Consider the following 288,358-nt stretch of genomic DNA (forward strand, 5'->3'; position numbering starts at 1 on the left):
GGAGGGTTAGAGAAAGGCCCAATGCTGTGCCACTGCTGCTCAGCAGTAGACACAACACTGGTGTGATAACACTGCTGTTCCAGCTACAACTGCAGAGTACGGCACTGTATGGGCTGCTGCTGGGAAAGTTAACATTCCAGCCAGACCCAGCACACCACCAGAGGTGGATTGTTACGATATGGAGATGGTAGGTTATCCAACGGCTCCCGTTTATTATCTTTTTATTTTTCCTGTTCTTCTTCTTCTTCAAAATTTCTTACCTGCTTTTAGTGTAAATATTAAGGCTGTAAAAGGACATGAAGTCCTCCTGATCCATAATCCTGCATCATCACTTTCTTCCCGGCAGAAAGGTTCCTTCGAATTAACATGTGTATTTAAGGCCTGACAAATACAGTCTTCAAAGGATCCAAAAACGGGCCGAAAGACATGCGGTCTTAAAGGCTCCTTTGGCCATTCTATCACACAAGACTGAACCATTTTTTATTTACTTTTTGCGTTACTGGGGCCTCTCTCGTTCCAGTTTCTAACTGTTATTCCTAATGGACTTTCTGGTGGTATGTCTGGTAATTTGCTCCCTTTCTTCTGGTCCCTGGTCTTCGGTTTTGTCTCACCCATCTAGGAATGTTACTCTGGCAATTCCCACAGCCCTTGGTTACCTTAATAAGAGTGTCTTAAAGAGGATTTAAGATCTATCACCCACCCACAAATCCTTTGGGAATCCCTTCGGTCCTTCACCGGCCAAGTCCCTCGCGGGAGATTGGAACCGTGGTAAAGAAGACCTCCACAATCGCTTCGGAACTAAATTCCGTCTCAGTCACACTCTTACACACACAGGCAACCAAAACCCATCCAACAGAACAGTATACGCTTTAAACACTTACGACTCCGTTGTCTTCATTCAGATCTTCACACGCAGAATTACGGGCAAAATATACTGCTGCAGCCAGCAAGGGAGCTGAAAAAAAATCAAAACCTTAGCTTACCTGTATTCAGGTTCGAGATGCCATTAGTCCCGACCAGACTCGAACAGCAACCACCAAATGCTGGGGCACCTCTCCTACATCAAATAAGATTCCAAGAACCAAAGCCCTCCTGGACAAGCCCCCTGGTGTCATACATGACTGGGTCCCAAACTGGATTGCAATTAAATTTTACAGTTTTTTAAATAAATAGAGGTAAACGAGAAGTTGCTCGCAAACAGATATACTGTGCCAGATGACTTCAGCAAGTGCCCAGAGGCAGACCGGATGTCTTTGCCAACACAGTCCCATCAATGTATTAGTACACCCATGCACTGCCACGTTAACTGCCATCACTAACTGCCAGGCAGGACAGCTCCAGACCAAACACATACACACACAGGCACGCCACAAACACTACAAACAAAACACACAACACAAGGCACAAGAAAAAGTGACCCCCAAAAAGAAAGCCCTACAGCAACAGCAAGTCAGAACAGGTGCTCTGCACCAGACCCTACGAGAGACTAAAATGTCACGACACGTGACTGGAAGCAACTGCCAGAACTGGGATGATGGAGGCCTAAAAAGCCTGCCTTCAAGACAAGAGACCAGAAGGATGGGGACTGAAAACCCCCTAAGACAACGCTCAGGAAATCAATTCCCAAGCAAGAACTCCTGATGCGGCCCAGATGACTTCTGCAAGAGTGAGGATGGAAACAGACGCGATCTCAAACCGAGTATGATACACGAAACCTGAAACAGATCTGTATTTCAAGCAGCGACTGCAAGACAAGAAGTGCTCGGATCAGAGTCATGATGACAAAACAAGCATTGAGGCCCTTCAGCACAGCTACCGAGTCGCCTGCCTGGTCAGTCCAGCGTCAAAAGCCAGGAGGATATCAAGACCCGAGAAGCACAGAACAGACACTGCAGAAGCAACACTACAGGACAGACAAACTGAAGGAAACTGTCCTGCCTGGCACACGCACTCACGCTACAAAATAATCCCGCTGCTCCTATTAGCCTGGTGACCCAGCCACAAGCAGCCTGAACGTGACTCAGCCTCAACCACCCTCACAGTGGCACCAAGTCTATTCAGCCAGCAGGCACCACGCTGCTCTGGCTCACAGCTCCCATTAGCCACCCCAGATATGCAAATACCAGGTGCCCCCCAACTTAGCTCTCAGGTTGCTGCATGGTAAAGTCCCTCTGCCTCAAGAAATACACAGGCACTGATTGTCATCTTAGTCAACTGAAGGCTCATCATCAGCTGCAAAAACAGAGTACCAGCATTCACTAGCACGCCGGCCACGATGCCCACCTGCTCCACGATGCTGACTACTGCTGATGCAACATACAGTTCTGCTCACCTCTTCCTCTCCGAATCCAAGCTCCAACAGTGCAGCCAGTATCATCCACACCACCTGGGAAAACAAAGGGATTAAATGTTCGTTGCATTCACAACAAGTCTACCAATGGTGTTTTATTTTGTTCTTCATTTGTGTGTGTGTGTTTGTTTTTTTTTTTTGTTTACCTGTTTGTTTTTTTTGGGGGGATCTGCTTTAGCTCAACAGAATGCAGAGTGCAGATGAGACCTGAGGTGTTTCTAAAAGCAACAATCCCCATGCTTTCGCTGAAGCTTTGAATATTAAAAGGACAATACAACCCAGCAAGTAACTGAAACTTTCTTAACTGGAATTAGCTCAAATTTTATTATTTTTTTTAAACTTAGAAAGAAAAATCCAAGAGCAGAACAGATTATACACCAACAAAATCAATTCCATTCCATCCCCAGAAAAAAATCACATACTCTCATCCCCTCCTGTACCTCAGCCGCTTGCCTGCCCCACGTGGCTCATGCTTCCATCTCTTCTCCTTACCCACTTATAGCACCTCTAAAAGGCAAACTGGAGTTTTACTCTATTGGATGTAGGAAAATGATGCAGTGACAACCACACCCCAAAAACAACAGTTACCTCTGCTCATCACACACCAGAGTCACTGCAGAGGCAGCTTGGGTCGAGACGTCCTGCACTGCGAACTGCACGCTGCATTTCAGCCTGAACAAGGGAAAGACACAGGCAGAAGATAAACATTCAGCTGCCAGCAGTAGCACCCATCCCTCAACAACATAAGCAACCCCAGCTTTACTTTTATCCTTTCAAAACAGCACTCCACTTGCCTCTGGACCTGCAAATTAGGTCCAAGCTTGAAAGGAGCGGCCAGCATCACCCACGCCACCTGGGAACACAAAAGGATACAATGACCGCGGTGCTTGCAAGAACCCACCTGCCACACTGCTCCTCTATCCCAATCAGCCTCACCTCGGACCCTCACAGGGAAACACCTGAGCGTCTTCCCTTTGCTTCGGATAAGGCATGACCAGGCTGACACCACTCACCTTCCCTCAGAGCTTCCTGACATGAAGATTTCCCTTCCCTCTCCACAACTGCACAAAGCACCTGCAGAGACAAGAGAAATGCACACTCTGAGGCACCTCACAGCCACAGCGTACCTGCTGCAAGACCTCTCTCTTCCCAGCTCCGGTACTTCAGCTGCTCACCAGCTCTGAGATTGTTCACTCACAACACCACAGCAAGCTGCACCCGGGCCACACAACACACACTACACAAGCTACATTGCTTAAGACATATGAGCTGGAACGTTCCCACCCAACAATCAGTCGCATCACACAGGAAGGATGCCGCACACTCCTAGAAACCAAACCTACCAGTCCTGAGCAGCTCCCCACCTCCTCATTCTAACCACACTCAGCAAACACACTGTTTGACCCTCAAAAAAAAAAAAAAAAAAGAACATGCACACACACAAAGAAAAACAATTGAGCTCCACAAATGCCAAAAAGACATGCACACACACGAGCCTCGGCAGGGGTAGTCGCAGACTTACCCTTTGCAGATGAAAGAGGTGACTCTGATACAACTCTGCTCAGTGTCTTGGTAATGCTGCATCTACGCTGCCAAGCCATACGTAGCATTCAATCAAGCTGGTTTTAGTCCTCTGGAGAGTTACACAAGTGGGTTTATACATCTAGAGATTAAAACATAGCTCAAAAACAGAAGAGTATCCCACCATCCCAAAAAAAACAGTGAGCCAGCAGCCCCTACTAAACATCCCGCTACTGAGTGAATTCCAAGCACTTAAAATCCAGAAATCCATAGGCTCCAGTCTGCCTAGAGAACCCTGCAACTGACTGAAGGAAAACCAAAGCACTTACCCCAAAGAGCAGCCCAAGCACAAGGAGCTCTCTGATAGCATGCCTGGGGCTCATATAGCATTCAGCCCCGCCCAGCACCCAAACCCAATCACCTGGGAAAGGGGAGGGGCAAAGCACAAGAAAGTAGGAAGAGAGCAAAAGAAGCAGCTGGTTTTTTTTTTTTTTCCTTTGTTTTTTAAAATCTGGTTTATCTCAAAAACATTCCGAGAGCAGACAAGAGACCTGTGGTGTTTCTAGAAGCAAAACTCCCCTTTTGCTTTTGCTGCAGCTTTTAATGTTGAACTGATAACGTCACCAAGCAAGTAACTGAAACTTCTTCAACTGGAATTAGTTTACACACGCTCACCGTCATCTGCAAACACAGAGAACCAGCATTCACTAGCCCTAACCCTAACCCCAACCCTCACCCTAAGCTCTAACCCTAGCCCCAGCCCTAGTCCCCGAGAACTGCATTTCCCGGTGTGCTCTGGGCACCCAACATGGCCTCCAGGAAGTTCGGAGTCCCAGAACTACATTTCCCGGTATGCTCTGGGCACCCAACATGGCCTCCCGGAAGTTCAGAGTCCCAGAACTACATTTCCCGGTGTGCTCTGGGCACCCAACATGGCCTCCCGGAAGTCCGGAGTCCCAGAACTACATTTCCCGGCACGCTCTGGGCACTCAACGCAGCCTACTGGAAGCCTTGTGCCGGAAAACTACACCTACCAGCATTCCCTGGGCAGCCGGCACGGCCAATCAGAGGCCGAGTTGTCGAGAACTCCATTTAACAGCACTCCCTGTAACCCTAGCCCTTACCGCCCTTACACAAAAAAGCCGCAAGCCCTAACCCTAAAAATCCTCGAAACCCCTACAGACCTAACCCAAACTATCCACCACACTAAACCCCTGAAGTCCTATGCCTAAAAGCCCTAACCCAAACACTTAAGACGCTCAAATCCCACACCCACAAAATTAAGATGCTCAAATCCCAAACCCCAAAAAATAGGACGCTCAAATCCCAAACCCCCTTCCGAAAAAGAAAATAAGAAAAATAAATCAAACAAAACAAAAACAACAAAAGGGGTAGACCTGGTGGCATCTGCCCTATAACCCTGCAAAAATCATGAGGGACATAGAACAACAAAGCAAACACACAAAATAACATTGACATCCTAGCCATAAAAGTGCTATAACAATTAATCACCTCCAAAGAGCTTCATGCAATAAATGCACGTACTACTAGATTGGTTTCCTCTAAAATATCGTACAAGACTCTGACCCACGAAAAGAACCCTGCATGTAGCTAACAGAAGAATAAACAAAGCACCGACCCCAAAGAGCAGCCCACGCAGAAGGAGCTCTCTGATAGAACGCCTAGGGCTCATATAACATTTGGCCCCGCCCAGCACCCAAACCCAATCACCTGGGAAAGAGGAGGGGGCAAAGCACAAGAAAGAGAGCAGGAGCAGCAGCTGTGTTCATTTATTTATTTTTTTATTTATTTGTCACCTATCCCTAGTTTACAGCATGCGGAGTGCAGACAAAAGAACTGCGGTGTTTCTAGAAGCAAAATTTACCCTATTTTTGCCTCAGCTTTGAACATAGAAAGGACAATACAACCAAGAAAGTAAATGAAATATTTTCAACGGGAATTAGCACGAACCTTTCATTTACATATGAAGAAAAATCTAGGAGCGTAGGAAATTACACATCAAAAAAAAAAAAAAGACGTAATAAGCAACGCGCGTGCACGGCCCCTGGCCGCCTGCAGTACTCGTTTTCCACCAGCAGGTGGCGGCAGAGGGGCGCCCTCGGGCGTCACCGGGCATGAGCTCCCCTCGGCCGCCTGCAGTACCCCTTTTCCACCAGCAGGAGGCGGCAGAGGTCGCATGCGGGGAAAGCACAAAAAAGCAAAAAGAGGAGCAGCAGCAGCTCTGGTTTATTTACTTATTTATAAGGCTTAGCTCAACAGCATGCAGAGTGCAGACAGGAGAACTGGGGTGTTTCTAGAAGCAAAACTCCCCTTTTGCTTTTGCTGCAGCTTTTAATGTTGAACTGATAATGTCACCAAGCAAGTAACTGAAACTTCTTCAACTGGAATTAGTTTACACACGCTCACCGTCATCTGCAAACACAGAGAACCAGCATTCACTAGCCCTAACCCTAACCCCAACCCTCACCCTAAGCTCTAACCCTAGCCCCAGCCCTAGTCCCCGAAAACTGCATTTCCCGGTGTGCTCTGGGCACCCAACATGGCCTCCCGGAAGTCCGGAGTCCCAGAACTACATTTCCCGGTATGCTCTGGGCACCCAACATGGCCTCCCGGAAGTCCGGAGTCCCAGAACTACATTTCCCGGCATGCTCTGGGCACTCAACGCAGCCTACTGGAAGCCTTGTGCCGGAAAACTACACCTACCAGAATTCCCTGGGCAGCCGGCACGGCCAATCAGAGGCCGAGTTGTCGAGAACTCCATTTAACAGCACGCCCTGTAACCCTAGCCCTTACCGCCCTTCCACAAAAAAGCCGCAAGCCCTAACCCTAAAAATCCTCGAAACCCCTACAGACCTAACCCAAACTATCTACCACACTAAACCCCTGAAGACCTATGCCTAAAAGCCCTAACCCAAACACTTAAGACGCTCACAACGCCCAAGCCCACAAAATTAAGACGCTCAAATCCCAAACCCCCCAAAAATAGGACGCTCAAATCCCAAACCCAAACCCAAAATATTAAGACGCTCAAAACCCTAACCCAGGAGATCCTAACCTGAAAAAAAAATAAGATCTTAAAACCCTAACCGTAAATAACTGACCAAAAATAAAACCCAAAGAACCTAACCCTAAAAAAACTATCAACACTACAACCCAAAAAACTCTAAAACCCTAACACGCTAACCCTGAAACCCTTAAAACCCTAACCCTCAAATCCCTAAAATCCTAACCGTTAAAACTCCAACCCTAAAACTAAAAACCTTAAAATCCTAAACTTAAACCCTGAGAACGCTTACCCTGAAACCTTAAAACCGTGAATCAATCTTTGGGAAATAACATAGGCTCAGGAGAGGATCTCAGTACAGTAGCATTTTTATTTGAGATTACAATGGCGGGTGTCCCGCGAGCAGGAGGGCACCTACCGATTCCATACACAGTTTATATACCTTTATTTTTTTTTCCCCTCCCAAGGACCAGGACCCTCCCGTTTCCCCATTAACTGTGCAATCCAGGTTCATACTCTACCTGGTGCTTCACCGAAAACACACAGCTGCTGGCCTGTTACAAGTCACATTTCTTTTGAGGCTTTTACTCTTTGAGGTGGTAATGTTTCTTACACCGTGATTTCCACTTAATTGTTGTAAGGATTCTGGTTGTCTGCATTTTACAAGGTTGTCTGTTGTAATAAATGACTAAGTCCCAAATAGGATTACAATCAAAGTTTATAATTTATTAAATGAATAGAGGTAAGCAAACAGCACTGGGTGCGCCGGGAGTCTCTGCTCCACCGAGACGCACACAAGTCACAGCAGGCAGCTGGTTTTTATGCTCCTAGGCTAATACATATTCATTACTACTTCTAGAAAAGGCAGGGTTATTATAACTAGTTCCTGGAATCCGAACCCGCCCACTGGCGCATGTGTTATCAGTCTCTGGTGGTCCCTCTGCGGGTCTCTCGTACCGAAGGCTCACAGTCTTCCTCCCAGGCTTTTCCCTTGTCCTTCTCCTTTGTCCATCTTGGCTGGATGTCAGAGACTTGCATAGTGCCCCATGCAATAGTCATAACAGTTAGCAGTTATTCTGAAACCCCTTTGTTCTCTTGTCCCCTATTAACCCGAATTGCTGGACCATTCCTCTGCAAGATGAGAAGAGGTAAAGAGAGCAGGAGGAACAGCAGCCCTGTTTTTGGTCTGGCTTAGTTCAACAGGGTGCAGCACAAGCAACCAGGCTGTTTCTCTTTAAAGACTTGCCTTAGCATTGGTGAAGGAAACTGACCCGGCTGACAACCCTCTTACCTTTTTGCACCACTCCACACCATGGGGACTTCATCTCTCCAAGGCTGCACGAGGGAAGGGCGGAAACAAGAAAAAAAGCACATCCTGAGGCACCTCATAACCACAGCCTACCTACTGCAATACTTGTGTCTCTCTTCCCAGCTGCTTTACCTCTGCCGCTCTCCATCTCCAAACCACATTCTTTTTAACTGCCATGCAGAGTGGCAGTCCTCCGGGCGCAATAGAGCAGCACCATATTTTTTTTTTTTTTATTAGTATTTTTTAATTTCAAAACAGCAGTCCGCTTCCCTCTGGAGATGGACAGTAGGTCCAGCCAGTCACCGAGTTGCCAACACAGAGCGTCACAGTTCCAGAAGGCGCTCTTTCCTTTGACCGATTCCTTATAAATGTTATCTACCACTGGCAAAAGCAATAAACAGACTGCAAACATGCACTGCCATGTTTGACAAACTTTATGTTTTTAATTTTATTATTTCAAAAGAGCAGTCCACTTGCCTCTACATCTGTGAAGTAGATCAAACCAGTCACTAAGTTGCCGAACAAGAACTTGACGGTTCCAGAAAGCGCTGTTACCTTTGACTGGTTCCTCCTAATGTTTACCTACTGCTGGTTTATACATTTAGATGTAGAGGAATGGCTTGAGGGTAGAGGTCACCTAAACATTGAGCAATTAGATGAGGACGATCTTGCCAAATACCGCACACCGCTAGTATAAGATTAGGCTAACCGTAAAACATAAGGCTTGCAGCTGACAGCTGTAAAAGGGATAGAAGAACAGTGTCCTTGGAGCAAGGAATACAGTGTCCTTGGGGCTATAGTTAGCTCTAAAAAGAGAACTTGTGGTTATAGCTGTCTGCACTAACAGGATATAGCAATAATCAATCATGAGCACTTCCTTTCGGTCTGTCATGCGCTTCGTTCGTCCCCGGCCGCTCCCCTCACGGAGGATACGGGACCGCGGATCGGAACGCCGCACTCGCTTCGCGGCGATGCTGCGTCTCGCTCACCCAGCACAATCACGCCGTCACGCAAAGAGGCCCCCTGCACTCCTCGCTCATACCACAAGAATATATCACTTAAAACAACAACCAAACGTGTTCGTAAGTCACTTCACAACAGCACTTTGTCTCAAACACACACACGCCAATGCTTTCAACGTGACATACCCAGACACCTACAAATAAGACACGCAATTATTACCGCTCCAGTTATCATCCCCCCAGCAGCTGCTGCTATTACCCGGGTAACCTTGTCACAATTTCGAGAGGCCCGCTTACCCTTCTCCTGCTTCTTATGTGGTCATTAGCAGGTCCATCCTGGCTCCCAAAACTGGGACGAAGCGGTAACCTCGCATTTGCTCCATCTACTCCCAAGATCTCTAGTGGCCGCTCTATCGGCCAGCGACCCCCTCGCCCCCCCCCGACATCTCTGTCGGCCAGCGACCCCCCCCTCGACATCTCTATCGGTCAGCCTGTAGCGTACCCTCCTCCCATACGGGGACTCTGCTGCACGCCAGACGTCTCTGCGTGACTTACCAGCCGCCCCGGCCACCCGTACGACTTACAGGCCCTTCCCGTACTGTAAAGCCTACCGTTTGTCCGCGGCCTCAGGAGGTCTTTGTCTGCCCCTTTCGGTGAGCGGCTCAGAGCGGAGGCTCCCCCGAGTAAAATGCTTGGGGTGCACCTAGGGGCGTCCGCTCCGCAGCCCATCCCGCAGCCGAGCGAGCAGAACGTCTCTCCCGGCCGGCTCGCCAAACTGACTTGCGGCAAACAGAGTCCACAATCAGTAAGACTGCAAAAGTAGGTCTGTTTATTCAGCGCTGGGCAGCACGGAGGGGTAGTCCCGCCAAAGTCGTGTGCACCGGACGCGGCAACTTGCCGCGATTATACGCAGCAGAGTTACATTTGCACGAAGTTTCACAGTGCGCCTACACGTATTCACAGCCCGTCCCCGCCTCACGTTAAAAGCAGCTCGAGAAGTCATTTCCACAAGCACCCCCCCACCCGCGCTCGCGCAGTGTCTCCTGGTGGCGGTCATCGGGGGTCATGGGGATGAAGGTTGGTGGCTCTTCCTCATCCCCGCTAGCTGCCCTCTTGTCTTTGCGCAGAGTCGGTTGCTCCTTGGCTCCTGTCCATGCGCAGGACCAGTTTCTGTCCGTTTCTTAACACAGGCTCCCACTCTTATGAAGAGACTGACCTCGGCAAGGGGCCCGAGGCTTCTTGCTTTAGTTATTTTGCACAAGGCAGCATAGTCGGCAGAGACAGCAGGGAGCATCCTAGTTGCGTGCTGCCAGCGCTCTCTCTCTACCCGATCAGATTCTCCTAACTCCCTCTCTCGCCAGCCCCAGCTGCAAGCCACAGAAAACCTTCCGAGCCACGCTGCCCCCGCCGCGCCCCGGCCGCAGTAGGCGACCTGCCGCCCCGGCCGCTTCCCCGGTGCAAAGGGGCGGCAGGCGCTGGCGGGAGCGCGAGGGGGCAGGGAGCCGTTCCGGCCCGCGGAAGGGGCAGCGAGGCGGGAAGCGAGCGCACGCGCGGGGCCGCGCCGTGCCCTCCGCCGAGCCGGGAAGCCTGCGGCGGCCGGGCGGCAGCTGCTCAGGGGCCGCTGCCCCGTCCCGCGCCGCGGAAGCGCCGCGCGCCCCCCCGCCCCCCAGCGGCCAGCTCTGTCTTTGCACTCGCACAGCAACCTCCCGAGGGAGGTGCACCGTTCCCGGAGGTACTGCAATACCGGGACGATGCGCGGAGCGGAGGGAGCAAGCTCCGGATCCAACTCCCGAGCCCAAAAATCCGTTTAATATAAAGTCCTCTCATCGAGGACGTATCAGATATTAAACTGATAAGAACAGATACTACACTTGATCTTAGCCAAAAGGCCGAGAAGCGATGCCCACCAGGCCGGCCCCGCGCCACCCGCTCCCGCGCCCACCACCCCGACCTCACGGCCACTGCTCCACCGCCCGCCCCCGCCCTCCCGGGCCTCAACCCGCCGCTCTCGCCCGCCCTCGCCCGCGCTCCGCTCGCAGCCGCGACCCCCAAGCGCCCCGCCGCCTCGTCGCTGGGGCCTCCCAGCGGCCCGTTCGGGCCCCCGCGCGCCCGATTGGCTGGGCCCCGCCACAAATTTGCATGCCCCGCCCCGCCCCGCGCCCCGCCTCTCCCTCCCCGCGCCTCGCCGGCCGCGTGCCCCGCCCACGAAGCCTCTGCGCCCGCCCTTCGCTCCGCGCTCATTGGCGCAGCTCCGCCCCCTCCTCGCATTCGCCCCGTGTCTTTACAGGGAGGGTGTCCTCAGAGCACCACCCTCATTATCTACACCTGAGTCTCCAACTGAAACAAAGAGTAACCCTGCGGAGACTCAAATGTCACGACACGCGACTGGAAGCAACTGCCAGACCTGGGATGATGGAGGCCTAAAAAGCCTGCCTTCAAGACAAGAGACCGGAAGGATGGGGAGTGAAAACCCCCTAAGAACACACTTAGGAATTCGATTCCCAAGCAAGAGCTCCTGATGTGGCCCAGATGACTTCTGCAAGAGTGAGGATGGAAACAGACGCGATCTCAAACCGAATATGATGCACAAGACCTGAAACAGATCTGCAGTTCAAGCAGCAACTGCAAGACAAGAAGTGCTCGAATCAGAATCACGATGACAAAACAAGCATTGAGGCCCTTCAGCACAGCTACCAAGTCCCCTGTCTAGTCAGTCCGGTGTAAAAAGCCAGGAGGATATCAAGACCCGAGAAGCACAGAACAGACACTGCAGAAGCAACACTACAAGACAGACGAACAGAAGGAAACTGTCCTGCCTGGCACACGCACTCACACTACAAAATAATCCCGCTGCTTCTATTAGCCTGGTGACCCAGCCACAAGCAGCCTGAACGTGACCCAGCCTCAACCACCCTCACAGTGGCACCAAGTATATTCAGCCAGCTGCCTCCATGCTGCTCTGGCTCCCAGCTCCCATTAGCCACCCCAGATATGCAAATACCAGGCGCCCCCCAACTTAGCTCTCAGGTTGCTGCATGGTAAAGTCCCTCTGCCTCAAGAAATGCACAGGCACCGATTGTCATCTTAGTCAACTGAAGGCTCATCATCAGCTGCAAAAACAGAGAAAGAGCATTCACTAGCACGCCAGCCCCATTGCTCACCTTCTCCACAATGCTGACTACTGCTGATGCAACATACGGTTCTGCTCACCTCTTCCTCTCCGAGTCCAAGCTCCAACAGTGCAGCCAGTATCATCCACACCACCTAGGAAAACAAAGGGATTAAGTGATCGTTGCGTTCACAACAAGTCAGCCAATGGAGTATCTGTTATTGGTGTTTTTTGTGTGCGTGTTTCCTGTATTTATTTATTTTTTAATCTGCTTTAGCTCAACAGCATGCAGAGTGCAGACAAGAGAACTGGGGTGTTTCTAGAAGCAACAATCCCCATGCTTTTGCTGCAGCTTTTAATATTAAAAGGACAATACGACCCAGCAAGTAACTGGAACTTTCTTAACTGGAATTAGCTCAAACTTTTATTTAGAGCAGAACAGATTATACACCAACAAAATTAATTCAATTTCATCCCCAGAAAAAAAAAATCCCTAAAAATACCCAAAAACCTCTAACCCTAACAACCCTAACCCATAGCCCTAACCCCCTAACCCTTACACTAACCCCTACCCCAACCTCTAACCCTAACCCTAGTTCCCGAGAACTACACTTCCCGACATGCTCTGGGCACTCAACATGGCCTTCCGGAAGCCTGGTGCCGGAAAACTACACCTACCAGAATTCCCTGGGCAGCCGGCACGGCCAATCAGAGGCCGAGTTGTCGAGAACTCCATTTAACAGCACTCACTGTAACCCTAGCCCTTACCGCCCTTACACAAAAAAGCCGCAAGCCCTAACCCTAAAAATCCTCGAAACCCCTACTGACCTAACTCAAACTATCTACCACACTAAACCCCTGAAGACCTATGCCTAAAACCCCTAACACAATAAATTAAGACGCTCAAATCCCAAACCCACAAAATTAAGACGCTCAAATCCCAAACCCCAAAAAATAGGATGCTCAAAACCCAAACCCAACTCAAAACATTAAGACACTCAAAACCCTAACCCTGGAGAACCTAACATGAAAAAAAAAATAAGATCTTAAAACTCTAACCCTAAATAACTGACCAAAAATAAAACCCTAAGACCGTAACCCTAAAAAACCTATCAACGCTACAACCCAAAAAACTCTAAAACCCTAACATACTAACCCTGAAACCCTTAAAACCCTAACCCCCGAATCCCTAAAATCCTAACTGTTAAAACTCCAACTGTAAAAACTTTAAAATCCTAAACATAAACCCTGAGAACGCTTACCCTGAAACCCAACCCTAGTGCCCTATCCCTGAAACCTTAAAATCGTGAATCAATCTTTGGGAAATAACATAGGCTCAAGGGAGGATCTCAGTACAGTAGCATTTTTATTTGAGATTACAATGGCGGGTGTCCCGCAAGCAGGAGGGTGCCTACTAATTCCATACACAGTTTATATACCTTTTTTTTCCCCTCCCAAGGACCAGGACCCTCCCCTGTTTCCCCATTAACTGTGCAATCCAGGTTCATACTCTATCTGGTGCTTTCCAGAAAATACACAGCTGCTGGTCTGTCACAAGTCACATTTCTTTTGAGGCTTTTACTCTTTGAGGTGGTAATGTTTCTTACACCATGATTTCTGCCTAATGGCGGTAAGGATTCTGGTTGTCTGCATTTTACAAGGTTGTTGTAATAAATGACTAAGTCCCAAACAGGATTACAATCAAAGTTTACAATTTATTAAATGAATAGAGGTAAGCAAACAGCACTGGGTGCGCCGGGAGTCTCTGCTCCACCAAGATGCACACAAGTTACATCTGGCAGCTGTTTTTATGCTCCTAGGCTAATACATGTTCATTACTACTTATAGAAAAGGCAGGGTTATTATAACTAGTTCCTGGAATCCGAACCCGCCCACTGGCGCATGTGTTATCAGTCTCTGGTGGTCCCTCTGGGGGTCTCTCGTACTGAAGGCTCACAGTCTTCCTCCCAGGCTTTTCCCTTGTCCTTCTCCTTTGTCCATCTTAGCTGGATGTCAGAGACTTGCATAGTGCCCCATGCAATAGTCATAACAGTTAGCAGTTATTCTGAAACCCCTTTGTTCTCCTATCCCCTATTGACCCGAACTGCTGGACCATTCCTTTGCAAGATGAGAAGAGGTAAAGAGAGCAGGAGGAACAGCAGCCCTGTTTTTGGTCTGGCTTAGTTCAACAGGGTGCAGCACAAGCAACCAGGCTGTTTCTCTTCAAAGACTTGCCTTAGCATTGGTGAAGAAAACTGACCGGGCTGACAACCCTCTCACCTTTTTGCACCACTCTACAACATGGGGACTTCATCTCTCCAAGGCTGCACGAGGGAAGGGCGGAAACAAGACAAAAAGCACATCCTGAGGCACCTCATAACCATAGCCTACCTACTGCAATACTTGTGTCTCTCTTCCCAGCTGCTTTACCTCTGCCGCTCTCCATCTCCAAACCACATTCTTTTTAACTGCCATGCAGAGTGGCAGTCCTCCGGGCGCCATAGAGCAGCACCATATTTTTATTTTTTTTATTAGTATTTTTTAATTTCAAAACAGCAGTCCGCTTCCCTCTGGAGATGGACAGTAGGTCCAGCCAGTCACCGAGTTGCCAACACAGAGCTTCACAGTTCCAGAAGGCGCTCTTTCCTTTGACCGATTCCTTATAAATGTTATCTACCACTGGCAAAAGCAATAAACAGACTGCAAACATGCACTGCCATGTTTGACAAACTTTATGTTTTTAATTTTATTATTTCAAAAGAGCAGTCCACTTGCCTCTACATCTGTGAAGTAGATCAAACCAGTCACTAAGTTGCCGAACAAGAACTTGACGGTTCCAGAAAGCGCTGTTTCCTTTGACTGGTTCCTCCTAATGTTTACCTACTGCTGGAAAAAAAGCAAAAAGACTCTGTGCCAGCTGCCCTTGAGTACTCGCCCAGAGCTTGAGTATTCGCCCAGAGACAGACCAGATGTCTTTTCCAAAACAGTCAGGACAATGTATTATTGCACTGATGGAACTCCACTTTAGCTACCATCACTAACTGCCAGGCAGGACAGCTCCAGGCCAAACACACACATAAAGAGACACGCTACAAACATCATGAATGAAACATGGGAAAAGAATTACTTATGCTATAAGAATTACTCACCTGAAGAAGAGCTGCATGCAATAAAGGTACGTACTACTATATAGATTAATTTACTTTAAATGATCCTACTAATTGTCACCTTAAATAGACATACTTATTTCTTTTAACTTGGAAACACATCAACCCGTAGACTTTGACCCACCACCAGGCAGGGACTAGCAATACTAAGTAGAGGAGAAAACAAGTGTTGTGAGCCTGAAGTGTGTACAACCATAGTAAAGACGGCTCCTGAGAGGATGGGGAAACAAAGGGAAAGCTGCTTACCTCTGAGAAGTCGTCCTTGATCTTTGTGCCACGGACATTTGTCTTGAATGTTCAGCGCACAAGTTTAGGGGTCCCCATCCGTTGAAGGCTTACCTCGGGGAAGTCCTACATGGCTCCACCTGCATTACTGATTTTTTCTGCCAGCAGGCAGTGGCAGAAAATCCTGAGAAACGGCAGACATCTTCCCAAATCATTTTCTCAATAACGGAAGCAGTGCGCACCACACTGAAAAACAGCAGAAAAACACACCCCACGTTGTCTCAGGTAGGAAATAACTGCCCTGAGCAACATGCCCTTCCCAGGGTGAACCCAATGTACCCAAGGCCTTAGGGGGAAGGCAGAAAAGGAACCCAAGACTCTTAGTGCGTCTCCTGAGAATTGCAATTTCCATTTACTCCATGTCTTCTGGTCTCACAGGATAAGGCAGAGGTATAATTAATTCCTTATCCATCTCTGAAAAGAGCTTTTCTCATATCTGTGATAAAGAAGAAAAATGTTATAATTGTGGGAGTCATTCCACAAAGCCACATGCGGTGATTTAACTATTACAGATAAGATCATTTTTAATCAAAAACACCTCGGCCACAACGTTACCACTGCAAACATAGCACTGCACAAAAATTCAACTCAAGATATAGGAAAAGGCGAGCTAAGAAGACGAATGAGGTTGACCAAAAGCATCTGCAACAACCATCTGGTAGATGGTTGTCCACAGCCATCGGATTTCATGGTCGTCTTTCCTGACGAATGAATCCTGGAAGAAGAGAAAAGATGCACAACATGTCCACAACAACTTCTGAGGAGACTATTGAACAGAAAAAAAAAAAAAAATAGAAACAGTAAGTGGCTAGTACGTCAGTTTTGTTAACAGAGTAACATTAACATACTAGAAATTTCCACGTTCTATGTAGCCCCAAGGCGGTGCTGGGTACATCCACTTACATTATTGAGGTGGCACAATGTCAGAGACAGTTAATAGACAAGGTACACCCGAGGTGCACCCAGTTTGGATCAGCTTGCATATGAGTCTGCTGATACATCAGTACTGTTCTTCCAGAAGCAGACAGACTGTTGTTATTCATTCCTCAGTGGAGATGAGGCTCTGTAAGGCTTTGCTTTTTATCCTTCCCTCACTCCCCCTCTATTTCCAAGCTTAAACTTACACACAATATAATAACAAGATCCCACAGTGAAACCAAAGCAGAAGCTTAAGGGAACAGATTGGTCACAAACCATTCTCTGTGACAGTAATGTCCGTGTGAGAACTTCCGTACTTGTGGATATGTTCAACAGCCTCTTGTACACTGTCCACAACCTCAATGCAGCACTCCAGATCCCCATATTCAGTGCGGAGAGATTTCACTTCTGAGGGGTTGAGCGTCGAGTAAGCAGCAAACTTTGGGCCAGCATGAATCTTCACCTGCAATACCAGAAGTATTTTGTGCTGTAGATTTTACCAATGCTTAACTAACAGGTGAAAAGTGCAGCTTGTTGTTCTGGGCATAGCTAGGACGGAGTGTATTTCTTTCATAGCAGTCCCTACACTGCCACCTTTTGGATTTGTGCCTTAAACAAACCACTGCTTTGGCCATTGCTAAACAGTGCTCACGCAGTTTCAAGGCTCTCTCTTTTCCCCCCACAGTGAGAAGGCCGAGGGTCTGCTAAAGTTAGGAGAGGACATAACCACAACTGATTCAAACTTAACCAAAGGGATTGTCTATGCCATAAAAAAATATAGCCTGTTTTCAGAGGCAGCGGATCGGTGAACTAGCAATACGGCACAATAGCTGAAATGCAATAGCATTGGCTATCCATCATGACATGCTCCTAGTTCAGGGTTCATTTTAAATTATTTAAAGCAATTACATCATTTCAAGAAAGACATCTGGCTAGGAAACAGTACAACACTAGTAGTGGGAAAACAGCTACACACTGCACCTAGCCCTTGTACCTATGCTTTTAGAAAGTATGTGGTCTGCAAGTAGTTGTAGCAAGCAACTTGTTTCTGGGTTTGCACGTCTCCCCTGCAGAAGACTTTACCTGTTTTTACCCTTTTGTTTTGTAAACTGACACCAGCCCTCTCCAAAGCGTATGTTTCAGACACAAAAGAGTTACTGGGCCCAAAGCAAGGCAAGGACTCACAGTTATTCTACGATCCTGATAAAGAAGCTCTAATGCATCACCAATCTCTGAGTTTGATTGTAGCAGCAAAGACACCCAAGCAATGAGAGGGAGGAGTAGAGGGGCAGGTGCTGATCTCTTCTCTCAAGTGACAGCGACAGGACCCGAGGGAATGGCACAGAGCTGACAGGGGAGGGTCAGGCTGGATGTTAGCGAAAGGTTCTGCACCAAGAGGTGGCTGGGCGCTGGAACAGGCTCCTGGGACAGCGGTCACAGCACTGAGCCTGCTGGAGTTCACAGAGTGTTTGGGCAACGCTCCAAGATGTACGGTCTGATTTCTGGGTGGTCCTGTGTGGAGCAAGGGGTTGAACTTGGTAATCCTCGTGGGTCCCCTGCAACTCAGGGTAATCTACGATACTTTAGTTGCTGATTAGAATCCCTACCTTTGAAGGCTTTCAGGAAAGGTGCCTGTAAGATGGCATTTTCTTCTGCAACTATACATTTTGTTGATAATGAAACCCTGACCGGTATTTGCATGTTTCCTGTTCTCAAATCAGATTAGACAGCAATGAGTCCTCCCCACTGTATTAAGAGGCTGGTGGGTGCTTGTGAAGTCCAGCAGTCCAAAAAACAAAATCCATAAATTTATCCTCCCACCCCTCAAAAAAAAAAAAAAAAAAAAAAAAAAAAAAAGCAGCTAATAAGCTCTTCCCATGAAGAACATTTTAGTTGTGCTGCCTTAGACAGAAGCCTTTTATTTTATCGCACTGATTTCACGTTTATAACCAGAAGGTGTCCTTGCCCATGGCGGGGGTTAAGTAGATTGCCCCCTTGCCATACCCAGACACCGCGTGTCTCTAACATATAAAACTAGAGATTGAAATGCAATTTGGTTGTATCTTGTTAAGAATCTGCCTCTCCGAAGATCAGCACCACAAAGCAAAGCTGCAGACAAGCTTCTTTCAATTAAAAAATCCAATGAATTCCATCTGTCTGCAAAGAGCTTTCCTCATGCCTGTGACAAAGGAGAAAAACGTTCTGATCGTGGGAGCCATTCCGCAAAGCCACATGCGGTGAATTCACGATTACAGTTAAGATCGTGTTCAGTCAAAAACACCTCAGCGAGCTACAAGGACGAACGCCCTTCCCCAGCTCTTCTCTGTTTCCAAGCTCACACCCGCGGCCAGCCCCAACCCGCCCAGCCCCAACCCGCCCCTCCCGGCCCGCACGGCCCAGCCCCAGCCTGGGGAAAGCCCTGCCGCGCAGCCCGGAGCCCGCCCCTGGATTTCCAGCCAATCAGGGAGTGTTTCCGCCCTTATTGAAGGCATGCCCTGACGTCATGTCCGCCCCGGATTTCCAGCCAGTCATGGAGTGTTTCCGCCCTCGCATAAGACACTTTGTGATGCAACTTCCGCCCTGGATTCCCAGCCAATCAGGGAATGTTCCCTCCCTCAGTGGAGGCCCGGGCTGACGTCACTTCTGCCCATAATTCCCAGCCAATCAGGGACCGTTTCCACCCTCAGTGAAGGCACGCGCTGACACGTGCGGTTCTTTGGCAGGAAGAACAACGGAGGCAAAAGTGACCGGGACAGAGCAGCGGAGAGAAAAGGCTGGAGAAGGGTAAAATGTAACTGACCGCAGGGCAGAGACGGAAGAACTGAAATACAGGGAAGAGGCCTCTGCCAGCCTCAGCCAGGTGCAATCGGCTGCAATGTCCGCAGGGGACAAAGGGACCGCTTGGCCCTCAGCACCAGCCCTTAGAGGAAAGGAGCGAGCTGCTGGCAGCAACGCCTCATTCTGAAGCTTGCAAACAGCCTGGCAGCCCTCCTGTGGAAGCTTCTGGAGGCACCGAGCCTTTCCCAAACTGACTCTCCTGGGCACTGGGGGCTGCCTTCTTGTTCTACTCTCTGCTACCACTCTGCTGGTTGCCTGGCGCGGCCCTGACTCTGGCTCAGTGGGAAGCTGTCTGAGCACTCACTTGGAAACTTCCCTAGGCAGGCTGGAGTTGTTTAGCCCGGAGGAGAGGAGATGCCAGTGAGACTGTATTGCAGCCTTCCAATATTTAAAGGGGGGACTACAAGATGGGGAAAGACTTCACCAAGGTCTGTAGCGATTGGACAAGGGGTAATGGTTTTAAATTAAAATAAGGTAGAATCAGGTGTTAGGAAGAAATTCTTTACAATGAGGGGGTTAGAACTAGATGATCTTTATAGGTCACTTCCATCCTAAACCGTTCTGTAACTCTAAGTGAGCATAAAAGTGTATTATCTTTTTGTGTTCTGGTCCTGTCTCTTGGTATCCAGACATCAGTAGGGGAAGAAAGGGAAAAGGGACGAATTTACAATTTATTTCAAGAGAATGGTATGAGCAGTACATAAACACAGTCCTCACAGACCAAATGGAAGCAACCCAATGGCTCTGAAATGACCGGTACAGAAGAGGGGAACAGTTCTGATATTATCCATCTACCCAAGGCAGCTGAGAAACAACCCTCAGAACTGTTATTTCTGGTGATGTGGTGGCTTACACAAATGGGAATGTACACCTCAGAGTCTGAAGCAAATACCCCTTGCACTCTGGTTCCTTTTGTTAAAAGCAGTGAACACAAACTACTTACTTTTGTCAAGACTCTCACTGGAAGACAACAAATATGGTTATTACTGATGGGTACGAGTGATAAAATCAACAACACTTGAGGCATGAAGACAATGGAACTGTGATTAATAAGTCAATAAAAACACTTTTTAAATATGAAAAGAGTGCAACTAGTAGAAATGTAATTCTGCTTACATTGGTATGTTTGCAAAGGAAATATGAAACTATATATAAGAATGTATTTTTTGTTATGAATCAAATTTTGCACTCCTGTGTATACATTAATGTATATATTACATATATACATATATTACATACATACATTTTATGCATATATGTAAAATAAACTATATATAAAGGAAATATATATGAATTCCTGGACAAAGTAGGTTGGAAGGCAGTGAGGAAAAGACAAATTCCTTCAAGCTGGAATACAAAGTTGCAATTGCAATCATTTGATCAATTCTTATTAAAAAAAAAAAAGGAAAAAGAATAGCATTTTTAAAAATTTATTTCCCGTTATTTTCCACTCAAAACCCAATCAACAATGTTAAAAAGCCCTCGGTGCTGAGTTCTGGAGAAGCAGCAGTCCTGGACTGGTTACTTGATGTTGCATTAAACAATAATTTAGAGAGTTAGAACCCTCTATGAGCAGGGAGCAACAGTATTTGCACATGCACATCCAACAGTGCAAACAGAACTTGTCTGTGAAAGATGAGCGGACAGTCTGTTTCAAGGACTACTTTTTGTTAGGTAATATCTTTGGAATCAGATATAAGAGCTGTAATACCACATATATAATGTAGAAATGGCTAATTAAATAACTTTTTGTCTCTAAAACAGTGAAAGGAATATAATTACAATCAAAAAAGAACTGTTTCACATACAAAGTAAATGCTTTTATTTGTGACAAAAAAAAAAAAAAAACAAACACAAAGAATATGGTCTTTGGTAGTGAGTATAATTTAGACTAAAAATTAAGAAGTTATAGACATACAAGAAGCTGTGTTTCTAATACTGTGGAAAAAAAGCAGAATCTCCTTGCAGTCAAAAATTATTAAAACAGCCTGCGTTGTACGTTACTGTTGTTCATCGTTTCGTTCAGCTGCAGGACAACTGGCTTTATACTTTTTCTTCAAACCTTTCAAATATATTCGCAAACTGTCTGAATCTAATCGTGAATTTCTGGCAGTCTGAACCAATCTCATTGCTAAATGATATACAGCTCTGTGTTTCATCATCTCAGGAGTGCTTTCCTGCTGGTGCTGTTCTTAAAAACATACACATGCATTAAAACAGGAAATTAATTACGTTCTGTCATTACAATACCAATAGTGTATTTTCCAGCCTATTTCTGATCAGGTGTTTCTTGGTTTGAACTCCAACATTACATCTAATGCTCCTTTAACAATAAGGAATGATTTGTGTTGTCACCTAACAGTGATCTGAGTATAACCTCTTATAATTAGTTCAGAAATAAAAGGTTTACTTTCTTGATGCCATCTATCATCATAAAACCTGATGTAGCATTTATTCTGTAGCCTTTTAGAAACATTGAAAATATACAGTTTTATAAAAACTATCGATTAAAGTATAACTAACCACTACGTACCAAAATTTGTTTTGCAATGTGATTTGTGATTTCCTTTGCATCCAAAATTATGGATGGTGGTAGAGAGGAAACTTCTGCAGCTTTTAATCCTAAACATAGAAAATACAAATAAGGATTTTAGATAAAAATCTTTCCCCATCCTTCACAGTATGTGTGCTAGAATCAGCTGAGTTCATTTTTAAAGGGTGAAAGTTTCATTAAAAATATTTTAATATAAATTTTCTATTTTGGTCTCTTTTTCAAAACAATACTGTTTTGAGAGGTGCCAAATGCATACTTTGTTGTAATGGTGTCTCTAAAATACACTTCCACATAAAGTTGCTGCTGTCAGTAAGTGGGCAGGATTTGATACATCAGATGCTAAAGGAAAAAAATGGGACAGTGGTGGTAATAGCTTTCTCTGTTTAGTTTTTCAGTTTGGCAGGCTGGCAAAATGCTGAGATTGTGCTAAACGTGCTCTCCACTGAATCTGGGCACCTAGTGGATATGGATGTCACATTCCAACTTCTACGCTCTTGCCAGCAGTCAAGGTGTCAGGTACTCAGGTTAAAAAAAATGTGTGTTTTTTTCTGCCCTAATATGATTTCACTTTTCATTTTGCCTGTTACCCTGGCTGTTGAGAGGAAATTCTGTGCTTCGTCAGGTCTACACTAATCCTACATCTAATACTGTAGGGTTAAAAATGGAAAGGGGCAAGAATAGATCTTGCACTTTTTTTTTTTTTAATGTAACTTTGCTCGAGTATGACAATAAAGCAATACTGAGTTACTACAGGTCTCCTGTTCTCTAAGAACGCTGTCTAAACATACATGTTTTTTTTTGTTCTGAGTTAGGCCTGTAGCATCCAAAACGGACCTTGTATTGCCAAAGGTAAATAAATTTACAGCTGAAATACTGATAAAGAAGCAGTTTAGGTCTAGTTAATTCAAACCTGATTGGAATAATCTGGAGTCTTCAGTCACCACTGGCTTGCAATAATCATGTGTAGCTAGTTTCCTATTGATTAAATGTCACCTAAATCACAGATCCAACTACAGAATCTAGCATTTGAAAACATACGGATTTCCGTAACTCTTTAAAACATAGTTACACCTTATTGTCACTCATTCATTTATTGACTCACAATCCTTCAATTTGTCCAGTCTTCTATTAAGAGTCAAAGTGGAATCCATTACCATAGTTCTTTTCCTCTGTATATCCTTTAGAGAGCATGTAAGTGTACGCGATTTTCTCCTTCTTTATAGCACTGCTTCTCACATGTTGCACTTCAAAATGGTAATTTTCCACATTGGGATATAAAGCATCTATATGACACAGTTCCAGGAAATGTGTAGCAAACAATGTAAATGCCTAAATAAGAAGGGAAAAAAAAAAAAGAAAGTATTTATTTTTGAAACGATCCTTTAATAAATAAACCCCACCTAGAGTACTGTGCTCAGCTCAGGGGACCCCAGCACAAGAGAGACATGGACCTGTTAGAGTGAGCCCAGAGGAGGGCCACAAAGATGATCAAGGGGCTGGAGCATCTATCCTACAAAGACAGGCTGAGGGAGTTGGGCTTGTTGAGAATGGAGAAGAGAAGGCTCCAGGGAGACCTTATAGCAGCCTTTCAATCTTTCAATACTTAAAGGGGCCTACAGGAAAGCAGGAGAGGGACTCTGTCAGGGAGTACAGTGATAGGACAAGGAGTAATGGCTTTAAACTAAAACAGGGTAGCTTAAATTAGATATTCAGAAGAAATTCTCCCCTTAGAAGGCGGTGAGACACTGGAACAGGTCACCCGCAGAAACTGGGGATGCACCATTCCTGAAAGTGGTTAAGGCCAGGCTGGACAGGGCTTGGAGCAACCTGGTCTAGTGGGAGGTGTCCCTGCCCACAGCAGGGGGGTTGGAACTAGATGATCTTTAAGCTCCCTTCCAATCCAAACCATTCTATGATTCTACATTACAGTGAATAACAAAAATGATCTCTCAGATGTCCAGTTTTCCCTCCACAATTCTGAAAAGCCATCTTTAAATTACTAAAATAATAAACAAATGAAAAAAATAAGCCATGAGTTCTATCATTGGCAAGGATATCTTTTCCCATTCAGGATTCCCCCACTCCTTTCTCAATAGAAGGAAAAGAACATCAGAAGTAACACAAAATCCATGATGCTTTTAAAATCTGACTTGGGTTATTTTGAATGACTGTCAAATGGTTGCCTTAATATTTTCAGGGAATGCTATTCCAGCAGTACAAGCTACAGAAAATGTGTGTGTTTTTAGACCAAATCACAGAAGTACTCTGAATAAAACTCTGACAAGAAACTGAATCTATGCGTGTCAAAAAGCTGACAACAAACTGAGGTTGATTACAAAACTAGTAACAGAGGTTACTAGTAATAAAAGAAACTTCCAACCCATCTAAAATCATCTTCCACTTTTATAAACAAACCTCTAACCTCCGTAATCAACTCTTGAGTTGTATGGAAGATCCACTGGTAAGATAACAGACACGTAAAGAGGTTCAACTTTAATGTTCAAGCATACAAAGTTATACATATACTAACTAAGCAAAACTAAAGAGACTGGGTTAGCCTTTTTCTAGATAAGAAAGCAAGCTTCCAAGCAAGTTGTAAAGAGACGAGACCAGTGAACAGAAGTGCAGATTACATCAGCATTTTTTGTCTATCACCGTATCTCTTTGCATTCATTGGTTACAAAAAAATGTTTTATGTAGTCAAGAAATACCTAAAAAAAAATTAAGTACAGTTATGAGAGATTACTGATTTGCTTCCAGTATGATAAAATAATTACAAGGCTTAAACCTTTTTTTTTTTTTTTTTCAGAATTACCTTCAAATTCAACAGATATTCACAGGCAGCATAACAAATGCCAATACCTTCTTCAGCACTGGTACCTCTGCCAAGTTCATCAATTATGATGAGTGATTTGTCATTAGCGTTTTGTATGATGTATGTTATCTAGGAAAATATTAAATTTGTTATCATTCCTAGAAATGCATCTTTTTTAAAACTCTGCTACTAATAGGAATAGTTTGTATTATTCAGATAAAACTTAAATGTAAAAGGAACTCATCAGATCCTTTTTTTTTCACAGCTTTCAAATAGCTGTGAATTCTAAACAAGCAAAGATTTGTCCTACAGCACTCTTTCTTTTTTCCATTGACCATATCAGTTTTCCTCAAAATATCCCAAAAGTTTGGGAGAGAAAGCGAGAAGGCTTAGGCTTAGAAAAATAATTCTGTAAGGCTCAAGAAATAACAAGAAAACTTTGGAACTATTGTCCAAAGGAACATCGATTTTTACCCAAATTGGAGTATCTTTATTTAAGATATGCATGTTTTCTGTAGTTTATCATTTAGGTAAGAGATTAAAGATGAATTTTTGTACTGTTTCTAAAATACACTCTATCAGGAGAAATATACTAGTACAATTTCAATCAGATTAACAGTAAAAATGGGCCCTGGCCCCTGAATTAGCTATGTTTAATACCTCTTTCATTTCCTTCATGAATGTTGAGGCATTTGTTTCTATATCATCATCCATACCTATTCTGGTAAAAATTTGCTCTGCAATTCGAAAAGAACAATACTCTGCTGGGACGTAAGAACCTACAAAACAAGGTAAGAGTTTTCTCATATCAGCGTGACAAATGCCAGCTTGCCTGAATACATCAGTGTGTTACATTTAGTTCTTATGCACTGTAGAGAATGTATCTTGTTCTGCAAAGTTTTGTAGGATTATATTCTACCACTACTTCATAAGAAAAAATACTACAAAGATACCATAACTGAAGAATCTGATCAGCAAAACCTTAAGAAATCATATGCCTGAAGCTGTGTGTCAGTCTAAATGAATGCAAAAGTGCGAATGAACTGTAGAATTAATTTACATTTCTGCAGACATTGTGATACTAACCCCACGAAATCTTAGTTTGATAAACCAAGATTTATATTGCTTTACCAGACTTAGAGACTTACTAGTTTTATAGAATAGAAAAGAACAGGAAGCTTGCCAGAAGACTTTGCAGATTTTATTCATATTAAACTCATGTTTCTGAGAGTAATTCCTGAAGAACATGCTGTTTGAGATTACACCTATAAACACACACTGAACAAATTTTATTCTGCACTGTGAAGTAAATTCAATCTAGTAGTTAGGATCAGCCTATTAAGGTCTTTCTCCTGTGCTACTGGCCTTACCTTTCTTCACCTTCAAGGTAAGAATCACGAAAAAGTCCAAAGTACAGGGAGGAGGCTTTGATAGTGAGACTTTACAGGTATTTTACTTTCATAATTTTAGAGATAGAACTTTGCAATATTTATTACTTCTTTTATTTGAAGAAATAGTTTATCATTTATCTATTAATTCTGCTTGCCTGCAAGAATGTTTCCCCACATAACTGAGGTATCCTTGGGTTCATCTATTCTTCCTGGATGACTTAACACATACACAGCCTACTTCCAGGACATATGCTATTAATCTAGCATAAGGTGGCTAGACAGGGTTAGGATGCTCGAACAAATGAAAGCACGTAACTGTGCTCCTCCTAAAGACAAACCAGGCACAATTCCATATATAGGTGACCATGTAAGCTTCCACAAGCAGACACAAAACTCTGCAGTGCTCTCTGTCAGCAAAACAAGAGCTGGCAGGAACAAACAACAGAATGCCTTGAGTTGGAAGGGACCTTAAAGATCATCTAGTTCCAATCCCCCAGCCATGGGCAAGGATGCCACCCGCTCGATCAGTTTGCCTAGGGCCTCATCCAACCTGGTCTTTAACACCTCCAGGGATGGGGCATCCGTAACTTCTCTGGGCAACCTGTTCCAGTGTCTCACCACCCTCGGAAGGAAGAAGTTTACTCTTAACCTCTAATCTAAATCTCCCTTCTTTTAGTTTAAAATCATTCCCCCTTGTCCTGTCATCTGATTGAGCAAGAAGTTGCTCTTTTGTCCAGAAGAATCCAAAAAGTCCATCTTTTTTTAATAGTCCCCTTTAAGTACTGAAAAGCTGCAAAAAGGTCCACTTTGGAGCCTTCTCTTCTCTAGCCCCAGCTCTCTCAGCCTTTTTTCATAGGAAAGGGGTTCCAAGCCCTCTGGATCAACTTCGTAGACCTCCTCTGGACCTGTGCTAATAGATCAACATCCTTCTTGTGCCAGGGGCCCCAGACCTGGACGCAGTACTCCTGTTGGGGCCTCACAAGGGCCACCTAGATAGAAGGGGACAGTCCTCTCCCTCAACCTGCTGCCCACTCCTCTTTCGGCACAGCCCAGGATGCACACTTGGCCTTCTGGGCTGCAAGCACACACTGCTGGCTTATGTCAAGCTTTTCACCCAACAGAACTTCCAAGTCCTTCCCTGTAGGGCTGCTCTCACTGAGTTCTTCTCCCAGTCTGTAGTAATGTCTGAGATTGCTCAGACCCAGCTGCAGCACCATGAACTTAGACTTGTTGAACCTCATTAGGTTCACGTGGGCACACCAAGCTTTTGTCCAGGTCCCTTTGGATGGCATCCCTTCCTTACGTTGTATTGACTGTACCACTCGTCTTAGTGTCATCTGCAACCTTGCTGAGGGTGCACTCCCATTGTCTGTGTCATTGATAAAGATACTAAACAGTCAGTACCAGCCCAAGGATGGACCCCTGAGGTACGCCACTCATCACTGGCCTCCACCTGGACAGACACAGAACCACTGACCACTACTCTCTGGGTGCAACCTTCAAGCCAATTCCTTATTTACTGAATGGCCCACCCATCAAGAGAACTAAACATTATATTTTACTATTTAGATAGAATCTTATTCTTGAAACTGAAATATTAAGCTTCAAAAATAATTCTATTTTTAACAAGAAACCAATAAAAGTGGTGCAAAAGATTAGAAATATGGTGTAGTTTTACTCACCGATCTGGGCCATAATTTGACAGAGCGCAATCTGTTTTAGATAGGTTGATTTTCCACTCATATTTGGTCCTGTAATAATGAGAAAGTTGCTACCCTCTGTCAGGTATGTGTTGTTAGATACAGGTTTTTCCATAGCTATCTTTTCAAGAATGGGATGCCATCCCTGTTTGATCGCTAAAGTATCCGTAAATTCTGGACGAACTAAAAGAGAAAAAGGATATAAAGCTTTATAGAGTTAGTATGGAAACCTTTAAGTTACTAAACTAGTGTGTTCTGAAATAAATTCATTCTTACAGAAGTCAAACTCTGTGGTCCTGATTCCCTATTTTTTACTTTCCTGTAGTCAGCAAGACTAAGATAGAGCACTTGAAAGAATTACCAGCTATTTTCAGATATAGATTCTGATCGTCTTTCAAGCCTTCAAGATTTATTACAACAAAAAGAATCCCATAACTAACACTTTATTTCTAAATTAAGATAGAGTTTGTGTTGCATGGTAAGTAGTACAGAATTCCAGTAATAAAGAAAAATACAAACAGTGAAACTTCAAATGGAGAATGTGGAACCCAGTTTCATTTTTATATCTACTATATAGCAGTATAAAAATAAATTATAAAAATGAACATAAAAAATACAGGGAAGTCATGAACTCTACCTGTTACTAATACATATATACTATTAGATAATCATAGGAAACAAGGAAGTTGCCTTTAATTTTTGTTCATATAGTATATTGATAATCCATGTATATACCATGCCCATGTAGATCCATTTGATACTGGGACTATCTGTATGTATTTCTGTCCAAACAGTCTTTTTCGCAACCTATTAATTTCTCATGTCTCCTCTCCGTCTACTTCTATGGCAGTACTGCAGGCTAACAAGGAAGTATTGTTAAAATAGCTTATCTGTTTAAATGGAACAACCTTCAAGGAAGAAATGCCAAAGCAGGTTTTCAAGTGTCAGCGTTGAGGAACTCAACTACCATGTGTGGCTTTTAGCCATTTAATGATTTAGAAGAGAGAGAGTCAAGTGGCACAGGAGATTGAAAGCTACAAATGACAGTCTGTTTCTCTGGGCAGATATGCATTCAAGCCTGGCAGTGCAAACTGCAGGTACAGATTTACAGGAGAAGCAAAGCAGCTTTATACATGTATTCATTATTAACTGCTGAAGTTCAGTTGTGCTCTGATTCCTTTGGTGTGAAAAAGGCTATAATGACTCAAGTGTACCAGTTACTGAATGGAATCATCTGCACATAAAGAATCACTGCGATACTGCAAAGTAAACAAATTCTGCTCCTGTACCGGAAATTTCAGAGCAGCATCAGTAATGATGAGCTAATACACTTACTGAGATGGCTTTCCAGACCTGATGTGATTTAGCATCTACACAGCATTGTACTCTAGATAACTACCTCAGGTTTGGATTGGTTGTACAGATAGGTATCTCAGGTCAGCACTAATTGAAGACCATGAGTTCATTTGTACATTGCAAAAACGGGGTGGGAAGCAGAATGACACAGTGATGCAATATGACCAAACTTTTGACCCAAGAGGTGAATAATATGCAAGTAAGCACACAATCTTGGATTCCTTAGAAGACTCCCCAAAAATATGTAAAAGTGTTACAAAAGTTGAAGCAAATAAAGAAGTTAACCCCCTATTTTGTCTAAAGGTATAAGAAGGCTGACCTCGTTAATATAATCTTGTGTCCTTTTGGAACAGAAGGGTCAACTCAGCACATTCACAGACGACATACTTTTGAAAAGAATACACTTAAACTGGCTAATTTGAAAAGACTGGCTATGAAGGCTTACAGCATCTAAATGGCAGAATGCATTTCCAGTGGATGGAAATAGGAAGAGTATCAGCACAAAACTGGCAAGGATAGACCAAGATACTTAGAGCCTACTGAGTCCTATATAAATAGAGTAAGTGACATGGGCCTAGCAATTGGAGAACCAGACAAACAACATGGACATCCTGCAGCAGGGGAGTCTTTAATTAGCCTATGACAGAATCAAACAAGAAACTTACCATAGTCGGAAACAGTGCAGACATGGGCAAATGAAAGCAGCATGTCCAGCATTGACACAATATCAGACAGCTTGTATAGGCAATGAATATGTTCATAGATCTCGTTCAGTAGCTTACACACGATTCTAAAATAAGACACTGATTTAGCTGTTGTACAGTACCTAGTGTCACTTTATACACCTTATGGAAATAAAGCAACAGTTGATAATGTTCATACTCCATATGTTAGGATGTGAGGTTATCAAATGCAGGCAAATATGTGAATTTCTTTGAAGTATATTAAGATCTTATACAATAACATCAGATTAACTACTGCTATCAGACACAAGACACATAGCTCAAATACCAACAGCTTGTAAGAAAGCTTCATGAAGAATTAACTAAAAATATAGCCGTAGAGTCAAGTATATTCTATTAACATCTCAAGTATGACTCTAATTCCCTTATGCCTTCATGCAAACAAACGTGGTTTCTAAAAAGAATTTTCATAAACTTCATGTGAAATGTTACATCTAGTAAGTCTTTTGAAACAACAGAGCAACACAGCGTGCAGCAAGGACAAAAATACAGATATAGGTAATTCTACTGTAAATACAACAGTGAGTAAAATTAATGATTCACCATTAAAAAATTAATACATTTACTGTGCCATTTTATGCAGATAATTCATCCATAAAAGTAATTACAAAGGTTACATTTCTAAATAAATGCATATGTATTTGTAATCATCTTAATACAATTAACACCATGTTCCTTCCTTTCTCTCAGGTACTACACTTGATCAGTGTCACTTTGGATTATTTCTGTAAGTAACCATAATTTAACAAAAAGGTAGCATTAAGAAAACATGTAATTAGCTGTTAATGGGATAAAATAAATGCTGTTAGCACAAAAATTTACTAATTTTAAATGGTCTTACAAGTATGTCATGTGATATATTTCTCTCAGGGACTCCTGACATCTCTCATTCATTTTTATTAAGTCTGCTGAAGTGAAGCTATATGTGTTTTTCATTTTAGTGATCTGTGGGGAATTCAAACCAACAGTAAGAACTTGCCACATAATCAGAAGCCAAAAACATTTTCTAAAAAGCAAACTGGGAAAAATATGGGGGAAAAAAAGGGGGGAAAAAAATAACGCCTTGTTTCGTTTCATAGAAGCCTACTTAGGAAAAAAATCCTCGCAAAAGAATGCAGTTTTCAGCAAGATACAAAACTTTGTAATTGCAAACAAGATAACTGCATGTAATTGCATATTTCTTACTATATTAAGTATAGCTGAAAATAGCATGGTTATAAAAAATGTATCAATTACACCTTCATTTATTTCTAGGTATATTCACTTAAATTATTTTAATTATTTAAATTACTGTACAATACGTGTTGTGTTAGTGTATTATACATTTTATATAAGTTACTCATTCAAAACTATTTTGAAGAAAACACTTCTAGTGCAGATACCTTTGTAAATTCTGAAGGAAGTTGGCCACTGGGCAGTGTTGAACAATCAGCATTCATCTGGATAAAAAATCCACGAGCAGAACTGAAACTTGTTTTCATTGGTAGGTTGTACTTTTCTGCAAGTTGTGTTATCATACCTACGTATCACAAATAAAGATTTGAACCAAATTACATACACGCATGCATACACACTTATATGCACAAACTGTGGAAGTGATTTACACAGGTCGAACATGTCAGGTAAGTAACATGACTAAAGGCCTTAAAAATGGATCTACAGGATCTAATTACCGTATTAATGTAAAAAAAAAAATTGTCTGCATAAATGGATTGGAAAAAAAACAAACGTGGGGAATCAGATTTATTTGCGTGTTCTTTAAATGACTCTAAGCAGTCTGTCACCCCTCACTAATAATCCCACCCTTAAATCAATCTTTTTTCTAGCTGAATTGAGGAAACTGTTACATGATTGAATAAGATGTACTACAAAGTTATGGGACTTCTGAACAATGCAAATAGTGGCATTCCTTTGAGAAGAAAGGCTGGATTTATTTAGTGTGTTTCCTGATGCTTGTTGCTCTAAGCTTGTTCACTTTTGTGTTCCAAGCACCCATGCTGTAGACCAACAAAGTTATAAGCCATTCTGGATATTTCAGTCTTGGAGTTGCTTAGAATATAATGTGGTAAAGAACAAAAGAGAGAAAAACTCCTTCTCCAAGCACACAGATTACAGTAAAAACAGGCAAGGGGAACACAGATGTCGACACACTCTTTAGTCCTAGCAGCTACCAAATTTTGGAAAGTTTAGGAAAGAAAAAGCAGTAACATCTGTATTTTTCACCATGTACTATATAGAATATAATCCTGGAAGGAAACAGGAGGTTCACAACATATTATGGATGCTAAAGTTTCTGATACTTTGTATTTTTTCTAATTATACAGAAAACTAAAAAGCTGGTCCTCTAGCTAGGAATAAAACTAAAACTTTTTTTGACTAAAATTTTGAACTAAAAAAAAAAATAAATCCATTCCAGGGGATATTTTTTCATCTATTTTAAATTAAGGATAAACACAAACGTTAATAAAGCACAGTAATAAATAATATGCTAAAATTTCTTCAATTTGTACTTTCCAACTCCTAATAAGTTCGCTAGAATAGCCCACAGATAGGTCAAAGCTGGTCAAAATATAAAGAAGAAAGTACTGAGGTATTTTAGGTTAATAAAAATAATTTGATTTTTTATACAGAATTGTTTTAGTTGGAATAATTATTATACTTTAACTTGTCTGTATTTTTAGAGAATAAAGAGGAGAAAATAAAGGAATCAGAATTGTTCACCCTCATTTAAATGAAATTGAGTTTTTACCTACAAACGGAGAATCTGAATGTACGTATCTAAAGTCTTTAGTTACTCATCAATGATGACCAGTTTATAACAATACTAAATACATTTTCTGCATAAGGTCATAAAACACGATTATGTGGCTTCTGTATGCCAGATACAACGTTTTTTGAATTGCAAGTAAATAAAAGTTTTGGTTTGGAAATACCTGCTATGTCATCAACAATTTCTGTGTATGTTCTACGAGCTATGTCAAGGAATTCATTGATGTTTGGCTTAACAGCATAGCATTTTTGTGTCCTCATACTCAGGCATCCTTTTGTGTACCTTGTATCATCATTAATTACAGTTGTAATCTTTTCAAGTATAATTCCAAACCTGCAATATTAGTAGTGTTACTTATTAGCAATGTAATATTTTAGTTTTTATTTGCATAATCAATCTGAAATTAAAAATAACTAAAGCAAATTTTCTACTGTTGAAAACAAACACTAAATTTCATGGGTATTTCCACCTCAGAATGAAGTACAAATATACCCAAGTCTGATTGATAACAGAATTCAAATCTTCGGGAGATATAAATTCTCAATTATAGAAGCAACATTTTTTTTTGCATTAGTATAAGGACTGCAGGGAACTACTACTTTTGTCTTTTCATAGTAATTTCTAACAGAGTATAGCTCATCAGTAACTGCAGTATCACTGGTTAGTTTTCCATTTTGCTTTTTTCTCCTGCATTTGTTTGTTGAAAAAAAAAAGTTTTTAAGTTGATGTCAGCTTTTAGTCAAAACAATAGAGCTATGCCTGTAACTAGAAATAAGCAAAGATAAAAAATTATCATCATAATACCTTCTATCTTCAAGAGAACTGTAATATGCCTTTAGCAGTGGTGTGTTACAGCTTCTTAAAGCAGCCTGTACAATGTGAACACAAACAGTTAATTCTTTTCATAGCACTTTTAAAGGGTGGACAGCGGTTGGATAAACAGCTTACAGAACCTGAGCAGGTAAATCTATGCTATAAAATCATATTCAGGTAACAACAGGAATCTATTTGTTAGTAGTATTGAGCTCGAGTACTTTCTTTCAGTTGGCTTAAGAGTTGACAGACTACATTGGCAGTACTGTGTTCTGCAAGATATAAAGTAAATCTAACCAGTGTAACATGTATAAAGAAGGGCAAACTGGTTTGTACATTACACAGAAAAAGAAATTACAGACAGAGCTTACTTTTAGGGGCTCCACAAGTTCTAGAGTATGCTTCAGGTAAATTAAGTTAGTTATTTTTGATTCAGCAGTTTTAACCTGTTAAATATTTTACAAATATTAGAGGTTTGTATGTCTGTTTAAAGAAAATACTTAAGATAAAGCAAAATTCACATTGTGACTATTAACAAGTTTGTATTTTTAATCTCCAAGTAACATTGCTAAAATACTTTATAAGGTCATTTTGTCAGCTTGGTGTATAACTGCATAAAAAACATTTACAGAATTTTTACACTGCCTGCTATTGTAAATTGCCCAGCAGTAACTGATATTTTTCTTACATCTCCACTGATAATGATCAACTCTGAGAACATTTCACTAACCCAAGCTGCAAAGGCTTCTTTGAATCTCCTACATCATAAGTACAGACTCTTTCAAAGCCACTACGTGCATAATTAAGAAGCATGGTCCTTTTCATCAATGTTAAAAAAAACATATAACCCAATTTGCTTGCCATAGTTTTGGTTGACATATTTCACACAGAATTGTAGGGGTTGGAAGGGACCTCAAAAGGTCATCGGGTCCAACACCCCTGCCAAAGCAGGTTCCCTAGAGCAGGTTGCCCAGGTGGGCATCCAGACGGGCCTTGAGTATCTCCAGAGAAGGAGACTCAACAACCTCCCTGGGCTGCCTGTTCCAATGCTCTGTCACTCTCACCGTGAAGAAGTTCTTTTGCATGTTGGTGCAGAATTTCCTGTGCTCCATTTTTTGGCCATTGCCCCTTGTCCTATGCCCACAAACCACTGAAAAGAGGTTGGCCAAATCCCACTGTCTCCCATACTCGAGATACGTTGATAAGATCCCCTCTCAGTCTTCTCAAGGCTGAACAGACCCAAGTCTCTCAGTCTTTCCTCAGAGAGAAGATGCTCCAAGGCCCTGTATCATCTTTGTTGCCCTCCATTGGACATTTAAATCCTTATGCATAATCAAAAAAATAAATCAATGAATATTAAGTATTTTTGCTTGCAGAAAGTACTGCTCGAGATTTTTTTCCCTACATATATATTCTACCCTATTTTGTATGTCCCGTTAACACATCTGGAAAATAATTTTGCTGTTGTCATTATCACATAGCATATGTACTGCATTGTATGCTCTTGTACTTTCAGATAAGAGACTTAAAGGAAATTATAATCCTGCTATTTTATGAAAGGGAATAAAAAAGTGTATACGCACATATATACATTGTGTACGTGTATTCTACATGTATGTTATATACACACATGCATGAAAAAAATCTTACACCCATTCAGAAACTTTTAGGGTAATAGAGACAAGGGGGAAGGAATCTCATACACACACAGTTTAACTTGAATAGCTACCTGAATAACAGCAGTTACCTTGACAATAACATTTTTCCTTCATCTGAATGCGTACTTGCTTATTCCCCTATTGTTACTGTTAAACAGTATGTGAAACTGCATACAAAAGCTGAGGAGCCATGCATTTTTATGTATTTCATCCTATCAATATGAGAAGATAGTGCTTTGAAAAGAAGAAAAAAAAAAAAGCATCTCTTCGCCAGAGAGGAATTTTAGAAACTGATAAGCACATTGTTTGGTTCCAAAGTAAATACAGTGTCAGTTTTTAGCATGAATCTCTGAGTAAGGCTCTCATTACAATTTTGTCACATCTGAGTATAATATAAACTTTACTCCTGTGGTAGGGAGCATATCCTGCTTTATCTTACCTTCTATACAAACTAGTTTTACATGGAAGATAGAAGAAGATTAAACAATGTTAATGTACTAACGGAGGAATCGTAATCCACGGAACACATGGGGTCTAAGTCCCATGACAAAATTTGACATCAAAAGGAGATGGATGGTCATACATGAAAAGCCAGTATATCAAAATGAAATGTATCTTTACCAAAAGAGTTCTTACAGGAACTTTAATAGAACCAGCCTTAAAAGCGTGGCTTTATACATGGTACACTTCAGCATCAAAGGCAGGAAATGAATATAATCATCACAACTAACTCTCCTATATAATATTCTCTCTAATTCAATATTAGTGACTGAAGTGCAAGCCTATCTTTTACAGTCTCACATTATTTTTTGAACATCATACTCTGGTAAGTAAAACACAAAGATTCAGAGAAGCACTTGTCTTTTTTTTTTTTTTTTTTTTTTGCCACTAGGGATTTATGTCCTATCGATCTAAGTGCTATGGCAGTATATCAGCCCTAGTTTAACTTTATTTCCTGGAAATTCACCAAAACCAAAAATACTGCTTATCTTCACCCTGAGACAGAAGGAACTAATCTCTCATGGGCCTGAAACTTCAGCAGGCATAACATCTACTGAATTTGTTCTTCAGACGGGTGATCAGGTAATCCAGAGAAAGCAGTCCTCACTTCTACCAGAAGCTGGATGTTGATCCGATTTCCATGGATCTGTGATTGAGACTAAACATTCTTTTAAGGAAATTTGCCTTCCCCCCCTCCTCAGGTAGCACATTTCAGCAAGATTGTCAATGGATGGTCCTTCTTAGAATGAGAGAATGCTCATGCTGAACACACTACTCACATTTCTAATGACTGAAACTGTAGGTTTCTCAGATAAGCACTTCACCTGTTGACTGGTGGAGCATCTGTGATGGAAATTTTTATAGAGAGTGGGAGTGGAACATACTGAATTGGTTAATTTACCATTTCATAAAAGCAACTGAGCTAGCTCTTGATTGAATGTGCCTGCTGGATGAATAGTAAGCTCTGCTATACTGGAGCCAGTCAAGACTGAAAACATCACACTTAAAAGTTTTGTGTACGTGGTCCTACATAAACATAAATGCATTCAGTCTGACAGTTGTAGCCATATAGCTGATTCTGCGTTCAAGTTACAGATTTCCACAAGGAAAGCTGTGAGCAATACATTTTCTCTTTTTGGAATATGTCATTAAAAAGACTTACCTGCATTTACTACAGTCCTGCTGAAGTCTTTAGCTGGCATTAGACAAGTCATTTATCTAAGTAGGTAAGGCAGTATGTGAAAAGAAACTGAGAGGTAAAAAAAACCATAAGGCTCCATGATGCTTGCATACTGGCATAAACACAGGCAAGTATAAACCTCAACAGCACAGACAGAAATCTCCTACTTAAGTGCAACAGGCCAACGTAACTTACAATGGTAGGATCACAATATGCTTAGCAGACAGAAGTGGAAATTCAGTTATCTCAAGCCCACTGTAGTTGACTGTTGTGTCTGGCCTTAACCAAGAGCTACATGTAAGCCATATGTATCTATCCTACTTTGATGATTCTACTGCATGTGGTAACATATGGATTGATAGAGGTGAGATCTGATGAAAAAAAATACATTTCACTGAAAAATGCCAATACTTGCTAGGAAAACACTTATAACCCTGCTTCAGTAATTTTTGTTTATGAAGTAGTTAAGAACAGGAGCTGACCCAAGTCTGAAAAAGTCTGAAAAAGACACACTGGCATACTGAAGGTAAAGAAACCTTACTGCAGTTAACCACAACAGTCTCCTAGTTAAAAACATTACAGCATGACCTTCAAGGTGGAAGATTAAATCTGTCTCAAGCTCCTAAAAGACTTAAAAGGGGAAATCGAATCGGAAGGTATATTCATTAATTCTCCCAGTGGTGATTTGTGATGGAAGCCTTCTGTGAGTTAAGTTCTTTAATGTACTCTAATGGATACAGCACGCATAAAGAACTCACACAGACTGAAACATGCCTACCATTGTCAAGTGGATAAGGGATAAGGTACCTTCCCTCTGAAGTCTTAACGTAATCAAAGCATTGCTCTTCTTTCAATTAAACACTGTTGCTGTAAGCATTTATGGCTTTGTTGCCTTGTTATTCTGTTACAAATAAATGCTTTTATCTGCATCTCATTTTAGTCTCCCTTGTGCAATGTGTGAACTGTGGCAACACGTAAGAGCAGAGTATTCCTTGAATCTATAAGCCAGGAAACTGAGAAAACTGCGTACTCAGTTCTCCAAAACATTTATTATGCCTTGTTAACAGAAAAGCATAGGTCAAGCTGAGAACCGGAGGCAGAAAGAACTTCAAGACACTATTTGTAACCTGGGTATCTCTCTTTATGTCTGAGCCGTAAGGTTCTCTGCATATTAGAGAAGTCAGTTCAAAGGAAACTTCTTTTTTGGTACTGCTGTACAACTGAACATGCTACTTTCTGTCAGCTGGTTGCTGTTCAAAGGAAAACACTGAACTCCACAGTGAAAAAGCTGTGCTTAACTCATACAACATCTGTAGCTTGGAAACTAACAGGTAAGTCTGGCTTTATAGATTTACACAATTCATTTATTAACTGAATGCAGATTTACATTTGTCTGTATCTCTGTATTATAAGCACAGTTGAGCAAAGTCAAAGTGCTTCTCAAGAATCTTTTTCAAGTTTTTTTTTTTAGGTTATAAGTAGTAATTTCTATTGAGTTATATTACATGAAAACTCACTATTTTTTGAATTTCCTGTAAGAAAAATGCATTGTTTTCTTTAGGCTATCAAAAACTGTATTAACCTCCAAAAATAAAAGACCGTATTTCCGCTATACAGTTTTTTCTTTCATGCTGATGTGAAAATTCCTTCTTATCTTAGCACTATTAGGTAGTATGTACATTTATGAAGAATAAATGTGGGGAGTGATGAATGATTGAAAACTTCTGAAGTTTAATTTGCATGAAGTAAGATGAAACATTGCAGCAAACCTGAATTTTCCTAACATTCTCCTTTGAGAACCTTCAACTGCTATAAAATAAGATACAATCTAAATCTATGTTAACATTAGTCGATTTTTAAGGTGCAGCCTTTTTTCATATCTATATATATCACATTTGTATATTGCATGTTATATCCAGATAACTGATCATCTAACATATATTTTGAAACATACTGTATCCTGCTTTGGAATTTGTACCAAAGCTGAAAGCAGTTGTTCTGTATCCAGAAATTTTGAGATAACTGCAAAACAAAAGTAAACAGATCAGAAACTTAAATGTCATTGTAATAAGATCATATTAAAAATCTGTTTCTTTAAAAAATGCAAGTAACTGCTTAGTAATATTTACACTAATGTTTTCCTTTTGTCCTATTTTCATAAATTATTTACCAAAAGAAAAAAAAAAATTAGCTAAATTATTTTGTCATAACTACACTTACCACACCTCACTGGCTTACTGACTTTTATGCACTTTATCAGATAAGTTCACATTTCTTAGAAAAATAGTCAAGAAAAATGTCAGTGTATTTCAATAAATATAACTTAAAAAAAAAAGTCCATTATAAAAATATTACCTCACAAACCAGAATAATATACTTTTCAAACAGATTAAGTCATATCATATACTTTCACAGATTAGAAAAAGTATTTTAAAAGAAAAATATTGTTATGTATTAAAAAATAAACTACTACCTGCTTGAAGACCAAAAAACAGCTCCTCATCCTGGAGTAATTCCTGAACACAATCCAGTCTTGTGTTAATTGTTTCCACATCAACTAGTGGCTCCAGGATATTGGATCTGAGTCTTCGACTTCCACCTGGAGTTTTAGTATAATTTAGGACACCAAAAAGTGTGTGACCATTCCTTTCGAAACAAAATACATGAGAATAATACACTCACAAAAGTAAAGATGGTAAACATCAAATGACATTTCTAGTTAAAAGTATCCTACAAATTTGAGGCTTAGTTTTGGGGTACTTAGCGCCTCCCTACTCACTATGTTTATTTTATGAACAACAGCAGATCAGGAATTAAGATGGAATATAATATAACATTAGCCATCATTACATCATTTCCCAAAGCACAAAAATACATTTGTATACAGTATTTCTTAATTTTTTTGTAGTAGTATACCATTACTACTTCAGTTCACACTTTTCCTCTCAATGGAACTACTTGAATTTAGGACAAAACAAAACCTCCAAAAGGAGAATATTACCAGAGATAAGATGATTTTCGTTAAAATACATATATGAGAATGATTAAATATACTTAGAGGTATAAGAGTTAAAAAAGACACGATTTTGTTTTCTTTTAAAAGTAACTGACTTCCAGTCAATATAGGAGCCAAATAACATGCTTAAATTTTATAAAAGTTATTTTCAAGTTCTTGACTTCTACATGCTACACATCCAACTCATGACGAAACTTGAATGAATTCAAAGAGGAGCTCCACATTTGGGATACTATCAACATTACATACTTTTAAACAATTATAATTCTGAGGACTCATTTCCCTATATGATACAAATAATGAGATAAGCCCCTACTGAATTAACATTGGCATAAGAACTTGATTTAGGTCTTTCCGGTGTGTGTCTTTACTAGTAACTTTTACCTGTTAATATCTCATACAATGATGTCTAACTTCAGGCATTAATATCTGATACAATGATATCTAACCTCAGGCTTTAGAAGTAAGATCTGTGTAACGAAAATAGTTGCCCATGGCCCAATTCAAACTTGCCAGTGGATCAGCAAAAATGGCTGCAAAAATACTGCTAAAGAAAGAGTAGCCGACAGCAGTTTACTGCTGCTCAGTTCCTCCTTGGGCTTTCTTTGTCTCAAAACCACCTGTGGACTTAGGAGCTGCTTTCAGAGAATACTGCTCTAAGGTACCCATCTCAGAGCAGCTGGCTCCTGCAATTACAAATGAAGTAACCGAGCAGAAAAAGAGGGGATGAGTGATGAAAAGAAAGAAACTTTACCTCCCATTTCTTCTCAACAATACAACCACCAGTGTAATTTGTGATCCCCACAAGAAGGGGAAAAAAAAGGAGCAGCAGCAGTAGAGCAAGGACAACATCTCTTCAAGTGGAAAGCTCTTATGAGTGACACCTGTAGAGCGAGAAATCTCCAGGCTCCCCTTTTTCTGTCAGGGTGGTAACTAAACAGAAGTGGATCCCTTGACAGGCTACAATGTGCAATTTGAGTTTTTCCTCTTTCTGACTAGAAGTGTAACAGTATGGAGAAGGGAAGCCTTGCAGCTTCTTCTGACTAACACAAGTAACTGCCAGCAAAGTAAAGTGCTATAAATATGGTTCTCATTGTGGAAGAACTACTGCACAACCAAGTGCGCACATGTACCACACATGTCCACCATTATAGAACTTACTCCGTTTGCCTCTATTCCTTATAGCTAAAGGAAAACAAATCAACCTTTCCAGTCTAGGTTATTTGCCTTGTGTAAAATGAGTAAAATCTAGACATTTTAATCCAACATATTCAACTTATTGCAGAAATGATGCTTTTACATTGCTACAATCTGTGATTTGCATCAACATCACTTATAATTCTGAATAAAATATAGACTTTGATGTAAGGATCCAACAGAGAAAATACCTTCTCCTCCAATTCACTTGTAGAATTGTCTGTGCTGTATGTTCTTAAAAACTCTGAATGGTAAGTTCTGTCATAAAGAAATAAATGTAATGGATAGCTCTTTGACAGACACATCAAGGACATCTGGTGAAATACAACGTTATAAAATTGTAATTTGAAAACTTAAATATTCTTACCGAGAATCTCTATTATTAGTTACTAGTTCAAGATTTTGAGCTGATGATGAATCTATCATAGCTGTTTTCTCACTCCCTTGGAAATGCACCTTGAGTGATTTAGGAGCATAAACAGAATTTTGAATAAACTCAACATATTTTAGCAAAGCTGCAGCAGCTGCAAGACAGTAGTACCTTGGAAAGAAATAATCTTTAATGAATTTTGAATAGTACTATTTAACCAGCAGAAAAAAGAAAACAAAACAAGTTGTGCACTATAGAAATCACATTTACACTTCTGCTGTTTTACAACTACTGGCATTGCGAGCACTGAAAAAGCAATATATTTTAAGTTTGTACTTATCCATATAAAGTGCACATACAAGCATGTAAATCAAGTATTCATGAATGTTTGAGTCACTGTACACTTAATAATCCATATTATATAACTAGCATTGTGCACATACATAGTTTAGCGGTTACACATGACTTCAAATGAAGACTCAGGACAAAGTATCATTACTGAAAATGGCTGCTACAAGGAAAATACTTGCTGAGGTCAAAAAGAAATGCAATCATAGCTGTTAAGGTGTATCGTTAAGGACAGAGTGAAAAGGGAAAAGCAGAAGGTTGTGAAAGCTCAAAGAAGTCTTTTTATTTAAGTTTCTGGATACATCAGAAATACTGGAAGGTAAAATAAAAAAACTCTTAATACCTTCTAACTTTCAAGAATGCAACAAGCTACAGATTTGTAAAAAGCTGTTAAAAACTTATCTGGACACTGTGTTTTTTCCTTATCTATACATACTTTGACTGAACCTCCATGAAAATGGTGCTGAATTCAGATGCACACAACTGTTCTATATATTCCAATCCCTTTGTTTCATTGAAGTATTTTCTTTGGACAGTTGTGAAAGTCACATTCTGTAAAGATGGGGGGGGTTGAAAAGCTAAAGTGAATATTTCATCAGATAGGCTTCTCTATTTGTCTAGAGGTATGTGTTTCCATGAAAATATATCAACTGATTTCAGCAATCTGTCTTTACAGAAGTATTCAGTGCAGTTTATTAGCAGAAGGCAAGTCACAAAAGTCTTGTCATGACTGCTTACATGTTCCCTATGCAAGTCATACTATTGTCAGTCATCTATCTTTCTCTTTTATTTAGTACAGTTAAAAAGGCTCATACACCAGATTCTGAAAAAAATTAAGAGGGTTTCTCTTGGATACAACTTTTCCTCTCAAGAACTAGCTACTCAAACTTCTGAGTTTAACCCTGGATTGAATTAATGACTTATAGGGAAGAATTATTTGAATACTTGCATTGATGCTGACAATGAAATTGTAGTTTTCGCTTTCTAAGGTTTAAGCTCAAGGGATCGTTATCAAGCCTTCACTGGTTAAAAGGAAATAAAAATGTACAGGCTAATATAAATGCATGTGTGTAACTTGTGAATGATTTACGCAAGAAAAAGAGGAGGGAAGCCAGTAAGCAGGTCTTACGTGAGGAAACCATCAACAGTGCAGACATGGAAATAAGTCAAGTAGAAACACAGTAAAGCTTTTACAGTTCTGAGGTTTTAATACTCATAAAATACATATACTAATTCATCTCACCCTGTGAGTACTCTTCCTCCTATTCAGTGATGTATTTGCCCATCTATTTATCAAGTAAAAAATAACGAAATAGGAGGAAAGGAAAATACTTGATTTTTTCATCTCTGAATCCTTCCTAGGTTTGGTATTGTTAAAATTACTTCAATGATGCAACTTCAAAATTTTCTGCTTTAATCAGTAATACTGCTTTAATCAGTAATAATCTCTGTAATTCTAAGGATTAGAACAAGCAGTGCTGGAGCTGTGTTTGGGTAATTCTTTACCATGGTAAAAAAAATAGCATAGAAAAGGTCAGAAATCATAGAAAACATGCAAAATATGACTGCATTTAAGGCTTCAGAAGTTGTGGAAGACAGAACTCAACAATCATATAAAAGAGATTAACAAGAGCTCTAAAACATGGAATAAAATTTACCAGCTACCTTGAAATGTTCTGTTATCAAACCAAACAATTTTGTGTTCCCTGCATCACAAGCAGTGTTTGGCATTATTATTTCCAGTGGTGTTAAAATCTTGAGTTTAGTAATAACCTGAAAAAGAAAAAATCCAAATAGTTCAATAAAAATCCATATATAATCTGAAACAGTTCTACACTTTAATGTATCAGCAATAAAGTACTATAGAATTTTTATATTTTAAAATCACAGTTCCAGGCTTGTAAGTAATTACTTAACTTTCTACTAACTTCTACATTAATAAACTAAATCTATCTGTATTTGTAGATATACAAAAATATACATAAAACTATATTTAAAAAAATTAGAGGTTCTCTCTCCCCTGTTATTTGAACACAAAAATATACTTGTGTTCGAAGCAAGAGATAAATATCCAAAACTCTGTTCCATGGCTCTGATGGGAAAAGGACCTTATTTTCAACAGCTGTTGGCTTTCTGCCTTTACAGATAAAAAGTTAATGGAGCTCTGGAAGTCAAAGAAATGCAATGGGTCTGAACATTAATCTTTTGATTAAGAATTGTTTTCAGCTTTGTTCTAACCTCCTCGTATACTTTCTCTCAGTCTCGCTTTTTTTTCTCTTTCAATATAGCTCAAAATGCCCATATTTAAATAAAATTTCATTTTAATTTGTGATACATACCTGCTGTAGGGATTTAAAGAATACTACATGCTCTTCTATTTGTTAGCAAATAAATAAAGAAAAAACATCATTAAGCATGTCTGTCAGATTCATTTATGTAATTATCCACAAACTGTCAAGAGAGAAATGTGGAAAAAAAAAAAAGCCTGTATTTTACATGCTTCAAAATTAAGATATGAAAGAGGGGACACATAACAATGGAAAGGTGAACAAGCATAAAAATTACACAAAAAATTACTCTTCAACAAAAGGCAACTCACTCTCACACAGTTTGAACACACTACTCTTTATGGAAGGATTTTTTTTTCTTTTGTAAAATGTTCTCTCCTGATCTAAAATCTGAGGCATATTAAAGAAAACAGTAGCCCTTGAGACATGTTAAATATTGCAAATTTTCTAAAACCTGTTACTTTCGCTTTTGAGAAATTTATTCTAAAGACTACGTTTCATTTCTGATCGTTCAGCTTTTTTAAGCAAGCAATCCACAGTAGTCAGCTTGTAAGATATACAAAAATTAAGTATGCAACAATACCTTGGCATAAGTTGTATTGTCTGCAAACTGTGATAATATCACCTCAGGATTTTTTAAGTCAATACTGGCCATTCCTACTTCACCTCTGGCAAGGCCTCTTCCCTCTACTACAGCTACAATAACTGATGCAGTGGTATGAGCAGAGACTGCAGATGAGGATGTAACTGTAAAACAGTTGCATATATTCAGTTATAACCCACCTCTTTATACTCGTAGAATCATATTTCAACATTCCAAGCTTGAGCAAGCTGTGACTGAACCGGAACACTGAAACAAGGTTGCGAAGCTAATTTGTGATCAACTACAGTTTAATGAAGTATAGTTGACTGGAGCCAAACTTCCCAGAATCATAGAATCATTTAGCTTGGAATAGACCTCTAAGATCAAATCCAACCGTTAACCTAGCACTGTCAAGTCTACCACTAAACCATGTCCTTAAGCACCACATAGTATCTATACATCTTTTGAATACCTCCAGGGATAGTGACAACTACTTCACTTGGCAGCCTGCTTCAATGTCACACAACCCTTTCAGTTAAGGAAATTTTCTTAATAGTCAACCTAAACCTCCCCTGGCGCAACGTGAGGCCACTTCCTCTTGTCCTGTTGCTTATTTCAACACATTCTTTCATCTCACTACTCCCACAACTCCTCATACTGTACTGAACTTTAAATAGTACTGATTAAAAACATTAATGCAACTCTTATCTTCTAGCACTAATATTTCTGTGCCTAAAGCCCAAAAAGTGAGGCAGTTAGTTTCAGAGATGAGGTATTATCTGCAGTAAGGATTGGGAGGTAAGTAGTCAGGCAAAATGAGTTGATGCTACCACTTAATCCCTGATTTCCCTTTGTGCAACAATATGTCTTATCTGATAGTGAGTCTCCCAGTACCACATTAAGCTCCATTACTTGAGAAGCACTGCTGTTAAGTGCTAAGTTACAGCACTCCCTAAGTAAGAGATTTAACTAACAAGGGTTATGCCCTTTTTCTCTGGTACACTGCATTTCTTTTAATCTATGAAAGATCAAAAATACAAATACAGTACTTCTCTTAGCATCTCCACTAATTTTGTTCCCCATTTGCAAAGTGGTTTTACATCCTTTCAGATCTGACTGGAGAAGCTACTAACATTTTCACACACAGAATCACACACAGAATCTCTAGGTTGGAAGAGACCTCAAGATCATCGAGTCCAACCTCTGACCTAACACTAACAGTCCCCACTAAACCATATCCCTAAGCTCTACATCTAAACGTCTTTTGAAGACTTCCAGGGATGGTGACTCCACCACCTCCCTGGGCAGCCTGTTCCAATGCCTCACAACCCTTTCAGTAAATAAATTCTTCCTAACATCTAACCTAAAACTCCCCTGGCGTAACTTGAGCCCATTCCCCCTCGTCCTGTCACCAGGCACATGGGAGAACAGGCCAACCCCAACCTCGCTACAGCCTCCTATAATGTACTTATACAGAGCGATAAGGTCGCCCCTGAGCCTCCTCTTCTCCAGGCTGAACAAGCCCAGCTCCTTCAGCCGCTCCTCATTGGACTTGTTCTCCAGGCCCCTCACCAGCTTCGTCGCCCTTCTTTGGACCCGCTCAAGCACCTCGATGTCCTTCTTGTAGCGAGGGGCCCAAAACTGAACACAGTACTCGAGGTGTGGCCTCACCAGAGCCGAGTACAGGGGGATGATCACCTCCCTAGCCCTGCTGGTCACAGTGTTTCTGATACAAGCCAGGATGCCGTTGGCCTTCTTGGCCACCTGAGCACACTGCTGGCTCATATTCAGCCAACTGTCCACCATCACTCCCAGGTCCTTCTCTGCCTGGCAGCTCTCCAACCATTCCTCTCCCAGCCTGTAGCTCTGAAACTTATTATTATTATTATTATTTTTTTTTTTTGTTCCAATATTTTCAACCATTGTGAGACTACGCTGTTCATACTCGAAAATGCTGTAGAGATAAGGTAGCTATACCTTTTTTTTTAACGTGAAATTCTTTTAAGACCAGATGCAAAGAACAATTATTAATTTCACCAAAGCAGTTAATAAGAAACTGAAACAAATTTTTAAATGCTAAAGTGTAACTTGCAATCAATGCTGAAATAATTACCACTCCATAAAAAGCAGATGCTTCATGATCTCAAGCTTCTTAACTTTCAGATAGGTGACAAACTAAACCTTACCACAGCTGAGTAGAACAGATTATTTACATACTAATTCCTCATGAATTCATTTAAATGTTCAGAAGAGATGCAATTATTAATTAACTACTAAGTCTAACATATGCAAAATAAGAAAGATACTTGCATATACAAGGAATTATATAAAAACACCTAAACAGTCTTGGATTTTGATACCATATACATATTGATTGATCTGAAACACTAATAATCTGTATCTGTTTCATGGTAATCATTTACATTCTTTTCCACAATTACCTTCCTCTGTTCTTCACAGAATTAGCTCTCAAAAACCAATGGAATGTAAGTATTCTCAGAACAGAACAGTCCTGCTCAGAAGGCGTAATATACCAAACCTGCCATTTTCTTCTAGGTGCACCCAGTTTATACCCCAACAACCAAAACTAATCCTACATGGAATCTCAAAAAGCAAGCAGAATCAGAGTTTATCTAGAAACTGACGATTAAAAGGCTGATCTGCAACTAGCTGTCACCTGAGCATTAGTAATAAAATTAAAAATCTTTTATGCTGCACACAGCTGAGTCTTCATCCTTCATTTACTCTACCTATGTTCTGTAGACCACAAGACGTCAGCAACAGCATTCTTGCAAAGTTTCACCTGAGGCCTACCAAAAATGTAACTGTTATTCTGAATGTCCTACCCAGGACAATTCGTGACTTCCCCCATCACAGTTATTACTCTTCTTTTAATGGCAACTAAAGGTGATGATGATGACAGTTTCTAAATTAAGTACGGTAATTACAAAAATTTTATTTGGAAGATGGTTAGCTTGTGACACTTAAAAAAAAAAAAATGCAGTGACCAATGTTCTTCCTAATGTGCTATTTTAGATACACTTTCTCCAATACAGATTAATGAAAGATTTGTCAAGAGTTTCACATACAACACAGCAAATATAAACAATTGTATAGACACACACATGCAAACATATACGCACGCACGCTTGCACAGTAAAATGAGACTGAAGATACAGTTTTGTTTAATTGTTAAGCTGCATAAAGATGAAAGAGAAATCTGCTCTATGGGTTTCAAAGTCACAGGCACTCTGGTCTCCAATTCCTGAAGTAGTCACCAAAAAAAAAATGGATTCACAACAGCTGAAGGAAATGACAAACTTCATGTTACTTCAGTTGTCCAATGAAGTAATTCAATTCAGTTGCGAGTGAAGACCCAATTTGTAATCTTACCAGGAATAGATGGATGTTTGAAAAATCACTCTTTAAAAAAATCAGTCTTTTTTTTAACTAGTTTTCAGAGTTACCATTAAATAACCATCAATAATCATTAGTAATTGAACTGACAAAGGTTAGACTGAAAGGACTAACTTTGAATACCATTACTTCAGCACTACGAGATAAATACACCATGACACAAGGCACCGTTACCCTGTAAGATGACTGTTCGTAAGCACTTAAAAACATCCACCCAATGAACTACTGTGTAAAGTGTTCTTTTAAAGATCTAATGTTCTATACTCTTGGAGATGTCCACGTAAAATGCACAAAACTTGCATGAAGAAACTCAAGAATTACTTCATGGTATCTTGTACAATGCATTACAAGCCTAAAAAGAACCCTGGAAAAAAAACACTCTTTAGTTCAGTCACAACAGAAACCAACACGTCCACAAGACTAACTGAATGTTGTACAGCTTGAAAAAAAATCTTGATTTTAACTACATTGGTAACTTATACATGAATGCAAACTACGTGACAGGAGTTTGCAATGCCAAGACATCTTAAGTATCTAAAATAGTATTTTGCACTTTCTGTAATACAAGAAACATTATGTTTTGTGTTTTAAAAATCTTCACGTATCTCACCATAATCACATTAAAAAATAAAGCGTGTTTAATGAAATGTTAGAGATACACGTTAAACTACTTCCTTTAAGAACTGTCAGTTTTACCTGAATATCCCATATGAGGGGTACGGCTTCTGCAAACAGATCTACTAGCAGAAAGGGGTAATTTTCCTATACATGTGCTATTCAGGCCTTGCGCAGAAGAACTTGTGAAATTCAACATGCTACCATTTTCTGCACAAGAACTTCTGTCACCAAGATAAGATTCTGAGGGGAAAGAAAAAAAAAACCTTTTGAGAGCAGACACATTACGTTGCCTATCAGTTAAATTAAAAGAACATTTGTGTCACTTCTTATTCAGAATACATGTACACTTCAGAAAACTTCGTTTTTCTTACTATAAGATAACCAAATAATACACATGAATATCTTTCTATAAAAGTTCTATACAGTAGTAGAAGTATGCAATTAAATAAAAATTAGTTTGTTTTGAAACCAGCTGGTATTGACGCAATTATTTTCCACAATGACTGTAGCTGCAGTAGCAACAAAAATCCTTGTTTACATTGCTGAACTGAAACTATAAGTCATTTTACAATGCATAATTTCAAATTCTGAGTTCTAGATTTATGAAAGAATGCTGTAATATTCAACACTATCTCACATTTGCCCATCAGTTTTAAAATCTGTATTTGAAACTACACAGTTGCATTTATGAAAATTCCAATGTTCAAAAAGGTCAAAATACATATATTTAAAAAAAAAAAAAAAAAAAAAGCTAAATATTCCTTTTAAGAGAGGACAGTAAAAGAAAATAAATAACCAAGCTCAAAATTTCCTCCCTTTGAATTTACCTCCCTTCGAATTCATGGAGTTCAACTCATATAGTAACCTAGGTTATACATGTATTTGTCGTCTGGTTTCTTTTACAGATGTATCTTAAGATTGACTTATATTTTTTAAAATCCTGCAATATATCTTTTTCTCAAATCACTCCTTAATTTCAGTAAATTAGTACAGGTATCTTACTTATCTCCAGTTCTCTTGATATGAGTAAATACAACATTACATTGGTAATCTAACACACGCAATTTCTACTTAAGATTTAATATATATATTTATCTTACTTTATATATATTTATATATAGAGTAAGAGTTTTTCCACTTAGAAATTCCAGGTATTAAGAGGCATACAAACCCAAATATTTCTGTTCTATTACATTAAAATTGATTTAAAAGACAAAGTACTTACCGATTTTTGTTAAATGAACCATAAACTATGTGATATTTTATCACGATTGGTATAAAAATATTTACATTACCATATTTATTTGCAAGAAATCTTACAAAGTTGTCACTGTGATACACCTGAAAGCAGACAGTATTAAATCAGACTGTAATTTTATTTTTTAAAAAGTAGACAAATCTGCATCACAATGCATACAGATGATTTTTAAAATTATCACACGCTCAGATCTTGGCAGAACTTCACTCAGACGTTCAGCAGAAGAGCTACTGATGTTGAATATACTGAACCTAGCATAACGTGGTGAAAAAGGTAGTTCTAAAGACCAGAGGATCCAAACCACCCACAAATATTTAACAAAAATATATTCAATAAATAAGTTTTGCTCTACTCAAATTAGCATCACAAGTTTTTGTTGGTTTTTTTTTTGTTTATTTGTTTTGGATTCACCACCCATCATGTACCAATTACTAAAAACCCATGTGCTACCTTCATCCCTATTTACAGGTAACAGAGACATATGTACTTCAAAATGCATTTCAGTAAATGCCCCGTTCTTTTTGAGTAGTTCTACTGAAGGAAAACGACACTTTTTCCAGCCTGCCATGACAGAGACTCTGCTAGTAGGATCAAGTCTTATGAAGTGTTTGATGCATATATGTACAGTATGCAGCAGCTGTTCAGGGGTGTTGTCCCTAGAGAGAGGCAGCAAAAGGGTGTAAAAGCAGCTTTATCTAAAGGAAAACAAACACCAGCATAATATTGCAGGACCACAACATTCTTAGGGCACGCGAAGGATAGCAGCACTTCTACCAATTCCAAAGACTAGGCAAAAAAAACAAAAAAACTGTAACCGACTAGTTCAGGTAGGCCTCTAGTAAAAGCAACCACTGTGGTGACATTCAAACCACTGAAATTGGCCCAGAAAAGACTTCAGGAGCTATATCCAAAAAGTTAGGCAAAAAATAACGTCTATTTAAAGAAGAGTGATGAACACCTCTGTTCTTCTGACGCTCAACACAGAAGAGCCTGGCTAAGATGAAGTGACAGTGCTACACCTTCTTACCTACCGATCGTACAGGATCTTCCGAAGCTCGACTCAAGAAGGCAAACAGAAGACACAGAAATAAACGGAATAGGGATAAAGACCCGGATAAAGATAGTAACACCGCACCGCACCCCACCTCCTCTCCCGGGAACCGGCAGCTTCACCCTGCTACTACTGGCAGGAAGGCCCGCGCCGCTGGAGCTACCCGGCTTCGCCCCGCCGCTGGACAAGTCGCCGGTGCTGTCCGCCGCGCTCCGCGGCGTCTGCAGCAGGCCCAGGGTATAGCGGGGCGGCTCTTCCACTCGCCCGCCCAGCCCTGACGTGGAAGAGCAGCGGCCCGTATAGGACCCTGAGGCTGCCGAGACGACGGCCCGCCCATACGCGTTCGTCTCGCTGCCTCCTCTCGACATCGCCGCGCCGCCTGGATCGGGCACCGCGGGAGGAGGCTCCGTGCCGAAGACCAACCCGCGGCCACCACACTCTCCCAAAATGGCGTCGAAGGCTGGCGTCAAAGGCGGCCCACCTGCGCATGCGCACATCCCCCAACCCCCGAGGCCACTTGCGCCAGGGCGACGGCGGGACGTGGATGATCCCCGGCGCGTGCCGCACACGGGGCTCCTCCGTTCAAGACAAAGCGTCAGTTTTAAGTTTAGTTGCAGCCATACAACAGCTTTCATTAAACATACACAAATACAGCCAATAAAAGGATGGCAAAGGCATGGGGGGGGGGAAATGGAGGAAAGTTTCTACACTTTTTACAACAGCAGCAGAGCATTTAAGCATTGTTTCTCCCTCTTTCTTCATCAGACTATACATTTTGAGGCCATTTTAGCAGGAATTTCAAAAATAGCGCCCCTTCGGAGTTCAGATATCAAAAGATCCAAACTAAAACAAAAAAATATAAATAAAAGTTGGTTATATCTACATATCCTACAGTGACTGCAAGCAGTGGCTGCTCCTCTGCTTACACCTGAAAAGCACTGCCCCAGACAGGTGTGTGCTCTCAGCATCTATCAGCCACAGCTTAAAAAATTCAAGCATCAGAAATTTAAGTTTCATTGCAAATGATAAACAGCATCATCCACAGTTCCAGCTGCTGCCCATCTTAAGTCCTACACTTAACTTCCCATTCACGTTCAGGCTCCAGAAGCAAGCATTTGACAGACCGTCTCCTCTCAGACAGAATTCCAAGTGCATAGCAAGAAAAGCAGAAACAAAAGCAATGTGCAGTGCATGCCCCCCCCGCCTCCCCCACCTGGTCACAAATCAATGCTGACTTCGCCTAACCAAAAAGTGGCACCTGATTCAAAGATCGAAGCCGAAATTCCTTTAAGTGGTATATTCTTTATTGCAGCGCTGGATGCACGGGGGATCTCTCCACCTATCGTGCATACCCAAAGCGGAAAGCAGTCTTGAATTTATACAATCAATCTATCAATATTCTACAAGCGCCTATACATATGCATTACCTATCCCCGCCTTCCCTCGCTTCTCATGCTAATTAGCCTTTTGGCACCTTGGCACCTTGCGCCTGTGTAGAGCCTCCCAAGAATTGTGGGCAGGGGTCTTTGGGAGGAAGACCCCGAGTCTTCCTCACAGTGTACTTTTCACCTTTGGTCAGGAATCTGCTGAATTGGCACGTTTCTTAATTGCGAGAGCTGGTTGTTGCCAATTCTTCCGTTTGTTGTATCTTTATAATGAATTCCAGTGTCCAGTTTTGAGATTTATAGTCCTTACATTTGTTTCTCTGTCCGTCTGCCGCTTCCTTATCATGAGTTCCAGTGTCTTGTTTCGAGATATACAGTCCATGTCTGGGGATTGTCCTTGCCTCCCCAATGCCTCCCCAATACCTCCTTAATCAATCCCCCCTTTTCTTTTCCCATGCAAATTCTTTTGCATCAGATACTTTCATTATTTACAGTAACACAACAAAGCAGGCATCTAAACAACATGCACACAAATATTCCTAACACTACTAATGTGATTAGAGCAATGAACACTTGTTTCAACCATTGGAAATTGGGCAACCAGGAGGTTAACTTATTCCATATTTCACTAAAACTCCATGAAAGATCATCTTTACTGATCTCATGTAGGACCCTTGTCTGCTTCCATATTTCTTCCAGGTCGGTAGAGATCCTTCCACTCTGATCCACATACATACAACAACTTGTATTTATTACTGTACAGACTCCCCCTTGAGCGGCCAGTAACAAGTCTAGGGCCATCCTATTTTGTAATACTACCTGTGATAATCTAGATATCTCTTCTTGTTGAGCCTTTATAGCATCCAGAGTTTTGTTTTCTAACTTCTCTATAATTGCAGAAATATTAACTATCGCCTTTTCCAATTCATTCACTCCTAACCATGGGATAAACCATCGAACAAAACTATGAAAAGCGGTGTGTCTCTCTATCAATGGATTGTTAATTTTTCGTCTAATTCTCCAGATATGATTTCTCAAGTAACCTCGAGGCACTACATCATGTACTGTCATACTGGGGACTACTGCTCCAAGAGTGCAAGTTCCCTTCCAGTTCTCGGGCAAGACCTTACGGGCTGTATCATTGCATAGCCAATACCACCCTTTTCCTTCTGGAACTGGCCAGCTGGTTGAATTTGCCCAACTGCTAGTTGTACTAATATCAATTGTTTGATTACAAGATGTCTGATTTCCCACATAAGTAGTACCCGTATTTATACAATCCTGTTTTCCCATACCCTTAGGCGGGTTACACCTTTGTACACATACATAGTAAGATTCCAATGGCACGAGGCTACTAACTTCTAGTTCCAAAATTTCTTCATATTTTTTGACCCCAAGATGTGTTTTCCCACAAATTAGTCCAAGGTAAGTTTGCAGGCAAGGGAATCCTGATTAACGATACACCCTTATTCCAATGCTGTGGCAGATGGGTGCATACCCAACAGTTTGTCTTATTAATTACTTGAGAAATTGTTTGTATCAGGGACAGGTGTAAGTTCTCATCCCAAACTGCCCACCCCGAATCTGAGAACCACACCCCTGCAATCATTAGGATCTGGAAAACCATAATTTTGTTGGTCCAATTGGAGTGGTGGTCCATATCCTTGCCAGGGCCTTCTTCACCCTTGAATCGTGGATCCAAGCTGCTTGCTCCTTAATCTTAATGGCGGTGTGTGTTGTCAGTAATACCTGGTATGGTCCCGTCCACTTTCCTTCCGTTTTTCCTCTAGGGGTTGTCCTGAAAAAGTCTTTATATATAATCCCTGAGTTTAAAAGGGTGGATTGGTTGATCCAACCATCTAGCCCAGGTCCTGAGAACAAATTTATGTACTTTATTTAAGTTCAGTTATATATGCATATACATATTCTAAACCTAACTGCGTTCGATACTATGAGCCACGTCAAATTAGAGGGTATTATTATGTGGTTATCTTTTAAATATACTCGTCCATCTGGTTTCATTTTACCTTTCAAATCTTCAATTAATTTTAAGTCTTCTTTTGTATAATTTGGATATAGTTTGGATTTTACCGTCTGGTATCAAAGACAATGCCTTCACCTCAGTTATTTCAGCTGCCCGCTTAGCCTTTGCCAATCGATTTCCAATTTCAAAATCGGTGTTCCCCTTTTGGTGTCCCTGACAATGCATGATAGCTACCTTTTCTGGTTGTTTTACAGCCTCTAACAATTTTAAAATTTCTTCTTTCCAAATTGCTCCATGAGCATGTACCATGCCGAATGTATATTTAGAATCTGTCCAAATATTTATTTTCCTTCCTGCTGCTAGTTCCAGTGCTCGCATAAGAGCAATTGTCTCTGCTTTCTGGGTGGACGTCCCAGGGGTAATGGTTTGGACTTGATTACCTGTTGAGTGGTTGTAATGGCATACCCTGCCTTACGTTGTCCTTGTTTCACAAAGCTGCTTCCATCAGTATACCAAGATTCGTCAGCATCTTCTAAAAGTTCTTCCTTAAGATCGGGTCGATTAGAATACACAGTCTCCATTGTTTCTAAACAATCGTGAATCACAGGTTCCGCCGGAGCATCACTAAGAAAAGAGGCTGTTATTCCTAGGAAAGTTCGTAATTCTTTAACAGTCTGTGGTTCTGGGGTACGACAGATTGCTTCCTTGCGTTCCGTCCCCAATTCACGTTGTCCTCCTGAGATCTCAAATCCTAGGTACGTCACGTGGGTTTGAACCAATTGTGCCTTCTGTTGTGAAACCCGGTATCCATTCATTCCTAGGAAATTAAGGAGGCTCACCGTCCACTGTATGCAGCTTCCCCTGTCTTTGGTAGCAATCAAGAGATCATCAACATATTGCAGCAGGACCCCTGCAGAATTGGGGGCTTCCCAGGATTCAAGTTCCTTTGCAAGTTGATTACCAAAAATCGTAGGGCTATTTTTAAACCCCTGAGGAAGCACTGTCCATGTCAACTGGACTTTTCGTCCTGAGTCAGGATTTTCCCATTCAAAGGCAAAGAGGTTTCGGCTTTCTGGGGCCAAGGTTAAACAAAAGAAGGCATCCTTTAAATCCAGAACGGTAAACCAGACCAACTTGTCCCTTAACTTGGTCAATAGCGTATAAGGGTTTGCTACCACAGGGTGTATGTCTTCAGTGATCCTGTTTATTGCTCTCAAGTCCTGTACTAACCTATAACTCTTCCCATCCGGTTTCTTAATTGGTAAGATGGGAGTATTATATTCTGATTCACACTCGACCAGTAACCCATATTTCAAAAACTTATCTATTGTATCTTTTATTCCTCTTCTATCTTCTATTCTAAGGGGGTACTGCTTAACCTTTACTGGCTTCTCTCCTGGTTTTAATTTTACCATTATTGGTGCAGCATTCTTTGCTTTCCCAGGGACATCAGATTCCCACACCCCTGGATAAACCTGATCCTGGATTTCCGGAAGGGTTTCATTAAAAGAATCAGTTTGGATCAATACCAAACTTAGTGCACTTATAAGTCGGTCTTCTTTTACTCTTAACTCTACCCTTCCCTTTTCAAAAACAATTTCAGCTTCTAATTGCTCTAATAAATCCCGTCCCAATAAAGATCTAGGAGATCCCGGCAAATACAAAAACCTATGTATTCCCATTTGCTTCCCCAATTCATATTCTAATGGCTTTAAAAAGAAAGCTTTTTCGTGCCTACCCGTTGCCCCCACCACTGTCACAAAATCTTTATCTTCTGGCATCAACTTCTGATTTAACACTGAATATGTAGCTCCTGTATCTACTAAAAATTCTACTTCCCGACCCAATTTCCCTAGCTTAATTTTAACCAGTGGATCTGCTAGGGTAGAGTCCCCCGGTCTCCTTCATTGTTTTGTAGCCATTAATAGCTTATTTTCCTCTTGCCGCTTCGGGCATTCCCTTTTCCAGTGTCCTATCTCTTTACAATAGGCACACTGTTCAGCCCGCAAGGGGAGTCGAATTACCTTCCCCCCCCTTCTCCTGCCTCGAAAAGATTCTTCCTGCTTTCGCAGGGCTGCCACAGTGGCTGCTGCAATCGTCTCACCTAACTTTTGCCTTTCATTCCCCTCACGATTTCTAAACACTCTCCAGGCTTCTTCTATTAATCGTTCCAAATCCCTTACGTCTGGTTCTTTCATTTTCTGTAGTTTTCGTCTAATATCTTCCGCCGATTGACCCAAAAATAGAGATACTAATTGAAGTCTACCCCCCTCAGAGGAAGGGTCTATAGTGGTAAACTTCTGCATTGCTGCCCTCAGCCTTTCAAGAAATTCGGATGGGGTTTCTTTTAGACCTTGTTGGAAGCATATTCTCAATTCCCAATTCATCCAGATTTTAGTATTTACTTAGCCGTTCATAATTTTAGGGATGATTAGGGTCTCAGTGGGGTCGGTCAGGGGAATGCAGTTGTCCACAGTTCCCTGAGCGGTCCCATCGGTAATCTGAGCTCGCACATGAACTCAGGTTGTTTTAAGAGTTAACTGTTTTTCTGTTTCCATAACCACTCTCTCTCGGACCCATCATGATCCATTTGCCCCAAAGGGCTAACACCCATGATTTTAAGATCTCTGCCCAGAGCAGAGGCAGAACTATTAACATTCCTACATCCTCCTTCCCTGCTCATTCAACTTCAAACACCTTTAACACTTTCAACAACCCTTTTAACACTTCCTTTATCTTTCTCCAGCCTGTACTTCTCTAATGCCAACATCAAAGGCTCAGTCAGGGGCCAACTTAATTCCGTACCTTTTCCCACCAAGATGCTGAAACAACATCGGTATACAACATTTCATCCTATTCTCCTTCTCAAAACCAACATTAACTGTAGCAAAACATTAGAGTTTAAAGTTCCATTTAGGGGCCACTTTTCTCCACATTCCAGCTTATAAAGCGGCCACCATTGATTACAATATTTTATCAATGTTTTCCTGTTCACACTTCCACCGGCAGATCCTCCAATATCCTTCCAGTGTCTCAAAACACATCCTAACGCACTTTTCTTTAAAATTTCACTGCTTGTGCGCCCCCCCATTTTCCAGTTCACACTTTCAGAATACACATATCACTTACAAAAATGTGGGCATGCAGGTATCTTTCAATAACGATGTCACGAAACTATTACTATTACCAGGAATATTGCCAAAATCACAATAACAATAATCAGAGTCAAATTCCACATGCAATAAGTCAGAAAACCGAACTGTGTAACACCATAACGATATCTTTCTTATAACAATGCCACGAACCTACTATTACCACCAGAAAAATAGCCAAAATCACAGTAACAATAACCAGAGTTAAATATCATACTCCATGGGTCAGAAAACCGAAATAGACAACACAATTCCAGATGGACCTTAAAGCGAGCTCCTTCCTTAAGGTCCCCAAACATATACTTATGGTGCTAACCACAAAGTATATACCAAACACTGCCTCGCAGAAGATCACCTTCTGACTTACAGACAGTTCCAGATACAGATGGACCTCAAGGTCCCCAGATATACTTGTGGTACTAACCACAAAGTATATACCAAATACTGTCCTGCAGAAGATCACCTTCCGACTTACTGGACAGTCCCAGACGACCGGTCTACCAGAAAACCAAACCAGAATAAAGAATATACTCACTTACAATGATGGGGTCCTTGTCTGCCTCCGCAGTGATCCGGTGAGTCGAGGAGTCCCTCCGGGAAATCCCGGGGGTACCCTAGGGAGTCCTGTCCCCAGCGGGTCCTGCGGACCGGCAGAGAGGTAGTCCCATCTGGGGTGCCAGATTGATTCAAAGATCGAAGCCGAAATTCCTTTAAGTGGTATATTCTTTATTGCAGCGCTGGATGCACGGGGGATCTCTCCACCTATCGTGCATACCCAAAGCGGAAAGCAGTCTTGAATTTATACAATCAATCTATCAATATTCTACAAGCGCCTATACATATGCATTACCTATCCCCGCCTTCCCTCGCTTCTCATGCTAATTAGCCTTTTGGCACCTTGGCACCTTGCGCCTGCGTAGAGCCTCCCAAGAATTGTGGGCAGGGGTCTTTGGGAGGAAGACCCCGAGTCTTCCTCACAGTGTACTTTTCACCTTTGGTCAGGAATCTGCTGAATTGGCACGTTTCTTAATTGCGAGAGCTGGTTGTTGCCAATTCTTCCGTTTGTTGTATCTTTATAATGAATTCCAGTGTCCAGTTTTGAGATTTATAGTCCTTACGTTTGTTTCTCTGTCCGTCTGCCGCTTCCTTATCATGAGTTCCAGTGTCTTGTTTCGAGATATACAGTCCATGTCTGGGGATTGTCCTTGCCTCCCCAATACCTCCTTAATCACACCTTTAGAATAAAGCATCATCTCTGGATTTGACCATGGCTGACTTTTATTCCCCAGATACTCTTTTAATAAACAGATATAGAGACATTTTTTGTAGCTAAGTTATTCACTATTCTTTTGGAAATTCTCATGCAGCCACTCAAAAAATAATTATTGCTAGGATTAGCAGCTACACCACAGTACTAAAGACTAAATATGAAGATATGTCAGGACATTCCCACAAAGAAATACACAGAAAAAAATGTTATGAAAGTGCAAATTTCTGAAAGCCTTTAATAAAGGACCTGCAACTGAAGACTGAGAATAGCAAATTAATTATTGCAGTGTTTGCAAGTACATAAGCTCAGACAAGAAATACATTTAACAAAACAGAGGTAGACTTGTAACAATGTACTCTATACCAAAATTACATATTTAAGTCTTTTTAAGATTGCACACTGGGCAAGGTATTTTTCCACAGTACATTTAGCAAAAAAAGTGATTGTTTGCACAAAAAAAGTGATGACACTTTCTGCATACTGAATATTTATAAAGAAGTAAAAAATGGAAGAAAATTCTTAAGTTTTTAGTTTGTGTACATGTGATCTTCTTTAATCTGTAATCTGTTTAAGGAGATCTTCAAGAATTACAGTTCATTTAACAACTGAAGTTGACCACATCTCCTTCAGAGAAAAATTCCAACATTAATAGGATTTCAACCTAGTGTTCTACACTGTCATGCAGTATCACCCACACACTAATTCCCAGGGTGTCTCAGTCTACACTACACTAGAAATTCTGAAGACAATTCTATTATATTTATATATCATGGGAGAAAAATTAGCAAATTCCTATCTACTGAAGAGTGACCACTTTGATGAACAAGTGGTACTTGCAAAGGTAACCTGGAATGTGACTTAAGTTTCTATTTGACTTTACAAATAAAGATCAGTGCTCTTATTCCCTTGCACTCAACAAAAAGCCTACCATGACTTTTTTTTTTCTCCAAAGTCTGAATAAATTCCAGCCTTTGACCAAATAATTCATCAGGAAACTGGACGGCTAAAAGTAAAGAGCTTCTGTTTTGTTTTTAAACCTCATCTAAAAGATTTTGGAGAAATAAAGGTTTAGAAAAAAAACATGTGAACATTCTCTTCATATGTGAACTCATTCTCTTTGAATTGCCGTACAAGTAGAAGTCTACCAAAAAGTTAGTGTCTATTTCTGTTCTTACTCTCTGCTAACGTGAATAGGCTAGATAAAACTAATCACTTGGTTTTAAAACTGTTGAACCAGCTTTAGACCTCCCTTAAGCATACATGTATAGACAGAGACTATCAAAGACTTCTACACAACTACCTTTTACTGTGTACCAGAATACCGTTCAGTCTCAGCCAATGTGTGGTAGATGTAAAGTAACAGGTTTCTGCAAAGACAAAAAGGACTTCATCCTTCAGAGAAATATTTCCCATGGCTAATTTTATTCTCAATTACACCATAATGAAGTGTTGTTTCAAAATCTACAAAAGCAGAATTTCAATCCAACAGCAACAAATTTAGGAACAATATTATATTCAGCTGCAAGTCACTGTCCTCTAAAGACTTTCTCTAGAATGATTAATGTTAGTGATTTTCAATATATGTACACTCAAGGTATCTTCCATTTAAAGTAGCGGTGAAATTTTGCCTAAAGGGATTTCATCTATCAATAACTGAAAATGTTTTTATTTAATAGAACTTGTTGTTGTTGTTGTTTTCACTGGTATCAATTACTATCAGAAGTAAAAGCTTGCATCTCAGTATATAAAAGTGATAGCAAGCATTAACAGGCAGAATTAAATACAGCATGTGTGACATTACATACATGGCTTAAGGGGTTTTCCCCATATTCATTTAAAGTGCTTTGTGTGATCCACCATCAAAATATGCTTATGTAAAGACAGATACTACCATGGTTGATATTGCAGGAACAGAAGAAATTAAACCAAACTATTGCTTTGACTTGATTATTCAAATAAAAACTCCCAAGGTCCATATATTTAAATAAAGGTTAGAAATGTTTCTACACCTCTATATATACAACTGAAGAACACGTTACACTCAGGTTATTAGAACAAGCTTGTTCTCATACAGTTTACAAAGTGACAAAGCTAACAGCAAAGCTACTGCTTTACTATAGTAAACACATCTCAAAGAATAATATGCTAACAAGCTTCAGAGATGACTTCCACTCAGTAAAACCAAAACAGAGCATCATCAACCTGTCTCTATGAGGCTCAGCTCACAAGCTCAGGCTGTACATTTATTCTTCGTAGGACATCTTCTGGCATACAGAATACAGGATTGACAGCTTTAATTTGTTCTTCTCCTAGTAAGGATAGTCCAGCAATTCCAAATAAAGTATGAAATGGATCCACCTGGGAGAAGAAAGAAAGTTTGTGTCCATTTCCAAAAGATCATTATTTTCTTCATTTGTATGGGATGAAGCTTCTGTTTGTTAGCAAGAGAACTGTAAGCCTGTATGGTGGAAGACAACACTACACAGCTGCAAACTGTCACTTGTATTGCCCACCAACATACAACAGCACAACTCCCACAGTATGCAGAGTTAAGATAGTATGATCTACCCAGAGAGGCAGACATGTCTCCGTTAACAACCGGACAGCAGAAGCAAATACAAAAAAAATTAATAGGCAAATACAATCATCTACAAGTATTGCTTCCATAAATTCCCCATTTGGTCTTCAGCAACAGTATAATGCTGTTTAATGGTCTCTGAATAAGAGCTGTGCTGTAAAAATCGAGAGCAGCAACCTACTATGCTATAAAAGTGAAAAGAAAAAACACGAAGAAGGAGAAAGAAAAGTGCACCAGTTATTTGATATCAAAGTATTCCTTCACTTTATGAAGTTTCCCCAAAAGCATGCATCATCACCTAACCGCAGCAGACTACTCAGTCTCATTGCATAAGCATCCTGCCAGTGGAGTTAACTAGCCATTCTATGAGATCAAATCCAAAATTACCTGTGATACATGGTGCATCATACATTCTGTTTGTATTAATGGAACTTCTAGATCTTCTTGCAAAGGTTCTATGCTGCAGTAAACTGAGCTAGTTGCCATGTTACAGCCATATACACGAGCCCCAACTGCATGACAGCCTAAAAGGTTGAAACTATACTAGCATAACAAGCCTTGTTCCTCAGTAGTTTTGCAACCACGTTACAGCCAAAGCATACAGACATATATGCTTATGTTTCTTTCCAACATTATAGAAGGGGTTAAGAAAAAAGTGCACAAAATAATAATCAAGTACACTTGAGGACATGTGAGAGACTTTCCTTGTACAGATGGGCAGGCCTAGAAAGGCACTTATTTCCAACCAATACGTTTGCAAATTAAATGACAAATTCTACCTATTTATGAACAGACTATTCTTAGGAAGTATAGCTACTGCTGTCATCCTCCGCTGCTTTCTGCATTTTTTTCAAGCAAAAATACAAACAGGATAACCTGCTGAATTATAATAAGAGCTAGTTAAGTACTACCGCTAAATTAAGTTACCAAGAACTGGTTGCTTGGAACTTAAGATGACAAGTGGTTCAAAATCTGAAATACAATCAATGTTAAACGCTACGATCTAGATTTATTTTTTTTTAAAAAGGATCTGTCAGGAATTAAATCCTACAGGGGCAGTGCCAAAATCTGTACGCATTGACATTTTTATGGAAGTGCCCATATTTCAACAAGATATGGTAAAAAGACTGGTAAAAATAATAAAAAAGACTAATAATATGCAAAAAAACACAAAGGTGACAGCACTAGATACTGAAGACTCTGCAAATTTGTTCTTCTAGCACATCAGAAATAACTTAAGTTTAATCTCAAAGCCACAAAAGCATTAAGGTAAGTACCAAGCTTTTCTTGGAGCATTCTGAAGAGTCTTTCTGCGAGTTCCTTAGACGTATGAAGACCCTAGCAATTACAGGCCTGCCAGTCTCACGTCAGTGCCTGGTAAAATCATGGAGAAGATGGTTCTCGAACTTATTGAGGCGCACCTGGGGGACAAAGCAGTCATTGGTCCCAGCCAGCATGGGTTTGTGAAGGGTAGGTCCTGCCTAACTAACCTGATTTCCTTTTATGATAAGATCACCCGTATGGTGGACCAAGGGAAACCAGCTGATGTGATTTTTTTGGACTTCAGCAAGGCTTTTGACACGGTTTCCCATAGGATCCTACTGGACAAAATGTCCACCACACAGCTAAATAAAAACATCATACGATGGGTGAGCAATTGGCTAACGGGCAGGGCCCAAAGGGTTATGGTGAATGGGGCTGCGTCAGGCTGGCGGGCGGTCACCAGTGGGGTCCCTCAAGGCTCCATTTTAGGGCCGGTACTTTTCAATATTTTTATAAACGATCTGGATGTAGGAATAGAAGGCATTTTGAGCAAGTTTGCTGATGACACCAAACTTGGAGGAGTTGTGGACTCGAATGACGGTGGAAAGGCCTTGCAGAGGGATCTGGATAGGTTGGAGAGCTGGGCGATCGCCAACCGCATGAAGTTCAATAAGAGCAAGTGCCGGGTCCTGCACCTGGGACGGGGAAACCCTGGCTGCACGTACAGACTGGGCGATGAGACGCTGGAGAGCAGCCTAGAAGAGATGGATCTGGAGGGTCGTGGTAGACAGCAAGTTGAATATGAGCCAGCAGTGTGCCCTGGCAGCCAGGAGGGCCAACCGTGTCCTGGGGTGCATCAAGCACGGCATCGCTAGTAGGTCAAGGGAGGTGATTGTCCCGCTCTACTCTGCGCTGGTGCGGCCTCACCTCGAGTACTGTGTGCAGTTCTGGGCACCACAGTATCAAAAGGACATGAAACTGTTGGAGAGTGTCCAGAGGAGGGCTACGAAGATGGTGAAAGGCCTGGAGGGGAAGACGTACGAGGAACGGCTGAGGGCACTGGGCCTGTTCAGCCTGGAAAGAGGAGGCTGAGGGGAGACCTCATCGCAGTCTACAACTTCCTCGTAAGGGGGTGTCAAGAGGCAGGAGACCTTTTCTCCATTAACACCAGCGACAGGACCCGCAGGAACGGGGTTAAACTGAGGCAGGGGAAATTTAGGCTTGACATAAGGAGGGGGTTCTTCACAGAGAGAGTGGTTGCACACTGGAACAGGCTCCCCAGGGAAGTGGTCACTGCACCGAGCCTGTCTGAATTTAAGAAGAGATTGGACTGTGCACTTAGTCACATGGTCTGAACTTTTGGGTAGACCTGTGCGGTGTCAAGAGTTGGACTTGATGATCCTTAAGGGTCCCTTCCAACTCAGGATAGTCTATGATTCTATGATTAACAATACCAAAATATTTTCCAAATGACAGACCAGAGTTAAAGAGGTTTCTCTCTCCTCCAAGTGGGAAGGGTGTACCAGCTCACAAAGAAACAGAAAGCTACTCCAGTTCTTAGAGTCAGAATCATTTAGGTTGAAAAAGACCTCTAAGATCATTAACTATTAACCATGTTAATGCATTTGTGGAGAAAAGACATTGACAGCTGTAATAAAAATAGCCAAGATTTTCCCCAACCTTTTACAAATAAGCAGCCAAGTGTTCTAGAGTAGTTGCACTACAATCTCATAATAAATTTTATTTATCTTGATTACTTGAAACCACAGAAAACAGACTAGCTAAAACATAATCGCTCTTTCAGGAGAGAGTACTGGGTCAGAGAAAAGGAGAAAATCCATACCAGCAGCATCTTCATAATGGTATCAAAGTTTCTTCCTCCCTCACTTAGGGCAATGACAGTGAGAAGATTTATTTGGTGGCATTTAGGGATTCTGAGCACTGACTTACATGGATCAGGCAAAAGCACCACGAGATTTGAAGACAACTTGTGGTCTCTAGATGCTTGCAAATTGTTTAAAAAAAAATCAAGCCAGTATTTTTAGCAAGATCTTCTAAGTGGTCTTGTGAGACAGCATGGTATACGCTATGGGAACAGCAGCTGCCTTCAGTGAGTGATACTCCAGAGCAAGTGCAATATAAAAATTGCATGCGCTCCCCATGGAAGCCTTCTAAAGCAATGCTACCTTATCCTTTCCCAACTGCAGCATTTGCTGCAGCTCTGCAAAATGCTCAAACCTGGATCACAAGTTACATTCAAACATGAAACATGATTTTTAAGTTTAAAAATTCTTTGAAGTAAACTTTATTTAATTGAGGATTATTTACCATATCTCCTGGTCTGTCAGCAAATCCTCCCGTCTCCTCATCCTGGCAAGCCAAAATAAAGCAGCGCAGTTTGTCTCTGTCAATCCAATGTAGCCTACCAATCATCTTCAGAGATGCTAGAACCCACCATGAATAGCATACATCAGGTAACTGACAAACAGAGAAACAGTATTATTCAATTTTGTTTTAAACTTGATGTTGCCTTTTTTTTTTTGGTGATTCTGTGAACTCCTAGTTGTGCTATCATAACAACATTGTATAGAAACAAGACTTAAGAATTTCTCTGGGTGTATAAGAAGCAAGCTACTCAATGCAGTCTCTTTTTACATAATCTCTTTGCCTTTCCAAGAAAGCACAAGAATGTGTGGAAGTCTTCACCTTGTGTGGGAAAGGCTAAAAATCTACAGCATCTTTTTTGTAAGTAAGAACAATCTTCCTATCAACCATTGTTTTTTTTTGTGTGTGTGTTTTTTTTTTTTTTTTTGGGGGGGGGGGGGAGGAAGTTGTCTCTTTGCCAGTGGAGATTATTCCAGGTTACACCAATTCCTTACTGTGACAGGAAACACAATTATACCCAGGACTAACATCCAGTAAAGCACTGTTTTTTGTACAAATCCTATGGAAGGCATCACTCCCAGTGTCATAAAATACCCAAACACTGATTTAATATGACACTGGTTGCAGTGGTCAGCAAGACATAATTTAGTGCATACTTTCCTAAACTATAAATAACAAAGGAGCACGCAAGCGCTACTGACAAAATGGAGAATCAAATCCTTTGAGGAATTTACAAAACATTTCATAAAAAGTCATGACATTTCCCAGAAAGCCATCAGCTTTAGAAAAATAGTCCCGATTAAGCCTTGAACAAACAGAAGAAGCCACCTAATACCTTCTCTGGTCGTCCGTTGAGACCTCCAGAAGGTAACTGACGTTCACAAAGCCACCAACCCAACAAGTCAGCGTTTATTTGATGCAACTGGTCCGTAATAGCCAGAAATCCTGTGCAACAATAGATCTAAAATTACAGACATAAGTGTTTTGTATATTTAAAAACTGAACACTTTAAAAGACTAAATGCAGGAAGATCTCGAAGAATATAGTCCTGCAAACATGATACAAACATGACATAAAATAAGCACATTTCACTTTTTAGAAAAGTTCTACTTTTCCATTAAAGTAAACCTAGCTTCTCATATCTACCTATTTGTTCATTTAATTTAACCAAGGGACTAGAAATGAACACTTGAGAAACAATACAGGTTCATCAACTGGCATCAATAAAAAATGATAGATGTCAAAAACCAAGCACTTACAGGTACTACATGATGCTCACTAATTTAAAACACTGCCATGTAAAATAAAACTTACCTGTCCCGCATGTGACTCAGAACCCGGTCTACAGCCAAATCCTCCATCAAAGTTCATACAGGACAAAACAAATTCTACTGCTTTCCCCACGTCAATAGTATCCAGTTTTCCCTGCAAGTCACAAAGGCGACTAATACATTGTATGTTCAGCCAGGCTGATCAACAGAAACTTCAGCTATACACCAATAATAAAGCATTGTACTTGTTCATGTGATGATTTAGGACTTACCAGAAGTGCAAGAGTTGCTGCAGCACAGAAGGAGAACCTTGTATCTATTTCTCCTAAAATACAGAAGTTCAGAATGACATTTTTATGACTAACAACAGTACTTTCAAGATCACCATGGAAAATATGGAACAAATATGCAAACAGAAACACAGATCAACCAAAATGTCCCCATACTCTTTCCTTTTACAACCCATGATTATTTCCTCAATTTACAAAGTGCATGTTACAAGTCAAATGATCTGTTTACTGCACAGAACAGCAAACAAATTCTCTGCTGCCCTACTGGATAATGACAGAGCAATGAACTCAAAAAGAAAAAGACAATTCTTGATTTGCCTTCAACATTTCATGCTCTCTGATCCTTATGTGTAAGTAGGCATCATTTTTGTTATTAGATCAGAAGTGACTAGAACTTCAGATTTTTCTTTAACATACTTTCACCTGGAAGTAAAACCAAAAAGTCACACCTATTGCTGAGAAAGTCTGTAATAATATATCTCTCCTAAAACGCACAGTGGAAAATTAGTATTTTAAGTCAATACTTAAAACGTAATCCAGGCACAAATGTTTAACAAATGCCCTTTTTTTGTTGTTGTCAAACTGATACGGGAGTTTCTTAAGAAATCTACAAACTAGTAAACTGAATCCATACTGTTCTGTACTACATCAGGTATCACACTTCTTCAGTTGTAACTGCATTTTCTGAACAAACCCACTGTGCATTCCACAAATTTGATTCAGTACTTTAACCAAAAGGAGGCAGCAAACTACAATAGGTTTTAACACAGAGCCTAACAGCTAACTTTACAGTAGCACAGATATACTACTGTGATATTAACTGATGAATTTTACTAGAACAGTAACAAATGATATGCAACCTATTATTACAACTTAAGCTTTCCACGGGAATAAGTATTTTTAAAGCGACTAAATGATTATGCTACAGCTTAAAAGTTACCAGCTTTGTTCATAAGTAACTTATGTGCAGAAACAAAAAAAGCAGGCTTTTTTCCTCATTCTCATGTGGTGAAAAATGGACGACAGATAAAGGTCATAAGTGAGTTATGAAATAGCAAGCATAAAATATTCCTTAGGGAACAGTGTATCCGATGTATGAAAGTACTGTCAGTTAGAAGTGCCCAAAGGTTTTCTACTTTAACAGCTGGAAAAAAAATAATTTTATTTATTTTTTTTTAAATATGAATGAAACTCAAGTATAGAATCCTTCAGAAATGAATAAAACAAGACTTCATTCTTCACAAAACCTCCTCTTTCATAACTCAGGAAATAAGTGTTCAAGCAAAAACATCATCCAAGGTCACTTAAGTTCGTAGACTTACACGTGTCAACCTATCTGCTTAATTTTAAAGATCTAAAAATTACCCCATTTATCTCCAGCAAATGATCCATCTTCTTTTTGCAGGTTCTGTATATATTCAACAATTTTATTTACATCAATGACATGGAGACTATCATACAAGATAAGAATCTGGAAAGAAAGCCACAGTAAAAATCAAAGAGAAGCAAAGGTTTCTCAAACTTGTTTATTAAAAACAGTTTTTGGACTTGTAAGAGACTTTAACTGATTATAAGCAGTATTTGCTAAGATTTATTAAAATTAGATTTGATGCTCTGCAGTTCATCTATCACTAGCAAAAAACTTCTGAAATTAAAATATAGACAATTCAAGCTGAACTCCATGCTTTGTAACTTTTCTAACTTCCAGCTCACCCTTTTAAAGCATAACCAGGTTTGTTTATTTTTGTTAGCGTTATGTAAGAGAACAGATTTATTTGATTATAGGTGAAATCTGTGATGGGATAACACCCTAGACTTCTAAGCATGCAGTTTGTGCAACGCTGCTATTCGTATATATGCAATTTAAACAGCCAGTAATATCACTTACTGCCAAAGCCTGCTAGCAGAGATTAATTTCTAATAGTTAGCTTGGTTTTGTTGTCTTTTTTTTTTTTTTTTAAAAAAAAAGTCCTACATTCAAATTTTAAATGTAATAGCAAGTTGTAACAAATCAATAAAAAATATGAACAATATGAAGACATAAACTGCACAATTAATATATTCTGGAGGAAAAATGAAGTTCATACTAGGGACTACAAAGATCTCAGTGCTAGCATTGATTTGAGCCAGTAAACCACACCATTTTGAGCAGAAAAAAACACAAAACACTATGTAACTCCATCAGAAAATCTAATACCCTAGCATGCTCCCTGAAAAGGAAATCTGAACACATTACCATTCATTGTGATCAAAGGAAGACATGGTGTGACCCTTTAAATATTCTGGATGTGTAGATAGCACTAAACAGTGTTTATGAACTGAGAATATGCATGCTCATTGCAACATGCTGGTTATGTGTAAAAATTTCAAACCAGGCATTTGTAATTTTCAACTCTTCATGTCTAGAGGTGCATTATTATCAAAATACCTCCTAGTAATATCAGGTATTAATTTAAGAACTATACTTCTCTAACACAAACATAAACAACCTCAAAATGTACCCCCTTCTCCATGTATCTTCACAGAACCATAAAATATCCTGAGTTGGAAGGGACCCATAAGGATCATCAAGTCCAACTCCTGGCACCACACAGGTCTACCCAAAAATTCAGACCATATGACTGAGCACAGTACAAACACTTCTTAAACTCCGACGGGCTTGGTGCCATGACTACATCCCTTGGTAGGCTGTTCCAGTGTACAACAACCCTCAGTGAAGAGCCTCTTCCTGATACCCAGCCTGAACCTCCTCTGTCACAGCTTGACACCATTCCCTTGGGTCCTATCACTGGTGACTAGAGAATAGATTAGCACCTGCCCCTCCACTCCCCCTCATGACGAAGTTGCAGACCTCAATGAGGTCTCCCCTCAGCCTCCTCTTTTCCAGAAGGAACAGGCCAAGTGACCTCAGCCACTCCTCATACATCTTCCCCTCCAGGCCCTTCACCATCTTAGTAGCAGCCCTATTAGCCCTACCTTATTAGGCTCTGTGAAAGGAATTTGATCGGAGAGTTTGGAAAAGCTCAAAGGCTGCAGCCTAAAGAAACTCTAGTTTCCTGGGTCTCAGAGTAATTCTAGAGCTAAAGTGGTGATAAACATCAACTTTAGATCAGATAATACATGCCAACAATCATCACTGACCCAAGAACACATTTTTCTGTCCTACCTCTGGGTTTCAAATCAAACACCATAGAACCCAAAACATTTTCTTCTTAAAACAGGATGTTTTAATAACGTAAACCAGGTAAATAGTGTTAACTTACTTGTAACACTATATAAATATCTCTTCCCTGAGACTAGACTAGAAGTATACTGCACAAGCAAACCAGCAATTGTTTACAAGCATTTGAACCTCTACATACTATTTCTGCTGCCGCTTACATAAGAAGGAAAAAAGACTAGATGGTGAGAAATTAAATCTACAATGGAGACTGCTATGGTGAAAAAAGATTGACAATATTTTTTTTCCTCAAGGAAGGGGCACGCATCAGGTAAAACGTGTAGCAGACTGCTATGACGTTTTAGCTATACAGAAAAAAAGCAGATTTGAAGAACACAGTGAGAACTAGCTACTATAACATGTCATTTGCATAGTACTAAAATGTAAACATGCTAGTTAGACACCTTTATGTAAAACACATTTGTGTAATATTACCTAATTATGTTGTAATACGTAGGAACTGTACGTATTATACATGTATATATATGTATACACGCAACAGTAAGAGACACGCTTTTGAGCATATATATATATATATATATATAAATAATTACTCTGGCCATACACATCTTTCACATCTCAATATACTCTATTGAGAGCTTATAAAATCCAAAATTAATTATATTCAGAATTACAGCAAAACTTATGGCTAAGAAATATTTCAAGATGACTTACTTAATTTTTCAAGAATGCAAAGTCACCAGTAAATGAACATTACCATCACAACTTCATCAAATCTGACAATTTTTAAAGAAGTGACACAGCTAAATCCTAATATTTTGTTCATTATACTTTTTTAAAATAAGGTACTGAAATAGTTTTTGCCATTAATATCAAATAGCACCTGGCTCCTAAATCTGCCATCATTAAAATTATTAATTACAAATAGTTGTTTCTACAGTTACCCTGTTACTTTTACCTGGACAGCACTCAGGGTATACAGAAGATGAGGATCATGACCTATGCTGGCACTTATTCCACCACATTCATGTTGACAAGATTTGATGAAATCCAGAATTTCTTCTTTGTTCATTCGGTGCAGCTGTCCCATGAGATCCATGGCTGTCAGCCCCCAGTAAACACCACTCATCCTCAAATACTCCGACATACAGTACTCCTAAGAAGTGCTTTATTTTAGTTCTTAATCAGATAAGTACATCATTAAAATAGGAAATGAAATGAAAGTACATTTAACATTTACAGTTTTTAATATGCTAAATATTTTCCATCCCATAAAAAACTTCGTATGTAGCAAGCCCCCATACTCCATATGTTAGGTATGTTTGTGCATATACTTAATTCGCCTCCTTCCCTAGATTTTCTAGTTTATGGCCATCAAGCTAAATGCCAAGTTAAACATATTCAAGTAGTAAGCCACCAGTTCACTTCAGATCATGCATTATTATCTTGGCATCCATGCTACCACTCAAGTCACCACCCAACAAGTCTCAAAATTAATAAATCTATCATTTAATGAAACTCCCCGACAAGTGCCACTACCTGAACTTTCACTAGAAATTGACTTTTTACCTAAACATTGGTTACATCACCTATACTACCTGTAAGCATTACTCTTTTCGTGCAGTTTTTTTAGGTGGCATGTATAACTACAGGAACAATGTTAAGGTATTCTGTGGACAATAAAGATAGCTGTAACTTTTCTTTCTCCCAAACATAAGCAGTTATTGACATTTTTCACCAAATGGAATCCAACTCCCGTGGGTTGCATCCAATGACTGACGCCTACAGAATTGATGCTAGTTGAAGTGTTCATCAAGCCCAGTCAGCATAAAGCCATGCTGTGCTAAGACTCAGTACACTGTCCTATGAAGCAGACACATGCAAACATACATATACTCCTTGTGCATTCTAAAGGAAGAAGGAGCAACAAGTAGTACGCTTCCAAGGTCTCAGAGTAATTCTAGAGCTAAATCAATAATCTTCAGATTTATGCTCAGATAATACATGCCGAAACTCATCACAGACCTGGGAAAATCAATAAAGCATTTTTCCTTACACTTTGGATTGCAGGGCAATGAACAACTGGCACGTGAATACACATTTAATCCATACTCAAAATGAATAAATAAGGCTGATTACTACTGTTAATAAAACCACAACTGTGCTAAAACAAATTGGTACCTACATAATCATCTTTCTTTGTCCCATACGAAGCTATGTAGTCTGCATGTTTCTCCCAAAGTAACGTGCTCGGGGCATCAGGTTTTATTACAACATCCTTCTGCGGTGTCCCCTTTAGAAAGTACCAACAAAGGGTCAGTTGTATGGCCAGTTCAAGACATTATAGCATCTCTTGGCGTTTAGGTATAGCTTTGTCAACTCGTAGCAGAAAGAAATACTTCCTGGTGTACTTTGAGCATGGGGTCGATCCCATCTCGCTCCTGGCACTTCTCCGTCCGGCTAAATCCTTCCTAGAGGAAGGGGGCTAACAGTTTTTTTTCAATAACGCCAAGGAAGGCCGTCAGTTTACCAGCGATAAACTCAACGCGCAAAACGAGCCCTTCACCACGCGCCGGAAGGCCGCCGCGCCCCTAAGGCGATTCCCAGGCCCGACACAGGCCCCCCGAGAGCCCGCAGCGCCGGGCCGCCGCCCGGGGCAGCCCTGCCGCGCTCGGCGCCGGGCCATCACCGGGTCCGCCTCGGGCGGGCGCCAGGCGCGCTCCCGGCCCGCGACACCCCCGGACTCGGAGCGGCGAGCGCCAACGGCGCCGGCCCCGAAGCCCGCAAGGCCGCTCGCCCGCCCCGGCCCCGCGGTAACGCCGAGCAGAGGCGCTGCCAGGAAGCCGCGCGCGCCACCCCAAGGGCACCGCCGCCTTCGACGCGGGCTCGCTCGCCGCCGCGCCGCGCCCGACACCCACCATGCTCGCTGCCCGCGCCGGAAAGGGCACTGCGGCGCGGGGCGGGGCATCAAGTAGGGCCCGGCGAGGCCCCCCTGTAGCTGCCCGCGCGCTGCCGCCCGGGCCGCGCGCCAACGGCCCCGCGCGCCCGGGCCGAGGCCACGCCAGGGGTGCGGCAGGGCAACGCCGCCTCGGGGCCGGGCGCGCGGAGACCCTCAGCTGCCCGAGCCTAGCGCGGCCGCTCCCGGCGGGGCGGCGGCCGTTCCGGTCCCCGTGGAGGGCGGGCAGGGCCGCGGCGAGGACCCGCGGGCGGGGCGGGGCGGGGCGGGGCGGGGCGGTCGCCTGGTGCCGAGGCCGAGGCCGGCTCTCGCTACGGTCGGCTGAGGCAGCCGGGTTTGGCGTCTGGGCGGTGGCGTTCGGGCTCGCCGCAGCCAAAGGTTATCTTGAAGCAACGCTGGGCGTAAATCTGCAGCGTGGTCATTCCAACCGCGCACTTTCTTGCGTCGAGGTAAACACAGCAAGTATTTAGAAATAACTTCGGTTTCCGTCTGGCACCTCGGTTCTACGGAAAAGCAAATGCGAGTATTGGGTTACCACAGGACAGGTATAGGAAACGTTCATTCATTCAAAAAACAAATGAACAAACAAACCTTTGCTTCATACTTAAAACCGATATGACCATGCTGTTAATTACAACTGCACCAAAAGAGGAGTGGGCAGCAGTCTGAGGGAGGTGATTGTCCCCTCTACTCTTATGTTGCGAGGCCTCGCTTGGAGTGCTGCATCCAGGTCTGGGGCCTCCAGCACAAGAAAGATGTGGAGCTGCTAGAATGGGGCCGGAGGAGGGCCACAAAGACGATCAGAGGGCTGGAGCCCCTCTCCTATGAAGAAGGGCTGAGAGAGCTGGGGCTGTTCAGTCTGGGGAAGAGAAGGCCCTGGGCAAGAAGAGAAGGCATGTTATTGCAACTTTTCATTCCCTGAAGGGGTCTTATAAAAAATATGGAGAGCAACTTCTTAGTCAGTCAGATAGTGACAGGACAAGAGGGAATGGTTTTAAACTAAAAGAGGGGAGATTTAGATTACAGGTTAGGAGGAAATTCTTCCCTTAGAGGGTGGTGAGGCACTGGCACAGGTTGCCCAGAGAGGTTGTGGATACCCCATCCCTGGAGGTGTTCAAGACCAAATTGGATGAGGCCCTGATCAACCTGATCTAGTAGGTGGCATCCCTTCCTATGGCAGGGGGGTTGGAATTACATGGTCTTTAAGGTTCCTTCCCACCTGAGCCATTCTATGTTTGATTTGAAGGCACATGTGGGAGACAGAACCATATCGGGCTGCAACAGCATTTTGAGACCATCCAAGAAAAATTATGTATAATGCTTAACCAGGATGCTACATTGTTAATCTTCCTGTGGTAAATAGGATGATTTATAATGCTTAAAAATTATTTAAGGAACTAATTTCCCAGAAGGCCTACCTGCGAAATAAGCAATGCAAAACTCATACCTGTGGACAACAATTGTATCATGTAGCACTAAATTCAGGTAACAGATGAATTCAGGTAACGGATGAAAGACCACACTGAAGCAAGAACATTTTGGTGAGAAATTGCAAATGAATTGACCCCTGTTGGGGTTTGAAGGCACTTCTGGAGATCATCTAGTGCAGCCCTTATGCTTGCTTAAGCAGGGTCACCTAGAGCAGGACCACATCCAGTTGAGTTTTGAGTATTTCCGCAGGTGGAGATTCCACAACACTTCTGCGCAACTTTCTGCCAGTGTTTAACCATCCTCACTGTTTAATAATGTTTTCTTCTGTAACATTTACAAATACGGTTTAATTCCCATTTGAGTTGAAGTTCTGCTTATACAAACCTTGTATTTCTCTTAAACTCCTACATCTCCGCTTGAAAGGGAAATAAAAAGTATTAATTTTTGGTGAGTGAATTAGGATGGTTTTCCAGGTACTATTTACTATTTGCTTACTGAATGTGTCTGATTAAATATTCCTTGACTTTCTACAAATGTTACTGTTTCTTTACAAACCAAAATGGGCTAAGCTGTGAGTAGACGTTAAAAAAAAAAAAAAAAGTTTAAGAACATTCTACAACGTAGCTGTTATACTTGCATGTGTTATTGGTTCCTCTGTCATTCTTCATAAGTGTTTTTTCTGCTGCTGCTCATTTCCTGCAGTGCTTACTTGTATTTGCTGAAATAAAATATTTAGACCATTAATTAATCTTTTTTTTTTAAGTGCACAGACTGTAGCTTAAAGGAGGTAAGAAAAAGTTGAACTTTCTCCTAGGGAATTTGCTTCAATAGCAGTTTGAACCCTTGTTCATCCATAAGCTAACTCTTCCCATAATAAGGCACACTTCAAATCTGCTACAGCCAAGACCACCTACAGTGGGAATATTTCATTTACTAAAATGGATTTAAAGTGAAACATATCAGCGATTTACTCAGAGTAATTATGAAAAACACATTGCCCCATAACCTTTTGATTGTGCACTTTGTTTAATAAGACATTCCCATGCAAACTTTTTAAATACAGTTTTCTGACAATAGTAACAGATAGTTTCAAGATTCCACAGTTCCACGGCTACTGTGAGATTAATATGGGACAAGTTGCACAAAATGGTAAAAATGTACAACTTTAATTTTTTTGACTACTTGTAAGAATTTTCCTAAGAGTCCTTTGGAAGAAATAGTTACAAAGTCTCCTTCTGCAGTTCTTTGCACCAGCCTCATTTTTCCTACACTGAATAACTTTGTATTATCAGTAAATACTATCACTTCACTGTTGACCTCCTTTTCCAGATTATTTGTAGATATTCCAAATAGCAAAGACCAAAAAGAAAAGCCATGCTGCTTACTTTTCCCTACAAAACCTGATGATTTTTCAAATTCACTTTGGAAGTTCAAGCATTTTCTATCAACCAAGCATCCCTTGTTCACACATTCATTCGCTGCCTCAGCAAACTCCAATTATTTTATGAGATATGACTTCCTTTGACAGAAACCCTTCTCTAGCACATCACATTTATCTGTGTCCAATATTTCTGTATTTCATACTTGCACTTAATTTGCGTGGTTTATCAGGCTTACTAGTACATATTTTTTCCAGATCTCTCTTGGAGGCCCTTTAAAGCAATGGTGTCCAACTTGCCCCTTGTAAGTTTTCATTTAATAACCAAATGATTCTGCACTGCAGTAGTCCAGCTATTTCACCCTTAAGTTTCCCTAGAATTTGTGGCTGAATAAATGTGATCTTCACAATTGCTCTTTTTGTCTCTTTGTTCCTTAACCTTGTTAATTTAATTTTCAATAGAAGATAAAAGACTGATGAGTCTTGAAAAAAAGACTCCTACAGACAGTTCCCCATTTTCTTTTTCAGATAATATAAATGCAAAATAGAGAATCATTTAACATTTTTTCATGGTTACTCATACATTTAAGCACTGCCAAAGTACTGCTATAGTGTGCCTAATCTAAACAGGAAAACTGTCCTTGAATAAACTCTTAAATTGCTCCAGTCTGTGTCAGAGACTAGATCAAAATATGACCTACAATTTCTCTGCCTAATCAGTTGAAGCAGCACATGACGGGAACATTAGGCAGCTGTAATCATGGTAGAAAATCTGCTTATGAATTGGTAAATCACAATGATTTAGCAATCATCCTGATTACATCCACACCTACTAATACTCATACGTGTTAACTTTCCTAATGATTAAATTTGGATTATTAATGTGCAACCATTTTATGTAGAATCCATAATTACCCATGTAAATCTAATCTAATGCCTTTTATTTGTTTTATTTTACAGATTAAAGAGAATGTTTACTTACCACAGATTTCTGGTGTGTATGAATTCATAAGACCAAGTTCACAAGCCCATTTTGTGAGTGGGAGAGGATACTGAAGTAGGAAAAATTACCTTCCAGTTCAGCACAGTTAACATTTTAAATTTTATTCAGATTAAGATAAAAATGTATTTTCCCTGTACTGTATGATAGATTCATCTCTCCAGTTTTGTCGCATTGTGCAGCAACAGGAATAGTGTCCTCCACAACAATTTTATTATGAGCAGCAGCTTGAAACTCTTTCTGCTCGTAAGTTCTATTAAAAAAAACAAAAACAAACAAACAAAAAAAAACAGTCAAGAATTCCATATTATCTTTAATTTTGCCAGTTGTCAGACGATGAGAAAAGAGAAAAGCCTCAGTTCCTTCCAGGGCAATTCCAGGGCAATCCAAACCACCACTTCTGGGACCAAAAAACAAACAAACAAACAAAAAATCCAAGTTGGTTACAAAGTCAAGAAGAACACAGGCTATAATGCGTCTCAACATAGTGAAAAAAAGTATTTTCAGAAAATCCTAAAAACATCTGTAAAGTTAAAAGAAGAAATGCAGGAAGACCACTGCTAGGCATAGAAGGAGAAGCTATGGCATAACTGAACGCTGAACTGCTAAGTGATTTTGTTAATAGTTCAGGACTGCGTTTTCCAGTAGGCAACACGTTATTCATTTGGAGTTTTCACGAACCACAGCCATTGAAAAATGGTATCTTGCTTTCTTACTCGAGTTGTGTCACTACTATCACTGTTACAGAGAAGAAGACAAAACAAGAAACAAGAGAGACCTTGTTGCTTCAGAATTTTATACCTTATATAGAAAAAGACAAGATGATGTTGAAAAAAACAGACAGATGATTGTATTCGCTTTTTTTTTTTTTTTTAAGGAACAGCCCTTGATACAGTCAAACATAGCTTTGCCATCAGATATTTTTGTCTAAACTAGAAAAAGTACCGATTTCAAAATAGTGCTAAAGGTGATATGTCTATGTGAAAGATGCTGTCAACTTTACAATAGAGAACATACATCTGTTGTTTTTTCCTGCCAGAGTCGTATGCAAGGTTAACACTGAAGGTTACTCTGAAAAAAATCATCACTCCCCCCACAAATAGAAATATGAATTGGACAGGTGGGATTCATACTTGGAGTGGCACAAGTGACCAAGTGACAAAGGATCAGTTTTTAACATGTAAGATTTGGGTGACAATCTATTATTCTGTCAACTTTCCCATTGTTTGACTCAGTGGGACATTTAGATTCAATGACAAGTTTACTAGTGACACTCAAATGCAACTACCACAGCATTTCCTTGGTTTAGTACATAAGCTCTGTCACAATCAGAAATGTGACCATTAAAGTGACAAGATCACCACTGGAATAACCTCCTGTCAGGAAAAAGGGTATGACAGGACATGCAAGTGAAGCAGTCTTTATTACCTTAATGTCAAAAGAACTACTGAAGTTGTTCACAAAGCTGTACATCACAGAAAAAGATAGGACAACAAAGTAAGGTCACTAACCTTGATTCTCCATCACATAACTCAGGACAAAAAAATAGGAGTTGTCAAAAACAGTTTGTTGCTGGGGTAATATGTCAGGAAGCTGGACTTGAAATACCAATCTCCTATGGTACGCATTAACTGTCTGTGGGCTTCCCCTTCCTAAAGCATTTTGTTTGATCTGTGAAACACTCAACTGTCTTGAGACGGAGCTTTATTCCATAAATGACACTGTCATGGAAACACTTTTGACATTTAGGCTGTGTCACCCTGGGGCTAGGCCACACTTGTTGATGGTGAGCTCTGGGTGAGGACCCTTCAACTTTTACCTAATTCACAAATTACTCTGGAAATGAGGAAACCAGAAAAAAAAGGCCAGCGTAGAAACTAAACAAGGTACTACCTGAGTTTTGAATCATTTTTACTTTCTGGTTTTAAACTAGGAGGTTACTGGTGGTTCAGTAACTTCTCTGTATAAGCAGTATTTTTACTCTATAGGGGAATGTCAGTACTTCAGAAAAGCAACTTTTATATACCGCACATATAAAAGAATAGCATAGGTAGAACAGCTAAGCACGTTTAAAGAAATGCGTTGTATAAAATGTTCTAACTGTAAACCCTGACAATTTGAAGCTGTCTCCGCCATGTAAGTGGGAAGCAGAGGGTACCAGACCTACACATCTTTTTCTAAACACTTCACAGCATGCCTTTTGGTGCACGGAGAGTCCCAGGGCTGTGCAACAACTCAGCTAAAGAATAAAGCCTGGGAGACCATGAAGGTTGTAAACGGATCAAAATGCAGAGGCAGGAAAAACAACTGAGCGCGGATTTCCTCACGGCCAGGAGTGGGCAGTGACTGCCGGCAGCGAGACGGTCGAGGAGGGAGCGTGGCTCTGCCCTTGGCCCCGCCGAAGGCGCTCCTGTCCCGCGGCCCCTCGCCCTCCAGCGCCGCCGCGGCGTGCGGCCCTTCCCAGCCAGCAGCGCCCGGTCCCTTCTCGTCCTCCCTGGGACCCGCATCCCGTCGCCGCCCGGCCCGGCCCGGCCCGGCCCGGCCCGGCCCGGCCCGGCCCGACCGCCCTCCCGAGCGGCTCTGAACGCCGGCATCCCGGGAAGAGTGGCCGAGCGGCCGGGGAAGCTCCCGGCGATGCCTGGCGGGGCGGGACTCTCGGAGAGCGGGTGCCAGCGCCGCGCCGGCCGAGACCCGGGTGCGGAAGGTCCGCGGGCTCGGGGCCGGGGCCGGGGCCGGGGCCGGGGCCGGGGCCGGGGCCGGGGCCGGGGCCGGGGCCGGGGCCGGGGCCGGGGCCGGGGCCGGGGCCGCCTCGCCGCGGTGCTCCCCTCGGCAAGCCCGCAGTGCCCCCGCCTGGAGCGTCGGGTGGGGGCTGGCAGGCTGCTGGCGGTCCGGGCCGCGGCGGGGGGCGGCGGGGAGAGGGAGGCGAGGGTGCCGCGGTGTGTACGCGCCCGGCCGTGGTCGCTGAGGCCCTCCTGCCAGCTGTGGCGTTTACCTACGGTATGGCGTGTTCCGTCGCCTTCCAACGCCTGCGAAGTGCGGCGGCCTGATGGCGAGAGAGAGCCCATTTGCTCTCTGTATACCGAGTCTCCTGGGCTGTTTCCAGCCACCTACATCTTAGCCCTGTTACCAGAAAAGTCCTTGTGGCCGATTTATAGGGACCCATAACTTTATATTTTAGATATGTACCAGGCTCTTGGGCATGACTGGGACTGGGGCATGGGTTTTGCTCAGCCTCAGCTCCTGTCTGTCACAATTTTCCATTCTGTGCACAAACCACAGCATGTACCTGGGACTGGTCTCATTCCAATAACTTACCAACTCCTTATTAAAGAAGAACAAAGTCTACTGGCTTAGCTAGGCTTTTAAAACTTGAGTTTAGGACAAACATGAACTTTAACACATTTGAGATGTTGTAGTGATGTGTATATCATGTTGATAGCCATGTAAAATGTGTTTATGAATGCTGTCAGTTCTGGCTGTATGTTGAAACAAAAGCACTGATTTTGTAAATTAACTGCAATGTATAAAATACAGTCTTTTGAACATTATTGCTTCACTGCAATAAAGCAATGTTACCTAGGGTTTTATTAAAATAATGCTTTCAAGAGAGAAATAGCTTCTTTGATGTCTCTGTGAATGACCTTGTTTGGAATATATATATATAAATTTAATTACTCTAATATAAGACACTTCTCTGGGAGCTGTATTTTGGATAATGCTTTATTTTGCAAAACAGCTCAAAGTAAGGTGACCCAAATATTTTTAGCACTGTTATTGTCTTGGTATGTTTGATTCTTGACGTCTTGTTTTGTTACTGACAGTTACAACTCTTGAATTGGTACTTATTACAGCAAAATCACTTCAGTAGGAAGCAAGCCGTGTAAGAGTGTTTTTTTTTTTGTTTTTTTTTTTTTTTTTGTTTGTTTGTTTTCATAGATATCAACTAATGAAACAGGGGATGGTTGCAATGTTGCATAGCATTTATCCTGGCACAATTCCAGGTCTTTACTGAATGGAGTCGTGTCAGTAGCGTCAACTTAGTGCACAAACTACTGATTTTTCATTCCAATATCAGTGGATTTTTTCCCTGTACTTCAAGGGTAATTGAGGAAATGTCATAGGCATAATTTTTAACTTTTTGCTACCTGGGTGCTTCATAAATATTTTTTATGTACTTCCTGTTTTAAATCTAGTTTAAAGTACACTGTACCATTGGATTGTGTGGCTATGGGGCTTTTAAATACCAGCACTCAAGCCTGTGTTCTGTGCTCCTTTTTGTATATAGGGTTCTGTTCCATAGGTCATGTTTCTGACTGTGGTGTGGAGAATTAAATACCAAACAATACACTTTCTATTAATATATTGCATATCTGTTATTTATATGGTTTCTGTATTCCATTAACTTGGTATGCCTTAGATGGTTTATCATTACAACAGCCCCGTGGTATAAGGAAACATATTCAACCTATTTTAAAAAATAATAATTTTGGTAAACAGCATGTCTTTTACTATGGGCATTCTAAATAAAATTACACACAAAACAAAATTCTAAAGGTGGGTAGATGGCTTCAGAATCTATATTAAAAGCTAATGTCATAGGAAATATATACTGTCATAGGTGTTAAGCAACTCTGGCTGCCTGAGTCAGGTACCTGAACACCTGTAAGGATGTTACACACTAAATGTATTTACTAGCTGCAGGACGGTATTTAAATTCTATAGTGCTCAGAATTGAGACATTATTTCTAGGTGCCTTCTAGATTAGGATCCACAACCCTTCATTAAGTAAATAATGTTGTCTGCACTGAGGTTAAAAGAGAGCTTGGAATGGGGTTGAAGACATTCCTAAGTCTGAGAGACTGACTAAATCAGTACACTGAAGGAATGTTCACATTAGGATCATAGAATAGCAGAACGGTTTGTGTTGGGAGGGACCTTAAAGACCATCTGGTTCTAACCCCCCTGCCATGGAACCTCCCACTAGATCAGGTTGGATGGGGTTTTTGCACAGCCTGGTCTCGAATACTTCTAGGGATGGGGCATCCACAGCTTCTCTGGGTGACCTCTTCCAGTGCCTCACCACCTTCATGGTGAGGAATTTCTTTTTATATTTAACTGAACCTACCTTTTTTTTTTTTTTAAAGTTGAAAACCATTACCCCTTGTCCTGTCACTACCATCCCTGATAAAGTCTCTCCTCATCATTTCTGTAGGCCCCCTTTAAATGCTGAACGGCTGCTATAAGGTCTACTTGGAGCTTTCTCTTCTTTAGGCTAAATAACCCCAACATTCTCAGCCTTTCTTCACAGGGGATTCGTTCTGCATTAGGAGTCTCCTTTGTTAGGAAATAATGCGGACTAATGCTATTGGATTTATAGGGTAAAATAGTGAGATTCAAGTACTACTAAGCATTTGGGAGGGTTTTTGCTTTGGGCTGCACTGAATACCCCCTAGGGAGGGTCTGGAGCTCATCAGATGCACTCCTAGAGCATGTCCAGCTAGTTTAATCCAAAGTTCAGTTAATGTGCTTTGATATGTCTTTGTGAACTGCGAACTCGGGGAGCTCGCCCGGCCGCTCAGCACGGGCCGCCCGGACAGCTCCGCCGGGGGCCGCGGGCGGGAGGCGCTTCCCGCGGCCGCTCCGGGGCCGGCGAGGCCAAGGCCGAGGCAGGAGCGGCTTCAGGACGGCCCAGTTCCTACCAGCGGCAAAACCTCCAGGCTACGGGCACGGGCCAGGAAAGGGGGGAGCCTTCTCCGCCTTGACTGCGGCACGGGCGCCTGCCGCGCCCGCCGCAGCCGAGCGGAGCCGATCCTGCTGCTGCTGCCCGTCACGTTCCGCGGGGCAGAGCGCTCCTCCCGGCAGCGCCAGGCGGCGGGGGAGAGCCCGCGGGCCTCGGCAGGGACAGCGGCCGCTGCCACCGGCTGCCCGAGTCGCCGCCGGGGCCGGGCGCAGGCGGGGCCGGCGAGGGGCGGCGGGCAGGCGGCCGGCTGCGGGCCGTCCTGCGGCCCCCACGCCTGCCCTCGGCGCCCCCCCTCCGCCCGCCGCCCCCACCACGGCTCGGGCACCGCCCCCGCGGGCTCGGCGCAGGCGTCGGCCGTGGAGCCGGCGGGACGGGTGGGCCGGCGCGGGGCGCGGGCGGAGCGGGAGGCTGCCCGGCCGCTGCCTCCTCTCATGCCTTCACGGCAACAAAGAGCGCGCTGAGCGGCGGACGCAGGCGCCGGGCTGCCGGTTGCGCTGCCAGCGCGGAGGGCGCCGGGAGACGATGGCGAGGAAGGGGGAAGCCTCCGCGCCTCCCTACGGTAAGCGCCCGTGCTCGGGGGAGAGACGGAGCGGGCGCCCGCGCGAAGAGAGCTGGATCCCGTGCCACCCTCCGGCCTATTTACGGAGCGGATCCGTCGTGCAGCCAGCGGCGAGAGTTGGTTTCCCTGGGCAGATGCTGGGGACGTGCGTGGGGGTCATGCGGGCCCCGGGCAGCCGGAGCCCCCGAAGGCGCCGGTGCAGCTCTCTGCCGGCGCTGCGGCTCGCCCGGCTGGAAGAAGGCGGGACGGCTGGGCTCGGGGAGGGGAGCCGGCGGGCGCAGAGATGGGGGCGGGCAGGGCGAGAACCTCCTCCTCCCCTTCCTGCAGCAGAGCAGGTGCTGTGCGGCCGCTTTGTCCGCGCCCGCCGGAGAAGCCCGTCCTGGGAAGGAGGAGGCTGCAGCTCACGCCCTGCCGAGGGCCCGCGGGCAGGCCGGCGGGCGGCAGGTGCCGCGCTCTCGGAAGGGCCCGGCCGGTGGGCGCGCGGCGCCCGGCTCGTGGGAGCAGGGGCCGCGGGCCCTGGTGGGCCGTGGTACCGGGACCTGGCGGCGGGAGCCCGTTGCGCTGGTGGCCCCGGTAGGGAGGGTTCCGGTGTTTTGGGCTGGGGACTGGGAGCGCTGCGGCCGTAGCAGAGGTACCCGGACTAAGCAAGATCCGTGCCCTCAGTGGATCCTGCCTGCCCGCGCGTAGGAGAAGGTCACCGGGGGCAGAACTTCATCGCAGTGCTTGAGCCGTGCTCTAATTGCTCTTTGGAAGCTAATGCGTTTGCCACAGAGGAGGCTGGTTTTGCAAAGCTTCTTAGCCTGTTTGAAAGCATTGCTACAAAACCGGTTTCCTTTTCCAAATATACATGAGATTTTGATAGCCCAAAAAAAAAAAATCTGCAGAATGTGCAAACCCCCTTAGAAACAAGGCTTGTTTTCTGTGAGTCCCAAAGGCTGACTGAAATTGCGGTATAAAAGTGGGCAATAATGGTTTGATAAAACAGTCTTTGCCTTGATATCACCGGCATGTTGTGTGGCATGTGTACTACTTGGAAAACTCAATTTTATAGTTCATCTCTGTGGTCTGAACTGCGATCTAGCTAAAAAAAGAATATTCATAGTTTGGCTTCCTCATTCTTTGGACCTGATGGACAAAGCTGGTTAGTTTTATATATTTAGTTAAATATGTTGTATGCAAAATAAAAATCTCGATCCCTCTCAATAGTAGACTACTATAATGGTGGTGGTTTTGTTGATTATCAAACTGTCCAAAATAGGGAAAAAAAAAAAAGAAAGAAAAGAAAAGAAATCTTTATGTAATTAAAGCGACCCAGAAAGAAATTAGAATATTTCTAACCAATCTGGTGGTCTTCTGTGATGGAATTGAGTGCATCAGTTGACAAGGGAAGACTGACTGATGTCACCTGCACAGAATTCTGTAAGGCCTTTGACATGGTCCCACATGACATCCTGGTCTCACATGACATCCTGGTCTACAAATTGGAGAGAGATGGATTTGATGGGTGGACCATTCAGTGGATAAGGAATTGGCTTGAAGGTCATACCCAGAGGGTGGTGGTCAATGATGCTATGTCCAGGTGGAAGCTGGTGATGAGTGATGCCCTCAGGGGTCCATCCTGGGACCAGTACTGGCTAATATCCTTACCAACAACACAGGCAATGGGGTTGAGTGCACCCTCAGCAAGTTTGCAGATAACACTAGACTAATTGGTACAGTCAATATAACAGAAGGAAGGGAAGCCATCCAAAGGGACCTGGATGAGCTTGGGAAGTGGGCCTAAGTGAGCCTAGTGAGGTTCAACAAGGCTAAGTGCAGGGTGCTGCACCCGGATCAGGGCAATCCCAGACATGAGTACAGACTGGGAGTAGAACTCATTGAGAGCAGCCCTGAAGAGAAAGACTTGGGGGTTCTGGTGGACGATAAGCTTGACATGAGCCAGCAGTGCATGCTTGCAGCCCAGAAGGCCAACTGCATCCTGGGCTTCAGCACCAGAGGAGTGGGCAGCAGTCTGAGGGAGGTGATTGTCCCCTCTACTCTTATGTTGCGAGGCCTCGCTTGGAGTGCTGCATCCAGGTCTGAGGCCTCCAGCACAAGAAAGATGTGGAGCTGCTAGAATGGGGCCGGAGGAGGGCCACAAAGACGATCAGAGGGCTGGAGCCCCTCTCTTATGAAGAAGGGCTGAGAGAGCTGGGGCTGTTCAGTCTGGGGAAGAGAAGGCCCTGGGCAAGAAGAGAAGGCATGTTATTGCAACTTTTCATTCCCTGAAGGGGTCTTATAAAAAATACGGAGAGCAACTTCTTAGTCAGTCAGATAGTGACAGGACAAGAGGGAATGGTTTTAAACTAAAAGAGGGGAGATTTAGATTACAGGTTAGGAGGAAATTCTTCCCTTAGAGGGTGATGAGGCACTGGCACAGGTTGCCCAGAGAGGTTGTGGATACCCCATCCCTGGAGGTGTTCAAGACCAAATTGGATGAGGCCCTGAGCAACCTGATCTAGTAGGTGGCATCCCTTCCTATGGCAGGGGGGTTGGAATTACATGGTCTTTTAAGGTCCCTTTTAACCCGAGCTGTTCTATGATTTAGCTAATGTACTTCTTAAATATCTGCACACTTAGAGCCTCCCTATGAGGAACTACTTTCCTATAATTTCTCTTACCAGTGCAACCAATACTTGAGTCTATAATTGGAATTCCTAGTTGCTGCTGTGAAGTGATCATGTCAAGTTGTTTTTTTTTTGTTTGTTTGTTTTGTTTTTGTTTTCTTTACCTAAAAAAAATATTTAATTTCCCTATTGAGGAAGGTCCTTCTGTTTCTCTTGGAAGACCTTTTCATGACCTAAGAAAATTTCTATCAAGATACGTTATTTCTGGTGGGTTGGCCTGCATTTTTAATTTCTTAATTTTATCCAACTACACATATATAGTTTGTGGGTAGGAGAACATCTTCAGTCTAAGGAGAATGGGCTATATTGTGGGACCTTTCGGCTGTGATACTGCTACAGACAGTCTCCTTATCCCCTTCTGGTAAATTGTCATGTATCGTTATATGCAATTCATTTCACCTTCTTGTGTTCAAGTATCATATTAATGGGTGATGTTCATATTAAAGCTGAAAACTGATTCAAAGCTTTATTCAGATTTCAACTTGATCCAGTGGGAGGTGTTCCTGCCCATGGCAGAAGGTTGGAATTTGATAAGCTTTATTGTCCCTTTCAATCCAAAACATTCTGTGATTCTATGTCTCTAAGATTTTTATATACCCAGCAGTGTTAGAAGTAGGTGAAACTCAGATCCAGATGATTCAAACCTTTAATTCTCTGATATAAATTTGGACCACTTCATCTAGGCTTTGCAGTGCGTGTTTTAGGTCCTTTTTCTGTAGTTATGGGGTCTCCAGTGCTAAGCCTTTGTCCCATCTCTTGTCATGCCATGCCAAAATTCTGTATTACTGTACTGTCTTGTGTCTCTACTTCTCAAGGCCTCTGCTGTCATACCAGGCCTTTATTTCTTTGCACTACATCATTACGTATTGGGGGCCTACAAGAAAGCTGGAGAGGGACTCTTTTATCAGGGAGTGTATTGATAGGACGAGAAGTAACATTTTTAAACTAAAAGAGGGTAGATATAGATTAGATATGAGGAAGACATTATTTCCTATGGGGGTGGTGAGACACTGGAACAAGCTATCCAGAGAAGCTGTGGAAGCCCTATCACTGGAAGTGCTCAGGGCCAGGTTGGATGGGGCTTTGAGCATCCTGGTCTGGTGGGAGGTGTCCTTGCCCATGACAGGGGGGTTGGAACTAGATGATCTTTTAGGTCCCTTCCAACACAAACCATTCTGTGCTTGTTAGTCATAAATATCTCATTCTGCACAGAGGAGTTAGTTTTTATTATTATCTGTATAAAACCCTGGCTGTCTCATACAACGATAAGAAAAAATAAAACAAATTAGCCATCAGAAGAAAAAATGCTGTTGCAGTTAAATCAAGTGAAAGCAAACCAGAAGGTGATTAAGTTCTAGCAAAACAAGCCACACATTCATTCTTCTGTCTCAAGCCTTGCAAACTAGCAATGCCAGTGCTGTATTACATGACTATAATCTGTGATTTGATATGAAAGTAGAACCTTCTTTTCATCCACTTACATGTAAATTGAAAAGATAGTGCGATAGCGCTTTTACTCTTGTCACTGGATTTGCCTACGTGGGAAAGTGGAGGGGAAAGAGAAAGTAAGGCACCTGTGGAAAAATTAATAGTAAACTTTAACATCCTGTATGGATACACTCATTCTGATGTAAGATGTTACTCCAAACCAGTATAACAGTATGTAGAATAAGAGCACACTCAAGTGGCCAGTCTGAAATAGTTATTACATTTCAATTCATATCCTGTGTTAGTCTGAATTAATTTACCTAATTAGACTAGGGTTGTGAGATACTGTATGAAATGTTTCAATTTTGTAGAATACAATAAAACATGACAGAGCAACGAATGACAGGTTCATCCTGTTACTAGTGTTAGAGTAGCAAAAAGTACCTTCAGTATAACTAAAATAGCAAAAGGTTACCTATCTTCAATGTAATATGAACAAACCTCCAAGATTAGGAGGGTTTAGTAGGGAAAACTGCTTGTTGTGAAACTACAGGTGACAGTAAAAATTGAGTAGTCTGAAAGTAAGGAGAGATCTTTTGCAATGAACTTCCAGTTTTAATACAGCTATTCTGTAGAGGGAAACTTGTGTCAGCTTATACTAGAGATCTCCTAAATACTCACTTTTTTGCGTGTGTTTTCAAGAAATTTAAGGACATTTAGAAACAATATTTATCACTAGCTTTGAAAAATAAAAATAAACCTATTTTCAAGATTTGGCTAAGGGCTACCTTTGATATATTTTCCTGAGAATTTACCATTTTCTGTCGTCCTTGTTTTAATTTTTGGGTTGTCAATTTTTTGGGATAGGAAAGCTCGTGTTACACGAGTGTTCTGTTGCATAAGAACTATTGGAAACAAAATGATAAACAATGTTGCCAAAATAAATGATAAAATCAACTGACAACTCCTAAAAAAGGGTCACTGTGCTGTTGTATGCACAGTCATCTAATATCCAGATGTCAGCATTTAGTAATAACTCTGAATTTGTATAGAACTACATTGTTCTTACAGTATTATCTGGGAAAGGTTAGACTTGGAGGAAGTCTTGTTCTAGCTTCCAAAAGATAAAAACAATCTTACTGCTTAAAATGTAACTTTTGTGTGTGTGTGTATCAAAAAGCAAGCCTATATTTTAGTGAGGGAAAAAATGAAACTTCTACATGTATAAACTACGTGCTCATGAAATATTCCAGTGAGTGATAGTTAATATGACAGTTTTTTACGTGCTCTTACTTCTTAGGAGCAGTTAGAAGGAAAGACCCTTTTCTTGTCTGCTTATCTACATAACTTAGTCCAGGAAAAGAATGATAGCTGCAACAAGTTTATTTTCAGATATGAATCTGAATTTGTACAAATTTAATGTGCATAATCTTTTGAAGTTCTTCTTTACTAGTCCACTTCTCAGGGTTTTCCTGTTATTTCCAGTTTCCATTAGTTAATTGATCTGATTTCATTCATGTCAGACAACTGGATATGTTCTGTGTCATTGGAAGACATACCTGGTGGTAGGCACTGGATTTTTGCAGCTGAATGTCATGGGTTATTCTGTAGACCCTGCAGTGAATCCCTACTAGGTAAATGATTATCACTTGGATGTGAAAATGTTTTTTTTACTGTGTATTTGCTTCTGAAGTGCAAAAGTACATAACATTCGTGGTTGCTTAACTGTATTTACTATTGTTTTTCCTGTTGCTCTAGTGCCTGACTCAGAGGCAGCCAGATTTACAAAATCTGCCTGTGTGAGTATATAATGACGTTTTTCCGTAGCATCTGGAGGTTGTGACAAGGATAGACTATGTTTGTATCAGCTTAATGCATTAATACAGAGCCATCTAGCAGGATAACATAAATTGGCTTAGAACTATTAAAGCACTTAAACATAAGATCCTGTGTATGACATTAGGAACAAGGTGTATGATGACAAACATCTCTGCTTTGTTTAATACAATGAAGATAAACACGTGCCCAAATTTGGTAACTGTTTCTTTTACAGTGACAGTTAAGCAAGACATAATGGCTGTGCATTGTACAAGTACATTGCACTTAAGCTTAGACAACAAGGTTTTTGCATTTACTCTTTTCCTGCTGAACTTATGCTGGTTCATTAGGGACTTTGAAGATGTTTCAGTCACAGGTAGAGAAAACAGATGACAATTACAATAGCCCTTCAAAGTTCCTTACAACTTTATTTTCTCTGATCACTTACCTGGGAGGTGGTCCAGTCTCAGCAAATTTGAGAGCCAGAACCTCTGATGAAAGACAGCATTTATGTGGGATGCTTATATCCATGCTACCTTTTTCAGTGTCTGTAGAAGCTCCTGGTCAGGACACAGAAGACTGCATTTAGCACTGCTGCAATATTCATTGCTTAAAAATTCATCCCTTATTGCCTCTTGGATGGAGAAGATTAGTAGACAAGACGGGCGATCTAGTCCACAGTACTAGATGGACTATGCTAACGTTAATGAACAAATGGGATATCATTCAGGGTGGTATCATATAGAGTGCATAAACTCTATGAGGATAGCGGGAAAGCAGTAACAAGCATAATAAATAATTACTGGGAAAAAAAAATGTTTATTATAAAACAATGATTTACTTTTGTTAGGATGATAGGAAATAAGTGCCTGGCAGCCATTAGAGTTACATGCATGTCTTAGATACTTAAGTCATCTTAGGCAACAAATCCTCAAATTAACTGAGTGTAATTTCAAACCAAAGACCTCTGCAACTTAAACTTTCTTAATGTTTTTGCTTTATTTTTTTTTCCATATGGTTCAGTCTGAATTTGTTCATACCAAGCTTTTATGATCTTGGAATTTCATAAAGGTACAAATACATATATAAATAAATAAGGTATAAAAATAGAAATATGGTTATAAATGTATGTCTTTATGCCTGTTATTCTGAATAATAGAACTGCAATCCTTACAAAACATCAGATATGTTTTTTTCATACCACATTAAGCTGCTATGGCACTCTACAGCAGCTGGACTGCTGCAAGCATCCACAAATAAAGGCAGCCAGGAGAAATTCTCCCTGGATACTCCAATACAGCCTGCTGCTGATGTAGAAATTCACTTCTGTTCCCATACAAATTCTAAGGAGTTCTTGTGGGCAAGGATGGGATGCTACTGACTGTCATTAGCAACTCAGGGGAGGCCACACTGTAATATTTGGTCATCTCCAACCTTGATCCACATAAGTGAAGTCATCCTTTCTGTACTAGATTGTGCTGAAGAAAGCTACAAGTAACTGTACTCTTTGAGTATACTCTGAGCAGTTACTGTAAAGTCAGAGCTGTTTTGAATGTACTAAAACCTGAAACCATGCCTTTGAAAACCTCAGGCAGTTGCCAGGACATGGAAGTTTGGCCTGAAGAAGTCATCTCCCTGAAAATGACCGATGACTAAAGCTCTCGAAAGATGTTCAGTGGGTTACTTCTCTAGCAGAAGGTACCAAGCTTGTGTCTATTTCTTAAACCAGGAGCTAGATAATACTGTTAAAGTATATGGTTTGGTATGTGACTCTGACATAGTAAAGGTGGAAATGTGTTTATACCTTAGGAGCATGTGTCTCCAGAAAGAGGAGCTCTAGCAGATGAGCTGGCCAAAATTCTCCTTGTCTCTTCTGCATAGCATGTAATATATAGAAGAAAGCAAGTATCTTTTTCAGGTTAATACCTTCCTTCTGGGCCAATTGCACATAGAGCATCTAGACTTGTACAAGCTGATGTGCCATGAAATCTGGTAGCTGAATTAGTGTTCTTCATAATCATTATACTTTGACATAAGTGAATATGCTAAATAATAGCTCTGGTACTTATTATTTAATATGTTTTGTACTGGGTGTTACAGTAAAATTATTATTTTTTTATCACTTGTATTTTTCTATGAGAGAATTTCTTGGATGTGATCTGAATGTTAAAAAGCAGCTGACTAACAGTGTAGAAAAATACACTGTTTATTTTTAGACTTTTTTTCCCCAGCAGAATGATAAATAGTTTCATTGCCATTGCTTTGCTGTAGCATACAAAAGGCAACGAGCTGTGTCTGTGAATACCCCTCTCTGTTGGTTTCAGTACAATGCAATATCTGTGCTAGCATCTAAACAACTGCTATAAACAGTAAAATGATAAAAGTGCTATCTCCCTGTGAGCAATACTCTTGAACGGTAGTAATATTTATCCCCCATTAGCAATTTGAAGGTTTGATGGGAATTTGTGAGATAATAAAATGTTTAGATATATACATTTATATATATGTATTCAGGAAAATATGTAGGTAATATATACATGTATATTGTATAATATATGTATATTTCCTTGCTAACATTTTTCTGGCATCTATCCAGGTTCATGGGAGTTGAGAACTAAACTGAGACAAAACATCAATACAGAATTAATAAAGCCACAAATACAGTGTGATTTGGAAAACAAGTAATGTAATATGCACATACATTGCATTTCTGTTTATGAAGTTCAGGCCAAGTAGATGCTTGCTAATTTATTCTGATAGGCTCTTCACAAATGACAACAGGAATGTAAGACTAGTCTAACATCTTTCCACAAGCTTGAGGCTAGCCACCGTACTAGAACGCCAAACTGAGGGAGAACGTCCATCTCAGCATCTGTCCTGGAGCTTATTTGTAGAGAGTAAAAAAAAAAAAAAACAGCTACTGAAAACTGTTGGCTTTTTCTTCTTATCCCCTTGCAATGAAAGATTTCCTTTTCAACAAGTGGAATCAAAAAATATGTAGGTAGTGAAGTGGTGCTTTGGGACACTGAAAAACAAAACAGAAAGCTAAATCAATGAAAGTTACTTAAGAACAAACACAATTCTGCAACAAGTGAATCTCTAACTGGGCATTGCAAACAAACAAATAAAACCGGTAGAATTCTGGACCAGGAATTATCACTGAAGCTGTGTAGTATACCTGGAAACGTGCCTTTGCATGTAGAAGGAAATAAACCATGCAGCTGCCAAGAGGCCCAAACTTCCAATTCACTACAGTTTTTAGGGCTTTAGGGCTCAACACAGATTTACCAACACTGTAAAAACTCTGTTCCCATATAGATTGAAAAAGATAAGTAGTTTAGAAAATAGGTGCTTCATCTTACGATTCTGATTCTGATAAAGAGACTGGCAAAATGTAAGCTAACACCTTATTCTCATAGCTATTTTTGCCTCCAAAAACAATTGTCAAGCTTTTTCTAATCTGTACATTACCATCTGGACTTCGGCTATTTTCTTGTGGTTTAGGAAAATAATAATATATATTTATTCTAATAAATATTAATGATTTAATACTATTTAATAATAGATTATTTGATTACTAATGGTTAATACTAATACTAATGGTTAATACAACTCATTGATAATAAATATTACTACATAAGTGCTAATAAATATTAACATTAAATAATAGATGATAGTATATATCTATTTAACAATCAGATTATCTTTCCCAACTAGATATTTTACACTTTCAGATACTTCTCACGTTTTAGAAAAAACAGAACTTAAAACTGAATCAACCAGTTTTTGCTATCATCTAGGAAATTGAGAAATTCAAAAGAGAAGAATTTGAATTGAAGATAATAGTAAAATAAAAAAGTAAAGATCATACAGTAACTCAATAATACAACATTGTTGTAAAAAGGAGAGGGTACCCTTCTGTTCCTAAAAATGAAGAACTCAGGAAAGTTACTCCACAAAGCCTGGTAATATAAATTGTGAAAACAGTGTATTCTTCCAAAAAATAAGAATAACTTCCCACAAAAAATTCCCGTTTCTTCAACAGAAACTTTCATTTTCCTTTAAAAAGATTTAAAATGTTCTGCTGCAGAATTAGAGATAGCAATACATATATATGTCAGTGCATCAAATGTTTCTTCTTTAGGTGATGCATCTGTGAAGAAAGAGTTTGACTAAAGACAGATATTTATTTTTTTTTTCCAAATTATGAGTGAGCTGTTAGTAATGATCTGTAACCTGATCATAATTGTTCTTTGTTTATATGGGATGCTGTCTCTATAAATATTATATACTCATTATACAACTGTGTTGCAAATAGGAATGAAATTAAAGCTGTAGACTCAAACCATTGAAACATTTTCATGTGTGAATATAGTGGTTTATATATGTTTGTGTGGCAGAACTGAGACCATTGCTGTTACTGTACTAATATTATGCATATAGTAATGTTAGATTATCATAATAACATCTAGCACTATATCAGATTTTCTTTACACTAGGACAAGATTCCAGTGAATTTAGATTTGTCTTTGGTCAGTGCTTCAAACTGTGTATGTGCTGCTTAAAAGTTTGCACAATTAAAAGTAGCACTTTTAAAATTTGGCACTTCTGAAAAGAATATTATTTCAGGCAAAATTAAGAATGCAGACTTGTGTTAATGTACAATATGCTGTAGATAAATTACTTCTCTGTGCTTCTCATTATAGATTTAACAAATAGAGCTCATGGTATTGTTGTATTGCATTACACAGTAATATGACATTTTCTTTTGCAAATAATGATGAATAAGGATTAAATATATTTTATCATAGATAATCATTAAATACCACCAAATTATCATTACTTCGCGTAACTTCTCTTGGAGGAAGAACTGTTTCTTGGTTTTGTTGTTGCCACTTCCCAGGTGCAGGACCCAGCACTTGCTCTTGTTAAACTTCATGCCCAGCTCTCCAATCTGTCCAGATCTTTCGGCAATGCCTTTCCACCCTCAACAGAGTCAACAGCTCCTCCCAGTTTAATATCATCAGCAAATTTGTGCAAAACACCTTCTAGTCCTACATCCAAATAATTTATAAAAACAACAGTACAGTACAATTTCAACAGTACACATCTGACCTAGAGCAAAATAAACATGAGTGCAAGACTGGGAATTCGATGTTTCCTTTTGTGTTACATTTGCATTGTATGTAACCATCAGAACTCTAATTTTTTAAAAGGTAACTGTTGGTGACCTCACCATAATCATATTTAGAATACAAGATTTCTACCAGTATGAATTTGTACTTGACATCCAGCTGTGAATTCTCTGTAATGTACAATTTTCCCTGCAGTGAAAACTGCCATTTACTTTTAGCAGAACTTCGCTAGTGATAAACGTTATCAGCAAGTTGTTGGAGGTGATATTATTCATTTGCAGGTAGAAAGCACATTGCAGCAGATTTTCTATAGAGCTGAAACCTATTTGCACATCTTTTCCAAATCTTCTGTTGAATTTTAAATCTATAAACATGTTGGCTGGGAGAAAATCTTCCTGTAAAAACACTAAGTATGACTAATGTTGCCATGGACTATCATGTTGGTTAGCATGTTAGGTTGACCTTGGCTAGCCATCAGGTGCCCTCCACACAGATCTCTCACTCTCCCTCCTCCACAGGACAGGGAGAAAATACCATGAAACATCTTGTGGGTTGAGATAAGGACGAGGAGATCACTCACCAAATACAAACACAGACAAAACAGACTCAGTGTGGAAAAGATTAGTTAATTGACAATAAATAACAGTAAAGCAGTGAGAACTGAAAGAAAACTAAAACCTCCTTTCTCTCTATCCTCATCCTTCTGTTTCCTCTCCCTGAGCTGTGCAGGGGAATGGGAGGTGCAGTCAGTCCATAACACTTTGTCATCTGCTGCACCTTCATTGTCAGTCTCTGCCCCTGCTTCACATGGGGTCCCTCCCATGAGATGCCATCCTCCGCAAACTGATCTTGCGTGGGCTTCCAACAGGCAGCAATTCTTCAAGAATTCTTCAAGAATTCTTCAGAATTCTTCAAGAAATTCTTCAAGAATTGCTCCAATATGGATACGTACCATGGGGTCCATCCATCAGGAGCAAACTGCTCCAACCCAGATCCCCCATGGGTGGCAGCTTCCCCCAGATCCCTTGCTCCTGTGTGAGCTCCTCTCTGTGGGCTGCAGTGTGGAAATCTGTTCCACTGTGGTGCCCATGGGCTGCAGGGGGACAGCCTGCTCCACCATAGGCCTCTCCATAGGCTGCAGGGAAACTTCAGCTTGGGAGCACCTGGAGCACCTCCTGCCCTCCTTCTGCAGTGACCTTGGTGTCGATGACCCTGCAGACACAAGGCTGTTTCTCAGTCCTCTCTTCCAGCTCCTGTTATGCAGCAGTTTTTCCCCATTCTTAAATCTTCTGTCCCAGAGGCACAACCAGCATTGCTCATTTGCTTGGCTTTGGTCAGCAGTGGGTCCCTCTGGGACTTCTCTAACATGGGGCACCTTCTGGACTTCTCACAGAGGCCACCGTTGCATCCCCCCCTTGCTGCCAAAACTTTGCCACATAAACCCAATACAGTTATAGAAAATATCAGGAACCATTTAATAGACAAGGGAAGCCTCTTGTTTTCATTCAGTTTGCTTTTAATAAGTTGTATGTTGCTCAAGACATAAAACTTGTAGACTGTATAAGGAGAAGCTCATACTTCAGGAAATATAATAAGACCATTTTTCCAGTCACTTTCTTAAACAACTAATGCACTCATAATAATTGTAAATGCAACTGTATGGATACAGCCAGTATCTCCTGACAAAGTATCAGAGGTATCAAATGTCTCAATACCTAACGTTCAGAACTCTTTTTGGTTCAATTTGTTTATTTCTGGTGATGGACTGTGAAAAACAATTGCACTAGTTCAAACACTGGACATATGAGTAGGGTGGAATGTGAACTATGGGTTTTGCTTGAATTCTGTAGTGAGTAGGAAGTTTTCAAAGGGAAAAAAATCCAGACAAAGAGGTGAAGAAAGTATCTTTTTTTTTTTTTTCCCTCTTGAATCTGAATACTGGCTTTTATTCTTAATGTGAAAACACAGAATTGTTTTGCTGTTCCAGCAGAAACTGGGTAATGACTAAAGTAGGGATTAGCAGGGTAGGGAACAAAATCATAGTGAGAGAGACAGAGACTATATCTTGATGTAAAATAATTGACAAACAGGACTGATAAGTATTGACTTCCATACTTGATAACCATTGTTATCAAACAATATCAGACAATTCATTTTGTCTGTTAGTAAGAAGAAATTGTTGTGGTTTAGGTAACATTTTTTTTCTTCAAACAAGTTCATTATTACATTTTTTAAAGCATTCATGGTATATGTATTATCATCTTAAACTTCATTTTGCTGATACCTGCTCATTATCTACATGGTTCTGTCAAGAAATCAAGTGGGGCTTATTCTATTTCTTTGTAGGCATTCAGGAATTATTTAATTAGTCTTTTCTCTGAAAATCAAAGCCAAGTAATAATGCATTATAACTACCAAGTACTCATTTGTACTATTTTCTAGGGTTATAGTTTTATTCATTTGGGTTCAGTTGATGGGAATGTACTCTTCAGTTAGAGAGTACTTGAGTGCGTCTATTTTCTTTAGCCGGAATTAATAGTTAAGATTAAGTCATGTTATAGCTTGTCAAGAATTTACAGAATTGCTATGCTTTAGATTCAGTATTTTAGTCCATAGATGGATTTTGGAATAGCTTGTTCCATTGCTCAGCTGTCAAAATGAAGACAGTCATTGAAGACAGTCATTGACAAATTAAGACAGTCATTGACAGTCAATGAAGACAGTCAACCAACAGATTGGTTGCCAGGAAGCAGGGTGGGAGTGTTATGTTCTCAGTATTAAGATACAGATTGTATAGCAACTGATTATTGAGTCTGGTCATCTGTAAATGGGTCCTGAAATGTTCATTGTTGAAGAGAAACACATTTACACAAAAACTGAAGTGAAAGACTACCACATTACTACTACATTAACACCAGTGAAATCAAATATTCAAAAGATAGAAAGTACTGGAATTAAGGTTTCCTTCGTATTCCAAAAGTATCACCCTAATGCATATGCACAGTTATATAGTCTTTCATTACATGATTGCATGCTGTCTGTTGAGCATGTGAAATACAGTATTTTCCTTCTAAAGGCTTGGGGATGTTCTGGGATACAAACAGATGTATCCTTGACATAATACATATTTCCTGGAAATTTTAAACTTCAATGATGATGAGTGCTACAGATTTACAAAGAAAATACATTTCAATGTGATTAAAATGATATTTTTTTCAGATCTTTTTTGGAAATGTTTGGATAGTTTAGCTAGAGATTTTCCTGAAAGTCTTGGTGGGAGGAACCAAACTGGCATACCAAATTCTAACTGGTCAAGCTGAAAATGTTTAAAATATGTTTAAAATGGTAAGTAACTGGAAGCCAGAGCCTATAGCGAGAACTAGGGAATGACAAGGTCGAGTCCCTTTAGGTTAGGATCGGCAGGGCCAACAAGGCTAGTGTCCTGGTCGGGGTCTGTTATAGACCGCTGAACCAGGATGAGGAGACAGATGAGGAGTTCTACAGGCAGCTGACAGAAGTTGCAAAATCTTCAGCACTTGTTCTCATGGGGGATTTCAACTTCCCTGACATATCCTGGAAACACAACACAGCCCAGAGAAAGCAGTTTAGGAGGTTTCTGAAGGGTGTGGAAGATAGCTTCCTGACGCAGCTGGTTAGTGAACCTACCAGGGGTGGCACCCCGCTAGACCTTCTCTTCACAAACATAGAAGGACTGGTGGAGGATGTGATTGTTGGGAGCTGTCTTGGGCAGAGTGACCATGAAATGGTGGAGTTCTCTATTCTTGGCGAGGCCAGGAAGGAGACCAGTAAAACCGCTGTATTGGACTTCCGGAGGGCTGACTTTGTGCTGCTGAGGACACTGTTTAGAGTCCCTTGGGAGGCGGTTCTGAAGGGCAGAGGAGTCCAGGAAGGCTGGGCGCTCTTCAAGAGGGAAATCTTAATGGCACAGGAACGGTCTGTCCCCACGTGCCCAAAGACGAGCTGGTGGGGAAGAAGACCAGCCCGGCTGAACAGAGAATTGTGGCTTGAGCTTAGGAGAAAAAGAGGGTTTATAATCTTTGGAAAAGTGGGCAGGCCACTAGGGAGGACTATAAGGATGTTGCAAGGCTGTGCAGGGACAAAATTAGAAAGGCCAAAGCTCATCTGGAGCTCAATCTGGCTACTGCTGTTAAAGATAACAAAAAATGTTTTTATAAATACATCAACACAAAAAGGAGGACTAAGGAGAATCTCCATCCTTTACTGGATGCGGGGGGAAACTTAGTTACAAAAGACGAGGAAAAGGTGGAGGTGCTTAATGCCTTCTTCGCCTCAGTCTTTAGCGGCAATACTGGTTGTTCTCTGGATACCCAGTACCCTGAGCTGGTGGAAGGGGATGGGGAGCAGGATGTGGCCCTCACTATCCACGAAGAACTGGTTGGTGACCTGGTACGGCACTTGGATGTGCACAAGTCGATGGGGCCGGATGGGATCCACCCAAGGGTACTGAGAGGACTGGCAAAGGAGCTGGCCAAGCCGCTTACCATCATTTATCAACAGTCCTGGCTCTCGGGGGAGGTCCCAGTTGACTGGCGGCTAGCAAATGTGACGCCCATCTACAAGAAGGGCCGGAGGACTGACCTGGGAAACTACAGGCCTGTCAGTTTGACCTCAGTGCCAGGGAAGTTCATGGAGCAGATTATCTTGAGAGTCATCACGCAGCACTTGCAGGACAAGCAGGTGATCAGGCCCAGTCAGCATGGGTTTATGAAAGGCAGGTCCTGCTTGATGAACCTGATCTCCTTCTATGACAAAGTGACGCGCTGGGTGGATGAGGGAAAGGCTGTGGATGTGGTCTAACTTGACTTCATCAGGGCTTTTGACACCGTCTCCCACAGCATTCTCCTCAAGAAACTGGCTGCTCTTGCCTTGGACTGGCGCACGCTTCATTGGGTTAGAAACTGGCTGGATAGCCGGGCCCAAAGGGTCGTGGTAAATGGAGTCAAATCCAGTTGGAGGCCAGTCACTAGTGGTGTTCCCCAGGGCTTGGTGCTGGGGCCGGTCCTCTTTAATATCTTCATCGATGATCTGGACGAGGGCATTGAGTGCACCCTCAGTAAGTTCGCAGATGACACCAAGTTAGGTGCGTGTGTCGATCTGCTCGAGGGTAGGAAGGCTCTGCAGGAGGATCTGGATAGGCTGCACCGATGGGCTGAGGTCAACTGCATGAAGTTCAACAAGGCCAAGTGCTGGGTCCTCCACCTGGGGTACAATAACCCCAAGCAGAGCTACAAGCTGGGAGATGAGTGGTTGGAGAGCTGCCAGACAGAGAAGGACCTGGGAGTGATGGTGGACAGTCGGCTGAATATGAGCCAGCAGTGTGCTCAGGTGGCCAAGAAGGCCAACAGCATCCTGGCTTGCATAAGAAACAGTGTGACCAGCAGGGCTAGGGAGGTGATCGTCCCCCTGTACTCGGCCCTGGTGAGGCCGTACCTCGAGTACTGTGTTCAGTTTTGGGCCCCTCGCTACAAGAAGGACATCGAGGTGCTTGAGCGGGTCCAGAGAAGGGCGACGAAGCTGGTGAGGGGCCTGGAGAACAAGTCCTATGAGGAGTGGCTGAGGGAGCTGGGCTTGTTCAGCCTGGAGAAGGGGAGCCTCAGGGGCGACCTTATCGCTCTCTACAGATACCTCAAATGAGGCTGTAGCGAGGTGGGGGTTGGCCTGTTCTCCCACGTGCCTGGTGACAGGACGAGGGGGAATGGGCTCAAGTTGCGCCAGGGGAGTTTTAGGTTAGATCTTAGGAAGAACTTCTTTACTGAAAGGGTTGTTAGACATTGGAATGGGCTGCCCAGGGAAGTGGTGGAGTCACCATCCCTGGAAACCTTTAAAAGACATTTAGATGTAGAGCTTAGTGATATGGTTTAGTGGGGACTGTTAGTGTTAGGTCAGAGGTTGGACTCGATGATCTTGAGGTCTCTTCCAACCTAGAAATTCTGTGATTCTGTGATTCTGTAATTATATTAACCATATTTTTGTCTTTTCACAATGTGTAATGGCACATAAATGACCTCTAAGTCATCAAACACAGTGGTTTGAAATTAGGGAATTTATAATGGTGAGAGTGTTCTGATGCTAATTAGCTCTAGTGTGAACACTTACACTGGAGGTCAGCTGTTGTGAGTTTTGTCATCTGTTAATGGAAAACACTACAGATTGTGAAATGGCTGATGAATCTACCAACTTTCCATTGTCTCACAACAGATGAATGTGTATTACTTGAGTAATCTTCTGTGTAGATAATGCTCTTCTGATTCAGACTTGTAGAATCCCATGTGACCAATCAACAGACCCCAACAGATGAAGATATTTCAGAAAAGATGGGCAAGAGTGAATTCAGGGAAGAACAAAAAGAATGAGCATAACTTGTCACTAGAAAAGCTGATCTTGCCTCAACAAAGAGGACTCTGGGGTAACCTTTGTTTTTGATATACAGTGGGTCACAGAGTTGTTTAAGTGGCCTTTTCTGAGATAAATCATAGACAGTAATATCTTTCTGAGCTAGCCAGACCAGCATGCAACATGGGAAAATGTATATGTGTCTCAGCCCATTATCAAGTATAAAAACTGACCACCCAACAAAAGAGATTTGAAGAAACCATCATGCTTGAGCTGGCTTTGACCCACATATTCTTTCCTAGTGACTGGGGATGCTTGGCATCCTGTTGGTGGAATGTATGGACACTGGTAATAGGAATCATATTTGTAACATTATTCCAACTGTATATTGAAATATACAATAAATATACAAAATTCTACCCTTCTTTAAAAAGGGTGGAAAGGAGGACCCAGGGAACTACAGACCAGTGAGCCTTACCTCTGTACTTGGCAAGATCATGGAAAAGATCCTCCTGGAAGCAATGTTGAGGCACATTCAAGACAAAGAGGTGATCCTAAAGTTCTACTATTGGGGAATATCTAGAATATTTTGATCAGGGAGTATTAAACTCTGACACTAATGGACTCTGACACGCTGTGCTGGGTCTGTGTGGGATGGAGTTAACTTTCCCTGCAACAGCCCATACGGTGCTGTGGTCTGCACTTGTAGCTGGAACAGCACTGGTATCACACCAGCGTTGTGTCTATTGCTGCGTAGCACTGGCATCGCATCAGGACTCCCTTCCAAGCCAAGAGCCAGCAGGCTGGGGGTGGGCAAGTGATGGGGAGGAGACATCACCAGGGCAGCTGACCTAAACTGAACAAATGGATATTCCATGCCAAATGATGTCATATTCAGCAATAAAAGGTGGGAAAGGGGGGAGGGGGGGGGCTCTTGTTGTGGAAGTGTCTGTCCTCCTAAACAACCACTATGCGTATTGAGGCCCTGCTTCCCAGGATGTGGCCTAACATTGCTCATTGATGAGAATCTTTTACGTTAATCAGCAAATTTGTCCTCAAAAATTGGTAACACAGACAAGGATTAAGCTTAAGTAAGCAAACCTGTCTTGCTCCTCACTCTCCTTTGTGACTGTCTGTCCTGTTTATGTGAATGAAGAGACCAACCTTAGTAACAGGGACATTTTTACCAGCAAACTTTGACTCAAAATATTGTGAACAGATAAGGAGAGTGTGGAAAGGAAAAAGCAATTTCACATGAGATTGAACAGAGAGCATTAAAAGGCAAGAGGAAATTGTTCAAAGATAATGTATTATTGCCAAAGACAATGGCACTAGTCATGATATTAAAGGTACAATGATGAACCAAACAATGAAAATAAAGTAATAATACAGTGTAAGAAATAACCAAATATATGGAAGACCTTAAGGGACTTCAGGTAAGGAGGAAAAAAAGGAAGAGGAAGCAAGAAAAACTGAGGGAAAGAGCAAAGGGAAAGATATGCAGAAAAGATCTGTTAAAAAGTCACAAAATCCCAGACCGGTTGATGTTAGCAGGGACCTCTGAGGATCATCGGGTCTGATCCCCCTGCTCGGGCAGGGCCACCCAGACAGAGCAGGCTGCCCTGGACCAGATGGCTTTTGATTATTTCCAAGGCCTGGCTTTTCGGCCTGTTTTCAGTCCACCTCACTGTCTGCTTATCCATCCCATACTTAACAGTTTGTCTATGAGGATCTTATGGGAGACAGTGCTCTACACTCATCTATCAGGCCAGTCATTGCATCATAAAAGGTTAGGAAACTGGTTGAATATGACTTTCCCTTGGTGAATCCATGCTGACTGCTCCTGATGATTTTCTTGTTCTTCATGTGTCTGGAAATGTTTTCCAAGATTAGCTACTCCAGCCACTTTTTTTTTTTTTATACATGAACTATCAGTTTCATCCTTAGTTTTCTTCCTAAATTCGACACATGAATTCTCACACAGTTCTTACTGAATTCAATAAGATACAAAGTTAGAATTATCCCTTTTAATATTATGGTACCTCTGCTGTAGTACTTTTTCATATTGCTTTTAAAAAGTCTGTATTATTGTATTTTTCTTATCAGTTTATTAGATTACAGAGAATATTGTAAATAATTTTGCTGAGTTTCTGTTCTACCATGGTTATGGTTCTTAACACAGCTTCATGGAGGAACAAAATGATGGCATGTAGAATCATTTTTTCTTTTAAGCTCTTCAGGGCATGGATTCTGCTTGCATATCTATTTTTGCAATCATAGAATGGTTTGGGTTGGAAAGGACCTAAAAGATCATCTAGTTCCAACTTACCTGCCATGGGCAGGGACACTTTCCACTAGACCAGATTGCTCAAAGCCTCATCCAACCTGGCCTTGAACACTTCCAGGGATGGGGCACCCACAGCTTCTCTGGGCAACCTGTCCCAGTGCCTCAAGCACCTCCAGTGTGATCTCTATCAAATGTCGAACACTGCTTTTGAAATGATCCTTTTAGCTATTAAAAATCTTTATTAGTTTTCTCATGTTGAATTATGCATAGATATATGAATAACCATCATTTAGTTTATTCTAATTTGTGTTCCCATGAAGGCTTTTCTTGGTTCTATATCTGTCTTTCTGACTGCATCAGCTGATGCTCAGTGGTGGGTTCTCCAAACTAGTTTTTAGGCCACTGTTTTTCTCCTTGAAGTCTTTTTCCCTAAGATCACTGACATCATGAACCATTTTTACTCAGTGGACTCCAAAATACGGAACACAACTTTTTAGACCCAGATTAACTTTTGAGTAGAGTTTCACTTATGCTATGAAAAAACTGTCATTGATATCAGTAAACTTCAGACTTCTTTTCTTCCCATTTTCTCCTCTGTAGTGCAAATTAAAATTGCAGTAATAAATAATAAAAACCTGAATATCTCAAGTAGTCCAGTTTGCCACTATGATGTTCAAAAAAAGGTAGATCAACCAGAAATCTGTAAGTATCTGCTTCGTATCAGTAAAATAGTGACAGGACCACTGTACTCTTGTAGGTAGTTGATAAATTTGGAATCGTTTGTCAAGCACTCAAAGAGTCAAATAAAGGTTATAGAAATTTCATATGAAAATTATAAGGTCAGTGTGAATTTAAGATATCATGGTAAACCAGGTTTGAGACTCTGACAAATGTCATGAATTTGGAATAACAGGTAATTGTATGCTAAAAGGAAAGCGTATACTTAAAATTAAACCCATTTCTAAATACTTTCTTGAGTTAGGCTATAATTAAGAGGATAGAAGAAATATTTCCTCAGATGGAATATGAATATCACAGTATAACTATTATGAGTTGCACTTACATTTACACTGAGAGGCCTGATCAAGTTTAAGTAGGTACCATTAATTCTAACATTTATTAACCTTTTAGATCTTTTAGCATTAACTGTGTGTATTTTCAGGGGCTGCTGTAGTCTTTAGCTTACATGGTTTGTGCTATTGATGCATGTCTACCCATGTAATGTATAAATATTAACCGAAAAAATATATATTTTTTTGTTAGTAGTAATTCTTATTTTATTTGTCACTCCAGATACAACCAGATGGACATATTGGAGTCAGCCATTTCTTAGAACCTGAGGCATCTGACTGAGGCAACAAGTGACAAGTGACTATTATTTAACATGTCTTTTACTTTGATAAATGACTGACCTTCTTAAAGGAGAGTTGTGTTTTACAATAAAGTTTCTATCAGGAATGTGCCTAGGGACTTCAGATCTAGACTAGAGATCACTGGCATTGTAAGTTCACATAAAGGAGATTTTGCTAAATTCTAAGTTTAATACCTGTAAAAAGAAACTAAGCTATATTAAAGCAAATATACAATTTCAGCATTATTTTATGTGTCTTTATTAACTGGATGTGAATGAACATAAATGATAGAGAAAAAAAAAAGAGAAAAAGAAATCAGGTACAAATACAATAGTAAAGGATTATAGTTGCCATAGAATATGTGCTATCTTGAGCTACTTTACAGTATTACAACATATTTTTTTCTTTGTTTCTCTTTATTTGTTGTAGTTGTAACTGAAATAGTGTTTGACTACATGTGGGTTTTGGAAATAGAAACCGAATTCTGCAATACCATAGTCCCGGTGGGAAAAAAAAAAAAAGGAAAAAAAAAGAGAATTTTGGGGAGTATGTATTCACTTTCTTTAAAAACAAGCCAAACCCCTAGAATATATTTTGGGGGCAGTAATTTACCTGGGAACTGGATAGAAGTATGAACTTCTTCCAGTTACCTTCAGAGTTACTTTCCTGATCAAATGGTTCCAGAATCAGGCCCCAGATACTGTATATTTCCCCTAACACAATGGCAATGAGAAGTTTGCATCATAATGATTTCTGAAGCAAATCTGTTCAGTGAAACACAAAGGATGTAGGAGTATGTCTATGTATTTCTGTCGTCATCAGCCCATAAAGTGTATCCATTAATCTCCAGACTTGCTTACATGGCTGCCATACATCACCTGAGGTGCTATTATTCATGCTTGCATGCACCTGTTTCCTCATGTCCTGGAACAGCTCTGTGAGGCCTTGCGGTGAAAGTTGAGCCAGCTGCTAACCAAACCTGTTTGTTTTGAGGTATTTCTCACTCTGATCAAACCTGGCTGTTACTTCCCATGGACCTGCAAGAACACTACCATTAGCACAAGGAAAGAGATCTGGAGCGGGGTGGCTAGGGTGCAAGACCCTTGAGTCCTACTTCTTAAGTCAATCATCTCTCAACCTGTTCTTAAGTCAGTTATGTCTCAGATCAGAAACAGCCTCTCCCAGCAAACATATGTATATGATTGCTGTCTTAACAGAACAGTCCTTTCTGGTAGAAAGGAAGTGTTTTGTCTGCTAGCTAAGTATAGGTGGTGCAAGTGTTGCCATGTATCATGCAATGATACATGGATACATGTCACCTTGGAGTGTTAAAATCTTGCATATCAGAATCACAGTGAAGAAAATCTCTCCAATTACATTATTTAATTGTTAATAATTAACAAAAATTACTTAACTATACATATGTGTATGCACACAGACACATGGAAACAAATAAAATAGGTAAAATACAATCATTATAAAATTGCTAGTAGTAGTTTTTGTTTTTCTTTGCAGATTTGGAATATTTAGTGAGAGTTAAGAATAAATTTTAATTAACGTATTTCACATATATAGTATAGATATAGTAGTATCTTTCTCTTTGATTACTTTTTTTTTTTTTTAAGAGATTAGTGGATAAATAGAATACTAATGAAAAAAGTTTGCTATAATTACATACTGTAAAATCTTCCCTTCACACACTGACGTTTTAGAGTTGCAATACCTTTTGTTACTCTCAACCAGAGGATTATCAAAATTAATGCTACAGTGTGGTGGTCAGCATCGAAGGCAAATTCAGATTGCAGGCTATGAAATTTATGTTGGTGTGCAGTTCCCTCAAGATCTCAAGAGGTTAGGTTCATGTACAAAGCTATTCTGTAAGCTCAATTCTAATTTAATCATGGTAGTTAGAGGCCATGGAAAGAGTGCTAGGACCTGCCCTTTCTGTAAGTAAATATGTCCTCACAGCACTTTGTAAGTGTACCAGTGGGAAAGACAAAGTATAATTCTTCATTGCACCAGTAATAGAGGTACTGGCCACAGAAGCCTGCCTTACTTCTATAAACTTTAATGTAGTGAAGTGTGTTAGAAGCATCTTCATTGCTGACTATTAGCTGTGTGATGATCTGAACCAGCATTTGTGTTTGACATACTGCCCAGCTTTTGGATCCTTCTCTTCTTAAGATATTACTAAAGGCCATGCTACCATTCCTGTAACAGAAATGGACCTTGGGTTGGGTTAGCATTGAGGAACCTTTCTTTTGAACAGCATGTTGTTTAGATGGTACAACGTATTGTAGAAATGGTACTGCATGACTTATCTTGTCTAATTACATTTTCACTAATTCTACATACCTTATGGTTGATCCACATGTAATAAATAATTCTTAATACTGGATTTTACTTCTTTAATCATTCCAGTCTAGACTGAGCATTCAGGACTGATTTATTTATGCCACTGTGTCCATGAATTTACATTCAGATGTTTTCATTCTAAACTGGTATGCCAATAGTATGAGAAAACAGAATCATAGAATCATTTAGGCTGGAAAAGACCCTTAAAATCATAAAATCCAGCCATCACCTATCATTACCAAATCCACCACTAAACTCTATCCCTAAGTGCTACATCTACACGTCTTTTAAATACCTTTAGGGATGGCAACTCCACCACTGCCCTGGGTGGCCCATTCCAATGCCCAACCACCCTTTCTGTGAAGAAATTCTTCCTGACATCCAATCTAAACCTCCCCTGGGGCAAGTTGAGGCCGTTTTCTTGTGTCCTATCCTTTGTCATCTGAGAAAAGACTGACACCCACCTCACTACAACCTTCTACCAAGTTGAAGATAGCGATGTGGTCCCCCCTCAGCCTTCTTTTCTCAAGACTAAACAATCCTAGTTGCCTCAGCTGATCCTAATATGTCTTGTTTTCTAGTCCATTCATCAGCTTCATTGTACCTAATATACCTAATACCTACATGTACTTAATTGCCTCATTAAATCCATTAAAACCAGTTATAATAAATTGAGTTTTGTGTATTTTGCTGTTGAAACTGAAGGTGGAATGTGAGCTAGCTCTAGGTGCTTTATAAAGTAACTTGACACCTGCATCTGGAAAGGGAGATTATTTTTATAAGGACTTCTATCAAAATGCACAGCACTCTGTGTAGAGGGTTGGGTGTACATCTCTGCAGCATGTGACTGCAAGTCAGCCTATGTACAGGTTAAAGACTCACCAATTGGTACTTCAGTAGACTAGCTAACATGCAGTTTTTCAGACTTTATCCTCTTACATTCAAAATCATTCAAATACTATTCCGCTCATTATTCAAATCATAATTATTATTTATTGTAGCACCTAATAATTAGTTGTATGGAGACATTATTTTCTGCTTCATTGTAACTATCTCATTAATCATGTATATTGGAAATACTGAGAAATTACGTTTAAGAAAGAAAACCTTTAACTAATATTGTTTTACTTTAATAATTTTTAGTCTTATTACCTAGGAATAGAACCTGGCTCAATGGATGCAGACCAACTTGGCATAATTTATGCATTTAAGGGTCTACAGGGACAGAAAAATCAGTAGTTACAATTGCTGCCTTTTGTCTAAGAACACATTTGGCTTTGTTTAAACTCAAGCTTTTGATTCCAGAGGAATTTTTATAAAGACAAAATAGAGAAAATAGTGGAAGTCTGTTCTTTATTAATAAGCATAAAAAACTTGGAACAAAGGGTCACTTTTGACCATTTCTGAGCAACTGCAAGTGATTATTTGCTCAAATAAATTCTTAAAGTGAATCTGCCTGTGTTATCATTTTGTGAATGCCTTCACTGTTCCATATACATAGAGCCATTGTTAGCACTGTTAAGACTGCAGAACACATCCTACAGTAAATGGCAGTAGTGTCAGAGATGAAGGCAAAAACAATGAAAATGTGGCTTTCCATTAAAATACTGGATCTAATTAACATAATCTTAAAAACTCCACTTGTAACTACATATCTAATGGTTCGAAAACAACTATGGAGAGCTGGTGTTCTGTTCATTATACCAGACATTGTGCTGTCTGTAGATTTTGTTCAGAAAGGCAGACATTCATGATCATCTTATGTACAGCGTTATACAAATTTCAACAAAAGCAACAATAGCCATGAGACACCAAATCTCTATTCGAATATTTTTGTATATAATTATTTATTATTAAAAAAAAAAAAAAGAGAAAAGAGTACTGCTACAAGGTGTGTATATCTGTATAGAGAATAGAAAGGGAATTAGCACATGTCTAATGATAAGACTTTTTAATCTTATCAGCGAGTCATTCATTTTCTGGACAAATCTATTTTTGACTAACATGGTAATTGGTCTAAAGCATAACCAGTTATTTTTGTGAACAGGAAATTATAGTCATTATCAAAGGTCAAAATGCACCGAAGTGCTAATTATTAAGTGGATTAGATTTTGTTAGTCCTAAAAGTGTATTGTGGAGGAGTATTACAAGTCTAATCTCTCCTTAACAATAAATTACAACTTGCTATAGAGCTGAGGGTTGTTTTGGGGTCTTGGTTGTAATTGTGAACTCATCAGTAACTAAACATGCTCAACAGACACATTCCCAGAGGACTGCTGAAATGAAAGAGCAGTACATGTTTGTGTAAGGCCAGGAATAGAGTCACAAAGACACAAGGAGCAAGAAAAGGAAAAAAAAAGAAAAAAAGAAAAAAAGAAAAAAAAGAGAGGTTAGCTGGCTTGAAAATCGGGACTTCTGAAAACTTTCTTTCAAGACACACTTAAAATCTAAAACGTTAGAACCTTATCTACAGCTTTTGTCTTCTGAGAGCTGGATATGTAATTATGACTGAGAAATGAAACAATAGTTACATTTCTGAATTATGGAACAGAATGAGAAATGAATGATTTTTTTATATATTTTTTTTAATGTGTTGAGCATTTTAACAACATTCATGACGTCTAATTTTCACAAAATATTAGTTCACTGGACAAATACAGCTAGCCAAAAACAGGCAAGTGTTGGCTATTAGTTTATATCACTGCTATTAGAAATGGCTGGTTATACAGAGGAGGACAGATCATCAAAACTATGCATTACTGTTTAGGCTCTGATTAGTGCAATTTCAGAATGGCTTTTGTGAATTAGACACTGGTTTATTCAGAAGGTTGTAGGTCTGACTGTTCTTGCAAATTTAGTGAATGTGTTTCATACAAATGAAATAGTGGCAGATAGACGATGTACACAAGGTCCAGAATAATCTAGCTTTTGTTTCCTTCATCTGACATTTTTCTATCTGAAAAATGTGTATAATTGTATTTCATTTCCCAGTAGAAACAGTAAAGTGGTGTAATTATTAATGTAAGATACATAATGTAGATAGTAATGTAATGTAATTATTATTAAGTAAAGACTGTTGTAATATCCTCCTTCTGAGGTTATGAAACCTATTTTCATGTAATTAAAGCGTTATTTTAAAGATGAATAGAAAAAGCCTCAGCTGGTATAGCGTTTTACATCATAAGGCAAACTAGAAAAGGTTGTAATGATGTGTAATGTTATAGTGCATTTAGGGCTAGAGAATCAGCTATGAGAAAAAAATCAGTCTGTCAACCCGGATCAACTGGAATGAAGTAGCCTGGAAGCTGAAACCTCTGTTGTTTTCTGATCCTTGGTAGAAAGCATTTGATTCTTATTTCTAAACTTTTTTTTTTTTTTTTTCAGTTAAAGCATCATCAAAGGCTTTATGTTTTAGATGCAGTTTTACTAAAGCACGAGAGAGCATTTCAAGGCCAAATACCCTTCCTAGCTTGCTTAATTAATAAACATGTTGATAAAAGGAGATATTTACCAAAACAGTAACATAAAAAAAAAAAAAAACGGTATGATATCAGCTTGCATTTTTCTACAGTTAAACCAGTCTTCTGTGCCCAATCTCATTTGGACAAAATGTCTTACAGAGTCATGGAATAGTTGAGGTTGGAAGGGACCTCTGGAGATTGTCTAGCTCAACTCCACTGCTTAAAGCTTGAACAGGTTACTCAGGGCTTTCCACAGCCAGCTTTTGAGCATCCACAAATTTCACAACTTCTCTGAGCAACCTGTTCCAGTGTTCAGTCACTGTAACAATAAAAACGTTTTTCTTATGATTCTTGTGTCTATGTTTGTGTTCATTGTCTCTTGTCCTTTTATTGGAACCACTGAGAAGAGTTTGTCTCTGTTTTCCTTACTCCTTCCCATCAAGCAATAAGATACCCTCTGAGCTTTTCCTTTTCAAGGCTAAACAGTATGACTTCTCTCAGCCCTTGCAACTGCTCTATCCTGTTTTGTGATGTAGTTAAATTTTGACTTCAGCGAGAACTTTGTTCACATACAGATTATGAAGTTTGGTCTGAGGTGAGCATGGAATGTGCTGAAGTACTCTTCACACACACTTGACTCCATTTTGGGAGCATAATAGCTGTCTTTGCTTGGAAATTCCATGGAACTTGTAGCTGCAGTAGTTCCAGGACAAGAATGAAGAATGGAAGTTAGGAGGCAAAAGAACAAAGTTTCATCTCTACAGAAGAATTTGGGGGAACAGCTAAAAAGCACATTGAAATACAAACATTAATTAAGTCCTGGAGGTGATCCAAACTGCCTGCAAACACTTCCGATGTTTAGAGATATATTGTAAACCCCCCACCTGCTATCACTGTTCTCGATGGCCTGGCAGTATTGCAGATGAGTGATCGATTAAGTAATAGTACATTAAACGCCTAAATTTTCAAGCCTACTTTCTGTGGGTAGTAACATGACAACTGGCATATTTCAAAACCTGCCCAGTATCCCATGGTGTCATTCGTATCAGAAGAATGTGAGATATGGACCTTTGAAATGTGATCACATCAGGCTAGTCAAATGGGCAACATGTCAATTGTACAAGTGCTACCTCAGGGAAAATGTTGTCATATTCATGGATGAACTGATGTACTAGGTATACGATGTGTTGTCATTCAGTCTGTCTTGTGGCTATGAACTGGAGAACATCATACTTCTTTAGATATTTGACTAATTAGGACAATGCTATAACATTGTTTGAAGTTTTGCATTTTTTATGCCTAACATATTTCTTGATTTTGTTACTATACTGGAAAAACTACACTGTCTGCATTCCCCATTGGGCTGTCACTGACCTTAGGACTCCCAGGTGATTCTGTCCATGGTATGTATGCATATAGTGCTTAGGGCCTGGGCTGCTTGGGAAGTAAAGGAGACTGACTGTATGATGGGTAAAACTGGCACAGTAGTTTGGCCCTTAAACAATTGTCTTTCATTCCCTCACCACCCCTCCAACTTCCCTCTTTTCCTCTCTTTTATCATGGCCTTCAGTAGGTGATACTTGTTTTGTGAGCAGTGCTGAATGCCCTCAGCTCCACTGTAGTCAGTGGCAGTCACTTTTTGAAACTTAGACTGAGTCTGGGTGGAGAACTGTTACTTCTGGTGTTTGCATGTGAAGACTTGCATCCTTGCAACTGTATAAAGAAAAGGACAACTAGGTGATGAGGTGGCCTGTTTGTCTCCCCATCCACCTCCTCTTCCCTCTGCACCCCTCAATTTTTCATAAGTCATGAACTGGTATCTGCAAGATCTTACAAAGTAGTACTGGATTCAAGTATCATTTGGCTTTCAACACAGCCTAGTTAATGAATACACCCTGAATGATTCTTGCCTCCCTAAGCAGTCCCTAAAACACGCAGTGGTGGCTGTCCATGGACAAATGGCTGGGGTGTAGTGGTCAGGCAGTGATAAAAATGAAATTCCAAAATTCAAAAAAAAAAAAAAAAAAAAAAAAAAAAGATGTAGTGGAAAGCTGATGGACAACTATAGGAGGAAAGGAGCATGGGAATCTGGAAATGAAGTGCAAGAACTGTGTGGGAGTGGTTAGAAAATGTAGGAGACATTTCAACTAATGTCATTTGTTCTGCTGTTGAACCACAACTTTTTTTTTTCCTTATGTGTTAATCTTTCTGAAAATTCCAGAGAGGGAATGAATTTATGCTAGTCTAATGCAGTAGCAAATGTATAGCACCATGAAGAGTCATTCCCTTGGCTGTAGCTTATTTAAGAATGTATTGGACTGTACATTAATAAAAATTTGCCTGTTCTGGTTTTTATTGCTCATTTCTGCAGTTCTGATTTTGTAAGTTGAAAAAAAAAAAAAAAGTTAAAAATATTTTGCTTAGAAATCTGGATGAGTTACTGTTGTCATATGGTAGAGGAAATGTTTTTTCATTACTGTTAATAGTTTTCCCCTTACATTATTACTATCAGTGCAAGCCAAGCCACCAGTTAGATCTTTTTGAAGCTTTGTATTTTGAGAATTTCTAGTAAGAAGAATTATGAGTACTTTTGGCATCTACCATGAAAAAAATTACTGCTGTGTAATGGCTTTATAAGATTTTTTGTTTTTGTTGATGCTAAAACATTAAAAGGAAGGAAGGGGAAATATTTTTTTCTCTCTGAAAGAAATAACTTACTGTTTTGACTGTGTGTTAAGTGTCAGGTATTGGAGTAGGGGAAGGATTCTTGGGTTCTCATAGCACTATGAGCTACCTGAATGTATACATAATTGCATTTTCTGACACAGTGACACTTGCAGCTGTGTAGAGTGCTTTTCCCACTTAAGGGAATGTCTTCCATCCCACTGTTCTGCAGAGTGGGGCTCAAGTTAGAACTCTTGCATCCTGAGTGGGAGGAGTGCGTTTGTACAGTAGGAGACAGACACCATCATCTCTTTTGGCATTTGCGTACTTAGGGAAAGAATGCCTTGTTTGTCTATGATAGAAACTCCAGCAAAGAGTCGCTGTGGATTTTGCCCAGAAATACCCAATACCCCTATGGAGGATTGAGCCGAAAATGTGCTTATTTATTCAGGGTTTTTCTGTTAGCTAGTTGGTCATTGTGTGCTTCAGTATGCTGGATACCTCTGCCTTGTTCTCAGACCTCTGTTTCAAATTAGATGGCCTAAGTGACACTGAGCTGTGGATTCCACTGCTAGAGCCCGGAGTCCCTTTTTAGCCCTGAATTTAATGACCTAATATTGGCATTTCTTATTATTTTACACCCTCCCCAACCCCTTCAGCTTCTCCTTGTACCATTTTGTTCAACCTAAATAAATGTTTCATATGTGAAGGCAATTTTTTAACTTATTTTCAGATTCCTACTACATTGATTTATAATACTCAAGCTACTAGTGTTCATATGCATCTGTGGCTATATGAAGAAATGAGCAAGGGGTCTCTCCTGCTGTTCAGGGTCTCCAACAAACAAGACAGATGCATAATCTACCCTACCATGTAAGACAGGATCAAGACATTAAAACTCTAGTACAATTATTTAATGCAGTGATATTGCTAACTCACATTTCATTGTGTGGCATCATTTCACCAGGACTTTTTACGTGATTTTTAATTACTTGAACATATCTATTTACTCCACTAGGGGGAAGCAACACGCACAAGTAGAGCCCAACAGCTTTCTAAAAAAATACTCTTAAAAAGCCATGCTTATTCTAGCCACATGCACATGTAATTGTTGACCAACGCCAAGGAAGAAACCTGAAGATACTAATAGTTATTTAAACAGGAGTAGCATTTTATCAGAGTTGAGTAATATATTACTGGCAAACTGACATGTTAGTATTTAGCAGTGTCTGTTGTCTGTTCAGGGCCTTCTGTTACTGTATTACAATGTTATAATGAGATTAACTGAAGTAGCCTTTGACAGAGGTGCAAATGAGTAGGAGAACAGTAGAACCACAGAGCTGTAGTCATTTGCATTTTTTTGCTCCCTGCTCTCTCTCCCCCTTGTTTTTTTTTTTTTTTGTTTTTTTTTTTTTTTTTTTTTTGTTTTTTGTTTTTTGTTTTTTGTTTTGGCATTTCCCTAACAGCAAAGTAGCAGGAAGCCTAGCCTTGGGAGGTAGTTCAGCATGAGAATACAACCAATGGTTAATATTTTAGAAAAGATCAATTACATCCTTACCATACTCTGTTACTAATACTGGTTATGCTAAATATCTCATTCGGTAAACATTAGAACATTGCTGTGATGTTTTATAACAGCAAAATTGGCTGTCTGCATATCACAGCATATTTTGTGAACTAGATTTTGTGAATTAGATTTTGTCAATGTGTAGTATGTGGTTGAAAAAATTTATGTTTGCTATTTCAGCATGTAGTCCATTCCTGATTTGTAAAATTAATATAGGAATGAGTATATAACAGAATGCATTTCACTTTATAGAATTTACAATTGGTGTTTTAATCATATTTCACAGAAAGTGGAAATTTCACACTGGTCAGGATCACCACATTGGGATTCTGCTTGCTTGTAACTAAAAGAAGAGCTGGCTAGCTCATTAAGAAAAAATGTTTTGGTTTTACATAGTGAATACAATGCCTTGTATTTCATTTTAGTATATACGCATTACAGTATCTAATACAACAATGCTAAGACTTTCTAGCTCTAACTCATCTGTTCTATACTCCTGTGCTATGCAGAAATATGAAATGTATATTCCATTAAGAAAATAATTCAGTGAATGATGACACCTTCTACAGATACGGTTGACAACAATGAATATGCAGCAAACAGTTTATATTTTAGACTAAGATGTGGCAGAGTAAATCTTTTTTTTTAAATCTCCTTGCATGACTTGTACTTTGGGGGAGCTAGTCACGTGTATAGAGGAGGAAAGATTGGGTCAGCTGTGAAATTTAAGGAGTATTTTCTGTTACAACAGCACAGGCTCCAAAAGCACAATAATTGATGACAGTGTGATACCTTATCCTCGGTTAGTGAATCATCAGCATATTGCACAGAAAGCTGAATATGGTGCTTGCAGAAGTAACATTCAGACATTTTATTCCATGCCACGTTTCAGTTCTCTCTGAGATCTACCAATGTAACAGTTTGAAAACACTGATTTAAAACATGCAGTTTAATTATAGCTGCCTAGCCAAAAGTTAAAGTGTACCGTTAAGAGCATTATCCAAATGCCTGTTGAACACTGATAGGCATGGAATATCAACCACATCTCTAGGAAGCCTGTTCCGGTGTCTGACCACCCTCATGGTAAAGAAATTTTCCTAATGCCCAGTCTGAACCTCCGCATTGCATTTTGTGCTGTTCCCATGCATCCTGCCATCAGTTTCCAGAGAACAGAGTTCAGCACCTCCCTCTCCACTCCCCTCAGGGAGTTGCAGAGAGTAGTGAAGCTGCCTTTTGGCCTTCTTTTCTCCAGAGTAGACAAGGCAAGTGTCCTCAAGGCAAGTCTGTCATCATAGGACATGCTTTTCTGCCCTGTGACCAGCTCCGTTGCCCTCTGCTGGATGGTTTCAAGGACCTTGGCATCCTTTTTATGTTGCTGAGCCCAGAACTGCATGCAGTATTCAAGGTGAGGCCACGCTAATGCTAAATGTAGCAGGAGAATCACTTCTTGACCAGCTGGCAGTGCTGTGTTTAATGCACCACAAAATGCAGTTTGCACTTCTGGCTGCCAGTGCACACTGCTGGCTCATGTTGTTGAACCAGTATTGGTTCACAACCAAAATGTTGCTAGAAGAGGTAGCTGCAAAATGCCCTAATGCTAATAGATGTAGACTAAGGTAGAATTAGTTTCTGTGAAATTTCTGAAGTTTCATCAGTGAAAAAGAAATGTATTAATATGAATTATCTTTGTTATGAGATGCATAGGGCTGCAATCTATACACAAATGCCTGATGTCTACCCATAAAGGCAAAAATACAGCAGAGACACCTAATCACTCTCTCTATTTCTCATTTGCATTTGCTGTGGTATTAATTACCATAGCTAGTATACTTCTCAAACTGATAGAAATAGAAACCTTGTCCATTGATGGCTGAAATTGACATTCACTATAGAAATACTTGCAGTCAAATAATGGGCTATGATTATCTGACAGACAAAAAATGTTCTAGCAGAAAAAAAAGAAAAAAAAAAAAAGAAAAAAGAAAAAAAAGAGATTTTAGCTGTTACAAAAAGTCAAAATCCGAAAATTTATTTATGTGACATTTTATAAGTGGTTTCCAAGTGCAGACACTTCCCTTTCTATGTACATAGTGTAGGTTAATAAGAGCTAGTAAGAGTCATTCCTCTTTAATCACACTATCAGACTGGCTTGAAGTAGGTGGGCAAGGCACTGAGTCATATCTTTCTACTTAAGGAAATGCCTGCCTCCTTTGTGAATTTCCATTGTGATCGGAGAACTCTGTGACAATCAGCTTTACTTTAAATTGTATTTAAATAGTAATTTTGTGTATTTGTGCTTGCTGGGCAGAACGTGCCACCAACACAGGAGAACACAGTTAATATCTCACACAGACAACCTGCTAAAGTGATCATGAATGGGGATGAAGAAAACTACTATGGAAAACATGGTAATTTATGTGCTTTCTTAGAAAACAATTCATAAGGGCCTGATCTAAATCTCATTTAATTCAACTGGGTTATTTCTATAAACTTTAATAGACTGGGATACAGCCCCAAATGTGTGTTTTTATAACTTCCTCAATTATTAGCAATATCCTTATTTTTTCCAGCATAACATTTGAAAGTTTATTTAAATTGCAGATCAAAGGTAGACGGTATATGTTTGCCAATTTTTATTTAAGACAGGTAATTATTAGTCTTTTTTTAATTATCAAATTAATGCAGTAATAAAGTGCAATGTTTAATTTAATTTGCTGTTTGGAGTCAGAATTGGTAGATCAAATATCCTGTGAAATATTTATATTAATGGCATTATAATTCAAAATACAAAAGTATCCTATTAAGCAGCCCATGAAATAGATCTGCCTCGTCTGCAAAGGCTGTAATCTCAGTTTTTAATACTAGCAAAAAAATTACAGTAGTTATGCCACATCACTGCTTTCTTTCCTTACACCTTCCAAACTCCTGAAGCTTGGAATTTGCTTTCTAAATGTGATCTTTGGGCTTTTATAGTTAAGGAAGTGATTTACTTTTAACAGGAGATAACTATTAATAACATAAAATAAATGTTATTTTATTATTTTATGTTATTATTATTACATTATGTTATGTCATTTTAAAATAACATAAAATAATTTATCCCAACCCCTGAAGAATCTTCTCCATTTTTAAAAGAACGATATTAATTAAAAACAAAAAAAGTATGGGATTTTATTCCTAATTTAGAAAAAATGAGAATGAAGCAAACAACATATTGATTTATTTATTATTATTGTTTTGCATGAAAGTATATTCCCAGTTTCTATGTTTAAATCCAAGATTTAAAGTTCCTGCATTTAAATCCCAGTTTCTGCACCAGGGGCACAACAACCCCAAGCAGTGCTACAGAATGGGAGATAAGTGGTTAGAAAGCTGCCTGGGAGAGAAGAACCTGGGAGTACTGGTTGATAGTCAGCTGAATATGAGCCAGCAGTGTGCTCAGGTGGCCAAGAAGGCCAACAGCATCCTGGCTTGTATCAGAAACACTGTGACCAGCAGGGCTAGGGAGGTGATCGTCCCCCTGTACTCGGCTCGGGTGAGGCCGCACCTCGAGTACTGTGTTCAGTTTTGGGCCCCTCGCTACAAGAAGGACATTGAGGTGCTTGAGAGAGTCCAGAGAAGGGCAACGAAGCTGGTGAGGGGTCTGGAGAACAACTCTTATGAGGAGCAGCTGAGGGAGCTGGGGTTGTTCAGCCTGGAAGAGGCTCAGGGGTGACCTTATGACTCTATGTATTTACCTTAAAGGAGGCCGTAGCGAGGTGGGGGTTGGTCTATTCTTCCATGTGCCTGCTGACAGGTCGAGTGGGAATGGGTGAAAGTTGTGCCAGGGCAGGTTTAGAGGGCAGGTTTAGGTTGGATATTAGAAAGAACTTCTTTACTGAAAGGGTTGTTAGACATTGGAACGGGCTGCCCAGGGAAGTGGTTGAGTCACCATCCCTGGAGGTCTTTAAAAGACATTTAGATGTAGAGCTTAGGGATATGGTTTAGTGGAGGACTGGTTAGTGTTAGGTCAGAGGTTGGACTCGGTGATTTTGAAGGTCTCTTCCAACCTAGATGATTTTGTGGTTCTGTGATTCTGCTTATGTTTTGGTAAGGAATATTCCAGTGATGTTACAGACTACTTTGGTCAGTGAATTTTAATGTACTTTAGAATTTGTGTATAGTTACTCTTTCCTGTGTAAACTGCCACATTCTTTAATGGATTAATGTCAAGAGTTGCATTACAGAGGGGCACAGTTTAAGTATCATTGCACAGCAATGTGCCATGATAAACATATTGACTTCTGACAATGAAGAACAGTTCTTGGAAGAAGTTTGCCTTGCTGCAATAATTATACTGCTGTTAGTGAATAATACTATGTTACAGCATCCCTCTGCTTTCTTGATGGACAAGAAAGTTTCCATTTGAATCACAGCTCATTATCAGGAATGCTTTGTCTGTTTTTATTTTCTTGCCTATGAATTAGAGATACTAGTTTTTATTGTATCAGTATTATGAAGTTCACCTACACTTGTATATGTTCCACAAATATATACATCTTTTGACATGGATTTTCTTGTTTCCATTTCAGAATCAGGTATGATATAAATAACAAAACTTGAACTAGTTACAATGTTAGACACTCTGTTAGTAATGATTTTATTACAGTGAGAAGGACACTGCAATAAACATGTATCTTGCCCAACTTGTTATGTTATAAAACCATTCTATTTAATGGAGACATTCTGGAAACTCAGGAGATTGATTTGTCAACAGGCTTTCAACAGCACCGACTGACTGGAGAAACATCTATAAGCAAAATAAAAGTATGGGTTTCCCTGCTGAAAGCCTATCATATTTTTAAAAATCTAGCTTGTTCCAATGCCAAGAGGATCAGGTATCTATCTGAAAAGTAAATAATATGTAACACATTAGAAAAGATAAAGATGAAGAAGTATGTTCAAATAGGTTTGTGATGTGCTAGGTCTTGGCTGGCTGTAATCATAATTAGAGCAATGTGGGGCTGTATGTATCTCAAGAGATCCATTTGGCCATCTCCGTGCTGACACATGGTACATTTTGCTATTCTGTTCCCAATGGGTGTTTGTCTAATCTGTTCTTAAAGCTTATGGTGAGGAAAATCAGAAGTATGCTTGAAAACTTATTCCAGTATTTAACTGCCTGTGTGCTCTGAAAGGTTTCTTAATGCCTAATCTAAACCATCTTTGCTATAAATGAAGTTGTTTCCTCCTCTTTCTCTGATAGAGGAAGCTGAAAATAAATGATCACTGTAATTTTTATACAGTATTTGAGGACCATTGTTTTGTCCTCTCTCCCTTAATCACAGTCATTGAAATTTACATTCATTTACTTCTTTTTGTAAACTTCTTAGTATCTTGCTTTTCAGTCAGTCCTTCTACTCTTTCCAGTTTGTTCGTATCTTTTGAAATTCTAGTGCCGTGTTCTAGATACAGTTTTTCAGCTGAGGTCTTACATGTCCCGAGCAGAAGGAACAATGACCTCACCAGTCACGATCACCCTTCTTGAATCAGTTGTGCAATTTTTTTTTACAAAGGCATTGTTTTACTGACTCATTCTCTCTTTGTAGTCTGCCATAATTGTTCAGGGTTGTTCTTATTGATGTTGTTAAAGGCAATTATTCTATATGGATTTGTAACCTGAGTTTGTCTTTATAACTTCCTTCAGTTTATGAAAATCACACTGAATTGTTAAAATGTTTATCAAAATAATTTTGATTCTGTCTCCAGAAGCATATTAACACTTATCACCTGCACGATTTCTAAGTGTTCATTCTAATTTTTTGTTGTTGTTGTTCAAATTGTTACGGAAAATATAATAGCCCTGGAAAACAGGTTGCTCCAGTAGTGAGGTTGTGCTAGCTACTGACACTCAAGAGTGAGATTTTGGAGTCAGTGAATGGTTTGGTAAGTGTTTGTCCTCAAAAGCAAACAGATTGTAAGAAAGAATTATTGGGAGTGAACTGAGATCAAATAGGAAAACTCATTATATATTTTATAAATAACAGCCAATATGTACTGTGAATATCCTGTGAAGTTCTGGTCCTTCCTTTTCCAGTGATATACAGTAGCACTGAAAAAGGTCCAGAAAAAGAATATCAGCATGACCAAAAGTGTGGAACAACTTATGTATGAGAAACAGCTAAACAGACTAGGACTCTTGACTCTGGAGGACAGATTAATAAAGAGGAATATAGTAAGAACCTGTAAAATTATCAGTAGCATACTATGCTACAGGTATGAGCTGACTGGTGGCAAGCTTAAAACAAACAAAAGGAGATAGTACTTCAATATTTCATTAATCTGTAATAGGGCATTGCAGATTCTGAAAGTGTGTGTGAGTTAAAGAGATTTATGAGATAAAAAGAAATTCACCAACAACTACTAAATACAAAGTCTGTTCAGAGTCTTTGGTTCAGAAAAGTGCTGAGTTGCAAATCTCTATAATCTTAGAGAGAATTTTAGGGAAATACCACTGTTAGTCTTGATTTTGCATTTCTCCTCAGGTGTTCACTATGGCCCCTTGATAAATACAGGTCACAGGTTCGATGGAACTTGTGATCTGGTGTTGGTGTTCTTACAGGTTAAACTTGGGTCCTATATGAGCTATGTACAAAGGCTCACTTCAGTATGCCTTATGCCTAGAATTTATCAGTAGGAAGTATTATAACAGATTCTGAATTGTTCTGTAGAGAAGTTATTTTTTACATGCTTAATTTGTAGAAAATGTTATATGAATAGATTCTTGAAAATACAGGCTTTGGCCCAGCATAAGCTATTGTGTGGAACATTTGTTTTCTGGAGCGTGGTGGATTTCCATTGTCCCTGAGTAACAGAATAACTTAAATCATCCACTCTCCAGCATTTCTGTCATACTTGGCTCCTCCAAAGTTTTAGCTTTCCCAACCTCTTTGTTAAAATGTATTTGTTTTAGAAGCTTAGTGAGGTGGAGCTGAACAGCTCAGATAAAGAGCAAATAGAATTGCAAGATCTGCTTTGTTTGTTGTGCTGGTCTGCCAGTATTTTGATAAGGTTTTCTGATATAAACCAAGAACAAAGTCTAGAGTTAGTAAGTAAATTTTGCTTCTAATAAGTTTCTGAATTCTTCTCTAATTGAACAAAACCAAGTATTTTGTTGGTAGACTAGGAAAAGCTTAGGCTGGTAACAACACCCTTTAACACTAATTGTATTCTGAAGAAGAGATCCTTAAGTAGGCAGCGAGACAGTACTCAGCCATTTGTATTGTAGCAATGATATCCTAACGAAGAAGTGATTTTTCACTGCACATAATTTGGTTTGGTAAATCCTTATAATTATTGAATTTCAAAATACCCTGGAAGTCTGAATAGCTTTAAAATCATGGTCTTTTAAATGAAGTAGAATCATAGAATCATTAAGTTTGGAAAAGACCTCCAAGGTCATCTAGCCTAGCTGTCCCCCTACTACCAATGTCACCCACTAGACCATGTCCCTAAGCACCACGTCCAACCTTTCCTTGAACACCCGCAGGGACAGCAACTCCACCACCTCCCTGGGCAACCTCTTCCAATGCCTAACCACTCTTTCTGAGAAGAAATTTCTCTTAATTTCTAACCTGAACCTCCCCTAGAGTGATTTGAGGCCATACCCTCTTATCCTATCGCTAGTTATCTGCAAGAAGAGGATGACCCCCAGGTCCCCACAACTTCCTTTCAGTAGCCAATGTACAGCAAATATTTTTGAAACTAGAACATTGCTAGTAATTAAAAACTAAAACGGAAGATGGTGTTACTCCATGCAGGGCAATTTTTTCATCTCTCAGGATCTGTGAGTAAAGACAACCAAGTAATCTGCTTAAACTCCAACCCACAACAAAAGAAGGAACTTGAAAAGGAAAATTTAAACTCTGCCATAATTTTTTGTTACTATTTCCGAAGTGAAATCACACTGTAAGCCTTTGTATTCAAGTCCACATTTGAAACACAGATTGGAGCTAGTATTTCGTAGTTTCTCAGTAAGGTTTGCTTATTTGTAGAGAGGATCAATTGGAACTATGCTAACTGGGATAGCCATCCATAGAAATGTATCACAGTTGATTCCTTTCACCTGTAAACTCAGGCTAGATGTTACCACCTGTTTCTAGGAAGGTCCTGACTTGACCGTCTTGTCAAATATGACCTTCTGAGGTTCATACAAAGCAACAAACATATTCAGGAACGTATGCATTTCTTCCCCAGGATGTTCAACACCAAGAGCTTGTAGCAAACAAATGTTATTTGTTGAAGCTACTGAATGTAATATTTCTTGATCAAAATAGCAGTAGAGAATACAATACGTTATAGTAATGTTGGCAAGTGTCCTGTTTTCAGCTAGGATAGAGTTAATTTTCCTCCTACTAGCTGGTAGGGTGCTGTGTTTTGGCGTAGGATGAGAAGAGTGCTGATAACACGCTGATATTTTAATTGTTGCAGAGCAGTGCTTACACCAAGCCAAGGACATTTCAGCTTCTCACTCTGTCCTGCCAGTGGGCAGGCTGGGGGTGCAGCAGGAGCTGGGAGGGGACAGACCCAGGACAGCTGACCCAAACTGACCAAAGGGGTATTCCATCCCATCTGATGTCATGCTAAAAAATATATAGGGGTGGCTAGCCAGGATGGGGGGCCGGCTGCTCAGGAATAGGCTGGGCATTGGTCGGCAGGCGGTGAGCAATTACATTGTGCATCGCTTGTTTCGTACACATTATTATTAGTAGTACTGTTATCATTATTATTATTTTTCTATCTTAATAAACTGTCCCTATCTCAACCCACAGGCTTCATTTTCCTGTTTCTCTCCCCCATCCCAGAGAGGGAGGAGGGAGGGTGAGCGAATGGCTGTGTAGTGCTTAGTTGCCGGCTGGGTTAAACCACAACAGCAAGATGCTGGACAACAAAAAATCTGATCCATCTTCCTGTATTACTTATAACCACAGAATCATTGAGGTAATTGGGAGGTCTCTGGTCTGACATCCTGCTTGGAGCAGAGTCAGCACTGAATTTCTGCAATCTCCAGCGTGATTCTTGTCATCTGGTGAGCCCAATGCAACAAGGGCAAACCTGTGATGCTGGTATCTAAAATAAAGTCCTGTAACCAAAGAAGTAGGAAATAAGAATAACTGCAAAAGTGGAAGTATAATGCAGAATCATAGAAGAGACATTTAAGATCATCTAGTTCTTAAGTACAGAAGTGACTCCAGACTGTCATTAGATTTTTAGAGAAAAATCAGAAGGGCGTAGCCTGCAGCTCCAGAGAGGTAGGTTCATTTACTTGCTGCCAAACACACTTTGTGTGCAGCTGTGAGATACAACTGTTGTCTCTCAAATATCAGCAACTTTATATTGTGAACTCTATGCATAGGTGTAGTGATAGGATGTACATTGGAAATAACTTATCATATGGTAAATGAAAGGCCCTCATTTTTTTATGCTAGAAGAAAATAAGCTTTGATCTTCTCTACCAAAATTAGGTAATCATATTGGTGTATTACTGATAATGCTGACATGAAATTATTTTAATAGAATTGAGTAAATAGGAATACATAGAAGACGTTCTTCAAAGACTGCTATTAACTCCCCCCTCTATGTAAGTTTTATTTTTAATAAGGACATGCTTTTATGTTGTTTTATTTTAAATGCAGGTGAACCAAGGAAATTTGACCCAAAGTTCAGAGGACCTATTCATAACAGGTAAATATCTTAAGTCATTCTTTTTTCATTTAGTTGGGTTTGTGGTGAACAGAGCATAAACATTTAATTTACAAAACTTGTGAATTTGATTCTGCAGTTCTTTTTAATCCAGAAGACTATCCTTACCACACTTAAGGAATATTATATGTATGCTTTTAGTTCTTTAAACCTAAATGCCAATTCTCTATGCTTTGTGTTGTCTAGTACCTGCTGTCTTAACTTGAGCTGATGTAAGCAGAACTGTTAGTTATCAAATACTACTAAGCCTGCAGGAACTGGTGGCACAGTCTGTATCTGTGCAGTCTGCAGTGTTGTTATATTCTGTGGTCCCTTGGCTGGATAATGCAGTCTGTCTTGTTTCCATATAGTATGGGACTGGAAACCAGACATACTCTATTCTTCAGTTTGCAGCTGGTTTTCCTGCACAGAGGGATGAACCTCTGTGATCATAGGCCTGGACAGCTTAACATTTTTACTGTTACTATATTCTGATCTAGTGAAAGGTGTCCCTGCCAATGTCACAGGGGTTGGAACTAGATGATTTTTAGAGGTCCCAAACCATTCAATGGTTCTCTACTGCATGATACAGCTAGTAAAAATTATATTTTTTTCCTTGCTATTATGAATGTGCAGTTGCCATGACATTTTCTGCAATTTTAGAGATATATATGTGCTATTCTACCATTTCATCACTTTCTACCATTCCAAAGCAGTTTTTAAAAAACAAAATCACATAAAACCATCCCATAACTGATATGCCACATTTATTCAGTGCCTATCATAAATTCCCTGGTGAGATGATATTACTGGAAACGCTACAAAATAGGTCAGTTCCCTATACAGTGAGGGTATGACCTCATTGTACAGTAGGCCATAAGGCAGTGATTCCTAAATTGGTACATACTTAGCTTACTTTGCAATGAGGTGCATCTGGGTTTAGATTCAACATATTGCTTTTGCAAGACACCCAAAAGACTTGACTGACTGTGTAGGGTCATCAGTGCAGAACTGTGCAGTAGACATGTAGCATTGTAGACATACCCTTTAAGTAGTTTGTTTTTTTAAGACAATGAATGTTTATGGTTTTTTTTTAATTTCATTTTTTTTCCAGTTACTGAGATGAAGTGATTAACAAATGACAATCTTTTGAGCAAATAAGGATTAGCTAATTCCTGTGAAGAAAATGCCTTCTCAGAATATATTCCTGAGTTCAATAGGAGGAAAGTAGGATTTTGCCCTGAATTTGCTCCTGACTTTGGGACTTCCCACTTTTCTGTAGGAGAGAAACTGATGTCATTTAATCCTGGCAGGCAGATAAACACAGCTGCTCAGTCACTCCTCCAGTGGTATGGGGGAGAGCAGTGGAAAGGTATGAATGCAAGAACTCATAGTTTAAGATAAAGACAGTTTACTAAGTAATGCAGAAGTCGTGCACACAAGCAAAGCAAAACAAGGAATTCAATCACTACTTATCAGCAGACAAGTGTTCAGCCAATTCCAGGAAGGCAGGGCTCATCATCTGTAGCGGTTTCTTGGAAAGACAAATGCAACCACTATGAACGTCCCCTCCTTCTCTTTCTTTCTCGCCAGCTTCTATTGCTGAGCACAACGTCATATAGTATAGGATATCCCTCTGGTCACTTGGGATTGCCAATCACAGATTCATAGAATCATTAATGTTGGAAAAGACCTTCAAGATCATCTGGTTCAACCGTGACCTTACTACCAATGTCACCCACTAAACCATGTCCCTAACTGCCACGTCCAACCTTTCCTTGAACACCTCCAGGGATCGTTATGCCGCTACTTCCCTGGGCAACCCGTTCCAATGCCTGACTACTCTTTCTGAAAATGTCTCATATTTTCTAACCTAAACCTTCCCTGGCACAACTTGAGGCCATTCCTTGTAGTCCTATCACGAGTTACCTGTGAGAAGAGGCTGACCCCCAGCTGGAGATGTATTCCTTCCTCACACCAGATCTATGATAAGTTTAACTGAAATCATATGAAACAGAAAAGATTTGTGAAAGCAATAGCTGGCATCACAAAAATACTTTCTTATTTGCAGTCTTCAGCTCTCATCCACTTGGCTCCTTACATAGACTCTCAAGCAGAACTAAATATTGCTCAGTTTATGAAGACACTCTTTAACATGAAGAACACATTAGACTTCCTGGAGTGATTATTGCTCACTCTTATATCAAGAAAAAAACAAAAAAAAACAGGATACAGCTTTGATCAGGTCAGAACAGAAGCAGCTTATTGCTACAGCTGTAGGAGAGAGTAGAGAGCAACACTGAAGTCTTCTGCCTATGCAAACTCTGCCCAGGCAAGGCAGCTACAGATTTTACGTACCTTTAGGTTATACAACCTGCTCTTGACCAAAACTGTGTCAGGTAAACAGAATATGGTAAGTAACAGTGATTGAAATACTTCAGATGAGTAAGGTCAAGACAGTACATCCTTCTACAAATAATTTACTCCTTTGTTAATGAAATTGTGCTGACTGGTGAGACCATTAGTTGCAAATATTTCTTAGCTAGTGAGGCCTGCTGCCACACATCTTCAGAAGTAAAAACTTGTGAAGTTAGCTTGTGAAAGAGAAAATTGGTCACTGTAACTGGAGACCTCAGAATTTGTTGTCTCTGTAAGTGCATACTTGCCCTTCTCCTACCTGCTTAAGTGTTCATGTGTCATATAAATTACATCTCTAGAATGACTCTGATCAGGGTCAGATGCTGGAAAAAAATGATTGTAGTGATCCATATCTCCACTCCTCTGCCTGAATGAGCTTGATATGTAGACCAAAAAATTAAAAACAGCAATTGAATTGAATACTGACTTCTTAGTTTTCAGACTGGAGAATGTGTTTTTTAGCTTGTCTGTAAATAGAGGTATGGCGCTCCAAAAGATTTTATCTATTTATTTATCTATTTATTTATCTATTTATTTTTTGTAGAGAATGTTTTGGTTGCACTAAATGAGGTCAAACAAACAAGTCAGAAAAGTCAGAAATTTGTGCAGAGATCAGGGTAGGTAGTTAGATATCGGTTTTTTTTTTTTTCCACTGTTATTTTCCCAATCATAACCTATTTATAATGCAGGTAAGCTGTGCTGGATCATCATCTCAACATATTGTTTATAATACCTGATACCAGAAGTGATCTCACGTTTTCAGTGTTTTAACATACCATTTGTTTTAAGAATGTTTAAGCCTGTTCTTCCATATGTTTTTATTTCTGTCTACAATTCAAAAGACGTATATATTTATTTGATGGTCTTGCAGTGAAAGCAGGACCTTACACCTCACATGTGATTTTGTGAGTAAGACTTCAGAAAATAGTAAGTGCAGATGCAAACATGCTTGTGTAGTATATTACGATGTGAGAATACCCTATGGCACTCATTGTTTTCAAAGGGTCATATTAGACACCTTATTTTTTAAAAAGTGTTCCTTTCTGTCCCTAGGCATTGTACAGACATTATTTGCTGTGTAATCTTCATAGTCGTCATTCTGGGTTACATTGCATTAGGAATTGTGGGTAAGTAAAAACAGGTATAGTATGTAGTAGTGCTTTCTCATACCCAGGAGAAGCAGCTTTGTGAACATCAGTGCTTTTAACTGACATGTCCCTTTTGCTTATATCTACATAAAGCATTCAGTTCAATAAGTAATACCTTGCTTAGAAGCAAATCGTGAATTTACATTAGAAGCAAATCATGAATTAACATTAACATTCAGTGTCTGTTAGGGAGACACTCAAATCCACGTATTTATGATAAAAAATTAAAAATGAAGTATATTCAAGAAAAATGACATTGTTTGATAATTTTGGTAACATAAAGTAACTGTGGTGGAAAAAGCCTTTCATTTGTCATTAAGCTGAAAGCAAAAGATAGAGATAAACACTTTAGTTTTCAGAGGCTTTTTGTTCTGTAGATTACCAAAAGAACCTATATGAGCAGTGAATGGGGAAGTAAAAGAGGTAACTTCATTTACTATGAGATCCAGAGTTGTTTGCATATTAGGATATTCATTAGTAATACCCATTTTATTTTGTGTGAGAGAATTGTATAAATACCTGTATGTGAAAACACAAATAATATTGTGAAAGTGTACTTGACGTGTGTCTGTATGTTTTGCTGAACTCTAATTTATTTCAAAATAAGAGGTCATCTTCAGTACAACTCATTAGTCATGAATTGTGCCTTATGTGTTATTACAGAAACAATAAAAAGTACATTTCTGTATTTTCTTGTGTGAATACCCTTCTGGATTCCTATTAAATTTACCTTGAGGAATAAGCAATAAATAAATGTAGCTTTATCACACAGCTGCTGTGACTGAAAATCTGAGTCCAGTTTTGCTCTCAACGTTGTATACAGCACATAGGTTTTAGCTGTATGCACATCTGTGCAACAATGGAGTAGAATTTGTTTAGGTATATGTTTCAAGAAGAGTTAAATGTAGTCTAAGTAAAAGGTAGTTAAATCTCCTTGAAAGATGAAACATGATAATTTTTGATACTGGTCTTTCTTGGTCCTGCTTCAATGATGGCTGCTGTTAAATGACTTTACTGAATAGAAATATTTATTCCATGATTTACTCTTTGTATCATTCTGTTAACTTCACAGATGAGCTAATAGTGCCAATTTAACAATGTAATTTTATTTCCTATGGAACTGGCTTAACACTACATACATATTTCTGAGACCATGGGTTTATCTGGGTGATATTTTACAGAAGTTAGCCTCTTAATTGATGATGATTTTGATTCAGAAAGATATACATAAAAGGCAACAAATAAGTTCTATTGGAAACGAGCCTCATGTTCCAAAGGACAGATTAATTTGAAGTAATTGCTTTTGTTGTATTGCTCAAAAGGATGTTTATACAACTTCAGTGTATTCAGCATGGATTTACAAATTCTGCATCATGTGTGCCATTACCTGCTTCAAAGCATTACTAAATTGCTTGTGTTAAAAATCTGTAAGAACAATTTCTCAATTTTCAGGTTAGGTTCTGCACACATTAAAACATTAAAAAATACATTTAAGAGAAGCAAATTAATAATATGAAAGACTGCCCTTTTGAAAGTACATAGTAGAGGAAATGAAGCAGATAGTATAAACAGATTTGTGGTTATTTTTTAAGTATCAAAAGATGCCACTGTTCTAATCACATTTTTTCCTTGACAGGGAGCTTTCCATCCTTTAGAACCAACAACATAGCCCTAGAGCACAGAAAAAGAGGAGTACACCTGATAGACATTCAGATTGACAGGCAATAGGTATTTTTGATACTGTCCATGTGTGTTGGCTGCACATCAGTAAAAGTGCTGACATAACTGCAAACCTCCTGACAATGAAATGGTGCTATCATAGAATGTCATGCTGCTGCTCTGGGGGTTGGCTCAACTGTGTAATATGGTTCAGCTGTTCTTTAATTTTCTTTTTTCATCTTATTTTTGTTTGTGCCAGCACTCAGACCACAGCCTTATGACTATTAGAATGTGCTCGGAAAAAAAATCTGAATGACTGGATTCTGTTTCATTTAGTGCTTGATAGTGGGTCACCAATAGTACGGCAAAACACACAAAACATGCTGCTCTGTCAAACTAGTTCTTATAATAGCCTTCTTCCCTCAGTCAGAATTGTTGAATTAGATACTTATTCTGCACTGCTTACGCCAGAAAAAAAATGGTGTATTTATGACATGGATTTTTTCACTGTCATTGTTCTCAGTTTGCAAAAAAAAGTGACAGAGAAATAAGTTTATTAATCTTGATGTTTAAGGCCTGGCACAGCCAGTGAAAGAAGCACATATTTTCGCTTCTGGTCATTTCTCTTCTCCTTCTGCTGCTGAGTTAATCAAATGCTAAATGTTTATGTTGTAAAGCAGACTAATTCTTTTTTGTTTCACTTTGGAATTTAGCTGAGAAGCGTCTTCCTCTGTTGACCCAGCAGCTGATTCCAGTGGTGGAATTTCATAAAGAAAAGTGTGCTAAATCTATCTTTTAAATCAAATTAGTTTAGATATTGTTTTATTAAAAACATGACTGAATCCTCAGGCATACAGGACAGCTACTGCCAAGTAAGAGAAGTTTTAGAAAATTTGGTGGTGGCAAAGCAGGAACAGTCTGTACAGAAATTCTATTGAAGTGAGTAGTATGCTCCATCATTTATATTCTACTATTTTCTATTAGTAATCGAGAATACACTGAAAACAATGAGTGATGAAACCTGAGACCAAGGATTGACACAAACCCTGTGAAAAAGAGACTTTTGAAAGATTTCAGCAGAGCTTCTGTTACAACTGAAGAGTGAGAGGATGATACACTGCCCTGCTAATTTAATGAGCAGTTTTATTCCTGCTGGCTATATTAGTCCATTGAAACAGACTGAAGGAAGTAAGCCTGAATCACATTGACCCTTCTAATGGAAAGATCCTTAGGAAAAGATTGCTGTGTATATAAGCAATACACTGAGACAGCAAACAATTATTTTACATTGCTTATCTCCTTTTTCCCAAGTTTGTCTGAGGGATGAAAAATAATTCCAGGTTTAAAATGCTACCTTAGTAAGGGGTATTATTGGCTGTAGCAGCTACTTCCAAATTATATGTACAAAGGATCTTTAAGTCTTGCTACTAAATTCTCATCAGTACTTTGGAACTGGCATGGTGGAGTTTATCTCCACTGGTTCCTGTTTCATAAAATGTCAAATAAAATAATAATTTAAAACACTAATTTTTAGCCTAGGAAAACACTGATGTAGAAGAGTCATTTAACATCATACAAATAAGGTCTGAAAGGCTTTTCAGATCTGTATAGGAGCTTGATTCATTTGAGCCCAGATTTTTAAGTTTCTGAAAAGTAAGGTCTTACTAAAGTATAAGGAAACACTACTTATTGTCTGAGTCACAATGGAAGAAAGTATACATGGCATAACCAACAGACAACAGTGCAATCACCAGAGAGCTGTGTGATGTCATGCATACATATGTGTAATTGAGTTTTCAGTTGCCTACAGGTGAGAGCTGATAGTTCATGTCTCCTGAATGTTCCCATTAGCTAGTGTTAATGAAATAAGTAAGTGGGGTTTAACAAAGAAAAAAATAAATGGGGTTTAACACCAGTGAAGCACTTCAGCTTTCTGTGAGCATCAGAATACCACAGTTAATCTGAAATGCGATCAGTCTGGAAGTTCAGAAGTTGGTTGTTACCAGGCAACAAGTTTACAAATTCTGGAACACAAGCAAAATGAGATATGTTAAAATAAACTAGGGGATTTATTTTGGTAATTTAAAACCATTCAAGGTGAAAAGTAACATTACAGATTCTCTTTTGGTGGACGTTATTATAACTATTTGCAAAAGTCAACAAAACTATGTTGCGTATCTGTTCCAAACATTCCATTAGATTTGTAATTTGCTGCTCTGAGATCTTGTATAGGTTCTGTCTCTACTGCATATATAATAATTGTTATAATAAGCACTATTATTCTCACCAAAGTGACCTTGAGGAAAATGACAGTTTCACAGTTGGCTAAATTTAATGCCACAAAGTGGAGAGAAAATGGTGTAATTACAGAGAAGCAAATTCAAGGTAGTATACATAGGTCAAAACATAAAGTTTGGCTTCTGGCATTCAGTAATGTATTGCACAAGAGAGGGAAAGCTGGGACTGAAAACTTCGTAATAACTGCAATCTTTTACAAATAATACAGACACAAGGAAATTGTTGTTAAGAGGATTTTTTTAGTGTTCTCTAGCAACCTGATTCTAGTGTGTTAGCTCAGGGTACTGATAAGGAATTATATTCTGGAACTATAGTTTACTTTCAGATGATGCTTTAGAAAAATGAAATTTCTGTGACTTAAAGGCAGATCAGCAATTGGTAGTCAGTAGTTCAAAGACTAGTCATTGGCTAGCCATTAAGGAAGCTTTTTTTTGTTTTGTTCTGTTTTTATTTATTTATTTATTTTTGCTAGGAAATCTACAAATCAATACTCTTCAGAGGCAATCATCAAAAATTAAAATGATACATGAGAGGTGACGTTTTCATGCTAGTAAATTTCAACTACTATCAAGTTATTGCTATACACTTTACTGTAATGTTAAAAGATATATGTGTATTTGCAGCTTGGGTGCACGGTGATCCTAGGAAAGTGATTTATCCAACTGACAGCTATGGGCAGTTCTGTGGTCAAAAAGACACCTTCAATGAGTGAGTACTAAATCCAAATACCTATCTTTATGACTTACGCACTACAAACAAAAAGTGAGGTTTCAAATCCTCTCTGTGCAATTGGTTCTTGTGCAAAGCTGAAGAGACAACTGCACTTGATTTCCTCTTATTGTATTTATTCCAAATAAAATTCATAAATAGATTAATCCTTCGGTGCAAATCTAGACAAGAGTTATTACTGCAGTGCTGTTGTTCTCATTCAAAGAATATTTTTGGTGAAGTATAAATATAGCTGATTGCATCACTGATTGCATTGAAAGTGACTAGCTGGCTCAGCTTCTGGCTGTGAAGTTTAGGATATTTAATAACCATATGAGAAATTCTTCTGTCCACATTTGGATAAGAGTAGTCCTTAAAGCATTGTAGCCAGGTTCTCAGTTTCTCTCAATAAGCTCCAAATACCATAAAAGAGCATATGGTAAAGGTCTTGTTTTCTGCTACTGCTTATCTGGGGATAGTGGAGAGCAGAATGTATGGTCAGGCAGCTGTAGCCATACCTTTCTCGGATATACCAGCCAAACAGCTCTGTTTAATTGTCTCAATTTCCTAATCTCTTAGATTTGAAATTACAAGAATTAAATTTATTAGTTAATATCAACAGAGTGTTTCTGCATGAAAATAGCTGCTCGGGAAAGAAGGATATCACATTATTGTTTCCTCTGAAAATCTAAAACTTTTTTATGAAACAAAATTTAAGAGTTTTGTTTTTTTTTTTTTTAAAAAAAAAAAAGAGGCTGATGAAGGCACTGCCCAAAGGCAAATGCAAAAGGGGGGGAGCAGTAGAGAGGAAGTGCAAGCAGGAGAGAGGAAGAGCTAGTACTTTGTATCCTCTCAAGCTCTTTTTAGAGAGGAAACACAAATGCTAGGGACTGTAAGAGGACAAGACCTGTTGCACTCTCTGACTAAGATTCTTTCTAACAGCTGTTGGCGAGTGGCCAGAAGAGTCCTCTTCCTCTATGAAGAGAAAGAAGTAGGAGTAAAAGTGTTCCCCTTCTTCTGTTCTTTGCTCTGTCTTTGCCCCCTCTCTGGTCTATGGGAAGCAGCAGCAGCTAAATAGGTTTGGTGGTCTGGGGCATACAGCATCCATGCACTGTGTGTGATATGTAGCCAGATTTAATTCTGATTACCCATTCTCATTGCCTCTTTCTTTTTTGTTATTCAAGTCTTCATTTATTTCTTACACCATGATTTCCAGTCTGTATTTTATTTGCCACATGGAGGAGTTCTTTATAAAAAATTAAGCCAAAAGTTACACAATATAATTTACTAGAAAAGGAGGAGCGTTATGACAATATTAGCATTAGGGCCTGCCAGGAGGCTCCTCTGAACAAGTCCCTCTGGTTCCCAAAAGTGGAGGTGTGGGATGTGCTTGTCAGTCCTTTATGGATACCATAAGAAGTGAGAAAGGCTAACCCATAACTATGGTTTTCCAAAGTCCCTGAAGGCTTAATCTGAGATCTCTGAATTGTGAAGTGATGACAGTCTCTGTGATTTGAATTTTTTGCTTGGAACAGGCATCCCCAGCAATCTCACTGAGCAGTAGAAAAGAGGAGCCGATAAGCCAACACTCACAGTTTGTGAAAAAAGAAAAAAAAAAAAAGGAAAAAAAAAGAAAAACAGAGCTGAACTCTAATGAATTCCATGTATTCAAGTTAATTCTACTTTGTATAGAATCTTTGTGTGGAACTTTATCATGAGAGTATCTTTTAGGCCTCTTCATACTCCACTGTAAACCATCCATTAATCTTCATGGAATCTGTAAGCTTGTTTTGCCTTCTACAGAGCATAGTGTAAACATGGAATACAATAGTGTTTCACTGCAATGGACACAGACCTAGTTTTCAGTGGCTGTTTCCTTTTGTTACCTATATGCTTAATCTTTGTTTTCTGCTGGTAATATCAGCAAGTGGGCTAACACATCTGGAAAAAAAAAAAAAAAGATTTCATTAATGGCTTAGAGAATTTTACAGACTGTAAATACTCACAAGAAACTATCAGAGAAAAATGACATTTCAGTCCAAAATTTTATTATTTTGATTTGAAGAAATAAAAACTAGTGAATTGTATTTGCTAACGTACATGTTTTGTTAAACAGTACATAATAGAACATACTGCACTAAAAACAAATTAAGCATCTAAAATGTCAGGCAGTTGACCTAATCTCAGTTTTAAAAGGAGCTTGAATGTATGATTGCTATATATACAAAACTTGCTATATAATGGCTTTGTAGACATAACCATATTCAGCAGCTCACTGTATATGTCCTAGAATGGGGATTACCCCAAAAGCACTTCATTATTAATATATCCATCCTATTCCCAAGGCAGAGCTCTTTCTGTGTTGCATTGCCTCGGTTTGCATCAGTGGTGGCTCAGACAGTGTTGTATTGTGTTTTCTTGCACATCACAGGCTACAGGGGAGTATATGCATTACTAGCCAGACTACTTATCCTCAGGGTACTCATCCTCCCGACCTGGAAGTCTGGGAGCATAAGAAGCAGAAGCCCCCTGCACAGTTCAGGTGGAAACAGTTAGAGACCTGGACTGTCACAAGTCCATGGGACCAGATGGGATCCACCCAAGGGAGATGAGGAAGTTGGTGGATATGATTGCTGGGCTGCTTTACATCATCTATCAGTGATCTTGGTCAACCGGAGAGGTCCTGGATGACTGGAGACTTTCTAATGTGATGCCCATCTATAAGAAGGGTCATCAGGAGGACCCAGGGAACTACAGGCCTGTCAGCCTGACCCTGGAGCCAGAAAAGGTGACAGAACAGGTCATCTTGAATGCAATCATGCAATGTATGCGAGAACACCGAGGGATCAGGCCCAGCCAGGATGGGTTCATGAAAGGCAAGTCCTTTGAGTATTGTGTTCAGTTTTGGGCCTCTCACTACAAGAAAGAAATCGAGGCCCTGGAGTCACCAGTTTTCAATAAATCCAAACTGAGGTGACAGCTACCTCAAGGCCCCAGTTTCCAGAAATTGTCAAGTGTGGGGACTGTGGGGTGCAAAACCCTCAGGCTGTCCTTTATTTATATCAAAAAAAAGGTTTATGAGCATTGTTTTGAGATTCTACAATCATTCCGTTTCCTGGCTATCTGCTTTCAGTATCCAACCATAAAAGCTTTTGATTGATTTTGGTGCCACCTTCTGCTCAGCAAAGTAATCAACTTTCACAATGTAATGTTTTTAATATGCAGTTTCATTGATCTTGGTGCCACCTTCTGCTCAGCAATATAATCAGCTTTTACAATTTAACATTTCTAATATGCAGTACATACACAATATATTCAGCACAAGCAAAGGAACCACAGAGTTTTGCAGAGGTGTTTTACCAAACAGTCTTTCCCTTTTTAGATGCAGAACTGCAGACACCTTCTAACTCTTGTAGTACCTAGGGTTGTTTCAGCTTAAACTCCTGCCGTGGAAAAACTGTTCAAAATTAAAATTCTTTATTAAAAAAAGATTCTGGTTTAAAAGAACATTCAGTATCTGTTTGTGATTTGTTTTTTGTCTTGTGTTTGCAATATGTGCATTCTGAATAAAGGAATTAAAATACTAATTTATGCTATGAATTTTGGTATGGTAGGATTTGTAAGCACCCATATTTATAAAATTAATTATCTTGTATCCTCTTCATAGGAACAAGACCATTCTGTTTTACTTTAACATTCTGAAATGTGCCAGCCCAGTAGTGTTAATAAATCTACAGTGCCCTACAACACAGGTGAGTGAAATACAGAGCTAAGATATTTTCCCTGCCTCTTAGTTGTGGTGCTTAGGAACTAGACATACATTTGTATGGATTTTAAAATTGCTTTTCATGTCCTGTGAAACATTATATGATTGTTTTACAGATGACATGTATAGCATACAGTATCTGTCACCTGTGATGGTCAGAAGAAAATAAATAGGAATGTACAAGATTGGCTATTTTGGATCAGCATTGAATAAAAGTCTGTCTAGCTGGATAAAGTAACTTGTTATTCATAAATTTATCACAGGCAGCTGTTCAGTAGTAGTAAGTGTATGCAAAAAATAATTTTGATTAACATCAAGGATTTTCCAAACTGGATGTGTACAAGAAAATGTACATATCCCCAGTGAGAGCAGTTTCTGGGTCTAGTTAGATCTTATGGTGCTTTCAAAATTGAAAAAAGATTATTTTTGGCTAATGCCACAGTTTGTACTCTGTTAACTGTGCTGCAAATTACTGTGAAGCTGTGAAATAATCCCTGTCACTGACCTCATGTGGGTTAAAATTGTTCTTCTGATCTTTTTAAAATTAGACCATTTTATTGACCTATTTTGCTGAGCAATTGAAGGGTCCGGAGGGCAAGATGTATGAGGAACGGCAGAAATCACTTGGATTGTTCATCCTGGAGAAGAAAAGACTTAGGGGAGGCCTCATGGCAGCCTGCAGCTCCCTCACAAGGCGAGCAGAGAGACGGGCATTGATCTCTGCTCTCTAGTGACGTGCGATAGGACCCGAGGGGACAGCCTGGAGCTGGGACATGGGAGGGTCAGGCTGGGTGTTAGGAGACGGTTCTTCACTGAGAAGGTGGTCAGGTACTGGAACAGGCTTGCTGGGGAAGTGGTCATGGCACTGAGCCTGCCAGAGTTCAAGAAGCGTTTGGTCAGCGCTCTCAGAAATGTGCTCTGATTTTTTGGGTGGTTCTTTGGGGACTCAGGATTTGGCCTGGGTGATCCTTGTGGGTGCCTTCCAACTTGGGATATTCTGTGATTCTATGTTTCAATAATTCAATTGTACAAACAGTTATATTGGTTCATTTTGGAAAGCAACAAATTATGTCGTGGGATTAAGTTGGGAGTTAGGAGCAGGACTGTTCTGATCCACCCTCGCTGCCAAAGTAATTTTAGTATATAAATGAACTAGGTGATAGAATTTGGTCTCAGTCAGCTTGACAACATTCAGTGAAATCCAGTGCTACTTTGGATGAGGGCTGTTAGATAGTAACCAATTTACATATGTTAATTATCTTTTTATTTCACTGTCATTTTGAAGTGGTTAAATTCCAGCTTGTCCTTACTCCTGATCCTAGTCCTTGCTAGATCTTTCTGGCCCATCAGTTAGTGTGACTGTATGGACTATTTAATACAGCTGAAGAGATGGATATCTCCAGGAAGGGAGAGCAAGAACCCTCTTAACACTATTCAGGTGCTGACAGAGTGGAAATTTTATCATCATCAGATTTGTTTCGGGATTCCCCACCTACCCACAATCAGACACCAGCACTATTACCCTGCAGCCTTTGGACTCTTCTGTTACTGGAATAATTCAGGCTGTCTAGAAATACTGAGTCATTGTGTGGGAATTGGCTAGTACTGTGGTCAAGTTGGTGGTGGGTGTGAGTTAAGAAAGGTGGAATACTTCTTGAAACAGAGTTTGAGGGAGGGAAAATAGTTACTATGTTTATTTTCAGACATATATCTCCAAAGCTGAGAATGTTCTTGAATGCTGTTTGGTGCTGCAGAGGTTTAATACCCTGGTCTTTTGCGAAAATGCTGAAGAAACTTTTCTTTGATAATACCTCTTTTGAACTGCAGAGATCTTTCATTCCTGTCCCTTTCTCATCAAATAGTTCAGGACAAAAACAAACAAACAGACAAAACAAACAAGAACTGACATGGGAAGAGCTTCAGTTCTAGAGTAAGACTGGATTTACAAACTGTTATTACAGTTCACTGGACCCACAAACAACACATTTCATAGCCTGTTTCATAGGTGGGAAACTGAGGTTATGGTAAAGTGTATACTCATAGTCACCTGTTGGTCCAACAAGGAAAAAGCTCTTCTTTCTTTGTTCCTTGCCTTCTGGGTAGTCCACAGGACCATAGTACTCATCAAGAAAGATCCTCTTACAGCATCTAGCCTCTAGCCTTTTCCAAGGATTAGCCTGTTAATATAAGGATTAACCCAAGATATTTTCCCAATGTTCCTTTAGATGAACTGTATGTGGCAGAATGCCCTTGAGGTGAAATATAACTGCAAATGGCGTCTCTCTGGTTCTTGGGTAGCAAAGCTTTGCAAAGGGTGTTTGGACAGCACAGCTTTGGAAACAGAGAACAGCCTTCTGGAAAAGGCTGAAATTTCCTAAGAAGATGGACTTCAAACTGACTTACGGCAATAAGCAACACTGAAGAGGTCAGCATAGCTGTACACTTGCATGATTCTAGTGACCAGGAAAGCCTTTAGAGCCTGTGTTCTAGGGCAGCTGCTTCTCCATTACCTAATCAGAATCTCTTGAGTGGATACATTCATCAAACCCCAGTCTTCCCTAAGTTTCACATATGAATCCTATTTATACTGGCTGTACCTGCTGCACTGTGAATTTCATTCCTGGAATGTTAACCTCACTTGCTTTGTAATTAGAGATTTGTCATTAGTCAGTCATAAAATGTTACCTTTATTTGAGTGATACACACCTAATTGAACGTTATTTGTGGAGATGTATTAGACTGAAGAAATTGTGTAGAAGGGTAGTTTAGTTTCAGCTGCATTAGACTTTTTTTTTAAAAAAAAAAAAAAAAAAAAGTGAAGTTCTCCTTATAAATGTAATGGAAAGAAATGCCATATATCCTGTGAAAATAGCTGCTGCTCCACCTGGCTCATATAACCACTTATTATAGAAGGTCTAAAAAAGGTTATGAAGATGCTGAGGGGCCTAGAGAACAAGACAGATGAGGAGCAGCTGTGGTCCCTTGGTTGGCTCAGCGTAGAGAGGAGGAGGCTGATGGGAGGCCTCATGCAGAGGGGCAGGTACTGATCTTTGTTCTCTGGTTACAGTGACAGGAGCCAAGGGAACAGCATGGAACTGTGACAGGGGAGGGTCAGGCTAGGTGTTAGGAAAAGGTTCTTTACTGAGGGGGTGGTTTGGGTGCTGGAACAGGCTCCCCAGGGCAGTGGTCACAACACTGAGCCTGGTGAAGTTCAAGAAGCATTTGGACAATGCTCTCACACAGGGTCTGATTTTGGGGTGCTTCTGTATGGAGCCAGGAGTTGGATTCAGTGATCCTTGTGGGTCCCTTCCAACTCAGAATACTCTGATTCAATTATTCTATATATGCTACTACTGATGGCAGCAGAGGAGGGCCCCCAATTTTTTCCTTGTGCTCAAACAGAAATTTTGTTTTGATTAGACTTAAAGCTCTGTGTATATACCAGAATGTGTAGAACCTAAGAAGATATGGAGAGCAGCTTGATATGCCAGATATGAGGAGAGACTTTGAAATGTATTCTATCAAACAGTTTTAGAATTATTCATCTGGGGATTCAAAAGCAAAACTCGTGTCCCTTCCTATATGCTACAGTATTGCTTCAGACAATTGCATAAAACCGTGCACTTTTATAGGTGACCTTTTTCTTTCTTTTTAATTACATTGACTTTTATTACCTTTCTCTGCTCCCAGTGCATCTTTACTCATTTTTTTTTCTTTTCTTGTAGCTTTGTGTCTCAAAGTGCCCAGACAGGTTTGCAACCTATATTGATGTTCAGGCTTCCTACAGATATAAACCAGATCAGTGGAATTATTTCAAGCAGTTCTGCAAACCTGGTTTTAACAATCCTCGCAAGGTGTGTATGTATACAAAGGTGATGGAATACATTTTTTTCTTCAAGCAATATGTAATATGCATGATTTTACTGGGCTACATCAGAGCTTTGAATTATTTCTGTTTCACCATATAAGGAGTTGTCCTGTATATATGGTTTGATACTGATTTAATCAAGGCTTAGGTATTGTATGCATACCAAATTCCCCACTCTTTCAGTGGATACTGTTTGCTTGCAAGAATATTTGCAGCTACCCATGTAGGTGCAGTACTGTGGCAAGGAAGTCTCCAGTAGTTAGGTACTCCACGGCAGTAGAGAATATGTCTCAGCTGAGTTCTTAAGGCTGCTACATCATCTACAGCTGCATAGTCAATGTTTTTTAGCTAGGAAAATTTAATCTATCCTTGATATAACTGATTTTGCACTGAAGCATACTGCCGTATTTCTTCCGTCTTTAAAAAACCTTGTGAATCAACAAAATTGTATTAGCTTTTTACTCTAAGAGAAAAAGTGAAGAGGAGGCAAGGAACAACTGCCCAGTCACCTTGGACCTAGATAAAGATACAAAATTAGCAGGTCTTTTCTTTTTTTTGTCACCAGAAAAGGCAAGGAAAATAGTCTTTTGCCAAATCACACTGACAGTTTAGATTCTCACATCATGAATGTGTATTGCAGCTCCACCAGTCAAGTTCAGGGAGGAAGCTACAAAACCCAGTTTGGGACATTTTCTCAGACTGGGTGAGAAATGAAAAGCATTTAGTTATTCTGTTATGTATTCAGCATTCCTATTTTTCCTCTTTTAGTCTGTTGCTCAAGTTCTACGTGATGAAGATTGTCCTTCGATGATCATTCCAAGCAGGCCTTGTGAGTGGTTCTATTTCTTACACACATCTTAGCAGAGTATTAGCGTTCACATTAAAGCACAACTCTGATCTGAAAAGTAGTCTGTGGCAAGCTCCCTAAGAGCTGTCTGTTATCTGATAGTGACTACATGTATTATTCAATTTTAAACAGCTTGAAAGTATAAAGATGTTTTTTTTTTTCTTACTGCTGTCTGTGAACATTCAGCATGTGATCAGGTCAAGATGAGCTCTTTTTTGTTCATGAATCATCACTAATAGAAAAAGATCTACACTTCAAATTGTGTCTTTTAAAATGTGTGAGCAAGCAACCCCACTGGCATCAAGAAAGTATCATGAATGTAAGAAGGATCATATGGCCAGCTATTAAAGTTCAAATGATACTTGAGCACAATTACAATGCAGCACAATTATTTGTTATGATGCTGGCTCTGCATGGCATACAGATCAGTAACGGAGGAGCCAAAAGATGTTTTGGTCACTCTGGTCAGCAGGTATTTCTGAGTAGATAACCACAGATCTCAGAGTAGATCTCAGCTACAGAAGTGTAATATCAAGAGTATCTGCCACTGACCCAGAAACTCATGCAAATAAGAAATTGCTGTTTATTTTTCCATGCTTTAAAGTAGACATCATGTAAATTGGGGGCAGGTTATCAACAAGAGGAAACATGGATTCTCTTTAATAAAAATAAGAATTTTTATTGAAACTGATGTGCTCACCCAAAAGGCAGAAAATTAATTTGCAAAGCTATTAGCTTCTTTTAGATGACAATAGGGGGCAAAGATTACAGGAGAGGCATGTTACTTAATTATATCCTCACAGTAATTGGTAGAATAGATAGTCTAGACTGAATATTGAACTCTGACATCAGTTTATATTAGAACTAAATAAAGAAAGCACAGAATTCTTATATAAAGTTTAAGTTCAGCTGTGTAGAAGGAGTGACCTGCTCTTCCTTTCAAAAATGAAAACCAGGACTTCTTACACCAAAGACCAAGGCAACATAAAGAAAGTATGTAACCATCTCTCCTTTTCTCTCTTTTACAATCACCACCTAGTTTGCCTTTTCCATTTTCTCCTCTCCAAGGATGTCTAGTGATAATATTTGGTACGGCAGGTCATCTGGCATATGAAGCACTGACGCTTGCTGCTATGTCTTGGTTTGGGTGCTAGTACCATTTTTGACCAGTTATGCTGAGTCTGTCCCCAGGGGCTGGTTTGATTATTGCTGTGTAAATGACATATTTGAGAAGCAGCAGTTTTTGTAAGCTGCCTAGATACCGGCAGAGAGTAAGTTCTGTATTTATTACAAATTCTTAAAGTGCTACAGATATTGTTACTGTTATTTAGTAGCACATAGAATTGCCAGTTGAAAGCTATGCTCCCATCATACCTGAACTTATACAAACATAGGACAAAAAGCCCCAGAGCATTAAAACATTATCTTGAATATAATGGTTCTTCCAATATTTGTCAAATGCAATGCGTCAATAGATCATGAAGTGTAAAACAATTGACTATGAATCTGAAATTATTTAAATATGTTAGAATTTGTTGCAAAAAACAGGTGATGAAAGTGGAGCTCATCATGAAATGTAATATGCATCCTTTGCTTTGATATTTTGAATAGTTCTTAAGAGATGCTTCCCAGACTTTTCAACAAAGAATGGCGTGCTAACTGTGGCAAATCAGACTACGTTCAGAGATGGAAGAGGGAAAACAAGAAATGTAACTGATCTCAGGGAAGCTGCAAAGTAGGTTTTACTGTTCTTTACCTCTAATTTGCTGCATTATAAGGTTGTAAAATAATTTAGGAATTGAAAAAATAATTGGAATCTGTTGTAGCAAATGGCTGAAGGTAACCTGGCAAGATTTACTAGTAAATGGTCTCTATGCCTGGGCAGCTGCATAGTTCTAGTAAGGGAAACCATCATTGTGTTATAAAAAATGAGCAGGGAGCTAAAAGTTTTAGTTTGATTGTCTCAAAGTGATTGGTTTTCAGTTTTTAAGTCACTTTTCTTGTTTTTCCTAACAAAAATTAGTGTTAAAGAAAGCTAAAGAAGGCATAAAGCTAAACCCTCTTGGTCTTGGCTATTCCTTCCAATGATGGTTTTTACTATGGGCATTTCACCTCTTAAGGGTGCCCCCAGTTTTTAATAATATGTCTAATGGTCAAAAAGTGATGTACTGGGCTCTGATGCATGGTAACACCTCCCTTGCAGATGGAAAGCTAGCACTTCCAATCCTGGGTATTAACCAGGATGAGAAAAAAATACTGAACAGCTGAACTTTTCCAGCTTCTGTGAGTCCTCATCTTGTCTGAAGAACAGGGGTACCTCTTCATGCCTCTCAATCCAAAACTGCCAAACTCCAGCACCTTACCAACCCTGATAACACCCACACCTGTAAAGTTCCCTTCTTCTGGCATGTACAACCACATTGTCTAGTCTTACCAAATCTTTAATTTCCTTTTAGGAAAACATGAATGTGGCTAAGCACTTTGTGAGATAGGAAAACAATTCCATAAATTCAACCTTTATCTTCACTGCACTCTCTTCTGCTTCTCTGCTATTAGCAGTCCTGGAGTCACAACTGTGTGGCTTGTAGCACACTGCAGATCTTAGTAATACATGATTTTCTTGTGACATAATAAGCAATTATGGTGATAAAGGTGGTGATAATCAGCACTCATAGAGCTTTTCTAGTAAAGCTCTATCAGGAACAGTATTGAGGATTCTTAACTTCAGAAGAATTTTCTTTGGCATGATTCTGATTGATGTTGGTATAGTTAGAGAAATGAAGCAGGAGAATAGTAATATGATCTTACTAGCAATATTTCAAATTCTTTCACTGGGCCTATTTGTTGTTAAAATAAATTCTGCTATTTTACCCAAAGCAACCTTTTTTTTTGGTTTATCTTTTCTCAGCGGCATCAATAATGTCTTGGATGCACGATCAGTTGGAATGAAAATTTTTGAAGACTATGCCATTTCTTGGTATTGGATACTAATGTAAGTTTTTAATGGGAATTTGTAATTCTTCCAAACACCCTTTGGACTGTACAGGAAATGAAAAAATATGGATCATGTATGTGTTTGTTACCAATCCTACTTTTAAACTCAAGGAGCAACTGTAACTTCCTGTCATCACATGATGGTAATGTTATGATTTCATACATGAGGTAAGGATAGCACAGCATATATACATAGAATGTCAATTGATGTGGAGTAGGTTTTAATATCCTATGAGGAAAAGTGGGAGGTGGTATGTTACAGGACCCATCTGTGTGGTAACTCCAAAACTGAAACTCTTACAGACTTTCAAACCAATTTGAAGTGTCAAGTGTCATTGGTATTTATATAAAACACAATTTCTAAATTCATACTGCCAATTCAATGTATAGTTAAATCTATTATAAATCTGCTAGTGCCAATTAAGTGGGCAAAGCAACGTCAAGAACAAAAAGTATGGAATAACATTAACTTTGTCTTGCAATTAATATTCACTAATCACCAGTCAATAAAAATACAGCACTGAAACAGAAGTAGTGGTGAGCTACTTCTACTACTTCAAGCTTCAGTTTAAGGCAAACTGTCTGTTGAGGAGAGTTGTTACCATGCTCTCAGTTTTGGTGTTACTAGGACTCATGTATTTCTAAAGAGATTTAAGCAGGGTACTGTCAGTACTTGCACAGGTAGCCTACTGCTTTCAAGAATAGAACCATAAGCTCCAAAACTACAACTTGTTTTGAGGAACATGTTCTGAGTTTTAAACAAGCCATTCACCACAAGCCATTTCACACTAGGGAGACTTTAGGGGCAAGGATGTAACACTAGCTTACAAAGACTTAAAATATAAAGTGATTTCTTGTCCCTCTGCCCATCTGGCTTAGTTGGCCCAAAACATCTCAGCGTTTTTGACTCTGTATTATCATGCTGTCCCACATCCTGTCTTTGGTAACTGGCTAATAATACTGGGAATATTCAGAAGGGAAGTTATCAAACACAGGCAAGATGTTTTAAATTTTTATGAGTATGTACTCAATACAAAATTCTGATACAACACCTACAAAAATTCTGAAAAATTAAATGTTCTCTAAATCATCTAAGCTGGATTTTTGTTGAAGGGGAATTACTATTCACATTGCTTTAGAATGCCTCACCTAAAAGTAAAAAGACTTTTTACAGTTGTTTTTTCCTTTTTGACTTGCCTTCTGGGAGTGTAATGAGAATAAATATTTCCCTAGTGCAGACTTGGGAAAAAGAAAACAGTCTGTAGATATGTTTCATAGGGGATCCATTAATAGGTCATATAAGTCAGCTCTTACAAGTTTCTTTTTATGCATCACAATATCCTGATCGTTCCCTGTTCTGATGGGTAAATAGTCACTGTTTTTCTTCCTAACCTTAATTATCTTTGTTTAGGAAAGCTCCTAGAATGTCACTTTATTAAAAGTGTTCCTTTCCAAGTAGGGATTTTTAATGGAAGACAAAAAACAGTAACGTCCTCCCACACAGGTAGTCCTCTACTTCAACTTTCTATGCTGTAGACTACACCATGTCCTGAGAAAGGCAGTGAGTTGTTCAGCTGGTGTAAATGACTAAAAAGTCATTTTTGGTGCTAGTCCCATTCAGCTGAGCTGAGAACCTAGTGTATACAAACATTTTTGGCTGTGCCCTGTGAGATCATCATATCTAAGCTACCGGTTTCTAATAGCAGATGATATCCAAGAGGATGTATTTCATAACAAAGATTTTGAAATACAGTTTTAAAAGTCATTCTCATGTGACACAAAGTGACCTTCACTTGGAGTAACGGGCATGGAAGAAAGGGAAGATTCTAACACTTTTTTTCCCCCATGTTTCTGTCTCCTATCTCTCCAGTGGGTTGTTCATTGCAATGATTGTGAGTCTGCTCTTCCTTGTGCTGTTGAGGTTCACAGCTGGGGTTCTCTTCTGGATTTTCATCTTTGGTGTGATTGGAATTATAGGTTATGGTAGGTATAATCTTCTAGTTTCTGAGGCTATTTTTCCTTATTGCTTAAATCTGAGCAAGGAAAATCAGTAATTATATCAATTAAACGGTACAACTGAGATAAGTAATGCTCAGTTTTGGACACAGTTTAGTGAGAAATGCTTAAATGACAGTGAAACGTAGTAAGAATTCAGCTGTGCTGACACTTAGCACCAGATATAGTAACCTGAATTATTTACCTACGGTAAGCTTAATGTATATTCATTTGCACTGATATTTCTTTTTGTACATGTGATTTTATAATTCACTAATTTCTCGGTAATGCATTTTTGATTTTTGTTTACTGACATGTTGAGGACATAACACTTGGCTTGTAAAAATATTTTTAAAATTAATTTTAAATATTAAATATATGTATATATATTTAAAAACTTGTCTTTGCGCTCTTCAGAAGCACACTTTTTGTGTTAATTGCTTCTTAAAAGGCATCTGGCATTGTTACTGGGAGTATGATCATCTCAAAGGCATACCTGGATCTGACCTCACTGTTTACGATATTGGATTCCAGACAGACTTCAGAGTGTACCTACAATTGAGGCAAACATGGCTAGCATTTAGTAAGTGCCCTTTAAAACCTGTATCAATTAATGGATATTCAGGAGAATCAATCACTGTCTTTTTGCAGTGTTTGCCTTGTTAAAGCTCCTTCAAACATGTCATTCAGACAGGTAAGAATTCTTTTTCTTTGTATTGTGCAAAATACCTGGTTTTAGAAAGGATAGTAGTGTATTTGGAAAGGGAAATACTGCAATCACACTGGTGATGGCAGTGAATAATGATTCTGGGAGAGACACAGAAATTAGATTAGTAACTATGCACATCTTTGTGGAACTCCTTATGATCAGATCACTGCTTTTTTTTGGAGGCTGCACTTAGACTGTGGAACGACCCTTCACAAATTTCATCATCTTTATTTTCAAGAGTGCTTCATTGCCTTCTCTTACAGGGTCATACACATCTCTTTTTAAAATAAAATTCTACTGGAAGAAGAAAGCGTGCACATTCCTCCCCAGGAAAAGAGGGGCAGAAGAGAGAACAAATATGTGGCAAATATTAATTGCACTGCAGTTACAACTCTATTAGAAGGCACATGGACAGTGTAACTGGGATGGTGAATGGGACATAGCCTAGATAAAAACTGTTATCTGAATTAATAGAACCGTATATTGCTTAAATCTCCTTTCTTTGCTTTGTGTTTTTGTTGGATCATTGAGCTTGTGAGGCATTTTCCTATGTACTGTTGAGGCAAATCTTTTTAGTATTCTATCTCTAGAGGGCCTTTTGACTGTATTATGTTTTTTCCTTGTAAGTCTCCAGTCTCTTCTGCTGCCTGATTCTTAGCAGCCAATGTGTAGTTTATCTAGAGGTCAGTGTCACTTTCAGACATACAAAATGAGTTACTCAGGAACTGTCCAAATGATTTGTCCAAAATCACCCAGCAAACCAGTTAAATATCCTTGATGAAAATATAGGTCCTCTCAGTCCTAGTCTAGAACTCATCATGTTTCATTTTTTCACTAGGGGAGAAATCATACTAACTTAATTGAAATGAAATGAGACCAACTTTAAAGAAAACTCATTGTGTTTTCCTTCATGAGGAACTTCATCAAAATAGGTGCTAAAGTGCATGTTATAAAAACTTCGTTCAGAACAAAATCTGTGGCTCTGAGCATCACAGTGGTTACTTGCCACCTGCAGTTCTGATGGCCAGGAATGCTGATAATATATGTAATCATGTTTTAAGAGTATCTGTGTATATCTCTGTCTGGGAGATATAAAATTTTTCAGGGAGATAAAAAAAAAAAGCATGAGAGAAACACACTCTTCATGAGAGTTAACTCATCGTCTCCTTTTTATTTTATTTACTGTATTTAGACACTACAAATTAGCTGCAGTCAAGTATTAACATGGAAAATGTTTGTTTATGAAAAATATGGTTTGTTATGGGTAAGCTGTATTTAAGGGCAAATGGTATGGTCATATTACAGTGCATGATTATCTTTGCCTGAGAATGCTATCTTCCATTTTCATCTAAAATTACAAATGCTGATGTCAGGGTCTTATACATTTTAATTCCCTGCATGTAGAATTGCCCTACACTGGCACTTACAAAATTGTGAAATAGAATTGAAGATTTGCAGCTGCAGTGAATGATAGGGAGAACTGCTGTAGCAGAGCATCTAGTGGAGTTCATGAGCAGTAGCGTAAAATGCAAGGCAGGAAAAAAAGCAATTTACAATTCTTGATAAATTATTATTTTTTTTTATTTACAGTGATAATACTTTGTGTTGTTGAGGTCATAATAATACTGATGCTGATCTTCCTAAGGAATAGGATTCGGATTGCTATTGCACTGTTGAAGGAAGGTAGTAGGTATGTTTGTCTGATCTTAAAATACTTTTAACTTTATTAAACGATCTCTAGGGTATATTCTTCTCGAGTTTCATCTTGCACTACAAAGAGCAGAAAGCTGAGAGTAAAAGCGCAACACTGGGTATGTTGAGAACATTAGGCAGTATATGGAATGCTGGTTCTCTCTTAAAAGAGGTTGTGTTTGTAAGAGCTTTCTGTTTTGCAGTAAGACATTTCTTAGCTCTCAGTTTCATGCTGTAAGAGCACATATACAGCGAGTGGTACCATGTATCCTGAGTGCAAACAGGTGTATCAGCTGAAATGTTAAATGCAGTACATTATAATAGGAGGAGCCTGGGGACCTATTGCTGCCAACTTCGCTCTGTAACTGGACTGTCTCCAAAATGACATACAGGTGGTGGAGTTTTGGTGCTTTTTTTTTTTTTTTTTACAGTGATTTTTATTTAGAAAAGACTGTCTTCTTCTGTCTCCAATCCATAGAACCAGAGAACCACAGAATATCCTGAGTTAGAAGGGACCCACAAGGATCACTGAGTCCAGATCCTGGCTTTCACACAGTGCAGACATGCATAAATCTGCAGAGGGAAAAGGAGACTTCCATTACCAGACATTGCAAAACAGCTCAGTCCAAGATACTTCTTTTCAGCTCTGAGCAAATAGGAAATCAGAGCATTTATTTATTTATTTATTTTTAACCTGAAGGCTTAGGAGACCCCTTCATTTTATTTTTCCTGAAATCATTACAGACTTTGCAGTAGTTCCTATGTTATTCAGTGCCAATCATAGAATTGAGTTGGGAGGGACCCTCAAGGATCATCAAGTCCAATTCCTGGGTCCCCAAAGGACCTCCCTAAATAAATAAATCAATACATACATAAATAAATAAATCAGTTCAGATCATGTGTCTGAGAGCATTGTCCAAACTCTTTTTGAACTCCATCAGGCTTGGCACTGTGACCATTTCCCTGGGGATATGCTTAGTTATTTTTAAAACTGTTTGTAACAAAGGGAAAAGGACTTGAAAGATCAGGCCCTTGAATTTCATTTCAAATAGGCAAAGGTCTGATTGGCAACTACTGAAAGCATCTTCCTTAGCAGTAGAGCTCTGTCGTTAGAGTACATTGACTTAACTCTGAGTTTATCTATGTGCACTTGCTTACAGTTTTCTGCCATCTCCATTGGCACTGTGGTCTTCAGGAATCAGGATCTGGGATTTTTATGACAGGATTAACAAATACTGAATTTCTGTATGCAGTCAGATATTGATTTCTTATGCTACTATGCAATTAGGGCATAGCAGTTAAACTGGACAGCACTAAACTATGTACTTTAATTCTTGTTCATTAAAACCTGGGAACACTTTCAATACCCTGCAACATTTTTTGTTTGTAGTCTTGACAGGTAGGAGGATTTCAGAAATTTTATAAACTTCCTGCTGAGAAGTAGTAACATTCTATAGTTTTTCAGCAGCATAGAACGGTCACTTGAAGATGATATTTTTATACTCGTGAATACAGATGAGGTGAAACAGGCCTTACAGAGGGATCTTGACTAATTAGAGGGCTGAACAATCACCATCAGTATGAAGTTTAACAAGAGCAAGTGCTGGATTCTGCACCTGAGAGGGGGCAACCCTGGCTGTATGTACAGACTGAGGGACAAGAGGTTGGATAACAGCCCCAAGGAAGGGGATCTGGGGGTTCTGGTTGATGTCAAGTTGAATATGAGTCAGCAGTGCACACTGGCATCCAAAAGAGTCGAGTGTATCCTGGACTGCATTATGCACAGTTGAGCTAGCTGGTTAAGGGGAGTGCTTGTCCTGCTCTACTCAGCATTGGTGCAGCCCTCACCTTGAATACTGTATACAGTTTTGTGCACCACAATTTAAGAAGGACATAAGACATTATGAGAGAACATCCCAAGGAGGGCTACAAAGATGGTGAAGGGTCTAGGGGGCAAGGTGTGAGGAGCAGCTGAGGCCCCTGGTGTGTTCATCCCAGAGCAGAGCAGGCTGAGCAGAGGCCTCGTGACCTGCTGTTCCCCCATGAGGGGAGTGGAAAGACGGGCACTGAGCTCTGCTCACTGGGGACGGTGACAGGACCTGAGGGAACAGCATGGAGCTTGGACAGGGGAGGGTCAGGGTAGGTGTTAGGAAAAGATTCTTCACTGAGAGGGCGGTTAGGCACTGGAACAGGCTCCCCAGGGACCCCTTGGTCATGGCAGTGAGCCTGGTGGAGTTCAAGAAGTGTTTGGACAATGCTCTCAGACACAGGGTCTGATTTTTGGGTGTTACTGTATGGAGCCAGGAGTTGGACTCAATGATCCTTGTGGGTCTCTTCAACTCAGGATATTCTGTGATTCTAAGAAAAACTATTTAATTACTGTAAGCCTAAGAAACCATGCTCTGTATTCAGGAAGATGAAAAATAAGTTGCTAATGACTGGAAATCAAATTATGTTTCTCAATACTGTTTAACTATTCTTTTAAAAATGTTGCAATTATAATACAAATAATTGACTTGAAATCCAAAGTTAGAAACAATTAACAGTCAGTTTGCTGAAGTAACAGCCTGTGGTTTTAGTAGCAACAAACAGGCCTATTAAATGCTGAACACTGCTAATATGTTGTGATTATTTCTCAGAAAGCATAAAAGCTATGTCTTCCTTTGTGACTCTTGATGTACTTTTACATGCATAGACTAGGATGGAATTTGACATGTTCAGGATCTTAACATCTTGATTGCATGTGACAGTTCCCTTGTATTCCCCACGTTCACTCACCCCCTGCATTTACTTACTAGTTTAGCAGCAGAAGCTGAGTAAGTTTGTCTCCTCTTGTATTTTTGTATTTTTGTATTTTGTATGTATAAAGCAAATGGCATCAGAAGTACCACAAGTTATAAGAGGAAAAACCGTGAGCAATAATAAGAGATGAAAAAGCTTGTTATAAGCTTATGGGGTCACTGGAAAGAAAACTTAGACAAGTGGGAAGAGGTACATGAGTGTAAAGGGAACCAACCTGTAAGCTTCAGTGAACAAAAAACATGCACTCCACCATCACATCCAGTGAGATACCAAGGTAAAGGCATTAGCCTGTGAGACACCATGGTACCCAGAGGAACAGTCCCTGGTGGAGTAGCAATTAGTATGCTTAAGTTCCTGCTCACTATTTACATTCTAGCCACAAAAAGTACTAGTAGACTGACGATGACTCAGTCTACCTTTGTACATCGTCTGACATCACTCCACCACCTCCCTGGGCAGCCTGTTCCAGTGTCTAATAATCCTTTCAGTAAAGAAGTTCTTCCTAAGATCTAACCTAAAACTCCCCTGGCGCAACTTAAGCCCATTCCCCCTCGTCCTGTCACCAGGCATGTGGGAGAACAGGCCAACCCCCACCTCGCTACAGCCTCATTTGAGGTATCTGTAGAGAGCGATAAGGTCGCCCCTGAGCCTCCTTTTCTCCAGGCTGAACAAGCCCAGCTCCTTCAGCCGCTCCTCGTAGGTCTTGTTCTCCAGGCCCCTCACCAGCTTCGTCGCCCTTCTCTGGACCTGCTCAAGCACCTCGATGTCCTTCTTGTAGCGAGGGGCCCAAAACTGAACACAGTACTCGAGGTGTGGCCTCACCAGAGCCAAGTACAGGGGGACGATCACCTCCCTAGCCCTGCTGGTCACACTGTTAAACTCCACCACATCCACTTCCTCACTCCCTCTCCTCAAAGAAAAAAGGGGAGAAAATGTGATGGGAAGGGCTCAAGGGTTGAGATAAGGACAGGGAGATCACTCACCAATTATTTTCACAGGAAAAAGATTCAGCATAGGGAGATTAATATAATTTTTTGCCTATCACTACTGGACTAGAACAGTAAGAAACTAAAAGCAAACTAAAAACACCTTCCCCTCCATCCACCTTCTTCTACCTCTTTCCCCTGAACAACACAGGGGAACAGGGACTGCAGTCAATCCCTAATGCTTCATCTCTGCCACTCCTTCACAGTCACTCTCTGCCCCAGCTCCAGCATAGGGTCCCTCCCATGGGATGCCATCCTTCCCAAACTGATCCTGCATGGCTTTTCACAGATAGCAGCTCTTCAAGAACTGCGCCAATATGGGTCTGTACCACAGGGTTCATCCATCAAGAACTAACTGTTTCAACATGGGTGGCAGCTCCTGTCAGAGTATGGGCTCATACATGGGCTCCTCTGCACAGGCTGCAGCTCCAGCCCAGAGCCTGCTCCTGCAGGGGCTCTCCATGGGCTGCAACCTTCTTAAGGCCACATCCACCTGCTCCGCCATGGGCTCCTCCACGGACTGCTGCGTGGAGATCTGCTCCATGTGGGACCCATGGGCTGCAGGTGAACAGCTTGCTCCACCAAGGGCCTCTCCACAGGCCACAGGGGAACTTCTGCTCAGGTGCCTGGAGCTCTTCCTTCCTCTCCTTCTTCACTGACCTTGGTGTCTGCAGGGCTGTTGCTCACTCCTTGCTTTCCCAGCTGCTGTTGCTCAGCAGTTTTTTCCTTTCTTAAATATGCTCTCACAGAGGTGCAATCAACGTTGCTTATTGGCTCAACTCTGGTCAGCGGCAGGTCCCTTTTGGTGCATAACATCGGGCAGCTTCTGGACTCTTCTCACAGAGGCCATGCCTGCAGCCCTCCTGCTACCAAGCCCTTACCACGTAAACTCAGCATGAGGAAAGTCACAGTCATGGGAAGGTGTCGGAATGTCCTGGAATTCTGAAGAGAAGTTCAGTGCCTTTACCCAAACTAAATAATACTTAAGACAGGAAAGGAACAATGGGACCAATATCCCGAAATACGAAGCAGTAAGGGGTAATTTCAGGCTATGTAGGGGCTGAAGGGAGAGCATAGGATCTGATCAGAGTGGGACATGGAAATAAAGGATAATGTCTGCAGCAGTCAGCAAGGAGATGTGATTGAAATGGGTTTATGACCAGGAAAGAGCAGGATCTGTGAAGCAGTAATGGAGGAGGAGAAAGTAGAAGACAGGCTCAAACATGGCAAATAAGTGAAGTCATCTGTACTGCTGCCAATAGAGTGGTAGAAATATCGAAGTGAAGATATATGAAGGCAGTACCTGCAGTGTTTTGAGATCCCAGCACTAGATTATGCTACCATTATCAACAAGTAGCTCAAAGTAAAAAGGATGATGTTAGAAGCTGATAAAAAGCTTTTTTTTGCTTATCTTGTTATAGCTTACGTGACGTTTTCTTTCTTTCATAGGGCTATTGGCTATATAATGTCTACATTGTTCTACCCAATTGTCACCTTCATACTCATTGCAATTTGCATTTCCTACTGGGCTGTGACAGCTGTGTATCCTTCTGTCTGTATACATCTCTGGAGAACAGTCTTCTGCTCTGCAAGAAAAAAATCATTCTCTGTGATATCACCTTAACCAAACCCATGTCAATAGGGCTATTTGGTCACTTAGCACTTGCTCCACTGATGCAGGATTGTTCCTCACTGCACATTTGGGATTGATGTACAAATCAGACAGTAGACTTAATTTCATTAAAAAGAACTGGACTAAAATTCTTGCCAAGTCATAGAGGATCATGCAAGGCCTTAGTACACTACATAAGGTGTATGTAGTGTATTACAGGTGAAAAAAAGGTGAAAAAAAGCCCTCAGCAAAGAGGAAATATGGCCATTAATGTGCTGCATGCTCTACAGGCCCAATGTTAATGGTCTCTTAGCTGGGGAGGCTGCTGGTGTTTTTTGTTCAGAAAAGTATAGGAAAGGAATGAGAATATATCATGCATTTAGTCCTCTCTAAACTGCAGAACAGCAATAACTGTTTGTTCCTGGAACAGCAAGGGTTTGGCAAGAAATCAGAGAGGGAGAAAATTGCTTTTTTAAAACATTTTTTTTCTTCTTTCACATGCTAAGAATGCCAGATTTTGCTGTTCAGGACAATGTTAATTTATTCTTCTGCTCTGTGTCTACTTCCACCAAAGTATGAACCATCAAATACACACTGTATAATCTGCCTTACCATAAGTAGGTGTGCAAGAGAGACTAACACAACCTTCAAGGTTATTCTCCTTGCCCATTCTGGCCAGGAATTATCATAGTTCAGGATTGGAGTTTGCCTTAGTTCTCTGAGTAATCAGAATATTGCATCATACCTTTCAGCCCTTCATGTACATATCTGCACAGCAAAAGCAATTTTTCTGTTATCTGCACATATTCTTTAGAGCTAGTGGTTCCCCACTTCAGAGTCTTAAGTTGCTCAAAGCCTACAGTTGTGTGATTCCTCCTTAAAACATTTAATTAAGTTTTTTAGCTACATCAGGAGAACCTGTGTATAAAGTAATGGCTAATCAAACACTGTGCAAGTATGCAAACATGACTTGTGACCCAGAGGTAAGTGTAACTAATATTTACTTTTATTTATTTATTTATTATTTATAATAAATGTTATACTAATTGCATTTCTTAATTCCTATTAGATGCAATGCTAGTAGAAAACATGCTTATTTTAAATAATGTTTCCTCATGTTAAATCTGCAAATAGTTCTTCAGGTTAACACTTCTTTGTTCAAAGCAATTTACAGATATAAACTATTTTTTCTTCTAAACTGTCTCATGAGACAGGGAGGTATTAATAGTTTACAGGGTGAGGGAGGGAGACACAGAAATACAGATTTTTTTGATAGGTGTTCTCAAATTTGCGAGGCTTCTATTTCATTGTCCTTTGCTCATTTTAATTCAAATGTGGTAATTTATCAAGATGTAGATTTGGCCTCTAGTTTTCAAATGAATAATATATATATATTTTTTAAGCTGAGCAGGTTTTCCTTAATGAAACTGAAGCATATTAGGGCCACGAAGATGATCAGAGGGCTGGAGCACCTCTTCTATGTAGAAAGACTGAGAGAGCTGGGTGTGTTCAGCATGGAGAAGTGAAGGGTCCAGGCACACCTTTTTGTGACCGTTCAGTACTTAAAGGGGTCTTAGGAAGAGGGTGGAGAAGAACTCTTTACTTGGGTAGATAATGATCGGACAAGGGGGAATGGTCTTAAACTAAAAGAGAATAGATATAGATTAGACATTTGGAGGAAATTCTTCACTGTAAGGGTAGTGAGGCACTGGCACAGGTTGCCAAGAGAAGTTGTGGATGCCCCATCCTTGGAGGTATTCAAGGCCAGGTTGGACGAGGCCTTGGCCAACCCAATATAGTGGGAGGCATACCTGCCTATGGCAGGGGAGGCTGGAGTTAGATGATCTTTAAGATCCTTTCCAACCCAAGCCATTCTGTGATTCTATGCTGCTATATTCTATGATTCTGTATTTGTCTTAAAAGTAGATTTCTGAAATTCATGTTCCATTTTTGTTGGTTTCAGACGTGGTGAACAGGTCTGTTTGCTAACTCCTTAGTTTAAAGTTAAGCACCTGAATAAGACATTAATATAACCCCCTAAATATGTAAACAGGTTGCATACTGTTGGAGTGCAGTGTTGAATAAGCTAATGAAACATCAAACAGAATTATGTGATTTTTATTAAGTCACTAAATTTCGGAGACTTTCTACATGGAAATCGTTGCTTATCATTCTGGTTTCTGTTTTTCTTTCCATACAGACTTTTAACACAACCAACGTTACCAAATTATGTCCAGGTGCTCAGTGTACTTTTGCATTTTATGGAGGAGAAAGTCTGTACCATAAGTACATCTTCATCTTTCAGTTAGCTAATGCCTTTGTTTTTCTCTGGCTGGTAAACTTTGCAATTGCACTGGGTCAGTGTACCCTTGCTGGTGCCTTTGCCTCTTATTACTGGGCCTCTCGAAAACCAGCTGATATTCCACTGTGGCCACTCTTCTCTTCCTTTGGACGGGCAATAAGGTAAGACCATGAAGCTGGATGTCATCCTTGTTATGTGTTCAACAAGTGCTGTTTTTACAATTTGGTAAGCCAAATGGAGAATATCAAATGAAAATGTTTAGTCAGGAAAATGTAATTTCTAGGGGAATGCCAAATCCATTAGCCCAGTAGAGGCAAGGCAGCTGCAGCTTGCTTTCCCTCAGTTCAACCAGTTACAAGGCAGAGCAGTTATTCCCAGTAGGTGCAGACACCCAGACACATGTATACAACAAATATATACACAGCTGACCGTGCAAATCAGCAGACTTGCACACAGAGCACTTGCACAAGCAGCACTAGCCCCAGTAGCTTCATCCTGTTCCCTTCTGATCAGGACTCCTGACTGTTGAGGATGATTGTCTGTTAGTATATGTAATTCCCACTAATGGACTTCTACCCAATTGTATATATATATAATATAAGGTGCATATACCACCAGTAGCCTGGCTCAGACACTTGATCTATCCAGTAGCTGGCTCCTGGATCCCCTAATTCCCGAGTTGCTGGCAGCTGTCTATGTGACCCTGAGGCCCACGGCCCCACTCCAGTTGCTGTTACAGACTCCATCCTTCACGGACAGACACAAAGATACTCAGACACAGAAACACACACACCCCTCTCTATAACCCCCAGACATTATGGTCTCTCTGGAAGTTGTCTGGGACTCCTGGTTCCTCCTGTAGTCAGCCTCTCCAGGTGACTTTCTCTTAGAGACAGACACACAAACAGGTCTCAGTTAACATGCAGACCCAATGGTCTCTCCAGCAGTTGACCAGGACCCTCAGGTACCTCTGGCAGCCAACTCCTCCTGTGGTCTCACCTTTAGAGAGAGACAAACATATTTGGCTCCCAAGCTACTTAAGCTACTCACTTGTTAATCAACCTTAATATCCACTAGCAATCACACTCACATACTATTACTTGCTTCAGGTGCTGGCATCACAGCTCCACTGGCCCTCTGATGTGTGGTCTGTGTCAAGCTGCTTGCACTTAAAAATCCATCCCCACACACATCCACACAGAAAGTTTCCCTCACCCATGAAAACAGAAATGCAATTTAATAAGGTGGATCAGACTGTGCTGATCAGGTGCAGTGCATGGCCACAGAAGGCGTACTAATGTGTAGCTGTTTACATGCAACATTTTATCCCCTTATTCCTCATTTTTTCCCACATTTATTCCTCCTCAAACTACAGTGATTCCCCTCTTAACCTGCCTTTGATTCCTCCTCTAAATATCCCATAGTAAGTCTTGTGCTATCCCAAAATCTTCTACTTCTCTTCCCCTGTATCCCATAGTTTGTCCAATATCCCTAGTCATTAACACTGCCCAGTCCAAAAAGTGCTCAAAGAATTCAATTCCATTGATTCATCTTGATGGTTTTCACACCTCAGCCATGGGGCTGATGGCTCTTCTGGGACAGGCCATCTTTTGAGTGCATCGTTTGGGTTCCCCCACCTGACATTGTGCCCCTGTGCTTGTGGAGATGAGCCTTTCATGGGACAGTCCATCTCCTGTGACTGGCATGGGAGGAGCAAGGCAGTGCATTATTCAGGATGCACACTCCGCTGTTTTTGCTGTGCTCCCCCCTCTCCGTGCCCTAACCTAATGGTCATTAGAGGCCAGCAGGACCAGGGAGGATCATCCCCCTGTACTCTGCCCTGGTGAGACCACATCTGAAGTACTGTGTTCAGTTTTGGGCCCCTCACTACAAGAAGGACATCAAGACCCTGGAATGTGTCCAGATAAGGGCTATGAAGCTGGTGAAGGGCCTGGGACACAAGTCTTATGAGGAGTAGCTGAGGGAACTGGAGTTGTTTAGTTTGGAGAAGAAGAGGCTCAGGGGTGACATTATTGCTTTCTACAGTTCCCTGAAAAGAAGTTGTGGGGAGCTGGGGATCAGCTTCTTCTCGCAGGTAACTAGTGATAGGACTGGAGGGAATGGCCTCAAGGTGCACTAAGGGAGGTTTAGGTTGGAAATTAGGAGACATTTCTCCTCAGAAAGAGCAGTTGAGCAAGAGTAGTTGGAATGCGTTGCCCGGGGAGGTGGTGGAGTCACCGTCCCTGGGGGGGTATCCAAGGAAAGGTTGGACGTGGTGCTTAGGGAAATGGTTTAGTGGGTGACATTGGTAGTAGGGTGACGATTGGACCAGACGATCTTGAAGGTCTTTTCCAACCTTAATGATTCCATGATTATTAAACGTTTGGTGCTTCCTGTCAACCTAAAGAAGGATGGCCTGATTCATGAAGTGCCTAGTTTACTAATAGCAATTAAGGAACAAACACTTTTAAAACATAGGTATAAGATTTACATAGTCATAATAATCTTTTGATATGTAACGCCTATCTTGACATTATGAGATAATTGATTCACAATCTACCTTATAATTAGGCTCCTATAGTTATCTGCCATGGATACTCTGTCCAGACTAGGATTGACTTTATTCTAGAATAATTTATTTTCCAAAACTGCTCAAAGGGATTGAGTAAAAGTGAATGAATTGTAGTGATCTAAGTTGCACCGCATGCTCTAAGCAACCTGAGATAAAGGAGTCATTACTACTTTGGCAGAGGAGTTGGACCTGGTGATCTCTGGAGGTCCCTTCCAATCCCTACAATTCCGTGATTTTGTGATTACAGCTTAGCACAGGCTTTGTACTTACCTTTTTAGCTGATAGCTTGTGATGGTAGGGAATGTTTAGCAATGTCATTGTGATTAAGACATAAAGTATAATTAGAGGCAACTGCTGTGAATACAAGCCATTAAATAACGTTTAATTTGTTTCAGATACCATACAGGTTCACTGGCATTTGGAGCCTTAATTCTTGCAATTGTCCAGCTTATTAGAGTAATACTGGAATACTTGGATCACAAACTGAAAGGTGAGATTTATGAATCTGCTCTAGCTTATTAAGAACTCCTTTTGTAAATGATTTCATGACTTTCCCAAGATGTTATCTGAGCAATTAAAAGAGATGAATTCCACATTAGCACTAGCCATTTTAGTTCAATTCAAAATCAATGAATGTGTGCTGATTTATTCAAATTGAGTAAATTGGGAGTTTAATGCAGAATTCATTCAGGACGTGAATATGATCTAACAGAAAGCTAGTGAGCTAAATAGGTTAGGAAAGAGAGTCCATAGAAGAAAGAAAATATTAGAACATAGAAGAAAAGAAATATTTCTGGTTTTGCCACAATGTAAGAATTTCTTCTGAATAGATTTCTTTGTTCTGAAGACTGTTTGTGAATTCTATGATGTACTCTCTCCTTTTTCAGGTACACAGAACTCCTTCACTAGATTTCTACTCTGCTGCCTCAAATGCTGTTTCTGGTGTTTGGAAAAATTCTTAAAATTTATAAACAGAAATGCCTACATCATGGTATGTGTTGTCTTTGCATGTGGTCTCCCCTGTCTGGGATGGTAGAATAACCTAGTTACTTCTAGTTGGTCAACAGCCAGCAGTACTAGAATATGCTGAATAAATAATGGCACTTATAGGCATTTTCAGGAAATGCATGTGGTACTACCATGAAAAAGTAAGATTTTTTTCCTTCTTCTAAGCTCAGCCTTTTCTTGACTGTCTTTTTCCATACTCCATACCTCACAAAGTAAGTGGAAAAGGATGGCATAACTGGTTAACTTCCTCTCTGAATCAGTGGGTGAAATCCTGATTTCAACAAGAATGTTATCTTGTTTTTTATTGCATGTTGGACACTTCTTTGTGGTGGCAGGATTTGAATAAGGAAGTCAGAAGGCACGTGGTATCTGTATTTGCTCCTGGAAGTCAAAAGCACAAAGTCTACTAGCAGCAGCAGTGATGTTACTCTGAAATAACCCTTGTTATTTCAGCTTCCTGAAGACAAATTCCAGATTTTCACCTAAATAGACATACACAGATTTAACCCTAGGATGTTCTGACCTGAAACAATTTAAGTGATTGAAAATGACAGTCACAGATGTTATCTCAAAGGAAGTGGCTGTAATGAATCTATTATAAACCACTGTTCTAATAAAAGATATTTCAAATTAATGCTGTCTTGAAGAAGAAGTATTCTTTTTGAGTATCTTTTTTACCGTCGGCAAACTGACTGTACTAGAACCAGAAGAAGTTTTCTAGAATATCTCACCCTTGTGGACACTATTCCGGAAAGAAAAAATGTTTTTGTTCCTGTCTAGCTTTAGCTGCTGTGCTTTATGCTGATGTAAATCTACTGACTTTGATACTGGTGTTGCTGATGTATTCTCAAGAACAGAGTCAGGTTTAAGTCAATATCTAAATGGGTCAACTCACTTTTGCTCTACAAGCACCTGTTCCTTTCCGCTGGCTATAAATCTTACATGGGTAACTAGCTAAGTGAGAAGAATCACTCAGCAAGTAGCATCTTTACTCCGCTTGGAAAACTAAGTACTGAATCTGCTGCCTGCAAGATCGCAAGGGGTAGCATGCTCACAAACAGGTGATTTGGAGGGAAAGGATGGATGATATTCTGTTGCAGCTTGATGGGAAGCATCGATAGATAGCAGGTGATTGGGGGATTGTTCCTTTATGTTCCTAAGTGTTCCATGGCCACAGATTAAAAAGAAGTATGCATTACATGTAACATGATTCTTAAATACAAAAAGGTATTCTGATTATTTAAAACACTTAACAACTACTATTGTTTTGCAGATTGCCATATATGGTAAAAACTTCTGCACCTCAGCAAAGGAGGCATTCTTTCTGCTCATGCGAAATGTGGTGAGGTAAGGGGCCATCTCTCAGTCCTTGGAAATGTCAGGATTCTCTGTATTGCATGCTGAAGACACAGCAACACAGCCTACTTCCTCTCCCACCTCTACTCCAATTATTAATGTAAGCTGGTTCTGTCCCATGACACAACCATCACTTCTAAAAGCCAGTGTGTAAGAGCAAGCTCTCTGGCACGGTAATCTTTACAAAGTTGATCTAATACAGCAGTTTTTTTTGATTGCTTGTTTAAAATCCTAAGCACCCAATAGATTGTAATAGTGCCTCCAAGAAACTAATGGAGTCGCTGAGAGGAGATCTATGGGTATACAGCAATGCAATACTCATAATCTGTTGTTTGTGTGTTTCTTGAGTGTTTGTCCGCTTGCTTTCTCTCAAAAAGGAAAACTGAAAGATCAAAGTCTATAGATTGCTCCAGAAAGCCTGGGGTGTTAAAATGTGGCAAGAAAGAAGAGGGACTCAAAAACAGTGTATTTAACATAAACAGATCTTCCCTGATGCTGGGAACTCCCCAGGTCTGTTTCCCCACTATCAAGACTGCTGCCAAACTCCCTGTTCTCACCAGTACTTTTCTTCATTGTTCTTGGCTGTTCCTGTAATACTGTGGGATCAAAAAAGAATGCGAGAAGAACTTGGGAGCAGGCCATATTGATGTCGTAGCAGACAATCTAAGCAAGAGTCGCAGTAAAAAAGGTTAGGTAGTTTATTTAGTGAAGAACTGGGAGGAGGAGAGGAATGGAAGGGGATGCTGAAAGACAGCAAAATGGAAACAATGCTTAAGAAAAAGGAGGAAAGGATTGGAGATGTGAGAATTGAGTACATATCAGAACAGTGCTGGCCACATTGTGTAGTGCTTGTGCAATAGGAAAGAGAAGCTGCATTTGTTTCCTCTCAGAACCACTGCTTCACTGTCCTTTGTGCTTCTGCTCTAATCAGTAAAAGCAACAACTAAAATATAGGGATATAATTTTATGGTTTTGAATAGAAATTTTTTTATCTTGTGTATTTTGCTTCTATTGTTGAACTCTGACAGGCTAATTATGATTTGTTCTTTTTAATAGTAACAATGTTTATTTTTCACGGTAGTCAGTACTGTATACTGCAATCTGCATAGCATTCAGTGTAATCATGAGACTGAGTATGCAAAGCTCATTTTCCATTCCATTATTTACCTAAAGTTTAAGGTAAGACAGGCTGGCAGGATTTCAGGCAGAAACTCCCTGCTGTTGCTTTCAGTGAAGGCTGCAGATTTACTGTCAATTTTTCTGTCTACCTCCATTCATTCATCTGTGACTGTCCCTCTGCTTTGCAGCCTCCTACCTTCAGTGTTGTACCATATCTTAAGATAGTTCTGTAGATTTGGCATGATCTGGAGTGATGAAATGTGGCCAGATGGGACCAAGTGAAAAGAGGACATACCAGCAATCTACACAAACATTGTTTTTTGTTATGGTGTGTACTTTGCCTCTTCTGGGCTGGTTTATCTGTGACCCAAAAAAAAAGATTGAAATAAAGATACATTTTTATTTTTATTTTATTTTTATTTTTATTTTTATTTTTATTTTTTTATCATCAAGAGCAATGAACAGTTTCCAAGTGCTGTGGCAGTGTTGCTGCACTAAGGCCTAATTCAACAAAAGGCTCAGTGTTTTTTTTGCCTCACAGCATTAGGTTATAACAAAGTCCATATCAGTGTTGCTCTTCTGCATTGTTATCCTGTCAGTCTGTTAAATCAGCAGTAAACAGCTTCTTGGCCACATTTCATCAATTACCCATAGTTGTAAGGAAAAAGAATACAAATGTCCAGTTTATGATGGTTATATATCATTTGTCTTTTGCTGAACAGAGTCGCAGTTCTGGACAAAGTCACAGACTTTCTTTTATTCCTGGGGAAAATTCTCGTTGCTGGTGGTGTAGGTAAGCTAATAGTTTTTTTTCCAAATTGTATGTTCTTATTTTCTGCTACCTACAAGTATGCCTCCCATATTCATATATGCTTAGTCAACAGTTGGAGGTTCTCCTTGGTCTGACTATTTGGGAAGCTGTTCCCATATCCAAAGATTTGCAAGATTGAACTGAAACAAATATATTTTTTCCCATTTTTTTCTCTGTATGGTCATAATAATATCAATTAGATGAAGAGCGTAGGATTAGATTACATATACGGAGGAAATTCTTTACTATGAGGGTGGTGAGGCACTGGGACAGGTAGCCCAGAGAAGTTGTGTATACCCCTTCTGTGGAAGTGTTCAAGGCCAGGCTGGATGGGGCTTTGAGCAATCTTGTTTAGTGGGAGGGTTTTAGTGTCCCTGCCCATGGCAGGGAGGTTGGAACTAGAAGATCTTTAAGGTCCCTTCCAACCCAAACCATTCTATGATTCTGTGATTTCTGTAATTGCTTTTACTGTGTTTGCATGGGTTAGTAGCACAATGACTTCTGCAGACAAAGCATCATAGCTGGATCAAATCAAATTCACATCCAGTAAGTCAGTCATAATCTGTTCTCCCTCCGTGAGAACTAAGCAAACTTGCACATGACATTCAGCTGGTACCAGACAGTACACATACAAGAGGCGATGGTACAGATGTGCGGGAGATGGGCCTGAAGCTCTGCTGTATAAAAGCCCATTCAAAAGAATGTCCAAGCTATAGGAATGAAATAGAATATTTCTAACATCTTCATAGAGTTTTCTTTGTTACCACAAAATATCAAAAAATATGTTTTGAAAATTTTGAAAATTGCTATGATAAAAAACAGATTTTTAAAAAATTTAAGCACTTTCAGAAATTCAAGTTGGCAGTATTTAATTACAGCTTTTCTAAAGTGTGACAGCAGTTTCAAAATATTGTTACACTAATATACATATTTTGTATTCTGTATACTTTAAAAAATTACTAATGAATGATATTTTTACTAGAAATGGAAAATTAATGCCAGGACCACATCTTTTTTTTTTTTTTTTTTTTGTCATTACTGTTGTGTGACTTTCAAGATGGGGCAGCAAATTTGATTCGAAACATATTTTCTGAAATGCTAGACATAAAATACTGAAATTCATTCATGTCTTCTTTCTCTTTAAGATGTAGTGGATTTAAATCTTTTTGTCTGTTTCTGTTTTAAATGCATTGTTCTCTTCTAAATTTATTATTCTGTTTATCAATAGCATTGTCATTTCTCTTTTTAATCTGAAATAGTTAAGTATTTCTTCAAACAATGAAATGTAAAGCAGCAGGATTTTGCTCTCTTTCTTCCTTATTTTAGAAAAATCCACCTGGTGGTCTTAGTTATTATTCCATTCTATTGTCTTTTTCATCATTATTTATTAAATCCAGTAGAATGATGAAATAAACCAATTGATTAAAGTCATTTTGGGCCCATGGATATCTTTAAAGTAATTGATTAATTTACATCTATCTCTCTCCTGTTCAGAATACAGATCCAGGAGATAGTTAGTATGGAGGAATAAATTGTTGACAAGCTCTTGTAAAAACCAGCCTTGGATCTACTGTCTGTTGTTTTTTTCTCATCCATTCTTTAGCTGTTAGAAAATCAGAGTAGCCCTAGGAATCACTAACCTTTTGTGCTTCTTTCAGGTGTTCTTGCATTCTTTTTCTTCACACAGAGAATACCGATCTTTGCACAGGAAGCACCAGCATTAAATTACTACTGGGTACCATTGTTGGTAAGACAACTGTCTAATCCTCTGAACACTGCAGGCAACCTGAGGTGCTCAGACGAGACAGGGCATGTTCTGGTAACAGCTCCTGTCATGCTCTCAGTGACATACTACCCACTGAAGTGAGGAGTGAACTGCTATACTCTACTCCTGCGGGTCCTTCAGGCAGTAGTATCACTGCAATGACTCTGCACCTTCAGAGAAATTAGTTTTCACATCTGCTTTGCTCAGACTTTCCAGATAGCAAAGGCTGGTGATGAGGCACCAATGACAGGGGGGTATTATAATGAAAAAGGTCTGTGATGCATCTCTTTCTCCTTGTAGCCCTCACAAACTCTGGAACAGCTCCAGGATGAGTCATTCTTTAGAATAATATCTTGAAGGAGTTCAGAATGTTCTTGGCATATAATTTCTGTTGGAGTTGAAATGGCTCCAATTTGGCAGCTGAAAAAGTGGTGGCTACTGCATGTTAGGATACAGCGTCTTGAACCTGTAATACCTTTTCACATCAGTAGTAACATCTGATAGAATTATGGAGCTGCAATTAATTCTACCAAAATTTGCTTAGCAGACTAGGCTTCTAATTTGTGTTAATACTGCCATATTGATGACAAACTAACATTTGGGGTTTTATTGTGCTTTGTTTTTTTTTTTTTTTTTTTGTAGACTGTCATTATTGGCTCCTACCTTGTTGCACACGGGTTCTTCAGCGTCTATGCAATGTGTGTCGATACGCTTTTCCTCTGCTTTTGTAAGTACTGAGTTTTGTTTCACTAATATCTGAAAGCATTCTGTGGCACTCTCAAAGGGACTACTGTTCAATTTTTCCAGTCAGAGAATACTAAAATCATAGAATCACAGAATCATCTTAAAAGAAATCATTTGATCTCAAATTAGGATGTAATTATAAGAAGAGGATATACTTCTTACAGAACACATTCAATTTTCTAGACTTAGAGGATTAAAGAAATAAACATACTAATTTATCTGATGAAAGTCATTCTGGTAGGTCCAAGTGAAAGTTACGTGACAGTGATTGTTCTCACAACTGACAAATTATTATGTACTAAGGGAATACTGAAATAGTAACAGTCTTATCATATCCACAGCGATCACTGAGGTAAAATAAACATGATAACACTGATTCTCCTCTTACAGTAGCATATATTCCTCTGAATCATAACCATATTTAAACACTCACCTTCTTAACTCTGCTTCTCTAGGAACTAAAGTTAGGATAAATTCTGGAGATACCGGGGTGTCAATCACAGGAACAAAATCAGTCAGAAACATTTTTTTGGCATCCTCATATGCAGCTTTACTACTATAAGTAGAAAGAATAGCCTACTGTAGAGTATCCGTATTTCACTTCTTACCTCTGTGAAAATTTAGAAGTGTTCCCACCAAACAAAGCAAGGAATCATGATGATTTTTTCTAGTCAATAAGGTGGTTACATCAATTGCAAGGCAAGTGAGAAATCTGGACACGTGTGTTCATGTATTGCCATCTGTGCAGGATACTGACAATTATACTTGGGTGTTAAGAATGAAGATACAAATGGATTGTGTTTGAGTGCTACAATGGCACCTGAGTCTCAGTCTTGACTTCTGTAGAGTTGTAGTAATGGCTGCATTTTCTGAAGGAATCAGAGCCAAATAATTCAGTCACATTGTTGATTTCACATCAATAGGTAGCTAAGCACCACTCCAATGGAGGACAGAGACAGGGGTGGAAAATACGATGAAAAAATATGATGAAAATAAACTAATAAAATATGATGAAAAAAGCTAATGGGTTGAGATAAGGACAGGGAGATCACTCACCAAGTACCGTCACAGGCAAAAACAGGCTTGACTTGTGAAAGATGGAGTATATCATCACTTAATAACAGAGTAGAGCAGTAAGAATTAAAAGTGAAATAAAAGCATCTTCCTCCACCCCTCTCCTTCTTCCCTGGCTCAGCTTCACTATTCATTCTTCTACCTCTTCCCCCCAGGTGGTGCAGGAGAATAGGGAATGGGGATTGTGGTCAGGCTGAAATAATACTTTGTCATATACTGAACTGTCAAGGTGCAGTTCTCTTCTCAGGCTCCAATGTGGAGTCCCTCCCATGGGATGCCAGCCTTCCCATACTGATCCTGCATGGGCTTCCTACAGACAGCAGCTCTTCAAGAACTGCTCCAAAATGGATCTATACTACAGGGTCCATCATTCAGGAGCAAACTGCTCCAACACAGCTCCCATGAGATCATCTGCTCCTATGTTGGCTCTCACTGGGCCACAGCCTCCTTCAGACCAGATCCATTTGCTCCATCGTGAGCTCCTCCATGGGCTGCAGTGTGGAGATCTGCTCCACCACACACTGAAACAGGTTGCACACAGAATCTGTGGATGCCTAGTCCCTGAAGTTGTTCAAGGTCAGGTTGAATGGGTCTCTGGGCAACCTGATCCAGTGGGTGGCATCCCTGCTCATGGCAGGGAGGGGTTGGAACTAGATGATCTTCAAGGTCCTTTAAAAAATAAAAAGGTCCCTTAAAAGTAGTTATGTGCCCATCTCATTATTTTAATTTCATATTCTGTTTTACTTCCCATGCTTCCGTTTTGTACTGGACAGTAGGAAATCCTATATGATATTGTGCACTCACGGCATCAGGTTTTCAAAAGAATTTCATCTTAATGAAGAAGGGTCCGATTTTAAAAAGTGCTTAAATCCAAGTTTCCCTTTAGGACAAAATGTCAAGCTGCTTTAGGAAAACTGGCCACCAGTGTGTAAACATGAGTGTTCCTGAAAATTTCCACTTATAATGCCAAAACAAAGAAATGGAGAATAAAAAGGATTTATTGCTGTCATTTAAAAATGGTTAAATGTGTGTGTCTTTGCTTTGTGTAAAATAAATTCTGGCTTGAGAAAACAGAATTTTTTGGTGTCCTTCAGCAATTTAGCACTACAACTAAATTGCCTTGAGATTTTTTTTAAATGTTGGTTCTTTTGCTGTCTCCCTTCAACTCTCTCTCTCTCTTGTGTGTGTGTTTGCATTTGTTTGCACTGCTGTTTGCTGCTTTGGCTGCTTTTGCTGTGTAAATTCAGGTGAAGACCTGGAAAGAAATGATGGATCTACAGCAAAACCCTACTTCATGTCAGCTAGCCTTCACCGAATTCTAGGGAAGAAGGAACTGGGCCCTAAGAAGGCAGTAGGATAACATACAGTAAACCTCAACATCAAAACAGTATCAATTTTAATCAAAATATGTATAAAAGGCACAAGTAAAAACAGTACATGATGCTTCTGGTTAATGGGTGATTCTTTTTTCCTTTTGCTTACATCTAAAAAAAATCAGCAACATTGGTAATATTTAACTAATTTAAACACTTAAGCTTGTGAAACAAGGCCACGTTTTAGTTTATAGAGTGCCTATGAAAAGGAAAATGTAAATTTGAAGCTTTTCTAAGTCTATAATAATGTTTTAATAACTTTTGTAACACAAGTTGCTGCCTTAGATGACAGCAGTTTTGATAAGATTTCTTTTTATAAGTGTATATTTGTAAAAGATATTCAGGCAATTTTTTGAAAGCACTACAATGTAACCTAATTAGCCATAAAAAGATAGTTTGAGACTCTCTGGTTAACCAGGAGATGCTACTAAATTTGTAAATATGGTGCTATGATTGTATTTTTTTGTACATGCTGGTTTTCAGCTATTTAAACTGTGATTATACATGCATTAATGATGCCCTACACTGAAATATGTAGTAATATTTTAGTCATATCCATGACTATTTTAAGAAATGATAGTATCATGTAGTCCCACCGAAGGAAATTGGAGAAGACTACAGTTGGTACTGATTTAAGTGAAGTTTTCTATGAGTAATACTTAAAAGATGATATAATTGAGAAATGGTCTTTTAGTGCTTAAAAAAAGTGAATTGTGGTTCACAGAAAAGGGATTTCATCTGGTCCCAGGTAGTGAATGTATCATTTCTAGCTGATGTGTAAGAGGGAGGTGCTTGTACTATCCCCTATCTTTAATTGAACTCTGATTATGTTCTACATTATGAAGACATTGAGCTGCACTGAAAGGAAAACCAAATTCAGGCTTTTTTTTTTTTTTTTTTTTTTCCTTGAAGGAAAGTCTTAGCTCTGTATGTACACAAGGAACTTCATTGCATTTGCCCAGCTGACAAAGGCTTCTTTGTAGACATTGCAATGACCATGTGGATTCTAAGAGCCAAGTGTGCTCTTTCTGCACACTTTTCTCTAAGCTTTCGGTGGCTCACTCAGTAAGATGTGAAGATAAGACATTGAACTTGAGTCTTATATGATACAGGATTAATTAGCTACCAAAAGATGCTCCAAAAGATTCAGTGCTCCAGAAGATTATTGGTTATTAGAACAAAATCTTTTCCAAAAAATCACATTAACATTCTGTTCAGGTCTATGAACCTCCCTTTAGTAGAACTATCACTGAGGTTAGTAACATCTTTGTTCACAGAATTAGTCTTACGCTCTCTCTGAAGACTTTTCGACTTTGTTACTGCCATGAGCTGAGCTGGAAATGTTCTAACTTAATCTCGTAACTACCCAAGGAAACAACTATATTCAGGTGTGCTCCTAGTTTTCATGGTTTCCCCAGTACTGAATAAGGTATTCCATAACAGTCCACTTACCAGGACTGTCATGTGGCATACTTCTCCTAAATCTATGACAGAAATTCAGCTGCTGGAAATAGTTTTCCAGCCCAAGGAGTCCTTTGGTGTCATAAAGAGAAAGGCAAATTCTTTTCCAGATTATTTGAATTCAAATTTCTGGGGAAATTTATCAACAATACACATTCCAAAATGATTTTGCTCCCTGACTTATGGCTCCAACTGTCCTTCATGCAACAGGCTTGAGGTTAAATTAATGTACAAATGATTACCACCCATCTTCTTGAAGTCATGGGCATGATAGAATCTTGAAATCCTGTGAATGGAGGTAAAAGTGACAGGATGCATCTATGCATTCTCTTATCCAGCTGCCACTGTAGCTCTTTCCCCTGAAGCAGAAATGAGTGTTTAATTTTTGAACTTAAATAACGTAAACTAAAGACATAGTTTCAAACACAGCTAATGACTGTAGGAACCTTCAGTTTTTGAGAACCCCACTTGAGATACCATAAACTTACAGAAACGGCTGAGAAACATAACTTCAGAAAATAAACTAGTGGTTTTCACTGACATTATCATTCCTTTCTCATCACATGTGTGGCAATGAATATACAACCCCCCATTGTTCTAATCTTGTCTGAGAATTAAATCAATAACTTTATGAGGCATGTGTCACCAGTCCATGATTAGATAAGCTGCTGGTCTGTGATTATGGTCCATGCACTAATTATTATCATTTTTGACCTACCATGTAATTAGTTTGCAGCTGAAGTGGCTGCATTAAGTGATCTATATTTCTCTACTGGACTCCAATGTCTTACTGGGATCTCAGCTGAAAAAGTGTATTTCTGAATACAGTATGCTTTTTTATCATATGAATGTAACCATAGAGTTTATTAGGAATAAAACATAACAGAAATAGTGTACAGTTATTTAATTAGAAGACTTTTGTAACAAACCTATGCATTTACTAAAGGAATTTCTAAAAGTGAAAGTTTTAAATTGCATTATTATTTATATACAGTAAATATATGTGTGTGTATAAATTGTTCCACTCACTATTTTGTGAAAATTAATTATTTAGAATGTAAATGATCATCATTTATGAAAATAAAATTTAAAAGCCATTTTCTTAATGATATAGTTAAGAGAACTGTGAAAATACAAAGCAATACCATGCAAATTTTGTAATCAATAAACTGAGTAAATAAATCATAATAATTCAATAGTAAAATTGGCTTCCTAAAATAAAATGCTATTAATGAATTAAGTAGAAAATAATGCAAGTATTTACTTGGAAAAAAAAAAAAGTTTTAAGACGAGGTTATAATAATGGTTCCTAACGAATCCTGTGGGACAGTGTCTGAAAACTTCCACCATGGGTACTAGTAGACTGGTGGCCATGGTTTTGGACATTTACCTTTTTAGTATAAACTTTAGAATTCCATTCTTCACTTTAAAGTGGAACACGTGGCTACATACAACACAGTAAAGTATGTTATATAGTCTTTGATCCTCAGCCCATGGAAGTCAGTGATAAAATTTCTACAAGGCATGGGCCAGCCTTGTACAGTGAGGCTGGTTATTATTCTGTGTGTACAGTCCAGTAAGTGGCAAAATTTAAGGAACTGACAGCCTGGATCTCGTGGTCCTGTGGTTTGCAAGGGCCTCAGCAGGTGGTGGTGGGTCTTCTGCGGTCCTGCCCAGCTATTGACTGGGGTGATTCTCCTCCTAGGGAAAGAGTTACAAAGACAGGATGGCTCTTCAGAAAGACCCTTTTACATTAATATTTTTTTTTTTTTTGTGGCTCTTGAACAAGCAGAATGTAGAAACCAAGAGACAGGAGAAAATACCCACTGTCATATCCACGCAATCATGTTTGCTTTAGTTATGGTTTGATTCACTGTGTCTCCTTGTGACGCATTAATGGATGGCTTTTATTTGCATGTATTATACCAAAGTTTTAATGTCAAGCCTTCAAATTTTGTAAAAAACAAACAAACAAAAACAACAAAAATGCAACTCAAAAAAAAAGTAAAGAAAAAAGTAAAATGGAATTATTTTTCATACTGAGGTTTTTTTTTCCAAGTATTATTCAGCAGTTGATTATTGTGAATTGGGTGTTATAAGGATGCTGAATAGTCTTTCAAACATTACTATTGAAAAGTATGAAATATTTTGTTATTGCCTGTTCTGTAGTAGAACAGTAAACTGAATTGGCAGACACAATATCAAGCTTATTTTGGAACAGTCAATAAGTAGTCTAAAGATTGGTTATCACAGAAGTGACTATGAGGAACAGACTGTCTTCTGTAATGTAGAATGTCTCCTTTTGACCAATTGCAGGTCTCTCAGCCTGGACAACTGTATCCTCTTTGACAAAGTGCCTTAACTGGCTATTATTTTACCTGGCTTATATTTTTAGGTCTATTCACATCACATAAACTACACAACAGAAAAGGCTAGCTAGAAAACAGATGCTCTCTTTATTTGAATTTAACTGATAAAAAAATTTAATTGCAGAAAAAAATATGAGGCATATTTAGCCTGCATAATGCAGCATACGCAATTTTCCTGTTGCTGTCATCAGATCATGGAAGTATACTGTGTGGTCCAGGAGAAAGTATATGACAATTGTGGTGTTGCAAATAATTAATTAGAAACAATGTAAGACTGTTCCACTTTTAGTAGTAGATTTTTTATACCTTTAATTTATGGTATAACAAACTTCTGGGTATGGCCCATTCTGCTTTCAGTTACAATGATCTTACTCATTGTACCTGTGTAACTGCAGGGAGAACTGGGCTGTTGCTACTTAGACGAATAAAAAAGCTAGCAAATACTATCCTACTGTAATACATCTATTTGTATGTTCCCAAGCATAAAATTCATTCTCCATTTTAAGAATGATAATTTGTTGTTCTGGAAGCGTTTTATAAATTATTCCAATTTTTTTAACTTTTTATACAGTCGATTTTTGAGGTAATAAGTAATTTGTACTGTGCTGTAATCAAATAAGAAATATAAATGTTTCTTCGTGTATATGATTACTACTACTACTATTAAAATTGTTTGTTACAGAAAGTCCACAAGCATTTGTCCCACATATAGAGTTGTAAAATCACAAAAAGTCTATTTAAGGTTTAAGAAATGGAACGGAGGTTACTGTGTGTTTCACTAATTAATGTGATTGTTAAGGTTATATTATTATCTTGCCAAAACCAAATTAACATGAGCACATGACAGTTTGAGCTCTAAAACCTGTTTGCTTCTGCTATGCAGAAATAGGAACCTATTGTTTAAATACCTTTGGTAACTAAAGCGTTTAATATTTAATTTTGTTGTTACTCACTGTTTTACAGCTCTTGGGGATTGTTCTAATAAAGATTTAGATACAAAGCAGAGTACGCCTGTTTTATGAGAAGCGCTGTGCAAGGCAGGGCGCTGGTCCCGCTTCAGCCGCCAGCAGGGTATCGCCAGCCCGCAGAGCAGCGGCGGCAGAGCCCGGCCCGGCCCGGCGCGGAGCGGAGCGGAGCGGAGCGGGGTGTTATAAGGATGGGCTGCGCTGCGAGCGCGTAGCGGGCAGCCCGAGGCGGGGGGGGGGGGCGGCCACAAGCGACCGGCGAAGCGGAGGCACCGCAGGGAGCCGCCTCGGGGCGCTGGGCAGGCTCGGCGCTGCGGGGACTGCCTCTGAGGGTGGGAGTCGCGTCCTGCGGCGTGGAGAGGCCACACTCCGCCGCGCCTTAAGGCGTGGAAATTCTTAATGCTATTTGTAAAGGCTTGGGGATCGTTTGTTCTTTACGATTTACATTTTTTTGAACGGCAGAAGAATAATACATGACTTTTTAGCTGTACCTGTTTTGAAATCTTGTTTTACCAGACAAGACAAAGTTTAAATCAGCCAAATTCATACCTTGTAATTTGATAGAACTCTTTTTTGGGGGGGTTTAGCAGACTCGCTGAAAGCCATGTTTTTCTGCTGTCATTGTGTGATGTCCTCAAAACTTTTATCACGTGCAATGCGTTGACTGAGCCCCTTAGCTTTCACAGGAAATACTGCCGTAGGTGTTGAAATCACAGATGTAGCTGTAGCAAGCCAGAAGTGCTAGTCTCACCAGTGGCCCAGTGCCACAAATAGGGGAAAAGGGGCAGTGTCTCTCTGCCTGCAGTACATTTTTCTGTCTGACGGGAAAAAAATGAAATGAAAAAATGAAATAAAATGAAATGAAATGAAATGAAATAGAATGAAATAATAAAATGTAATAGCATTTCAGAGATGAGGATGGATTTCAGCAGAGGCAGCACAGCAGCACTGGAGCAGTTATTTGGAGCCAGGACAAAAGCAGAACTTGAGCTCAAGGTTAATAATTAAGGTATGGATGGTAAGTCATTCCATATGTGTGGAGTCTTTTCTGAGGATGCTTCTGGCCCTGAGCTATCAGTGCAATGAAATTGCAAGATGAAGTTTTTGAATTAGTACAAAAAAAGATATGATGGACAACTGGGCATGGCTGTCATCTCGTTCAGAGTGGCAACTGCTGTGGTAGGAGACAGAGATGCCTCAGTGGAGAAAGCATGGCAATCTGTTTGGGATTCAGTGACTAAATGGCAAATAGATACATTCAGCAGATTCATGGGATACACAAGAAGGTTTTATTTCAGAGTTGCAGCATGTCATTTAAGGCTAAACAATCAATGTATCAGGCTTACACCGGAGGATGCTATTGCTTAGAGAAAGTTAAACGCTGGCATTTTTGTTGGTAAAGTTGGTAGGTTTGTGTTGTGCAGTCGGGAATCTTGTTGATCAGTGGCCACAGCAGGAGAGCAGTGCTTCTTGTACAGCACAGCTTGCAGCAGCACTGCAATGTTTTGCTGTGCATGAGTCTCAAGTTTTCTGTGCCTCAGGAAGTGGATGTTTACCAGTGACAGCTGCTGGAAAAGTAAAATTTAAGTGGTGACAAGGTAAATAGCATACAGAGAGGCAAATGGATCAGCCCTGCAGGTTTGGATGTGGTCAAGTTTAGTCCCAACTAGGGACTGAAAGCATGGCATTGCTAGTCAGTCGAGGGAGGTGATTGTCCCGCTCTACTCTGTGCTGGTGCGGCCTCACCTCGAGTACTGTGCGCAGTTCTGGGCATCACAGTACAAAAAGGACTTGAAACTGTTGGAGAGTGTCCAGAGAAGGGCAACGAAGATGGTGAAGGGCCTAGAGGGGAAGTGGCTGAGGAGTGGCTGAGGTCCGTTGGTCTGTTCAGCCTGGAAAAGAGGAGGCTGAGGGGAGACCTCATCGAGGTCTACAGCTTCCTCACGAGGAGGAGTGGAGGGACGGGTGCTGATCTGTTCTCTTTAGTGACCAGTGATAGGACCCAAGGGAATGGCGTCAAGCTGAGGCAGGAGAGGTTCAGGCTGGGTATCAGGGAGAGGTTCCTCATCAAGAGGGTGGTCACGCACTGGAATAACCTCCCCAGGGATGTAGTCATGGCACCAAGGCTGTCGGAGTTTAAGAAGCATTTGGACTGTGCTCTTAGTCATATGATCTGAATTTTTGTGTAGGCTTGTGTGGTACCAGGAGTTGGACTTGATGATCCTTGTGGGTCCCTTCCAACTTGAGATATTCTATGATACTATAAACTACATAATAGAACTGTAAAAACTTTCTTCAAAAGGATACTAGTGTTTCCTGAACATGATTCAGCAACTGGGCTGACAAAGGCCACGTAACACCAAAGGAGGAGCAAGCCCTGCAGAGAAGAGTGACCTCCTTATTGCTTGGAAGAGCTAAAAGACACTTTTGCTTTACAGTAAATCTTCATGAAAGCATGCATATTATTTTTTTAACACTTTGATCAGATGCAAATATAGCAAATATATATATTCATTCCATGCTTTTTGTTCTGTAAAGCTTCAAGCTCACTTCTGACCATAGTGATAAATAACAACAACATCAATAATAGTAAAGCACGGTGTATGCTCAAGTACAACATCATCTTTTTGGTTCAGGTAATCATGTATAGCCACGCAGAATCTATCATAGTGAACTTGCAGAAAGATACGTTTGTAATATAGATGATATTGTAAGGGAATTTTGGAGAATAGAGGGCATTTACTATGTGTCTCATATAAATCTGGATTTTTTTTTAAAACTAGCTCAGTATCTCCTTTTAACACACATGGTCTGTTGGAGCTGACTATACATATATTGTTCTTCACAAAATGTCAGGCTTACTAACAAAATTGCCTTCTTACCTTCCTTAAAATGTGTTTTCAGACTGATGTTTTATATCTCACATGATTTTCTTACCATCCATATCACATTTAAATCTACCACTGGCTGCAGGCCATAGAAACTTTAAGCCACATCCAGATGAATTCAAAATGTAGCCTTGTTTTCCCTATTGTACCAGAATTCTGATTGCAACTCTTTCCCAGGGATCCTACATCTCTTTCAAGGTTTGTTCTTTCTAGCTGCTGTTATCAAAGGGGAGCCTCATACCATGCAAACCTCCCTTGCAGGCATGGGGTGCAGTCTGATAACCCATGCTGCCACTTGATGGGATGCAGCATGGCTGCTTGGTTTTGGTTGGTATGTCTGCCCTCACCCCTGGCACGAGGGAGATGGGAGGAGACTCATCACTGCCCTCTTTGGCACTATGCATCCTAATTGTGCTGCAGTTGCACTGGACAGAGTAGAGATGCTGACTGACTGAAATTTCTGCTGAAGAAAGAAATTACACCATAACTGACCTGTTATAGTGAAACAGACCCTCATCATAAATATAGGATCAAAATGTTTCTGCTTTTGACTTGGCCAGTGTGTCATGTGTACCACCTGTGATGTCTTTACAGTTTGACTTTGCAGATGAACATTACTGTTAGTGCATTTTATTCTAAGACCTGGCATGTTGCTCTGCAAATCCACACAGCTGCAGATGGCTTGGAGAGAGAAAGGAAGAGGCTGTTTTATACAGTGCTTCATAATGCAGTTTCTGGTTGCCATCATTTTCAACACATCTGACCAACTCAATTTCCTGTCTTGAATCAACTTTCTTTTCATTACTTCCCAAGTTCTTATTTCTCTTGGTTTGGCTGTGCTCTGCGGGTGATTTTAACTTTGCAGTCTGGAAGAGCCCAAATTTGCTATTTGGAAAAGAATCTAAGTAGTCTCAGGAGAAGGTTGTGCATTTAATTTGCTTCAAATGATAATTTTAAAAGATTTTTTGTTTGTTTTTATTTTACTTTTTCCTTTTACACTTCATGCAGTTTCATTTTCTTACAGAAATACCAAGTACTTGAATAGTACATACTGGTATGATTAAGCTCATGAGTGTTGTTTTGTGAGAATACTAACAACAATCCAAAAAAGTTTGATTTTATAATATAATCCTCAACTGTAGTGATTCTGGAGCTTTAGAAAAGTAGGTGTTACCTTTGTGAGTTTTATATTACCGGTTCTTTCTGTCCAGAAGTGGCAATTCTTTTTGAACTGAAGTCATAACAAGAAACTGGTAACTGCATGTTTGCACCCATTGTATGGAGTAGGTCTTATCATTTTAGTCCGCTACAAAGAAGCCTGTGCAGATTCCTGCAGACACACTGAAGATAAAAAAAGAATATTGAAAGGTAAGGTTTCTACAGCTTTGACTATGTGTAACATAGTGCCAAAATTACAAAATTTGTTATTTAAGTTAGTATTTTGGGAGAGTGGAATGAACTTTCCAGTAAAATATAAATAAGAGGAATTAGCCCCATGAAATAAGTAAATTCCTGTTGGAAACCTCACTGAATATGCTCAATGGAACCAAAGTCAGTAACTGTGGAGAGCAGTGTTGTGCTAGAACCGTGCATATTCATGACATGCAAAAAGCTGGATCAGCTCCTCATGACTCTACTTAAAAGTGCCTCTGATTTTGCATTGCACTGCTCAGCTTTCACAGACCTTTCTCCCATGGAAGTGAATTGTGGGGTGGAATCTGTCTCTGACTCCCTTAGCTTACCTTTGTAGAACCTACTCTGCAGATAGCTCTGTTACAAGATGATGTAATTTAATCTTAGCTTTAAGATGGAACAACTGCTTTTGTCTTGTCCTGAATTTTTACAGGTACTGTCTATGCTGCAGTTTCAGTGTGCGTGTGTTCCTTCCTCAGTGAGCATTCTGCATGAGAGAGGCTGCAAATGCTTCTCAGTATAGTTTTGAGAACTGTTAATGGAATGATTGCAATAACAATTTTTTATTTGTCAATGGTAAATTAAAGTTTGGTGGCTGTGTTACTGTAAAGAGGATAACTCTTCAGTCATTGCAGTGGCTGCAGTACTAAAGCTAGGGCAGGGGAGACTCAGCAAGAAGAACAGAGAAAAAAAAACTGTTGGGAAAGGGATACCTTGCAGCTTCTTGGTCTTCTGTTTATGGAATCACTCAGCTCTCACATACCATTTAACACGAGTTCAAAATCTGTGTGGTCCACTAACTATGAACGCTCACATCTTAGCTGGTTCTGGTTAGTATCACATAACATGTATTTCCAATCAGAGTTCATTTAAATAAAAAGGTTATTTTTGTTTATTATCACATTAAGTTAGAGCTAATTTAATGTCACCCATAAGAAGTTCTTACTCAAAAACTTAAAAAAAAAAAGAAAAGAAAAGCATGTGGCTGACAAAGTACTATTTATTTGCTTATAACTGCTTATTGTATTACATTTTAAGTGTCTGTGTACATAACATAGGAATGCTAGCATTTCTGCTTACTATGTCTGAAATTATTAAAAAAGGTGGCTGTTAGCTTTTCCTACATTCAACAAATTACAGTTTACATCCTATTTAAATAATATTTTTATGTTTAGTTTTCTTGGATAACTTGCTGACTGACAATCAAAAAATAAAACAAAATCACACATTTCCTTGTATGACTTTTTAATGAAGTAGCTGTCTTTCAAAAGCAATGGCTTAATTTTCAAATTTGAAAATGTAATTTTTTTATATACTGATGTACTCTTATTTGTTCTAGGTTTATCATATTTTGTTTATAGGAGGTTTGGAGCAAAAGACAGATTTTTTTTTTCCATGAGATAAACTTTGTAGAAAATATTGGTGCATTGTGTGATGTCAGCTGTTATAAGATACCATTCTTGGGGGTAGGAGGGATTGTTCCCATTGAGATGTAGGAGAGCTTTTTTAAAAAACAAACAAACAAACAAAAAATAACACAACAACGGCAAGACAGCACTGTCCAAAACAGATCTGATACATAGTAATGTACACCCCCAACAGGGAAATGTTTTTTATGAGATGTGTGGGGGAGAAACCCAGGGAGAGTTGTATAGAGAGGAATGTGTTGTTTTCAAGCAGGAAAAGAAGTTGTAAGATTTTGAGGTCTTTTCCCAGGACTACTGTTGCATTGCTGTATGTTTATTTGTGTAGATGAAAAATAAATAAATAAAGATTAGGGGTTGTAGAAGGGAAAAGATGAGCTCCAGAAGGGAGAAAACTAACCAAAAGAAAGGCTGAGAGAGCTGGGGCTGTTCAGCCTGGAGAAGGCTCCATGGTGACCTCATTGCAACTTTTTATAAGATTCCTTCAAGTACTGAAAAAGACAGCAACTTTTTACTCAATCAGATAATGACAGAACAAGAGGGAGTGGTTTTAAACTAAAAGAGGGGAAATTTAGATTAGAGGTTAGGAGGAAATTCTTCCCTCAAAAGGTGATGAGGCACTGGCACAGGTTGCCCAGAGAAGCTGTGGATGCCTCATCCCTGGATGTGTTCAGGACAAGCTGGATAAGGCCCTGAGCAACCTGATCTAGTGGGTGGCATCTCTGCCCATGGCAGGGGGGTTAGAACTAGGTGATCTTTAAGTCCCTTCTGACCCAAACCACTCTATGAGTTTTTTCCCCTGTCCTGCTGAGGAGGGGGAGTGAGAGAGTTGTGTGGTGGGTACCTGATGATCAGCCAAGCTTAGCCCACCACAAGCCCTTGTGTGTGGCTAACACCACACTCCATACTCCCTGGAATTTATATGGCTGACCTAGACTCCCAGATAGCTGAATGCATGCATGATCTCTTTTATGCAGCCATGGGGAAAAGTATTATATTTCTGGATGTTGTGCTTACACATAGAGACGTATCTGAAAGAGGCTATAAATTATATTGACAGTATTGCAGCAGCTTATAAACAGTTGAACTTCTAAGCCTGAACTCAGAAAAAAGAGTTACTTCCTTTGTTATGAATATGCTGTCAGGTACCTTGGACATTTATTTTCTGCAACAAATCTCTTAAGCAGCATAAAAGAACTAAGTAATATCAGGCAGTATAGCAGTATATTCAATGCTTTAGTCAAACAGAAAAGATGTCATGTATCTTACAAATTTCCTTGCTGAACTAGCCAAATACATACTTAGAAAAAAAAAAAAAAAAGTCCAAATGAAGAGGAAAGATGTCTGCACAGGTCTAAGAAACAACAAAATAATGTGAAACCAGCTGAATGTTAGTGGTATCTATCAACACAAGTTTAAGTATATTTCAATATATAAATATTAATATATTTATCATAAAAATAATATTTATTATTATTTACGTATATTATTATATATTATAAAATATAAATATTATAAATAAAATATTAAATAAAATATATTAAGTATATTTTAATAAAGTATAAGACTTTTTTTTTTTTCCTCGTACTTAATTGTGCCTGTGTACTTCTAGCAGGAGAGGGATAAATTATTTCCTCTTAGATATACTAAGGCATTAGCTATGGAACAAAACCACTAAATAACATCATCCAGGAGAGCTTGCATTTTTAGCTCTAAAAAAGCTGGGATTTGTATATGCTATAAATACCTTATATTCTAGGTAATAACTCTGCTCCACTATAAGGACTGGATGCTGCAACACAGCAATGCAACACAAAATTAGCTGACTTTTAGCTTTCCTATTACTTAGGAAACTCTAACATCTATCCATATGTTTTGTCCAAGATGATCTGTTCTATGGTAGTAGAGTGATAAGTCTCTCCTAGCTGCTGGATGATGGCAGGACAGCTCAGTGAGCACCAGTTCTTGAGAAGCCTTCCATGTGACTGCAACCTCAATGTTTCAGCTTACTTCATGAAAGCAAATTAATGGCATTCCAGAAACAAGTTATTCAAGGTATATTTGTCATAATCATTGAATATAGTGAAAACATGAGTTATATTGAGCTAAAGTTATTGGAAAAAAGCCAAATCAACTACTGAAAAATCTTTTTGCAAGAGAGCAGTCTGGAGGCTACAGATAAAGAATGTCATTCTGCATTATTACCGGGTCTGATCCATGTCAAGAGAAGAGTCAATGGTACTAGACTAGTGGTTACAATGCAGCCCAGTCAGGTCGCACCAAGATTCCTGCATCTAGAAATATCAAAACACGTTGTATATTCTTGGTCAAAGCAGTCTCCTCTGTTGCTAGTTGTTCAGAAGACATAGCAAGAAACAATTAGAGTTGCTTTGCTTGCCTTACAAGGTGTGTTGTTTTCTAATTGAAATGCATAACTTGAAACTAATTGAAAATAGAAATTAAAAATAAATGTTTGGGTGACAACACTTTACCAGAAACTGAGAGCACCATACCACTTTTTACACCTACAAATAAGCAGGGATTTAATTCTGCTAGTCTTGTATCTGAAACATAAGTCAAACCAAACAAACATTAGCAAGATGATGTGATATCTAACTGTAAGTAGATAATGTAAAGCTTTCTAAAACCATAGGATACAATACATAGCATGACTCTTTTATTGATGCTGTATTTGGATTACTTTGAAAATAAATTTTGCACTATTATGACTGTTGAATGCAGCTTATAAAAGCAATATTAGTGGATAGACCGACCTACTAGCATTGTGCAAATGCAAATGCTGGACTGGTGCAGAGTTTATTTGGTCACGTGACACACGAAATATTCAGTTTTTAGCTTAACTTGTATTCTATTCAAGGTTTCACATACTGTAGCCAATACTATTTCAAACAGAAGATGGATAGCTTTCAGAAAAAAAAAAAAGAGAAAAATCACAACTCGTACTTCAACATTTTAAATACCTTTTCATATGTCTAGTGATTTTCAGTTATGTCTCTTTTTATTGTTGATCCAACTCTGTGAGATGCAAATCTCTTGGGAAGTCTGTCAAATGTAAGTAATGCAGAAGTTTCTGCACTCAGAATGAAAAAAGTAGAAAAGGTGGGGGGTTAGGAGGGGAATGTAATCTCCATTCAAAGCAAACTAAGCATGCAAGGCTTATAGATATTACTACTATGATCAACCACATTATAGTTTGTCAATAGAAACGTTGGCTGAAACTATGTATGTTCAGGGATGAGGAAATATAATCACTTCAGCAACTTCTTTGGGAATACTTACTTTCTTCCTCTTAAAGTTTTGCTGGAAAAGGATCCAGGTAAGTCTGGTGCAATCCCTGAAGGTTTTACAAATTTAAAAATCTCCTCTACTAAGAGATTTCCCCCCCCCCCCCCCCCCCCCCTTTTCCCTGGAATTGCTTTCATAAAAGATCACATTTAAAGCCATTTGATTCTGTGTGTTTAAGATTGTCTAAATCAGGATCAAGTGTGGAGTACAAAAATCACCACTCCTAAATAGAGTTAGAAAGATTAAGTGTTGATGATGAGCCAGCTGGGGATAACATTGGACACTAGGATAGAGAGTAAATGCATATGAGAATTAAGAATTACTTTTCTCTTGGAGAATATTTGTGATGTGCAATTTATTTAAAATAGAGGGAAGGAAACATTTTATAGGGGTCATTTTAGCACATGTGGAAGAACTAAGAATGACTCATCAAGTCTTTAACTTAAGTTTATACAGCATATCAGCCTATAATAATGCTTTTCCCCACAAAAGAGTAAAATCAGTTATCATACATTTGTATTGCAGTTATTACTACCAGACTTGTTGAAAAAAATCTGTAAACAATTTTAAACTAACGGGTGGTCTTATAACAAATGTACACCTCCAGAGCTTGAGATTATGCTGTTCTAAGTAATCCTAAACATACCTGCTTTTTCAAATATGAAGGGCTGAAGAAAGCACAATCTAAGTACCTACAGCATTCCTGTTTCTTTTACCCTCCAGAAACGGAGGGCATGTTCTGGGCTCAGTATTTCCTAATTGGGAGAACATTAGTTACAACATAAGTTGTAACTGAGAAAAAGTGTCCTGTTATAACTTAACAGAAAAACTATTCTGCTTGAAGCAAGGATAGCTACATAAGGCAACAGAAGATTGTAACCAGCCTGATGGATTTGGGGGGGAGCAGTGGATATTGTCTTCCTAGACATTGATAAGGCTTTTGACACTATCCACAAGATCCCTCTCGAGAAGCTGTTGAAGTATGGCCTGGATGAGCTTACAGCAAGGTGGATCAAAAAATCAAAAACAGGCTGAATGACTAAGCCCTGAAAGTAGCAGTCAGTGGGGTGCAAAACCTAGCTGGAAGCCAGTAACAAGTCAAGTACCCCTGGTGTCAATACTAGGTCGGCCTTGTTTAACATCTTAATGATCTGGATGATGTGGTAGAGTGCACCATCAGCAAGTTTGCAGAAAACATGAAACTAGGGGGAATGGGTGACTCACCAGAGGGTTGTGCTGCCATCCATAGATACCTTGACATGCTGGAGAGGTGGTCTGGCAAGAATCTCATGAAATTCTACAAGAAGTGAAAAGTTCTGCACCTGTGGAGGAACAACCCCAGCACCAGGACATGCTGGTAGCACCCAGCTGGAAAGCAGTTTGGCAGAAATGAACCTGGGAGGCCTGGTGGACACCAAGCTGAACATGAGCCCTAGTGTGCCCTTACTGTTAAGAAGGCTAACAGTGCTCTTGGTTGCATTAGACAAAGTATTGCCAGACAGTCAAGAGAGGTGATCTTGCCACTCTTCTTGGCATTAGTGAAGCCATACCTGGAGTGCTGTGTCCAGTTCTGGGTTCCCCAGAGTTTCCTCCTTGGCTCCTTGGAAATCTTCAAAAGCTATCTGGAAGAGGTACGGGCAACTTGCTGAGGATCTTTGCTTAAACAAGGAGGTTGAAACAGATGGACCCAGAGGTGTCCATCCCCAACCCCAGCTGTTCCATGATTCTGATTCTGTGAAGGTCACGCTTTAAAACTGATATTAGAATTGCATTCCATTACCATGTATTGAAGCCAGATAAAAGTGCACTATTGCAATGGATACCCAAAACAGTACCTTGTTCTTTGATGTTCAACTTGAGAACATGTGAAAGACAGTTAAAAAACTGATCATCATGTTTTGAGTAACAAAACATGTTGTTTTTTTTTAAAGGAAACGGGAGAGTTAAAAAAAAAAGTATAAGCATATATTTCAGTGTATATCAAGAAATTGAAAGCAGTTGTTTCCAGTCTTAATGTTGTACTATCTTTGTCTGTCCATAGATATCACTACTCTGGAGAATCATCCAACCAGCTATGGATTTTAGAAACCAACCAAACCAGTGTTTTTTTCTCCTCCACTGAAATTAATGATAAATTATTTTAATTTTTCTAGTAAGCAAAGATTAAGGTGCTGTTAGTTCTCAAGTCTTTGTATGACAAACCAGTTGCTTTTTTGTTTTCTTAAATTCTAGAATGAACTGGGGTTAAAAGGTAACTAGCAACAACAATAATACACGGAATTAAATTCTTATGTTAATTTTTTGAACTTGTAAGATATTTCTGGTGCAGGTGCACAGATTATTCCCAATTAGTTGCCCAGGAAGTTCATATGAAACAGCTTGATATTTAGAGTTTAAGTGTACACTACCGTAATGAGAGCTGTGTTTGAAAATCAGCAGTGTGGAATAACACAACCCTTTAGCAGAGGCTGTCAGTGCTAAGGCAGCAGGCCACATTCTTGCTCTGCACCAGCCTACAGTGCAACTAGAAGCATTTCTAGGTTGTTACTCAGCGCCACTACTGCAGCAAAGAATGGAAAAGATCACCTCAATTGTTACAGCAGGCTACGTATGCACTTATACAAAAGACATAATGAACAGCTGTCATTTGAATTAAGGATAGAATCAAGTTCATCTGTCAGACTGTTCTGGCTTTTGAGTCAGTAATAAGACTAAATGTGATGCAAGTTAAAAAAAAAAAAAAAAAGAGAAGGAAGAGGGAGACAAAAGTACAGATGCCTACAAAGTATTTCTGGAAACCACAACAATGTTATCCCTCAAACACCCATTTGACTATCCATACTTATAAAATCACTGTGTGTGTCCTAAGGAGCAATGGGTTGCAAGATAAACACAAGGGGTCAAGAAGGCACACCACAAATCCAGAATTGAGCTGTAAAATGTCCTAGACAGTGGAGAACATACAGGAGTCATCAGTAACTTCAGAAAGGACAATTATTGATAAGTGACAACTATTAATAAGTTACCCACACATGCAGAAAATTAATAAATAAAGGTAGAAGTGTAAGAAGATCAATTTGCCTAGACTTTAGGCAACTCTTCAACGCAGAAGGAATACAGAAAAACAGGTGATGGTTACCATAATGCAAATATATAAAACAGCGTGAACTTCTGGACAATGAGACAGAAAAGCACTAGCAAATGTCATGAAGGGTAAAGAAAACAGTATTTGTACTTTTATTAATAAAGCAAGAGTAAAGCTGGTGTTGACTGGTTGCTCTGAGTTGAAACTTCTGTCAGTGAATACAGGAATGGCATGCTAGACCTTCTACTGCATCAGCTTTGACCAAAAAAAATAGTCTGTGAACAAGTTAGGGCCAATGTCAACAAAAACTCTCTTGAAGTTTCACTCTAAATGTTTTTGGGTAGACTGGACCTGCTGCACTTCATCCTGGGACTGTAGAACTAGACAGAAACATTTACAAATTACTAGCTCATTTTTAAGAGACACTCAGCGCTCAGATCTTAGGGAATGGGCAGAAGAAAGCCAGGGAATTCAACAACATAGTTTAGTTTCAGTCTAATTATTTTATTTGAGAATTAGAAAATCTTAACCAGACTGACAGAATCAACAATACAAACAGCAAGACTATCAAGTCGACCCAGAGTCCTTTTGGCAAGGGTAACAGCTGTATGGGTGATCAAGATGCTATACATGTCACATTCTGACATAGGCAAGATATAGAAATAACCTTGGGTAGAAAAGTTTGAAAGTAAGTAGCTGCAAGCAACTCAAATGATACCTTCTCCTATTTAAAAAAATGGAATTACAGAAGAATCAGGCTCCAGTCAGTAATTTAGTTAATTATTTGGATGACAGTATAAATAGATTTAGTGAATTTTCTGACAACACAAAACAAGCAATACTGGGGAATGCAGAACTGTGATTCAGAATGATTGACAATTTAGAGAAATAGTAATAAAGAAGTGGGGTGAAATTCAGTATGGCAAAATATAAGCTGTTTACCTAGGCTGCAATAATCTATGGAGAATTGTAAACAGGAGACAAAATAAGAGCTGGTCACAAATAGAATGTGCAGTGTAGTGCTATTAGAAGAAAAGCAGTCATCATCCCGGAACACATAGCAATGAGCAATTTATATGCCCTAATCTTCCTGCTGAGCACCATTAAGGGCTTGCTAAAACTGAGCTGTGCTTCAAGAAGATGGACAAAACCAGAACAGAAACAATTAGACAATTCACATATGCAACTTAGTATGGAAAACTCAATGAATCAGACTTGCTTGGTAGAGAAAAAAATATATATTTTTATTTTTATTAATTTTAAGTGCCAGATTTCCTGATGGTTCTGTAAAAAATGTTAACATTGAAGACATTTAACAACAGTTTAGACTAACTTCTCTATGACCAGTATTTGCTCATTGGACTGAAACGTAGACTAGAAAATATCCAAGAACTTCTCAGATTTGTCTGTGTTATGAAAAAAACATACTTCCACTGAGTAGACAGTTTCAAAGGATTTATATCCCAGTATTTAAATACTAAGTTTGAAATATCTCTGAAGGATCTTGAAGATTCTAGTGCAATAGATATTTCTATATCCTGCTTCTGTACCCTGCAAACTGAACTACTAAATTCTAATAGCAGATGTCCTTTACAGATCTTATGAAACTTGTACTGTATAGATTTTTTCATCTGTATTTTCCTCTCTTCCCACAACAGGTTGAATATAATGAATTTTAAGTTGTATTTTGCAGTGTAGTTACAGTTACTTGTCCTGACACACAGTAATACACGAGCCATCCCCAAGAACGTATTGGCTATATAGGTGAGGGAAGAAAGGGAAAGAGGACTGGAAGTTGATAGCCAGTCTTCTCAGTACTTTCAAGACAGAGCTTTGATTTTGTTAGTGACATTTTTTCATTTGAGAACCTCTAGGTGCAGAAGACATTTTACATCATTAGTTCCATTTTGGATTTCTTTGCTAAGTTTCAGTGTAGTTTGTATGAAGTGCCATTCTACCTTGTAGGCTGAACAGTTTAGGATCAGAGGGATGAATGAGTTTTTCTGCAAAATAACCCAAGAAGTAGAGCACTAAGCACAGCTCTACATTATTTTCTGTTCAAGATACATCACTTCTAAGTCACATGTTAAAACCAATTTATTTTGTGAATTAGTTTATTTCATACAACATTGCTTTTCAATTTTAAGTCAAATACATTGAGCCTAAAAGACACTAAACATACTATTTTATGCTCCTGCTGCAGCAATAGCCACATTCTTTTCCTGTAAATGCATCCCACAAATTTTCTCAGCCAAGCAGTGTGTTATTCTTTTAAAGCAGCAGGAAGCAGTAAGAACAGCTCCAGTGTCAGAGGAGTTCAGCAGTACATGCTATCAAAAATGCAAGTGAGCACACAACCAGCAGAAAAAAAGAAAAAGCATTCAAACTTGCAAGTCATGGTACAGCAACAGCTTCAGCTGAGAGCACCAGACTAAGACTCCTGGCTTTCCATACACCTTGTCTACTCCATGCAGCCTATTCAAGGCAGGCCAGTAGCACAGGTCTTATGTTCTCAAAGGCAATGCTCAAAGTCCAGATCCTCTCCTGGAACTTCCTTTTCAACTCCACATTTCCCCAGTCTCACTTTATAAATAGCTGCTCATCCCTTCACAGTAGCCAAAGATATCTCCTGCTTCCTATTTTCATTTGGAAGTGAGGAAATTGCTCACTGTTTACTTTAATCCTACTCCAACTGTGGAACTAGACAGAATGGGATGTTTCATAAAGAGGTCTGTCCTTACTTTGTCTTAAGGAACCTGAAGCTGCTTACGTCCTTCAAATTAGATTTTTTTTTTTTAAAGAAAGAGATTATGTGTAAGTCAAGCTGCATTATAAAAACATGACAATTGAGTAGTATTTTACATTACCAATTTGTATTAAGAACTAAATTAGCATCAGTTAACATTTAACTGAAAACCTTAGCAATAAGGTCCTTACCCTAAGGTCCTGTCCTTACATATCAGACAACAAAACAAGAACTTCTGTCTACTGCTATGTATACAATTTTGTATCATGCAGATATATGGGGCTACCTTAGGTACTGAAAGTGATGCATTCAGGTCAGTGTTCCACACAGAGAATTTCAATGACACGTTGGAAGAAAATGTAAAGTCAGTCAAGTTCTACAACACCCTGTGTCTTAAGCATTGTTTGTGAGACATTGTGGCAGGGTATACTAGCCTAGAAAAAGCATTGTGCCAGTGCAAAGAGATTACTTTTGCTACTCAGATTAACTTGAGCATCTGTGTGTAGCACTGCAAATAGTGCTGACATTTAATTTATGGAACATGAATAATTCAAAGCTTGGCATTTAAATTATACTCTTAAAAGCCATCATCTTCCTGTGGTGGGAGAATATTACTTTTATTAACACATTGAAATTGTTTGACCAGAACAGTTACGAAATTTGACACATTAGAGATGCTAACTCAGTTGGAGAGGAAAAAAGGACACACACACACCTTCAAAAGTATGATTTCCTTCTGATGCAAGTAGAGTTTAGGTGTGCAGATGGGATCTACCCGTCTTAAATCCTGGAAGGAAACTAGTCTGTGAAGACAAAAATCAGTTCAGTTCATGGTATACGCTAACCTTTAACCATCAAATCAGCATGTCAAAACATACTTTTCCATTAAGACTTAGCACAGCAACTGTTAAACACAGCATACTTTCCAGCATTTGACAGAATTCCTATTTCTATTAACATGCAGTTTGATACAGGTCAGTCAAAATACTGAACTAGATGTTACTTTAAAAATGCAGATGACTAATATGTAATACTTAAGTAATCTTCCTGCTTAGCAAAATTGGAAGGCAGAAACCCTGACAAAAATCAGAAACTGAACTAGTACAAATATCAAATACTAAAGCGGATTTAAATTTAGTTCCTCCACTTACTAACTTCAGTCACAGTTAAAATCTGCCCTGTATATCCACAATTTCCCTCACACTGCAGGTGTGCACCTTCACCCTCAGGAGAAGCACTGCTGTGTATACTTACATTAAAGGAGTACTTATCTGAGGTGTTTCAAGACAAATTTAAACTCATTAGAAGGACTTTTAAAATCAGATAAGGCAGATGAACACACCTGAAAGAGTCTGGTGCAGCCTAAGTATACCAGCATCCTTTTCTTAAAAAATGAAGATTTAAGTTAAACGCTTCACAAATGATCACAGTGCAGCCATAAACACAGCAACATTTTTGCTTAGCATGCTACAGCAGAAACTTTATTTAGTTCACGTTGAAAATATTTGCAACAAAATTTTTTGTAAACTCACAGAAATAAGCTTTAACATATAGGCTGTATACAACTCAAATACAGGTAATACTTTTAGCAATAACTTACAGATACAAACTAAAATGATAAACTACAATTTCACAAATAATTGTAAACATTTTGCACAATTGTCAGTCCTTTCTTTTAGGCAAAGTGCTCTTTTGATGACAAATAAATTAACAAATACATAACTAGAGTGGACTACTTCCAGACAATACAAAAAGGTGTTTAATAAGGCTTGTAAACAATGTAATATTTATTTATGCAGAATCCATAAAAGTGTCTTGCAGGCTAAATACATACTTACATACCTGGGCAGCAAAAGTGGTCTTGAAAATGCTTTATATGTTAAATAAAAAGTTAACATTAATATCTTTCCAATGATATTTTTCATATACAATAAATGACTTAAGATTACATCCTTAATAGCTTATATCCCTGACAGAAAGGAATTAGGTATGACTTATTGGCAGTTGTGTCATTGAATGGGGTAGCAAAGGCTGGAGTCCAAGAGCTGTAGGTGAATGAGCTACAAAGACAGAAAGATTTACTGGTCAACTTCATTGGAGGTAGAAAAAGATTATTAGCTAGTAAATTAGCTACTGAAACCCACTGGGTAAGTAACGGTTTACTAGTCCTCAACCAACTAAGCAAGCTTTGTTTTTGTAGCCAAGTCTGACACCAGGAGGCACCAGCTGGCATCACAGACACTTCCACCAACCCCGCACTTTGGGCCCAGTGTTCACACGCCTTCATCCACAGCCCACCTTACACCACTGTTTTTGAGAAGAATGAACTCAGGCCACACATGCAGCTCAGAGTCCAGTGCTTCCAAACCCTTCAGTCTCTCCTAATCATAAGTAGGAGACAAAGTTGACTTGCCAGGTCAAACACCACACAATCACAAACATTTTTGAAAACCAGATTCCTCCCACCTCCGCTCCCCCACCCACTGTGCATCACTGTGAAGGAAGATGAAGTTTTTCAGTGCAGTTGCTGGATTTAGTACACATACAATTCATGGGGTAAGAGTTGGGGGCTGGATAGTGAACAGTTTTCACTTAAATTAAATATGGGGGAAAATACACCACAAATACTTTAAAGTGTTTGAATTCTTATTACTAACATTCACAGTTTGGAGGAAGTACAAGAAGTGGTCTTCACACACAGATTTTCAGCTGCACTATTACAGTGAAGGACTATTGCTAGAAGTGGCACACTTCTTAATGAGGCACAGACAGCAAATACAGTATTGAGATATTCTATAAAGAATACTAGAAATGATAAATCAGTAAGCTTCTTTAACTGATGCTTGGTAAACTGTTCTCGCTACAGTCAATAATGATTTTACTTGGATATGGAAAGTTGTTGTACCTACCATCCATATAACTATGTAGAGCAGTTAACATAGTCCCATCTTGGGGTACATATGCTGAGTACGCCATTTCTTCTAACATGGGTGGAGACAGCCTGGAGGGCTGAACTGCTGTGACAGGAGCAGTAGATGAATGATTTGGACTAACATGTTTCTTATGGCGTGCTCTACAATTTTGAAACCACACCTGAAAAGGGGGAAAAATTTACATCATGTTGATCAATTGCATTCTGCTTTGACATGAACTTGATAAACAAAAAAAACTCAGATCAGTTAGTTAATTTGGCCTTCAACATAACACTGACAGTCCAAAAGAAGAAATATCCACTCTAAGACCGCATGGTGACTTAAGCACATGCAGAAAAGTCAGGAAAGCTTCTGCAGCAACCAGCAGCCCGCAGAGGCAGAGAACAGGCACTGGGAGGGGCTGCATGGTTCCTGAGGCAAGTGCCTGGCTGGGCTGAGGAGCAGCACCCACAACAGCCCAGCAGCACAGTTTAGACTGCTGCCCCCAGACACACAACTGGACAGAGCCGTCTACGCCTGAACACTGTTGGCCGCAGAACAGATTTTCACAGGATACCAGTTTTACTTTTTCATGCTGAGAAGCAAGCAAGCTTCAACTTTTTAAAAAGCTTAATCACAGCTACCAGATACCTCGCTTCTACAGAAGCGCTGTCAGTCTTCTGAGCTAGGTTGAGACAAGGGAACTGCAAGTTTCTTTTTATTTACAACAAAATGTATAAATTATATCATATGTAAAAATATTTGTATGCAAAAAGAGCATGAATGTAATGATTGCTGAGAGGCATCTTCAAGCAAAGTAAGAATCTGTTTGTGTTTCTCACAGTTCTGAATTGGTTAGGCATATATTTCAACTCTGCTCTCTATACCACTAGATACTTAAATCACTAGATCCTTAATCCTCACGTCTGTGTTACATATCACAAGCCATTTTCAAGGAGTGTAGCTCTTAAGAACAGGCTACTGAAATCACAATTTTATATTTAGAAAAAGCTTAGTGCCAATGTATATACTATTTAAGCTAAGAAGTTTCTTCCTGGAAGATAAATAATCCTCCACACAAAACACAAGGGGACTACAGCAAATCATCCAAATCAGCACTTTGGTTCTAGACCTACTCCTGACTAAGGAAGTTGTCCAAAGTTATATTAAAACCACCAGATTAGATTTTTTTAAATCTCACAATAACTACATTGCTATTGTTGATTTATCATCGAGTATTCCCAATGGATGAGTATCAGATTGCTAGTCAAGTAATTTAGCACAATCACCTGTATAACACGCCTGCTCAGGCCTGTTCTTTCTGCCAGTTTCTGAAGTGTTTGTGCATCTGGATTGTTGTCCTGAGCAAACTGTGCTTGCATAACCTGAAAAGGAAAGATAAGAGATTACAAGTTTTTATTTTTGTGCAGTCTTGAGAGTGACGTTATAGATTCTTCTCAGACTATTACCCTCCTCCATCAATGCTTTCAGGAAACTGCTTTAACCACTAGTCTCCAGACAGTCCCCAGTACATTAGGCAAACAAAAAAACTGCAAAAAACAAATCCAAAATATAAGCCTCCTTTTCTGTTTATCTGAATCAAGACATTTTTGAGAAATGAAAGAAATGAATTCTGCTTGGAAATAGCCAAACATAGACAAAGTGTTCTGTTGTGATTGCATGAGAAAATCCACTGTAGAGTGATTCAAACATGCTTGATAAAGAAAACATCTTAAGCATCAGACCACAGTGCACAGCATAAGGAAGGAATGAGCTTTGACTGGCCTTCCTGAACTTGTCAATCACTATTGGCATCTTGTACTATATGGAGCAACTCAATCCTCTTCTCAGCTACATGGAGGATGCAAGCAACTTGGAAGATCTTTGTGCCTCATTTACTTTTCACTAATGAGAGACACACACGCTCCACCCTGACTGACCTGCACTATGCAACTGCTTGGTTGGATTCTTCTTTTTAATGAAGACTGAAGAGAACACTTGTCATTATGATATCAGCTACAATTTTTGAGGAAGGATGAAGCAGAGATGTCAACCTGGCCTGCATCCTGAACAACTCTGAAGCCTGTAACAGTTTACCTTATTTAAGGAAGTAAGACTTAGATTTCTGTGGGATTTCTTCAGCAACTTGGTAAACTAGTCTCTCATTTCTGTATCTTGTCCCTTGATGGTCTGCATATTCTGCTTATTTGAAGGATTCAGACTACTACTCTTCACGTTCAGAAGTGTTGGAACTATTTACTTTCCAACTGAATTCCATACAAAGACAAAGAGCACAGATACCCTTTTGAACACGGAATACTTCACAAAGCATACTATTACACGCTGCCACTCTGACAGTGGCTCTTTCCTCTGACACTTCTCTTACTGGAAATCAAGTCTTATATCAAGGAAAGGTACAGAGACTGAGGCACTGAACAGACAGCAAGTGTCTTAAAACAAGAAGCCTTACAAGATCACACATGCACTGAAGTAGGTAACAATCTATTTAAAACAGGAAAAGAGAACATGAAAGTTTCATTGATGTCAAACCAGGAGGAGCCCCGAATACAGTTCCTGTTCAATCAGTTGGAACTATTTCCCATTCAGTTGGTGCTGGAAAAGACAGACCCCCTTCTGCAGAAGTTCAAGCTTAACATCCTTGCCTTACGCCCTTTTCAGTTTTTTTTTATGCCCTTGTCACAGGTCATGGGTGAAATAGCAAACCAAGCTTTGAACAGCCACTTCTTGTTATACAGTGCTGCTTAAATGATGCACATGTTATTATATCTCTGCTTAGTTTCCCTCAACTGTTTTTACCATGGACAAGAGGAGGACAGGCTGACAAGATAGAACTTAGACTGAGACACCAAAAAAAAAAAACAAACCACAATGGTAGCGTAGTGGCAGTGTGCATCCAGAAACTTGCTGAAGATACGTTATAAACTGAATGTGGGGATGTGTAGCTAGAATTAGGGAGAATGTTGTAGCTTCTTTCCCACTACAGGTTGAAGCCTCTAAGTCTGGTCTCACTACTACCCTTTTCATAGGGAGCTGGTCATGGCCCTGGTCATGGTGTTTTTCTAATTTAGTGAGCTGGTGATCCAGAGGGAGAAATTACTCATATTTGAGGCAGTCCAGAGCTAACTCTTGCCAAGATAGCAACAATAAAAAGCCTTGAAAGCAGAGCAGATGCAGGCAGTCCCCATCCCTCCCCCTTCAGGGCAGGCTTGACCCTACAAGGAGTTTTTATTTGATACTTTCAGACTTCCTAGGCTCCCACTTCCCTTTCATCTTGACAATGGAAAGGAATATAACTAGTGGTTGAGCTAGTACAATGAGATATTGAAAAAATGTGTTTCAATAATGCATGATCAAGAACAAATTAGACAGTAAGAGAACTGCTGCCAAGAACTTTAAATACACTTTTCCTGTATTTACTCCACCCAGTTCTGTGAAAAAGTCCCCTGTTCCCCCCACTCCCCCCCAAAAAAAGAAAAAAAAAATGCAGCATTAAATACCAAAGCTAGGTTCTTGAAACATGACACCAAGACTACAGAGTATGTTTTAACAGGCAGCAGCAAAGCTCAAAAGATACTTTGAGAATTAGTATGCCTGTGAAGCATTTTGTAAAGGCTGAGAGAAGGGGAAGAGAAGGAAGGAGAGCAAGGATGAGTCCCTATTGATAGTCTATCTTGCTAGTGCATATAAATATAGCCAAGACTGTAATGTGATCTAAAAAGCAAGTATTGACATGAATTAGATGCTGAATTATGCTTTAGATGAAACAACGGTGATGAGAAATGACAACTACTGCTCATCTTCTTTATAAACCAAAGAGAAACAAGAAAAATTTAATTGACAAGAGTTGAGCTGTGTTCACATGAATATCAGCAGGAACCCAGAATACTTACCCATTTTGAGAACACACACTTTTACGGTCTTTATTGTACACAACAAAATCCAGGCTTCTTGCCTCTTAATGTCTTTAAGTCATACAGTACCCATCTCTAGCATAACTCTTGATGCTACGTAATTCTAAAAATATTCTCCATTATGTGTAGTGATGTAAATGTCTGATCAAATAGATGTAAACCAAGCAATCAAAAAATCAACCTTTTTGTTTCCACTCTGCAGGATTACCAGCTGCCCTCAGGGGAGAAAAAAAAAAAAAAAAAAGCTTGAAGGATAACTATTTCATATGAAACCATTGAAACTGACAAACTATTCCAGAAACATGCTCTGTCTTGATAGTTTATGAAATAGTTTAAAGCATACAAACCTCTCTCTCCTCCCCACCTCCCCTCACATCTGTCTTCCTATCAGTTCAGGAGTTATGTCCTGCATAAATCTGAAATACTCAAGTTTTTAGCACTGCATTTACCTGGAGTTGATCTGCTGTGAAGCTGGTCCGAGCTCTTTTTGCTGGCTTTGGATGATTAACATCCTGTTCTGTTAGCAATGCTCCTTCCACATTAATCCCATTACCTGAAGCATTAAAAAGAAAACAATGCTGTTGTATCCTGAGCATTCAAATTATGTTGTTCATAAATCAGACTGTCCTCCAACAGTAACTAACAGTAGCTCACCAGCTGAATTTCATCTTGAAAAAAAATTGTTTTGCTCAAATTAAATTGATCTGGCACCATCACCCATAACACCCCAATTAACTCCCTTGCAAAAAATGGAAGGGATAGAACCCACACGACATTTTATCAGTGAGACATGCTTTACTTTCTCTTCCTTGGGATAAGAAACAAGTTACACAAACTCAAAACAAAAAGAAAAAAATGACTTTTATACATCAAATAATTTGCACATTATTTTAATTCAAGAACCTGTGCTTCCAGCCTTTGTAAAGCTAGATAATTACCTCTTTTAATAAGGAAGATGAAGTAAAACCCAACAATTTAATTAAAAATAAGCCACAAACAGTTCTTAAAAGCTGGATGTTACCATTTTCAACTTCTCTTTTCAGATTGTCCAACATGCAGTCATAATGTACTCTACAAAGGACTTTCTCTTCGACCAAAGCAAATTCCTCTCCAGTAGAAAGTTGTCTTTTGCAGGAGAAGCAGGCAAAACACGCCAAGTGATATACATTTCCTTTAGCCCTCCGGACCCAGTCAGTAGAATGAATGTGCCTCCCACAGCGGGAACAGCGGGTGCCATACCGCCTGCAAACAAAGGCCAACAGAAGGCTAAAATCTCAGACACTAACCATCTTGGGCAAAACAGTCACCCCAGGAGTGTCAGTGTCTATGTGATGTGGAAGTTCAGCTGAGATCCACACCAAGTACATTGACCACACAGAACTAGGAGGACTACATAACTGCATTTTAACTGCAACAAAATCAACAAGTCTGTATGTGCAATCTTAAGGCAAGACTACTACTGAACTACAGAAGTTAATGATTTCCTTAAGGCAAAGAGCAAAACATCTAAACTATAAAATGAATTCAAACTTCATCTTTCCTTTTACAAAAACAATCTCTTTCAAAAGCTGTCAGTGGGAGATAAAAACAGCAGACCTCACATTCAAAATCCTCCCATTTATTCAAATATATTTCACATTACTGTAATGTGTAAATAATTTAGCTGTATCATCCTTCACTAATCATTTTGACCCTTTTAGCAAAAGGGGGAGACCCTACATCTCCAGAGTCATTTCCTTAATTACCATCATGTTTATGATTTTTCATCCTTAAAAGAAATTCAAATATGGACAAATATTTACATCACGACTGTAGAATATTGCTCTTTCAAGAGAAAACTAGCAACCAGGATATGTTGAATTATGTATAAGCATTCTGAAAAAAAAAAAAGTCTGCAAAGATTTTAAGTCCCACAAAATGTATTTTGTTCTTCCAAATGCCTGCAGTACTCAACCTGCTCCCTCCCTCCATGTCAAAACTGACCATAATCCATTCACTACACAGGTAAGAATCCCATAAATATTTTGGTATGGGGAAGTACTAGCGGTCACACCAAAATTAACAGCAATTTTTTTTTTCCCTGCTTACTGAACTGAACATTTGATGTCTTAAGTACTGGGGCCAGAAAGTCTTTTAATGCTAGCCAGAGTTAATAATATTCTTCCTTACATGATCAGAAATTAATCTTGAAGAGCATTTCACATTTAAATCAAATTGATCATAGAAAGGTATAACTGCTGCAACCATCTTAAAGATTTAGAGATTTATTTTGGGTTGTTTTAGTATTTCCATGGGATATCCTATGTCTTATACTAGTGAGAGCGATAGTCCAAACAGAAAACCATCTCAACTCTACCTTGTATTCTCAATCACCCTTAGGTAATGCTATGATAGATTTACACGTTTACACAATTTTTACATTGCACATGATAGATTTACAACATTTATTTTGATAGGGACTTTGACTAACATTTCCACCCTCCTTGTGTACAGAGGTAAATTATTCTATATATGCAGTAGCTAGGCATAACTTAAAGGAAAAAAAAAAAAGGACTTGGTATGTAGGTACATCAGGCAGACTGGGGGTTTCCCAAATCCCTCTACAAAACAAACAAACAAAAGACCAACTCAGTAGTTCAATTACTTAAACTGGCAACAAGAAAAAAAAAATGCATATAAAGATAGTCTAAACACACATTTTAGTTACAGACAAAGCAAAACCTGACAAGGAAGTGTGATATTTTATCTAACAAAATTATATTGCTACATGATATACCTGAAATAATCAAGTTTGCAGAAGATATCTTTATCTTTGATGTAACAGCTGGTATGCCTTCCTAGAGACGTTCTGCAGACACTGCATGAGAGACAGCGCACATGCCAGCAGAGGTCGTTTACCTGCAAGAACACCAAAAGAAAGATGCCTTTCAGTTTGTAAATACAAAACACTAATAGTAGTGGCAGAAGGCCTTTTTCTCTTTTTTCATACAAACAGAAAAAACTATAAACAACAAATATTGTGATTCACAGAAAATTTATCTTCAAGGCAAAACTGCCTATAGAACTGCATACATATTAGGGGTTAATGAATTTGACAAAGGTCTTCAGAAAATGCTTTCATGGCTTTGTAATTAAAAGCACAGGAAGAGGAAGCAAGAGATTCAAGTTCTACACAGGTATTTTGTGACTAGTTCTGTTCTCAGTATTACAGTAACAGAGCAAGTTTTGGCCTCACATGACCTTACTGCTAACTTACACGCTCCTATTTCCCAGTCAGCAGAAACTCCTGCTTAACAAATAACAAACTTTGCAAAGTGATTTGAAATTTTAAAATGAAAGTACCGAAGCAAAACCGAAACAACATGGTCTGTCAAGTAGAAACACACCAAATCATCAATTGCCAATTTCTGATAAAGCTAAGTTAGGGAATGGATTGAAGAGCTTCAACACATCAGCAGTTTTTTTTTTATAGCAAATTCAACAATTGTTTAAGATGTGATGTCCGCAGTGAAATTAGTTATAGTCATGGAAAGCAGTAGCCAATCAGGAGTTTTGAAAAGCCATGTATAAGTTTTTGGCAAATAATTTATGTGGAATTTTCATTTCTTCATTCTTATAAAGAAAATTCTTTGTCATGAACATGTTGTGCATTACACACCAGCTAAATAACTTGATTTGAAAACCTAAGACTCCCACTGACCACAGAAGTTAAGTAGTAGGTGTTTATATAATTCTAGATTTTATAGGAGAAATTACATAAAGCAAGCAACCAGAAAGTTGAGATATATGAATTTTCATTTTTTAAGTGTCCTGTGTCCATTTCTCATCCTATAGCAAACATTAAGAACTTCAGCCCATATACTGTGAATGGCAAAACAGCAGATTTGAGATAATCCAGGATGTTCCTTTCATAAAAATGCTGCCAGACAAGCCACAGAGAAAGAGAAAGTAAGGTATCAAATCTTACAGATCAGGCTGGAAAAGTCTATTTCAGCCATTCTTGAGGTTTTAATATTACATCTTGCAGCTGCTCAATGCTCCCACAAGATTTATTCTTGTTGGCAGCCATATTTTCATAGACTGACAAATTTTCACCACAGTATAATGTGAAACTGTTGATAACAGCTGTCACCAAATTGAGCCTCACAACTATTCTTTAAAATGGATGCACTGCAGACAGACACAGGACAGCAGCTTTTGGGCCAGACCAAGCCCACCCAGTGCTTCTGCACACAAAGACTTGCCAGGCGACGCCCACTACAGCCCACACCAGGATCCCTAGAGAAGGCAACGGGATCCCATGCACAGCCAGGCTGCTGGCACACAGCTCCGTGCAGCACCAGCGGTGCAAGGCACAAGCTGACATCCCACAAGACAAAGCTCGTTGCACTGACTGCTCTTGAGAGGCTAATGCTCTTCCATAGAAGAAATCAGTAGCTTTGTTACATGCCCAGGTTGATGTCATCCTTCTACCTTCTTATTTGTTAATTTATAGGGCTGAAATTAGAATACACGCTGCTGCTGATCAGCAAGATTACCAGGCTCCCACCACAGATTTCTTTTACCACCTATATACAGAAGGGAATAAAGTTTGAAGTCTAAATAATCATTTAGAAATCTTTCTCTCCAAGCCACACTATCCCAGTTTTTCAGGCAGAAGACAGTGATGTAAACAGTGATGTAAATGACCTACCTAAATATCACTGGAGTTAATGCGACCAGAACCAATTTCTGTCAGCTCTGCTCCCAGTTCCACAGCACACTTCGTGTGCAAAACCAGCCTAAGGCAACGGTGACTGGGGTTTACTAGCACAAATGATATACAGCTTTCCTGAACTGCAACAACCTTGTTTTAAATGAATGCCAACCTGACATACACGTTCCTTTGACCTTCTTATCACCACTGAGATCTAAAGCAAATGATCTAAACAGATTATTTTGATGTTTTCAGTGGTGTTATCAACTTTCTCTTTGCACGATATATGACTTCGTTTAAAGCTTCACCTATTACAATCAAGTGACTGAAAGAAGAATTTTCTAATCTCACTTTTGAAAGTGGAGAGGCAAGACTCTGATCCAGGAAAACTAATGGCTGGAATTCTAGAGGAAAATAGCCACCTCCCAACTGCCTTAGATTTTATACTTAGAGACCACCACGTTTTCGATTTTAAATAATCTTGCTCAGTCCTGAATGCTAAGACTAGCAAAACTGCTCTGCAATCACACAGATTTCCTTCTTCTACAGATATTAGTAGAACACGTTTTAGAGGAGTAGCTCACTTCCACGCTTCTGAATAGGTACTTTTTGCCTTTAGATTCATAGCATCACACTAAAAAAAATAATATTATAAAATAGCTAATAAAAAATGGGTCGTGCTACCACTGCTTAATCAGGAGCATAAAGCACAACCAGAAACTTAACCATGTACTGAACAGTGTTCTTTCACGCTCCTCATAGAGAACGCGAGAAAAAGCGGCCCCAAACCAGAAAACTGTTATCAAAACATAAATACCACTTCAGCTTTCCTGAAAGGCCCAAACCTCACAGACGTGTGCAGTTAGCTTCACGGCATTAAGTGCCGTTTCTGCAGTAGTTCTACTCACATCTGCAAGCCGAAGGGCATACCGTCTCGGCTGCAGCCAAAATAACGTGCTAAACGTTACGGATGCTAACTGCCAAAGTAACAGCGACGAAGGGAAGCGGTTCGGAGACAAGCGAGAGAAAGGGGGCATGTTTCCTTGGAGCTCGTTTATCCGCTCGCAGCGCTGTCGCGTTTTCTCGTTGAGCTCGGTTTCCGAGGATCTTCGTGTGTGCCGGGAGCCAGCACGGCTTCGAGGCGCCGGACGCCGCTGCCGCGCCAGGCTCCGCCGTCCCGAGCGCCGCCCGCCGCGGCCCGGCCGAGCTTCTCCCCGCACCGCCCGGGGGCGGACGCCGCGCTCCCCCCGGCCGAGGGCAGCCGGGCACGGGGCTTCGCCCGGCCCCCGCGGGCTCGGCCTCCGCGGCCACGGCCCCGTGCCGACGGAGGGGCGGCGCGGGTCTCGGTATAGACGCTGCAGTCTCAGGTCAGGCCGGAACCCCCGCCCGAAGGGCAGGGGCCGGCGGGCGCTCTTACCTTCAGCAGGTATTTGTCCACGATCTCCAGGCCGCAGCTGCTGCACACGCACTTGTTGGGGGCGCAGCCGGAGCCCGAGGCCATGGACCGTGGCGAGGAGGAGGGCGACAGCGCGGCGGAGGAAGAGCAGGAGTCCTCGTCGGCCGCCGCGGGGCTCGCCTACGGGGGAGCGCACGGGAGACCGCTGTCAGCGCTGGCGGCGGCCAGTCTCGCCCGGCAGAGGCGGGGAGCTCCGGCCGTCCCGGCCCGCACGTATGCGAGCACCTGCAGGGCCCGGCCGGAGCCTCTCCGCTGACGGTCGCGGCGGGAGCCAGCGCTTCTCCGCCAAGCAGGCGCAGCCGGCGGTCCCGGGACCCCCAGACTTGAGCGGGGAGAGGCGGAACCCGGCAGCCGGCACGGGGCTCCCGCCTGGGACCCGCCCCGCACCGGGCACCGGCGCCGCGCTCGCTTCCGTGCAGCCCCTGCCGGGCGACCGCCGCCCGCTCCCTCTGCGCCGCCGCCCCGCTCACCTTCTCCGAGGGGCCGCCGAGCGCAGGAAGATCCTTGTCATCCAGCCTGCACACGAACATCGGGTCGCTCTTCCAATACATGGCACTACCCTACCGCATACCAGCTCCGCGGCGGGGGCGCGATGAGGCTGCTCCGGGGACCCTGCTCCGGGTCTCTGCTCTCAGCGCCTGCAGGAAAAAAAGTTTTGTTTTCAAGGGGGTGGACCCTGCCGCGCGGGGACCTGCCTTCCGCGGGTTCGCTGGCCTCACCTCCTGCGCAAAACCCGCCTTCTGAACAGAGCGAGATCGTTATCTGCACCAGAGAGCCCGCGCCAGGTTTTGTTCAGCCAGCCAGAAAAAAAAAAAGAAAAAAAGAAAAAGAAAAAACACCAGAGGACACCCCCGCCCCTCCCGTTTCTCTTCAGCGTTTGCTGCGGCTTCTCTCTCCCTCCAGTCTAAACAAAGATTCGAGTTACATCTCTCTCCGTATTAGCAAAGAAAAACGCGACAGAAAGGCTACGTGTGAACGGGAAAGGTTTTTCCGTCCTGCTGAAACCTAAAGCCCGATCGCATTCGTATAGCTTAGAGAGGCTCACAACTCCTAAATCTGTTTTGCTGTTTCTACACTTCTCTGCGTTTCCAAGGTCCCATTACAAAACCTTTCTCATTAAGCTAAAGAGAGAACATCTGAGCTGGCCAAAGGCTGTAGCATTACTCCGGGTCTGAAATTAAGCCTCAAAGATCACGGATGTTGCTAATTAACATCCGTGTCTTTGTTCACGCTGTGGACAGAGGCTTCTAGGAGCCGGCTGTTCACATCTCTCCGGAGAACTAGAACATTTTTCTTAGCGGAGGGGGTTACTTGTGGGTTACTTGTATGCTTTTTCCGCGTACACATTCCCCACAGAGAGTGTGTGTGTGTCGTGTCGTCCCCCTCCCTCCCCCAAACCGAATACTGCTAGCGTACTCGGGACGTTTCAGGGGAATAAAGCAACAGCTTGTCCATCGCAGGTGAGGTAAATATTCGGGGTATCTGCTTCTCTGCACGTACTTAACTAGACAGGTGTTTTTAATTAAACTTCTCGTTATGTTTCCACCCTTTTCTCCCTCTCTTTTTGTTTTTGCTCTGACGATAGATGTGAGACATTTTGTGACGTTTCCATAAACCAAGCTGCCCGGACGGTTGGAAATACTAAGTTTGATAAAACAGAATTCTGCTTTTGAAACGTTGTAGGAAAGGACTAACCCCGTAATACTTGCTCTTCCCCCCCCCCCCCGAAATTTTTGTTTCAAATTCTAGGCCCCGAATCTGGAATCTGTACGACTGTAGTTGACTGCGTGGCGGCGCCGAGCCTTAGTGAACGTCCCTAGTAAGTCTCTCGTTTGCCCAGCGCTAAAACTGATCTAACCCTAGACCGAGTCTCGCTTAAATTTAGTCTTAGGATCCCTAACAGCTGCTGCCGCAACAAAGTCTTTCAGACTGGCAGGCAAGTAGCGCTCTTTTCTGACTACGACGAGGTTTAGGATGGCGCGACGGAAGCCAGCCCAGTCGCAGGGGCGGCGGAGCTGGCTGTCTCGGCCGGGGCTGGGCGCGGGCGCGCAGCCTCCGCTACGCTGGGAGCGGGGCGCCGCGGGCCGGCCGCAGGCGCGCTCCGTTCCCGCTCCGTTCCCGCTCCCCGCCCCGGGCACGCCGAGCGGGAGGGTCCGACGCGCCCGTTGGGTCCCCGAGTGTCCTCGCTGGCGGACGGGGGACCCTGTCAGTCCCGGGACGCCCCAGCCCGGCCCTCCTCGCTCGTCTGGAAACGGCTTACGGGCATCTCCCCGTGGGGCTCAGGCTGCTGCCCATGCCGTCCCCCAGCCCGGGCCGCCGTGTGCCCGTCGCGCCGACCGGATGGCGGGGGGATCTCGAGGGCCCGCGCCGCCGCGATGTGACCGGCACAGCACCGCAGGGCGACGTCCGGGGACCCCGGCTGCCGGAAGCTTTCCTCTTCCCCGGGAATCGCCGCTGCCAATCGGAATCGGAGCGCGCAGCGGAGCTGCCCGGTCCCAGCCCGGGAGCCACGCACAGTGGTTTCCTCTCGGGACTCCCGCAAGGCCCCCTCTGCTCCCCGTCCGCGGCGGAACGACCCGGGCTGCCGCTGGCCGAGTGCTGCGGAGACGAGTTCCTCGCGGGCTCCGGCTGGGAGACGCGCTCGCCCGCGTCGGGCTCGGCCCGCAGCCGCAGTCAGGACGGAGCCCGCGGGGACCCGCTCTCCGCGGCTCTCTCCGTCCGTGACCATCAGAGGTACGGCATTAGAGCTATCGTCTGTTCTAGACGGCGCAACAGAAAACGATCGTCTGGTCTGGGGGCATCCAAAGAAATGTGCCGTGGAGGAAACGGGATAGAGAGGCCTGGGTAGTGCCGGCGTGCAACCCCGAGACCTGCCCCGCTGCAGGGCCGGAGCAGCGCCGTTTATTGCGCGTCGGTCCTTTCCCCGCGCTATTTCAGAGTGCTTGTGCGCGTTTCGCGGACGGCTGAATATTAGATTTCGATAAAACAACACCTTTTCTATATGCGTACACCTTTTCTCCAAGACAAATATAGCAGTCGGAGACAACAAAATCAATACGGGCGTTGTTCCCCGCGGGAATAGCAAACGTGCAGCAGTAAATCGTGTGTCTGGAGTAAAAACAGAGTGTACGGGAGATTTCTCAGTGTTTCGTGTTTTCGGTGCCTGGCTCCGCCAGGCGACGAGCGGGCGATGGGGAAAGCCGCGGATGCACTGGCGGCCCCCCCGCCCAGCTCCCTGCGGCAGCCCCCCGCCCACATCCTCGGTCCCTGCCGCTGCCGCGGACCCGCCGCTCCCGCGCTGGGGTGCGGGGCTCGGGGGGCTCGCCCAGGACCGCCCCGAGGGCTGCGCGGAGCCGCGGGCCGAATCCTCCGTCCCGAGGCCGGTTGGGTCGGCGGCCCCGGAGGCCCTGGCGGCGCAGGAGCCACGGAGGGACAGGAGGATAACGCGCCTTGCGGAGACAGGTAGCGGAGCTTGGGTATTGCTATGGCTGGGGGTGCTTCGCAAGAAGGGAATGTATTTGCCGAGCTTGTTGGAGAGAAGAGTTCTTTCCGAGAAGAGGTCAGAAATGCTAGTGTGTACATGGGGATGGACGCGGACAGCGCATGGGCTTGGCTATCCGGACTCCACCCGTGCTTCGCCTGTACGCTTTTGTCCCCTACCTTTCCAAAGTCCAGTCTAAAACTTCACCATTTCACAGTTACGCGCCCTCGCTATTTTAGTGAATATTCCTAGCACAGCATCGTTTCTGAGAAGATGAAAGCACGTAGATACACAGAGTTTAGTGAATCGCCAGCTTCTGCGCGCCCTCGTCTCCCTTGTGCTCCATGCACATCGGAGGGAGGCACGGCTCGGATGGTGCTTTAATCGCGCCTCTCAGCGCCCCGCGGGCCCCACGCGTGGGAACCAGCTGAAGCGCCGCAGGGGCGGCAGGTTCGTCGACGGGCTGTCAGCAGGGAGAGACGGGACAGGAAGGGAACTTGCCGGGGGCAGACAGTCCGTCGCGGCTGGGCCGGGCGGGGCGGCCTCAGCCTTGTCCTGTCGAGGCTGCGAGCAGAGCCGAGCGCTGGAGAGCGCTGGGAGGGAGCGCGGGCTTCTGTGCGCGGAGCGAGAAGGAGTGGAGGACTCCCACGGGACTCTCCGACGGGGGGACTGCGCCTGTTTCTGATTCCTCTCTCTCACAAGTAATGCGAGGATGTGTGTGGGGGAGAGTGCTAATCAGTTACACGCAGGAGAGATCTCTTAAATATCTGACAGCAAGGCGCAGCACGAAGAAAATGCTGAACGCGGAGAATAAGGGTGGTTTTAACGAGAGGGTATTGGCACATGGGCTTCTTAATCTCAGACTGCACCGTAGCGCAGATGCTGGATGCTTCTCTCTGAAGGGCGCTCTAGCGAAACTTCCTCTCCCGCGAAAAAGTCGGGCTGCTGAGAAATTAAAAATGGCATCGCGGTCAGTTTACGAAAAGCGGGCGCTGAAACTAAGCTGCGGTAAAGCTGGGCCGCCCACCCCCGCTAGTCCCGTCGCGCACGGTCCGTTCTCGCCGCCGGGGCGATACCGCCCTGCGGCCGCCTCAGCGCCGTCCCCTGCCCCGGGGGTCCCCGAAAACGACGGCGGGCGGCGGACCCGCGCTCCTCCAACTACGCCTCTGCTAAGGATGTGCTGGAGGAGGTGCCGGCCGGGGGCGCGGAGGCTCGCGGGACACGGCGGGACAAGCGTTCCGTTCGCGGCGTTTCGCACGGCTTGCGAGGGAGCGACTGCGCCCCGGTAGCGCAGCTGCGACCGCGCCGCCCTCCCCGCAGCCCGCCTCTGCCCAGCCTGGCGGCGGCACCGCTCCGCGCTGCCTCGCCGCCCCCAGCGGGCCGGGCGCTGTCCCGGCGGAACCCCGCCGGTCGCGGCCTCCCCGCCACCTGCCCCGCGCCTGTCCTGCGCGGGCAGCGGCAATGAGGTTCCGCAGCCCGCCCGACGGCTGTGTGCCCTCATCTCGCAGTCTCACCTCCCCGTTCGTTTATGGACCTCCAGGTCTCTCCGTGCTCCCGGAGGGAGGCTCGGGTGAGGCAAGGAGGAGGGACTGCGCGTTCTGCTCTGGCTCTGTGCGGTTTGCTCCTTGTGCAACCGTGGGGCCATGTGGTCACTTCATTTGCCAGCAGCTGTCTGGCAGGAGAGACAGATCGGAGAGGAGAGCCTGACAGCTATGCGGGACAAAGTTCACTTCCATGCACGCTCCCCTCTCCTGTCTCAGCCATCCTCTTATACGTACTTTGATACTTGCACACCTGCCAGTATCCAGAGGTTTTCCATCTGTAGACCACAGCCCCCTGGGTTGCGGGGGCCTCTGAGGGCTGCAGCAGACAGGCAGTGGAATCAAGCCAGCATGCTCGGGCTTGCTCTTTGTGAGTTTGCATCCCCACTGGCTCCAGCCATTGGTGAAAGCTGCAGGGTTTGGACTAGTCCTGAATTCTTGCTTCTGGGCTGGTTTAGTGAGGGGTAAACCAGCCCAGTCTCTTAACAATAACTCGTTTTCCAAATCTAAATCTGTGTAATGCACTTTTATTGGGCCAGGCTCTCTGTCTTCAGTTTGTGGGTCCAGTATCTTCTGAAGCTGTACACATGTGGCTTTTGCTCATGACTGTTCCAGTGTGGAGCTCTGTGTTGCTTAGTTGGGAATGACCAAGTCAGTCAGAGGGAAATGTCTCTGTGTCCTAATCGAATGTGTGAGCTGGCGGTTCTTGTGCCAATGTCCGGAACTTGATGCAAAGCTTTTTCTTCCTCACTTCCTCTCTTTCTTCCCTTTCTTCCATTTTCTTTTCTTTTCTTTCCCCTGTAGAAACATGGAGGCAGGGGAGGCAAACAGCAAGAAGGGAGGTATTGGGATGCAGCCCTGCATCGTTTTAGAGAAGTGGCCCTTGCACAGCAGAAGTAAGTGTAGGGAGTCGTTCTGGCACCCCAGAGTGTAACTGCAATAGCTTTGCCTCATTTACTTAGGTCTCACTATTGTGTATTTGATTTCCACACCATGAACAGACTACCTGGATGAAACCTATGCATGTTCAAATTAGGTGTTGCACCTATGCATTCTTGAAATTGCAGTGAAAACCTTTATCTATAAGCTGACCTTTTAAGCATCCGTGCTAATTGTGTCATGCTGTCATTCATTTAGGGAAAGTGCCAGGGACAGAGGAAATTGTAACAGTGATCACATTATGTAAAAGAGCTCTTTGCCCTTAGCATGCTGTAGGGCAGAACCTAAATGGAAACCATCGTTGGCTGTCTATGAATACACAGCTACAAAACTTACTGCCTGTTTTCGGTTGTAAGGATGTCCTGTTTTCTACAAGCGTAGAAAATCTATGCTGAAGAGCCTGAAAGGTACCCCTGAGCTATCACATCTACCCGCTTAATTCCTTTCACTTCTGTTTATGTAATGAATAAACACTGCTCTCTGGCAGGAGACCTGGGCCGTCAAATGGAAACGCGTGTGCCGAGGGGCGGAGGGGGCCCGCCGGAGCTTCTCGGCTACCTCGGTCGCCGCCGGTGAGGACAGAGCCCCTTTCTTCTCCCTCACCCCTCTGCGAGGGAGAGGCCGCGCGGCAGCTACCCCTGCTCCGGGCTTCTGCGACACGTCCGAGGGGCAACGGCAGCAGGAGGGCTGCGGGGGCCGGCCAGGGGTCACCCCGACGCCGCCCGTCGCCTCGGCTCCCCGCTACCGTGGCCACCGAGGGGCGGCCGGGGCAGGGCGCCTCGGCGGGTCCCCGCAGCGAAGCCCAGGAGGGCGGCTTTGGGGGGCGCCAAGGCCCCAGGCGGGTGCTGTGGGAGCAGCGAACCCTCCGGCTGGCTCCGAGCCGTCTTGCGCTCCCCGCTTCGCGAAGGGGCCGCAGCTCCGCCCCGGCGGCAGCGCGGGCAGCGTGTGCGCGGTGCTGCACGCACCCTGCCGTGCACCCCCGGCCCCGCACGGCTCCGGTCCCTCCGCGGAGCCCCCGCCTCCGCTTTCCGCGATGAGGGTCGGTGCCCTTGCGGGACGCGAGCGTGGGGCTCGGCGGCGGCGCTCCGCCGGGCGCGGTCGGGATGCCGCTGCCCTCGGCTTCCGTCGGGATGAGGTGTGTGCTCCCCGGGCCGGGGCCCGCCGTGCTTTCGAGCGCATTGACAGCAGCTGCCAAGAGTGCCGGCTAGAGGGAAACAGCGGAGGTGGCAAATAAAAATATTTGAAGATGAGGCTACTGAAGGGAACCTTCCTACGCACTGCGAGGTGGAGCAATCGTACACGGGGTACGGGGCGCTGCGGGACTGCCCTGCGGCTCCGCCGGGCTCAGGGCCGGGCCTCCGGGTGCACCGCGGCTCCGGGAGCGGCTCGGCGGGCGGCTGGCCCCCAGTGGGGTACGGCCGATTTCGAGCCGGTACGGCCGGCAGGGTCCGGCTCACACCTTTCCTCCGTTTGCCTCGCTGGTAATGGCTTCCCGAGAGAAGGGAGATTTAGCGTTGGCACAGTATCTCGGGGCAAATACAAATTACAGAAAGCAAATAGGGTCAGCACCAAATGCCAGCGGACCTGCTTGCATGAACTGACTTGTAGAGTAGGCAGCTGCCTTTGTCTTTCACAGGACCCTCTCCTTCATTTTGAGTCATGCCTCTGAATGCCAAGCGCAACTCAGCCTGGGGCAGGCAAAGGAAGTTACCTGTTTTAACGAACGAAAACTTTCCTCCCCCACAAGAGAGCAAATGCTTTTCAGAGAAAAATAGTATTTGCTGTCTTGGGATCAAATCCCACCTCTTTCCCATGTCCAAGGTCACAGTACAAGTTAAGCAGGGTGAATAGTATGATCCTCAGTCCCATCTTCTCATCCATGTATCATGCACTGAGCCAAAACAGAACCTTTAAAATGTACTTGCTTTTGTTTGAAATTTATTCAGCGATTTCTAAGTGGCTAATTATTCACAGATTTCGTGATTTTTTTTTTATTATTATTATTATTTATTTTTTTCAGAGCTCAGCTGCAGACATTCATGGGACTTTTGCCTCAAGTAGTACTCAGCTTGGTGAAAATCAGGATTCAAAGAGGAGTAGTACCTCTGACACTAATACTTAAGTCTCTCAAACTAGCCATGGATAGACATTTTGGCTGCTGTATAGAACTTCGAATGACTTTGTCTGCTGCAGGATTAAGGCAGTAACACAGAGAATATTACAGTGAATGTCTCGTTGCACACTCTGGTGGGACTTTCTTTCAGCCTGTCAGTACAAAGGACTGCTCTTTGTGATGCGAATTAACAGACAGATTCACTCTATTTCAAGATGTAAACTCTATTTCAAAGCTTTCCCCAGCTAATTTATGACTTTACACATTGATACAATGTTCAGCATATGTGTATTAAAATGAAAATATCTGTTAAAAACAGCACATTTGGGACTCCCTATCCAGAGACATTTTGTTTGCTAAGTAGACAATTTGGGAAGGAAGCTCATGAAAAAAGGTGATTCACTTGTACCAGATCTGAAAAACGCAGAGAACCTCCAGAAACAAGATCTCAGTTTGCTACCACAGGTTACAATTCCCCAAATGTTTGCAAGTATTTACAAGTAGAAATATCAAGATTTATACAAGATTAATAATTTTGTGACTGGTATGTACAAAGTGCTACTGTAATTTTCTGAAATAAAATACATTTATTTTGAAAGCGCAGAGACAGTACAGGTGTTCAGCTTAGTGGTTTAAGTAGCGATAAGGGATCTTATTCTTCATTGTGTTTCTAATTTTTACACTGATGTAGCTTCATTAACTCTTAACTGGCACTCGTATAACTAAATGGGGAAATTTTACTTGTTGCCAGAGTGCTGTTGCTCCAGAGGAGAATGAAATATCTAGACAGAGTGACAGAGCGTATTTCTGCCCAGACATCTACTTTTATTAAATGTTGTTCTGGGGAAAAAAAAAAAAAAAAAAAAAAAAAAAAGTAATTCTAGACAGGGGACAAGGTATGGATAATGACATATAAGTTTAACGTAACTCCTTTTGGCAGCCTGTTTTTTTCTAGAAGTTTTCTGATACTAACTAATCTATTCATACATTAAAGTACACTGATCAGGATTAAAATGCATCTTTGATCTGTAAGCACACTGCAGGTCTAGGAATAAGGATTGTTCTATGGTACCTTTGCTACAACTGTTGGGAATCTGGATCCAGTCCTATTCCTGTTGTGGCCAGCAGGACCCGAGCTATTCTGCTTTTGAAGAGCAGAAAGGAAGTGTTTCACTAAGCATAAGTAAAACTAACTAACCAACAAAAAACTCTGAAAAATAACAGAAGCGATCAACAACATAAAGAGCACATTTTACTTTTCATGCATGTACCTTAAATTTATTGTTTGCACATACAGGAGTTGTCCTCACTGCTCTATGCAAAACTGCTTGTCTGTTTTGCAGGGCATAAGAGCATTGTACTCTCTATATGATACTCTTAGTATCTCTTGTACCCCACAGTAAAAGTTGAACAGAAGATGATGTTTTACGGATGATCTAATGATAACCTTCTTTTCATTGCTTCAGTTTGGGATTACAAGGAGAAGAAAGTGACAGAGGGATTCACAGGAGATTTTAAAGACAACTGTTTGTTTTAATATCTGCAAATAAACATTCAAAAATGAGTCAGCTCTGGCTGGCTACATGGAAAAAGCTATGCATAAAGCAGCACTTCACTGTCTGATGTTTTGCTGTTCCTTAATACCATCTGAATGTTGATGCTTGAGCAGGAGAAAAATTATTTATCTAACTTTCATGAAGAGAGGGACTAATAGGATGAAAAACAACCTAAGAATTGAATGGAGTACTGACTTGCAGTTAGGGTTATAAGACCATAATATTGCTGCTCTTCTTCTGCTGTCTTATTCATATCCAAATATTTGGATTGCCAGCAACTGGCCCCTGATGACATTGAGAAGCAGGCTTACAAAATGGAGAATGCAATGGACCTGTGCTCATCACACTGTACCAGAGAACCACAGAACTGTGGACTTTGTATTGTACTGCTCCTAACCACTGAAAGGCTCCCGGTATATGCAGCAGAGTCAGGGCTGAAATTAAGTATTTTTGTTAAATGGAAAAACAACTCCCTGAAAGTCTACCTGTCTTGTGCCTGTCACAACAGCTGTGCTGTTGCTAAGGTCTGTTTGCTTTTGCCTCCCACACAGATGTGAGCAGAGTGGGGAGCCATAGCCCCTTTCTGTCTTATTTTACTGTTTATGCTCTGCAGTGACTTTTGCTATGTTTCCATCTCTACTTTTCATTGTTATTTTGGGAGTCTGGGTATCCCGATAAGACAAAATCATAGTTCAGAAATGGAAATTACATTTATCCTGTCTTTGCTGCATCCCATCTGGTATATATGCAGTTCATGACAGAGTTCAGGGGGAATTTTTATAAAGACAACTGATCATGCACTGAGTCCCTGCGTAGGAACAAGTCAGGGCATATGATGCTTTTTGTCTCAGCATTGGTGTTAAATGGGATGTGCAAGATCCCACAGCAAGCATCTCAGACAGGTAAATCTCTGCTGAGGCACAAAAGGAGAACATGTGGATTCTGTTCTGAGCTAAAAACTATGAAAGTACTTTTCAACTGTGATATGCATGACTAGATATTACAAGATGAATGACATCTGTCCAGACAACTCTTGCATCCAAAGACCAACAAAGGTGTCACTATAATGAAGGACTTCTTCCTATAATGAACAAATAAGGAAAATAGGTTTAGAACAACTGCTGCAGCAGATACATGGAATAATCAAATGTGCAGTGCCTGTCTAACCACAAACATATCCTCTGGAACAGGCAGAGGCACTAGTTACAGCTCATTCCTCCAGCAAGCTGGTGACTAGTCTGGTCCATGATAGCACTTCTTGAACAGACACAGAGCTATCACTGGCTGTCTGAAGACTTTGAGGTTAACTTTGGCTGCATTCCAGCATTGCAACCTTTGCTCTCTGGTGCTCAGGTATCTGACCATCTGAAGATCAGTGGCCATGTGGCAGATCACCTCTCTTGGATTTCCTTCCTCTCATGTGCACTGCATGCAGCTGCAGGCTCCAGCTCTTGTCAGGCTCAAGGAGTGCAGCCCTGCTATGTGGGCTCATGTGCACTTGCTTATGGTGAAAGGCTTGTCCCTGCAGGGGAAGACATCTGGGTATCACTCAGGGAAAAGTGAGATGAGAGGAGAGATCCATGATCTCCCACATCTAGTGGTAGGAGAACAGCTAGATCATCCAACAAATCTGCTACTTGCTACATTTCTTATCTGCTTTGTGGCAGGGTCATGACCTCTAGGCCAGGACTCACCCTGTGACTGGCAGAAGGTATATGAAGTTGTGTAGATCAGCAGGCACATATTTGCAGGGTACTGTGTACGTGTGCAGAGTGGGGCTAATTTGACAGGCATAACAAGGGCTAATAACCCTCCAACCTCTACTTGTGGTGTACATGTAATATGATGTGTGATGGCAGAGACCATGCCAGGGCTCAGCTGTCCTAGACTGTCACACCACTTACAGCTCAGGTGTGACTGACACAGCAGGGATGCGTGTACCTCTCCTGCATGGCTGCTCGTACTGCCATCCTGCCCTTCCTGCACAGCTGGAGTGCCCTGCTGTACTCTGGTGAGCTCCAGATCTTCAGCAACAGACACCCCTTGCTGCAGTGCTGCACTTATTATCAGAAGGGCTGAAATCAAGCTCTGTTCTGCCACACTGCTAGTGGTCTGCACACAGCAGTACTCGTTTGTCCCTTGAGAGTGTCTCATGAGTGAGAGTTTTGAGATCCTCTTCAAATGGGGTCTTCGGGCCAAGAGTCTAATCATTATCTGGACTTGTGCAATGCCTTAGCTAGAGAAGTCAGTCTGGTTTCTGTGCAGGTAGGTGCTTGAAAATGAACAAAGCAAGCTGCCTTGAAGTGCAAGGGCTGATTGACCCAGTGTGCCCTGCAGAAGTGTCACTAACAACCAAGAGGGAGCTGACAGCACAGGTAAACAAAGCATTTCCATCTTCCTTTCTGTTTGAGCAACTGTCAGACCTTTCTAATCCTTAGGCTAGTGTTTTTCTATATAACATGTGCTGTAGTTAGTTTCCTTGCACTAGTTATTCCTAATAGTAGATGCCGTGTAGTCATTCATACACAGTCCCAATATCACTGAGCAAATTTCTAACCAGAAATCCTAATAGGCAGTGAAGGTATTTACCTCCACTGGAGTTTGTGGGGACTCTGCTCTGTACATCTCCCTGTTTACACCAAAGAAAAAGCTTTGTTCTGTTTAGATTTTATCTAGATGCAGCAATTCATGATTAGGATTTGAAGAGAGGACTTAAAATGACTCAATTGTGTTTTATGTACTTCTTATTTAACTCCATCAGCAAAATAAATCAGAATGGGATTCAGCAACCTTGATTTGTTGTTGTCACTAATGATATGGTTAAGACCTCAAATACAAGAACATTTTTATTTGAGTACAAAAATATATTTAGAAATAGGCATGTAAAAGAAACAAAATTTATTCTCCTTCTTAAGAAATAGCATTATGCATATTCCTGGATCCTGCTTTTTGTGCAGATTAAATCACTAAAGAAGTTCTGCTCAGTAGAATAGTAGCATTCCTTCTTTCTAATTCTGCTGTCTTTCAGGGTTTGTAGAGATTCTACAGTTATTACACTATTTTTACTATAAATGACAATTAGAACAAAGAAAGTATGCTTTCATTGGTCTGACTTGGCAAATGGACTTGTTTTTTTTTTTTTTTTTTTTTTTATACAACACTGGTTGTATAGACAAGAATAATATACTGCATAATTAGAATAGTTAATCAGTGTAGGGCAGCCTGCTCTGCAAGTGTATCTTCATGGTTTCACTGAGCACAGCATCTCCCACTTTGTTACAGGAGATGTGGTAGGTAATTCCTTCTGTCTCACTTTCAGAGAACCACTACACACCAGCAACAGAAAATTAATCATTTTGGAGATCAGCTGAGATCAGATGCTCACACAAAGTGTATTAGGGTTTGTGTTAGTCCTCAGCAAGGTACATATAAAGATGCAAGGAGACTCCATTCATCTTGGATCAGTGGCAAGCTCTCATTTTTTTTGGGATCATCTGAAGGATAGTCCTCTTACACGGAGAGTTGGTAGGCCATGCTGGTGCAGGATTTGTCTGTTCATGACCCTGTTTCTATTGTTTTAGAAGAGAGACAATATACAGGTGAAAGCACAAGCTAATGGATCTGATGCAAAGTACTTTAAAGACCACAATGAAGAAAGAAGAAGGAAGCAGAATTAGACCAGCTCAATTAACAGGAATGATACTTTAAATATGTGCTGGCCTACATGCATAGGCTTCCTTTCATTTAAATTCCCAAATCAAAACAGTTATTTTAGGGAAGCATTGGGAGAGTAATGGATCCAGTTAAGGGGTGTAATATCTTCCTCTGCAAATAAGATACTGGATGAAGAGGTTATTTTAAGGTTATATACTTACAGTTCACAATACTAATAAACAGTTCCAGGGATAGATTACATAAACACACATGCATTTAAAAGTAGGTTTCATGTCAGTTTTTCACTGTATATTCAGTGCTCTGCTCTGCAATCTGAAACCGTGGATTCCAGCAGCAATGTCTTTGCTCCTCACGTAGGAGTTTAACAATCTGCAATGTGCATCTGAAAGATGTAATTTAGACCCAGGCTGGCCTCACATGAGGCTTACCCTGCTCAGGGTTAAGACAATGAATCTATTGACTTCAGCAGGGACAGGCCTGGGCCCACTGCCATCGGCACAGGACATTATCTAAACTAACAGGTCCCTGAGTAAATAGCTTGCAGTACCTCCGATGGTTGTTACTGCTGTTTCAGTCACTTGCCTCATATGTGGGTATTTGGTGATGGGAGGTTTAGCACAATATCCAGTTCCAGGTTTTGAATGGAAAATGTGCTCTAACACCCAAAGCATGCTGCAGACGGATTTCCAGGAGCTCCACACAGTCCTACCCACAGGCCGGCAAGCCCAGCACCTCCACTCACAGCGAGCCCCAGCCTCCCGGGAGCAATTGTTTCTCCAGCCCCTTTGCTGGCTAGGCTCTGTGGGGTGACAGCACTGGGCCCCGGGGGCCAGCGGGGTACCACATGGCCTGTGCTTGCATGTGGATCCTGCCCAGTCTCCCTGCCTGTGCCAGAGCAGCGACACAGAGGCAGCAGTGAGCCAGAGCACAACCCAGAGCTGGCTCCTACCACAAAGAGATGTGGGGTGCATAATGCTACAGTACACATCTGTATATGTGCTGTTTTTACAATGTGTGTAAAAACCTGTTCTGCAGATAAATCGTGCCTGTTTTACTTGGCTAGACAGAGCCTAGCCTCTAGGACATTTTGAGGCTTTTTTACTTATTCTGAACAGAGCAGACCAGTTTTGAGTTCAACTGCAACTCCTGGATTGGAGTCACAGAGATTCAATTGACTGATTTTTCAGACTGTTTATATTCCTCTTAATATCAGATCTTTCATTTCTAAGAAAGGCCACCTTAGACAAATGGTTTAGTTCGTATAATGTGTTATTTACATTTTTGGATGCAAAAACTACTTGTGTATTTAGTGATGACAAGCATAGACATTCAGAGTTTAAAAAATGAAATTGTAGCACTGTTTGTGTAACAAATCCCATGTTCCATACTCTGTCAAAGTGCCCGCTGCCTTTAGTCTGAATAATGACTGCAAGATTTGGTATTCTCTCTGTGAATTTTAAGTTTCTCATGGAAATATGCTTATACACAGATGAAATACATATGTTTGTCTGAAAATGAATGGTTACATGGATATTTTAAACATGCTGAGAGAAAGAATATAATCCATAGATATGGTTTTAAAGTGCACATAAAGTGCAGCAGTGCAGGTATAGGACTTTTAACTTTGTTGTGAAGTTTATGATTTTAGCCTTTCATTCTGGAAAAGATTTTTTTTTTCTTCAACATGTTCTGTGATCTTAAATTCTAAAAAAAAATATTGAACAGTCTTATTAACAAAATCAAAATTCTGTATTGAAATGTTGATATTTTATTTTACAGTTTATTGGACAATATTAGTTTCAAAAAGTGAAAAGAAAAAAAAAAGTAGTTCAAAAGAGAAATAGAATGCTTTGTTTTACTGGAAATGCTTTCTCTTCATTTTTATTTTAAAACTGACATTCCTCAAAAGTAACATTGTTCTCCAAGATGTTTTGCTTTAGACAGGCTGATATGTTATGAGGTAAATGTGTCCATTGGAAAATTTCTGACTGATGTTGGTATAAAGTCTTTTTTTGTTTGTTTGCTTTTTTCAAGATAAGGCCCAATTTCTTTAATCAGCTAGTTGAATTTTGCCTGCATCAAGTCCCATGCACAAGTCTCTCCCTAAACATGGGTGGGATCCAGCTGTGTTGTGGAGTATGGGGTGGGATGGCTTTGCTAATGCAGGAGAGGAGTTGTGGCCAAGATGCCGTCCCCAGGAAATCACCACCTCAGCGGGAGGGCTTGAAGAAAAAGAAATCAAGGGCTTTCTTCTATTGAGTGGGCTAAGCTTTGCTGCTGTGCTATGGACTAAGAAAAGGAGAAACTTGCATGTTTTCTCCAAATCTGTTACCAGTGTGCAGAAAAACAACTGAAGCAACCTAAAGGTCAGAGAACACGTGGGACAAACCGATGAACATTGTGGACAGTTTATCGGTGTTGATGCAAGTGGTGGTCACAGGACTGACAAGGCTGGCAATCCCACTAGTGCCTGGGGGAACAGACTGCTCTTCTAAGAGGCAGCCCCATGCCATAGTGCCACCTCCTGCCCATTCCATGAGGGGCATACATCAGACCTGCAGGTACACGAAGGATGGGAGGGATGGGTGCTAAATCTCTACACACCTCAGGTGTCCTGCATGAATAACAATGGTTATTTTTGGCAAATGATGCACCCTTTGGTGAAGGCCTGTTGAAGACTATGCCACCACTGCCCACAGAGTACTTGGAAAGCCTCATTTTCAAGGTGTTATTGGTCTTGATGCAAAGCCAATGGAAATAGCCACATGACATTTAATGGCCTCTAGAATTATCAGTTTTGGAAATGTAATGTCTTACTTAGTGACCTGCTTGATACAACTGCAACAACAAAGAAAAGTTGTTCAAATACTTCCAAATTACTGGCTCTTAAAAACATATGCCAACTTTTTTTTTTTTATTTATTTTCTTCTTTTTGAAAGGACAGATAAGTTTCAATTGGAAAGTGAGAAGTTTGGCTTTAAGAACTAAAACATATCAAAAATGGAATGACTCAGAGCCTTCAGTCTGTGTACCACAGATGTTCCCCTCTCAGACAACTCAGGCTATGGTCCTCCTTCCTGCAGAATGAAAGCCCCTCATGATGTTGCCCTCAGACCCTAATGAGTTTAGTCTGCAGGATTTCCTCTTCTGGTGACATTATCAGAAGAAATTACTGTGTACCATTACCTGTGGCCAATGAAGGTTGACAGGCCTCCCTTCTCTCTCCTCTACCAAACTGCATGTGATTCCCTGAGACAGGAAAGTATTGCCTAGACTTGACCCTGTCAAGTTTCCCTCACCTCCACCTACAAGACTGCTGCAATTTCAGTGCTGTGTTCCCCTGCCCCATGCATTTGGAGAGTGCAGATGCTGCTGTGGTTGTTACAGCTGGGTGCCATGGGTGCCTGTGGGGGGCCCACCCCGTGAAAGCCTGGGGTGGAGGATCTCCCATGGGATCACCCCTCCCGCTCCCTCCTGGGTGGCTGGGTTGGCCTCTGGCTCCACTGAGGAGGCATGTGAGTCTGCAAGCTGAGAAGGCTGAAGGGATGCAGTGCAATGGGAGTTGGTGTTTGCCCTGGTGCTTGTCCTGTTGCCAGCTCCACCTGTGTGCCAGACTCCCTGTGATGGCCCCAGCCTGGACCCTGGGATCTGGGCAGAGCAGGGCACAGGGGGGTGTAGGGCTTCCTGGTCCCCCTCTTTGCCTTGTGTGGCACACAACGCACAGTGTCAGCATGGTAGGATATTTGGGTGAGTGCTGCTGCTGTGTGGTATGGCCAGGTTTGGGGCTGGGACTGGGTCTTTGGTGCCTGCCCTGTGTCTTTGTGGTTTGTAGAGATCCAGTCACATGTAGCCTCTGAATGTCCTCATTACAAATATTCTGTCTGATGGAGATACACTGCCCCATGACAGACTTGGGAAGATGAACCTGGGCTTTGGAGCTTTTTGAAAGAAAAAACGTATATGGGATTGTTCATGAAACACTCAAATCTAACTCTTCTTGGAATGACTGCATGAGATCTCATTCATGTATATTTTACAGCAGGCAGAGCAGTGCTTTCTGGCTGTATAACACTCCAGGCTCCACTGCGCTGGGGCGTGCAGCATGATGCTGATCCTCCTGATCCCCAGCGGCATGCTCCAGCAGCATGAGTGATGGGGAGAAGTGGGAATTTGCTGCCCACAGGGTGGTTTGTGTGCAGCCTGGATAACCTCAGTGTTGCTCACTCTCATAGTACCTCAGGGACAAGCATGCCTAAATGTGTACTAGCTTGTTTGGGGGCAACAAATCTTTGTAACCATACCCTGTGAGCAGTGAATTAAGTCCTTGGTGAATGAGGGCAGGATTTGGAAACAGCTAAGTAAGCCTGATATGTGCTGTGTATTCTGTTTGTATACATAACCGTTCAATATCTTATGAACTTTCTCACAAAGTCAAACAACACCCCTCTTGAGGGAGTGGTTTTCCAGTTCTTACGAAAAACAAGTTGTGTGGCATCTGGAATATACAGAACTATAGCCAAACAACACTTTGCTATTGAGTCTTTTCCTTTCCCTCTGATTTTAAACATTTATTGCAAGGCTGTACATTTGTCTTGAAAACTTCTGAAGGGTATACCTTGGGAGTCTTTTCTCTCTTTAGGACTCTGCTGGCCTCACTTTATGTCTTTTGGCTGTGTCCACAGCCAAGCATTGTTTAGCCTGTGTTATGTGACTCAGAATGGTTTCAGTTTACATCCACTTTATCATTCTGCGTCTTCCATAAAATTACTTTACACAGATATTTAGACCTATGTACAATTAGATAAAGTGCTAAAACTCTATGCATGAGCTCCAAGGGCACTGTAAATGTCACAGCCTCAATTCAAAATGTCTATCTAGGAAAAATGGAGAAGCCTTTTTGCAAAACGGAGTATCTCAAATCTTGTCTGATAACTTTGAGTAACAAAAGAACTGTCCTGTGGAATCAGTCCTGGGAGGGTGAAACAAGGTTCAGGAAAAAATTCTCATTTAAGAGCCTTCCAGCTTTAGTGCTTGGCTTCACAGAGGAGGACTCCAAGGAAATGGCAACCTACTTGGTGGGCACTCAAAAGAGGCATATTTTGCCTTGACTGTAACTTCATCCCTCTTTTCTTTCACACTATAGAGGAGATGCACTCTGTAGAGAAGGATCTACTATGGTTGTTAGCAGCAGTAGGTTCTAATATTTCTTTTTTCCCTGGCCCAAAATGCTGGACTGCTGGAAAATTTTCTGTGACTGTGTTTGAAAAGCACCACCCACTCCAAGCCCCATCCACAGGGAGGTAACCTGGCACAGCTGCCGCGGTCTAGCATGGATAAGAGAGGATACAGCAGGGATTACTGCTTCTTGTGGAGCATTTCTGTCTGTGGCTGCTGTCTCCCCAGGGGAACAATGGACTTTCCTGCTCCCAAGTATGCCAGCAAGTATTAGATGATGACTGGAAGCATTGTTATGGATTTGCATTTCTATCACTGCTTCTGAATCAAATAGCATAGTTTTCTGTAACTGTGAGGACTTCACGTAAAACTTGATATTGGTGTCAGTCACTTTAGTGATTTTGTTTGGCCTCAAAGTTTTCTGTGGCCGGAGGAAATGCACTATGTAAAACTCATAGCTTCATCTGGTAGTGATTTGTCATTTACCATGTTTTGGGCTTGCTGCCAGGTCAGCTGTTGCCAAATGAAAGGAAGACCAGGGAATAAAACAATTATCAGGAAAAAAAACTTTGAAATGTTGCAAATGAAATAAATGAAGAATAGCTTAAAACTAAGATGAGGATATGTATAATCAATCACAGAAATCACGGGGGCAGGCAGAGAGGGAGCTCAAGTATCCCTTAGACTAGAGTCCTTTTCACACTCAGGGCACTTCATCATTATCTTTCAACCATATGTGATTGAGCAGACCACCAATAAAAAAATTCTTGTGAACCTGCAAAACTGTATTCACCTCCATTATATGTATCTTTAAGTGGGGTATCTATTATTAGCGGTTACAATGTCTATTATGACTACACATTTGTTCAGAGGTCGGAGCTGAAGTCCATGGAAGCAGGCAAAGAGAGAAAAAAGGGCAGCCTCTGACCCAAGGCAGAAACTGCCATAGCACCACACTGTCTGGAGGGAAACACAGCCTCTGGAAGGTCTCACAGGCCTCCAGCACTGCAACAGACCTCCTGGTAACTTTTGGCAAGTTTCCCTTCACAGCCCAGCCACCTGGAGATGCGCTGCTCCCGGGACGTGGATGCTAGCTACAGAGCACTGGGCTCATGGTGCTGGGGCTGCCCCAGGGTGTGCATTAAGTGGGGAAGATGGTGGCATAGAGCAGGACTTGGCTGGTGTCCCTCAGCTGCAGAGAGGGGTATCTTGAGATGCACTGCCTGCACTTATAAGCACTTTGAGAAAGAGTCCTGAGTGTAAGTTAATGGGAGTTTTGGCTTGAAGGAGTGAGTGAGCACCACAGAGGAAAAATGCGTATTTCGTACATCAACTTTCAGTGATCATACTTGGTTTACGTAAGGGGTTGTTTCATTACTTTTTTCACTACTGGGTTTTGGTCTAATACACACATTTAGACAGAGATCATGAGTTGGTGGTGTGTAAAACTCAGAAGTCAAAAGATATGGATGATTCAACAGATATTTTGTGCAAACGTGAGCCATTCCTAGGGCCTGTAAATTGTTTTGGAGACAGTTCTGCAGCTCTGTCAGCAGCAAACTGTGAAGGGAACTTCCCACAACTTTTTATATGCTCCTAATTTAATATTTTTTCTTCTCAGCTATGTGAGGTATGTCAGTAAAATTTAAAAGCTACAGAAACAGAGGCAGAAGAAAATGAATGAACTGATTAACGTCACACTGGATTGGGTGTGCTGCTGTGGTGTTCTGCCAGCAGCATGCCCTGCTGCAAGGGCACAGGTGCCAAGGTAGACCATGCTGCTCATCAGCTTGGGACCCCACACTGAGCTCCTGCCAGGAGGCAAAGGGGTGGCACTGTGTGGATGAGCTGTGTCAAGCATCCAGTCAGGATGGCAGAGAGGATGGCCAGGCAGACATCTTTTCAGTTGCTCAACTGGGTTGAGCTGGGACCACAGGTGTGCTGGTGCAGAAGTAGCTCAACTTATTCACTCTGACGCAGTGGGCAGAGATGAGGGATGAAGTCTGGGCCCAGAGCAAGAGTAGTAGCACTGTAATTCTACTGCATGGTACCTGACATCCAGCTGTGGGATTCTGATAGGCTTGTTACTTTTCAGTTGAAATAAGTTATACAAAGCAGCAGTAATTCCAGTAAAGCTGTATTTCTCCAGGCTCCAACTCTGCTTTATGATGTCCCAGATTTCCCAGACCAGACTTGCTGTCCAATTAATGTATAGTATCACTGCTCTGGAAGAGGGGCTCCTGGAGGCTCCTGGAGCTCTCTCAATGTTGCTCTTGTCTTTGAAAATGCAAGTATGGAAAATTAGTTTTGCCTTCTTCCAGCCCCATAGAAGCTGACTGGAGAAGACAATTGTTTGTATGATTAGTATCCTGGGGTAAGGAGGTAATCCAGGACTGGCATCCTGGGGTAAGGAGGTAATCTAGGGAGGTAGGAGAAAAGTCTGAAAGAACTTTTCAGCTAGTTTCATGTAATCTCTCTGTTAACGGAGATGCTCAAGGATGTCTGGACACTGCTGGGACTGCAGTTCCTGCAGCCCTGTCCCCACTAGCAGTAAACAGCTTGCCTGAGTATCTGTTCAACACAGCCAGAAAGGAATGGTTCTTGAGGAAGGCTGCATTTCATCCCTTTTGGAAGTCAACACCATGCATGATGCTCTGTACAGCCAGGGCTAGCCCACTGCAACAGCCTTGGCTGGCTAGTGGGGTCCAGCTGGGGCTTCTCCATACTACCACAGCCCCTACAGAGCTAGATGGCCTCACCTCCAAGCTGAGAAACGACAGACTGAACTCTTGCAGGGTCTGTTAAGAGAGTGGGGTCCTGACCCCTACTTAGCGTGAAAAATAGGAAGATTCTCTTACTTGCACTAACCGTCGAAAAACCATCTGTCAGTGTATGGAGACAAGCTGGCTTTCCCTTGCCACTCAGTTTATGTTCTTCATCTAATCATGTCCTTAGCTCTTCTGTTAGGTGCTTTTTCCTCTCTCAATCTCTCTCTCTCTCTTTTTTTTTTTTTTTTTTTTTAACTCGAATCCATTTGCTCTTCTGTATCCACTGTCTTTATTGTAGTTGTTCTTCCTGTGGTTACTACTGCTACTTTCCTCCCTTACATTGCCTTCCAAACCCACTCTTCCTATTTCTGCCTTTAATTTTTCTACTGCTTTGAGATGCATATTGCCTTAGCTACTTTTCCCCTGCTGTGCTAAATTGGTCCTTGAGGAAGGCAGTCCCTTCCCTCATCATATATCATTGCTGATTTTCCCTTGCAGAAAGGAGTGTCTGCTGTCAAAGGGTCAAACGGGTAGTGGCCTTGATGATAGTTGGCTTCATATCTGTTATGGTTGTAGTCTTCAAGTACATGAGCAAGAGAATTTTTTATTTTATTTTTTTTCCCAAAGGTGCACTAGTACACAGAGAATAAGAAGATTAAATTGAGCTGGCAGTGGTTTCTTTGTGATATCAGCACACTGGAATACCATTCTGTCTTATTCAGGAGGGCAGAATACTGCTGCTACTGATGTGAGATGCACCCCTATCCTATCAGCTGTTCTCTCCACCCAATGACTTAACTCATGCTGAATATTTATATGCTTTTAATGGTAGTGAACAAATTATTCTGTATCTTTTTGATATAGCTAGAAAAGCTATCAAATAGTGAGCCAAATGGAGGACTAAGATCAAGAAAATGTTAAATTTTATTCCAGGCTTTCTTAGTAGTACTGTACATAGTGTTATGTACAAACCTAACTTCGGAAATAATTTGAATTGAAACGTGTACGTACAACATGCACCAGAAGAAATATAAGTTTATTGTGCTTGAACTTTCAGTTGGTGAAAGACAGGATCCATTTAGAAATGGAAAGAAAGACTGCTGAGATAATTTAGAAATAGAAAGAAAGACTGCTAAGAAAGACTGCAATAACAGTTTAGAAATGGATTTATATTCCACATCTGTAGAACAATGACATATATTTTTTCATATCTAGGAAACGTGGATCTCTTTTCCACGTTGTGCTTTAACAAAAGTGATGGTCAAGCTTTCCTAACCATGAAAATATATATGGCCACCATACTGTAAACTCTTCTTTTTAACATTGTGTTCACCTATTATCCTATTTTTGATCATTTGAGGTCACTTGCTCTGCATGAAGTCTTGAAATGAGGCAAACTTATGGCAGCTGTTGGAATACTTTGGCAGATCTGTGGAGTTCATCCTTTGAAATGTATTTTAGTATGTCTGGGTGCATTATTTGAGACTATAAGACTATGTAAGAAGTAAATAAATTAGTATGGTTCAGCCCAGTCTGTTCAACACTGGGGTGTGTCATGATGCATCAAAGTTAAAAAGAGGAGTTAATGGGAAGTCAAGATGCCAGAAAAAAAAAAAAAGTGTAGTGATCTGATCCAAAACTACCCATTTTATACTGCACCTTGCTGAGAAATTAAAATATTATTGGACTCATACCCACTGATTCCCTCAAATAGGGTCTGGTTGGTTAGCAGCTAATACACAGTTACTAATGGGAATGTGCATTTACCTCTGTTGTTGATGTTGTTACTGCCATTCTGCATAAACATAGACTGCAGGGGTTCAGATACTAGCTTTGTTGGAAAGACTAAGAAGCAAAGGTAAATGATGTGGGGGGTTGGCTTGCCTTCATCTGCCGCCATCCTTGGAGACACTGAAACCTGATCTACTCTCAAAGTTTCCCTGCTTTGAGTAAGGGTTGCCAGAGTGCCTTCTAAGGTTTCTTCCAACCAAAATTATTTTACAATTCATAAGAGGATTTTAGAAAAAACTTTGAAATTCATTTGTCTTCTGTTACTACTGCATTTCTGTGAAAATACCCCCATTTTGAGTAACCGTCTAGAAAGATTTCTGTTTTTTTAATGACATGTTTATGACTAATTCACGTTCCTTCTGGACGAGCAATAAAACAGTCAAAATCCAGGCTACCAGGCTATGAATTATGCAGCAAATTATGTATATATATATGTTTATTTTCTTAATCTGAACTGCAGGGTTAATCTAATATTTTTGTCTTCTCAAAACCAATGCAAATACCATTTCTAAGACTCCCTTAGTAGAACAATAATAACGTGCTTTGGAAACGGGAAAAAAGAGAAAAAAAAATACATTTCTAAACAAAGTATCTATCCAAGCAGGTAATTGTTCTAAGAAAGACAGAGGGGATGTCCTGAGGCTGACAGTGGTCCATGTAGTTACATGAGCAGTAAGAAGGGAAGGGTAAGAACTGTCACTTTGTCTCCCACTGAAAGAATTTAGTGTAGCATTCTTCACTGCACTGTAAATAGTTATTAGAATAAGTGCAAATTAAATAGGCTTCCAGGAAGACCTTCTAGGCACTTCACAGTATTTTCTGAGCCAACAATCTTACTATGATTTTCACAGAATCATAGAATCACCGAATACCTACAGTTCACCGGGACCTCTGGAGATTATTCAGTACTACCCTGCTGCTCAAGCGGGCTCACGCCCAGGACCACATGCAGTGCAGTTCTGAGTATCTGCACAGGTGGAGATTCCACAACCTCTCTGTGCAATCTCTGCCAGTATTTGACCACCTTCACTGTGGAAAAGTGTTTCCTTATGCCCAGATGGAGCCTCCCATATTTCTGTTGGTGCCCATTGCCACTTGTTCTGTCACTAGGCAGCTTTGAGAAGGGTCAGGCTCTTTCTTTGTCATTCACTCCCACCAGGTATTTATATACATGGTAAGACCATCCTGAGCTCTCTGTCCTCCAGACTGAAAAGTCCCATTTCTCTCTAACTCTGCTTATTGTACGGCCTCGGAAAGCAGCTCTGCAATGCACAAGGTGCAACAAGGTCATTCCTGTAAGATGGTTTCCATCTCTCATCTCAGATTTGCCACCTTATTGAAACTCAGTTTGCAAAACACCAAGGAGTTTCTTGGAGGGCTCAGTGTGCCTGCAGCCGCACTTGCTGCCTGCAACCTTCTTGTGCACTGTCCTTGGGGCTGTAGGGGCAGGGGCTGGGTGCTCTGGCCACAGCCCCAGCACAAGTGATCAGCTTGGCCAGTCTCCACTGGGAGGCTGTTTCTGGACATTGCTTCCCTCTGTGCTCCTGCCTGGACCAGCTTATCCACTGCTGCCAGCCAGAAGCTCAATTCAACCTGGTTCAGCTGCTTGGACATATTCAGGACATCAGGACATATGAGGTCAGATTCTTACCTCATGTTTCTATGTTTCACCTGAAAGTTTGATAGTCATGGCTAAACTGTTCCAGACTGAAATCAAGAGCATGCTCTAACCAGCTTTCCAGTGTACTGGGCTGGGAGAGGAGAGGGGTGAGATCAATCAGGACATGGTGTGTCTGTGGGCATATGGACAGTCTCTGTATGTATAAAAAAAGTTACAAATTAAAACTGATTAGAAAAAAAGAAGAGCCACAAAAATGAGATTCTTTTTGATGACAAGATCAACTTCTACTAAACTATCCACAGTTTAGAGTTCGCTGCCTTAAGAGGCAAAAGACAATCTTGATTTAAAACAAACAAATAAATCTCCCTTTTTTCCTGTTTGCTTATGCCACTATTCCCACTATGTAATTTGAGCATAAAGGAAAGCATGCTGCTAAACTTTCTGAAGCCTTCATTTAGCATCTGTATGAAGAACTTTAAAAGAAATAATACAAACAAGTTGAATGTATATAAGGCGTCTTGGAAGATTATATCACAGATAAGGAAAATGCTTAGGATTTTCTTTTTGTATGTGTAATGCCTTTGCAACCTACTCACAACATTATTCCCTGCATGAGGGCCCCCTAATTATTTCATCATGCAGCAGGAAATTCTGGTAGGTCATATATAAACAGCCTGAGGCAGAGACCTCTTCATCAGATAGAGCGTGACATCTGACATCTGTGCAGCCTGCCGTTCGCATGCCACAATTAGCCAGGCAGCCCAAACACTCACTAATGCAGGAGCAACTTGGAGCATGGGGCTAACTGGTGGTGGCAAAGGTCTCCCTTAATCCAAAATTAAAACTTCTGCAGCCCATCTCTTCCCAATGGCCACAAATCCCACCTTGCCTGGCTAAGCCCATGCCAGGCAATGTACGGTCCTGACCCTACTCTGCAGCAGGCTCTCCCCACAGATGGGGCGATGAGCCAGGCAGACCCTGCCACCCATAGCAGCTGTGCTATGGCCAGGCTGGTGCGCTGAGCCCAGCAGAGGAACAGTGCAGTCACTAATCCAGCCAGTCTTTGTCCAGCTCCATGCTTGGAGCACCTCCTGGCACTGGTGCACTGTCAAGGACAGCACTGGCTCCTGGTGCCACCAGCCGAGAGTCAGAAATGTCATGGCGAGGAACAGCTGGAAGTGGGAGATGGCTAAAAAATCAGGTGACTGAGACAGATTAGGGCTCTGTGTCAGACATGATCCATGGCTGCTTATTTTTTCTTTTAATTGTACTTATTTTTATAGCTCCTCTGTAAAAAGGCAGATTATTTTTCCTAAAATGAGTAATGGTCAGTGGTATTTCCTTGGCACAGAAAATGGCTTCTTAGGGAAATTGTTGCAAGTAGCATTCCAGAGAGGACTTTGAAGTAAATGGAAATGTGTAGGAAAAGCACGTGCCAACAGTCACCACTCTGCCCTCCAGTATTTCTTACCTGAAATTCCCTTCCTCTTCACCTTTGCTTTCTTATGTGGGCTTGTCCAGGCCATTCTGTATGTCCAGGAGTGCTACAACAGCATTGCTAGCTCTGGCACTTGGTTAGTTCATCTGTCTTTCTTGGATGAAAGTAAGAAACCGCATGAAAAACAAAGGAAAGTTCTCAGCTTGAAGGAATGTCTTAGGGAAAGAGCACTGCAACATTTATTTTTCCCTCCAGTGTATATCTTCAAATATACAACTCTATTTCATCATTATTATTATTCAGAGTATTGCTTTATATTTTTATACATCTTGGCTGTTTTGAATCAGATCTTTTTTTTTCATATTTTTTAACTTCTAGTTTAACCTTAAGCCCAGTGCTAGTAAAATCTATGTTTAGCAGTTTTCTGCAGTCTGTTGAAATCTACTTACACAAGAAAATGTTCTTTCTACTACTGCATTTAAGAAAATGATAAGTTCCACAAGTTTTAACAAATTTAGGAGGAACAGTATTTGAAGACAGGCTCGTAGTCTTAATATAAGACTACTCAGGCATGAGATCTGTGCTGAATCTTTCACTAAAAATCTCCAGACAAATGATTCATAATCAGTTACTTGTCAAGTTTCAGTCATTCAGTAATTCCCAGGATTCCCTGAAAAGTCAACATTTCTTTTCCATAGGGAAAGTGACTGAAACAGGTTAAGTTTGTTTAATGAAATCTGCTACTTTAAAATCAAAGTATATCACTAGCTGAAATATCTATTTTCTTTTACTGTTCTCCAATGTACTTTTTACATTATCTACATTTATAACCAGATAATTCTTCATTAACCTTTCTACCCTACCATTTTCTTATTGCATCTTGATAAATTTGACTGTTCATACATTCACTTTTAATTCGAAGATCGTAACATTGAACATTTTTTCTGTGCTTTGTGGAAGTTAAAACTTTAATCTCTAAAATGTACTTTCTATAACCTCCATTTCATTTACAGCTTTAATCCTTGGATAATCCTGACCTTGTATACATATCTGTATTCCTGACTTAGAGTATATTCTTCAACATCTTTTTTTTTTTTTTTTTTCAGGTTTAATGAAATGAAATGTTCAACTCTAAAGGTTTCAGCTTTTCTTGCTAATGAAAAAATTAAGACCTCTCTTATATGACTTCTAAGGTGAAATTCTCATCTATTTATAGCTTTCTCTGCTGTAATTTGCAGCCTTGGACCTAGGCATTTAGCTGGAAGCAACACCATTTTAATTTTTTATTAATCCATATACAAGAGCAGTATTCCATGAAGTTAAGGCTAGTATTACCAATGGCAAATGATGGTGCATTGCCAAAGTTCAAAGCATTCGGTTTGTTGTCATCTTGAAAATTACTGAATAGATAATGGAGCATTTCCCCCTTCAATAATTGCTGAAGCATCAGTGGTCATATGGGGGTGGGGGGTGGGGAACCTCTCAGTCAATTTTTTAATCATTTTTTAATCACTTTCCAATGCAAAAAAGAGCTAGTGTGCTGTTCACAATACACAAAACTGGTTTTCCCACCAAGATTTACCTACTGGAAAATAATACTATTAGATTTGCTGTAATCTACACTAGCAAATATAGAACACTTCTGTAGCTTCAACAGTGACCTTGTCATTTTGAGTGTTTTTAAAAACATTCACAAACATTATTTTGAGTTTTATATTTAGAAGCTGCACTAGAGTTATTTTTATGATTCCTTCTGTTTTACGCTGTCATATATCTGACAGTTCATGATAGACAATTGGAGAGTTTCTATATAAACTCCACTAAGCCTTGTAGCAATTACCGTTGATCCTTGTAAAATGACTCCTGCACTCCTAACAGGAAGGACAAAATGGCTTCTTTGCAGGAAGTGGATCTTGATTTGTGGGTGCAATGTTACCCACACAACCCCTTTCAGGAACCTGGTCATGATCTACTTAGGGATGTAATTTGAAATCTGTCTAAATAAGGCTGAAGTAAATACATGTACCACATAAGTAAGAACTACAGCATAGGTTGTGAACACTGCTTCTGTTGATTCTTTGTACTGATCAATATATCCTAGACATGGTGCACTATAAGATATTATCACATTATACATACATATTAAAATTTGCGCCTTTTCAGAGCAATCCTATCTGCAGTGTTTTTTTTTTTTTTTTAAAGAAAATCACTTATTCTGTCAATACTTCTCAAGCAGTTTCTCTCTAATTTTCAGCAGTTTTCACAGTCAATTTCCTTCTGTTGCTGGTTACACTCTGGGAGTATGAAGCCTCCTGCTGAAGTCTCTGAGGCTCAGGACATAGACTTTCCCCCAAGGAACTCAAGTTGTCCTCATGTTACTGCCTACTTGTATGGTGAGCACTTTCAGAAAGCTCTCCTAGGCCTCCTCCAACAAGCCTTAGTTTTGCTAGAAGTGGCTGATCTGTTACCCTAGTTCCAAGCTCCAACTCCCCAAAACTCTGCCTTGTAACATTTTGATGCCTGCCTCTGCACACAGTAGGCTAGCCACGAGCCTTTTGGGAAGTTTTCTTCGTTGCTTGCTGTGGTCTTTGGTTGCAAGTGCAAAAACAAGTAATGTTTGAGATCTAGCTTGCTAAAACACAAAACCACATACAGTTTTTATTTGAGGCATGCAAATTAAAACCTTGGGACAGGGTTAGGGCTTTGGGGTTAACTTCTATTTAAAGAGCTGGTTTCTTCCTCAGGCTTAATTTCTGAAAACAAGATTTATCTGCCACTTTAGGAGTGGATTAGACAGATACAATCTTAGCTCTGTAGACTGGGGTGGCAGCATAGCTAGATGCTGCTGCTCAGACACCCTCCTAGGTTTCTTGGCGTCCCCACGTGGTTGGGCAGAAGCAGCTTTTAGCAGTGCAGAGAACTGTGTGCAGCAGTCAGGTAGGAAATGAGGGAAAGCAGCATTACCCCCAGCCCAGGACAGAGGCCAACATCAGGGCCACCCTGAATGCTAAAAGGCATGATTGCTCTGACCAGCCTCACCTGGGCCTCCCAGCCACCTGTCTGCCCATGGCTCCAGGAGCCACACTTAAACTCAGGCCCTGTCCTTCTGTCCTTGCCTGAGTGAAGTAACAGGGGTGCCTCTGTTAGATAGACCTTGGAGCTATACTGTAGGTAGCTTGTTTCCTGGATGGACCTAAGATGTAAGTGGTTGCTTATCTCCAGTTCTCTCTTTTGCCCTGTCTCCTGAGTGGGCTTGAAACCACATAGTAGTCTTGTTTCCAGTCCTGTCTCTAGGCCCATCTCCTTTTGATCCTGACTGTATTCGCTGGACTGACCCTGGACTTCATTCATCTCCTTGCCCTATCTAGGACTATCAACAAATGCATTTACCCGCACCCAGCTCTGCCTGCACTGTTCAGGTGCTGTGGGATTGCGCCAATCAGCGAGGGCACTCCTCACACGAGGATCACCCTCAGCTCATCGCTGGTATGTGCGTGCTGCTCCTGGCAGCTCTGCCCTGGCACAGACTTTCCTGGTGCAAAGGTAGTGAAGGCTGCTGTGGCTAAATCTGGGGACATGATCCAGAGATGACAAATAACTATGGGAGAGCTGGGCTTGGTTTCAACAGAACCACAAGCATTTGACAAGCCAGTGAGGCTGGGTAGGCTGAGCTGTGTACTCTGTCTGAGGATGTAGTGAGAAGAGGCTGAGCAAGGTGGAGCTCCAAGCTTCTGTCTCAGGAGACAATGCCAACAGTGATGCACTCTGTGGAAATAACACAACCCAAGGCAATGTCTGTCATCTGGAAATGGCTACAGGTTACATCTGGGCAGGACTGTGTAGGTGCTGGGGAGAGAAAATGGCACAATGAAGGAGACGAGAGGAGCAGCTTACAAGGAGATAGGTGACCTGGAGGATGGTGGGAGTTGGTGGTGAGCTGGAGACTGCTGCAGGCCATGGTGTGTTTACATTTGCAGTAGCAAGAGACAATTCCAGCAGCACAGAGCAGGTGCTCACAGGACTAGTATCTCCTGTTCTGGGTTACAGGAAAAGAAAGTTTGTAATAGATACCTCTGCTGATTAGGTCCTTAGTCCTATGCATTAGATACCTCCAGTGAAAAGGCAGCAGTTTCAGGACATACTTTTTTTTTTTTTTTTTTTTTTTTGTCAAGGAGCAGGACTCCTAAATTATTCTGTAAAAGCTGCCTCACCCATAGGCAGAGTCCACATGTGAAGGTACTTTGCCTGATGGGCTGGAGGTAAGGTGGTGAGCAGAAGAGGTATAAGTGACTTTTTCCCTACCATGGGGAAAGTCATCATGTTTTCCAAAAATCCTCATTTTCAATCTGTAATACATGAATGATCAGATTTTTAACTTAACTCCTGCAGTTATAGCAAGAACTTAACACTTAATAGATCTCGGAGGCTCTCCACAGGAGAGAAAATTTCCCTGAAATTGGTCCTCTCATGTGCCTCAGCTAGGTAAATATTTTCAACCGTGCCTCCACAAGGTCTTCCTTGTGTGAACCCTCAAATACCGCAGGTAGGCTTTTGTTGTATTTTCTTTCTTTAATCAGTAAGAATATTTTTAATATCTCTGCTATTTGACCAGCTGTTTTTGTTAAGAGTTTAGGAGATGGCTTTCTGTTCCTCTGCTAGAGCTAGCTGAAACTGGTGAGGGGTTACAAGCTGGTTAAGTGTGGGCTGTCTGAGAGACTCTGCAGGTATGACTGTACACAGCTGTACTTTGCAAGTTAGCCTTATTTCTTAGGAAGCAACTAAATGCTTCTTCCATTTTTTTCCTGTGTAACTTTGCAGAGCGAATGCTTTCTATTTCCTGCAGTGGGAAACATTTGATAGAGATGGTCAATGTTAAAACATATTTTTCTCTACCTGGTGTTTCAGGTTCCGCCAGCTGCTGTTAGAAAAACAGGTCGTGCATTTGTGCATGCTCAGCGTTTCCTCGGGGAGCTGGCTTCTGAACACAGCCATTTGTACTTGGTACCTGAGATATTTTTCCCATGAAATGAAACAGTCTTTTGATGGTGTTGAGGAAGAGCCACAGCTCTGGCTAAAGCTGAGCAAATAACATGCAGTTTTATCTAAGTGAGATAATAGATCTGGGATAGCAGTGAATACAGCAGACTCTGAAAGGGTGAGTCTTGTTGATGAAGGAGATACCAAGATACACAATGAAGACTACAGGAAAATTGGTGTCTTTCATCTGGCTGCTGTGAGAACTACTGTGTTAAGCTGTCCTTGTTCAATGAAGTGTTTGAGAAACTAGTGGAGTGCATCACTGTGTCTGAATTACCTGTAGTCTCACTGCTAAATGAAGTTCCCAGAAGAGTGTTGACACAGCCAGCATAAAATGTGTTTGACTGTTGCTTGACAGCAATGAAAAACATGCCCACACAACAGTGTAAGGTATCCTTAGAGGCGTTTTTAACTCTTTCCTTAGTTTTAATTTGCAGGTAGATTATATGTTCTTGAAATTCTGTGATGATGTTTAATTGTTTTTATTCCTAATCCTGCTGGAAAATGCTGGTATGGGAAACCACTACAAGTTAACATGCTTTTTGCTAACGGTAGGCTCTCTACACCTCTTAGAACTGCAACATTGCATGTAAGAGGCCTTTGGTGTACAAGGTGACTGCTTCAGCAATTCCATCAGACCCATCAATCTGTACAGATGGCTACACAGGCAGCTTTGGGGATGAGCCAGGCTGTTAGTGCAGATGAATGGGCAGAGGCATCTATGGATGGTGATGGAGAAGAGTATGTTACTGGAAAACATGACCCAGAGTTCCGAAGCTCTGGTTATCCCTATGCCACCCAGTATGCAATAGCGGTGTTGTCCCACCTAGCGAGGCAGAAGGACTTTGCACTCTGGGAAGCGATGTCTCAGGCATGGAAAGATGTCCATGAACTGTCTAGGAGATCAGAATTCACATAGTGTGGGACAGATTCCATGGGTTGCTGGGAGGTAGAAAATGTAGGAAGAACTATAGTAAATTCAATACCTTACCAGTTTTTGAGCCTGAGTTGTACTTTTTTTTTTTTTCTTAACCTGTACATGCAGTGCTTTTGTACTTCTGTCCTTATCTGAGAGCACTAGAGTGTTAATGTATCCTTTAGTATGTTGGGCTGAACTAAAGTGACTTTGATTTTCCTGTTACAAAAACTCATTTGGCTGTATTTGGTGCATGTGTCCTTTTTAACCTTGTGCCAAGTAGGTATGGTGCACAAGAAGCACTTTTAACAGTTTTCCAGCTAGTTTGCTATTTCATCCTGTACAGCTGCTCTGCTCAGTGTCTGAGGCCCAGCCCTGCAGGCATGGACTGCTGATGAGTGATGGGTCAGGCTGTGAACTCCCTGGGTTCCAGGGGGGAATGCCTGGATCCTGGACCACATGAGTAATGGGCTTGTAAGAGGGCTGGTATCACTGCAACTCTAAGAGCTGTTGGTTTGTCTCTTTGTCTGGTTCACCAATTGGGCTTACGTTGACAATAGTAGCTGAGTTCTGGGATAATTATTTTTCTGAGTGTGTGTATCTATGAGAGTTACCAAACACCTTATTCCAGATAAGCTGAACAAACAGGTTGTAACTGATTCCTATCTTTATTGCTCTTTTGCTCCTGTAGTTCACCTGACTGCACTCAATGTGTCACACTGTATGGTGGGAACAGCACATGCTGGATTTGGTGTTATGCTATCTCACAGCTTCTTTCTAGGAAACGGGATGCTGAAATTCTGATAAAACTAAGACAGGTTTGTCTGAGTTGATGAACGCTGCACTTTCTGATTCCAGTTTAGAAAGCCTCTCAGGAAAGGTTCTTGCTTGCATGCTTCAGAAACATTGAAACCCCTGAGATTCAAGTACCCATTATGCTCTGGCTTGATTAATGCTTGAGCACAGCACATACTTGGGATATTTTAGAGCTTTTATTTATTTATTTATTCTGGGGCTATGTGTTTGACGTGTAGCTATTTATCAGGAAAGCCAAACATGTTCTGCTTTGGAGCTTCTGCCTATTATATTCTAGGTTCTAGGAGACTTACAAATTTAATGGGGGGATGGGAGGATGGGTGGGAGGGGGAGGGGAGGGAAGGGAGAGAGGAACTATTAAATCTCACTGGTTCTTTAAAGCATAGGTAATTAGCTGTGTCTGAAACAAAATTCTCAGTAAGTGGTGCTGGGCTTCTGGGGAAAACAAGGATATTCCCCTCAGATGTTTGACCAGCAGGTTTTGCCACAGACTCATCATCCCAGCAATCAGCAGAAACATGGTGTCTCAAAGCAGAACCTGCAGTTGTGCAGGTAGGCTTCTGAGATCAGCTGTGTGAGTCTCTTAGACTGATTTCCTATGTGTGTAGAAGTGCCAGGTGGAGGCAGCACGATCTCCTTGGTTCTCTGTTAACAGCAGGTGTTTGGTTGTAAGTGTGAAACATTTAGCTCAAATCAAGTCTTTGTTCATGTTATAGCCCATATGGATGGTATCGCTTTAGGCAGTGATGTGACCATAAAAAAAAAAAAGATTAATTGTCCCTCTGTATCTATGAACCTATTAAATCTAGCCTCTTCTGAAATCAATGACCCCTGTAAGGAGGTGGATCACTGATTCTAGTCTTCAGCAACATAAATGGGAACAGGGTCTTGCCCAGTGTTTCTGTGAAACCTAGTGGAAATGCAAAAAGCAACCTGTTGAATAGGTGGAAGTAAAACTTGGTGTCATGTAGTCAGGGTGACTCCACTGAAGAGATCAGTCTGGGCTTGACTCTACTTACCCATGCCTTTAAAAATCCTTCACTAATAAAAGTTGAAATTTAATCATTAGTAATTATGTCATCAGCACCATCTGTTGGAAATAGTTGAGACTCAAGATGCTGAAGCTTTTTGAGTAATTTTGCCCTTCTGCACCAGAAAGTGTATGCAATGAATACCCCCTGCAGTTGTCTTATTGAGAGAAGGTAAAGATCTGCGTTTCTTCTCTCTCAGCACCAAAATCCTGTAATTATTGTTGAAGGGGACTGAGAAATATCTTTATTAGGGATTATATCAATTTATGCATACTGTGAATTGTTATTGGAGATAGTAAAGGAGGAAAACTATTCCTGTTTAAAACATTCCTGTTTAGAAGATGTACATGCTGAATGCAAAAGCTTCTAAAATAAAAAACCTTCAAAAATAAAAAATCTTGTTATGGATGGGAATTTCATGAATGACTTTCTCTTCCTTTTTTTCCTCTTATTTAATGAAGAACACAGGTAAAATTGCAGATTCAAACACTTTTGAGCACTGGGGCAGGCAGGGGGTTGATTAGAGTTCTCTAATTATAACTAATGATAGAAATAACATAGGCTCCTGTTTTGCTTAGATGATACATGAATTGACCCACCTCACATAAATACAGTATGTATCCCCTTATTTTTTTATGGCAAATTATTACAAATCCAACTTAGTAAGCAATGCTGCTGTTTCATACTTTTAAGAACTGGGCAACTCAGTCTGTCTTGACACCTGCAACTGTTTGCTGGGCTCTCAGTGATGAGAAATTGTATCCTACAATGGTGTAACAGTAGGTATTTGAGATTAAGGCTGTTCTCAGTGTGCTTGCTCTCATTTCAGTTGCAGCCTGGTATAGAACAGATTGATGTCTTGGTTAGGGCTGTGTGACTCCAGTTGCTCTGACTTGAGTGTTTTGGCACTTCCGTGTGTTGTATTGTGTGGGCAGTTATCTAGAAATTTCCTCTGACTGGAAATGGGATGCTGCTTCTGTGGTGCTATTCTGAAACTTCGTGTGTGCGTTTTAATATTTATTCAAATCTCAGTCTGTGTGCAACCCCCTAGGCAGCATAGGTCAGGAAAAAAAACACACTACTTTTTGTTTAGAAGTATTTGTAAATATCTTGTTTTGACTACATCTATTACCTTGTACATGCCCTGATAAACACTGTCTTTGAGCTTCAGTGAATAAGCAGAGTGGTCAGGTCTTCCTATACAGATGGCAGTGATGCCAGGGAGCAGGGATTTAGGGGGGTCCATAAGCAGGTGTCTTATTCTGCTCAGTGACTCCTTGCACATGGATATCAGCATGATGTGGGGGGCTGTTTTTAATAATCACCAATCCTGTTTGAAAGTGTATCTTCTAATCCTGTTCGTTTTTTTCTGCTAATGAACATATTCACTGAAGCAAGCATCTTATGTTGAGCAAAGTCTTAGCGCTAAGCAAAAAAAAAAATTAATACGTATCATTGTGTCAATATTTATATAACTGAACTACCCAGGTAGCTGTGGGAGAAATTACGGTGGCAAGAGGGAATTCTTGAACCTATACCTGTCTCCAAAGGAAAAAGCTAGCATGCATTTGTAGCAAAGAGCCTGATGAAATGGAGAGCAGTAAAATGCAAGGTATTTCACAGGTGAGCAGAGCATGGCTGGACCTTTGTTTCTCTGCTCCTGGACAGACTGCAGCATGGTTATCAAAATGCTTCCTATTGCAGAGGGGCTGCCTGAGCACACAATACTCTGCTTTTGCCTGGGGTCTCTACCTGTCCTTTCCCTGGCTTGTGTCTGTGGGGACCACACATAGAGCTGCAGGGGTGTGCGGTGCCTGCTGTGGCTGGCCCTGCTGCAGGGTTTTGGCAGTGAGGCTGGCTTGCTCGGCAGTGGTGGAAGGCAGGACTGCGATGCTTGCTCCACTGCTATGCCCTAGGTTTTCCTGTGGGGCATAGCTGCCCCTGGTTGAGCAGATGCTGGCGTTTCTCCCGAGTTACCATTGTGGCTGCTACCTTGGAGGGTTAAGGTTGGCTGGAGCCACAGCGCTGCAAATGCATTTCCTGCAGCTCCCTGCATGTTTATCTCAATAAACATTGTGAGAACAGTGAGATGGAGTGCAAAAGAAAACCAATGATCTAGCACACAGACTGCAACTAAAAATCTTTTTTCATTTTTAATTTCCACAAGCATTCACATGTTTATTAAAATGTGAAAATCTATTGTCTCACACTTTTCTTAGGCTAATCCCAAAATTTGCTAGAAAAATTCCTTCTTATAGAGAATGCATTATATATCTTGACTTGTTTTAATAGTAGAACTTGGTGAAATTAATCACTTAAATTTTGCATTTAAAGGTCTGTCTGAATAGTGTGGCTTTGCTCAAAGTGAGAGTATCCATGCACAAGTGCTGCATAGTTCTTTAAACCTCAGGAGAAAATGAATATGTGCAATACATGTGGTGAAGTGTAACTGTGGAAATAGCCAAAAGAACTGTCTTTCCTGAAACCTGAATTTTGATTTGTTTTTGTTACTTTGCATTTTGGAGTAAGTCTGTGTCCACTTAAGTTATTCCCATTCTGCAAGCAACATTCAGGATATTGCACAAGAACAATATTTTTTTTTTTTTCCACAAGAGTTAAATACGTGCCATGGAAGTGCTCTTCATGGTTTAGTTGGCTAAATTTTACCACCAGCCTGACCCTCCTTGTCGCTGGGGCCCTGGGCTCCTCAGTGTGGGTGTTGGATCACCAGTGGGGCCCCAGCAGTGGTGCTTCCCAGGTCTCTCAGCCTCTGGGGTCAGAGCACTGGCGGCTATTGGGCCATGATCCCATCATCACAGTAGGGACCCTACCACCTGTAGGATCAGGGCTTTGACTTTTTTGAAAGCACAGTGTGGAAAAAAGAAGGAAAACGAGTGGTGGGAAATTGTGAAAATATGATTTTTGTAAGTTAATCATCTTGTTTCCTTACTTTCTTGCTGCTGTTTGTAGACTGAGTTAAGAAGAACTGATTATTGAATTGCATTCACTAGTCTTTCTCAGATTAATATGATATATAACCTGGAGCCCACTTATTTTAGTTAAAGTATTTTAGCTACATATTTTTTCTTGGTTATGTCCTGAGCAAAGTCCATGTAATTTTGACTTAGTAAGGGGTGTGAAATTACTCTTGTAGTGAGTGAAATAGCTCTCTTCATATATATTTTAAAGGGGAAGCCTTCTGGTTAGGGTCTCAAGATAGGATAGATTGCATTTCTGTTTCAGTGGTTAGAGGAACTTCAGAGAGGTATACCTTGATGAAAATGACATTAATAAATACATCAAATAGACATTATTGTTGTGCCTTTGGGCCCCATTATAATGGGGGATTGTTAATGATTATGCTGGAACTCCTGTGTTCTCTCAAAGGAATTCTGTATCTGTTTAGCTGTTGATAAAATGCCACTGGAGGTTAAAAGACTAAGTTTGAGCAGCATGTGTTGTAGGTACTTTCAGTCACACCAAGTGAACATTTACAGAAGGCTGTAAGTAACCTACTGCCCTGAAGGACTCCTTAATAGTCTTCAAGAATTTAAGAAATTTACAGAAATGCTTTTGTTCGCCATCTTTTATGAACAACTCATAAATAGAACTTCCATGTAAACTCTGATTTGTAATTTCGTGGTAGGGACTTAAATCCCACGTTTGGTGGGAACTGATATTGCACAGAAGTAATCACACGATAATGAAAATAACAGCAATGTAAATTAAAAGCATAAAACACTGGAGTCAAGTGATTGTCAGGGAAATACGGTGTAGCTAGAGTAAAGTGTTAGGATTTGAAACCTTAGGAAAGGTGTCACTTTTTGGTAATCTATGTGCTCTAAGGTGTGTCATAATGTATAAAGAATCACAGAATGGTTGAAAAGGGACTTCCAGAGATCATCTAGTCCAACCCCCCTGCTCAGGCAGGGTCACCTAAAGCATGTTACACAGGACCACATCCAGGTGGATTTTGAATATCTCTGAAGAAGGAAACTCCACAGCCACTCTGGGCAGGCTGTTCCAGTGCTCTGTCACCTGAACTGTGAAGAAGTTCTTCCTTATATGGTGATGAAACCTCCTATGGTTCAATTTGTGCCCATTAACACTTGCCACAGCTGAGAAGAGTTTGGCTCCAGCCACTGTACATCTAATGGACTGATTTTTGGCTGTATCACTTTTGAAGTTTAATGGATTAGTTCTGTTGACCTATGAGACTGTCCCCTCTTGTTCTCTTTTTCTTCTGACTGGAGAACTCCCTTGCTGATGTGCATGCACATGAAATGTTTGTGCTGTGCTGTTCTGCTGTGGAGCTCTGGAGAATGCAGCCTAGACTTCCTGCAGCAACAGGAAATCCATAGCTTTCTGCTAAGGAGCTAGAGACCAAGGCAACACCAGTACGTTCATTTTCCACACAATTCAGCAATGCAAGGGAATTCTAGATGGTCATAATTATTCTGTTTCCAGTTTTGCTGTAGCAGAGGATGGTTCTTCTGACTTTGTAACACAGTTCTTATACTCACTTAACCACGTGATGATTATTTTTGATATATACAGTTGGTAACATTTTAAAATTCAAGTAGGGACTAGGGCTTATTACACTATGCACTTGAATGTATATTAGATTTCCTTGTTCCAAAAGTCTTACTGTGCATAACAAAGGAGACTGCAGGGATTTCTTGATATCATCATTTCCCCTTTTTCCAAAATATGCTCCCTTTTCCATTTTTGATCTTCCTTTTGGCTTTAAGATGCTGTGCCCTACAAATGCTGTCTGCTCTTGTTAGTATTTTATGTTACTTGTAGGGCTGAGGAGTGATATTGAGTTGCTAATAATGAACTGGATGTCAGTTGCCAATACAACATGTCATTACTTCAGGATATCTTTGGCTTCCTTTTGCCTTGTCTTGGAAGTGAGCTTTATTCCTATCTGCTGTGGTTGCTGGAGGCTTTGGCAAGGATTTCTGGGATGACTCACCAGAGGAGCAGCAGAAACAGAGAGAAAGCAGATGAGATAGAACTTTTTTTTTTTTTTTTAATTTAAATATGAGTTCAGATGAGAAATGACTCTCTTCTGGGGCTGGGAGGGAAAGCAATGATTGCATTTGTGTCCTATGGCTGACATCAGTGCCTGCCCTTAGGCTAGTTATAAGGGAGGGGATTTGGTTTAAGGCTTCCCATCCAGCTGAGCTCTGTTATCCTCAGTAAGTACCAGGTGTGTGAGGTTTTTACTGGGGAGAGCTCTTCATAGCCCTCTGCACAAAGGGGGGTACATCACACCACTGGAATTCAAAGAAGGCATAGAGATCTATTTTTATAAAATTCTCTAATTCTGTGTTACTATGAAGGTTCAAGTACTTTTTCTTTAAACAAAGGAGATACTGGAAAAAAAAAAAGACCTGTCTGCAATACCACTGAAGGCCTTCAGTATCTGTGGAGACCTGTCTGCAATGCATTCTTGAGTAGGCAATATATTGAAGGACAACATCCTTGTCATCTAGGACCACATGCTTAGCTGTAAAGGGTAATGTTCTGGTTGCAATCTCCAGCAGGCAGCTTCATGGGTGATAAGCCCTGTTTTTGTTTTTCCCTAGGTGCTTTCACGGTCCATATTTTCTTCCACTTCCATATTATGATTCTTTCATGACTAATGTCTGTACACGTCAAAACCCAATAAAATCTTTCCTTAGTAGGAGATTTGTAAATAGAAATAGCCCAGCAAGGTACCAACTGGACCAGTGAGACACCCCTCATCCTTCCGTTTGCTATGTTCTCTCCTAGAAATTGGTTTTGAAATCGGTGGTTTTCTGTGATTGAGAGAGATGTCAAATTCAAAGCAGAAGTCCAGGAGCCACAAACAGGAGCAGTTGGCTTGGGATGGATGTGGTAGCAAGTTCTTATCCCTTGGGGAGTGAGTGTGCATGTATTTATCTGGAATAGCATTCTGCACTAATGACCTGGTGACTGTAAAGAACAAAGATGATCTAATGTGTATAGAAAGTGGAATCTGTCTGAGATGAAGTTGCATAGGGAAAGGATGATAGGAGAAGCTTTAGTGGGGCAGTGACAGGTGTCTGCTGTGGGCCCTCAGGGTTGCATCTGGAAATAAAGAGAGATCTCTGTAATGTTATTAGAGAGATAAGTAGTACCAGTAATTGGATCATTACAGGAGACTCTAACTTTCCAAACATAGATTGGAGAACAAATGCTATTAACAATAACAAAGTCCAGATATTTCTACTTGTGTTGATCTCCAGATTTCTTTGGATGTAGAAGAAATCTGGAATTTCTTTAAACCAAAGGTGTAAAGACTATTTGGAATCTTTATGGCAGACAGAAATAGATGTGGAGAACAACTCCAGACTGAACTGGATAAATGCCTCAAAAAGACATTATGAGTGAGTATAGAGTATGCAATGAAAAAAAACAACAAAAAAATGAGCCTTAAAGAGGAAAAAATGCAAGATAAAGTGAAGATTATCAAAGGCTATGTGAACTATATTTTCATGAGGAAATTTCAAAGGTTTAAGTATTCATGGAGGCTGGAAAGAGTAAAAGGAATATTAAAATATAGCCTATCCTAATAATAAGCTAATGCTTTGTCCAAGCTTCCCATAAATGTTATTTTAGCATCATGAGCTGGATGGCTAATGAATCAAAATACTAGGGAAGAAAACCTGAATTAGAAACAGTCTGTTGTATTAACCCTAGCCAACAGTTAAACACTCTTGATCGCTCCTCCCCACCTGCAGTGGGGTGAAGGAGAGGATGAGAACAGCAAAAGTGAGAAGAATCAGTCAGAAGAGAGACAGTTTAATATATGATGAGATTTAAAAAAAAAAAAAAAAAGAAAGTGATGCAAAGGCAATCGCTTACCACCTCCCACCAGTAGATCTGTGTCCGATCAGTCTCTAAGCAGTGGCCACCTTGGAATGACTGTTCCCTGGTATTATGTGATGCCAAATGGTACGGAGTATCCCTTTTACCAGTTTGGGTCACATGCCCTGGCTGTGACCCCTTGCAGCCTACTCCCTAGGAGGAGAGAGTGAGAAGCAGAGAAGGCCTTGACACAACACGCACTGTTCAGTAGTAGCTGAAGCACTGGTGTGTTCACAGTGCTGGTTCAATCACAAGTCTGAAATGCAGCATCGTATGGGCTGCTGTGAAGAATATTAATTCCATCCCAGCCAGACCCAGAACAGTTTCAAGGATCTTGGTAGAGCTGAGCAGATCATGTTATCTCCACCTCTGGAAGAACTTGTGCGTGAAACTGCAGTGAGTTTTAGTGAAACTGGTTGAGGTGGTAATGTGTGATTACAGACCAGTGGAAATGTAACCTCTGGGCAGACAGGTACTATCTCATCAACCAGGCCAAGAGAGCTGAAATAGCTTTACGTAGGAAAGGATGATAAAAGGTGTGGAGGTAAATGACAAATGGGTTAAAATACAACATTAGTTTAGCAAAGACAAGTCTTCCCAGACTCTAAGGCTGTATCCTTTGCTTTAAAACAAACAAACTATTCCTAGAAAAGGGAAATGCAATGAACCTGTTTGCTGTTTATCACAAGGCAATTTTTACAGTGCCATGTGAAAAATTCCTGGTTAAACCAGTATTAGTTTCACTTTAAAATATGATTTTACTTGATGATGGTTCTGCATTCATCTTCTGTGTCTAACTTAGCGAGTGAGGGACTGTTGTGATAGGTAAATGGTAGAAGACAAATTATTGAATTGCAGGGAGGATAAAGATAGATGTCTCAAAACCTCATTTATCGGGCCAGTCACATCTAATATTTGTATTGCTGTTGCTGGCAAAAAGCTCCAAAACTTGTGGTAGAAAATCTGGAGGCAGTACTAGAACAGAGAAGGACAACAGCATAATGCAGGGAAAAAAATAGTGATCTTAGGAACAATGTGAATTCTTATAACTTTGCAGTCCAATGTAGTAGTTGTTCTTGTACTTCAGGATGAATAATTAGTTGTTCTGGAGCAAGCAAGTAGTTTAGTAAATGGAAAAGAAAAAATGATTAAAAAATTGTCTGAATGTGAGCCACCATAGTGAGAAAGGCAAATGTGTTGAGTGAGGTCGTTTCTGGGACAGGAGATGTTAACACTGTTGTCAGTAGTGCTGATCTGCTTAAGCAGTGACCAGCTGAGCTTGAGTCAAGCAACCAGCATAAGTAGAGTAACAAGGAGGCTAAATCAGACCAGTGTGTTCAGCCTGACAACCAGGAAAGCGTTGTGAGAATGTAGGCTGATCATGCTCTGTAAGTGCCAGTGGAGAAAGAATTGTTCAGGCTGTAGGAAAATACAATCACAAGAACAGGTATAGCGTGGTGAGAAACAGTAGAAAGTCCAAGAAAAAAGTAGGTCCTAGAGCTGTCTCCATGCAAGGAGACCTTGAGAAGGAATATGCCCAGGGTAAGGATGTGAGATGGTTGCTAGGCTGGATGTACTGTGGCCTCTTCTGCAGGCTGTTTTATCCTCTAGGAGATCTCTCAGAGGGACTGTTTGCCCTGGGAAATGCAGGGCTGTAATGGTGCTGCATAACCAGAAAGGTGAAGAAAGCAAACTGCAGACTATATCTGGGGTTATTGCCTACACCAGTGGCTTCTCAGAAGGATGTGAGGGGGTAATACCTTAGTTTAGGCAAGTGCTTGCTATCTCAGAGGCTTTTTGGGTGATTCAGCTGATAGCACTGGAATATCTGTGTGAACTCCAGGCCTACTGCATCAGTTCATCCTGGCTGTGCTTTTAGTGTGTGGCATGCACGGCCCTTCCAGCCCAGGTGCCAAGAAGTGTTGGGAAAGGTTGAGTTCATATCACAAGTGTGTATCTGAGCACTTTTATGAAAGTGGAACAAGAAATTATCTGAAACTCTTCAAAGTGATTTGTTCAAGATCACTTTTTTTTTTTTTTTTTTTTTTTTTTTTTGGTGGGCTGGTGGTTTATCTTTGATTTATTTATTTTTTTCATCTGCTAAAGCAGAATTTTGCACAGGAATAATCACAGATAAGTTGTAGGTGTAATGTTACCACTGAGTGGAAAATGATTTCTGAAATGACCAAAAGGTGGAATGTCTTTTCTTTGGGTATTTCACAGTAAACTCCAAAACTGAGGAAAACTGTCAAAGGGAAATGAAAGCTTTGTTACTTGTCCATGTTTTTTCCAGGAGCTGAAAACAGTCCTTAGCCAGCCATAGGTTGTTGCTTGCTCTGGCACAGCACTGCCACACTCTTCCCAAAAGCACAGCCTCAAGCAGTGGTGATTACAAGAATGTCCAAAAGCAGATGATGGCATTGAAGCCTTAATGACTCACAGCTGAAATGCTTTAGTCTTACTGCCCCTTTCTCCATATTGTGAGAAGACTAAACCAGCACACTGAGAAACACTTTTGCGTGACTTTTTTTTTTTTTTTTAGGTTTGCTGCTAGAACAATTCTCCCTTCAGTAATTCCAGTGTTCTAAAAAAATTAAGGCTTGTACTCATTGAGGTCCATAAGCGTTTTGCAGCCAAGCTTCTGATTAGATTGAGAAGTACTGAATGGCTCAGTAAATGACAATATGACAAGGTTCGTCCTCTCTGGGATGATTCCAACTGGTTCAAATTCAGACCAGACTGATAATGACTAGCTGCTCTCTGGGAACACGGTTTAGCTACCCAACTTGCTGTTGGAGAATGTGTGATACTCCTATCTATGACCTCCACTGCTACTAAACTAATCTTTGGTCTCAAAAACAAGGCCGTGGGCTGGAAAATGAGTGGGCTGAGAGAATAATGGGAGTATTAGGAAAGTGTTAGAGTAGAGGTGGAAAGCTCTTCTTGCTGGTATCACACTTTAAATTTAAATGTTTCTATTGTAGATGCTTTGGTTAGCGTCAGCCTCTCACTGAGAGGTTGCTGTACAAATTTTTATTACAGGAAGGGAGACAAACAGCAAAACTTGTTTTCATCCCTTTTTACAGTATCACCCCAAAGTAACTCCAGTGAGTTTCCTGGAGTTACTCTAGTTTAAAAATTGGAGAAAATAGAATAGTCTCTGCATAATACACTTCTTTAAAAAACATTTATTGGGAATGTGGCACCTTACAGTGCCCCAGGAATCAATGCATATTGTCGTAATGATTGGAAGTGTTTCTAACTCTGTAATGTTAAAGTCAAAGTGAAGTGGAAAAGAATATTAATGGCTGAGCATTTTGTTGGTTCCAGGAAGGAATATAAAAACATAGCACTAGTGCTAAAAAAAATTGGCCTGAAATGTCCTGGCAAGGAGTCATCCTTCCATCCAGAGAGCCAGGGCTCGTGGTGGGGGGTCAGGTCTCTGCTGTTCTTGATGCCCCTCATGCCTTTCTGTAATGCAATGCTGCATTTCCCTTGTGGAGGGGGAGAATGCCATTACATCTGGTAATGATGTTATTCTTATTGCATTCGTGTGTTGCACTGCTGTACAGACCTTGAAAACATACATTCAGCCATTTGATACAGCTTTTATTTCACTATACACATTCTCTCAATCTTCAGCTCTGAGGCATATTGACTTAATTCCTTCTTTTCTAATGCTGTGTGTGGTTTAATCACATCCCCAGGAAAAGGTGTAATTATTAAACCACAGGAAAGTTAATGACTGGTATTTGCTCTTCAGCATTACCCATTTTGGTGTCCATGGTTTGGCATGTCATCCAATGGGAAAACCAGCCTAGAGACAAAATGCTCAAATCACATATGATTTTCCAGTGATTTATACAACTCCCCCCTCCCCCCATATGAGTTAGAACAATAGTTTTGCTGCTTGTTTTAGAAATGTGTTTTTTGATCAAACTGTATGGTGCTTACTGTGTGGCAGAACATAATACCTGCTGAAAATTCTTCCATGGAATTATCCTGTCTCTTACATGGGGGATGGGCACTTCACCATATGCAAACTAGGTTCTACATAAAATTTGCATACTTGTGTAAATGTTGCCTGCAGTACTTGTCATTACACAAATGCTTAATTCATTTTTTTTTTTTTCTGAAATCAAGAGCTCCTAATGTACTTTGCTTATTATGTGTAAAATCCCTAGGAAATTCACTAACAATTGCTCAACATTTTCTTTACTAAAGGGATTTCCTGGTAGTCTTGCAATAGCAGTTGCTCTGTAGTAACTCACTGTATGTCTTATGAATTCTACTTAACTAAAGATCCTCTAAACCATAACAATTCTTATATTGGTCAAAAAGAAAGGAATACAATCCATTAAAATGCAACCTTTCTGCATTTATTTGGCATTTTATTTAACAAATGACGTTCTGGAGTCAGCTCTCTGCTTATTGCCCATGAGATTCTTTAATAATAATAGAAGCTTAGAAACAGGCCCAGTTTAATCAGTGGTGTGTAAAACCAAACAAGAAGTATCTGAGATGTGATAACCTGAAATGCTACTGCGTTGATCCTGTAGCTGCTTGCACACATGTGAGTCTGTCCCTGTCTTTGCTCAATTACCCATTCAAACCAGTAGATCAGACACTTGAGAGAGACTTTATGTACGGGTAATCAGGGAGCAGTCAGAGTTTTGCTTTTTGGGAGGAGGAGACTTGTGCAGTGGTTGTGCTTTATTATATATGAAGCTTTAAGGTGAAGACAGAAGACATACCAGTAACAGATGGATAGCTTCTTCAGGAATTGTGTGAGATAAGGGGAAACACATATGGAATAAGGTGCTATTCTGTATGAGTAAAGGTATCAGAACTGCAATGAATAAATTTGAAACAGCACCATTGCTTTAAATAAAGTGGATAATTGTTCTGAAAATGGAGGTTTAATAATATTTTTAGAGTGAAATTGTCATAGTTTACTTTGTTTCACTGAACTGAATAAGCTAGAATCAAATTGTAAAGTTGCTCAGTTGCATGCTGATCCGCTTCTTGAACGTTTGTGATGCTTCTACTATTAAATTGTGTAGAACTCACTTCCCCCTTAATAGAGCTTTTAGTCTGAGCTCTATACGGGATGGGACTGCCGTTCCAAATTATAGAGACACTAATGAGCTGGTTCTGGGTTTGTGCACAAACTTCACGCCAGTGGTATTCTGCTGCATTCACTTTAAAGACTGTTTTTGATTTCATGTTTCAGTTTAAGAATGTCAGGTTTCCAATTTAAACTGACCTTCAGGTCAGAGACAGGCTTTAAACTTTTTCTTAGGAATTTATGTTCCTTTGTGCCACAGAAGGGACATAAAGCCCTTCCACAACAGGGATGGCAGACTTCATACAGGTGTGAAGATTGCAGCTGATATGGGCACTGGTGAACCAGGCCCAGAAATTCATCCTCCTTCAGCCTGAACACCTCATCCATCTCCTCGTTCTGGCAGCTCAGTGAGGACAGTCACAGTGTCCTCAACACTCACAAAATTTCCACACCCTTTACATGTAGATGAGTTACATCAGTGAAAGTGATTCTTGGAGGAGGTATTTGATTTCCACATCCCACTTGGACGTTGGTGGGGGCCAAGAGGACTGATATACTGGAAAACTGGCTGCATGCTGTCAGAGGTACATGGCTATATCAAAATCTTAACTCAAGTAAATTAGATGGTTTCTCAATAAAAATGTGCATGGCGTGGGAACTGTTTCCATGTTTTAGGTAAGATGAAATCTAGGAATGTGCTTTTGTTTTTTATACATTTATGGCTTAAAATAAAAGAATGTCAGTTGGGGAGTAGGGAAACAGTTGTTCAGTTAGCAAGTTTGAAAGTTGTTTTTGAAGCAAGAGAGCATATTTTTTTTTCCTCTCCTCCCCACTCTATAAATAACTCTTGGCAGGCAGAAACAACCTTGATTGCATGAGATGAAGTAGAGCAACCAGCAGGCTCTACAGCAGAATAAATGGCACTGTGCCAAGAGCTTCATCAAATGAATAATAGCTTCCACTTGACAATCAGTAAAGTGCCTCTTCTCCTGTGGATTTAGTTTTTAATGATGATTAGAGAGGATGGGCCCCTAAAATTTCTCTGGTAGAAATGACCTCCTATTAATTTCTGTTACTTGAAATGCTGAATTTCAAAGCTATTTTACAGCTGCAAAACCAAAGGCATTGACATAAAGGAACTATTATCTTTGTAATTGTAGCAACAAGTACTAAATTTGTCATTGATTAACAGAGACTTTTTAACTTTATGATCCTTCTACTGGCTATGTCCCTTATATAATGTTCTGAGCTTTCTAGATTGCTGTGCTTTGAAAGTAAAATGTTTTCTAGAGTGTGAAAGAATATCTTGTGGACTAGAAACCATTTCTGAATTTCTGCCTCTTTCTAATTTAATTCTTTCACATATTTTGTTCTAACATTTGGTATTGAACATTGTGGATAGCTAGATGTGTGTTTCAGTATGTGTGGGATAGGAGAGTAGTTCCCAGGTGCATGTATTCGGGGTAGGTAGGTGTGCTTTGTCAGCGGGATGCCTCACAGACAGTGAAAACAAATACCTAAATCCTAGATGGATGTCATTTTTCTCATGAACAATGGGATCTTTCTCAGCTCAGCTGAGTAAGGAAACCTGTGGATTTTAATGCAGAAGGATTTTAATTGCCTTGATATCCTGGACCTGCAAACATATCCTGTGCTTTTTTTTTTTTTTTTTTTTTTTTTTAATTAAGAAAAGTAGTAGAAAGAAACTTTGGAGAACGCTCCTGGAGCCTCTGTGATGCTGATTAGGTCTTGCTTTGCTATTAAAATTAGGGGGGAAAAAAAAAGAAATAGAAGCAAATTACACTCTAGGCTTCTGTCCTTGGGCTGCTACTGCTGTTGGTTTGGGACAACACGTGCTGCACAGTGTTTAATAACACAGCATAATTTTACAAAGCTACAAAACACTTTGTACAATCACCCCAGTGTTTCAAATGCCCTGAAGGTACCTGTTTCACTGCTAGCAAGGAGCCAAAAAGTGCTGCAGTACCTTGCAAGTGTCTGCCCTGATGGAGAGCTGCCTTGCACCACCGCTCCTGGCCCCTGGCAAGCAGAGAGGAACCGAACCTCTCCTGTAGCCAGTGGGGCCCAGAGCCTCACAGGGCTGGCTGACCACACCTCACTGGTGGGGATGAGGTGATGGGACTCCCCACTGGAGTCTCAGTTGTGCTCACAGGAAGTGTTGACAGCTATCGACAGTACTTAGAGTGCTGAAGGGAAAAAATGAGAAAAGATTTAAGACTACTGTCCGGATCTCTGAATGTATGGTTAGGACTTGAGGAACTGACTTCTGCAAGTACTTTATCGCTCATAAAGCTCTCGCTTTTTGAGATACGATTTAATAGCTTAGTGGATAGTATTGGTGATAGGAGGGTGGTTGGACTAGATGATCTTGTAGGCCCTTTCCAGCCTTGTGTTTCTATGATTATGTGATTCATGACTGGCACTTCAGTATAGTAGAATCATCCAAGAATTCCTGGTAAAAAAAAATTCCTTCAGACCATTTCCAGCTGTCCAAAAAGCAGGATAAGGTAGATCTATGAGCTCTCAGCTGCGTATTTTTGTCTTGAAATGTCATCATTAGTTACTTTCCTAAGAAGATACTTCTAGGAAATCCATTTCCTACCTCATGCATTGCAAGGTATCTTCTTCCACGTTTGCTTTCTGTGGTGGACCTGCCTGACTGATTTTCTGCTCAAGGTACAATGGCCTTGGTTGGCAGATGAATAAGCCTATGTGCTTATGCCTGGGCAGTTTCACAGGCTGTCTGCCCTCCTTTCCTAGCTTGAATCCTCTGTGAATGGCTGTATGTGGGGTAACATAGCTGGATCCTGCAAGAGCTTTCTGAGCCTTTGGTCTGGTAATGCTTTCTCATGGTCCTTTGAACTTCCTTCCTGCCTTCTCCTACAGGTGTTTGGATGTGCAATATTAAACAACAACAAACGCTATTTTTGAACCCAAAATTGGAACTTTTAATTTAGGATATTGAAACTGTATGGTCTGGCAATTTGTCATAACTGATGTTTTCCCCCACATGAAAAATCAGTGTTGATGAATCAGCATATTTATTAAATAAACATTTTTCTTAAAAAGTTTTGGCAAGAAATCTAAACAGAGTAGGCAAACAGATAATCATTTATTACTGGAACTGTTGTATATGCATATGGTGAGAGTTGGCATTTTCTTCAATTTGTAATGATTGAAAATTGTTTTGCAAATCTCTTCTGTAGATACTTGTTTTGGCTTCCTTTGTGTGTTACGTACTATTGTGTTTTTTTGCCAAGTCAACAAAATAACTAACATTTTGAATTAAGAGCTTTTCATTTGCAAATTCAGGTTGTAGGTGAACCTTGCCTAATGCTTGCATAAAAGCTGCTGTCTGATTCCTGCTGTTGTGAAATTACATAGCATTTGTGTAGCAAGCATGCTGCAGAGGCACAGCATGAGAAAGGGTGAGGTGATGTTTTCCTCATGAGACATGAGCAACTGCGAGGTCTTCTGTCTCTCTCTGGGGTCTGCGGGACACCTGTAACCCTGGTGGAAGAGGGCTGCAGTCCATTGCTGGTGCTGGCACACAGGGCTGCGGGACCAGGGGATGGGACAGCAGGGCAATGCAGGGCTTGTGCAGAACAGGGATGAGGGTTTAATGTGTGTTTTTATGAGGATGCCGTAGTCCTTCTAGCTGTTAATAACTGGCCTCAGTTTTTGGATGCCTGTCCCAGACACTTCTGCATGCAGGTTTCCAGCCGTTGCTGTCTGCGGTACACAGGTATGACATGGAGATGCTCAGGGTATTATTGGCTGTGATGTGTTTGCAATGATGGAACACAATCTTGGGTGGATGGTACACCATTCTAGCAGCCGCTCTGCTCACTGGTCTGCAGAATGTGCCTCCACCATGTCTTTGCAATGAGATCAGTCTGTTTTTTCTTCTTCTGCTACTGGGACCTGTACTATGCATACACAATCATGTTTTGATGATTATTGGCATAAGTTTGTGTTCATTTAGCATGTGGTGCCCTATCACTTAATCTAGAGTCCTCTCACAGATGATGTGTTACCAGCTAACAGTGTATAAATTACATTTCTATTCTTTCAGATGTGTACTGCAGGAAATTTTCATCGAAGCTTTTGGGACTCTTATCAAGGTCTGGAGAATACAATGGAGTATCCAGTGCTGGCAACTTGATTTTGCTGAGATATCACAACATTTCAAAAATTATTTCCTGCTTTAAATTTGTGGGGCTATGACACTGTCTTGGACATGGCTTTGTGGTAACTGTTAAGAAATGCTTCTTTAACTAGTGATGTGTGTGACTGAGGCAACACCAGGCAGTGCTGAGGTAGTCATGTAACCTCTGTTTGCTGTTGAGGGGCTAAGAAGCAGAGCAGAGGCAAGGAAGTGCTGAGAATATCATGTTATACTAGTGGGAAGGACTTATTTCTTTTCTCAACAGACAGAGGCCCTATAGCATACATTGAAGATCTGCAAAATTCATAATGAGATGAGATAGCAGCAAGAAGCATGCTTTTGCAAAGTCCCTCCTACTGATGAATGTCCTTTGCATACTACTGCATCTTCAAGAAAATTCATCATTCTATTTAGAAATTCTTGACCTATTTGTCCTTTCTTTTTGCACCTTCCTTTGTGATAGAAGAACTTCCCATCATTTCAGTTTCGACTTCAGTGTAAGTGCTGATGCTGTCAGGATATGCTTGATAAGGTTGTGGCAGCCTAGTGCTTCTGCTTTCACATACAATTAAATGTATCTGGGTTATTACAAAGACACTAGCATTGCCCATGAAGCTTCAAGTCACTGTACATCTGTGAGAGCCAAATGAAGCTGTAGATAGTACCTCGCCCAGTGAAGTTGCCAGTGCTCTGTGTCAAATTCAAACCAAACACATTGAAGTTTGAGTTTGTTTCAATGTCTTTAAGTTCAAACTTATGAACAAGATAAGAGCTGAAACCAGACTATGTGGCTTTAAACTACACAAGACTTTCTGACTTTCCCTTGTGTTTTTTTTTTTTTTTTATGTTTAAGTTTAGTTGAATAAAGTAATCAAAACACTCTCTATAGGAATAATAAGTTTTAAAGCATCTTATCCCAGCAGTGTGGTTGGGATAATTCGTGGTAACCTGAAACTCAGAGAGTGGTCAAAATAATTTATTGTAAGTATTAGGAATCAAAATTAGCTTTAGAAACCAACCCCTTCAGATATTCTTGTGGTTTCAGCTTGCAGAAACTGATCAGATTCATTTGAAAAGCTTTGTGACAAATGTACGTGCATTCTGTAGTTGCTCAAGTTTTAAAAATGATTAATATTTTTTTCACAAGAAGCCTACTGCTTCTCTGTCTCCATACTTTTTATAATCATTAAGAATAGTAATTATTTCTCAAAGATCCTTCTCTCTTCCAATGTATGTTCTCTGGTTACCTTAAACAAAAAGAAGCAGTCATTTATTTCAACAAATGGTAAAGTTATGAAATCCTCTGAAATCTAAATATTCAAGAAGGAACCAAGGATCTAGCTTTCCACAACAATCCTACAATAGTTTCTTCAAGCTGGAGATAGATAAGCTCAGAGGTTTTGTACTGCTGCGAGTTGTGAGCTGCTATGCATGTTGCAAAATGGAATTATTGTCTTGAGGTTCATTCTTTTCTGAACTGCAGCTAATTTTCATGTTATGGGGCAGATTCCTCTATAACAGGTGGTTATAGTCCTATCTTATCGGCTGGAGGTCAGGCCATGGAAATTTTGGAAAATCTATGCAACTGGAATTGAATCTACTGCTTTATTATTTTGGATTTATAATAATTTCTGCAGGTTTATAGGTCTGATCTACACCAGCAAAGTGAGAAACTTCCTTCTCAGGGAATAAGATATGTCTTGATGTATTACAATAAATTGTTCTAACGGAGCCTTCACAAGATGTCTGAGCTGAATAGACATTCAACCAAGTAAAACTAAAGGCAGAAATGAAGAATTGAGGGACAGATCTTCATGTGCAGTTAATCAGCTTATTTCATTGACTTTGCAACTTTTGAGCTGAGGGAGGCAGACTTCACTATACCTATAACTCATAGTGCCTACATCAGCCAGTGAATTAACTAGCATTTTCTTAACTGAAATGAAAGCCAAACTACTTATGCTTTTCCTTTGACATAACATCTCCACATCACTGTTCCAGAACCATTTCAGATGTGAACTAAAACTCTGGAGAACTGTCTTTATTTGAGGTAGAAGTGCCATAAATTAGCAGTGTCTGCTTCCTCTGCATGTCCAAAGGTAAACCCATCCTGCTTTGCTGCTGAAGAAGTGGCAAAGCTTTGGGTCTATTGAATAAATGTTAGAAAAGTCTGGCTAAAATAATGTAAGTTTCTTGATCTCAGTATGAATTTGTGTTGAACTGGTGAACTGCAAAACTGTAATATCTAACAAGTGGGATGGAACAATATTTATTCCAATATTCCCAAGGAGCCCTGAGTAACAAATGTACATGTTCAGGGCTCTGCCTTGTTAATATGGGAGTAATAGATATTTGCTGCAAAATTTAAGAGCAGAATTTGCATCCCTTGCTCTTGTTGTGGTAATTAAGATGACTGTTATTTCTCTGCTATCATCATACTGATCTTCCAAAAATGTGAAAGCTGTGCGTGATGCAGCCCAGTGACTCACCCAAAAGAAAACAATGCTTAATTATCTTTAATAAAAGCTGCATTTTTCAGGAAATCTAAGCCTCAGAACAGCCATGTTGAGGCAATCTGGTATTTATCAGTGAACAAGGCCCCTTGTGGGGCATGTAAGTGTTTGCTGCAATGTATGGGGAAGCACTGATGGATCGCTGACCATCGGTGTCAGGGGTGGGTCCCTGGAGGGTGCTCAGCCCTGGCCCACCCCTGGTACTACTCAGTTCCCGAATTATTCCCTATCTTTGCCCATGGCTTTACTATGCACTTCAGTGAGAGCACAAACAACTGTTAGAAAACCCTACTCACTGCAGAAAGCTGTCAGCACTTGAAAACCTGCCAAAATTTAGGCTAATTATTTGCTAATTAATTAGATGGTAGAGGTGCATTTGAGGAAAGAATGAATATCCAGGACCCCCACTGATAACCAGGGCTGTAATGAACTAAATTCTGCTTGTTGTGTGATGAGCTAGCACCCCTGTGAAAGGTTACTGCAGGACTTACCTGTCGCTGTAGCCTTGTTTGAAGGCTGCCCAGATGTCTGAGGAGTCCTCTGCCCTTTGCTCAGTCACAATACAAATTGTTTGGTAGCAGCAATAGTTTACTTCTGTTTGCTACAGATGAAGCTGATGCCTCCTGCTCACCAAACTCAGCTGTTTTCTCTTGCTCCTGGTGCTTTCCTTTGCCTCTCCCTGTGTGGTATCATCCCCTCCTAGCACTAAGCAAGTTTCTCATTCAATTAAAAATATAGAAAAAGCATGTTTCTTTCTGATTAACACAGGAGCTACGATGGTTCTGGTGCGTTATGCTCACTGGAAATAACACATCCCTAGTGTTTAACTGGTATGTAGTCCTTGTCCTGGAGTACTTCTGAACTCTCTTCAAAGCTGCCTGGGACATTGCAATCTGTGTTAAAAGCACAACAGAAGTAATTAGGCACTGAAGTTACACCCACAGTGTCTCTCACAAAGGACTATGCAGTGTGTTTTAGCCACCTCTCTGCCTTGGTGATGGTGCTTAGCTGTGTTGGCCCAGTAGGGTGGTCAGGTGGTTACTGCTGGAGCTCCGAAGATGACGGTGGAGAGCTTGCAGCATGCACGCTTCCCTGCCATGGAGTCAGCCAGTGCTCATGTCTATGCAAAAACACAAAGGTGTTTCCCAGACTACTCCAATCAGTCTCCTTGCTTTGGCAGTGACTCTTAAGCCAGGTCACATGCTTTGCTCTTGGTTCAGTGGGACTTAAGCATGTGCCTATGTTTTTTCCTGGTTGAGAAGCCATTAAGAACAGATAAAATGCCTTGTCTAAGGGTAAGTAAGCCAAAAGGATGGTTGGCATGGCAACAGCTGAACAGTGCTTCCAGCACAAAAAGCTGGAGTGCTAGAAGGAGCAGAATCCTTCTTCCCAACTGGCTTGTCTAGCTGATAGCTTCAGGTATGCTCTGACAGCCCCTAGATCCTCCAAAACCACTTAAATGTGGTCAGCTGTCTCATCTTGCTCAATGCTAGCTGAATGGTTAGTTCCACAAGTAAGTACATAAAAGAATCTCTCTTCTATAATTTTTGATCATCACAATATTTACGTAATTTCCAAGTAGACAGAGCTTAGCTTTTACTTGTGATTTTTTTTTTGTGGAATTGCTCCTGTATATGAAGCTAATTCTGTGTGTTTGATCACAGCTTTGTCTCTAGGCAGAGAAATATCCCATGCAGCTCCAAGAGGTTCTCAAGAAGATCAATGTACAACCTCCTAAACTGAAAATTTTGCATTTTTTTTTAAGTTATCAAGGGTGGTTTTAACAAATTGTATTACTTAATGTGTTGATTTTGATTGAAGATTATAATTCAAAAAATAACTTCAGTAAGACACTATCCAAGCACAGATTTAAGTCTTAAGAATGAGAGTTAGATCAATAAACCTCTTTTAATATACAGAAAAAGAATCATTTATCAGTTCACTTACAGAGAGCTTTTAAAGATAGTGAATGAGGAGCCAAGTTTGTTTTAAACACTGAGCCTCTGAGATAACGTTATTGGCCTGGCTGTGTTCCTCTCCAGGCAATATGACACAGTCTCCAGATAGTCCTAGAAAATAAATCACCCTTCTGTGAGTGAGTCTGAAGAGAGCCAAGAAAAGGAGAAAATTCACATGACGACACTGTTACTCATGCTCATAGGTACCTTGCTTTTCCAAGAGCACAGACAAAGGAACTGTGTGCATCTGTGTGTAAATTAGTGGAATTCTTCTTGGATAGGCTGAACTGTCATCTTTGAAGTAGCACTTGTCAGTTCTTCAGGATCACTGTTCTCAAACAGGGAAGGTTGAAGAGATGTGCTGAGTCCTGTAACTTATCTCTGCAGGGCTCAGGTGTGAATAGCAACTTCTTAAGATGGATTTTGTAATGTTGTGTACATTTTACTGTGGGTAACCACAGGAAGTTATTTTCTTTTCTACTGTTAATTCCATTGCTTTTTGTAGTGTCCTTTAGCAAAGCTATAAGCTTTTATGTTTGCATTGAAAAACTAATGCAGGTCAAGTTTGTTAGTTACAGCCTTAGTAACTAACAAAACTAATACATTTTAATGTTGTAAGTGGCAAGTATGCAATGTTCTGTGTTGGTATGCAAGCGACTACTCAGTAGAGAGGGTTGCAGCATTCGGGAGTGTATACCTAATTCCTGGATTTTAGAACCAATAGAAATGATTTATGATAACTGGGGATGGCTTGTTTTGTTCAGCTGTTAATTTTAACTTTTAATACTGAAAGTTGAATAGGGACCTGGCAGCTGAAAATGTTGCATAAATTCAGTTTTACAGAGGATGCCATGACTATCGTGACCTTGCTGTTTATTAGGATGGCTTTGCAATAGTACAGTGTTTTGAAAAAAAATCATTTCCATATGAGCATTGGTGTGAGATTTTACTTTCTGAATATATCTTCCTCAGTTTGTCATGGTTTTTGCTGCCATGGAGCTATGAGGAAGAACCTGTTTTCAATTGGTTGCCAGAATACTCACACATTTAGACAGTGCAGTTCAGAATTGATTTATTTTGTGGATATAAAGTTGCAGTTATAACATTTTATTGAACAATCATCGTTGGTAAAGAAAAAGCTGAGGCATGCTGCAAAGAGATTAAATACCTCTGAACCCATGGGTTTTGGACTGAGTGATGCAATAGAGAGCTGTCTTCCCTTATCTGGTGGAAAAGGGCCTGGGACACTCCATTGTCAGCCTGCTAGGAGATCTTGATTTCATACTGAGTGTTGTGCTGTAGGTGATAATGGATCTTTGATGGACTATTCTGAATATGGGCAAAATTCCCCTTTGTTTTTGTTACTGTAGTCCCTCTGTAGAAGCAGGTTTTTTGTTGTTTGTTTGCTTTTAAGCTAGGATACATCCAGGCTGTATATTGGAGTAATCTGAACTGGATCACTGAATGTTACAGTGAGGGTAGCTTTAAACATTTTTGTGTCTCTGCTTTCCGCTGTTTCTTGCTGGACTGCACGTGCCTTTGAGCACAGATTAGATATGGAGAATGGTCTTGTGTTTGGAGAATGAGTCAAAGACTTGGACATTAACGTTCAGTTTCCTGCTGTGGTATGACTTCCTGTGTCCCCTCAGGTAAATTGTCCAGTCACTCACTGTGCCTCAATTCACATTCTGCATAGTGGTGCACATTGTTGCCTCTTAGGGGTTTTATAAGGAAAAATATACCAAGTGTGGTGAGCTGTACAGCTTCTATGGCAATGCAAAGTGCTGCCCAAGCCTTGGGATCGGACCTCCACTGGGTCGGCTGGGTGTTTTGCTTTGGCTGATTGTAGCAGGAATTCACAGTCATGGAGTGCAGAGGAAAGGTTCAAATTAACATCTGGGTATTTATTATGCTCACATTCATCTGTCATCTTTGCTCAGTCTCCTACTCTGATTGAGCCGTCCAGGAAAGGCTGGAAAGGGCTGGTTTTGTAATTAAGAAGGGAATGCATGGTTGAGTTTCCTTTTACCTGTTGCAGAACATGGAGCACCGGGCATGAGAGACATGAACTGGATGTAAACTTCCAAGAGGAACTGAATAATCATCTTAGTGATATTGCTTGCAGCTTGTCTGCATTTTATGCAGCTATAAGATTACTGGAGGATTGTTCACATCACTGTGACTGCTGGGATTCTGGGATCTTGATGACAGTTCCTTTCATTCTGTTTATTTCTCTTCTATTCATTTGCAAGAGTGCATATTTTTTAGTTTGTTTAAAGGAGTCCTGGTCATGTTTTTCCCTCCGATTATTTCTCAAAGAAGCAAACCTGAAAAGAACAGTGTCTTGTCAGTATTTTGGCTCCAATCTTTGGCAGATTTTGAGTAAAAATGTGGCATGAAAGGTGTAAGCTTATACTATTTACATCTACATTGAATAGCTGGTAATAATGGATTTGCAGTGTTAGGTTTGTTACCTTTGAATATCAGTCAGTGTTTGCAGCTCAAAAATACCGTTTGCAAGTGTCTGACTGCCAAATCTTTCCAGGCTAGGTTTTATCTGTGAAAGCACAGATAGCTGTCCACTAAGATTTCCATAAATGTCTCTTAACTCCAGCTGGAATTCTCCTGGAGAGGTCGCAGAAACCTCAGTCCGTTCCCTATTTAATACCTGTGTCCACATGTGCTCAGTGCTGTTGGTGCAAAGGTATTGCCATGTGTTGTACCAGTGTTGAGTGCCTGTAAGAGGACAAAGTCACCTCATCTCCTCTTGGGTAGCTGTGAGCTTTCACAGCTGGGAAACCTCCATGAGGAGACAAGCAGGTTGTTTTCTCCTCTCCCCTGTGCTCCCTGAGGCTGAGTGAGGGCAGTTCTTCCCATCTGTTCTTCTGAGAGACAGCCTCTCACCAGGTTCCCCCCCCCAGACACCTGGCTCTCCAGAGCAGGACTATGACAATATTTGCTGTTGTCTGTGTGTCTGCTGGTAAGTCTGTGCACCAGCAAAGCTGATGTGGATCTGGCTCAAGTTCCTCTGCAGGGTGACAGCAAGAGGGACCATTCAAACCCTCAGTAGTGCAGATGGGCATGGAGGTTATTTCATGGTGATGCCTCTTCAGCAATGCCCTCTTATCCCAGGCACCCTTTCTTTCTTTCATCCTCTCCTTTGAATTTGCCTTTGCTTCTCCTTGGTCTCATACAATTTGCTGCTTTACCGTCTCCTGACCCTTCTTCCCCTTCCCTCTTCAAGAACTTCTCTTTTGTAAGTCTGTTGCAAGAATATAAGTTACTTGTTCCCAGCAAGGGATGAAGTAAAATGTAAATTCAGGGTCTCATTGACACCTTTTTGGGAATTTGGTAACATCATTTAAATGAGAAAATAAATCTGCTTATGTTCTTTCCTAATCCTGATATCCCTCTTGCAGAGGACATACTCAATTCTATTGTTTTTATTAATTGACCTGTCAAATCTTCAGATTGGTCTTGAATCACAACACTGAAACTGTTTCTGTTCATCACTGAGATACATAAACACCATTCCCAAGACTGTGGATGCAAATAAAAACTTACAAGTCCTCAGGTAGCACTGTGATTTAGATATGCTTTGTTTAGGGCTCAGCCTGCCTCAGAGGTTCCACTGAGAAGTTTTTATACCTGATGTTTGCAAAGCAGCTAATCAAACTCTGTTCTGAAAACATCTTCACAGAGCACTGTGCTGGTGCGAGAGAACTGGATGAGATAGGGTGTCTGGTACTGCAGTTTTTATTAGGACTTGTTTTACCTGCCACTTTGTGTATTCCAGTCACCCTCTGAAATTAAAGCTCATTTTACAATTGGCAACTGTAGTTTGCTCTATCGAAAAATGGGAAAAACACACAGCACAAAAAATGGGTAATATATTTAAGGTCACATGGAATCTACAGGAGAGCTACTAAAGACAGATGTCAAATTTCCCAAGAACTGGGCCTCAGCTATAATCATAAATCTGTTTCACTCTCATTTAATTGTATTGTCATCAGGAGATGATTTATTAATCCCCAAAAGTTACCGTGCTGCCTATAGTAAGAATGAGACAATACAAACTATTGTCTGCTATACTTGCCATAATCTGATATAATTGTTTGTGTTTGTATTCACATCTATTCATATATCTAGGAAACTTTTTACAGTTTACTCTGGCTTGCTCCAGTTGTCCATTCTTGGTCAAATAATTAAACCTTGATATCCCACTGGAAACCACCATCTATCCTCAGTTTACTCAAACAGTGCCCTAAGCAGGGGAAGTGTTTTGGTATGAACTCCAGGCTCTGTCTCTGTGGAAGCGTACTTTGCTCAGACTCCACCGCACTGCAGGTTCACGAAACTGATTGTGAAATGTTCTGCTCTTGGTTTTGCCTTTAGTCCTTCTTCTGGATATGAAGGATTTTTTTTCCCCTTCAGAAAAAATCTGTGCTCAGGTGACGGAGAATCTTGGACTGAGAATTTTCTCTCGAGTTTGACAGCTTGTGATGTATTCTTCTTGTACATAAGCACGTACGTGCTTTTTGAACCTAAGTGAAGGTATGGGTCGTCCAGAGCCCCAGCAGCTCTAAGTTCCTCAACAGAAGTGGATGTTGTGTGAAAAGTATCTCAATGTTTTTTTTTTTTTTTTTTTTTTTTTTTTTTTTTTTTTGTGGGGGATTGTCACCTGGAAACTTCATCTAACCTTGCCTTTTTGCTGGTTAAAGGAGGCACCAAGATACCCGGCTTCTTTCCGCACTGTCTGCGTTTCATGCTTGCCAACATGCTGACACTTGATGGGGCTTTGGACACTGCTCTACTTCACAGTATTTTTCTGCTTAATAACTGCTTAACAGGTAACCTGTTTCCTTTTCAGCATTTTGTGAATTTGGAGAAGAAACTGGAGGAGTTGACAGGGCCACTGCCAAGTCAGACTATCCAAGAGTTTTAGACCAGTCATTGTTTCAGGCTCTGAAGCACAAATGAGTCAGAAAATACTATGTTGCTTGACATTTTTACTTTCTCATTTGTAACAGTGGGTGACCTGTATTCAGATGTAGGGGAAAATAAGCCTCTTTAATTTTGTGGAAATACTAGAGCTGTTCTTTCACCTGATCTGGAAGGAAGAGGAAAGGGTGCCAGAAACAGCACAGGAATTAATGACAACATGAGATAGTGAAGATATGAGGGATTGGCTTTTATGCCTCCTTGGATAGCAAAAGTATCTTTAAAAGTAGCTTGCAGGGAACAGTCTACTTGTTACACAGAAAAGATCTTAGAGCTGACAATGAGGAACATTTCTTTTGTACAACTGGTGTTTCTGAAGGGTAGGAGGACAAGCCACACACCCTCTACACCAGGTGAAAGTCTGTGTACATGTAAGCCAGGGTAGTGTAGAGCTGGAAGCTTCTTCCTGAGTGTTTCTATACTGAAACTTTCCTTTGGCAATTTAAATTCTACCTCAATCATAGCTAGTCATAGGGATGTTTTTCAGGAACATACTGGGCCTTTGCTGGAGGCTTATTATTTCCATCTCAACTGATATTGATGCCTGGAGAGCAAGAAGAGGACAGAAGAGTTTGTGCTATGCAAAATCAATGTGACTCAGCAAGTGGTACCTAATTTGGCTGAATTATGGCCTTTGCAGTGGTGGTTGGGACTGGAAGGAGCCCAGCTTCCACGGGCATATGTGCCCTGCAGTGCTTCTGCTAGCACATGTCTCTGTGCAGACCGCGTTTATCTGATGTGGACTCTTATTTTGTGAGTGGGAGTACTATGTGAGAACTTTTAGCTGTTTTTCTTGCTCTCCCAGGCTGGCTGTTTATGAGGTGTGACATGGGCCACAGAGGAAGGATGAAATTGGAAGGAAATGAGCTTGGATGCCCTGTGGGACGTGTGTCCCAGGACTGGGGTCCTTCCCTGGCAGAGAAGCGTTTCCATGGATGGGCTCTGTGCCTGTGGGGGTTCCTGGCTGCTGTGCTGGGGTGCATTCACTGCTGCCTTCAGCTGCAGGGCCCCAAAGGAAGTGCAAACATCTTGTGTTGCAGTGCAGCGGGGTTGCAGTCACTGACAGCAGTGTGAGAGTGGGCCACCTGCCATGAGCCCTGCACCAGTGAGCAGGCGGCCTGGGCAGGGGGGTTCTCCCCAGGGCCTCGCAGCTCCTCGTCCCGTGTCAGCCTGGGGAGCCCCATGAGCACCCTAGGGGGCTGCCTGGTAGCAGCAGCGTGGCTTTAGGGCCCTTCTGCCTGCATTGGACCCACTGCAGGGAAGGAAGCCATGATGTGAGATGTTGGCAAACAACTTATCTGAAAAGAAACATTAGTCAGTTTGAGTCAGAGCCCTGCTTGCTTCAGTGTCAAACCAGAAAATAACTGGAATCAGGTTGAGTTTCTTTTTTGTTATTGAAATAAAAAGCTGGAGAAAAATAAAACAATTTTTAGTGTGGGACTTTGTATGTTTTTGCTAAACTGCAATGGAATTTATGAACACCAATCTGAAATTATTTGACTGAGCATTTTTCACCCAGCTCTAACTATAATATTTTAAACTTGTTTTAAAAAGGAAACTGCTGAGTAAACGTTTTTGAAGTGCCACATTCCTAGCTGTGAAGATCAACATCTTTTCCAGAGAGGTAGTATTTCTTGTACCTGTCATTTCTGATTTGACTTCTGATATTTTCAATGCATTTTTTTCATTTAATTTGTGTGCTAGTTTAATCTCCTTACATTCACAACAGTAATAATTTCAAATAATTACTATAATAGTAAGAACCACCAATGGTTGCTGTCAATTGTAGGAAGAATGAGGCATATCTGATACGCAGCTCCATAGTAATCACACATCACTAAAAATATATCTCTATAAAATGAAGTTGGTTTAAATAAAAAGTTGGTTTTGCATTCAGCTATTGGAGTAGGAACTGATTTTCAATTTCTTGTTATTCTTAATTTTTGTACACAATATTTTACTGAACATGTGGTTTTATTTTTTTTTCATTCTTTCCACTTCATTTTTACTACTTAATTCTGAGAGACTGGCTTTTCATTTATGTATAGTTGTGTTTTCTTCTAGACCCTGGCAGCACTGCTGGTGGTGGGGAGGGTCTGAGGAGGAGACGTGTCTGCTGGGGGACTGGTGATTTGCTATTTGTAATTCACTCCAAGCTCCAGCAGCTGTTTGTGTTTTTGTATTTTTTTTGTTTGTTTGTTTGTTTTTTCTTTCTACCCCACAAGGCAGAGTACCAGCTCATTTCAGTAGTTTTCCTGATGCTCCCTGTGTCTCATGCTGTTTTGAGCACAGTGTGAGCTGTGTGGGTTTGGGAGCGGAGCTGCCAGCTGTGCGAGCATTTCGGCTTGGTTGGGGCACTTGGTGTGGTGTCTGTCCAAGATGGAGCACAGCTCTGCTGGTTCCCACCACAGCTACTGTCTGGAAGCTGCCTCTGCTGCTGGCTCTGGTGACCAGACTCACGCTGGCTCTTCACTATTTTCTGAAGAGCCAGCCACAGCCACTGATGGTCTGTCCTTGGGCACCAGCACTGAGTTTATTTCTCAGGTGCTCTTCTCCCGGCAGCCTCAGTGAGGTGGTCTTCAGGGATAACATGATGAGGATGTCATTGTAAGTTAGCTCTAAATGCATTTGGATCCTGGAGCTATTTTTGGTTCAGGTTTGGTGGAGCCTGAGTGAATGCTGCTGTGTGAGCATGCAGGAGTCACTGCCTGGGAACTGGACCGACAGCTCTGTCATGGCTGCACCGACCCTATGGGTTCTGCACAGTAGCTGGAAGTGTTACCGGCCCTGGCATTGCTCCTGCTACAAGACCTCATGGGTTGCAAAGCAGTTTGTTGCTTTCTCTGTTGGTGCTTTTTCTCTGTCCTGTTGTCCTTCCTGTTCATTGCTCACCTGCTGATGCTAAGCCATTTGTGGCACTGCTGCACCACCAAGAGCTCCTGGTCTTGTGGGATCTTAATGCTAATAAGCAGTATTGGCCACAACCCCCATTCAAAATGGAAGATGTGCTCTTTTATCTTTGAACTTCTTAAAGCGTCTCATGGCTCAGCAGATGCTGACATGTCCCAGCCCTGTGATCATAACTATCCTGGATTCAGTCCTGTGTTGTGACTGTTGTTGAAGACGGGTGCAGTCCTTACTTCTCTATGGTGATTGCCAAAAAGGCTCCTGCACGGACCTCGTCAACATGTGATTTGACTGCTTCTCTTTTCCTGTTTTCAGATTGAGAGCCTAAAATCTCACATGCTGCCTTTTGGTATGGGGGTCAGACAGTCCAAAGTCTCAGAGAAATCAGTTGTGATCTCTTAAGCCCACCAAAAATTCATATGCGCTTAAATCCCCAGGCGCAGAAATGATGCTAGTGATGCTGCTTGAGAGCTGAGAGTAACCTGAGAGGTGAGGGGACTCTGGATGGGCAGAGAAACAAAACCTGGCTCAGGTGAAACAGGCTCCTGCCCTACACCTGGGGAGAGAGAGAGGAGTCCTGGTGCTCCCAGGTGAGGCAGGGCAGGGCAGGGTGCTTGCTTGCTGTTCTGTGCATTTTTCTTTTTCTTTCATGTTTTTGAGGTTGTTGAGTAAGGAAGGAATTCCTTACTCAGAGGGTGGTGAGAAAAGAAGTTGTGGATGCCCTCCAACCATGTAAACATTCAAGGCAAGGTTGGATGGGGCTTTGAGCAGCCTGGTCTTAGTGGGAGGTGTCCCTGCCCGTGGCGGGTAGGGTGGGGTGGGGTGAGGGGTTGGAATTAAATGATCTTTAAGGTCTCTTCTAATCCAAGCCATTCCGTGTTTCTATGATTCTGTGACTTGATTATACCTTTCCTGGGTGAGCTTTGCTTCATTGAACTATTAATAACATTGTTGCAACTTACTGTGTGCAAACTTCTTTAAATGATGACTTTTGCTGGTAAATAAAATAACCTTCCCAAGTCATACAAGCCAAAGACGTCACACTGGAAGCTATTGTGGCAATAAATTAGCCACTGACACAACAAATACATGAGGGTCGATGAAGGGGAAAACATGAATGCGGTTCATGTTCTTACTGAGCATAGCTGACCTTGGGGATTGCCAGGGCTCTGTGGCAAAGTTTGGGTGGCTACTTTGAAGTCTGGTAGTCACGGAGAAAGGTGGAACCCCAGAAATAGACTTGTGTTTTCTTTGTTTTGTTTTATTTTGTTGTTTGATTTTGGAGGGTAGGGGGGATGGGACTAAAAAACATCACTGACCATCCCAATGTGCACCAGGACTCTTCATCCCTGCAGTGCTCCTCTGTGTGTACTCACAAAGGCCTGGGGTTTCTGCTTCTCCGCAAAGTAGGATCAAGCTTCCGGCCTGACATCGCAGCAATGAATGAGAAGAGCTGTTTGGAAACCAGATTTTCATTCTAAGGACCGAAAATTTGTTACGTAATATTTTTTTAGTGTCATTTCTCCTGTCTTTGAACTTTGAAAGCTTGTACACAGGCACAAGTGAAGTTTGTTATGAAAAAAATGGATTGTGTAATAGAAAGTTGACAAAAAATGCCCGGATTGGGCTTCCTGAATATGCATAACACTGTCAATGGAGAAAAAACGTGGAGGATAATAACTGACTTGGAGAGGGTGTGGCTTCATCTTTTGGAGGAGAGTTTTTAGGAAGAGCAGCTCCATCTAACTGGAACACAGAAAAACATTGTCTTAAAACAGACTTAAGAAACTGCTTGAAAACAGTGCAAGGGCAACGTGACAAGGCACTACTGTCCTGACTGTCAGGTAGGCTTGAGGTGATGTTCTGGTCCTTGTTGTGAGCAGCTCTGTTCCTGGCTTTGATGCTGTGTAGAGGCAACAGTCACTCCAAGTGAAAAAGGACACAGGCAGGATGGGAATTGCCTCATTGGCCATTGAAAAAGTTCATCTGACAGTGCATGGGGCAGCTCTGGCATCTGTCTCTCGGTGCCCCATATGCTGCTTAATACATCATATAAAAGTTGTCTTGCAGCCAGACCCAGAATGCAAAGATGTGGTGTGTGTATGTGTGTGTGTATGTATGTATATATATATATATATATTTTATTATTATTTATTTTTTCCTGGGGAAGTGCCCAGAAGTGAGTCTGTAGTACCTGGCTTGTAGTTATCCCAAGCTAGGTCCAGTAAAGCCTATTAGCAATATGTTGTTTGTTAAAGGAAGGTTTGCACTCTGTTCCAGACTGCAAAAGTATCTGCGTGATATGACTCATTCCACCAGAAGTATACCCCAAACTACCAAAAGCTCATTGCACTATGTCAGGAATAAAATTTGGACAGGAAACAGAGGGTTTTTTTTTTTTTTTTTTTTTTTTTGGCTTCAGGCAGAAAAAGAGAACCCCTTGTGAAAAAAATTTGCAATTTCAAGTGGAAAATGTGGAATGAGGGAAGAATGTACAAAGAATGCCAAGAAACAGACTCATTTCTCTGGCACCAAATATAAAAAGTCTTTCCAGTTGATGGTGGGGAAACCAGAAGCAATGGGGTGGTCCACAGTTAGCAAACTGAGTTGTCTTTTCGTTCTGTTTTGTAGTTTTCAAGTAGATTTTGAAGAGCCTGCAGTATGTTGTAAAATCCCTTCTGGATGACAAGAGCAAGAACAAAACGCAGATTCTAAGTTTGTCAGACACATATTCATGTTTTGCTGGTGAAAACAAACAGAACGGCCAGTTCTTTTGAACTTGGGTGTAGGTGTATACAATGAGCTCATGTAGAGCCAGGTGCAGCCATTAAGGAAACATTTGATATTGCTAAGTTCCTTGAACTTCAAATGCTGGTACTTCTAGAAAGTGTGTTATTTAATGTAAGTGTAAATACCAGACAAGAAAGGGAGCTGCTCTTTATAGCTTGGGAAATCATGTACTTTCTAAATACAATTAACCATTTCATATGCTTAATATACAAGAACAGAGTTTTAATGAATCTGATGTAGAACCTGTGACATTATTCCTGTATACACTGCTGAAGCTGTGGTGACATTGCCCACCCATAGTTTTACCAAAAACCGTGCTTGAGTTGTCCTCCTCCTACAAAACATAACCCACTCACTTCTGAGGTTGTTTCCAGGTGTCAGTTCCCAGGTGTCTCTTAGCAGACCTTACATTGCTGATTCTCCTGCCTTCATACCTCTGAACGTTATCAAAACCAGTGTAGAGAAGTGATGGATTCATTTAACCTCCCTCCCCAGTTCCCTGCAAGGTGAGCTCACTTGGTTCCAAGTGACCATGGCTGGAGCTGAGAGCCGTGCTGGCACTAGGGAAATGGAAATGCGAAATGACCTGGGATGTTGAGGCAAGTTCTTCCTGCCAGCTGTGGGCACCACGCCGAGCACAGTGCTTGTTGGTTTTGTCATCCATGCTTCTGAAGATGTGCCTGGACAGTCAGGTGGCTTCTGAGCAGGACAAAGTGATCTGCAGAACAGGCACTGTCAGTGGCCAGCCTGGGGCGGGTGTGACCCTGCAAGGACAGCAATAGCTGTGCTTGGAGGAACTGCCATGCGGGTGGCTTCCCTGCCTTCAGCAGGGATTTGGCTTCATTCTGTGAGCTGTCGGGTGTCAGTATGGTCCGCCTGGTATGCTGTGTGGGAGGAAAAAGTTGGTGGTTGGTCTTAGTGAATGTGTCTTAGATAAGGAAACCACTTTGCTTTCGGCAAAGCAAAATACCAGGAAAGCATTAATAATAAAGATAGGCTTCCTCCTGCACTCCAGGTTCATTGATTTAAATGCTGTAAGGCAGGAATTCATATTTCTTTAGTATTTCATCTTTTTTAATTATTTCTAACTTTTAGTGGTCTCTAAAAGTTATTTAAGGCAGTAAGTAATCAACATTTGTCGTTAAGTGTTGGGGGTATCAGAATAGTTTAATATATTGGTGAAGGGAATGAACTGACAGATACTTGGTAAGCAAAACTTTAGGCTGAACTCTACTATCCACAGATGTTTATCCTGTGAAATGCAGATACAAAATCTTTTCAGACTTGTTTTGGAGTTCTCTTCAGTTTCTCAGCTTCTAATATTGAAGACAGCCTCTCACAAATATTGTCTAAAATTATTACATTCCTGTTTTTATTGACATATTTAGATTCTGAAATATATTGATCATCTCTCTTAAGTTCTTTTGTGAAGGACTAGAAATAAATTACCTTAGGTCAAGTTCTGTTTATACAGTGGACTGTTCTTGCAGAATTGCCTTCTTGACTTAATAGCTTCCTTTTGGATGACATTTCTCCCAGAAAGAAGACAAATTGTCTAAGGTCAGCTTGCAGATCAGCTCAGAGTGTAGGAGGAAATTGTAGTGGATCAGCTAAATTGCAGTGGGTCTGCCAGGCAGTGTTAGGCAGCATGCGGCTGCTCAGAGGCACGCACCGTGGGAGCGCTGCCCCCCGCATGACAGCTTTTTGCTGTCTTTTTTTTCCCCCTTTTCCCTTATCTTTTTTCCATTTTCTCTTTTCTGTAATTTGTCCAATTCTGGCTGTTCCTCAACACTCACAAATTTGACTGGCCCAGTGACGATTAATTAAATGGGCATAGCTATCATTTTAACATAATGTTGAAATGTTCGGTGGTCCCCCAAATTTCTTTTATTAAATCCAACAACTATCTAGTTGTATCCAAAGTGGTCATACTTCTCTGCCAACATTACACAATGCAATTTTCCCTGAACCTTCCCTTCCTATACTTCCTGCAGTGTTCTTTGAAATTGTCTTAAAAAGAGTTAGATGCTGAAACCATGCAGCCGAGCCTGGTCTCACAACTGCTCAGGCCGTGATGTGGAATTTTTTTCCTGATGTATAGCACTGGGGGAGAGGGCTGAAGGAGTTGATGCAGGTCCCATTAATTCTACTTTTGGTGAATGTGATACTGCACCACAAATACATATATAAAATAAATATGAGATGATTGAGAGTAGTTGTGCTGCAGCTAGTGGCTGTATATTTATATGAAATTTATGATAAGAGAACAGTCAGGCCTGCAGGCAGAGATCAGAATAGCATCAAAACCTACCTGTGCATTTGAAGAAGCGCTTAAAGAACTCAACTGAAGGTTGACTGCATGCCTGTGTCATAACCCACTCTGCCCATTGAGGCAGTGGTTTAGGCTGTTTCTCTGTTGCAATGCTTGTTACTGCACCACAGCTCTATCTTGAAGTGCACCTCCAAAGCCCTGCATGTGGGGTAAAAACTTAAAGCACAACTGTGTCATATTTAAAACACTGGAGTTACCTTTTCACTTTGCAAATTGTTCTGTTTATTCTAAGCTCTACAAGAGAAGAAAAATAAGTCTCCTTTTAATTAAGCTCTTTATCCTTTGAAGTTATTTTGGATTTTTTTCCCATTGGTGATGTAATTTATGTAAATAATCATCTATCTATGAAAGGAGTGTGTCTGTCAAAAGCTAAAATAAAAAACATCCGTCATTTTGAAGTGATTAACATTCTCCAGATGTTTAAATCATCAGATTTCAGGAGTTTCCCTTTGTTGTGATAATGATATAGTATCCAGAACAAGAATGTTTACTTTTTTGTATGGGTCAAACACAGATTTTTCACAATCCTATTAAAGCATGCAGTTTATTGTAATTGTATGTGCAGATGAAAGCATATGCAGTTATTATTATTTCCCTTAATTGTAAACTGCTGCTGGTAATTTTACTGTAAAACTGAAACAAAAGGAGCATACTTGAAAGGACCACCACTGCCCACTTATGTAATCAATTTATAGATGTCAAGTTTGTACAAAGATGGTTATCCCTTTCTGTTACAGGACATGTGACATGCTACCACCCTGCAGCGCGTGCACACGCTCTCCCCCTCTTAATTTTTGGGAGGGGGTTTGGGGAGTTGCTTGGACATACCGTAGATGTAGCTGATAATATTAAGTGACAGTTCTGAACCCTTGCAGTCAAATGCGTTCAACTTTAGACTTCAGGGAGGAAATAAAAGCATGCATTCCTCTCTAATGCGACAGACCTCATGGCTGATCAAGAGAGTTTTACCCGGCCTCTGCCTGCCAGCTCACTATGGTAACTAGAGCCACAAAGCCTTGCTGGAAGTTAAAGGTATTTTTTTTTTTTTTCTGTTCAAGGAAAATGGCTACACATATGTAAGATGGGTCATTTCCTTTCCCTTTGATAACGCTTGCATAGCAACTCCCTGCAGTAGATAAAACTAGCTAACATACAAGAGAAATGTAGGGATCTTGCATGTTACCGGACTAGCAAACCTTTCTCAGAGCTGAGAAAATACACCCAGACAAAACTACTGAGTATGCTGCTGGATGATGGTAACTAGCTGGCATTTTTCAATGCCTGTTTTTAACAAAATCTTTTCTGAAATATGCATTTTGAAAAAAAATATCTAAAAATATAATAAATAACTGTACCAGATAAATAACTGTTTCTTTTTTCCAAGATTTCATTTGAGCTGAAGTGTTAACAAAACAGTTGTTCAAAATTTATATATATATTTTTTTCATTTTTCAAAGTAATATGTCACATTGTGGGAACATGACAGTATGTGAGCAATGCAGGAACGGCCTGCAAACTTGCCACTTGCCACTTTCTGCCCTCTGACATCTTTTCCACATGGCTTGTTTTAGCACCTCTATCCACTCAGCAGCTTCAAGCAGGCTTTTCATAAAAATGGTAACAAACCTGTCAGAATGATTTCTTCCTTGTCCCACCCAGAATTCACATTTATTTAAAATTGCATTTACATGAGGTCCGTGAGGGGGAAGTTCTGCCTTTTGCCAATCTCTAGTCTATGCTATGAAAAACACGCCTTTTTGTAACCATTATCTCATCCCTCCTCACTGGCCTCTGCACCACTGCAAAAAGGAAGATAAGTGAAAGCTATGTTTTGTGGAAGATGAGAAACCAGATTTTCTCTCTGTTTCTCTCTAGGGGGCCCCTAAGATACTATACATGATTACATCTCTAAATTTTCCTTTTTTTTATCTAGCTTTTTAGATCTGATCTTGCCTCTGGCAATGTGAAAGAGAAACCTCATTTAAGTACAGCTTTTTAAAGGTATGAGTTATCCCGAAGTAAGTTTTCTGTGGCATGTAACCTTTGCATGGCACAGTTACTCGTCAGTGTGCTTGCTTAGTACAGCCAAAATAATTTACAAATGACTTCAAGATTTACTTGCAAATAAAACAGGCTTGCTCCACAGCCAAAGGGCTGAAATGGTGAGCCAGATCAGCAGAGACAGGCAGCGAGGGAAACACGCTTGGTCATGCACCCAGGGCTTGCATCCCGGACCCCGTGGGGTATGGCAGCAGCTGGTCAGGGCACAGGACTGGGGCAGCAGGAGCATGGCAGGGTGATGGCCCCAGTGCTGCTGGGCAGTGGGCGAGCCTCTTGTGCTGCAGTGGCTGCTGCCGCAGTAGAAGGGCAGCCGAAGGGTGCTGGTGCTGGCACTGGGATGCCATGGGCTGGGTGTTCAGTCTGGGGCTTCTTTCCAGCTGGGCTTCTGCTTCTGGATTGGACTGACTTTGTTTTCATTATGCCAAACTTGATTGCCATTTTAATTAGCTTAGCTAGGAGAGATGGACATGGGTTGTGTTCTGCATCATTTTCCATTATGTTTTCTTCTCTGTTTCTATGGGCCCAAATGTAATGGATGCATTAGCACAACTCATAAGGCTGCTAAGAATAGGTAGAGCTCGTTGTTGATTTCCTTAGCCTTTACCCATAGCGAAGTCCCTGGCCACCTCTAGAAGCCTGGCAGCAGCTCGCCACTTCGCTGTGCTCTGCTTTGCTGTGTGGGTCTGCCCGTCCCTCTCCAGAGTCAGTGCGGAGCTTAGCTGCTCCGCTGCCTCAGTGGGCACAAAAGCTTCACCTGTGAGTGTGGGCATGAAGATCAGGTGAAGCTCCTTGCAGTACACTTCAGAATATATGTAATTAACTGTGCAAATGAGGTGAGCAGCTCAGTGGGGCAAGTGCAGCTAGGCATGGTTAACTTAGTGCAAGGAGAGTGGGTGGATGAGCTTGGTTCTGAGTTCTGGGGTCAATTGAGAATGAAACAGTCGTCACCTTGAGAGTTATGTTAGCAATATCTAGCATAAATGGTTAGTGAATTAAAACCAAAGGCTCTTCTGCCTTTGCCCTGCCTTGGTATTTTCATGTTATAGTCCTGTGCAGTTCAGTCTGGACTCAGTGATAATTAAAGGTAAGTACAATACAGAACAGTGTTTTTGAGCCTGTACTTTTGTTTGGAGCGTGGCCTGTAAATTGCATATAATGCAATTATTCAGAGCAAGGCCTTTTTTTCCTCATCACTAGTACACGGTGCATCCAATTGGCTTTTTCTGGTTTGTTTCCTCCACTTGTTCCCAAGGATTCATAGCAGTGGCAGTCCTTGGGGCTCCTTACCCATCCCTTGTAAATGAGAATGGCATGTTGCCTTTGTGATTGCCCGTGCAGTGGGAGACTGGTGCCCTGCTCCTGCGTGAGCAAGCTTGGCAAGTGGGGATGTGCCAGAGAGGGGCCAGCCCTGCTGCACTGCGTGGCCTCAGAAGGAAATGTGGGTGCCTGGGCAGCATTTGCAGAGCACTGCTCTTCCCAGCCCAGGAGAGCTGCAAAATGCAGCACTTGTTGCTTTGTACTGTGGACCTGCCTGCCTGCTCGTCTGGGCAGTGTTGCTGTGAGCATGGCTGGCAGAAAGGCACTGCTTCTTTAGGTGGACATTGCATACAAATCACATCAACTTTCTCCTCAGCACTGTCCTATACTGCTTCCAGGGGAAGGTGTATGCTGGTGCTGTGCAGTGACACTCGGTGAATGAAGGTTTAAAAGAGCAAGTAAATTCTGTCATCGCATTTCAGCTTCAGTGTGCATTCACTGTTAGCCTGACTAATGACTTTTGTTCCTGTGATGCTGAAACAGATTCCTCTCTTTTCTGAAGTAACTCTTTTAGTGAATCTTCCATTACCTCATTCACATAAACTTGCTAATTGGGCTGAAATATGACCTGAGTGTGCAGCTAATTTTCCCCTTGTTGTACGGACTGATGACTTTGACTCAATATGATGACTCTGAAAAACAAATGGCTACTAAACAGAAAAGAATTTACAAATGTGTATTAAAATATCCATTTTGCTGTATTTGCAGTCTCTTGCACCCAGAAATATTTTTATTTCTACTCTTCCTGTTTTTACATACAGTAGCAAGTACGACCTTTCTCATGCAGCATTACATTACACAGTACAATTCGACTTGTGCATTCCCAGATCCCATTGTGCTGTTACAGTCATGGATTTGGAAGCATTTCAACACTAAACTGCTAGTTTTAGGGGTATGCCAGTGGATCATGGAGCTATGATTTATATGGTTGGTTGATATAGAGTTTCTGCCTGCAAATGTACTCTGAAGCAAAATTCAGCTATATCAGAGCAATAGTAATTGAAGAAATAAAGTAGGTATTTGTCACTTCCTACAGATGTTTCTGTGTTTCTGAACCCAGAAGTGTCTGTGTGTTCTGCAGCTCTGCAAGCTGCCATTGGAAATTGGCTGGCCTGGCAGCGAGCTGGGCTGCCCTCTCAGTGCCAGCTTTGGCTCCTTGCTGCCTGTGCAGGGAAGTGGCAGCGAAACCTGGGGGTGATGGGGCCAACCCTGGTAGTCCACTGGGTGTTTGTCCCACCACCAGCACCCACAACAGCTGTACATCTCTAGAGCAAAGCTGGGAGGAGTTGTAAAATACAATGAGCCATTAACATGGACGCTTTCTGGAAGGACATGGTACAAATACAAGTTCTTAGGCAGACTTTGGTCTTCAGGTGAACAGAATTTTAAATGCAGCACCTGGACAGCTGGTCCATCCATGCATTTGGTCGGCTTCAGTCATATGAAACAGTCACTTCATCTGTATTTCTCAGGTAACTGCTGATTTGTTATGTGCTATGGAGTCTGGGTGATACCCCAGGCAGTTTCAGCTGTCTTCTTTCAACTTCATACTTGGAATTAAAATTCACACAATGTTTTCATTTAAAAAAAAAAAAAAGGGGGGGGGAGGGGAAGGATCCAAAAGAAAAAACGAGGAGTAAGAGGGTGGGGAAGGAAAAGGGTGGAGGGAGAAAAGACACACAAAATGCTGTTCACTTAAAAATATCTCTTCTTGATGGAGGCTAAAAGGTGGCAGCTGTGCCAAAGTAGTGGACCCTAAATCGCTGAGCAAAAAAGAACAGGGAAAGCTCTGATTGCTGCTAGTACAGTAGTGAATGTGCGCTCTCAGCCTCAAATCAAGCAAGCTTTAAAAAAAAAAAAAAAGACCCAATCAAGGCAATAATGGCCTCCACTTCACAATCAGAGAAGTGCTTCTACTTCAGAAATCCTACCATTTATGGCTGATTGCTAACCCTGGCCTCATTTCTAATCTAAAGGGCGAGCAATAATTTGGAAAAGGAATTATAACAACTTCCCAACCATTTGGTAAATCGTTATTATTTTAAAGGGGTGTTGGGAGGCTGTTGCTGTTTGTCAGATATTTTTTCCTGCTGCTGCTCTACCACTTCCACCACACTGATTCTCATTGATGTCACACCAGAAGGAAAGTAATGTAAAGTGAAAATATATCAGAAAGAAAAGCTGAGAGTGATACTCTGATCACAGGGCTTCGGTGTGTGAGAAGCATGTACGGAGGCACACAAAGAGGAGTGAAAAGGCTCTCCCGTTGTTCCTGCAGTGCTGCCCAGAGCCTTGCACGGGGCCTGGGGCTCCCACTCCAGCAGGTCTGCTGGGATCCGTGATGGGTGGGAAGCCTCGTGCGTCAGAAACTTCCCAAATGAGTGCTGAGGCAGGGGGCAGTGCTGCCAGGTGCCGCAGCACCTGCACACATCAACGAGGCATCTCTACATGCGTGGGGCATGGGGAGGCCCTTGGCAGCCCTTGTGGAGCCAGCCCAGCCCTGCTGGGGTTGGGGTCTGAGCAGGCTGGTGCCCCGCTTCTCCATCTCTGAGTGCCACCTTGATACAGGCAGCATGGTGAGAGAGGAGAACACACATTTAACTGATAGGTTATTCTGATGGGAGAATGCAGGATGTGTTAGTCCAGAACCCTGATATCTTAATTACGTTTATTGCACTTGTTTTCCAGTTTCAAGCATGGAGAACTGCCTATGCAAATGTATACATAGTTCAAAATGTATGCAAATATTTATTCGAACGTCTTCTGCAAATCGTCTGTCATTTTCACATATGCGTTTTATAGGGAAAAAACGCTGAATCAGGGGGTTGAGATACTGCATCTTCTAGCCATGAATCCAGGGAGTGCCCCAGTTGCCCAGGATCAGGACACAAGGACTTGTCAGATGCCTCTTTTCTGAATGACAAAGCACTTAAAAACAAATGCCGTGTGTCGCAGAACAAAAAAGCCACGGGGACTTGTGTGCAGCTTTACCTGTGTTAGTTTGTCCTGTTGAAATCATGGTAGTGTATTGATAATAGCAGGTATTTGTGATCAAAATACCTCTTATTTTAGAGAATTGAGGACAAAATGGGATGTCATCATCTCCCTGGATGATTGAGCTCTGTGAACTGATGTGAACTGATGTTTTATGAAAAGGATAATCAGTATAGTTTGGAGGATGGCAAAATTTCATTCACTGACTCAGGAGATAAACACAGCTACAGTTTTACTGCAGCTTTGTACACCTGATCTCTGTTTTATGTAGTTATCTGATGCCATTGCTCTCTAAGTCTGTATTTTAAATAAGATTTGAAGAGAGACCGATTTAAAAATTCTCAGTGACCCAGTGAAATCTGAACTACTTATTGCAAGACAAAAAGTCTAATGCTCCAATCAAAATAACAACTTGGAATGTGTTTTATTAAAGGGAGTTCATTTAATATTACCCAAGAGTGCTGTGGATTTGAAAGCACATTCTTGAATTTGAACATTCATATCTAGGTAATAAGAATGAGGGGAAAATAGTCATTTATAATATTGAACGGTTTGGGCCAAATTCTGATTCCATGTAGAACTAGTCACGGCATCTCCACATATGTTTTCCCTAAAGTGGCATGTCCTTGGGTCCTGCCTGTCATTTTGAGGTGAAGATGGGGCTGCGAAAACATCTATCCTGCACAGAACTCCACTAAGAATTCTGCTGTCTTTTACTTTCTCATCACTGCTATTTGTCTGCAATATTTTGAGGTGAGCCTACTTTCAGTGAGAAAACAAAACCTGATCCAGTCTCAGCGGAACTTAAGTCTAACATATGCCACGGAGGGGTGAAAAAATAATGGAAAAAAGTAGATTATATGCATAAACACTGGGAGCATTTCACTTGTAAATATTCCTTGATTTTTTTTTTTTTTTTTGTCAGCAATGTTATGCAAAAATATTTAAATTAGCTGGTTATAAAAGTATTACTGTCAGGGTAACACGGATACGTAATTGACCACGGACAGAAAATCTTACAAAGCAATAGGATACATTTACATCTCTGTTAGTGGAAAATTGGTAGTCACTCCAAGGAAAACGGGTTTTTCCAGTGCAGCTGTTTAGTATTTCAGGAGAGCGGGTCTAAATGACTCCTAGTGACAGAAAGCAGCATGTATGAGACAAGTCACAAGACATGATTTTTCTCTTCAAAGATAGTTCTGCGAGTAAAAAAGACTCCGATACACATCGTCAGGCAAAAGAATAGCCTAGCGACTGACTTGCTATGAAGCTGAAATACTGCATCTCTCTCTCTCTCTTTTTTTTTTTCTTTTTCTTTTTTTTTTTTTTTTTTAACGGGAAGTCTTAAGTAAAACTGTAATAATCTGTTTATTTGATCTGAGACTTTACAGCTTCTGTGATGTGAAAGGTATCTTTTTCATTTGTCGTAAAAACCACATCACGAGGTGGCTGTAAGATGCGGTCCAATCTGCAGCCAGGCTGGGGCGTGGGGTATGGCAAAGGACTTTGAGCTCCCTGCGTGCGTAACGAACTCGGAGAATTGAGGGAATTTGAGAGGAATATGCAAAATAAATAAATAGTTCACCTGTTAATTTAGAAGTCAGTGAGCTGCGGGTGCAGAGAGCGGCAGTTTAAAGTTCCAGTATCACTGGTGAAGCTTTTTAATGGAGACCCAGATCGCGAACGCTTCTAGGTCCGCGATTAGAAGCACCACAGGCCTGAGCTTCACCTTTCCTGCCGCCGTCCGCGCACTTCTTGTGCTGTGTGCGGGCAAGGCTGAGGCTGAGCGGGGCTGGCGAGGCGGCTTGCTCTGGCCAAGCGGCCCGGCTGGGCGCCCGGCCGCCGAGAGCCAGCCGGGGGCGGGCAGCCCCAGCCCCAGCCCCAGCCCCAGCCCCCTGCCCGCGCCGCCGGCTGCCCGCCGGGTGCCCCCCCCCCCCGTCCCCGTGTCCGGCTGTGGCGGCGCGGGGCCGGGCTGCAGCCGCGGGGAGCCGTCGGGGCGGGCGGGCGGAGCCGCGGCGCTGCCCTCGGGCGGGTCTCGCTGTCAGCGCTCGGAGCAGCGCTGGGCTTCGGGACGGGCCCGGGCAGCGGGGGACGGTTCCCAGCACTACCGGAACAGAAGGAAGCTCCGGCACCCCCGCTGCGCGGACTGCTGCGGTCCCCACGACGCGGTAAACGCGCTGGGACAGCGTGCTCGAGGTGCGTGCTCGGGCGGCGGGGAAGCTGCTCCGTGCGCGGAGCGAGCCCGGCCGCACGCGAACCGTCACGGGCTTCTAGGGCGGGGTGTTTCTGGCCCTTCTCACCCCTGGCTCGGTTGTTCTGACACCTTTCGCCACCGGCAGCCTGTGCGGCACAGGTCAGGGTTTCGCTTTGTGCTAGGAAGGAGCGCACCTAGCAGCGTGTTGAGCTTGGTGGCAGCGCAGCGCGAGCGTTCATTTAAATGTGTGCCTGAGGAGTGGAGACGGAACAAAGAGGTGCACGTTCCTCTGACGAGGTGCTGAAATTGGCGTCTGCCACTGAGGTGAAGTGATTTAACATCACTTAGATTGGTAGCTTTTGGGACTCCTCTTCAGAAAAGCTAATTGCAATAACTATAAAATACGATCACAGTTTTCTTTGATGAAAAAATATATATTTTTTTTGATAAAAAACAAAAACGAAAACAAAGGTGGATTGAGAAAAATATGCCTTTTTTTTCACGGTGTCATGCTGAAAATGAAAACTAATTTTTTCCCCCACCCAGTATAAAATTGACTAAAGTATTCTATCTGCTTGGTTACTATAAATAAACTGTATCCAGAAGGCAGAATAAAAGCTCATGTATAATTGCTATGGGGGATTTGGATGTTGGTTTCTGTTTTAAAAAGGAGCTGAAGACACTTTCACTTTGACGTCTAGATGTTTCTGCTGTTGTCACACCACAGTGTTTCTAACACACTTTACTTTCTCTTGGTATAAACAAATTGCATAGGCAGCTGAAAAAATCTACACACATTATTATTATCTACTTTTAAAGACTCTTAAATTCCTTTTCAAAGTTATTTATTTGTTAACTATTTAATGCACAGCATACTGCAGTGGTATTGTATGTAGCTGTTGGTAGACGTGGATTTAAGCATCCTCCTTAATATCACATTTTGTAAAATCAAATTGCCAAGATATACTGAAGTAATCATGTATTTCCAGTAACTGGAAGTACTGAAGACCTTCTAAGACGCCAGTGCAGGATGTATTTAATAGTACAAAGCTATTTTAAAAAAATGAGACTAAATTTTATGTAATTGCTTGTTGTTAAATGCATAGACCCAGGCAAATTCAAGTAAAGCATCCGTAGGAGTGGTGATTGAAAACTCATAAGGAGTCTTGTAAGGAGATTTTTAACCACATTTGAAAACCATGTCTGCCACTGCAATCTGATGCTGTTTCTGTTATATTCTTGAAAACTGATTTAAGGCACTTACGGTTCAGAGGAAGAAGCTTTGTCAAGCAAATACACGTGCCTGTGACTTCTGAGATCTGCACATAGCATCATCTTGGTGGCACAGTCAAGTGAGTTTCATGCTGAAATGCCTGCTGGATGCAGTATATTTGTGAGCACAACTGGCTACAGCTTTCGCTCTGATTTGAGGAATGACAACTTACATTGATTTTTCTGGTGTGGATGCTCAGTGTTAGGGGTGAGACGAGACAGTCAGTTACTAGAGTGAGTGAGTATGTCTGCTTCCCCAGAAACAATTTAATGTAAGGCAAAATGAAATCGTCATTAAAATGACCTGATATTTTAAGAAAGCAAAAACAGATAAAAAGCTTGGGCTGAGAATACCCTTTCATCAATTAAGTAGCTAAGCACACTTACAAATGGCAAAGATTTGTCAACATTAGGAAAATGTTTGCTTATCAGCAATTCCTTCCTTCTCCCAGAGCCCCCAACTTGCCTTGCTAAAGGCTGCTGTCTGGTGTCATGTGTGCCCTTGCCATCCACCTGGATGCAGGCAGTCTGACTCTGAACACTGCTTTAGAAGCATAACAGAATTAGTCAGAGCAGCTGGAAGTAAAGCAGGGCATGACAAAATCAATCTCAAAAGGAACTTGTGAATCCTGGAAAAGCATGGCTGTCCCCAGGTGTGCAGGCAAAGCAGAAGGCAGCGGTGTATGCAGGGGTTGTGCTGGTGTTCTGCTGACAGGGTGCAGGGGCTGTGGAACACAGGCTGTGGCATCACCTTCTGAAATGTAAAAAATCCAAAAAGCCTTGTAAAAGTGGCTCAAGTATTTAAGTAAAATGATTCCCTAATCCTTCGCTCAGAATCACGTGACTGCATATTTTTCTTGCAGTAGCGTCACGTTTCCTTTTATTTTTAAGAGTACGAAGACTCTCCAGCAGTCATCAGTGATTGCAGTTAACACACATGAAGGAACATGATGGTGATAGTCTGGCTGCAACTGTTAAACAGAGCAGCCGCAGACTTCCAGAGGTGGTATTGCTTTTACAAGGGACGGGCTCGTGCCACACGCGGGTTCTGACACGGTTGGTGGTCCTAAGGCTGCAAAGCTGCCCGTGCTGGCGTTCACCGTGAGGGCAGGGGCCGTGCCTGGTGTGCCCAGGTGTTTCCAGCGAACTGAGGCGGTGTCGAGCACCCGCTCCTGCCGGGCACAGCCCTGCAGCCCCGCACCACAGTCCCCCAGTGCATGGCCAGCAGGCACAGCGCGGTGCTGCACGGACATGGTCCACGGCCGGGCCCAGCTTGCATCGCTCGTGCCGCTGCTGCAGCCGGCAGCTCAGCCAGCCCTCTGTGACAGCCCCCGCACACCAGGGCCACCATGGAGACTGCAGGCCAGCTGGAGCCATGCCGTGCCATCCGTCCGGACCCTCCTGCAACTGGGCTGCCCGCTCCGGTCTTGCCAGGTAGCAGAGGCTGAGGGGCTTTGGTGGTGCCTTGGGCAGACACCCATGCACAAGCATGGGTGCTGAGGCCTGCGGCAGCCCCTGGGCCGGTGGCCACTGAGAGGCTCTGGGAGCAGCCCACAGTCAGCCCTGAGTGCTCCTCTGACAGTGCCCTGCGGTGCTCCCACCTCCCGCGGCAGCAGCTGCCCTTCAGCCATTTCTTCACAATGGCAGTAGTGCCTTGTCCCCTCCGCCGAGGAAGAGAATAGGCCTGTCTCCAATTGCTTATTCTCTGCAGGCAGCCAACAGCTAAGGTCAGCATCAAGCACAAGCCCTTCCCATTCACTTTACTGACAACAGTTTCTCCACAAAGACATCTTGGTCTCTTGCTTTCCCATGCTCCAAACGGATGCACATGCCCTTGTCAAAGTGCTCAGCGTGTATGTTCACAAAGCTAACAAACTCCACAAAAGGCATGAGCTTTTTTTTTTTCTTTGTTTTGTTTTGGAGAGCCTGCTACTGCAGACACAGTCTAACCAGTCTTTCAGAATCTATTTAAAGCCCTCAGTTTTCCCTTTGACTGCTACCTTGCATGCCAAATTTTTTACAGTGGAATTAAAGTGTCCCCAAGATGTAGGTTTATGTAATGGAAACAATGACAACCACCTAACTGTACCAAATAAACCATTTCCTTCAGTCAGGGTCCTGTGAGGCTGTGTTAGTAACCACTCAGTCATAAAAATAATGGCTTGGAATTCATTGTCGCTAAAATTTACAAATTCATCATTTTTCTGCAAAATAAACTCCAGCATGCACTGACTTTTTCAGAGGGACAATACAGGAATATATACAGATTAAACGGTGCAAACATCTGTAACATTTAAGGCACGTCAATATTTTATACCCTGCTAAGAAAGCCTGTTCCCATACACCTGGTTGACTTTTTGCCCAACAGTTTGGACTGATGCTGGGTGCTGACCAGATAGAAATGTATCTAAGTGAGCTAATGAAATAACAGTATACGGAGTTGGCTAAAAGAAAAGTAACACTCAATAGCTGCTGGCCAAGGGAAGCAGAACACATTAAAGCAGTGGGGCTAGAGCCTGAAACAGTAAAGTGCAGGAAAACAGTGCCAACCTTGCTGCTCAGTGCAATAGTTAGGACAGGATCCTGGAGGCACCAGGCTGAAGTCTGCATGCAGCCATAGTTAAGTTTTTCTTTCCTGTACTAACCTCCAGACCAGGTACTGTACTGCAGCTGACTAATGAGTGGCTGTGTTTTCTGAAAGAGCCATCTACATTGCTGCACACTTTTCTGAGTTCCTACTGGGTCTAAAAACTTTCAAGGATAACAACACAGTTTTTAGAGTCTCTCCTCTGGAAAATAAAATAAAAATTAGCAGGCCTAAACCCAGCAATTGAAAGGGAAATGCTTCTACAAAGAACAGGGCCAAAGGCTATAGCAAACCAGTTACTTCTGTGATAACTGACACAGTAAGAGAATGTTAATTCAACAGTGCTGTTAACAACAACAACAAAAAATGAGGTTTTGTTTCCTGTGCTTCTATGGCATTACATCTGTCCACAATTCTGTTTAATTAATTTTCTTTCTGGTAATGTCCATGGGAGTGTTACTACCTAGAGCAATTTCAGTATCTTATAAAGAACATTACAACTATCATCCAGTTTGCCATTTGCTTTCAAATGCCTTAGTCTATATCATGATTTCAGCAAAAATACCAAGGTTACTTTCTGGATCATCCTCAGGCTCTAATTCTTCACTATGATCCTTTGGAGAGGTGTGTACATCTTGTTCTTGAATGGTCTCTCTCTTTCTTCTGTGAACGTACACCGAGTGATACTTCTCCGTCTCCTCAGAATGCAAATTGTTTGCACTGACGTCAGCCTCCAAAGCTAACTGTAAGCATTTGTAGAATCTAGAAAGACAAGCATGTAGTTATTTTTGTTGGTTTGCTCAGAATCTGCAAAACTACTCTGAGAAATGAGTGCTTTTGGAATGCAATCAAAACATATTAAGAAAATCCTTACTAATGTTGAAATGGTCTAGCCAGTTCTGGAAGAAAAATTAGAAATACAAGCATGTGTCCTTGTGTATGTCATGCCACTTTGCTCTGTGATGCCACAATGCTACAAATATTAGAAGCCTATTAGTTATTACATTCATGTCCCATTAAGATCCAATTAATCTTACAGAAAACATAAATGTTATCAGGTCACATATCTGATGAATGATGGCACTGATGATCATATGGACATATAAAAATAAATTGGTCTTAGTACATATAGGTGTCTCCTCAGCCTTTTGATCTTCGTGCTCTTTGGCTCTTCTGCTTATTCTGTTCCTCGTCTGGAAATAAGCATATAGACCCCCTAGAATGTAGCCTTCTAGCACCTTCATGAAGCACACTGGTTTTGAAAACTACACAAAACATTTAGTGGATTAAAGTGTGCATTGCATTCTGAATACTTCTGAAACAGTTACTGAGATAGAACAACAAATGCTGCTGTAATCATTAGGAAAAAAAACCACAAATTCTACTCAATAATACACAGTCTGCAAACTCTTTGCTTATAGGTTTTTTGCTTCAATAGTTTATAGTCTTCTGAGCTAAAAAAAAAAAAAAAAAGAAATTGTAATTTAGACATCTGGGGTATGTTTGTTTATTTCCCCCCCCCTTAAATAACACCCTTAATGCATTTTTCACTTTTGGAATTAGATGTCATGAATAGGATTAGTATTATCTAACAAACCTGTCAATCCTCTTTGTGTTTTCTTCCATTTTCCGATTAGCCACGTGTATAAGAAACTCGATATATTCTTCAGAGACCATCAACTTCCCCATGTGGCTCAATGGAACTTCTAAGCAGTGAGTACTCCGGACAGCCTAAAAACACACAGAGAAGGATTTCTCTAGAATACTTTTTTTTCTTTTTTTTTGAAGGTTATGTAAGCAATATGGGCAATTCATCACAGGAGAACAAAACAAAACAACCAAACAAAACCCCTAAACTTATCCACACAGTTAGTTTGCTGTCAAATAAAACAATGTTATTTCTTTGCAACAGCTTTCTCTTTCATAGCTGTGCTTCACATTAAGAGCCACAGTCTAAATTGTAAATATTTGAGGTTAGCATTAATTAAATATTTTTTATATTCTTTACAGCTAAGGCAGTAAGTCCTTACCATCATGATTTTTCCTCCTCTGCCAACAGTAATACCAGAGTTCTTAAACCCAGAATCAATAGCCACTGAATGCTGCAGCACAAATAAATGTCGTTAACATGTCATATACACTTTCACAGCAAGAAATAACTAGGAATGCATTGCAACGTGATTTATAAACTCCGTTTTTGGGGGAAAAAAAATATGAATTTATTCAAAACACCATTTTCCTGAATTAATGCAGTAATAGTTACATTGAGATGGCTTTAAGATCAAACCCACGAAGTGCCACAAATTTTTATGGATGGTTTTCAAAAGAACTACAGCCAATTGATTGTCTAATCCTAAACCATTAATCCAGATGGGCCATTAACATCTCTCCTGGCACTTTACTATTGCATCTTTAAGAGCTGGTAACCATACAGACAATCATACAACACTTTCATAGTTAAAACTGCAGCAGTACTTTAAAAGAACCTAATCAACTCTCTTCTCCATTAATGAAGGAATAAAACCGTCATGCATTGCTCTCCAGAGTCACACTGAAAAAGCAGAAGACAAAGGTGCTACTCAACTAGTTGAAATGCTGGAGCCAAATGGCTTGGCCAGTAGCAAAACAACATTTAAAAAAAAAAAGTCAATTTCAGCCAGCAAAAACAATCTAGGCTCACTGCTTAATTTATTTATTTATTTATTTATTTTACAAGCCAACCTGCTTCAAAGAAGAAGATTAAACTGTAGTTAAGTAATTTTGTTTTCTAAAAAGTACAGCAAGATCTCTCCTAAGTTTAAAGCTGTTTTCTTCATCAGCTTTTAATACCATAGTTGTTAAACGTATAGCACATCTGGGACTATTTTCAAGTGCTAAAACTTACTCAAGAGCCAATACTTTTACTTTTCTAGCAAGGAATATAACAGACCAACAATGTTACATTGCTACTTGATGTAATTTTACCAGAAGCTGTGCATCTTGCAGCTCTCGACAAAGCACATGAAGAACAAATGGTTCAAACTTGAACACAACATCACCAGTGGCTTTTTCTAGTGCTGTCATCTGAAAAATACATGAAGAATTTACATTAATACTGTAAATACGTATTGTTAGTACCAAAACAATTAAAATAATAGTTAGCATATGAAGCAAACATTAAAAACATAGCAAATGAGATCCAAGCTATCGTGTTCTTTCAGCTGCTTCCAATTTTTCATTGCTCATAATGCACAAAAACTCCACAGATTTCCACGATTTTGTTTTCTAAATTGATTAGGTTCAACAGAAATTCATGGTAAGATAAGACTTCAAAAACTTTAACGCGCTTCCCTGTTTATTTCTTTGTATATTCAAATGAATTGATGCAGTCAGTACAGTATGGGAAGAGGACTGTTTAACTGCAATCAGATGAAATCTGAGAAGTCAGGTGTTTGTTTTGTTACGCTGTTCTTTACCAACAACCACATTTACTTTCTGAAATATATTTCTCAACTTCAGAAAACTTTCTGGGCATCAGCCAATTGAATATAAGGCCTAACATATTTGATCACGTTTTAATCCTAATTTAAACAACAATGCATAGCCTACAGTGTCAGAGTTAAAGAAAAACAATTCAGGGGCTGAAATTAGAGATATAAACACACAAGACAAAAAAAAACAAACAAAACCCAACAACTTAATTACACAATTCAAGAAGTTACCTTAAGACCTAAGTTCCAGTAGCAGAATGAGATGCTAGTAACATTTTTTTCTGGGTTTGCAAGTGTGGAGAAAACTCTATGACATTCTGTATGTCATATTAGTACAATTTCTCTACTTTTCAATGCTATCATTATGTAGAACAACCTTTAATGGTTGATACGGCTTTTTTTTTTTCCATTCAGATGATCTGCTTTGATGCAGTTGTATTACTTACTCCATTTTATGATTTAATCCTAAGTACTGCTTGTATTTAAGGTTCTTGTTCACCTTCACTTCCTTTAATTTGCAGTGCTAAGAAGCTTGCTACATTAACCTGAGAAGTTTCAGTGACTTTCCTGAATTTTTTTTCATCTAGCCCCTCATCTTTTCTGTAAGACAAAAATATTTAATAAAATCTTCAGGAAATAATCAAATTCACATGCTTTTTAAGGCACGATGACATAAAATTGCTGAAGTAACACATTTTTCATTTAAGCATTGCAAAATATGTAAATATATTTATGCATCATCCCATCTGTAAATGTTCTTATTTTGAGTTGAAAGCAGGTCTTCCTGAATATCTAATTTATGTGCCAGATTTTAAGAAATGCCAAGTAACCACGGCTGTGCTAAAGCTGATGAGAAACAGAAATGACCAACAGTGCATAATGCAGCGTTGTACAGAAATACCTAAGCTAACTTACTTAGTGTTTGCTTGGACCTGGAAACCAGTTGTGTTGACACAGCGCTCCACTGAGGTGAACATGCCCTGCTTGAGAGTGTGCTAACGTGGTGAAAAAGCTTCCTTATCCAGAAGGCTACGCGGAGTCAGGGCAGCTCCCCTGCAGGGCCCTGCACAGGGCGGCTGTGTGCACCCTGAGGCCCCCGCGCCACGTCACGTCTGCCTGGGCCGTGCTGGTGTCAGCAGGGGTACCAACACGCAGCAGCCGGCATTCGTGTGGCTTAACCGGGGCCAGGATCAACACGTTCACTGCCTTTTCAGAGTTTTTTCCTTTGTTTGAAACTCAGTTCTGACCATCTGAGCGACAGTGTCCTGCTTCAGCAAAACGACTGGCACGTAGTGTGGTTGGAAGCCAAGCTAGACAGCCTTGTCTCTGCCACAAGCATTATAACAGAGAACGCATTATTAGCTGTGTGAGCGTGTGTGATTCCAGTGAGGGTGTTTTTAAGGGTTTCTATCTCCCTGCAAAAGCTAATTAATGTAGCAGATACTTTAGAGGTAGCTTTTCAGTGAGAATACAAATAGCTACAAAAGCCCTATTGGCTGAAATGATCAATGTTTGTTAGCACCACCTCAAAGCTGTCTTACAATACTTATTTCATCAAACAGCTTACTAATGGAACAAAACATTTTTGGTAATTTTTTTTTTTTTAAATCATCACCTTATTGCTTCTAAATCAATTAAGTTTCTGTAAACTCAAATTAATGAGAAATTACTTTCAGTAGTTCCCTATTAATTCCACAAACCTTGAGGCCCAGACTTGCTCCCAGTTAAGTGCATGGGAGAATACCTATTGGGAACAAGAGTAGGTACCTCATGTTACAGAATCATCGAGTTGTCTGCATTGGAAGGGACCTTGAAGATCATCTGGTTCCAACCCAGTGTCTAAATAGTCAAAGTTTAACTGCTACCATGAAATGGCAGAAAGTATTTGTCTCTGGTGAGTAAGAAAGCTCACAAGACTGAAAATCCCTCTCTTTCGACCACAAGAGCAATTGATAGAGATAGGAAGCAGAAAATGACTGGTATCGTTTAATGAAACCATGGCAGCACATTTACTAACACAGAAAACAGCCCCTGTTTCAGGAAGGGCAAATGTCTGTGTTGCAGCAAACACTTTCACTTCCATGTTGTATGGCTCCTAGCCCAGGTAAGATACCGTCTGACAAGAGCAGCGTGTAGCCCCCCGCATTTGGCAAAACCTACTCATGAGATAGGGATGAGCAATGATGCACTCGTGGGAAACCTTACACTCACAGTCAAGTACTTGTGAGGTATCCTGTACTAACACTTTGAAAGGTTTGTCAGCAATAAACAGCAGCTGAGGACATACTTTGTAGGTCCATCCATACATACGGGTGGATTAAACTATGTATGCATAGGGCCTGGTAGAACTGAACACTCTGCGTGTGCATATCCTGAAGTGCTAAATGCTGGCTACCCCAGTTCTGCTGTACACTCATCCAGAAATCCGAAGCTGAAGGCGGCTGAAACTCACACCAGTAAATTGTGAAGGAAATACACCAGTTTTATGTCACTTGTGTAATTCTGAGATTATGCTTGTGTCACGTCAATAACCTTGTGAAGAGCTCCTTAATAATACATAATGCTTTTTCTCTAAGTGCTGGGAGGATACGGGGATAAAAATAAAATAAACATCTCATGCTCATTAACATACATGGTGAAGTGAAATACTTTGAAAGCAGAAAAGTAAATCAGAGTATATGATTCTGATTTCCCTTCTCATTTCCTAAATATTGGACTGGCAAACCTTTATCAAAGGTGTTTAAAAATTATTCAGACATTTTTCTTACAATTCATGCATTAAAAAAAATCCAGTTTACTTGCTAAAGGAACGGGAAAGATCAGAGCATTTCCTCTCACAGGAGTCAACAGCAACATCCTACTGTGTGCTACTCAGCCTGAAATATACTGATGGAAGTAGCAGCAAGTTCTGTTCTGCTAAAACAAATACCAGTGAAGAATATTTGGAAGAAATTTTTTATATGAATGTGTGCAAATGTACACGTATGGCAGAGCAAGCTGTGATTTGAGAGAAGGAATTTGGGACCTTGTAACTGCTTCAGTTCTGGGACAGACCATGGAAATAAATGCACATAGAAGGCACAGTATTTTGAAAGGAAAAAAAATAATTATATTTCAGGGGATTTTAAGACACAACTAAAAATGCTGTGTAAGAGATTCATTGTTACACTATTTTCATGTGTCTGCTTGTAAATGAAGGCTGTTCTCACAGCAAGCAAGACCTTTTTTTAATGAAGAAGTTACTACTTATGAAATGAGCACACTCACTCACTGGCACGCTAACCTAAACACGTCTGCCTTTACTGTAAGCAAAGGAATTAATTTTGGTCGCTTCTTAAACTGCTGACCAAAACAATGAAGCAGAAATAACCTCAGGCTGTGGAAGTTAATCACTTCCATTAAAGAAACATTTGTTAACCAGAACCGACCCATTCTGTAACCCACTCTACAGTTACCGCTGCAACCTGCAGGCTCTGACTGGTGGAGGACAGGACGAAGCCACATCACCCTGCACCTGTGGAGCAAGCATCATCTCAGATGGAACTTGTGTTAGGCACATGCCTATTTTCCTGAGGCAGTTTGGTATGACCAAGGCACACGCTGCTCTGTTTTAGCCCAGCCTTGGCTGTTAACGACTCAGTCATCATTGTAAAAATACCAGCAAGCATCCTACAAAAATCAGCTTTATTTTGCTGCTGGAGGTGATGGCATTTAAACCAGAATTAATCTCCAGTTGATGCCTCGCTGGCAACCCGCAGCGCCTCAGGGAGCGCTCGCTGCGCGCCGCCAGCCCCAGCCCCAGCCCCAGCCCCGGTGCGCGCAGACGGCGCGGCCGGAGCCCGGCCCGGCCCTTCCCGCCCCGCCCCGCCCGGTCCCGCCCGGTCCCGCTCACCAGCTCGTCGCGGCGGCACGGCTCGTGCGTCACCAGCAGCCACTCGCAGCCCTTCTTCGGCGCCCCGCGGCGCTCGGCGTCCTCCTGCCGGGGACAGCAGCTCACGGGCGGGCTCCCGAGGCGCGGCTCCCGCCCCGCCCCGCCCGGCCCCGGCCCCGGCCCCTCCCCGGCAGCCCCCCGGGCCCGGCCCCGCCCCGCCGCGCGCTCACCGCGGCGCCGCCCTGCGCCAGCACCAGGCGGCCCGCGCAGGAGCTGGTGGTGCAGAACCGCGCCCGCGCGTTCAGCAGCCGCACCACGGGCGCCGCGCGCTCGTCCAGGGCGCCCTTACGGCTGGCGTCCGCGCGCGCCAGGCGCTGCGCCTTCCACCGCCCGAAGGCCGCCATGGCGCGGGGCGGGGCGCGGCGGCCGACAGGGGCCCGCGAGGCCCAAACCTCCCTCCCTCGCGCGAGGGCGGGGCCCGCCAGGCCTGCAGCTCCCGCCCCCGGCCGCGCCCCGCCGCCGAGCAGCTGGGGCCGGCGGAGGCACGCGGCCGGCGGGAGGGGCCGGCGCTCGTCCCCGGGCCTCCGCTCTGCCCCGGGCGGCGGGGCGGGAGCTGGCGGCGGCACCGGGCGGCGGCCGGGGCGGGCAGCGCAGCCCGCGGAGAGCGCGCAGGGGGAGCCGGGGCGGGGCCTGACGGGGCGGGGCCATGGGGGCGGGGCCGCGGCGCAGGGCCGGGGCTGTCTCGGAGCCGGGCACAGCGGCTCGGGGCCCACCTGCCGGGGAGGCCGGGCCCGGCTCCTCTCCGTCCCGCGGCGCTGCAGGGTGGGTGCCGCGCCGCGCCCCCCGGGCCGTGCCCCCTGCGCCGTTCCGTGCTCCCGGGCCAGGCGTGCGGTGCGGTGCGGCCGGGGATCGGTGCTCGCGGCGGGGGGGGGGGGGGGGGGCTGTTGCCGGCTCCCCGCGGCAGGCTGCGGCCGGCTGGGCCCCCCCGGCTGCAGCAGGAACCGAGCATCGGA

General features: G+C 41.1%; 6 protein-coding genes, 7 long non-coding RNA genes and 3 other non-coding genes across 24 annotated transcripts in view; 4 read left to right on the forward strand and 12 right to left on the reverse strand.

Moving 5' to 3' along the window:
* Nucleotides 1-8: 8 nt before the first annotated feature.
* LOC137860547 (uncharacterized) lies at nucleotides 9-4,775 on the reverse strand. The gene is made up of 6 exons (XR_011098988.1): nucleotides 4,201-4,775; nucleotides 3,873-3,983; nucleotides 3,364-3,424; nucleotides 3,145-3,203; nucleotides 2,939-3,022; nucleotides 9-2,386 (listed from the first exon to the last, which is right to left on the reverse strand). It is a non-coding gene; the product is annotated as an uncharacterized lncRNA (long non-coding RNA).
* Nucleotides 4,776-7,379: 2,604 nt separating this feature from the next.
* On the reverse strand, nucleotides 7,380-9,071 carry LOC137860411 (uncharacterized). The gene is made up of 2 exons (XR_011098892.1): nucleotides 8,188-9,071; nucleotides 7,380-8,027 (listed from the first exon to the last, which is right to left on the reverse strand). It is a non-coding gene; the product is annotated as an uncharacterized lncRNA (long non-coding RNA).
* A 1,806-nt stretch (nucleotides 9,072-10,877) lies between these two features.
* On the reverse strand, nucleotides 10,878-11,068 carry LOC137860776 (U2 spliceosomal RNA). Its single transcript, XR_011099172.1, has one exon. It is a non-coding gene; the product is annotated as a U2 spliceosomal RNA (small nuclear RNA).
* A 2,557-nt stretch (nucleotides 11,069-13,625) lies between these two features.
* On the reverse strand, nucleotides 13,626-19,115 carry LOC137860545 (uncharacterized). Of its 3 annotated transcripts, XR_011098986.1 has the most exons (5): nucleotides 18,254-19,115; nucleotides 17,832-18,158; nucleotides 16,923-17,109; nucleotides 16,008-16,443; nucleotides 13,626-15,914 (listed from the first exon to the last, which is right to left on the reverse strand). It is a non-coding gene; the product is annotated as an uncharacterized lncRNA (long non-coding RNA). The 3 variants fall into 3 exon arrangements; XR_011098985.1 differs by having other exon boundaries at nucleotides 13,626-16,443; nucleotides 16,964-17,109; nucleotides 18,254-19,103; XR_011098984.1 differs by having other exon boundaries at nucleotides 13,626-16,443; nucleotides 18,254-19,094.
* A 2,201-nt stretch (nucleotides 19,116-21,316) lies between these two features.
* MSH4 (mutS homolog 4) lies at nucleotides 21,317-59,003 on the reverse strand. Of its 2 annotated transcripts, none has more exons than XM_068690887.1 (20): nucleotides 58,867-59,003; nucleotides 51,206-52,369; nucleotides 48,881-49,042; nucleotides 44,768-44,931; nucleotides 43,562-43,669; nucleotides 41,546-41,634; nucleotides 39,439-39,611; nucleotides 38,920-38,987; nucleotides 33,998-34,072; nucleotides 33,618-33,682; nucleotides 32,977-33,146; nucleotides 31,426-31,562; nucleotides 30,885-30,988; nucleotides 29,966-30,090; nucleotides 27,927-28,151; nucleotides 25,514-25,632; nucleotides 24,854-24,982; nucleotides 23,193-23,367; nucleotides 22,018-22,106; nucleotides 21,317-21,670 (listed from the first exon to the last, which is right to left on the reverse strand). In XM_068690887.1, exons 2-20 carry the CDS (start codon nucleotides 51,744-51,746, stop codon nucleotides 21,485-21,487), a joined length of 2,904 nt encoding a protein of 967 aa, XP_068546988.1. In that variant the 5' UTR covers nucleotides 51,747-52,369; nucleotides 58,867-59,003; the 3' UTR covers nucleotides 21,317-21,484. The 2 variants fall into 2 exon arrangements, with proteins under 2 accessions (XP_068546988.1, XP_068546987.1); XM_068690886.1 differs by having other exon boundaries at nucleotides 27,927-28,127; nucleotides 51,092-52,369.
* A 1,302-nt stretch (nucleotides 59,004-60,305) lies between these two features.
* RABGGTB (Rab geranylgeranyltransferase subunit beta) lies at nucleotides 60,306-72,931 on the reverse strand. 3 transcript variants are annotated; one of them, XM_068690889.1, is made up of 9 exons: nucleotides 72,789-72,931; nucleotides 72,056-72,163; nucleotides 70,829-71,026; nucleotides 68,055-68,160; nucleotides 66,672-66,724; nucleotides 66,443-66,553; nucleotides 65,964-66,089; nucleotides 65,072-65,221; nucleotides 60,306-61,260 (listed from the first exon to the last, which is right to left on the reverse strand). In XM_068690889.1, the coding sequence occupies exons 1-9, from the start codon at nucleotides 72,789-72,791 to the stop codon at nucleotides 61,120-61,122; spliced, it is 996 nt and encodes a 331-aa protein (XP_068546990.1). In that variant the 5' UTR covers nucleotides 72,792-72,931; the 3' UTR covers nucleotides 60,306-61,119. The 3 variants fall into 3 exon arrangements, with proteins under 3 accessions (XP_068546990.1, XP_068546989.1, XP_068546991.1); XM_068690888.1 differs by having other exon boundaries at nucleotides 72,744-72,806; XM_068690890.1 differs by lacking the exon at nucleotides 72,789-72,931 and having other exon boundaries at nucleotides 70,829-71,049.
* On the reverse strand, nucleotides 69,747-69,831 carry LOC137860774 (small nucleolar RNA SNORD45). The gene has a single exon (XR_011099170.1). It is a non-coding gene; the product is annotated as a small nucleolar RNA SNORD45 (small nucleolar RNA).
* Nucleotides 71,814-71,896, reverse strand: LOC137860775 (small nucleolar RNA SNORD45). Its single transcript, XR_011099171.1, has one exon. It is a non-coding gene; the product is annotated as a small nucleolar RNA SNORD45 (small nucleolar RNA).
* A 147-nt stretch (nucleotides 72,932-73,078) lies between the features above and the next one.
* Nucleotides 73,079-78,591, forward strand: LOC137860546 (uncharacterized). Its single transcript, XR_011098987.1, has 2 exons — nucleotides 73,079-73,275; nucleotides 76,596-78,591. It is a non-coding gene; the product is annotated as an uncharacterized lncRNA (long non-coding RNA).
* On the reverse strand, nucleotides 76,897-79,099 carry LOC137860548 (uncharacterized). Its single transcript, XR_011098989.1, has 2 exons — nucleotides 78,963-79,099; nucleotides 76,897-77,032 (listed from the first exon to the last, which is right to left on the reverse strand). It is a non-coding gene; the product is annotated as an uncharacterized lncRNA (long non-coding RNA).
* Nucleotides 79,100-82,547: 3,448 nt separating this feature from the next.
* Nucleotides 82,548-172,218, forward strand: SLC44A5 (solute carrier family 44 member 5). 2 transcript variants are annotated; one of them, XM_068690321.1, is made up of 22 exons: nucleotides 82,548-82,934; nucleotides 123,717-123,765; nucleotides 127,234-127,307; nucleotides 131,909-131,993; nucleotides 135,661-135,745; nucleotides 139,485-139,613; nucleotides 140,396-140,456; nucleotides 142,086-142,209; nucleotides 143,383-143,466; nucleotides 145,339-145,451; nucleotides 145,915-146,046; nucleotides 147,763-147,862; nucleotides 153,102-153,194; nucleotides 154,160-154,247; nucleotides 155,465-155,727; nucleotides 158,534-158,628; nucleotides 159,026-159,129; nucleotides 160,420-160,493; nucleotides 162,344-162,414; nucleotides 164,091-164,179; nucleotides 164,840-164,924; nucleotides 167,263-172,218. In XM_068690321.1, the coding sequence occupies exons 1-22, from the start codon at nucleotides 82,898-82,900 to the stop codon at nucleotides 167,373-167,375; spliced, it is 2,148 nt and encodes a 715-aa protein (XP_068546422.1). In that variant the 5' UTR covers nucleotides 82,548-82,897; the 3' UTR covers nucleotides 167,376-172,218. The 2 variants fall into 2 exon arrangements, with proteins under 2 accessions (XP_068546422.1, XP_068546423.1); XM_068690322.1 differs by lacking the exon at nucleotides 82,548-82,934 and adding an exon at nucleotides 115,830-116,450.
* Nucleotides 172,219-187,637: 15,419 nt separating this feature from the next.
* On the reverse strand, nucleotides 187,638-201,872 carry LHX8 (LIM homeobox 8). 2 transcript variants are annotated; one of them, XM_068690654.1, is made up of 9 exons: nucleotides 200,761-201,872; nucleotides 200,512-200,679; nucleotides 200,003-200,161; nucleotides 196,666-196,787; nucleotides 194,911-195,131; nucleotides 194,339-194,442; nucleotides 191,247-191,342; nucleotides 189,955-190,138; nucleotides 187,638-187,848 (listed from the first exon to the last, which is right to left on the reverse strand). In XM_068690654.1, the coding sequence occupies exons 2-9, from the start codon at nucleotides 200,590-200,592 to the stop codon at nucleotides 187,844-187,846; spliced, it is 972 nt and encodes a 323-aa protein (XP_068546755.1). In that variant the 5' UTR covers nucleotides 200,593-200,679; nucleotides 200,761-201,872; the 3' UTR covers nucleotides 187,638-187,843. The 2 variants fall into 2 exon arrangements, with proteins under 2 accessions (XP_068546755.1, XP_068546754.1); XM_068690653.1 differs by lacking the exon at nucleotides 187,638-187,848 and adding an exon at nucleotides 188,498-189,105 and having other exon boundaries at nucleotides 200,761-201,599.
* A 1,162-nt stretch (nucleotides 201,873-203,034) lies between these two features.
* LOC137860424 (uncharacterized) lies at nucleotides 203,035-207,731 on the reverse strand. The gene is made up of 2 exons (XR_011098904.1): nucleotides 205,037-207,731; nucleotides 203,035-204,467 (listed from the first exon to the last, which is right to left on the reverse strand). It is a non-coding gene; the product is annotated as an uncharacterized lncRNA (long non-coding RNA).
* A 22,671-nt stretch (nucleotides 207,732-230,402) lies between these two features.
* Nucleotides 230,403-232,337, forward strand: LOC137860539 (uncharacterized). The gene is made up of 2 exons (XR_011098983.1): nucleotides 230,403-230,682; nucleotides 231,045-232,337. It is a non-coding gene; the product is annotated as an uncharacterized lncRNA (long non-coding RNA).
* A 47,235-nt stretch (nucleotides 232,338-279,572) lies between these two features.
* On the reverse strand, nucleotides 279,573-287,823 carry TYW3 (tRNA-yW synthesizing protein 3 homolog). 2 transcript variants are annotated; one of them, XM_068691204.1, is made up of 6 exons: nucleotides 287,576-287,815; nucleotides 287,367-287,450; nucleotides 282,969-283,067; nucleotides 282,035-282,106; nucleotides 281,602-281,735; nucleotides 279,573-280,766 (listed from the first exon to the last, which is right to left on the reverse strand). In XM_068691204.1, exons 1-6 carry the CDS (start codon nucleotides 287,747-287,749, stop codon nucleotides 280,544-280,546), a joined length of 786 nt encoding a protein of 261 aa, XP_068547305.1. In that variant the 5' UTR covers nucleotides 287,750-287,815; the 3' UTR covers nucleotides 279,573-280,543. The 2 variants fall into 2 exon arrangements, with proteins under 2 accessions (XP_068547305.1, XP_068547306.1); XM_068691205.1 differs by lacking the exon at nucleotides 282,035-282,106 and having other exon boundaries at nucleotides 287,576-287,823.
* Nucleotides 287,824-288,017: 194 nt separating this feature from the next.
* Nucleotides 288,018-288,358, forward strand: part of CRYZ (crystallin zeta) — a 7,226-nt gene continuing 6,885 nt past the window's right edge. The window contains exon 1 of the mRNA XM_068691202.1: nucleotides 288,018-288,167. The gene's annotated coding sequence lies outside the window, so the exon portion shown is untranslated. The remainder of the gene's footprint in view (nucleotides 288,168-288,358) is intronic.

This window comes from Anas acuta, chromosome 8 (assembly GCF_963932015.1).
Source record: "Anas acuta chromosome 8, bAnaAcu1.1, whole genome shotgun sequence".
Taxonomy (NCBI): Eukaryota; Metazoa; Chordata; class Aves; order Anseriformes; family Anatidae; genus Anas; species Anas acuta.

Bases quoted from the DNA above. Each gene is read 5' to 3' on its own strand.
- TYW3 (XM_068691204.1), bottom strand. From the start codon at position 287,749: ATGGCGGCCTTCGGGCGGTGGAAGGCGCAGCGCCTGGCGCGCGCGGAC. The intron at 287,451-287,575 runs GTGAGCGCGCGG...TGTCCCCGGCAG, and splicing joins TGGCGCAGGGCGGCGCCGCG to GAGGACGCCGAGCGCCGCGG. The intron at 283,068-287,366 runs GTGAGCGGGACC...TGTATTTTTCAG, and splicing joins CGTGCCGCCGCGACGAGCTG to ATGACAGCACTAGAAAAAGC.
- RABGGTB (XM_068690888.1), bottom strand. From the start codon at position 72,791: ATGGTGGGTGTCGGGCGCGGCGCGGCGGCGAGCGAGCCCGCGTCGAAG. The intron at 72,164-72,743 runs GCGGCGGTGCCC...TACTTTCTAAAG, and splicing joins CGAGCGAGCCCGCGTCGAAG to GGGACACCGCAGAAGGATGT. The intron at 61,261-65,071 runs GTAAATAATCCT...TTCTTCTCCCAG, and splicing joins CTGACAGACCAGGAGATATG to GTGGATCCATTTCATACTTT.
- LHX8 (XM_068690653.1), bottom strand. From the start codon at position 200,592: ATGTATTGGAAGAGCGACCCGATGTTCGTGTGCAGGCTGGATGACAAG. The intron at 195,132-196,665 runs GTATATCATGTA...CTTTGTTTGCAG, and splicing joins TGCAAACTTGATTATTTCAG to GCGGTATGGCACCCGCTGTT. The intron at 190,139-191,246 runs GTGATTGTGCTA...CCCCCTTTTCAG, and splicing joins TGAGCAGGCGTGTTATACAG to GTGTGGTTTCAAAATTGTAG.
- MSH4 (XM_068690886.1), bottom strand. From the start codon at position 51,746: ATGAAAGCTGTTGTATGGCTGCAACTAAACTTAAAACTGACGCTTTGT. The intron at 43,670-44,767 runs GTATTGTTGCAT...TTTCTTTTTCAG, and splicing joins ACAATACAACTTATGCCAAG to GTTATTACTAAACTCAAGAT. The intron at 25,633-27,926 runs GTGAGTAAAACT...CTTGTTTTGTAG, and splicing joins TCAAATTATGGCCCAGATCG to GTTCTTACGTCCCAGCAGAG.
- SLC44A5 (XM_068690321.1), top strand. From the start codon at position 82,898: ATGGCGAGGAAGGGGGAAGCCTCCGCGCCTCCCTACG. The intron at 127,308-131,908 runs GTAAGTAAAAAC...GTGTATTTGCAG, and splicing joins CATTGCATTAGGAATTGTGG to CTTGGGTGCACGGTGATCCT. The intron at 147,863-153,101 runs GTATGTTTGTCT...TTTCTTTCATAG, and splicing joins CTGTTGAAGGAAGGTAGTAG to GGCTATTGGCTATATAATGT.